We start from the raw sequence: 288,358 nt of genomic DNA on the forward strand, positions 1-288,358 counted from the left end.
CGAGTAGTTCACTTTAAAAAAAAAAATCATGTGCAATCAAGGGGCCAAGTAGGTAAACATCCCCTCATTCAAAAGCCTGGCCAAAAAACTACCATAGTTATGTAGCACCCTGCTAGAAGCAGAGTAGGCTGCTAGGTAAATTTAGTTGGCTTCACTGGAATGAGAGGAGCAGGGGTTGATTAATTAGGGCTGCTCAGTGTCTCACAGGCTGCTACTCTGTTATGTCACCCTATCTCCAAACTGCGGCTCATAGTCCTGATGTGGCCCTTTGCTTGCTTTTATCAGACCATTGGCGCACTATTCCTCCCACTGACACTATTGATGGGGCACTATTCCTCTCACTGACGCCATCAATGGGGCACTATTCCTCCATCTGACACCATCGATGGAGCAGCATGTACTAATCTTCAGGTCTCAGATATTGGAAATATGACTCTGGGGAAGATCCTCAGCTATTGATCTTTGTGTTTATCCACTTTGACTATTGTGGACAACCTAAATATAAGCAAAACCTTGTCTGTTAAAATGCATGATATAAATTAACAGGCGGTGTAATGTTTCCGTCATTTAAAGTGATACTCCCTAACCGTTGGTGACCTTATAATGGAAGAAGCCTAAAAATTGTTGGCACTGCAAGGGTACCCCAAATTATCACATACACAACTCTTTCTGCTGTGATATATCTGACCGCAGTGATTTACGGGTTGGGTTTCTGGCTCCGCTGTGCCTTGGTGATGCTTGGAGGACAGGATGCAGTAATGTTATTTTCTTTTAACTCTGGATATTCATCCAAGGTGTACTCATCTCTTTAAAGAAAGTAACTCCTTTTCCTAATGTCTATGCACCCCTGAAGAAGATGAAAAAGCAATTTTGAAAACGCGTTGGATGTTCACCATGTGAATCTCTTGTTTGGTGATTTCAAATGGAAAATTGAGTATACTGTATAAACTATTTTAACCCTTGTGTGTTGTGTTTTTTTGTACTTTATTTTACAGGTGAATGGGTAGGGGTACATTGTACCCCATACTCATTCACATAGGGTGGGGGGCCGGTATCTGGGGGCCCCCTTCCCGGATTCCGATAAGCCCCCCGCCCGCAGACCCCGACAACCAACGACCAGGGTTGTCGGGAAGAGGCCCTTGTCCTCATCAACATGGGGACAAGGTGCTTTGGGGTGGGGGGGGCGCGGCCCCTCCTTCCCCAAGGCACCCCCCATGTTGAGGGTACGCGGGCTGGTACGGCTCAGGAGGGGAGCGCTCGCTCGTCCCCCCCTTTCCTGGCCGGCCGGGTAGCGTGCTCGGACAAGGGTCTAATGTGGACCTGGGGGGACCCCCACGCTGATTTTTTCGGCGCTAGGGTTCCCCTTTAAGTCCATACCAGGTGACGGGGACAGCGGCGTCTCCTTCGCGGGCCCCGCCTACCTGGAGACGCGCTCAAAATGAGCGGTCTTTCCTCCGCGTGTGTGGGCGAGTCCGTTCATTTCAAAAGTAGGGCGGATAGTACGGCGGACTTAGTACGCCGTATTAGTCTGCTGAAAAAGTGCCGTGTGTGGGCAAGTAGCCCGTTCGGAAAGTCCGCCGGACAGTCCGGCGGGAAGTCCGCTGGACTAAGTCCGCCGGATAGTCGGCTACGTGTGTACGTGGCATTACTGACACCAGGATGGGGCACTATTTTTCCCATTGATATCAAGAATGGAGCATTGTTTACTCCCGCTTACACCAGGGTATTTTCTACTCCCACATGCCACAGTTCGGCGCCCCTAAAGGACATTAAACTGGCCCTATGTTTAGAAAGTTTGGAGTCCCCTGTTCTAGAGGATCCTAGAATCATACAGGGAGTGCAGCCTGCATATTTATGGGACTCCAGACAAACCCTGGGGAGGTGTGTTCACTTGGTGGTGAGAGAGTCCATAAATAATCTGAGGCCTGAGCAGCAGGGTGAAGAGTTCCTGGGTCCTGTCCGGATGAAGGAGACCCCTGTGCAGGGGCTCTTCCCATGGAGAAGGTTTCTAGAAAAAGCTGTTAAGAAGACACCTTGGTCTCAGCTAAGCTTAGCTGGGGGGCTATTGGCAACCTTGAGCTTAGGGATCAAGCTGGGTCTGGAGAAGCTCACTGGAGAGAGCCAGGAGGAATTTGGTGGGAAAGAGTCCAGCTGTCCTATGGTGGTGTGAGTCTACATCTCCCTCACTAGGAAGAGCCCGGTGGATATCAGCATGAGGCAACTGATGATCTTGTGGCTAAGAGATCCCAGTTCTGAAGAACAGTGACTGTACGTAGTTAGACTCTGGAAGGAGTATTAGTCACGATCAGCCTGGAGATCCTGTAGGACATATCCTTTTGTACTGTGCAGCCAGAAAGGCAAGGAGATCTTTTTTATCCAGTTCTACAGTTTATTGGGGTATTCCACGCTCCCTCTACCTATCCTAGTTCATTGCTACCAATAAAACCCAAAAAATAAACCCCTAGATTGCTCTTTTGAGCCAGTGGAAGAGTGAAAAACTGCTTTGTACCTGGCTGTATGTGCTCTAAGTGTGAAAACAGGACTTTATTCACTAGTGGCTCCTACATGGGTTGTTGCTATAATGCTCCAGCCATTGGGTGCTTGCACCCAGCATGACGGAAAAGGGGTTTTCTCCCTAGTTCAAAGCTTCATGCATAGGGTGCGCTTTCTCTCCACTTGCCACAACCCAGGGAGGAAAGTGAGCATTGCAGTGAAAGATACTTTTTTGATTTATATGTTGATGGGCAATGTTTTTTTTAATTTTTGAAAAGGTGAAGTTGGGCTTTAAAGCAGAACTAAACCCATTGATTAACTACTCGACCTCTGGAAGATTTACCTCCCTCCACGACTAGGCCTTTTTTGGCTTTTCAGCAATGTATTAATTTTACTGACAATTGCATGGTCATGCAATGCTGTACACAAATTACATTTATATAATTTTTTCCCCCACAAATAGAGTTTTTTTCTTTTGGTGGTATTTGATCACCACTGTGTTTTTTTTTTTGTTTTTTGTTTTTTTTGCGTTATAAATGAAAAAAAAATAAAAAATTTAGAAAAAAAAACAATATTTTTTACTTTCTGCTATAAAACATATCCAATAAAAAAATCGAATTTCATCATAAATTTAGGCCAGTATGTATTCTGCTAAATATTTTTGGTAAAAAAATACCAATATTAATTGGCTTGCGCAAAAGTTGTAGCATCTACAAACTATGGTACAGTATATATACTGGAATTTTTATCTTTTTATTTTTTTTATACTAGTAATGGTGGCGATCAGCAACTTATAGCAGGACTGTGACAAACTAACTGACACTTTTGACACTTTGTGGGAATCAGTGACACTAATACTGTGATCAGTGCTAAAAATATACACTGTCACTGTACTAATGACACTGGCTGGGAAGGGGTTAACATCTAGGGTGATCAGTGTGTTAAATGGCTGATGTTATAACTGATCACATGAGCAGCACCATGGGAACTGCAGATCAAACAGAGGCTAAAATGGCAGCTTCCTTGACTGCAAAGGATAGGGGGGTTTAGTTCTGCCTTAACACATTACACTTATCTCCCACCATTATTTCTGAAGTTCTTTTTTAATGTGGAACTAAATTTCTGCCGTCTCAAACAGCGAGCAGGCAGGCTCTTTATTGTAGAAGAGACATGCAATGTCTATTCTGCAATAAGATGCAACTACCTGCCTGCTCGCTGTCTTCTTCTGTATGTAAACTGAACTGCTCATGCACAGCTCAGCTTACACTGCAAGCCAGGACTATGTGCCATTATGACTGGCTCCTGTGCATGCGCAGGAGTGACGTCATCCCACGCTGGCCAATGTACATGTCCGAAAACCAGCACACAGCCGAATTTGCCAGCACTGGCAAGGGATGGCACCACTGAAGTGAAGGTAAGTTTAGTTCCACTTTAACTTGGCTCTAATGTAGTCCTAACTCTTAACCTAATTCCTAAAGTAAATCTTCAAGCCTAGTTTAATTTTTAGTTCAGAACTTGAACGTTGCGTCAAAAAAAAGGTGTGCATAATCCTACAGTTCGTTTTCTCTAGAAAGCATCCACAGCTAGGGTTCAAAAGCCTGTGCTCTGCCAGAATGCTGTAGGGAAGGACCATTGTTATATACAGTGGAAGCATCAGTTTCTTTACAGAGGTCCTCCACACACCTTGTTGAGTCAAAGGTAATGCTCCAAATCAGCCAGGACCATGAGCTTTGCTAACTGAAAATCTATAGGCAGTGGCATTGGGAGGGGGGGCTGAGGGGGGCTGGATCCCCGAGTGGGTATCCAAAAACCACCGGGTCTTGGGAATGCACAATTCTATTATTAGCCCCAAACCCGATCGGGGACGGTCTGACCCCAAGTGAGGCCGAGTGACATAGCAGGTCCAGCCTTCTGTAGCCTGTAGTGCCTTTGATGGACTTCCCAGTGGTCCAATGCCGGGATCGCGGGAAGTGTGACTTCCATCATAGGTGCTGCAGGCTCCAGAAGGTGGGAATTACAATGTGGCCGCCTCGCCACTGTGAGAAGATCCCCACTCGGCGCTCGGGCGGGTGGCTCTCCTCTCCTATCCTGTCCTGTCATGGCTCTGGCTCGGGCTCTGGTTCTGGCTGCCTGGAGTGCCTGCTGTCTACTCTACTGTGATGGGCGTGCCGCACACTATGGCTGAGCTGCAGGAGGAGGTCACGTCACCTGAAGTCTGGTCAGGTAGGTCAGTGTGTGTCAGTGTGGGTCAGTGTATGTCAGGTAGGTCAGTGTATGTCAGTGTGGGTCAGTGTATGTCAGGTAGGTCAGTGTATGCCAGGTAGATCGGTGCACATCAGGTAGGTCAGTGCGCATCAGGTAGGTCAGTGCGCGTCAGGTAGATCAATGCATGTCAGGTAGGTCAATGCATGTCAGGTAGGTCAGTGCATGTCAAGTAGGTAACATTTCCGCCCCTCCCCCCCCCCCCCCTGTTGGACTTCGGGCTTTTTTTTTCGCCACCTAGCAACACCCCTGGCTATAGTGTTAAAAAGGAAAACTGCACTATTACCTCAACGAAGAGTATTGTCTGTGGGAGGGATTTTGCGCTTTCCTGCCCCCTGTACTGTGTGTTACACAACTCTACCTCCTGCACTATTTTCATTTTGTACCCCCAACCCCTACTGTGTATTACATACCTCTGACCCTGCTCTCTGTTTGTTATGAATTCCTAAACCCAACACTGACTGCAGCACTCTGCATAATATGTACTCCTGGCCCTTGCACTTTGCGCACCCTGAACCCCTGCACTCTGTCTTACAGACTCCTGCAATATATACTCTATATCAGGGATATGCAATTAGCGGACCTCCAGCTGTTGCAAAACTACAAGTCCCATCATGTCTCTGCCTCTGGGTGTCATGCTTGTGGCTGCTAGAGTCTTGCTATGCCTCATGGGAATTGTAGTTCTGCAACAGCTGGAGGTCCGCTAATTGCATATCCCTGCTCTATATTGTAGATTACACACTTCTACACTATACACAATATGGTGTATATTCCATACTTTTCATTAAAGTGTTTGTTGTCTTAACAGTTGCTGGTTGCTAAGCAGTCTCTGAATGAAGTTCTTCTTTAACCACTTTAACCATTATGCAGCGGCAGGTTGGCTCTCTTGTGCAAATCGCCGTAGCTGCATGGCGTCTCACGCAGGTGCGTTAACATGCAGGTGCGTGCCTCTGGCGGTGTGCACTCGTGCCCGCTGCACGAGCATGCTGAAGAGTCAGGCAGACTTGAAGTCCACCGGTGACCCACGATCGAGGTATACAGAGGCAGATCCCCATTCTGACAGGAGGCATGACAGAGACCTATTCTATCCAGTGATCAGCAACAGTGATCTCTGTCATGTCCCTGCCAACCCATCTCCCCTACAGTTAGAACACGCTGAGGGAACACATTTAATCGCCCCTAGTTTTTTTGATCGCCCCTAGTGTTAACTCCTTCCCTGCCAGTGACATTTATACAGTAATCAGTGGATATTTATAGAACTGATCGCTGTATAAATGTCAGTGGTCCGAAAAAAGTGTCAAAAGTGTCCGATCTGTCCTCTGCAATGTTGCAGTCCTGCTAAAAAGTAATCAAAATAATAAAAATGGCATAAATCTATCCCCTATTTTGTAGATGCTATAACTCTTGCACAAAACCAATCAATATATGCCCATTGCAATTTTTTGTTTACCAAAAATATGTAGAAGAATATATATCGGCCTAAACTGATGAATACATTTTTTTTTGTTTTATTGTCGCTCTTTGTTCATAGCACAAAAAATAAAAACAGCAGGGGTGACCAAATAACACCAAAAGAAAACTCTATTTGTGTGAAAAAAGGGAAGTCAATTTTGTGTGGGTACAGCGTCGCATGACCACACAATTGTCAGTTAAAGTGACGTAGTGCCGTATCGCAAAAAATGGCCTGGTCATTAAGGGGGCAAATCCTTCCGGGGCTGAAGTAGTTAAGGTAGGCTCAGATGAAGTGTTAACTCGCCATTTGCAATAGAACAGTGGTTTTCAACCTCAGTCCTCAATTATCCCCAATGGGCCATATTTTGGGAGCTTCCCTTGAATAGCTCTTATCAATACAATGTCATTTATATTGATTTAAAGCAGCTGTGCAAAGTAAAGGAAAACCTGAAAACATGGCCCGTTGGGGGTACTTGAAGACTGAGGTTGAGAAACACTACAATAGAAGAGTCATTTTTTTACTGATTGTGCTGAGGTTTATATGTGTCTGTGAGACTTTTGCTTGTGACACAGCAGTCAAAGCATATTTTATAGGTACGAGGAATCCTGTGTTTTGTATAACCATGCAGTAAGAAAATAAAATGCTGCTCCAGATGGAACCAGGTAAGCTGGGGAATGGACTACTCCCAGGGGTGCTAACCTCGGCTCACCAGCCGTGCAGTTGGATAAAAAGGAATGGAAGGCTGCACACCGAGGTAGTGACAAATCTCTTAATTTGTAAAATCCATAACATGAATAACACCACAGGACAGAAAAACAGGTACAGGTAGACGCGTTTTTCACACAGCGACGCTGTGATTACCTAATGAATAAGCACAGCGTTGCTGTGTGAAACGTGTCTACCTGTACCTGTTTTCCTGTCCTGTGGTGTTATTCATGTTACGGATTTTACAAATCAAGAGATTCATCACTACCTTGGTGTGCAGCCATCCATTCCTTTTTATCCATTTGTATAACCATGGCTCATAAGCCCTTCCCACTATTAAGCCGGGCCATGCCCACAATTTTACCACGCTCTCTCTTTTCCATGACACGCTACGCACGTTCCAGGTCACTTAACCTAAAATGTCCCTCATTCTCAAGTTCTAAATTTGGTAGGTATGCTGTAGCCAGGGCCGTCTTTAATATTTATTGGACCCTGGGAAAAAATATTCTTGGGCACCCCCCCATGCAATTTCACTCTCCACCTGCTCTGAGACATACAATAAATAGCAACTAGACTTAAAATAAGTTTACTGTATCAGATCAGGCAGCAATTGTGATTGGATGCCAGTGGTTACAGCATATCATTACTGCTTACTGACTGGTTGCTAGAGGTTACAGCACACATTCTGGCTCACTGATTATTTGCTAGAGGTTACAGCAAATGATTTCTGCTTGTTAGTTGGTTTCTAGAGATTACTGTACAGTAATACTGCTCACTGATTGGTTGATAGAGGTTACATCAAATGATTTATGCTTGTTAATTGGTTGCTAGAGATTACTGTACAGTAATACTGCTCACTGGTTGCTAGAGGCTACAGTACATCATCTCCTCATTGCAGGGGAGCATGATATACATATGAATGCTGCCTTTATTTACATATCAATTCCGCAGATCGCAGCTATTTACTTAGTAATGCTGCCGCTATTTACATGTAAACACAGGATCGTTAGGTGAGTCACCTGTACACAACAATATCACAGAGCTGGACAGCATTAGTACCAGCACTTCACACGGAGATATGAGGACACAGCACAGGACTAAAACAAGGAAATTTAAACTGGGATAGTTGGCAAGTATGAAGCAGCTTTGGGCCCCACAACAATGACAGGGCCCAGGGCAGCTGCCCCTTTTGCCCTGCCTTAAAGACGGCCCTGGCTGTAGCGCATGCATGCTCTTTGCTATCCTGAACCTTTTTTGTATTCATAATTCTAGCTTTTCACCTGTTTAGTAAACTGCAAGCTACAAGATACTCACTGTCTGATCACTTGGCCAATTACTGATCCTGTGAAACCACAATAAATATGTAATAGGTCACTAATTCTTCACAGCTCTAACCAAAATGAATAAAAACATTGGCCTTTACAATACATACACCTATATATAGGAGTATGCAAGTAAGGGACCTCTTCTTCCTAGCAAAAAATACACCATATGATTGTCTTTTCTAAAAATGAAACAAGCCTTCTGATTAGTTGCTATGGACAACAGTATTTTTTTTCCTGTGACTATATTTTTTCGCACATAAACCTCTTTTTTTTCTCTTTTGGGTCTGCTTGGTCTTACAACATTTGCATAGAGAGGGTTGGTATCCAAAATCCCAAACTACTGTTGGCTAGAAGCTTTGAAAATCTGAAGTCTTATTGTGTATTCCTGCTCCTCCCATGTGATGCATGACAGTGTACTTTACCCTCGTCAAAGTACTACACTTTCAACACAGAGCAGATTACTCACTTGGGAGAGTGGAGGCGTCTGAAGCAACTAGACTTGTCAGAAGGGAATCTGTCATGGGATTATGTAGCAAGCAGACCCAGGCTGGGTGGATATACCCTACTACCCTCCTTTGCATCTATGGGTTTTTTACCTACATGAGACCCTCTGAACCTTTCCTGACACCATATCTCACAGGACCAGTACACAACCTGACAATTGAACAGGTAGGTGAAGTAAAATGCACAACACTTTGGGTTTATTGAACTTATATGGTATATGTTTAAATAATAATACCCCAAGTGTGCATCTTTTAAAGCTTATCCTAACAGGGTACAGCACTGTACACCATACTTTTACTGTATGCAAAAACAGGAAATCAGACCAGAGATACTGCACTAAATCTGTACACACTTAAAGTGGCGTAAAGGTTTCAGCTATGCAAAATACGTTTTGTTCTAAAAAAAAAAAAAAAGGCTATAAATGACATTTACAGATATATACGTAAAATGTATAGAAAGTTATCAGAAGTGAAAAGATATACAATAAAATGATCAGTACATTTGGAATTTCAGTGCCAGCTGTCTGGTATTGGTAGTTTTTGATGGAGAATAAATCCAAGTATCTAACCTATCTTAATACCTACTCTACCTGACATTTAACACTTGACCTAACTCCTAGGATTAAATCCTAACCTTGGAACTTATCCTAACATGAAGGCTGGGTTCATACTACAGTGTTATCAAAATGCTGAATTTCTTCTTCTCTAACAATTTTCTTTTATTGAGAATCCTAGGCAGGTTACAAATGTGTGTTATGCTGCATTGAAGGTACAGAAAACGAATGATATATTTTGCAAAGTCAACAAAATATTGCCAAAATTAAGAATGTTTAACATAAATATTACTGCACTCTATGGTGTTTTGCTGTGTTTTTGACATGCGGTGAACAACTAAATGCACAGATTCAACCCATATTACATATAGTTACATAGTAGGTGAGGTTGAAAAAACATACAAGTCCATCAAGTCCAACCTATGTGTGTGATTATATGTCAGTATTACATTGTATATCCCTGTATGTTGTGGTTGTTCGGGTGCTTATCTAATAGTTTTTTGAAACTATCGATGCTCCCCCCTGATACCACCACCTGTGGAAGGGAATTCCACATCCTTGCCTCTCTTACAGTAAAGAACCCTCTACATAATTTAATGTTAAACCTCTTTTCTTCTAATTTTAATGAATGGTCATGTGTCTTGTTAAACTCCCTTCCGCAAAAATGTTTTATCCCTATTGTGGGATCACCAAAATATGTGGGAGCTATTTTAAGTATATGTACATCCTAGGTGAGTGAGGACGTTTCCTGCACACAATAGACCCATTTCTCAGTATTCATAAGAAAATGTAATATCCCCTACCTAACCTCTGCGCAGTGTGAAATAGTCAATAGCATCAAAAAATAGCCTGCTCTCTTTTATGCTTCGTAAAGGTACAAAACATTTAACAAGGAATCTTTATGTATTTTACTAAAAGGGCCTAATTGTAACAAATATTGTATTTAGAAAATGGCTCATGTTTAATGCAAGTACTGCCAGTATTGAATGTGTTACATTGTTAGTTAGCCAAAACAAACTTGTATTCCCAAACAACTCCAAGGACAGACACCCTGTGGCAGTCATTATCTGTAAGTGTTACAATCATTTTTATACTAATTATCAAGCTGATTTGTAAGTATTCATTTTATGATCAAATGACAGTAGTTAGAGCAGCATCTCATACCCTTTTTAAGGGGGTGCTCAAACGTTATTTATCATTTCCATTTTTTGAAATTGTGTTTTCTTGTTTTTAGGCCCCATTCACACCTGAAGCTCCAAAATGCTAGAGGAGAAAAAATCTATTCTCTATAGAGATGGTTCACATCTCCACTCCATGTGCTGGTGCCTTATCTGAATTAAATTACCCTCAGAACCTGTGTAATTCATATGTGTTTGGCTTTAAAGGGATGAGGTGGCAACCCTAATTCTATGTCACCTGAAGCCAAACTATAAAAAGAGGTGTAGCTCAAAAAAAATAAATAAATGAAAAATTTGTCAAAAATGAAAGACGATCGAAACATAGTCATCTAATTGATAAATCTGGATAAGGACGCATAGGAAAGCCACCGCCAGCACCCAATACTACTGACTCTTACCATCAGTGTGGTAAGAGCGGTCTTCTTTCTCATATTTATGTAGATGCTGGAGTTTATTCATGGAATTCTTATCTATGGATGAGGTCTTGGAGGTCTTTTTGCTTTATTGAATGAGGTTTTGACTCTCTGTGGAGTGGATCGATTTGTGGAGGAGGATCGTTGGGATCATAACCTATACATTTAATGTGTGTACCCTACACACCGAGGGTGAGAGTCAGTAGTATTGGGTGCTGGTGGTGGCTTTCCTATGCATCCTTATCTGGATTTATCAATTAGAGGACTTTGTTTCAATTGTCTTCAACCAAATAATCTTTTTACATTATTTTATAAGCGCTACACCTTTTTTTATATTTTGTATCATTGCACCCAGCAATATAGTTTCAGACACTTTTTTGAGTGTATACTACTATTTTTTAAGCGCAACAGTTTTGTATTTTTATTGTCTGAAGCCAAATGCCGAAACTCAATAAAGTTCTGGAGCTTTTTTTTTGTAGCTCAATTTGGGCGGATTTGGGCGTTTTTCGGCTTTTTACATTGGTGACCCTTTTACCTATACAAAATTGCGGCAAAAATGTGGTAAAAGCATGCAACTTTCCACCTGAAAACGATATGCTCAGGAGTGAATGCATCATGTCTGTGGCCTTCTTCTCCTGATGAAGTGAATGAATATTCACAAAATGCATAGAGATATTGGATGCACTGTTCTTTATTAATCTGGCCACGTGAGGACATTTGAAATTACATATATATACACTAATATAATGTAGATTTTATACAGATATATGTTGGAATACAATAAATCAGCTTGCTTTTTGTACTAGTTTTCCAAGTACGTATTAAACTTTCCATGTATTGATTAAGAAACTGATATTTTATGTATAACTTCCAGTGATTTGTCTCAAATAAAGTCCCATGTACAAATGAATTGTTTTGTGTACTTCTTAAGTAGGAATGGAGGTGCAGCACTATACAGTGCATCTGGAAAGTATTCACAGCGCTTCACTTTTTCCACATTTTGTTATGTTACAGCTGTATTCCAAATGGATTACATTATTTATTTTTCTCAAAATTCTACAAACAATACCCCATAATGACAACGCAAAAGAGGTTTTTTTTAAATCATTGCTAATTTATTAAAACAAAAAAAAACAAAAAAAATGACATGCATATAAGTATTCACAGCCTTTTCCATGGCAGTCAAAATTGAGCTCAGGTGCATTCTGTTTCCACTGATCATCCTTGAGATGTTTCTATAACTTGATTGGAGCCCACCTGTGGTAAATTCAGTTGATTGGACATGATTTGGAAAGGCAAACACCAGTCTATATAAGGTCCCACAGTTAACAGTGCATGCCAGAGCACAAATTAAGCCATGAAGTCCATTGAATTGTCTGTAGACCACTGAGACAGGATTGTATCAAGGCACAGATCTGGGGAAGGGTACAGAAAAATATCTGCAGTATTGAAGGTCCCAATGAGCACAGTGGCCTCCATCAACCGTAAATGGAAGAAGTTTGGAACCACCAGTACTCTTCCTAGAGCGGGCCACCCGGCCAAACTGAGCGATCAGGGGAGAAAGAGCTTAGTCAGGGAGGTGACCGAGAACCCGAGAACCCACTCTAACAAAGCTCCAGCATTTCTTTGTGGAGAGAGGAGAACCTTTCAGAAGAACAACCGTCTCTGCAGCACTCCAACAATCAGGCCTGTATGGTAGAGTGGCCAGACGGAAGCCACTTCAGACACATGAAGGACTCTCAGACCATGAGAAACAAAATTCTCAAGTCCAATGAAACAAAAATTGAACTCTTTGGCCTTAATGGCAAGCGTCATGTCTGGAGAAAACCAGGCACCACTCATAACTGGCCAATACCATCCCTACAGTGAAGCATGTGCAGCATCATGCTGTGGGATGCCAAATGTGCTTCAACAACGTATTGAGCAAAGGCTTATGTACATGTGATTTTTTTTTGTTGTTTTTAAATTTTAATAAATTTGAAAAGATTTCAAACAGATTTCTTTCACATTGTCATTGTTGGGGTATTGTAGAATTGTGAGGAAAATAATCAATTTAATCCATTTTGGAATAAAGCTGGCCTTACACCTATAGATTATCTGCAGATTTTCTATGGTTAGATGAAAAAAGTGGAAGATTCCTCCATCCACACAGTTTAGTGAACATGGAGAAATCTGTTGCACTTTTTCCATCTAACCATAGAAAATCTGCAGATAATCTATAGGTGTATGGCCAGCTTAAGGCTGAAACATAAGAAAATGTGGAAAAAGTGAAGCGCTGTGAATACTTTCCAGATGCACTGTATGCACCATATCACAATTCAATTTGTTATAAATACACATTTGATCCAGAGAAAGGTAAAGAAGACCCATAAAGCATGGTTTGGTTTATTCCAACACTTCCTTATCTCCAATGGTAAATGCATACTCCCTGGAACAGCATTCTGCAACTTTTTCTTATAAATGTTAATAACCATTTATATTTTGTGCATTAAGAAACATATCCACATCTTTTTTGAAGCAATCTATTAAAGTGGATCTTCACTCTCAATCACATGTTGCCTCCCCTCCACTATACAAAATGGGCTCTCTTTTTTTATTTTTTTATTGGAGGGGGTGGTGCCCAAGGGCTCATCATCTGAGAACTGCCAGCTGAACCAGGAAGAAGGAACAGATTCCCGATGATGTCACTGAAGAAGATGGCAGCATCAGACCGAGCGGGGGGGGGGGGGGGGGTAGAGGAGAAGCAGATCTCAGCAGGACAATGCTGGACCCACTGGGTGGGTGAGTACTTTAAATATGCAACACCCACAGCCAGGTAAGGATTGGTTAAGACTGGTTGAGGCTGAAGATCTGCTTTAGGTTGGTTGTAACTGGTCCCTGTGGAAGACTAATTAACATTTTATACCGATTACTGCAAAGAATGTTTTTTTTTTTTTTGTTTTTTTTTTACCTAGCTTTGTGTGTATGTTTAACCACTTTTTCATCCAGACCAAGCTGTTCTGCAAAAGTCACAGATAAAAACATTTATTATATTGTATATTTTTCAAAACTCTGGTTATTGTCACTTTGGAGACTAGCTTGCTTTTTATGTAAATATGGAGAAAAATATGAATAAAGGCATATAAAATAAAAAAGGAATTCATATACTAAATACTACCATTATATATTTAATAACTGCATACAGCTACCAAGATACAATATTTTTTTTTTACTATAATGGTTTTGTGTCAACTTTATTTAGTTGTTTTTTTTTCTCCATTTATGGGTTTTAAATAGCTTTTTATTTACATATATATTTAATACAAAGCTTCTCAGAGCACTATGGAATAGAGAGAAAACAGCAGAGTTGCTTGTGATGAGGCACATTTTATCTGATGGAAATTTTATATTGATCTGCCCAACAAAGGATGAGTTGCTGCTCATGAGTCTTTCATCAAAGAAGCAAACTGAGAGCCTTTAAAATGAAAAAAAAGGAGCCTAAAGCTGCAGCAGCTGGCTCAAAAGTAGAAAGCAAACTATTATTATGGTGTTTTTCATATTTACCTGAAAAGGTTTTCATTTTAGTCTCAACTATAATCAATAAAGAAAATAAACAAAATCAATAAAACAACTTTTTTTTCAGATTGATCCCAAAAGTAAAAAATAGAACAATATACTCAGTAAGTATTTCTGCTTACCGATAATTGCAACAGGTTGGCTCGGGTAGGGTGAAGGAATGTCATCCTGTCCCACAGTACAGGTTTTGTACTTTATGTAATCATGCTTTGGGTAATTTAGTGACTAGACTGATAAGGACTTCTAATTCAATATATCAATGGCAGTTTATATCTTTTACCACTGGTGTGCTTTATGCTCTAGAAGAAATGGATAAGTAAGAATTGGCTTTTGAAGTTGTAACAAATGTTTTTGTGTGAAGCTGAGTCACTCAACATTCAAAGTATAGATTGTTTTCCCCAGTACATATTTATTTTAAATTTGACCTTGAAGGACCCCTATATGACTAAAATATATCTAAAGCAATATTTTTATTTTAGTGTTAAAGTGGTTGTAAACCCTTTACAACCACTTTAACCTACAGGTAAGCCTAGATTAAGGATTACCTGTAGGTGCTTGAAATATCTCTGCAAATCATTGCACGCCGATTTCTTCTGTGCATATGCTGGAGTTAAAGGGCACGCTGTGCCGTTTCTAGCTTGGGTCATGCCGTTAAAGGCGGCTCCCACGCGCATGCGCAGGAATGACGTCACGCGACGTAACGCCACTCCGGCCAGTCACAGAGCCGGAGTTCGTGGCCCCGGAAGGAAGATGGGTGAAGAATGGATGCTTACTACTAGTGAGGAAGATGGGGACATTGGGGGCTTCTCCTGCAGGTAAGTTTCACATAATGGGCTACTATGCGATGCATAGTAGCCCATTATGCTTTACCTTTGCAGGGAAACAAAGAGAAATTAACACCCACTAGGGTTTACTTCCTCTTTAAAGTGGCAAGGGGTTAGCACTCCTATCAAATTTTAATTTCTAGTTGTGTCCCCATTAGGGAGACACATTCTCTCTAGTTGACCTGGTGACCACTATTGCTGGAATGATAGTGAAGAAGAAACCAAAAAATGGAGTTGCCACCAGAAGAAAATTTGAAGGGAAATTTGCCAATGGGAACTTTTGTTTCGGTGACAACTGTCTAAGAGAGAATTTCCCTCACGTTGCAGATATTTCTTCTCACTTCCAAGGATGGAAAAATAATTAATGGTTTATGCCAGTCATTATTCAACCTGAGAGACAAAAAGTTTGGGCTTTAGTTATACTATAAGCTAAAATCATCTAACCCACCCCTTCTCCTCCTGAACTCATTTACACTAACACCTCCCACCCCAGGTCCTTACCATGTCTTGTGCAATGATGACTTTACTTAGCAGGAATCCTCTTTGGAGCTGACCAACCTGCACACTGAGCCCTCATAGACTTGTATATAGCCTCCGCAGGTAGCAGTTCCAGCTTGTGCAATGATGACTTTACTTAGCAGGAATCCTCTTTGGAGCTGACCAACCTGCACACTGAATAATAGACAGAGAATGTGGGATATCACAATTACTTCGAGGTAAAAGTGGATATCCCAAGTATAGTCACTAGGTGAAGAAGTGCCATCGCCCGCAATGGATGTATACAGAGAACGAGACTGGAGGGACTTATGGACTTTATTGGCACCAGTATAACACAAATATTTTTCATTAAATGATTTATTATTATTCCAAAAATATACAAAAGTGATTAAAAAACAGAAATAGATGGTACATTCAGTCGCCGAGACCTTAATCAGCAAACAATATCATACTACAACTCATGTAATTATTAAATATGGTAAGATAGCCAACAAAAATCCATTAAAGATTGGAGTGTAGATATATGTTCACAGTGATGATATGCTGATATAGGATCCCGTGCTTATGTCCGACATGTTTTGCGTCCCATCAACGCTTCTTCTGGGGCGCAGTAAGATTCTTAAAAGCAAAGAAGGAAACTACGTCAACAGATAAAATATATAATATAATGCATAGTACATCTATATTTAGTACATAATATCTAATAGATAGCAAGCAGCTAGCATACATCAAGGTGCCTGTCAAAAGACGATATGAGCGTGCAGCACATAGACAGTCATATTAGGACACTGCGGGGGCACACACAATATAATATTAAAGATAAATGAAGATGAGATTAGATTGATTAAAATAACCTGGCAGAATTACCCTATGAGACAAGGCGCTAGTGAACAGATAATGTGGTGTCTGGATCGCAAAGAAGTACACAGTTTGAGAATCGATGGCTAGAGATAAGATATGTAAAAGAAAAAAGTTTGTAAGAAGAGTTCTAGATACCAGTGTATTGCATAATATGTATATATGTCTATACTATATAATGGTATGATGATAGCATTAAAGAAAAGCTCACCGGCATCTAGTGATCCATTTAATAAATTTCAAGATGGTCCAATATAGATAATTATAAATAGAATATCATATCTCAAATCCAGAGCACAAGTATGAGAAGCCTGCCCGCAGGTGCATCCAGTAAAACGGACCAGGTAGGGCTGAGTGTCTAAAAAGTATAGATTATATAAAGGGTTAACAATGAAGATAAGGGAAGAGAGATTACCTATATTAGGGCCAGGTGCAGAGCGCGAATGTCAAACTAATATAGGTAATCTAACTCTGTAGATTATATACCTTGATCTTATTATATCTACCCACTACCAATCTCTCTTCCCTTATCTTCATTGTTAACCCTTTATATAATCTATACTTTTTAGACACTCAGCCCTACCTGGTCCATTTTACTGGATGCACCTGCGGGCAGGCTTCTCATACTTGTGCTCTGGATTTGAGATATGATATTCTATTTATATTTATCTATATTGGACCATCATGAAATTTATTAAATGGATCACTAGATGCCGGTGAGCTTTTCTTTAATGCTATCATCATACCATTATATAGTATAGACATATATACATATTATGCAATACACTGGTATCTAGAACTCTTCTTACAAACTTTTTTCTTTTACATATCTTATCTCTAACCATCGATCCTCAAACTGTGTACTTCTTTGCGATCCGTACGCCACATTATCTGTTCACTAGCGCCTTGTCTCAGAGGGTAATTCTGCCAGGTTATTTTAATCAATCTAATCTCATATTAATTTATCTTTAATACTATATTGTGTGTGCCCCCGCAGTGCCCTAATATGACTGTCTATGTGCTGCACGCTCATATTGTCTTTTGACAGGCACCTTGATGTATGCTAGCTGCTTGCTATCTATTAGATATTATGTACTAAATATAGATGTACTATGCATTATATTATATATTTTATCTGTTGACGTAGTTTCCTTCTTTGCTTTTAAGAATCTTACTGCGCCCCAGAAGAAGTGTCAATGGGACGCGAAACATGTCGGGCATAAGCACGGGACCCTATATCAGCATATCATCACTGTAAATATATATCTACACTCCAATCTTTAATGGTTTTTTGTTGGCTATCTTACCATATTTAATAATTACATGAGTTGTAGTATGATATTGTTTGCTGATTAAGGTCTCGGCGAATGAATGTACCATCTATTTCTGTTTTTTAATCGCTTTTGTATATTTTTGGAATAATAATAAATCATTTAATGAAAAGTATTTGTGTTATACTGGTGCCTATAAAGTCCATAAGTCCCTCCAGTTTCGTTCTCTGTATAAAACCTGCACACTGAGCCCTCATAGACTTGTATGTAGCCACCCCAGGTAGTGGTTCCAGCACTTGTCTTGTTCGCCCTTTCATTGGCTTCCAGAGATCCAGAGATAGCCATACGGTGCAGCCCTAGAGTGATCTACAGTTCACAGTTTGAGAAAGGCTGCCCTAGGCCATTAGCTCATATAGGCAAAGCCCTTTTTTTAGTGGGTTTATACATTTTACTGTCATTTTGTAAAGTACTACAGGAGACGGTGCTTTATAAATTGATAATAATAATAATGTGCTTCTCCCCTTCTCTGTAATTGTCCTTGCTATACTGCTTAGCAATCACAAATATGCAAATTCTTCCATGCCCTTAAAACTATCCTACAGATTTTGCCATGCAAAATAAAAGTAGTAGTCATAGTTCAAGGCATAATACCGATTTACCTGTTGCCTGTTAGCAATTATTGTGTATTACATATTATACAATAGCTTCCATTTTGTTATCCAGTGACATTTCCCAGCAACTTCCTTCATTGCATCACCTAAACTCATAGTAGCTGTTTTTTCTCTGGCAAACCTTAATCTAAAAATACAGGTCCATCTAGTTTCATAATCCATGCTTGGCATAATAGGAATGCATGATTAAATAGCACTTACCGTACCGTAAATAGAAAAGTGAATTTCATTAAATGTGGTTTAATCTACTCTTAAACATATATTCCTCAGCATTGTCCTTTGGTATTCATGTAGGATGAGTTGGAAGTTACTTATTAAAAGCTATAAAACTTACACAATATTGTGGTAGGGAATCCTTTGCTCAGCCATTTATCAGTGCAAAGTATATCATCATAGCTACTTTATAGATACAAATGTACATTAGCATAGTCAGGCGATATGTAATTAGTGAGTAGAATTGCTCCTCCACTATGCTGCTTTAATAGCATTATTTGTTTGCAGTACTATGGTGCTGGGTTGTTATTTTAAGTCCCCCAGATTCTATCTGCATTTTTACATAATCTAAAATTATGCTAGCTGGTTAATTCATTTTTACCTGGTTCCACCATGTGTGAATATGAATGCCTTTGGCAGCCCATAGATGAGCAAGCATTTTTCTATAAACCAGTGGGTTGAATGTAAAAAAAAATGGACCCTATTAGTCCATCCACACATTCAAGGTGGATGGGGGAATCCTCCCCAATGAGATATTCCCTGCCACTAGAATACACTAATTAGCATTGCAGGCTTTAGCCTGTGGTGCTGATCGAGTAGGGGAAATCCAATTGGGCAGGCCCTGCTGAACTGGCCAAATTTCGGCCCATGTATGGTCTGCTTTAGATTGCCTCCTGTACAACCCCAGTTGATCCATGTACTAAGTGCCTTCAGTGGTAAAGACTGATGTGAAATCTTCACATTTCTCAATGACGACCCAACACACCAGCCAGGACTGCTGCGGTGTGTTTAACATGAGGCACTTTGCATTAAGGCAACACGTTCATTTAGCCACAGCAAACCAAAAATTGGAAATATTGCATTTTGTTAGTGCGGCCTAGCACAACACACAATAACAGGCATTGAAATTCATCAACAAAATTAAAATTAATTATTGCGGTGCAATGGTCTAATTGGGCCCTAAAGCATTGGGAGATGTGCTTCTGCTATATTAAATGAGTAATATTGCCAACAACACGGAATTCTAGAGTTAATACAGTTAGATGATAAACAAACTTTCCAACCTTAAAATTATCCTTCTTTGCATTGCCTTCTACCTCACCCCTGAAGTATACATTCATATTTATACATTTCTCTATCTAGAACAAACCACATCCAGCTGTCTTCATACACAGCTGAAGTGGCTGCTGGTGCTGAAAATGTTTTCAGGGGCGCAAACAAACTGAAAAATTCTGAAAAAAAAACATCAATTGCAGCCTCACTGTACCTATCAATTGCAGCCACTGTGCCATCAAATGCAGCCACTGTGCCCATCAAATGCAGCCACTGTGCCATCAATTGCAGCCATTGTGCCCATCAAACACAGCCATTGTGCCATCAAATGCAGCCACTGTGCCATCAATTGCAGCCATTGTGCCCATCAAACTCAGCCACTATGCCATCAAACGCAGCCACTGTGCCATCAATTGCAGCCATTGTGCCCATCAAATGCCACCACTGTGCAAGCAAATGCCGCCACTGTGCAATCAAATTCCACCACTGTGCCATCTAATGCTGCCACTGTGCCCATCAAATGCTGTCTCTGGGCCATCAAATGCTGTCTTGATGCCATCAAATGCAGCCACTGCCCCATCAATTGCTGCCACTGTGCCCCATCAAATGCTGCCACTGCGCGCATCAAATGCTGCCACTGCGCCCCATCAAATGCTGCCACTGTTCTCCATCAAATGCTGCCACTGTGATGGCAAAGTGCAACAGTAGCTGCAATGCATGAATCTATCTATTTACATAGAGGGGGTGGCTAGAGAGAGGGAGCGGCGCCCGTGCGCCCCAACGGATGCACCACCACTGCCCAACTGTTAACTGCAAAACTTAAAGTGACACTAAACGCTGCTTTAAAAAATATATATTCAAGTTTGTATTTTTAACTCCAAAAAGTAGATTCTTTTGCTCTCAGCCTCCTCCAAATCTCCAATTTTTTTTTGCTGCTGTGATCTAACTTCATGATAGAGAGTCGCTACGTTTATTCTCCATGATCACACTGTATGTAAAAATGTTGCTCGCTCCTAAGATGGACTGTGTTCATAGAACAGTACATACTGTATGACTATTCGCTTGCCTAACACTGAACCGCCTCTCCTTCAATCAGGTGCTCGGGTCTGTTACCTGTCACCTGATTGACTGAAACAACAGGCGCCGATATTGGACACCTATCAGGAGGCAAGGACGGGAGATGAGGCAGGAGAGGAGTGCCCAGCCGAATGGGCGGGGAGCACAATGGCAGAATTTCATGGGCACACTATCAGCATTTGACGGGCACACTGGCAGCATATGATGGGCAGTTTGGCACACTGGCAGCATATGATGGGCGCACTGGCAGCATTTGATGGGCACAGTGGCAGCATTTGGCACAGTAGCTGTGTTTGATGGCACAGTGGTTGCATTTGATGGGCACCTTGGCAGCTTTTGGCACAGTAGCTGCCTTTGATGGCAGAGTGGCTGCATTTGATGGCACATTGGCAGCATTTGATGGCACAGTGGCTGTGTTTGATGGCACAGTGTCTGCGTTTTATGGGCACAGTGGTGGCGTTTGATGGGCACAGTGGCTGCGTTTGATGCGCACAGTGGCTGCGTTTGATGGCACAGTGGCTGCGTTTTATGGGCACAGTGGCAGCGTTTGGCACAGTATCTGCATTTGGCACCGTGGCTGCAATTGATGTTTATTTTTTTCACACGTTTTTCAGTTTATTTGCGCCCCTCCAAACATTTTGAGCACCAGCAACCACTGTCACAGAGGACTGTATAAGGAGGCAGAGGAACCAATAAGAAACAATTTCTTCAGCAATAGAATGCAGGGCCATTACATAGTGTGAATTGATTATTTATTAGAGAATAACAATACAGTCTAGTGTCACTTTAAACAATATAAAACTGGCTTTTCAGTTTCTGGTAGGCGCTAAAGATGGGCAGAAATACACACAATCCATCAACAGAAAAGAAAGCTGTGTAGGGTATCCAGTTTTTTAATATATTCAAAATGTTGCTTTTTGTATGTTGTACTTCTTTAAAGTGAAGCTGTAGCTTGATTGCAGATATTTAGATATTTACATATTCTTTGGAAGCAGCAAACAAGCTTTAAAACAATCTCCTATGGAGTGACCTGAGCTGATAAAATGAAAGTGAAAGTGTTTCTGCTGAAAACTTTAAGGATGAATTACTCCACAGTGACTACTTACTGTTTGGCACGAATAAGAATATGCCAGTTTTTTAATGTCCATAGTCTGGCCTCTGTTGTACCTTAAATGCCACCCTCTTTACGTTTTGGTAATTTTCTTATCTGTGTGCTTCTTCCACAGGTGACAAACTCTGTGTTCCCAGTATGGACGTACAGTTACTTGGTGATATTATTTCCAGTTTTTGTACTTACAGACTACGTAAGATACAAACCTGTGATAATCCTACAAGGCCTGAGTTACATAATCTCTTGGGTCTTGTTACTGTTTGCCCGTGGAGTGCCAGCGATGCAAGGCCTTGAGTTTTGCTATGGTGTCGTGACTGCCACAGAGGTGGCCTATTTTTCCTACATTTACAGTGTGGTGGACATAGAACATTACCAGAAGGTCACCAGTTACTGTCGGAGTATAACCCTCGTGGGTTTCACAGTTGCCTCTGTGTTGGGCCAACTTCTAGTCTCTTTGGCTGGAGTTTCCTATTTTTACCTTAATGTCATTAGCTTGGTGTCTGTGTCAGTTGCTTTTCTGTGCTCTTTGGCGCTTCCAATGCCAAAAAGAAGCATGTTTTTCCACCAGAAAGAAACAGGAGATGCAGCTGGGAAGAAATCTAAAGATTTAAAACCTGCCAGGGATAACATGGAAACACCACAATGTACAGAACTACAAGACAACAGAACTATGACAGAGCCAGACGCAGAAGATAAGAATATTGAAACAAACTTTTGCAAGGTGTTGTGGTTACTATGTAAAGACTTAAAAGATTGCTACTCTTCATCTCAGCTTATTTACTGGTCTTTGTGGTGGGCGCTTGCAACAGCTGGATACAACCAAGTAATAAACTATGTTCAGGTTTTGTGGGAACACGTAGAACCAGCTCAGAACTCCACCATATATAATGGAGGTGTAGAGGCCGTGTCTACCTTTCTGGGTGAGTGCCTTACATTTTTTCATTTATTGAAGTTCAAAACTTTGTTCTTATTTGACTGTAGTGTTTTGTAAGGTTAATGTTCCATAGGTATTAATTACCAGATGATTGTGAACACCCACTTAAATATTTGTGTATAGTTTATTGTAGAGTTTCTTTGCACTGTTTGTACTTCTAGTCCCTCCACTTTTTAAAGTTGAACTTTTTTAAATGTTGAGCTGCTATTGTTTTTCGGGCACCCATGCTGGAGAGCATAACCAGGTTAAGTGTGGTCACCAGCTTACCCCCAGACAGCTGATTGCAGCCAAGGAGAGGAAAGAAAAAAACCCTTGTTAAAACAGGAGCAGAAGCAGGGGTGACCCATCCATTGGGGGGGGGCCCAGGCACTGTCCTCTCTATCACGCATAGCATATAATGCATATCATGAATCTATCCATGGCCACCACTGCCACCCCGTATTCCGACATCTGGCCCCTTTTACAGTGGCGGCTTTTTTTAAGCACCTGATTAGAGCCATAGGCTTTACTAGGCTTCCAAATAGGGTGGACTCAGAGTGCAGAGCATTGCGCTCAGAGCCCATCCAGATGTGTTAGAAAAGCAAATGAATATTTGCTTTCTAACACCAAACCGTCTATCCATCAATCAGGAAGTATGGGTCTGATACTCAGCACCTGATTTGCTGAAAGGACAGGGGCTCCTATTGGACGTCCAGCAGGAGGAAAAGCATGGAGGAAGCATGGAGAACACAGGAGCCGCCGCCGCCTGACCCGCTGCCCATCCCACAGCGCGCCGCTGTTACCTGCTGCCTGACCCGCCATCAAGATGGAGTAAGTGCCGGCCAGACAGCGAGCAGGCGGGCAGGCGGGTGGTGCTGGGGTCACAGTGGCTGCATTTGATGGACACAGTGGTTGCATTTGACGGGCACAGTGGCTGCATTTGACGGGCACAGTGGCTGCATTTGACGGGCACAGTGGCTGCATGTGACGGGCACAGTGGCTGCATTTGATAGGCACAGTGTCTGCAATTGACGGGCACAGTGTCTGCAATTTACGGGCACAGTGGCTGCATGTGAAGGACACAGTGACTGCATTTGACAGGCACAGTGGCACGCAATTGATGGCACAGTGGCTGAATTTGATGGGCACCGTGGCTGCATTTGATGGCACAGTGAGGCTGCAATTGATGGGGTTTTTTCAGTATTTTTCAGTTTGTTTGCACCCCCCATAATTTTTTAGCACCAGCCACCACTGAGCAGAAGAAGGGAGGTAGAAGGGGCATTGAGCCTCTATAGCCCACATATGTATTACTAGTGTACACCCCAGAGTCTGTATAGAGCAGTGATGGCGAACCTTGACACCCCAGATAGTTTTGGAACTACATTTCCCATGATGCTCATGCACTCTGCAGTGTAGTTGAGGATCATGGGAAATGTAGTTCTAAAACATCTGGGGTGCCAAGGTTTGGGTGGGGGTGATTAGGGGAAGGGGGCCCCCCACCCAAAGCACCTTGTCCCCATGTTGATGAGGACAAGGGCCTCTTCCTGACAACCCTGGCTGTTGGTTGTCGGGGTCTGCGGGCGGGGGGCTTATCAGAATCCGGGAGCCCCCTTTAATAAGGGGGCCCCCAGATCCCGGCCCCCCACCCTATGTGAATGAGTATGTGGTACGATGAACCCCTACCAATTCACCTGGGGGAAAAAAGTGTAAATAAAAAACACACAACACAGGTTTTTAAAGTAGTTTATTAGACAGCTCCGGGGAGTCTTCTTCCGACTTTGGGGGTCTTCTCAACGGGCTCCTCCGCTATCTTCTGCTCTTTTGCCGCTCTTTTGCTAGCGGAGGAGCCCAGCTTTCTCCTTCGTCGTTGCCGCCGTCCGGGGGTCTTCTTCTGACTTTGGGGGTCTTGTCCCACTCTTCATTTCTTCTGGCAGGCCTCCGCTATCTTCTTCCAGCTCTTTTACTAGTGTTGGCTCGGTCTTCTTGTTCATCGCTGTCGCCGCCACCTCCTCCTCCTCCTCCTTATTCTTCTTTCCGATGTTGACACAACGCTCTCTCCGGCCGTAATGCCAGGGACGTGTTGAGCGGTGATTTATATAGGCATAAGGGGCGGGCTCACCGGGTGATGTCACCTGGTGACTCCGCCCTTATGATGTCACAGTCCCAGGGGACACAGTTTTTTTCAGCATTGGGGTTCCCCTTTAAATCCATACCAGGCGACCGGGCTCGCGAGGTGTCAATCTCGCTGATGGAGGCAGCAACATTGACTTCTTTCACTAGTCCTGTCTACCTGGAGTCACGTTCAAAATGAACGGACTTTATTCCGTGTGTGTGCAAGTCCGTTCATTTGAAAAGTACGGCACACTAGCACACAGACAGGCGGATAGTCCAGCAGACAATTTTGAGTCAAGACTTCTTTCTGAGTCCGCCGGACTTTTGGGAAGAAAAAGTCCAACGGAGCCCACACACGGGCGAATTGTCCGGCAGACTTTGGTCCGCCGGACTAAATCCTCCGGATAGTCCGATCGTATGTACACGGCATGAGTGGTTTGCGCCTCTGTTTCTAAGGCCGCGTACACACGGGCGGACTGTTTGCCCAACTTTGTCCGCTGAACAGTGTTTCAGCGGACAGTCCGCTCGTGTGTGGGCTTCAGCGGACAGTTTCAGCGGACAGTCTGACGAACAAAGTTTTTCGGAATTTCCATAAAACTGTCCGCTGAAACTTGGTTTGAGCGGACAGTCCGCTCGTGTGTAGGCTTGTTCGTCAAACTAAGTTCCGCGCATACTCAGAAAGGATTTACACGCCGAAGGTTGCATTGCAGTGTATAGGACGTCGTTTTCTAGTCCCGTCGTACGTGCCGTTCACGTCATCGCGCACGGTTTCAGCGGACTGTTCGTTCATCGTGTGTGGTCAAGTCCGTTCATGCTAATTTTGAGCGGACTGTTTGTCAAACTGTTTGACGAACAAGGTTGGGCGAACAGTCCGCGCGTGTGTACGCGGCCTAAGAATGGTGCCAATCTCTGTCAGCTGTAATTGATTGTAAAGTGTTTTTTTTTAATGGAAATAACAAACATGTCTGTCTCCGATAGCAAGCAATTGTACTGCGTGTTTAGAAATGACTTGCTAAGCTATTGCTAGACTTGCCAGGCTTTACAAGTTTGTTGCACAATTGCGGCAAATCCTCATTGCAGGACTCCAGATCAACTTTCTTTGCAAACTTTCGGCAAGTCTGCTGCAAATTCTGATTCAGTTATGTTGTGCAATAGTCATGCCACCACAGGGGGTCTCTGTGGCTGAATTTTCATGCTATAGACTTGCAGAGCTCTTGCTGTAGACTCACCACTGCAACTTTGCTCTTGCTAGGGGCTTGCCAAGCAAAATTACTACAAATTGGAAAAGTGTAAACTAGAACTTTTGCTTCAAGTGCTCTGCAAGTGTACAACTTGCCAAAGTTAACAGACTTACAATTCAACACTGTCACAAATTTGTGGCAAGTTATCCTTGCTATCTGGGGTGCCATGGTTTTGCACAGAGCAACCCCAATCCTCTTCTTTTCGGCTCTCCCGCCGACGAGCCGCTTGCTATGGGAGCATTTGTGAGTGCTCTCTCCCAAGCCCAAGCTCTGTGGGGATTATTTACTAAAGGAAACTCCACTTTGCACTGCAAGTGCACTTGTAAGTGCAGTCGCTGTAGATCTGAGAGGAAGCTCTGAAATGAAGGGAAGCTCTGTTGATTTTATCATCCAATCATGTGCAAGCAAAAATAATGTTTTTTTTTTTCCTTGCATGTCCCCCTCGGATCTACAGGGACTGCACTTGTACTTCAAAGTGGATTTGCCTTTTGTACATAACCCCGACTGTTTGGGGATAAACCTTATATATTGATAGCAATACTCAAAAGATAGTAAAAACTAGCAACTGTATGAGAAGAGCTGCAAACTATCTGTGTTAGCAGTACTTTGTGTGACATTTTTTTTATTTTATTATAGGGAGATTTTACTGATGGACTTGCTATGTCCCTGCAGTAAGAGGGTATTAGTGTTTAAAATCATGCATTTTTTTTCTTTGACCTTAGGATAATTTATCTAGGCACAGCCGAACAAAACGGAACATAAAAATCTTCACGTTGTCCAACATCCACAGAAAACTGGATATTGAAAATATCACATGGTGGTCTTGAGATCTAACAAAGTAACACTGCAGCCAAATGACACAAAGATTACATAGATGAACACGTTCTTTATCTGGATGTTGGGAAAGGGTGAGAGGGGGAGATACTGTACCACTGTAGTGTAAGAGCTGTGCTAACATCATGTGAAAATTCATTGACCCTGAAAAAAATAGTAAGGTTCAAATTCAATATTACCAAAAAGACCATTTATTTTTGACTCCTATTCTCCCAATTTCACGTTTTAAACAAATAAGCAGAGATAAAAGCTTACTAAGAAATGGTATTGGATTTGTGTGGGGGCAGTGTCCTGTATGACAAGGCACCATTCACATGTTTTTTTTAAATAGACTAGAAAACGATGAAAAAAACTTGTAGATGCCATAAAATGTATTAATAATTAGGTGCCATTCCAATCAATCCCATTTATTTTTGTTTCAATCGTTTTTATTGTTTATTTATTTTTTAACCCAGACAGGGGCTAAAACCTCCGAATGAGAATGAGTACAATTTTAAGGTGAAATGAACAAACATTTATAGCATTCAGTTTTTTGGTCCCATCGAAGCAGGGCTGCTGTTAAAAACCACGGGGCCCCATAAAAACAACCTGACATGGGGCCCCATACAGACAACCCGACATGGAGCCCCATGCAGACAACCCGACATGGGGCCCCATGCAGACAACCTGACTTGGGGCCCCATGCAGACAACCCGACATAGGGCCCCATACAGACAACCTGACATGGGGCCTGTGACAGACCTAGCCGGGACACAGGCTTTTTGAGAGAACTAAATGCGAGCCTCTTGCCGACTGATTATGGGCCCTGGATTTTAAGGGGCACAGGGTGAATCAGAACCCCACTATAATCTGTGCTAGTCAGATTCAATGCTGTATATATGTATATATAATGTGTGTTGCATCATGCTGTTGGGACACAAACTGTTAGATGCTAATGTCATCAACTCCAGCCACCTGTCTGTTGTGTAAATGAGTCTAGTCTGGCTTGTAGGAGTATTCACACATTGTTGTTTGTGCTAATTAACCCTGTGTTTATGTTTATGGTAATGTTTATTGAATTGTTAGTGAGCTGGGAGCCGAAAAGTCTTATCCCTCAGTCAATTAGTCTGAGTGTTGATTTAGATAAATAGCTCATGCTAATTAGGTTAGGTTTTAGTCTTCTACTGTATTATAAATACTTTTTTTAACATAAAATTTTATTAATTTATGGCAAACAGTACATACAATCCAAAAACAGTCAAAATAGACAGATGTTACAGACAATGATCACAGATCCGGAGACTTATCTAGAACATCTAAAAGCGAATGGTCATGTCCTCGGGTCCACAGCCCACCCACAAGATTATAAACACAGAGGTACTGCCAGGGTCCCGACCACTCCACCAGAGGGGGGGGAGGGGAAGGGGAGCCAGGCCCACTCCTCTTCACCCCAGGTTCCCAGCCACCCACCACCCCAGCCACTACATTACGTCAGTGTTAATACCAGACTTGGTCAATCTATATAGGAACATCTTACCCAATAGTCACTTGTTTTGCCTCTACCCAAGCAGCCCACACTCTATCAAACTTTCCAGGGCAATTCCTTCCCATATACGTTAATTTGTACAAGGGCAGCGCCCTATTGAGAAGCGTTAACCACAGCTGTCTGGTAGGAGGCTGAGCCTGGTTCCATTGAAGCATAATTGCCTTCCTGGCATACATAGCGGCATAAAACACAAACAATTTTTTCCGCTGGGGGGCTTCTACAGCAGACCAAATGCCCAGGAGGAGTGGAAGGGGGCTATTAGGGACATGTAGTTTACCAACAGAATTAATATCCTCCAGGACCTCCGACCAAAAATCCCTAATCAGCGAACAGGACCAGACTACATGGAAGAAGTCCGCCTCCCCCACACCGCACCTGGGGCACGCCGCTGGCCTATCCGGATACATCCTGGCCAGGCGCTTTGGGGAGAAATAGGCGCGGTGTATAAACTTCAGCTGAGCAAACTTGTCCCTGGAAGAAACAACCAGGGTCAGGTATTGCCGGATCCCCTCCTCCCAGTCCTCCTCCCCTAGATCTGGAATGTCCCTGCGCCAGGTCTCGTACAGCTGGGAAACTCTAGATGTGTCCAAAAGTGACAGTGCATTATAGATAATTGACATTGTTTTAGACCGCTCAGGAGATCTAAGCTCTTTTTCCAAATCCAACATCTGGAGAGTAATTAGTTCGGGAAATTGGGACCTATAAGCGTGTCGGATCTGGATATACCTGAAAAACATACGGTTTGATAGGCCCCTAAGACCCTTCAAATCATCAAACGTGCGAAGCCGTCCCTGGGACACTATATCCCCTAGCGTAGTGATCCCATATCTAGTCCAGACAACCGGGTCCGGGATGGAGTAGAAATGGGGAAGACGCGGGTTACCCCACAACGGCGCCTCGGGGGACCAGGTGTGCGGTTGTCCCAGCTTTTTGGACACCGTGTCCCAGACTTGAATTGTTGCCCTCATAGGCGTCGTCACTCCCGAGTTAGATCTGGGCCCTTTGTAGATGAGATCTCGCAAATCAGAATGGGTCCCCAACAGGGCCCCCTCCACCACCGCCGCCGGATTCGCCGGTTGCCTACCCAACCACCATTTAAGTGTCACGAGAACCGCCGCCCAGTAATATTTTAAAAAGCAAGGAAGGGCAAGGCCCCCCATTGCAACCGGGAGTTGTAGGGTAGATTTAGCTATCCTGGGGACCCTCCCATTCCAAACAAAGGTGACAACTATACTATCCAATTTCTTGAAGAATGAGGCGGGGATGGGGACGGGGGTCTGCCTAAAGAAATAGATACGTTTGGGTAGTATAGACATTTTAATTAAATTGACCCTACCTACCGGGGTTAGGGGAAAAGACCTCCATGCCACACATTTCTGCGTGATCTGGGTCACCACAGGGGCAAGATTAAGAGCAATGTATTGCCCAAGATCCTTACTGATCTCCACCCCCAGGTACCGAAATTGAGATACTCGTTGTATCTGCCCATCAGAGTCCATCGGGCCTGCCCCCGAATGGAGCGGAAATAGCACGGACTTACCTCAGTTTATCCGGACTCCCGAGTAATGCCCATACCGGTCTATAACCGCAAGTGCCCGCTGTAGGGAAGCGCCGTCGTCTCTAAGGTACAGCAACGTGTCGTCCGCATAGAGGGACACCTTTTCCGTCAGAGGGCCTATGTCTATGCCTTTTACCTGGGTCGTGGACCTAAGAAGGATTGCCATAGGCTCCACCGCCAAGGCAAAAAGCCCCGGCGATAGAGGGCAACCCTGTCTCGTCCCCCTTTGAAGGGGGAAAGGCGAGGAGAGGACAGCCCCTGTGCGCACCCTCGCGGTCGGAGATCTGTACACGGCCGCAACCCAGGAGACGAAGATGGGACCAAAACCGAACCTGCGGAGGACCTCCCATAGATAAGCCCACTCCACGGAATCGAAAGCTTTTTCCGCATCCAGGGAGGCCACAACCGCTTTGTCAACATCTCCGACCCCCGAGGACAAGACCGCATACAGTCTCCGAAGGTTAATATCTGTCCCTTTCCCGGGCATGAAGCCCGATTGGTCAGCATGCACCAGGGTGAGAATTACCTCATTGAGACGTCTAGCTAGAATTTTAGTCAAGACTTTGGCGTCAGCGTTGAGAAGGGAGATAGGTCTGTAAGAGGAGCAGAACCGGGGGTCCTTGCCAGGTTTGGGTAAATTGTCGGCTGCGTCACAGAGAGGGGCGTATCTTCTCACCGCTCTTTTGACTGATCAGACACAGCGCCTTCCAGTGGAATATCCGCAAACTACACCCCCAGCTTTTTTGGAGTTATAGATCCACCATTGAGCCTACAACCGCCTAGAGCTCCTCCACCAGCTCAACTGACTTCTCTCCTTACAGTCTTTGGTCCCAGAGTGTGACCCCAAGCCTTCTAGACTCATCCGTCATATGACTGTGTGAGTCCAACTGCTCCGGTAAGAAGTATTTATCCACTTTTCATTTTGATGCTTACAATCAAGTTTACCCGCATGAACACATTCGTCCAGTACACCATTGTCCTTCTATGTGACGGTTTGGTCACCCCTACGCCATCAACATAGTTGAATGAGTGCTTTATGTTGGACTTTTATTTCTAGGCATTTGGTTCTGTGCGATTTCTGTTTTGCTATTACTATTTTTATATAATTTGTGTTGATTACACTTATTATTGAAGCGCTACACTATTTTTATTATTTTAATACTACAATTATAGCTTGAGCCATCAAATGGGGAAGGGCGTCACCGGACAACGTCTTCGTAAACATATCATGCAGCCTGGGTACCAGTACGTCCGCATATTGTTTAAAAAATTCAGGGGGGGAGCCCATCCGTACTCGGGGTCTTTCCTGACTGGAGGGATCCCAGCGCAGCCCGCACCTCCTCCAACGTTATCGGGCTATCCAAGGCCTCCCTAGCTTCAGGGGACAGAGTCGGAAACTGCACGTCATCTAAAAATTTGTGTAACTGCTCCACGGAATAATCCATTTTAGAAGAATACAAATTAGCATAAAAGTCTTTAAAGCAAGCATTAACATCTGCCGGATCAGTGTGAATGGCCCCATCTGCAGATTGTATCCTAGCGATGGCGGCTATCGGGGACTGTTCCTTAGCTATCCAGGCCAGCATCCTCCCTGTCTTCTCCCCCTGTTCAAATATCCTCTGTGTCTGAACCAATTGCCTCTTGTGAACCTTAGCTACCCGCAGGAGCATCACCTCCCTGTACGCTACCTTCATGTCCTGTCCAGTAATTGGGTTAGCCGTACTGGCGAACCATGCCTCCAGGGCCTGGGCCCTAGCCTCAGCCTCCTCAAGGGCGATCTGATCATTCCTGCGTTCTCTAGCAATAGAGGAAAGATAGCATCCCCGCACATAAGCCTTAAAAGCATCCCATTCAATGCCTGGGGATGCGGACCCGGCGTTCAGCCTCCAGTATTGCTGTATCAGCCCCCCCACCTCAAACTCTATAGTGGGGTGACTAATCCAGAACCTGGAGAGGCGCCAAATTCTATCGGAAGGGGCAGTAGCCGTTTGCACACCACAAAGCAGAGGGGAATGGTCCGATATACCTCTAGGAAGAATACTGATATCTCTAAGTTTAGGAAGCAAGGCGGAACTCACATAAGCAAGGTCAATACGTGACAATGTATTATGGGGAAGAGAATGACAGGTGTAAGAGTGTACCCCGGGATTTTTCCACCGCCACGCATCCTTCAGACCAAATATTCCCGCCCATTTAGCCAGGCTAGACTCAGTGTGGGCACCAGAGGCCAATCTATCCAGGGATGGGTTCGGGGCAATATTAAAGTCGCACCATCAGAAGAATATTGTCCGTGGGATATTGTGCCAGTATGGGGACCATATTATATAACAAGGACATGTCAGCCGGGGGAGGCAGGTAAAGACCCACCACCACCAACTCCAGCCCGCTCACGCAAGCGTGTAAAATAACATAACGTCCCCCAGGATCCAGCTTGACATCCAGTAAGTCAAAGGTAAGGGATTTACGGACCAAAATGCTAACCCCCCCGAGAATACCCCGTGTGAGTAGCATGAAAATGCCTGCCAACCCATGGTCTTTTGAGGCTAAGAATTTTGCTGCCCACCAGGTGCGTTTCTTGTAGGATGCAGATGTGGGGGTCATATTTCTTGAGGAACTCAAAAACCAGTGAGCGTTTGATTTTATTATTAAGACCCCTAACATTCCACGAGAGAACCTTCAACTGGGCCATAACTCGGGTCGAGTTTGATAGCATACGGGGAACTGCAGACAAGCCGGACCCCGGGAGGACAACCCCACCCCCCACCAGTACCACATGTACACATGAAAATAGATCTGTCTATGAGAAAATGATGCCATTGCATCTTGGAATGTAAGAACAAAAAAGCAAAACTTAAACTGAAACTTCAACCCCCAACCCCCCCCCACCCCACACCCCGCCAACCGTAGCGTAAGGTGTCTGCATACCCAAACTAAACATACCAAACTGATATAGGAAGGTCTCCTATTGGGACAGCGTGGCACAGAAGCCCACCGTGGAGATCAAAGACAGATAAAATCACTAGAGAAAGAGAGAGCAAAAGTAGAGAGCAAGGAAGAAGAAGAGAGAAAAGAGAGGGGAAGGGAAGAAAAGGAGAGAGAGAGAGACTCCGGGAGCTCCACACCGCAACTCCATTCAGAAGCAGCATTTACCGTTATTAATGAACAGAACAGATTGCAAAAACCATCTCTTAGTATACACTAAGGGCACCAACTTATGTTCCCACCGCCCCCCTCAGTTCCAACCAGTCAATCCAGGCCCCACCAAACTCCGTAGAAACCCACGGGGGGTATCCCCACCCGCGGAGAGGCAACCCCAACACCAACAGTCCCCCCACCCACCCCACCCCTCGCCCACCAGGTTACTAGCCACGAACAAGTCCCGGGGGAACCAGTGGGGGGGTGAAAAAACGGGAAGGCGTCCAACCAACAGAAAAAAAGGGGGGGGATGGGGAAGCCCACCCACACTCCCCGCGGACCAGGACAGTAACATCTCACCAGTCCCCCACAAAAGTCAGGGGGGGGGCGAACAGGGGCAAGCGGGACTCTAAGGGGGCACTCACGGATGGTGAAGCCCAGCTAGACAGTACCCACAGCAGGATAGAGTCACGGGCGGTGGGAAGGATAGGCCACAGGCGCGGCAGGAGCGTCACCAACCTCCATAAAAAAGCAGCAGAGCTAACGGTCCCGAGGCAGCGATGCAATCCAGCGAGAAGCCTCATCCGGTGACCCAAAGAATCTAACCGATTCGCCATCGACCACCCGTAGTTTAGCAGGGAACATCATGTTGTACTTCAAGCCTCTGGCGCGGAGCTGTGCCTTGACCTGATCAAACGTGCGGCGGAGTCGCTGTGTTTCAGTCGAATAATCCGGGAAAATCATAATTCTGGCATTCTCATACCGCAACTCCCCCATCTTCCTCGCCTCCCTCAGCACAACATCCCGGTCACGAGAGTTCAGGAGCCGAAATATAAAGGTCCTCGGCGGCGTCCCCGGCGGACCCCTCACCGATGGCATCCGATGCGCTCGTTCTACCACAAATTGAGGGGAAAAGACAGCCTGGGGTAAAAGGGTGCGCAGCAGGTGTTCCGCAAAAGTCGCCGGTTCTCGGCCCTCCGATCCCTCCGGGAGGCCCACCAGGCGGAGGTTGTTCCTCCGATTTCTATTTTCCTGGTCTTCGGCACGAGACTCCAATACCTTCATTTTCACCTGCAGGGTCCGGAGAGCTTCACCATGCGAGTGGATCGTATCCTCCGTATCCCCCACTCTCCGCTCAGCTTCAATGAGCCGGTCCCTGTACTTGTCCATATCCCTCCAGATTAAACCCATCTCCATTTGCATCTGCTCTATTTTGGCCGTCAGCGTGGTCTGGCATCCCGAAATCGCCTGCATCAGAGCGGTAAATTGTTCGTTTCCCAGCGCTGCCGCCTCCGGGTTATCCGTCTGGGACGCCATGTTAAGGGAGAGCGCACGTGCGTCCCGGGGATCCGGCGAGGTTTTCTGGGCCTGCTGCCGCTTCTTCTGGGAGCCGGGGTGCCCTCTTCTCATGCCCAAAGACAAGTGGCACACTCACAGGGTTAGACAGGCTCGATAAGTCTTTTGCAGACGGATAAATAAGCAATGCAATGTGGAGCTCCCCTCACACACGTCCACTCAGGTCGCCATCTTGCCACGCCCCGTATTATAAATACTTGCCATTTTGGTTCTAATAAACGAGTCTATGTTGAGCAGCTAAGCGAGTGTCGTCTTGCTTTGTGCTTGTGAGCGGTTGGAATATCCGATCTCTATATTCAGACTTAGGAAGCGGTATACTGACTGAAGCACTCAATCGGAGTGTGGGATCGGTTCCGTCACAGGGCCCCATACAGCCAATGCTTCAGTTATGAATGAACACAGTGAGTGATCAGTAGCGATCATGCATTGTGTTCATTCAGGAAAAGAAGGGGATGGTAAATATGACATATTTACTGGACCCTTCCTCCACTCTAAATCTTGAAGGATCCTATTGCATGCTTGCAGCTTCCGGTAGGAAGGAGAGGAGGGAAGCCGGCAGCACTGCGGGAGTAGGGGGGTACACAGTGGGGCCTGGGCCACACCAATCACCCTTGCTGCCCATATCTGATTCACCCTGCTGCCTGGACCCCCTCTTGCCCCGGGCCCCATACAGGAGGACTGGTGGTACCCCCTTATCTATGGCCCTGCATGTAAGGATGTTATGTAAGACCCTTTATGAGCTTAGAATAGCAGGCAAGTGATCCATGCAGCTATATAGGTAGAGTGAATCTCATTTCAACTAAAGGTGCCTACATAAGCTAGATGACCACAAACCATGTATGTGCTAACTTGCAAATAGGAAGCTAGAGTGAGCACCAATGACAGCTTGTCTAGGGGAAAAACAATACCAATTGGCAAAAAAGATTAATACTGTATGAATGATTATTTTCTGAGCAGGTTGGCCAAATGTCATTAGAAAACTCTTGCATACATTGTAAACCAAATTTGTTCTAATGTCTGAGGGTGCAAGAGTTCATAATATTAACACACATGTACTAATCTTCCTTAATCTATTCTCGGTCCTTGTTTAAAGAGGAGCTGCACCTAAAAAAAAAATATTAAAAGCCAGCAGCTACTAATATTGCAGCTGCTGACTTTTAATAAAATCACATTTACCTGTCCCAGGGTTCAGCGATGTCGGCGGCAGGTGACGAGCGATCGCTTGTCTCGCTGCTGCCACCGCCGCAATCCTCTGTCAGAGAATCGGGAAGTGAAGCATGATGGCTTCACTGCCCGGTTCCCTACTGCGCATGCGCGAGTCGCGCTGCGCGTCTCTTATGGTCCCCCGCTGTGTCTCTGGGAACTGTGTGTTTCCCAGAACACAACGGGGGGCGGGGCGTCTGCGGCGGTCTGGCCGGAAGTGGGTGCAGTTACCTGGATTATCCAGGTAACTGCTCCCCCCTGAAAGGTGCCGATTGTGGCACCAGAGGGGGGGAGGGATCAGATTAGCGGAACTTCCCCTTTAGGGTGAAGAACCGCTTTAATCATACATAAAATAGCATTATCTTGAACACTTCTCCTGAATATTAGCCAGTGGCGGTTCGTCCATAAAGGGCGCAGGAGCGTCACCCCCCCCCCCCTCCTGTCACTCGCTCTCTGACATAGATAGATTCATGCATTGCATATAAATTACAGTGGCAGGGTTTCTTTGGAAGTGTTTGATTAGAGCCATAGGCTCTAATAGGCTTCCTGATTAGAGTCATGGGGTCTAATAGGCTTCCAAAAAGGTAAACAGCGGGCGTTCACTGATTACTCATTGGTGTGTTAGGGAACCGAATATATTGCTTCCCTAACACTGACCCTGCCTCTCAGACAATCAGGTTGTTCAGGTCTGGTTACCTCTCACCTGATTGGCTGAAACAACAGGCGTCGCTATTGGACGCCTGACGGGGAGAAGAAGTGCAGGAGATGCATGAAGGACCCCGCTCGTCGCCATTACCTGCTGCCCTACAAGACAGGGTAAGTGCCGGGCAGAAGGCGAGCGGGGGGCACACTGTCACACTGGCAGCATTTGGCACACTGGCAGCATTGGGCACACTGTCACACTGGCAGCATTGGGCACACTGGCAGCATTCACCGCACTGTGACACAGGCAGAATTTAGCACACTGGTAGCATTGGGCACACTTTCACACTGGGAGAATTTGGCACACTGGCAGCATTTGGCACAGTGGCAGTGTTTGATGGGCACAGTCGAGCATTTGATGGCACAGTGGCTGCGTTTAATCACACAGTGGCTGCGTTTGATGGCACAGTGGCACCATTTAATGACACAGTGGCTGCGTTTGATGACACAGTGGCTGCATTTGATGGAACAGTGGCTGAGTTTGATGGCACATTGGCTGCGTTTGATGGCAAAGTGGCTGTGTTTAATGTTTTTTTTTTTTGCAAAATGTTTTTCAGTTGGTTTGCGCCCCCTGATTTTTTAGTACCAGCCGCCACTGATATTAGCTACAACTGGTACAGAAAGAACTGAAATAATTGCCTTCCTCCAGGATAACGATTGCAATTCTTTAGCCCCCCAGTGCCAGTCCCTTGTGATTGATTACATGGACTTTGCTGAAGGAAGAACAGCATTCAGGCAGAACCATGGTTTGTCGAGCACTTACTGAATACCACCCTTTAGCGGAGTGAACATGTGGCCAAGGTTTTCCTTGAAATGCATACTTCCAAATGTCCAAATTTTAAGTGGATTGTTCCATCCCTAACAAAGTACTTTTAGTACACGAGTCCACATTTGTCAGTTTGGAGGTTTAATGAGTACTGTTTTTAATTTAGTTTAATTTCTTATCATTTATAGATGCTTTGCTCAAATATTAGCAGGTTTAAAGCATTAGATTACATCTATTTGTAAGACTTTGCTGATGTTTAAATTGGAGATCAATACAAATCGCATAAATACAGTGTTTTCCATTCTATACATTACATCTAAATTAAAATGATTGTAAAGGATTACATTTTATTTTTTTCAAAAATAACAAACATGTTATACTTAACAGCTCTGTGCAATGGTTTTGTACAGAGCAGCCCTGATCCTCCTTTTCTGAGGCCCCCCGCCTATGCTCCTGGCTCCTCCCCCATACCGAGTAGCCACTATAGCAAGCTGCTTGCTATAGGGGTATGCCTGCGGGCTCACTCCCAAGCTGACTATGTGTGTCCATAGACACACAGAGCGAGCATGGCTTGGCCCTGTCCCTGTGTCCTGCTCCTTCATCACTGGCTGTGATGGATTTCCCCTAGAGGAAAAGAGCCTCTGCTCTTCTGCACAGTGCTGGATCTAGATTGGATTCATGTAAATATAGGTGGGCTGGGGGGGAGAGCTGCACGCAGAAGCTATTTTACCTTAAAGGGGTTGTAAAGTAAAAATTTTTATTTTTTTAAAATAACAAACATGTCATACTTACCTCCACTGTGCAGCTCGTTTTGCACAGAGTGGCCCCGAACCTGCTCTTCTGGGGTCCCTCGGCGGCTGTCTCTGCTTCCTCCCGCAGGTGCTTCTCACGTTAATGCGAGCTCCCTCGCATTGGTGAGAAGCACTGCGGGCGCGCTCCCGTGATACAGCCGGCGGCTATAGCCGCTCGCTGTATCACAAGGCCCCGCCCCCCGGCGCGCTGCGTCATTGGATGTGATTGACAGCAGCGCGAGCCAATGGCTGCGCTGCTTTCAATCCATCCACTCCAGCCAATCAGCGGCCAGGCTGAGTGGCGAAGAGGACGGCGGGGGCGAGCGCGGGATTTTCGAGGGGTCAGGTAAGTAAAACGGGGGGACTGGGGGCGCGGGCAGTGTGAGATGTTTTTTCACCTTAATGCATAGAATGCATTAAGGTGAAAAAACATTTACCTTTACAACCCCTTTAAGGCATAGGCTTTACAACTTCTTTAAACTATTCCAATGATAAATGTTGTCTCAAAATGTAAAATGCGTAAACAAATGATCAAATGTTTTAGCCAATCATTATATAATATTTTATTTTTATTTATTTTTTAAGTTGGAAGTATGCAAATAAAATCCTGTCATAACTTTTGTGCAAAAAATACACATCAATATTAAGCATTACAAGCTGTAATAACAGTAAACTTTGATCTTACAACAGGTGCTTTTTCTTCGCTATCTGTGGGTTACGTGAAAGTGAATTGGGAATTGTCTGGAGAGCTAGCCCTGGCCATCTTCTCATCTGTCAATGCCGGAGCTCTTTTCCTTATGGATTATAGCACCAACATCTGGATGTGCTATGCTGGCTACCTGATATTCAAATCCTCCTACATGCTTCTAATCACTATTGCCACGTGCGTATCTTACTCAGGGGCGTCTTTAAGGCAGGGCAAAAGGGGCAGCTTCCCTGGGCCCTGTCATTGTTGTGGGGCCCAAAGCAGCTGCCTCATACTTGCCAACTATCCCAGTTTAAATTCCCTCATCCCTTGAAGTTTTAGTCCTGTGCTGTGTCCTGATATCTCAGTGTGAATTGCTGCTACTAATGCTGCCCAGCTCTGCCCTGTTGTTGTGTACAGATGACTCACCTGCAGACCCTGTGTTTACATGTAAATAATGGGAGAATTCATATGTAAATAGCTTCTGGAATTATATGTAAATAGCTGAGGCCGGCAGCATTCATATGCATATCATGCCCCTCTGCAGTGAAGAGATGATGTGCTGTAACCTCTAGCAACCAATCAGTGAGCAGTATTACTGTACAGTAATCTCTAGCAACCAATCAGTGAGCAGTATTACTGTACAGTAATCTCTAGCAACCAATCCACAACAAGAAATCATGTGATGTAACCTCTAGCCACTAATCAGTGAGCTGTAATGTGTGCTGTACGTAACTGTACGTACGTAACCTCTAGCAACCAGTCAGTAAGTGGTAATGATATGCTGTAACCTCTGGCAATCAATCGCAATCACTGCCTGATCTGATACAGAAAACTTATTTTAAGTCTAGCTGATATTTATTGTATGTCTCAGAGCAGGTGGGGAGCAAAATTGCATGGGGGGGGGCCAAGAAATTTTTTGCCCAGGGTCCAATGAACATTAAAGAAGGCCCTGATCTTACTGATGTACACACGTTTGCTTCAGAAATCATATATATTTACCCCTTTGTTTCCACAAGTTGTAAGGGTCCGTAGTTGTGCATTGTTTAAAAATTCTAATGTATTACTGCTTGCTTTCCAATACTTGAAACTGTATATAATGCATGAATTTTTGCCTGAAAATAACCCATACAGTATTTATCTTAGAGGTAGTCAAATCACTAAAGAACATTCATTAACTTAACATATTGTTTTGCTCCTTGGTATGGATTTTAAGGGGAATCCCATGCAAAAATCAAGAAAAAAAGTAAAAGCTCAAGGTCCCACCAAAAATGCATACCAGACCCTTATGCAAGCACATGCAGCCTGGCAGGCCAGGAAAGGAAGGGCTGACTAGCATGTACCCATTACCCCTCCTATACCAGGCCACATGCCCTCAGTAAGGTAGGGATCTTTCTGGCAAAGCACCTTTTCTGTTGATGAGGAGTAGGGCCTCTTCCCATTGATCCTGGCCCAGTGGTTGTGGGGGGTCGGCAAATGGGGGAATCTGGAAGCCTCCTTTAATAATAAGGGGGTCCTCAGATACTGCCCCCAATGTAAATGGGTAAGAGGCAGTAGGCAGCAAAAATACACACAAACTCAGTTTTTGATAAATCCTTTATTTAAAAAAAAAAAAGTTGTGCATGTAAATTCACTGTTAATCATGTTATTCAGCTATGTAGATCCTTGTCAATCATGGTTAAAGAAGCCCACTGATCCGCTGAAAGAAGAAAATCTGATGACCACTGACACGTCCGATCCCATCCCTTTCCCCATGCTGAATTCAATCTCTGGGTCCTTGCTGCTAGAGAAGAAAAGGGGAGCAATCTCCTGACTGAGTATGGTCATGTCCATACTTGGCCAGTGACATCACCTGGGAGAACCAACCCCTTTGTTTACTAAAGAACTTAAAGGGGTTGTAAACCCTTGTGTTTTTTCACCTTAATTTATCCTATGCATTAAGGTGAAAAAATACCTGCCAGTCACAGGGCCCCCAAGGCCCCCAGTTTTATTTATCTGAGCCCCTTCATCTCTTCGACGGGCACGCCATGTCTCTCTCTCTACAGGGTCCCGACTCTTGATTTCAATAGATTGATAGCAGTGCAGCCATTGGCTCTCAATCAAATCCAATTACGCGGGCGCTGGGCCAAGTCCGGCATTCGTGTCTGTGGACGCAAATGCTGAACTCAGGACGCGTGCGCAAAGTAACCCCCTCAGGAGAGCAATTTTCCTAGGGGGGTTATCTGATGCAGGAAGGAGCCACGGGAGCCACTGGGGGACCCCAGAAGAGGATGTTCAGGGCCACTCTGTGCAAAACGAGCTGCACAGTGGAGGTAAGCACAACATGATTGTTATTTAAAAAAAAAAAACGATCCTTTACAATCACTTTAAACAAAAACTGTGTTGCTCTACCCCTGCAGGAGCCTCTTGGTAATTTAGGTTCTCTGTTGTGCACCTTGACTCAGAACAACCTCAGCCCCTCTGACATATATGGTTGAATGAAAGTTACTGCAAGCTCTTAAAAGAGGACGAGTATAGATACCTTTAACTTGGCTGTGAATTAGTACCAGGAAATAGACAGAAGACCGTGTAGTGGTAAATTAAGTGTATTGGTATGGGTTAGAATGCATGATGGTTTGAACATAAATAAGATAGATTTAGACACAGTCTGCTATACAGCATAATCACTATGCCAGTGCATTTAAGCGGAAGTCCGCCCAAAAAAAAAAAAAAAAATTAAAAGCCAGCAGCTACACATACTGCAGCTGCTGGCTTTTAAAATAATAAGACACTTACCTGTCCAGGAGTCCAGCGATGTCGGCACTGCAGCTGTTTCCATCAGCTGTCGGGTGCTGCTGCCGTCATTGCAGATAAGGGAACTCGGCAGTGTAACCTTTACGACAGGAACCCTACTGCGCATGCGCAAAGCCCCGCTCCTACTGACCTGGCCACAGGGGGGGTGGGAGCCCCACAGTGATGTCATGGGCCGCGGCGTGGACTCCCGGAGGTGGGAACAGGATATTTGTCAAAGACAGGTATCCTCCCCCCCCCCCCCCCGAAAGGTGCCAATTGTGGTACCGGTGAATGAGAGGAGACAAATGAGCGGAAGTTCCACTTTTGGGTGGAACTCCGCTTTAACTGCAATGTGAATAATAATTTTATAACTAGTCTAGAGTGCACTGTCCCCTCAAAGGTTCCTCTTAGCATAAGCAATAGGTAAAGGTCTCTGTGTAGCAGCTGTTAAGGGACAGCCTTTAGTCCTAACTCTTCAACTGGCTAGTGTGGGGGCCCAGTTGTACCATTGGTGCATATGAGAAAAATTCCAGTCAAGCCTGTAGGCAGCAATAAGGCTATATAGTCAGTTCTTAAAGGCCTTAATCAATTTTGTTGGCAGCAATTAGTATAATACCACAGCTGTAGCTCACCATATGGTCACACACAGCAAATAGTCCACTCTTTACTCTGCACCCAGGTGACTCTGACTGTCTGCAAACCTGCAATCTGGATCCTGCTCAGGCCAATGTTATGCAGCAGTGGTGGTACACACTGGACAGCAATGTGCACTCTCCAGGCTCCCTCATGGTAAGAGGAAGTTGTCTATTGTACAGCCTAAGAAAATGCATGTCTTTCCCCTTGTCCTGGCAATCTACCTATGGGAAATGCAGTTGAAAAGCTCTTGATTACAGTAGAGTCTCTCGTCGCTGGACTACAGTTCCCACACTGAAAGTGCTGTCTGGCTCAGTATATTGAACTCCTCCTGCTCAGCACCTCCCTCCTCTTGCTGATATAGCCATTAAAGTGGTTATATATTTGGACAGTTTTTTTCTTCTTCCTGCAAGGTAAAGTCACAATGTGCTAGTACGCATCCCATACTAGCACATTATGTGAAGCTTATCTGAAAACTAAGCTGTTCTAGCGCCGTGATGTCAGCGCTATAGCCACTTCCATTTTCACCAGTCTTTCTTCCAGGTTCGCAGGCTCTGTGATTGGCCAGAGCTACAATGACTTCACTCCCGCAGCCGTTCCTTCAGAGCGCAAGTGCCAGTCATGTCACTGGCTGCATGTAATGTAAATATCTCCTAGATGGTGCAAGTTTAGGAGATATTTACACTACATATAGGTAAGCCTTATTATAAGCTTACCTATAGGTAAATGTTATCAAAGGAAGCTTACTTCCTCTTTAACCAGTTCAGCACCACAGGGCTGCAGCTATAGAGAGCAGCTGCAGCCAGTGTTTCACTCTCCATTTGTAGCCAAACACCTAGCTACATGTGTTTGCATGTTTATTCTTTTTACTGTGTACATTTTTTGGGGGGAATGAGTAGGTGCACTATGTACCTCTTACTTATTCACGTGGGGAGTGGCATCTGGGTGCCCCCTTATTGTTAAAGTGGGCTTCCAGATTCAGATAAACGCTCTGCCTGCAGACCCCAACAACCACTGGGCCAGGGTTGTGGAGAATAGGACTTTGTCAAAAACATAGGGACAATGTGCTTTGCAGGTATCCTCCACCATTTGTAGAGGTTTAGCAAGGGGGCTGCCTGCTCAGATAAGGGTCTGGTATTGACTAGACATGTGCATTCGTTTTCGTCCGAATGCATTTTCGTCCGAATTTCAGCTATTTTCGTTTTCGTTTTGACAAACGATAACGAAAGCACAAAATCCGAAAAACGAAAGATCCGACATAAATAAATGCTTTATTTTCGTTTTCGTTGTTACAACAGTTCGATATAGAATAGGAGATTCGACATGACTCTGACAACGTGTTTATAGAACCTATGGTCGAATGTGCCTAACCTTACCTCTATTAGTCCAAGATTATATAGAGAAAATATTCGACAGAGAAAAGATTTGACGGAGAGAAAAGATTCTGCAAGTTACTGTCCTAAAAAGTGTTTGGGGACCCGGGTCCTGCCCCAGGGGACATGTATCAATGCAAAAAAAAGTTTTAAAAACGGCCGTTTTTTCGGGAGCAGTGATTTTAATAATGATTAAAGTGAAACAATAAAAGTGTAATATTCCTTTAAATTTCGTAGGGGGGGGGTTGTCTATAGTATGCCTGTGAAGGGGCGCATGTTTCTGGGGCTTAGAACTGTCGCTGCACAAAGTGTCATTTATGCAGGAAAAAAAGTCCTTTAAAATCACTCGCAGCTATTATGAATTGTCGGCTCCCGTAATACAGAGAACACTCATTGAAAGTCATTGATAAAAAAATAAATAAATAAATAAATAAAAAAAAAAGCGTGCGGGTCCCCCAAATTGAATTACCAGGCCCTTCAGGTCTGGTATGGATATTAAGGGGAACCCTGCCTCAAATTTAAGAAAAAATTTGATGTGGGGTTCCCCCTAAATATCCATAACCAGACCCTTCAGGTCTGGTATGGATATTAAGGGGAACCCCGCGTCAAATTTAAAAAAAAATTGACGTGGGGTTCCCCCTAAAAATCCATACCAGACCCTTTATCCGAGCACGCAACCTGGCAGGCCGCAGGAAAAGAGGGGGGGACGAGAGAGCGGCCCCCCCTCCCTCCTGAACCGTACCAGGCCACATGCCCTCAACATTGGGAGGATGCTTTGGGGGTCCGTGACCCCTCAAAGCACCTTGTCCCCATGTTGATGAGGAGAAGGGCCTCATCTCCACAACCCTGGCCAGTGGTTGTGGAGGTCTGCGGGCGGGGGGCTTATCAGAATCTGGAAGCCCCCTTTAACAAGGGGACCCCCAGATCCCGGCCCCCCCCCTGTTTGAAATGGTAAGGGGGTACAAAAGTACCCCTACCATTTCACAAAGAAAGTGTAAAAAAATGGTTAAATAAAACAAAGACACTTTTGAAAAATTCCTTTATTAAAAATAAAAAAATAAAAAAAAAAGATTCCAGCGGCGGTAATCCACTCTTGCTATCCAGCGACGGACGATCATCTCTCCCGCGATGTCATGTCATCCAGCGCAGTGAATCCTTCGTTCTTCTGTCTCCGCAGAGGAGACAATGCAGGGATTCCGGCTGGTTGACGTTTCTTAAATACGGAGGGCGGGGCCACCCGTCACCTGACCCCGCCCCCCTCTGACGCAAGGGGAAACCCGGGGTTCCCCGTGACGTATGGGTGACCCCGCCCCCCTCTGATGTAACGGAAACCTGCCTGTGTTACATCAGAGGGGTGCGGGTCACCTATACGTCACAGGGAACCCCGGGTTTCCCCTTGCGTCAGAGGGGGGCGGGGTCAGGTGACGGGTGGCCCCGCCCTCCGTATTTAAGAAACGTCAGCCAGCCGGAATCCCTGCATTGTCTCCTCTGCGGAGACAGAAGAACGAAGGATTCGCTGCGCTGGATGACATGACATCGCGGGAGAGATGATCGTCCGTCGCTGGATAGCAAGAGTGGATTACCGCCGCTGGAATCTTTTTTTTTTATTTTTTTATTTTTAATAAAGGAATTTTTCAAAAGTGTCTTTGTTTTATTTAACCATTTTTTTACACTTTCTTTGTGAAATGGTAGGGGTACTTTTGTACCCCCTTACCATTTCAAACAGGGGGGGGGCCGGGATCTGGGGGTCCCCTTGTTAAAGGGGGCTTCCAGATTCTGATAAGCCCCCCGCCCGCAGACCTCCACAACCACCGGCCAGGGTTGTGGAGATGAGGCCCTTCTCCTCATCAACATGGGGACAAGGTGCTTTGAGGGGTCACGGACCCCCAAAGCATCCTCCCAATGTTGAGGGCATGTGGCCTGGTATGGTTCAGGAGGGAGGGGGGGCCGCTCTCTCGTCCCCCCCTCTTTTCCTGCGGCCTGCCAGGTTGCGTGCTCGGATAAAGGGTCTGGTATGGATTTTTAGGGGGAACCCCACGTCAATTTTTTTTTAAATTTGACGCGGGGTTCCCCTTAATATCCATACCAGACCTGAAGGGTCTGGTTATGGATATTTAGGGGGAACCCCACGTCAAATTTTTTCTTAAATTTGAGGCAGGGTTCCCCTTAATATCCATACCAGACCTGAAGGGCCTGGTAATTCAATTTGGGGGACCTGCACGCTTTTTTTTTTATTTATTTATTTATTTATTTTTTTATCAATGACTTTCAATGAGTGTTCTCTGTATTACGGGAGCCGACAATTCATAATAGCTGCGAGTGATTTTAAAGGACTTTTTTTCCTGCATAAATGACACTTTGTGCAGCGACAGTTCTAAGCCCCAGAAACATGCGCCCCTTCACAGGCATACTATAGACAACCCCCCCTACGAAATTTAAAGGAATATTACACTTTTATTGTTTCACTTTAATCATTATTAAAATCACTGCTCCCGAAAAAACGGCCGTTTTTAAAACTTTTTTTTGCATTGATACATGTCCCCTGGGGCAGGACCCGGGTCCCCAAACACTTTTTAGGACAGTAACTTGCAAATTAGCCTTTAAAATTAGCACTTTAGATTTTGAACGTTGGAGTCCCATAGACTTTAATAGGGTTCTAAAGTATGCTATATAGTTAGCTCCGTCGAATCTTCTTTATACATTCGACAGACACCATAAGCCTTCCAAGACAGATTCGACCGTAATTCATGTGGATTTTCGGACGAATGCAATTTTTGAACGAAAAACGAAATAAATAAAAACGAATTTCGGGAGTAACTAAATAAATTAAGCTTTCGGACGAAAACGAAATTCCGAAACGAAATATTTTACTCTGCACATGTCTAGTATTGACCTCCTGACTTTTGTGTGGAGTTCCCCCTTAAAATTCATACCAGACTTAAATGGCCTGGTATAAACTATTGGGGATCTTTCATTGTTTATTTTTATCCCTAGCCAACAGCTGAATGACCCAGGCAGATGAGTCAGGGCATGCGTCACTGGTTGTTAGGACGCTGGTGGATGCCGACTCCCTGACAACCACCAGCCTAGAGCTGGAGCTGTCACATTAAGCAGCGGTCATAATACTGCGGCTAAATGATTCAGTTTTCCAGAGATTCACACAGCCTGTAACACAAACAGGGGAATGATACCACTTTGTCACAATTAAAATGTACACTGATGACGCTACTCTGTAATTACAGAGTAAAGGAGCAGAAGAAAATTGATGAGGTCATCATTATATTCTATAGATTGAGAAGGAGGTTATCAATTGCAACATAGTAGGGTACTTCTTGCCTCAATACTTTTGAACCACTGATCTGGGACTAGAATGTAGACCAGAAAGTATAATAGGTGTCCAACATTGCCCTTCTAGGGTAACATTTTATTTAAATATATTTATTAAAGCGGGAGTCCGCCGGGACTCCGCGTTTTTTTTTTTTTTTTTAAAAGCCAGCAGCTACAAATACTGCAGCTGCTGACTTTTAAAATAGTGACACTTACCTGTCCAGCGCGCCCGCGATGTCGGCACCCGAAGCCGATCTCTAGATCGGTACTCGGGTGCTGCCGCCGCCATCTTGGGTATGGGAATCAGGAAATGGAGCCTTTCGGCTTCATTTCCCGGTTCCCTACTGCGCATGCGCGAGTCGCGCTGCGCAATAAGGACGGTCCCCGCTGCCTCTGGGATCTGTGTAATTCCCAGCAGGCAGCGGGGCACTTGCGGAAGGGGGCGGGCACTTGCGGAAAGGGGCGTAATCTACGCCCCTTTCCGCAGAGAGCTATCCCGGAAGTGGGTGCAGTTACCTGGATTATCCAGGTAACTGCACCCCCCTCCCTCTGAAAGGTGCCAATTGTGGCGCCGGAGGGGGGGAGGATTCCGATGAGCAGAAGGTCCATTTTAGGGTGGACCTCCGCTTTAAGATGATGAAAAAAAAAACAGTGTCTTCCCTCTAACAGCTGCAGACCTGGCACAGATAATATACAGACAGGTAATGTCATGGACAGAAGATTGTCTGCACTAGAAGTGCTTCAATAACAGCAGTGTATCATCCCAAGAACACTAGCTTATTCTAAAGGTGCATTGGGCTTACAACCGTTATAGAATCAAATAATACTGAGAATACAAAAAGATAATTGCAGCCTTACTACTCGTTTTACGGACTTTTATTTTATCATTTACCATTTATTGTATGGATCTGTTTTATGAGCCTATCCAGAATAATAACAACTTGTTTACATGCAGGTTCCAGATTGCGGTAAACCTGACCATGGAACGCTATGCACTCATGTTTGGCATGAATACTTTTGTTGCGCTGGCTCTCCAGACCATCTTGACCATCATTGTAGTAGACGCCAGAGGCCTTGGCCTAGACATTGTCACTCAGGTAATAGCACTAAATTCAGGAATAAACACTTATTACCAGTAAAAAGTAACAAAATATTACACTAAACAAAACAGCGAGTCTGTAGTATCGAATGTCTTATGCTGAAATGTAGATTCATATTTAAAGGCACTCATGTACCAAGTGTCTGGTTAGATTAACACCCTACAAGTGCTGGTTTTCTTTCACAAACAAAAATATACTGGTAGTTTACCTGGCGTTCATTGAAATTGGCCTTGGTGTATATGTATGACCATGGTTGGGATGTTGGCCTATAAGCACCATCAGTATCTGAATATGAAAAATCTCTTAATTTTACATTACAGGACTTCAGCATAAACCATGCATTATATGCAGCTACCTTTAGGTGATTGGAAACCTGCAAAAAAAAAAAAAAAAGAAAGCTGCAGGAACATCTCCTATATATGCCTGGGCACTCCCAGCACACCTGTTTGTTTGCCAGTGTCCTTAGATAACGGATGTCCTCCCTCTACTGAGTTTTTTTTTAGATTCTTCTCTCAAAAGTCCTAGCTGATCCAATGCCACTGCAGTTCTCCACCCGCAGCTTTCCAGATCAGTTCACTACTTGGCGGAGCCTTGAGGACCTTTTCCAGACCTCGCTTAGATGAAGATGCAGGTCTAGCCTGAAAATTTTATTTGGGTCCTGGATACTGCAAAGGCACGCACCTTGTGGTACATCACGTTGTTGTGTTTTGTTTGCCACAGGGTACTATACAAGTCCAGGACTTTGGTCTACTGGTGAAATGGCCCTGTCCCTGATGACCCCTTCAGGGGTATGCCCACCAGAAGGGCGAAGTCTATACAAAATTCCTGACTGGGGCTACAGTTTGAGGGTGACCTAGTTGGCCTGTAACCTTTGCTGATTTAGCTCACTTGCATACTGTTGTAGGTGAGTTGGTTAAAAAAGGCCTTTAACCCCTTCTCTTCTACTGTCAGTCTGTGAGTGGCTCACTTACTTACTGTTGTATATGGACAAATACAATGGATAAAAATTGGATACTTATAAAAGTGTAACTGGTAAAAAAAAAACACAAGATGCCATATAGTTAGTGTAAGATATGTATGCTCTAATTGTATCCCGCTGTATAGCCAAGTTAGTGCGTTTTGGGGGGCACCCCCTTTCTCAGAGCTCTATGGTCTATGTGTTTTCACCAGTTGCACTTTTGTAAGTATCCAATTTTTATCTATTTTACTTGCTCAGATAAAATTTTGGTAATGCACTAGGTGCTTGCGTCTTCCTGTCCCCTTGTTTTTGTAGTTCCACTCTGGATTCCCCCTATCCATGGAAGGTTGCATCCGCCTAGCATTTGAAATTGTTGCACATTCCTATTTAACAGTGGAGGACCTCTGAGCGCTGGAAGTGATTGTTTTGTACTTCACTTACAGTTGTAAAGCAGCCTACGGTGTCCTAGTTACAAACAGTCCTTAATCCTTTCTGCTTTGCAATCGATCTATGAGAAATTCTTGCTGGGACTGTATCGTGTTGCATGACAGTCTTCACTAATGGATGCCCATTAATCCCTCCTGCCCAGCTGATTCGTCAATAACCTTTATGGTGCTGACTCACTCTATGAGCATCCCTTTTGGTAATTTACTACTGGTTACTGTTGGCACAGCTACCTATTGTGACCTTGTCATGCGTACCAATTGATCTATACTGCTCAGCTCAGCAGTGAATCTGTGTGTGTGTACCTCTTAATGGTAATATCTCACTATATACTGCCTGTACTGCAGCTTGTAGAGACCTAGTCATGCACATTCATTAAACCCTATGGCCATGTTGTAGGTCTGTGCATAAACCTTATCAGTAATGTCTCACTTTGTACTGTTTGCATAGTGGCCTTAGATGACCCAGTCATGCCTTCATTCTGCTGCTTCTACAGTGGTGTGTGAGTATGCCTTGGTGGTCCCATCTCACCTGTTTACCATTTGTACAGTGGTAGATGGTGACTTAGTCACACATAACTGCTGTCAGTTTCTGCCAGAATCTCAGCTCACTTCTGCTGTGTGCAGGGGAGGGATAGAGGCTCTAGAGGTGACATCCATTGGGGGGTGGGGGGGAGGAGGTGATAAGAGAGGAATGTGGCACTGGCCATGACTGCACCCTAAGTGGCAGTGCCTAGTTGTAGCACCGACCCTGGATCATGTATATTGTTGGTAACATCTCACTCACACACTGTTGGATGTCTATGTTGACCTAGTCACAATGGCAATTGCACCTCCTGCTATGCAATGAGTACCTCTTGTGGGTACAGTTGCACTTACACTGTTTTGTATGACAGCCTAGGGTTTTCAGACACATTTGGCCCCTGTCCTGTTTTCCCTACTTACTGTTGTGTAGCAGCCAGAGGTGACATGGTCACAAATAGCCTTTTCCCCTCCTACTCCACAGGTAGTGCATCAGATAACCTTAATGGTAGTTTATAACTTGAAAACGATTACTGCCTACTATGATTTAATCCCTCTGCTCTGGTGTTGATTGGGACATGGGAACTCTGGTTTTCTGTCTGTTCCTTGGGACTACCCTTGAATTTTATCAGGGATTCTTCCCCAACTAGCCTTACTTGCCCCTATCACTTTTGTGAGATGATTTCCGAGTTGGAGGTTCTTACTGGTAAGGAACATTTTCTTGTTTCTTATGAAGGACAATGTTGTTTTGAGGTGTTCTAAAGGTGTTTCTCCTACCTTGCCCTTATTCAGGACATTGTTCTGCTCCTGTACCTGCTCTGAAAATATCTCCTGTGGATGTGGGATGCACTGTTCAAGTTTGTCTCAGCTGCTACTTTCTCTTATCAGTCTAAAACCGATTCAGATGGAAGTTTCACTCTGAGTATTTAATGCCCTTCTTGACCCAATCGTTTTGAGGTGTTGCCCACCCCTTTGCCGGACTGCTTCCCATGGTTCAGACTAAAGTCTTGGGTCCTGTATGATTCCCACCGACACCTACCCAGCCCTTTAAAAAGTTCTAAATGGCAGGAGGTGGAGGCAGGCATTTTGAATATGTGATTGCTGCCACGCAACCAGAAAGTTCCCAAACACAAGTAGGGAGCTTTCTAGTACCCACCAACAACTGTGCTGGGGGGCACCCAGAGTGCATGCTCTCAGCACAGAGATGTTTACATTTGGGATGCATACATCAGCCACTTTGCGTTAAAGCGGCCACCAGGAAGAGCTTATAAACAGGATTTTTACTTACCTGTAAAAATTCAATTCTTACAGAACAAGATATAGGTCCTTGCTCTCTGTTCTTTATTAACCCATTATTTGCTACAAAAGAGAGGCTTTCTGGGAGTGGTTATATAGGGGATATCCCTGCAGCTTTCTTGTTTTTTTTCCAATGTCCAGTCATCTGAAGGTAGCTAACAAGATTCCTGTATTGTACTCCCAAGAAAGAGACTTTTACAGGTAAGGATAAAATAACACAAATACATTTTTCAAAAGTAGCAGGTGTTTAAGATTAATCTGCTGTGTATGAGTACATTACTCTAGAATGCTGCTGTATGTAATGTGTTCTTTTCTCTCCCTAGTTTCTGGTTTATGGAAGTTACTTTGTGGTCATTGCAGGAGTATTTTTTGTGAGGAGCCTGTATATTATAGTAACGGTGCGGTGCAAGGGACCCAATAACAGCCAAGACACAAGAGCTAAAGAGGAGACCCAGCTGTAGTAGCCAAGTGACTATACTGAAAATCTTGTAAAGAATAACCTATGAAGAACTAACCCAGAGACAGGTGCATTACGACAGGAGTGTACATATCTTCAGTTGCTATAATCTCCTGGAAACTCTGATTGTGAAATTTGTCAAGATGCCATTTGTAATGAAACGTCCAACACTCCGGTTGAGTGCTTTCATCATATACCTCTTCCTCCCAGTCTGACTATAGAGATCAGATATTCCAAACCTCTCACAACAAAAACAATACTCATTTTGACGGTTTATTAAAAACACAGGTAATACTCTGGAGAATCCCTGCACCTTTGCATTCTGGGCAGGGTAGACTGTCCAATCAGCAGTGAGAGTTGTTGGAGGAATTCGCCCCCCACCAATCTCACAGCTAATCTACATACACATCCCATAATATGCAAGGCAGAGAGCCACACCCCAAATGGCAGAGACCATCATGGCCTCCTTAAAGCGGTTCTTCACCCTAAAGGGGAAGTTCCGCTAATCTGATCCCTCCCCCCCTCCGGTGACACAATCGGCACCTTTCAGGGGGTAGGGGGTGCAGTTACCTGGATAATCCAGGTAACTGCACCCACTTCCGGCCAGACCGCCGCAGCCCCCCGCTGTGTTCTGGGAAACACACAGTTCCCAGAGACACAGCGGGGGACCATGAGAGACGCGCATGCGCAGTAGGGAACCGGGCAGTGAAGCTTTAATGCTTCACTTCCCGATTCCCTGACAGAGGATGGCGGCGGGGGCAGCAGCGAGACGAGCGATCGCTCGTCATCTGCCGCCGACATCGCTGGACCCTGGGACAGGTAAGTGTGATTTTATTAAAAGTCAGCAGCTGCAATATTAGTAGCTGCTGGCTTTTAAAATTTTTATTTTAGGTGCAGAACCGCTTTAATAATGTCCTTTTGCAATACATAAAATAATATCTTCATAAATGCTTCCCTCAAATGCCGGGGCCCATAGTGGGTAGCAAGAGGCTAGCATTCAGTCCCCTCCAAAAGCCCCTGTCCCGGGTGAGTCTGTCACAACATTAAGATTGAGTCTCAGGCTCCTTCTTGGTGTTTTCATTTTATATAACACAGGGAATGCAACGAGAAGCGTAAGGCTTTCACATATAGCTGGTGTAGCAGGAAAGGCCAAATATTGCTGCAGTGGAGAGATTGCACTATTGGAATCCTTGATGTAAAAGGCCAGTAGGTGAATTAATCTTAGATTCCATCCATTATTCAAAGATGTGGTTTGTGTGGACTGACCCTTTAAGGTGTATGTAAAAACAAAGTCTAATTTGCTCCATTTTGGTCTGCTAACTATACCATTTAAGTGTTAAATTTGATTGGCAAATCCAAAATTACCTGCATATTCTTGCCAGGAACCCTTGTTGAGTTGTGCGCACAGCCAATGACGTTATCAAGGAGGGCTTCATGGAAAATGAGGATATGTCTCTGTTTACTGTAATCAAGGCAGGGCCAACACCATGTGCTTAGAAAGGCAGCACTGTGTTGTCATGATTGAAAGTATAGTAGAGTAGATTGTGACGCTAAACCCAGAGCCTTTATATTATGTATTTTATGTATTGTAAATATCCAATCCTCAATGAAGGAGTTATATACTAACTTATATAATATCCTATGTCTGGTACATGCTCATACTTACATGTATTAGTGAAAAAAAAATATATATATATAATGTATATAATGAATTATTAATTACAAACTAAATAATGATAATAATTCATATAATAAACATGTGCTAACACAAATGTGCTGACAGGTGTACCAACAAAATTAAATTAAAAGTGACCATCGAACGTTATAAAGTTCATTCAAAAAACATTGTACATGATGAAATACATTCAAAAAACATTGAGAAAATATGCCATGTAGTGGTGAAATAAAGTGACTAATGCAAAGGTGCTGGTGTCTTCAAAAAGGAGAAACAATCTTCCCTGGTGCGCCGCTCAGTGCTATAATAATGTGAATGCTCTCACCAGAACTCATACCCCAACTGGGGTAGAAGGGCTTTCACAGTATGAGCCACTGTGCTGCTATCTGGCATATGCTGATGATGCGCTGGGGGGATGCTCAATCTTCTGATCGAGTTTTCATTCCCTATATGCGAGTAGGTTTTTTGTTTCAAATAAAGTGGATTGTATATACATACTACACTACGGATATGTTTCTTCCTTTAATATATATACCAACGGAGGCTTAACACGAACGGAAGATTGAACATCACCCCAGCGCATCATCAGCATATGCCAGGTAGCAGCACAGTGGCTCATACTGTGAAAGCCCATCTACCCCAGTTGGGGTATGAGTTCTGGTGAGAGCATTCACATTATTATAGCACTGAGCGGCGCACCAGGGAAGATTGTTTCTCCTTTTTGAAGACACCAGCACCTTTGCACTAGTCACTTTATTTCACCGCTACATGGGATATTTTCTCAATGTTTTTTTAATGTGTTTTTGAATGAATTTCATCATGTACAATGTTTTTTGAATGAACTTTATAACGTTCGATGGTCACCTTTAATTTAATTTTGTCGGCACACCTGTCAGCACATGTTTATTATATGAATTATTATCATTATTTATTTAGTGTGTAATTAATAATTCATTATATATATATATTTTTTCACTAATACACCCAAGTATGAGCATGTACCAGACATAGGATATTATATAAGTTAGTATATAACTCCTTCATTGAGGATTGGGTATTTACAACACATAAAATACATAATATAAAGGCTCTGGGTTTAGCGCCACAATCTACTCTCCTATACTTTCAATCATAGTACCCTCTCCCCTTTTTTGGGGTGGAGGTTTCTAAGTAGAGGCAGCTCTAACCCATTTTCTTTGCAGTCCGTAGCGCAACTCTATTAATTTATTCATACTGTGTTGTCATGTCAGAGGATACTAGGAGCATACTAGAATTCTGGAACATCAACAGTTATATGTCTATGTACATGCATGTTTAAGGGGATTAAAACATGGGGAGAAAAAGTGCATGTATTCTAAAAATGTACTAAATAGTTTTCTTTATTTTGCCTTGATCTATATTTTAAGTAGATTGGACAACATAATGTAAAAGACTAACTTTATGCAAAGAAGAATTCTGGAAAATGCCTCTATCACATGGGCACCATCAGTTTAGCCACGTTAAAAAACTTATCAGTTCTTATCCATTGCTTCATCCGTCTTCTATTCCGTTAATATCCATTTTCATCCGTTACTGTACATGTTTACATCCGTTAATGTACCCATTTACAGCAGTTTCTGTGCCTTTAAGGAAATTACCCAGAAAGCATTGCTCCTCCCATACAGATAAACAAAAATAAATAATTTCTTTAAAACAGATCTTAACTGATCGGATGTCGATGGACATTGTCCGTTAACGTCAGTTAATATCAATTTTGACGGATCTGGATGTAGCCTTGTACATAAAAAAACAAAAAAAAACTGATAAAACCAGAAGCGGAGGTTAACGGATGGTCATCCGTTTGCCCATAGGAATGCATTGTCGTCCGTTGACAGATGGAAGAAAAACGTCCATGTGAAAGGGGTCTAACAGTGATGTCAAATGTACAACATATAGAACTTGCCAAAATGTGTTCTTGTTTTTTCAGTTTACAGGTGTATGCTACCTTATGTTGTAGATAGTGGCGGCTCATTGATTTTATACATGACTAAATGTTTGGTTTACTACAGTGATATACATAGAATGTCACAAAACCTTGATATACTGTATGTTTATATTCTTATTAAAGATTGTGCCTACCAAAAAAAAAATGATCTGTCTTTTGTACATTTATCAAGTACAATATAGGCTGAATGGTACCGTTCAAAACCTCTTATGCTGGCCATACACGGTTCGAATTTCGAAAGAATTTTCTTTCGAAAATCGTATCTAAGAATTTTCGTATGAATTTCGCACCATTAGTGGGCTGCAGCAACAGCCGATTTTCATGCGGAAATAAAATTTGAGGAATCGCACATGTTGGAAATTTTTAGAAAAACAAACGATTTTCTAATCAATGATGGGAGAATCGTGCGAGAAACATAATAAGAACAGAAAATGTACGGAGATAAAAGAAAATGTACAGAGAAAAGAAGATTCCCAGCCAAGAAAATTATTTTCTGTAGCAACATGAGGTGAAATTGAAGGCTTGGTCAGCCGAATTTCGAAAATCAATGGTGGCATCATCGGATCACAAAAAAAATGAATTTTCTGATTTTGAAAAGAAAATTCGTTCGAAATTCGACCGTGTATGGCCTGCATTATCCTTAGAGTGGACCTTCTTTAAGGCTGCATTCACACCTGAGCGTTTCAAAATCTCGCATTTTTACAGTGACTTTGCTGCATTTTTTTTACCATGATTTTGTTCAGGTCACCAATGTATAGAAGGCAGAAAAATGCCTTTAATCTGCCCCAAAGAAACGCATGTTCTTTTTTTGAGTTTAGGGCATTTTTCAGGCGTTTTGCTTCAGGTGACAAAACACTCAGATGTGAACAGGTGCCATTAAAATGAATAGGATTTTGTTTTATGAGCTGAAACCGCTCAGGTGTGAATGCAGCCTAAAGCTGAGCGCCCCTCATAAATATCTGTTCTCCATTAAAAGTGCATTTTCACTTTGTTTTCTCTTATTGCCTCAGGAACCTATTGCGCCTGGCAGTGAAGCCTATCTAATGCAGCTTCCTGTGGTGGTTTGGCAAAAATGCAACACTGCTCCCGAATTCAATGCAGAGTTGCTACTCTCATGTAGGCTGTACCTGCATGTACTACAGCAAGATGAAACGTTGCAGGGGGTGTGGCTATCAATATTGTCACTGCCAACTCACAAGCTTAACAATTAGCACCTCACCACATCTAGTCCTTGTCGCTGCTTTCTGTATTGACAGCATTGCCTCTGTGGCTGACCCCCTCCCACTGTGATCTGCAGTTTCTAATAGGGGGCTGTGAGAATAATGAAGGCGATTTGGGCTCAGATTGGCAAAGTAAAGGTGTTTTTTTTTTATATTTGTTTAGTTTATGAGGCTAGCATATCGTATAGCAACTGGATATGGGACTTTCGATTTTTCTGTAAGAGCCTGGAATGTTTCCCTTGTGAACACAAGCTTCTTCAGAGCTCCATGAGGCATTAGGAGCCTTCAGCATAGCTGGTGAGTGGCGAGATTGCACATGTAGCCGGCCTCCTAGTAAGATACTGCACATATATACTGCTCCTATCTGCACCTGTCACCCACTTACAGTCCAGCCTTGCGCAGCCAGATTAACTGTCTGGCTACCATTCTGTACATCGGTGTGCAGACTCCATTCAGCCTTCACCTGTACCTACGGCTGCACTATGGAAATGCACCACTGATTCTGTTTTAGCTGACTCAGCCATCCATTCCTCATATACTCCACATCATGTCTAGCCCTATACTACCATTGAAGTCATGACTGGCTAACTGTGGTTAAACCACATTATATTCTATCTGCAGTCTCTTGCGCTAGTGCCTCTGAGTGTGTGGTGGATGCCTGCAACTGCTTCTGGTCTGGTTTTGACAACATTGTCATTTTAACTTTTTGTTATGTCGGAGGCTTTTGCAATTTTTCATGTTCTATTTTTACTAAATATACTTTAATAAAGCTGTTTATAATTGACCGATTGATCCCCTTTGAAGATTTATTTTTGGACCTTTAGTCCTCCTTAAATATATGCTTATATACCAAGAGGATCACGCTACCATCCACTCCCTGTTATAATTGTATAGGAATGATCTGATTGTATGGGGCAAAGGCGCATGAGACAGAGTTTGAGGTACCCCATTCCTTACAGGATACTCTCCTCTATATCTCCAGCTGAGGTGATGACAGTGATTTTTAGATTTTTCTTCATGTAAGCCATCTTGGTTAAGGCAGGGGTTTACTTATTCATTTCACAGCCTTAAGTAGGGAGAGCACTGAGCAACAAACAGTACCAACATCACCATATGTCACTCTGGTGAGACTAGTAGTCAGAGGCACAGTGCCTTAGATCCCACACTGGAGACAAACAGCCATGCGGCTGTATGCACAGGGGAGCCTAGGCACACTCACATACCAAAAACACAATGCTATTTATCAGGAGCAATTCCACATCAAAAAGGTACATTTTACCAGGAACTGCTTAGAGCATTTCTAGATGTTCCTCTGTGAACTGTCCTCTGTGACCGATTAAAGCAAGAAGAGAAACACAACTACACTTTTTCTATTATTTTAATATTTTTCACCTGCAAACTGTAGCAAAACATTAGCTTTATTATGCAGACATGAGTCTTCAGTATGGAGAATTTAGGCGTATAGAAATGGGCAGCTTTGACTGGGCAAAATAAAAGTTTGTGGGTTTTTTTTTAGTTTTAAATGAATAAAATTTATAGTTTTTTTATTGAACATTTAATTTCACATCCCTTCAAGCCAAATTGCTAAAAAGAAGAAAGTTTTCTCATAAGTAACAAAGCGGATATTTAACACCGCTCGGTTTCTTCACTCCCACATAGCATAAAGTGTTATGAGTTAGAAATACTGATATGAACAATTATCTAGACCCTAAGAAAAAATATATGTACAGTACTGCAGCTTAATGAATATGGAATCTGCAATAACTTACCAAATTTAATATACATGATACGCCCTTCAGTTAACCCTTTGGTTGACCATTGAGCTGCTAACAGAGTGCTCTGCAATATTTTGCTAACAAACCCCTGGACAGCTAAAGGGCTGAACGAGAAAGAAAAGGCTTTCCAATTGCACATTTTACCTTGTTTTTCTTCCTTTTCTTGTTTAAATAGAAAAAAAATATATAATTGCAGGCTCTGAAAGAACTCCCTGTGTTTAAAGCTTACGCTGGTTAAACAAGACAAACAGTGCAAGAGGCAGTACATGTATGGTGATGCTTGGTAAGCTCCTGTGTTAGTCTAAGGCTATAAGAAAGGATTGGTTGATGAACTTCCTGCTGGAAACTGTCCCGTAGGTCCACCGGCCTGCAGACAGAATAGAAGAACTGTGAGTTATAACAATCATACCATGTACAGAATATCTGTGACAATGAACCGACATACAAGAAAGACAGTAATACTGTGTTTCTCCGAAAACAAGCCTGGGTCTTATATTAATTTTGTCAGTAAAAGACACAGTAGGGCTTATTTTCAGGGTAGGTCTTACCATGTAATATGCTGTCTTCTCTCCCCTCTCTCTCCCTGCCTGACCGGAATCTCCAGTGTGAACTGAGTTAAAATGCTCGTAAATGCCTATAATCCACTCTGTTACAGTAGTATATAATGTACAATGTGTGCGTTTCTGTAATATAATTGTGCCAAATACCTTCATTATAGCGCCACTCTGCACTTCTGTGACCCGCCAGAGCTCTCTTCTCCACAATTATATTACAGAAACACACACACTGTACATTATATTCTACTGTAATTGAGTGTATTATAGGATTTTACAAGTATTTTAAACTAGGGCGTATTTTCAGGGTGGGGCTTATATTCCAGCCCTGCTAGAAAATAATGCTAGGTCTTATTTTCGGGGAAACCCGGTAGCAAACAGAACTTTGCAATAAAGTGAAATTTTAGTCAGAAATCTAAGTCCTGCTAGATCACCTCAGGCTGGCCCCTTTTGCATGTATAGCTGTGTAAATCAAAAAAGAAATAAGTGCCTATACTGTTTAAAATTCAGCAGCACACTGTCTCACCATGCTCTGCACATGCTCAGTTGCTTTTCATTTTTAGACACTGCCGAGTTTGTAGTGGCTGATCTCCCGACAGCCTTAACCATTTCAGCCCAGGAAGGTTATACCCTCTTAATGACCAGGCCATTTTTTGCGATTACGGCACTGTGTTACTTTAATTGACAATTACGTGGTCGTGCGACACTGCACCCAAATAAAATGGATGTCTTTTTTTCCCCACAAATAGAGCTTTCTTTTGGTGGTATTTGATCACCCCTGCAGTTTTTTGTTTTTGCGCTACACACAAAAATAAAAAAATAAAATAAAATAAAAAGAGCGGCAATTAAGAATAAAAAAAAATTTTTTTTGTACTTTCTGCTATAAAACATCAAATAAAAAAAAAAAAAAAAAAGTAAAAAAAATCAAATTTCTTCATCAATTTAGGCCAATATGTATTCTGTTACATATTTTTGGTAAAAAAAAATCCCAGTAAGCGTATATCGATTGGTTTGCGCAAAAAAGTTATTGCGTCCACAAACTATGGGATATTTTTATGCCATTTTTATTTTTTACTAGTAATGGCGGCGATCAGCAATTTTTAGTGGGATCTTGACATTGCGGCAGATAAATCGGACACCTGACACTCTTCTGGGGACCAGTGCTAAAAATATGCACTGTTACTGTACTAATGACACTGGCAGGGAAGGGGTTAACATCAGGGATGATCAAAGGGTTAAATGTCTCCCTAGGGGCTGCTTGCCAACTGTGTGTGGGGGGGTTGCTCTGACTGGGGGAAGACAGAAATTTGTGTTCCTGCTTAGCAGGTACTCAAGATCACCATCTTCTGTCAGAACGGTGATCTACCTAACATAGGCAAACTGCCGATCTGTCGCTCATGGGAGTGATCGCGGGTGGCCGACTGACATAGGGTCCCCTGGATATGCTGATTGGCTTCCCCTCTGTGCAATCAGCCCACGATCGCATTTCCGGCGGCGGCGCATGTGCGCCCCCTAGTGGCTATTAGTCAAAATGACGTACAGGTACATGATGACACAATAGAGCTGGCCTGCTGCAGTACATTATACGTTAGGCAGTTGGCAAGTGGTTAAAGCAGACCTCCTTTAGAGCCAAGGAGCTCTGCATAGTAATTAATCAGCTTCTAAAATTCAACTTTGACAATAAAACCTGGAAGCGGACTGGTTACTATGCACAGCTGCACCAGATTCTGTGTGCTCCAGGTTCAGTAAATTACCCCCATTATTTTTATTAAGTTGTTATTGGTAAAGTTGCACTTTTAGTACACATGGTTCGCACTACAAGTAGGAAGCTTTCAGTTCTAAAAACCTCTTAAACTGTACATTAGTGACCGATTATTTATATTCATTGGTACTTAAAAGTAGTTTATGGTATGCTTGGAGTGGAGAGCAATGACAGTCACCACTCTCTGCAACCAACTAGTAAAAGGTAAAAACAAACAAAAAACAAAAAGTAGAGTTCCCTTCCATAAATGCATTTTTATTGACTTGAACTCAACTTGTTATATCGATTTCACTTAGCAAAGTTAGCAAAAGAAATATGCTTTTATAGATGGGCAACTCCTATCCTCATATTGATTAATGGTTCCAAATGAATAATTACTGCAGTAGGGAACAGACACAAAAGATACGCTCAGCATCTTTCCAAATAACTGTTCTCCTTGATTATGACGTATTTAATGGTTTTTATACACATGATTATGTAGGTATCACTCACATTAGTATTACAATGATACGTTTATGGTAACAAGGGGCGTTACATAGGCAGGCTAATTCTAATCAGAATGCAAAACATGTACTGAAAGCATTATTAGTGCCATGTGCACAGTGAGGGCATTGTGCAATACATATAAAATAGAATATAATTATATACAGAACTTACACATTTTCATTACACAGAAATCTCACTCTCTTAGCACAGCCTCCCTCCCTCCTTGGCCGTCATAGCCCTCTTGTCTTATGGGAGTGCCTAATTATTCTCTGTGCTGGGCAAAATTCTCTGCACCTCCCCCAAAGCTCTTTTGCACAAAACTTTCTTTTATATGGCAGCTATAAAAAAAAAAAAAAAAAAAAAAAAAAAAGAACGCACACAAAAGGACTAAAGGTGGCCAAACACTGTTCAAATCTCCCCTGGTTCAGCAGGGACTGGCAGAGATTTGAACCATTAATAGGCAGGCTGAATGTATGAAGTTTATCGATGGATCAACTTGGGTACAACCAGCCTGCTGGATTCTCTTACGATTGTCATTAGCGCCATCTATAGCCACTAGTGATAATCACTGTCTTCTAGCAGGGACGGCTTCCCCCGTGTCAGAAGCAGACAACTGCTAGCAAGAGGGATTCCCCCAGCACCGTCTGTGGAACCTACAGGAAAGAAATTTGCACCGTGTACGGCTGAGCGTAGTGATTTACTGGTGTTTTTGAGCATTTTTTTAAGGGTTTTCAGTGTATTACAAGCTTTTTACAGCTTCAGGTGTTTTTTGTTTGGCCAATAGAAAGCACTAGGGGGAGGAAATTAGTGGTGGAGAGCTGTTTGAGTAACAAAAAGCTCGTAAAACGCCCAAGTAATGCATTTTTAAGGTGATTCTATTGAAGTCTATGGGGCCAAAAACAGTTGTAATCTGCCAAAAAGAGGCTCATGTACTTTGAGCGCGACAGACATTCTTCAGGAAACAAAACAATAATATGTGAACAGTGTCCTTGAAATGAATGGGATTTAGCTAGTTGAGTGTTTTAGAGCTAAAAGCTTCAAGCAGAAAATTGCTCAGATGTGAACAGGGACTAAAAGAGAATACTATAGGGTGTCTCACTTGAGACAGTTGTTCTAAGTTTGCCATGCAAGAGCCCATCCAAGATGGTGGCACATGGAAGCAGTCTCATGGCTTTTGCATGTTTACATAAGAAAGGCTTTTAAAGGTAATGAACATGCATAAGAACCGTGAAATGCACATATACATCTCAAAAGGTATGACAACAGAGTCTCTTTCAATTTTTACACCCCAATAATAATATATAACTCACCATGAAAGGATTGCTAGAGACTGCAGGAGCTGCAACCTGCCCGAACGGAGTAACCACTGACTTTGCTGGAGCAAACACACCAAAACCAGCTCCTTCACAAAAGAAAAAAATGCTATCAGTAAAAAGTAGTGCCTGAGAATTTCCTGTATACCAACATAAATTATATCAAATATTTACAATTACATTGCACATGAATATAGCATAACTGAATGTGGAGGATCATTACCTTGTATATTACCATTGGGTTGCTGGGAGAAAGCAGTCTGTTGGGGAAAGGCTGTCTGGGCAGGGAATGCAGGCTGATGGAAAGAGCCACTGAAGCTGGTCGGAAGACTATAAGATGCTGATGTCCCGAAGCCCGCGGGCATGCTTAGAGAGGCTGTACCAAAAGAAGCTGTGCCAGGTGAGGCCCAAGAAGGAAGAGAAATGATAAGATATACAAAAGTACATACTGTTCCATCTCTATTACTCCTTATTTATACCTAAAACCTCCACAACAAACTTTAATAGTTCTCCAGTGAAAAGAAGTAATTCCAAGGAACAGAAATCCTCAATCAGCTTAAGGAGAAGCATAACTTGTCTTTTACAAAACTAAAAGTCAGCAGCAACAAATACTGTAGTTGCTAACATTTAAGAAATAAATACTTACCAGTCCAGTCGGTCCAGCGCTGTCTTTATTACTGCCCAGTCTTAATACTCTTTACGTTCCTGTGCTGCCATCTTTGATTTTAGAGTTGGCTGTCACTTCCTGATAGAGCTGCACAATTAATCGTTAAAAAATCGTGATCTTGATTCAAACCCTGACAATCTCTATAGCAGAGCTTGCCGATTCTTTCATATAACAACTCAGCTGTCAAAAGAAAACATTGGGCAGTCTGCCAAGCATTCAACATGAAACATTGTAACTAATGCTTCCTTCTTAGATCAAAAGGGATACACTTCTGTGTGTAAAGAAAAAAATCCAGTCTGACAAGTTTTTAACTTGTAAATGCAGGAAGTTTAACCACTTAAAAGGCTAAACCTTTTTCTGACACTTCTTTCTCAAGTTAAAATCAATATTTTTTGCTAGAAAATTACTTGGAACTCCCAAATATTTATATTTAGCAGAGACCCTAGGGAATAAAATGGCAATTGCTGCAATATTTTATGTAATACTGTACTTGCACAGCAGTCTTTCAAACGCAATTGTTGGGGAAAAATACACTTCAATGAATAAAGAAGAAAAAAAACGTAAAGTTAGCCCAATTTTTTTTTTTGCTTTAATGTGAAAGATAATGTTACGCCGTGAGAATCGTGATGTTCTACTTCCTGATGATTCACAGCCGACCACCACTGGGCATGTGTGTGACCAGCCAGCTGGGGTTGACTGGTCCTGCAGCATCCTGGAATGTGTGACATTATCCCAGAAACACCTGTCAGTTTTTATTGCTGTATGTGGCCATGTTAGAGAGATTCACCATCCCTCTCTTTGCCCCGTTTACTGCTATCATCAAAACAAACTAAAAGAAAAAAAAATACCAAATTTTGGGTTGTCCTCAGAGCAATAATAGAGGAGAAATCTTCCAATGGGAACACTAAGGCTGCATTCACACCTGAGCGTAGCGTTTTCAAGCGGTTTTTGCAGGGTTTTTTACCGCGATACGCTGCATTTTTTAACGCGTTTTTGCCGTGGTTTTGTGCAGGGCAAAAGGTCACCAATGTTAAAAGAAGAAAAAAGCCCAAATCTGCTCAATTCGAGCGACAAAAAAGGGTCCGGAACTTGTTTGAGCTTCAGGCGTTCGGCTTCAGGCGACATGGAGTGGAGATGTGAACCATCTCCATTGAGAATAATAGAATTTTTCCCCTCTAGCGTTTTGTAGCTTCAGGCTTCAAGCTATAAAACGCTCAGGTGTGAATGGGGTCTAACTTCTGAGGATTTCCGCTCACTTCCTGTTGTGCCAATGGGCAGGAAGTGAAACTTCCCCTATAAGAGACTGATGGCGCAAAAAACAAACAAAAAAAAACTGACAAAGGTTCTAACCCTTCCTTAATCTATCCAAAATGAAAAAAAAGCCTCGCCTTTCGAGCTACTTTAAGGAAAAAAAAAAAGTTTGTAAAGAAAATCGGGATTTTTGTATTTAAGGAAAATCTATTTCTTCGAGTTAATTGAGGGACACAAGAAATCAGAGACTTAAGTTTTTCTGCCTGCTGCAGAAGGCTCTGGAAGCTGTGAAGCAAAAAAAAAACTAAATAAAAAATAAAAAAACAACTTGTGACCAACCCAGTATAACCCTTCCTACTCCCAACATGCACCAATTTTGTGTAAAAGCAATACTGAGATGCATGGGATACATGTCCCTCAATGACCTCAAAGAAATAGATTTGTAAAATGCAAGATTGCCATTTTCTTTCGTTCACTGAGGGACACAGGAATTCAGAGACTGTTGGGATTTCCAAATGCAGTCCAACTAAGGTGGTAGACATCACCAGCAAAACACTAACAGGCCCACAAAAAACAGATATGGGGCTGCTTGCACCTAAAGGATACCTAAAGGACCTTAAACCCTGGTTCACACTGAGGGCGGGTTTCATATGAACTCACACAATTTCAAACCGCCATTTCAGTCCAACTTCGGTGGCGATTTGAGAGACATCTGAGTGTGTTCAGGGACGCGTTCACTGAAAGCGACCCCGAAAGTAGTGCAGGAACTACTTTTGGGAATCAATGTGGTGCCGCAAAGTCTGCATCGCACCATTTTGGATGGTGCTGTTGCAGGCAATAGGCTCCGATTTGGCATGCGATTTGACATGTCAAATTGGCCCGTTGTGAACAGGAGCTCAATCTTAAGACGACTGTAAATCTCAGACATGAAAAATTAAGAAATCATGTCCTTCTATAGTGTTTACATGCTTCCAGAGGACAGTGCGATTTCTGTCTGCTGTCTCCTTCCTCTGCTATCTGCACAAGTCACCGCTGACAGGTTTCCCTGCCTACAAGAGATAGGACCTCCCTTTCTTTCTTTATAGTGATTTGGAGTTTCCTCACTCAAGGAGAGCTGCATTGCTAAAAACATTATTACTTATCGGAGTGAGCGCTGAGGTTTTATTGCTTTTGGGTGACTCCTGGACTGAAGTGTCTGAGTCTGGGGGTGGGAAGCTACTCGAGGAAGAAAAACTCTTACTTGAGCTCTCTTGCTTAAGACCCAGATATTCCAAGAGAGTAGACTGTTTCATTGCTAACTTCTAAAAGGTGCAGTATCCAGGCAAACCTTTGCAGTGTCTGGACAGTTCTAGCTACATTGTTGGTCAGAACCTGAGCCAACTGCACCTTCCACAGGAGGTTATCAAGCTATACCACAATGGGGATGCCCTGGGAGCAAGCAGGGGTCAGGCCCTTGGTGAACACTAGAGGTTCAGAGAATAGTTTGAGATTGTTGAACTTGAATCGTTGGAGAAATGGGGGGTGGAAGTACATATACTTGATGTACACAGAGGCCAGAAAGTCTCCTTGATGGAGAGAGGCTATAATAGATCTAATGGATTCCATGTCAAAATTTTTGGGCTGAAATGAAGGCATTTATGGCCTTAAGATCCCAGATGGAGTGGATGCCCCTTTTTTGTTCAGGATAGGTAAATAGGTCAGAGTAAAACCTCTGGCACATCCTGCCACAGGTAACAGGACGACGATCCCATACTCTGGAAGACTTATGAGGGCTGCATGGAGATCTTCTGATCTTTGTGGTGACAATGAAAAGATGGAATTTATGAATAGTGGAGTACGAGAGTTGAACTTTAACTTGAAGTCCGTGTAAGCTATGTCTAGCATTCAGGCGCTAGTTGTCCGGGTGTCTGCATATGCTAATGAATGCCGTCCCACTTTGGAAAATGGGGACGCCCTCTGAGGTAACAAAAATAACTTTACCTGACCCTTAGGAGGAATGAACTTTTGTCAAATCCAACAGGTAGGGCCTCTTAAGCTATTATGAAGGGAATGCTAATCCACATAGCTGTGTGTAGAGATCACCTCAAGCAGCTTATACATGATTCTTGATTAAAGAAAAAGTCATCTTGATTGAAAAAAATTAATAAAAATATCTAGGTAAAAGGGTTAGAATTTTCTCAGCAGAACAGAGAAAGATCTTGCAAACAATTCTGCAATGTCAGACAGCGGTACAAAGGCACATTCTCTGAAATTCTGTGCTCCTCAATGAACAAACAAGAAAATAGCTTTACTTTCTTAAAGTGTCACTATACAAAACGAAAATTTATTAAGAATCACAAGAAAACGTGAAGGTCTAGAAATGATCACAGGAAGTTACTATAAGCGTATCTAAACTTGAAAACAAAAATGCTATATACTGTAGCTCATTGGTCGTTAGATGCTGTGGCTGCATTCGTTCTTTTTCAGGATTCCTTTTTTTTGTTTTTCGTGACAATGCTCACTGTATCTACAGAGACAGCTGTGATCGTCACAAGGCTTTGCTCTTGATTTTATTGACTACAAAACACTTCTCTAATTCTCATCGCAATTACACAGTTAAAGCGGAGCTCCACCCCTCAGCTGCCATATTAGGTACCTTTGGGATGGGGAGGGGGGAGCGGGTACCTGGTTTTGACAGGTACCTGCTCCCACTTCCAGCTGAGTTCTGCCCCCTCCTACGCAGTTGGCCTATTCAGAGAACGCAGCACGATTCACACATGCCCATTAGGAGGTTTCCCTTAGCCAAGATAACGGCGCCAGGATCAGAGAGCCGATTCAAGAATCGGCTCAGGTGAGAACGCGGCTGGATGCCAGGACAGGTAAGTGCCCTAATAGTAAAAGTCAGCAGCTACAGTATTTGTAGCTGGTGAGTTTCGATTCTTGAGGGGGAATTAAAAGTCTTTAAGCATTTGTATTTCACAGAAAGTAGCTGGGAAAGTAGCAGTGCACAAGGACATTGAAAATCTGGCAGGACATACCGTTTTTTGGTACTTGCAGAAATTGTTCACAAAAAAAAAAAAGAATGGAAAGCTAATATATGTTCATTTTTTGGGGGTTTTAGAGTTTAGACATCCTTTACAATAAAATTGTTGCTGTGAAAAAAGATTTCCAAACCTACATCTGCCTACTTGTCCTGTAATCTGATGGGTCATGGTCATTTTGCTACCTGACATGGGAGATACCTTCGCTGTCTACAAAATTACACACATTTACCTTTTCAAGATCTGAAATAATTTACAAGAGGGTTTTACTTGGAATGCACTAAGTCAGTGGACCAAAAATTCAATATGGGACCATTTCCATTTCTCATAATTGGATCTAAATTGGCTTACATGAACCAGAAATCGTGACAAAAAAATGTTTTCAATGCAAATGAAGACTCAGGTTTATACCTATTACATGATTGTATGCCATGTTGAGATTGTATAATTTCTCTGTAAATGTATTCCATTATGTTTGGAATTTCTGGGGGGGAGTTAACAGCTTTTTTTAAATGCGAGAACTGTTTAGACTGTTTTATTATTGCATTTTAAGGCTGCAGATATGGGTATTGTCACCTGGTTGGCTGTGAAGGTTAGGCAGGCCCATACATTACGCAATTTTCTTTCCTTCAACCATGGGCTGAAGGAAAGAAAATTGCTTGATTCCATCACACTCTATGTTGATGGGGGAATCCCTCCTGCTGCACTATAGCATTCTGACATAGAGAGGTATCCCAAATGTCCGAACACAATGATCACTGTTGGCAGCTAAAGTCAATTGTTAGATAGTTTTCAGTACAACCAGCCTGTCCATAGATGAATCAAAATTTGTCCGGTTCCTGAGTATAGCACTCTTTAAATAAAGTGATTTCACAAATAGTTTTTTTTTTTTGTTAGGGTTATAATGGTCCTTTAAACCTTTTATAGTGCATTCTAATAAGAGAATAATGGGCATGCCGACAGTCAGATAAGAAATGGTAGATCCACACGAAATGAGGACAAACCCGCAGCACTGAAATCTAAGTAAGCACATGCAACTATCACCTGAGTGTGGATTCTGGTTTGTGTAGGTAAACACTGGGAATGTCCTTGGAAAGAAAACTGAAACGGCATATGATGGTATTAATAACCTCCCCTATATACCAATACATGCACATTCTATTGGTTAATGAGGACCTGTCATTTATTTCATTTTCTGTACACAGTGATTTAAGGGTCTATTTATCAATGTTTTCAGCCCCAGATTAGCACATTTTCCATTTGAATCCTATATTGTATGAATCTTGGATAAAAACATTGCTAAACCCCATTAAGGCTTGGTTCACAATACTGCAATACAATTTTGACGCAATTTGCTTTGATGCAAGTTTGGTTGCGTTTTGGATGTTCTGTGGGTCCAAATCACACTGTAAATCCAACCAAAGTAGCATAGGACCCTTTTCCCAAATCTTATCACAGCTGTGCTGCATTGAGGTGAACAGGCACCATTGGAAGCAATGTTATTTCCGTTGTCATGCGATTTGGTGTGATCCAAGTCACATCTGAAATTGTGTCAGTGTGAACCAGGCCTAAGAGTTTAACATGAAGTTTTCCTTCAATAAATCCCTGTAAAGTGCAATGGGTTTTTGTGTTTCTGAAAACCACTGCGCTCAATTACCCAATCAAATGAACATTTGCAAACCAAGTTAAGAAACAGACTTAAGAAAATCAGACTGCAATACCAAAATGTAATTGGTAACAGTTACATTAAAGTGGATGTAAACCCCATTCATGAAATGAGCTGAGCATGTAACTGTAGTGTTTGCTTATCTCCCTCCAAAGTCCTAAGTCCTGTGTCTTTCCACTGCTCCATTCCTCTGTTGTCAGCATTATAACTTCTGACAAGTTCTCAGACACAGAAGATAAAAACAGCTGGAAATTTGTCTCAGGGAGGTAACTTAGAGATAGATTAGCAGAGAGCTTGTCTATTCACAGTACAAATGTGCAAGTTTCTTCATACCTCTGCCTATGTGGAGTGGGGGTGTGTGCCTTTCCCCCAATCAGCTCCAACACAGTGTATGCCCAGACTCCACACCCACTGCTGAATGAGGAAACAACCTCTAACACAATCTGCACTTTCCAAAGAGTGCAGAAAGGAAAGACAGCAGATATACACGCAAAACTTATGTAGGGAGATTTGTTTCATCTCTGTATCATTCTGAGGCTGTTCACTTCACTGGGTATAGTAGAGGGTTTACATGATTTATGAATGCTTAAAGACTTCGCAAATGGCTAATAAACAGATATCTTTAGTTATGGTCTAACTTGGTAAATGCGCATCTGTGAAACAAACTTCACGGTGGGTAAAACAGTCTTGCACCAGCTAAATGTTAGCAGTTACCTAAATACGTATACTTGCTAGCAGTGATAAAGGACAGGCGCATGTAACAGATTTGTTTCTTGCAATACGGAATGTTAAGCTGTTCTGAATGGTTAAATCTACTTCATCACCCTGCATTTATACTGTCTGAAAATGATGGGTGGTCTTTACTGGCCAGAGCTTTGTTGACATTCATGTTTAGACATATGGGCACACAGGAAGCCACTAAGTATATGCAGACACCTCTACAATTTTTTTTTTTTTTTTTTAAGTGACCATCACTTTAAAAATTGCAGTAACAAGTTTGTAGCTCTACTGTGGTACTGAAAAATCCTGCCCCATATTTATTTTTTTTTTTAACAGGAGTTCAATAGGCACATGACAAAATAGAGCTGTATACTACCATACTACTAAAGAAATTAAAATCTTTTTCCTACAAGTTTAGAAATTGTCCTAGTATTATGCAGAACTCACTTACATGCAAAGCTTTTAAAAAGATAACAAGCCAACAGAATGGTGGCATTTTGCTTTAGTGCACAGCCTTCCACACAGTAACCACAGAAAAGAAAGTGACAGGTCCTCTTTAATATTACATTAGTCATCGAAGACATGCTTCCCCTTGTTTGTTATGTTTTCTGAGCCCTGCACAGAAATGACTATGCTGCAAATTAATACATTTGGACTGATCTATAAAAACTGAAGGGCAGAAAACTGTCTGTGCTCATCGGATGGCAGAGCTAAGAACATAAATAATCTGATTTGGTTGCTATGAGTCATTTTCAACCCTTGTGATTTTATAGGTCTCCTATATGGGCACAGGTGAGAAAGAAGAGAGTACAGACTACTCACAGACATCCATCGCTGCGGCTGTTGGTAGTCTGGTCTGGTGGAATGGGTGAAATGGAGCGGCTGGAAACTCCATCTCTGTTGCGTGCCCATCACGGACTCCTGTTAAAAAAAAATTTCAGGGAAATTAGATGAACTAAATGCTTTAACAGGCTAATAATATTCTACTGAGTTGAAAACTAATACATTATTCCAACCTCACTTCATTTTTGTTTTTTATAAATTCAGTAAAAAGCCCATTAAGGCATGAATACAGATAATTGAAGCCACAATTATCAAGGCTATATAAATGATAGACCAAAGCTACCTAAAACAGGAGACTCTATCATCCGGAGCCCCTTTGCAACTATTGGGTTAAAAATAAAATGGTGCATTTCTGGAGAATAATTATTGCACTACTGGATACATTCATGAATCTAGGAATATGAACATTTTATGTCCAGGCAAACGAAGACAATCAATCAGTGCTTGAGCCTTAGGCTGGCCATACATTATAAAATTGTCTTATTCATTTTCCTTTCGATTTACCAAAATCATATGAGGTCAAACACTTTCAATTTGTATGCAAATCGGCAGGCGCTTGCACTACATAGTTGAAGGTAAATCTAAAGGAAACTGTATAACGAATGGCCAGGATTTTGTTCCTGTCAGAACTGGTTCTCCCCTATACAAGTCAAGCAAAATGTTTTTAGTTTTGGATAGCGTGGTAATGGATCAGAACCCCTGTCAGTTTTTATTATTATAGAAAGTGAATGTAAAAAACAAAATCCCACATTTTGGCTTGTCCCCAAGAAAAGAGGGGAAATCTTACAATGGGGACACTAGTTCTGATGGCCCCATTGTAAGGGTCCCCAAGGAATTCCCTTAATTTACAGCAGGGGTAGGCAACCTTAAAGTGGTTGTAAACCCTTCTAAAAATTTCCTAAAAAAAAAAAAAAAAAAAAAAAAAACACCTGCAAGACAAAGGAATAATGAGCTAGTATCCATAGCATACTAGCTCATTATGAATTACTTAGCTGAGATCGAAGCCCCTGCAGCAAGCCTTCACCATTCCGGCAGCCGACATATCTCTGGGGAGTTACTTTGGGTATGGCGGCTCCAGCCAATCACAGCGTGCGGGAGCCACCGGTAACGGCACAGTACAACTGAAGCAATGGCACATACGTGCCGTTGCTTCAGTTTGCTCGAGTGCCGATGACATCGGCACATGCAAATACAGGGGGTTATCTCCTAAACCGTGCAGGTTTAGGAGATATCCAGTGTAGCTAGAGGTAAGCCTAATTATAGGCTTGTCTGTAGTATAAAGTGGTTGTAATGGGTTTATAACCACTTTAAAGAGGTGGAGATCTACCTGAACAGCATGGGAGAAGTTAAAGATCACCAGGCACAAGGCTGCCTCCTAACACCTTATTTAAAACCTCAAATTACTGTACTACTGTGTCGCAAGCACATGGCAATCATGGGTTTAAATCAGCTTCATACTGATCTGAAGATCCCTTCTTTCCTTCTGCTCTGGATATTGCTAGCCGGGATAAGAGGAGGAGTGCAGTTGGTATCACTTCAGATGGGACAGGAGCCAGCACAACAGAGGAGGCATTGGCTAATGTGGCTCTTGCTCGCTACTACTGCTCCAACTTTACAAGTAGTTCCTCTGCATTGCACTCTGTTTGATGCTCTGGGATGGCAGGTCAGCAAGCCCAGACTTCAATCTACCAGTCACCTGGCCTCTCATGTCCTGTTTTAGCTATGGGACAGGAATTAAAAGGTACATCTGCCCAATGGGGCACATATGGCAAACAATAAACTGACAGGAGTTATCACCCTCCCTTACTGTATCCAATAGGAAAATAAAACGTTTTGCCTACAGTTCTACCTTAAGTGGTAGTGGAATACACCTGTAAGTAGGCTGCACATTGCCACTTCCATAGTCCCTGCCCCGAGCTGTGGATATAACCAAAAGAAGCCCAAACGAAGCAGGCTGTTTGTGACGAAAGAAAGCTAAACTTCGTTGTATGTTTGAGGGAGTTTGGTAGCAAGTAAAATTAGCTTCCAGGCCGTCCCTCCCTTTTTGCCTTCCCATTTCTTCTGGGGGTTTTTTTTCTGTGGGAGGCTTGGTATTGGCTGCAAGTGCCTGCTAAGCAATTTTTTCTCTCCTTTTCCCCCCCAAACATTTAATATGTTCTTCTTGGGGCACACCCCTTACCTGAGTGTTTGGCTGGCCGTACATTATACAATTTTCTTGTACAATTTTCCTTTAGATTTATCAAAACTATATGAGGTCAAACCTAAACACTTTAAATTTGTATACAGTCAGGCAGGCCCTCGCACTATATAGCTGAAGGTAAATCAAAGGAAATTGAATAAGAAAGTTGTATAATATATGGCCAGCCTTACTCTTTATTATGTTTCATTATATAAAGCCCTGGCTCAGTTGTGCTTTGCTTGCACTATGTCTGTTTATACAACTCTCTATTGATACAATTGCTTATGTGAAAATGCACCTACCTTTTTCCTGTAATTTTATGCTTGCCAAAATCAGTTTTGAAAATGTAAAACCACATCTCTCCAGGGCAAGCGGGGATGGTCTGGAGGTGGTAGCTTCCCTAGACTTCGAGAAGGCTTTTGACTTGGTTGAGTGGCACTACCTCTGGGCAGTCCTACATAAATTTGTGTTTGGCCCCCCGTTTTATCAGATGGGTTCAGATGTTATACCATAATCCCACAGCCCTGGTGGCCTGTCCCCGATGTTTTTTAAGGTCCGGCTCCTTCCACATGGTATGGTCCTGGCCCCACCTCGGGTACTATTGGTCAGGGATAACTGACACCCTTGACCAGATCACTGCTCTGGATCCAACCCTAAAACAATGTTGCTAAACGTTTTCAACCCTAGTATACGGGGGGAAAAAAAATACACCAAGTTGTTCCCAAGTTATTTAGTGAAACAGAATGGTGTTGCGCTCCACACGAAATTAATTAAGTCTAGTAACAATAAATAAATAATCGCATACAAAATCTAAAAGACGCACCTATGCGATTAAAATTTAAATTATATCTATGACCTATGTGCATAAAATCATTCAAAGTGATTAGTGGGGTATTCAGAATATACACATATTCCTAGTGTTATTCATACTACAATCAAATAAATATAAATAATCTATGCAATTGTAATAAAGTGCAAGTGAAGTAATAAAAGCAAAAACGCAGATCCTAATAGTATCAATCCAGAAAATTGTGAAATCAAAAAAATGTGTCTCAATCCATAAAAGTGCATCCAAGTGCCAACGTGTATATAAAAAATTGTGTAAGGGTAAAATCCAGCAAGTAAATAAACGAAGAGGTGTGTGTAAAAATATGATCAAAAATTATATAAATAAACCTAAATAAAAAAACAAACAGTCCAAGGAGTTTCTTAAAGTGTCTCTAATTGACGTAAAAAACTAGCAATCCATATCAGTTCATGCAAAATAAAGTGAATCCACACTGTGCTGTGTAAAGAGTTAATTCTGTGAATGAAGATGGGGTGGTTCCACCGGTGATCTTACAGTTCCTCAAAGTGGGTGCTCACACACTGAGTGCAGTGGGTACCTTACCTCACTGCTGTCAGTTAGACAGCAATATGCTCCAATATTTAAGGTGTATATCCTCAATTAGGGTGTATATCCTCAGTTGATATAGGTACAACAGTATACTCCAATGGTTCACGGTGTATATCCTCAGTTTGTACAGGCACCCCAGATAATTCCCTCCAGGTACTCCGCAATGGATCACAGATCAAACCTCCTCTACCATAAGTTCCAGCAATGTTTCCTCTCTAAACCTCCTGATTCAGGAGTATACTGTTGTACCTATATCAACTGAGGATATACACCCTAATTGAGGATATACACCTTAAATATTGGAGCATATTGCTGTCTAACTGACAGCAGTGAGGTAAGGTACCCACTGCACTCAGTGTGTGAGCACCCACTTTGAGGAACTGTAAGATCACCGGTGGAACCACCCCATGTTCATTCACAGAATTAACTCTTTACACAGCACAGTGTGGATTCACTTTATTTTGCATGAACTGATATGGATTGCTAGTTTTTTACGTCAATTAGAGACACTTTAAGAAACTCCTTGGACTGTTTGTTTTTTTATTTAGGTTTATTTATATAATTTTTGATCATATTTTTACACACACCTCTTCGTTTATTTACTTGCTGGATTTTACCCTTACACAATTTTTTATATACACGTTGGCACTTGGATGCACTTTTATGGATTGAGACACATTTTTTTGATTTCACAATTTTCTGGATTGATACTATTAGGATCTGCGTTTTTGCTTTTATTACTTCACTTGCACTTTATTACAATTGCATAGATTATTTATATTTATTTGATTGTAGTATGAATAACACTAGGAATATGTGTATATTCTGAATACCCCACTAATCACTTTGAATGATTTTATGCACATAGGTCATAGATACAATTTAAATTAATTTTAATCGCATAGGTGCGCCTTTTAGATTTTGTATGCGATTATTTATTTATTGTTACTAGACTTAATTAATTTCGTGTGGAGCGCAACACCATTCTGTTTCACTAAGTATCACCTGAGGGGAGGGTCTGCACCTCTGTCGGTGGTTTGCTGCAACCATACCAGCTCTCTTTGCTTTACCATTGTAGCGCGAGGATAACCAACTATTACCATGTTTCCAAGTTATGCTACATTTTATGCCCGTAGAGAGATATTCCTCCACTGGAAGGACGTTACACCTCCCAGGGTGTCTTCATGGTGCTTAGCATTGAACTCAGTGCTGCCACTGTACAAGCTCACCTATTGAAATTGCTTTAACAAATTTGACAAGATATTGTCGGAATGGATAGATACTTCTATTGCCCATTGATAGATACTTGAGGTACAGAGTTAGCAGACGACAATCAAGATATTGCTGATGTACCTGCTCCATGATAATGGACCACTGATATGATCTTCCGAATACCCATATACTGTTTATACTATGTAAATCCAGCTACGTAGATAAGGTCCCTCCTTCTCTCCCCCCCCCCCTTTAACTTATTCTGAACCCCCCCCAGGACCGCCTTAAGTACCTACAACATCCAAAGCAATATCTCATTGTAATGTTATATAGCAGCTTTAAATACATTTCTCCTGTTAACATGAACAAGCCAACTGTCTTGTGACAATCTATGCAATAATTTATCTGTGACTAAATGTGTATATGCATCACTTGTACTGTAAATGTAAAACAATTACCAAAACTTCATTGAACGTAAATTGGTTTCAGGTCCAACGGTAGTAGCAAAATAAACTATTCTCCTTATAATGGGATTACGCATCACTACATCGTACAAACTCATATGAATTACACGATCAGTACATGCAGAAAAACTCACAATGTATTTATAGCCAATTTTTTTATACCTGGTGCTGATCGCCCATTTGTCTGGAATGGATTAACAGTTGGTGCAACGGAAGCCGACACAAATGGGTTTGTGGAAGCAGATGCTGCAAAGGTGATGAAAAATACATTTTTATTTACATAATGTAATCACATAAAACACATTTAATATTTATGTGGTACAAACTACATAAAAGCTTAAATCATGCTTAGTAGAAGTGCCTACTCTGTAAATGGATGGGAAAGACAGCAAGGTGTTATGTGGACATCACCATTGTAATGTTTTCTAGAAATTGAACAGATCAGGTGACAGGTATAAGAGACATCGAGTCTGCTCAGTGTTAACCTCCTAATAAAATGCAGAAATACAACATGACAGATAAAGTGTATAAGAGCAATAGCACACTCCTTTACAAATATTCCAGAGGCTTCAATTGTTCCTATGTACATTTCAGACTGTCCACTCAGCTATGCCAATGGAGTAGGGCTCTAGAAGAGCGCAAATGTGTTACACAAGGTCTTTAAAGAAACCCATTTTAAGAAATCTATGGCTTGGAATAGACAGTGATGAGGATTCATTATGTCTCACCTCCAAAGTTTCCTGGGACCGGTGGTGTTGGGCGCGTGTGTGCTGCAGGGACTGTAGCATGTATTCCAAAAACACTACTGTAAAAGACAAGCAGATTTCCAGTTATGAATCATAATTACTCAAATCATAATAGCGTTATCTTTTACAGATGACGAGCAGTCCCTGTGTTTAGCTTGGCTGCCTATTAAATTTTGTAATGTTAAAATGAAAGCAAAATGCATTGTAAATAGCAGCAATACACAACAAGCATGTTAAAGACATGCACCAAAACAGTGTTTTAATAATGATATAGTGAGAATTAAGCCTACAGTTATTATATGTACAAGTCACTGCAATGTAGTGTTGAAGTACATTTAGATCACACAGTTGCATAAATGGAAAAAACATGTTATCCTTAAAGTAGTAAAAACTGTTTACAGTCCCTTAAAAGAGCATCATGTTACAAACAAAAACGTAAATGTATTCTATTAGGATTTTTAGCGATAGATCAACAAAGTGACACAATTGTGAAGTGGAAGGAAAATAATAAATGATTTTCCATTTTTTTTACAAATAAATATGTGACGAGTGTGGCGTGCATTTGTATTTAGTCCCCTTTACTCTGATATCCCCCAACTAAAATCTAGTGGAACAAATTTCAGAAGTCACCTAATTAGTAAATAAAGTCCACCTGTGTGTAAGCTAATCTCAGCACAAACACAGCTGTTCTGTGAAGCCCTCAGAGGTTTGCGAAAGAACCTTAGTGAACAAACAGCATCATGAAGGCCAAGGAACACATCCCAACATTATCCAAATGCACTGTTCAATCCATCATCTGAAAATGGAAAGAGTATGGCACAACTGCAAACCTACCAAGACATAGCCATCCACCTAAACTGACTGACAGGGCAAGGAGAGCAATAATCAGAGAAGCCAACTCTGGAGGAGCTTCAGAGATCCACAGCTCAGGTGGGAGAATCTGTCCACAGGACGATTAGTCGTGCACTCCACAAATCTGGCCTTTATGGAAGAGTGGCAAGAAGAAAGCCATTGTTGAAAGAAAGCCATAAGAAGTCCCATTTGCAGTTTGGGAGAAGCCATGCGGAGGACACAGCAAACATGTGGAAGAAGGTTGCTCTGGTCAGATAAGACCAAAATTTTAACTTTTTGCCCTAAACGCAAAATTCTGTGTGTGGAGGAAAACTAACACTGCGCATCACTCTGAACACATCATCCCCACCATGAAAAATGGTGGTGGATGCATCATGTTGTGGGGATGCTTTTCTTCAGCAGGGACAGGGAACCTGGTCAGAGTTGATGGGAAGATGGATGGAGCCAAATGCAGAGCAATCTTAGAAGAAAACCTGTTCAAGTCTGCAAAAGACTTGAGACTGGGGAGGAGGTTCACCTTCCAGGACAACCACCCTAAACATACAGCTAGAGCTACAATGGAATGGCTAAGATCAAAGCATATTCATGTGTTAGAATGGCTCAGTAAAAGTCCAGACCTAAATCCAATTGAGAATCTGTGACAGAACTTGAAAATTGTTGTTCACAGACACTCTACATCCAGTCTGACAGAGCTTGAGCTATTTTGCAAAGAAGAATGTCAATCTAGTTTACCCACGTTAGAGGTCCCTACGGCAGTTCTTATCAAGGTGCTGTGGTCATCATTTTCTACCTAGCCTTGGTATTTGTTTCCCCGCTACATGCTCTGAGCAGACGATCGATTTGTTTTTTTTTTTATCTTGCTTGCTTTCTAAAAAAACAAAAACTATTGAAACAGAAAAATGGTCAAAAATGTCATTCTCTAGATGTGTAAAGCTGGTAGACACATACCCAAAAAGACTTGTAGCTATAATTGCAGCAAAAGGTGGTTCTACAAAGTACTGGTTTTGGACAACAATTTATTAGGGCTGTGAAAGATTAATTCCTCAGGTTAATTAATTTTTTTGATTGATCAAAATTCTTTTGATCGCTACTCACCTCTCCGCCGGCTTCTGGGTCTTCAGGGAGTTATGTCTGAGGTCCGGTGATGTCACTGACAGACGTCACTGGACTCGTCCCCCCTTCCCCAAGTGCCTTTGTCTGCTAACGAAGGGAAGGGGGGAGGAGTCCGGTGATGTCAAAGTTCTGATTGAACGTAACGCGTACAGGGAGGAGCTACACATGACATCACCCGCTGCTGCCCTACGGAACTAACACAATTGTTGGCTTTACATGCTGTGTTTTTATCATCTTTATGTGAGTAGTTTGTGTTTGAACACAAAATTAAATCTTGTACTTAAGCGGTGAGCACTTAGATCTTTTCTTTCTACCCATGACCTGGCGTCCTTACTGAGACATGAGAGAAGTGTATGGTCCGTGTTAACCCTTTTGATACCCGCTTGCATGACCACCTGTTTGAACAGGGGTCCATGCCATAAGGCGAGAGTGATTAGTTAGACCAGAGGTGGAGGGATTGTCACGCTAAGGTGGAAAAAAAATTACTTACGTCAGCGCTACAGGTTGAATTTAAAATGTATTTGTGTGAACTGTGAAGTTAAGTCATGGATTATGGAAACTAACTAGTGTTGGGTGATTGTATATAGTGAATACCACATTTACCACTGACTAATGTAGAGTTGTAATGCAAGGAGATCAGCTAAAAGTAGTTGCATCTGTATGTGCATTATAATTAATCGATTAAAAAAAAGAATCGATTAATCGAACACGAAAATTTTAATCAGTAACAGCCCTACCATTTATCATTTTCCTTCCACTTCACAATTATGTGCCACTTTGTGTTGGTCTATCACATAAAATCCCAATAAAATACATTTACATTTTTAGTTTTAACATGACAAAATGTGGAAAGTTTCAAGGGGTATAAATACTTTTTCAAGGCATTGTATATTCTGGAGTTGGGTCTGCTTTAATAGGCCAGCACTGGGAAGGCCGGATAGGAAGGATAACGACAGCAAAAATGTACTGATCAATTCTTAAAATATAAAACAAAACAAAAAATGTACCATTTAGGTCCATTTTAAAGCACTACTACATATAAACTATGTTATATAAACCACAATGAAGCTCTCCTTACGCTACACTGAAATAGCTATGATGCAATCTGAGGAACTAGTCAATAGGTATAGCCAAAATTTGTATGGGTGACTAGTAGTATGAATCTAAAAAGCTCTTGTGCTGGTGTTTATGGATTATATGTGCACCACAGGTTGCAGGAAAGAAATTCACACGATTCCCTCATCAACATAGACAGTGCTGCCAGGAGAATCCCTCCTGCTGAGCAACTGCCTGATCCCAGTAGGGAGAGGGGTAAGCCAAGAAGACTGATTATCAACAGCCATAGCAGCTGCTAGCAATAATCGTAAGGGAATCCCACAGGCGGGTTGTACCAAAGTTGATCAATCAACTTGGTACATTCTGCCTGCTCATTAATGGCTTGAATCTTGACTGATTCCTGGTTAAAGAGGGAGTCCCACCATTTTTTTATTTATTTTTTAAGTCAGCAGCTACAAATACTGCAGCTGCTGACTTTTAAAATAAGGACACTTCCCTGCCCCAGGGTCCAGTGATGTCGGCACCTGAGGCTGAACTGTCCCTCGGATGCTGCCGTGGCCATCTTCGGTATGGGAATCAGAAAATGAAGCCTTGCGGCTTCACTTCCCGGTTCCCTACTGCGCATGTGTGAGTCACGCAGCGCAACCCGAATGGTCCCCGCTGTCTCTGGGACCCGTGTGTGTCCCAGCAGACAGTACGGTGGGACAGAAAGAGGCATTGACTCCCGTGGGAGGCTATGCCCGGAAGTGGGTGCAAATACCTGTCTTAGACAGGTATCTGCACCCCCCATGAAAGGTGCCAAATGTGACACCAGAGGGGGGAGGGTTACGAAAAGCGGAGGTTCAATTTTTGTGTGAACCTCCGCTTTAACCAGCCAAGATTCGAACCGTGTATGGTCGGTCCCAATCATACGTTAGGCAAAATGAGCAGGTAACCCATGCAGCAATTAACAGGGCCCACTGCAAGGGTAAATGCTTTTAGTCTCCGAGGTTCAATTAAGCAACAGAAGAGAAGGGTGGTAGGGCAACCTGTCTGAAGCAATGGATGAAGAGAAAAGGCACATACAGCACTTGAATAACAACTGCCCACACAATGATTTATTCTTGTACAGGATAGCCAGACAATGAATGCACACTATATATACCCCCCTCTAGCAGCTGCTTAACCTCTGATATCCCCACTGTAAAAACCTTAGGCTAGAAGCAGCTTCCTATCAGCAGTCATTCAGTCCCTTCTTCCCTATTTAGCATTGATCAGAGCACTTGGAATACAAATACGGTATATACATACAAGTTACAATACACACTTTTCTGTTGCAGATGAGGCCACTGGGCCAGATGTTGCAGAAACAGCTCCACTGCTATAGACGGCTTGACCGCTACCACCTGGAAAAAATTAACTTGGTAAATTGGCAATATTAGCACATATACCAAAAGACGTGACAAACATGGATCAAGAACAAAGCACTGAAAGCATCTCTTAAAGTGAATGTACTGGAACATTTTCAAGCATTTGTAAGAACTATATTTTATTAAACTGAACATTTGCGCTTTTTGTGACCCCCCCCCCCCCATGTCTGATATCTCTCCAAAACATTACAGAGTGGAGTGCGACTTTAGAGAGGAACTGCAGGCTGGTGTACCAAGAAAAGACAAAGACAAATCTACTAATCTACATAAAAAAGCCATTTAATGCTTTTTTGTTCAATAATATGAAAGCTCCTGTGGCCATGTGTGTTAACTCCTTTCTTTTAGGAATAGACTGTATATCATTGCAGAGACAAAATGGTCAGACTATCAGCGCTGCGTCATTACACTATCTGTTGCATGAATACTGTATTCTTTAGAGCTCACGTAGAGACGGGAGTTGTTTTCTGTGTCTGATGTATGTTTGAAATGTACAAACACAAGTCAGCAGACAATAAATGAGGCTGAGTTTGCCCTGCTTTATGTTTCTTTGGACACAGCATGTCCTATTGATATTTGTACTGCAGGCAAAAACAGGCCAAATGCAGCCTTTTGTGGCATTTCACATTAAAATGCATGTGTCTGAGCAGAACTGTGTTTAAAGCAATTGTAAAGGTTTACATTTCAATAATTAAAAAAATATATATTATTTGTTATACTTACCTGCTCTGTGCAACAGTTTTGCACAAAGCCCCAATCCTCCTTTTCTAGAGTCCCCCGCTGGCGCTCCTGACTGGTCCCCGCTGACTGCCACCATAGCAAGCTGCGTGTGATTGATAACAGCAGGAGCCAATGGCTGCTGTCTCTGAGCCAATGAGAAGGAAGAGAGCCTCTGTTCTCATGATGCACAGTGCTGGATCGAGATTGGGCTCAGATAATTATAAGAGGGGGGCTGGGGGGGGGGGGGGGGGTTGGAGTAGCACACAATAGGTTTTTTATAGGGATGCACCGAATGGGTTTTTTGGTGCCGAAACCGATACCGAAAATGAAAAATCCACTAGGCCGAAAACCGAAACCGATACCGAAACAGCACCGATACCGAAAATGACTGTTTTTAAAAAATATTTTTATACAGGAGGTGGTCAGAGACTGGGGACATGGTACAGGAGGTGGTCAGAGACTGGGGACATGGTACAGGAGATGGTCAGAGACTGGGGACATGGTACAGGAGATGGTCAGAGACTGGGGACATGGTACAGGAGATGGTCAGAGACTGGGGACATGGTACAGGAGATGGTCAGAGACTGGGGACACGGTACAGGAGATGGTCAGAGACTGGGGACACGGTACAGGAGATGGTCAGAGACTGGGGACACGGTACAGGAGATGGTCAGAGACTGGGGACACGGTACAGGAGATGGTCAGAGACTGGGGACACGGTACAGGAGATGGTCAGAGACTGGGGACACGGTACAGGAGATGGTCAGAGACTGGGGACACGGTACAGGAGATGGTCAGAGACTGGGGACACGGTACAGGAGATGGTCAGAGACTGGGGACACGGTACAGGAGATGGTCAGAGACTGGGGACACGGTACAGGAGATGGTCAGAGACTGGGGACACGGTACAGGAGATGGTCAGAGACTGGGGACGTGGTACAGGAGATGGTCAGACTGGGGACATGGTACAGGAGATGGTCAGAGACAGAGGACACGGTACAGGAGGCATCCCCCATTGCAGCCAGTGTGCCCCATTGCAGCCAGTGTGCCCCATTGCAGCCAGTGTGCCCCATTGCAGCCAGTGTGCCCAATTGCAGCCAGTGTGCCCAATTGCAGCCAGTGTGCCCAATTGCAGCCAATTGCAGCCAGTGTGCCCAATTGCAGCCAATTGCAGCCAGTGTGCCCAATTGCAGCCAATTGCAGCCAGTGTGCCCCATTGCAGCCAGTGTGCCCCATTGCAGCCAATTGCAGCCAGTGTGCCCCATTGCAGCCAATTGCAGCCAGTGTGCCCCATTGCAGCCAGTGTGCCCCATTGCAGCCAATTGCAGCCAGTGTGCCCCATTGCAGCCTGTGTGCCATTTTGCAGCCAGCCTGTGCACTGTGTGCAGGGAAGAGAGCCGCCTCCGCCGCCTGTTTGATAACAGCGCCGGGAACATCACAGCTTTCATTTCAATTGCTGTGTGTTCCCGGCCGTGCGCCGTCACACGCAGCCCCTCCCCCTTGTCCGGGCACTTTGATAGACAGATCATCCGTCCAATCCTGCGGATGATCTGTCTATCTAAGTGCCCGGACAAGGGGGAGGGGCTGCGTGTGACGGCGCACGGCCGGGAACACACAGCAATTGAAATGAAAGCTGTGATGTTCCCGGCGCTGTTATCAAAAAGGCGGCGGAGGTGGCTCTCCTGCGCTATGATGGGCGTCACCAGGGGCGGGGCCCCGCCCCCACCCAGGCCACGCCCCATTTTCGGCTCCATTATCGGCCGTTTTTCTCTTTCGGCAAATTGCCGAAAAGGGCATTTTCGGCCGATATGTTTCGGCGGCCGAAATTTCGGTGCATCACTCGTTTTTTACCTTAAAGCATAGAATGTATTAAAAGTAAAAAAACGTTTTGCCTTTAGAACCAAAGGCAGTGTTTGAAAAATGGATAAAACACCCGTTTACACAAGCCCTTACACTGCATTCACACCTGGGCATTTTAAATCATGGGCGGAATCGCCACGATTCAGCCCGTGATTCAAAATGCTCTGCTAAAATGACAAATTGCACAATGCGCATTTCAGATGTCATTCACTTTAACTGCACCTAAAAACACAGTGGAATTCTGCCACTAAAGATCGCACTGAAATCGCAGAAAACAGCATCTCACAAACCTTGTTGCTTGAAAGAAACTCTGGATTCCTTTTTTGGGAAACAGCAATGCGGCACGTTTTAGGCGCCATTAAAAAGAATGGCATTTGAAATGCGTATTGCGGTGCCTTGAAAAAGTATTCATACCCCTTGACATTTTCCACATTTTGTCATGTTACAACCAAAAATGTAAACGTATTTTATTGGCATTTTATACCAACACAATGTGGTACATAATTGTGAAGTGAAAGGAAAACGATAAATGGTTTTCAATTTTTTTTACAAGTATGGCGTGCATTTGAATTCAGCACCCTTTACTCTGATACCCCTAACTAAAATCTAGTGCAACCAATTGCATTCAGAAGTCACCTAATTGGTAAATAGAGTCCAACCGTTTATAATTTAATCTCTGTATAAATACAGCTGTTCTGAGAAGCCCTCAGAGGTTTGTTAGTGAACCTTAGTGAACAAACCGCATCATGAAGGCCAAGGAACACACCAGACAGGTCAGGGATAAAGTTGTGGAGAAGTTTAAAGGAGATTTAAACTTTAAAGGATAGGTTATAAAAAAAAAAAAAAAAAAATATCCCAAGCTTTGAACATCTCTTGGAGCCTGTTCAATCCATCATCTGAAAATGGAAAGAATATGGCACAACTGCAAACCCACCAAGACATGGCCGTCCGCCTAAACTGACAGTCTGGGCAAGGAGAGCATTAATCAGAGAAGCAGCCAAGAGGCCCATGGTAACTCTGGAGGAGCTTTAGAGATCCACAGTTTAGGTGGGAGAATCTGTCTACAGGACAACTATTAGTCGTGCACTCCACTAATCTGGCCTTTATGAAAGACTGTCAATAAGAAAGCCATTGTTGAAAGAGCCATAAGAAGTCCTGTTTGCAAGAAGCCGTGTGGAGGACACAGCAATCATGTTGAAGAACTTGCTCTGGTCAGATGAGACCAAAATCTAACTTTTTGGCCTAAAAGCAAAAACGCTATGTGTGGCGGTAAACTAAAACTGCACATTACCCTGAACACACCATCCCCACTGTGAACTACGGTGGTTGCAGCATCATGTTGTGCGGATGCTTTTCTACAGGGCAATCTTAGAAGAAAACCTTAGAGTCTGCAAAAGACTTGAGCAGATGTTCACCTTCCAGTAGGTCAATGACCCTAAACATACAGCCAGAGCCACAATGGAATGGTTTAGATCAAAAGCATATTCATATGTTAAAATGGCCCAAAGTTCAGACCTAAATCCACTTGAGAATTTGTGACAAGACTTGAAAAATTGCTGTTCACAGACGCTCTCCATCCAATCTGACAGAGCTTGAGCTCTTTTGCAAAGAATAATGGGTAAAAATGTCAATCTAAATGTGCAAAGCTGGTAGAAACATCCCAAAAAAGACTTGCAGCTGTAATTGCAGAAAAAGGTGGTTCTACAAAGTACTGACTTAAAGAGGAAGTAAACCCTGATGGATTGGTTTCCTTGTAAAGGTAAAGCATAATGGGCTACTATGCATCGATTGGCTGGAGCCGCGATGACGTCCCTCCCGCACGGGAGCCGCCACTAATGGCATGATCACGGTTGGAAACGGCGCGCTCAATGCGCCTGCGCAGGGGTGCCTGTCTTTTGCAAATATCTCCTAAACAGTGTAGCTTACCTGTAGGTAAAAGTGGTCTGTAAGGGTTTACAACAACTTCAATGGGGGTAAATACAAATGCACGCCACACTTTTCAGATATTTATTTGTAAAAAATGTTGAAAACCATTTATTATTTTCCTTCCACTTCTCAATTATCTGCCACTGTGTTGGTCTATCATAAAATCCCAATAACATACATTTACATTTTTGGTTGTAACAGAACGTGGAAAATTTCAAGGGGTATAAATACTATTTCAAGCCACTGTAGCAGAGCATTTTGAAAAGGCAGGCAGAAACACCCAGGTGTGAATGCAGTCTGCTGCGACATTAAAGCTGGCCATATCCTGGTAGATTTCAGAACGAACATTCATACAAAGTTTCTCAAATACATTCGATGACTTGACAAATGAAGTCCAAAAGTGGTTCAACATTTTGTTTGACTTTACATTCATTTCAAAACTGAATGGTAATTTCTCAAACTACCACCACATACGCGGTTAGAAATTCATTCAATTGACAAAAAGTTTTCATTCTCCTCCTCTGAGTTTTCTCATAATTATGGTCAGCAATGAATGTCAACTTGACTTCCTTAATGTTAAAGTTAGAAAGTCAAACTAATGTAAATAAAACAATAAAATGAAAATGGAATTTTGCTGGTGTATGGATAGATTAAAAGCACACAGAAAACCTGCTACAGGCATACACTTCTATATTGTACTTTAAATGTTTTGTGCTGTAAGGCTTACAACTAATCACCAATACACAGGAAACGTGCTACATTGGAATGTAATGTATATTACAGCACTTCTTTCACGCAAACCAGGAGTAAAAACTACCCGAATTAACAGATGTACAGGTAGCTGTAGGTGCAAGTTGATGTATTTTTACTTTAGGCTTACATTAAAATACTTCCCAAAGTGTAAATAAAAATTCATAATGTATATGTGAGACACATTCCAATGGCAAACTAATAACCAATATCCAAGTGTCAAACATAAAAACAAAAAATAAAAAATAAAAAAAATAACCAGGTGCCAAACAAAAAACCTTATGAAATTTCGACCTTAGTGTTGCCAAATTCTAGAATACCATATATATGGGCTCTTGTAATGGCATCAATATAAGTAAACAGCTATAGTAAGTCCTTGTGAATATGTTTAGAACTCTTCACATCCACTTCTTTAAGTGTTCACCACGTGAAAAATAGTGATAAATGTTGATTTGTTTCCCCTGTGCTCTTCCTAAATAATGTGCACCTCCACCTAAGGTAAGGGGGGCCCACTCACCAGATGATGTTGGGCACCAGGACCCTCACAGCTTTGAGGGATTTGGTTTCTGTACTGGGTATATCTTGGACATCCACTCACTGATCTGTATCCTTCAGTATATCCACCAGGAATATCTCAGAATAAAAAAAAACCGATAACCGATAATCGTGCAATACGTTTTAATAAAAATGGACTATTATAATAAAAATAGGGGTGCACTCACATTTAATTGGAGCGGCACCCACTATGCAGAACCTTGGATAATACAGATATCGCCGGCTTATAAGGCATACCTGTAGATAAAATGAATATCTCCTAAACTTGCACAGTTTAGGAGATATTCACCCCGGATACAGTCGCTGACATCAGCGGCTCATGCGCTCTGAAGGCCTGGCGGATCGTATCAGAACGGAGGACTCGCGCACACATGCAACCCATAAGAAACATCAAGGGAACATGTCAACCCCCTAACCGGTCGCGCTGTGGCAGCTTCGCTCTAAGGTAACTATTTCATAATGTGCTAGTATGCGCTCCATACTAACATTATGCTATTGTCTAGCGGGTTTCTTTTGTTTTTTTTACCCCAGCGGTTTACTAATGCTTTAACCATTGGAATGCATCTCGCATATACATTATACATTTTTATTTACACTTTGGAAAATATATTATCTAACTTGCTCCACAATATATGATGATCATGATTGGAATTTGGGAATAGCCTCAAAATTGAGCGGTTAATCGTTTCATAAATTTGCACATAGGTGGCGCCATTTTTCACAATGATTAAAATATTTCCCAAAAACCTGTAATGGAAATTTTATTTGAACTGACACAAAGAGAAAACAGCCACAGATGTTGCGGCTCCTGCCTTCCTGCTCCACAGTATGCCCTATGTTTATGGTTAATAGAAAAAAAATTAACCTGCTACACAACCAGCTGTGCAAAAAAGTAAAATATACACAGAGAAGTAGTTTAAAGATATACAAAAGAGAAGAGCGGGATCCCTTTATAATGGATGCAGCACATGAGCAGACCTGGGAATGCAACTGCAGAGATCTCACCAATGAAAACTCTGAGAGGCATAAGAAACTATTAGGCAATTTACCTGTTCAGCAACTCCTTTTTATGTAAACTAACGCTAACACGTTTCAAACTATGCATGATGTCAGTTGGTGTGGTTACCCGCAAAGCTGGTAAAGCACAGTTCACAGGGCCTCTGATCATGTCAGAAAATGCAACATTCATATACTAGTTGTGCTTAAAAAAAATTGGTTATAAATATGTTGACTTACATATGAAATACTTAAGACACTTGTTCACCTTTGCTTAGTCTGAGCCTAACTCGGGCTAAGAGGGCGAGACATCAGTAAAGTCTTGTTGCCTTGTCAACTGCCTGACCTCATTGCACAAATCAGAAGGACAACGGTATGCAAGACCAGGCAGGTGACAAGCAGCAATGATCAGACTTCGGATGATTTCCAAACCTCTGACTAAAGCTGAACAGCCAGACATACTCAAAGTAAAAGCCAACTAGTAGTAAATCTAAATACTTCATAAGTAAGCCAATAATAATTTAATCTTGAGATTCTTAAACAAGTCCAATAGTGGCTTGTTCTCTATACAATCTTTCATTAAATGTGTAGTGGAAACACATCCCTGCACATTATCCTCTCCCTTGCCTTACCTTGCTGGTTGCTGAAGATACTGTCTAGGTCAGCAAGAGCTGCGTATTTATCCGCTGAAGGCTGGCTAGGTTTACTGACTGCAGTAGTTTGGCTGGCTCCGGTGGAATTAAAGGCTCCAAAGTCAGCACTGGAGGATTTGGGAAAGTTATCAAACTGAGCAAAGTTTGCATTTGCATTGGTACCTACAAAAAAAATATCCAATTAAAAATGCAAAGAAATCAAATACACTGCCAGATGATTCCATTATGCTTTCAGTCACAAAAGGTGTATAGTAATAAATTCAGGCAGTCCTAAACATTATATGTTGCATCTTCAAATTTAAATGCTTACAAAAAAGGTAAGCATTTTAAGGTTTTAATCTAAGAGCAAGAAAAAGCAGGTGCTACTTGAGTAATCTTTACTGGCATCTGCTGAGAGCTCCCTGATTTTTGGGGTGAATGCATGTTGCTCTATCCACTGCTCTGCTCTGTCCACCCCAGTGCCCAGTAAACCTCTCTCTTTGCTGCAATATTTGGTACCCATTACATTCTCACTGAATTTCACTTATTCCCAAGCAGGAACCAACCCATACCAGAGGGCAGCCATCAAATAGAACAGCGGTGGGAGTCAAGTGATCCCTTTCTGGATTTCTGAATCCCAGTGTCTTTCTGAAAGTCTCCATAGTGACAGGTCCATAGATTATAAAGTGTGGGCATTCAGACTTGCGCATCAACCCTGAACCCTTCTGCAAAAAGAAATGTCCTAATAAGATGGGACTTCCTACAACAGGATGCAGACCTATCCCTAATGTGATGTCTAATAAGCGTTTGCCCCATTAAACATTTACTAGCTTGTGCACTATTTCCACAAGGTCCAAGCAAGGTTAATTTAGGCTAGCATCTTTGGCCACAGTAGACAGGCTGGGAGCCCAACATATCAGTTTTAAGCTGGCAAACACAGTCTAATTGTGATCAACTGAAAAGGCAATGTTGTTAAAAGGTGCTTTTAAATGGGGAAGACATCTCTCCACTGCTCATGGTGGAGCAACAAAGAGAAAATGTGCTACAATGCCTGTGTATACACTGCAACTTTTAGAAAAAATTAAAAAATGCTAAGGTCAGGAAACCAAACTTATGTGCAAGTAATTAGAGCAGGGGGCTCAAACTGGCAGCCCTCCAGCTGTTGAAAAACAAAGTCCCATCATGCCTCTGCCTGTGGGAGTCATGTTTGTAACTGTCAGCCTTGCAATGCCTCATGGGACTTGTAGTTTTTCAAAAGCTGAAGGACTGCCAGTTTGAGACCTTTGCATTGGAGGGTTAAAAAACACAAAGGTTTTGCTTTGTGCCCCTCTTCTGTGTAAAGACACTGGGCTATTAATTGTTAACCATTACCTGCATTGATTTTTCTTTTCCAACTGAAAATCAGTTAGATGCACCTAATGTTGCAAGTATAAAAGGGAAAAAAAAAAATCAGACTCGTTCTCTCAAATTGTGGAGCTTCTGTTTGCACCAGAAAACCTATAGTATATATGCTGAGGAAGACCTGTCATGGAAACCACAAACACGAGTAGTCTAATCTATACACTACAGGAATAAACTAGGCACAGCAAGAACCAAACCAAACACTGGTAGAGGTCCCGCATAGGGACAAGAAGACTTACGGTAAGCGGCCTGCAGAGAGAAAGCAGACGTAAAGTCGCCAATACTGCAGCTGGATGAAAGCGTTCTGAACGCTGATAGGCCATGAAAAAGGTGAGGGAGAAGGTAGAAAATAAAATAAAAATGAGTTGCAGAGAAAACAAAATTAAGTTGTCACGTTTGAAGAAATTAAAAGGCAAACAGACAAAACTGAAAACAAGACCATGCTGTGACAGGTGGAATGATGAACACCAACATGCTATGCGTCAGTGAGAAAGACAGTATGGAGTATGCTGTAGGATACCTGAGAACAACCGATGCTAAGCTTAAGCTGCCTAAATGTTCAGTTATGGTTAGATGTCAGTAATGGAAGCACCCCCCATCTCTTTATACATCTCAGGGGCTCAAATGCAGAAATCTGCACTTGAGTCACCAAGTCAGCCCATTTGCTGCTGTCAATATAAGGGGTCTCACACACACTCCTCTTGCACCTAAAGTTGATCTAGAGGTTTCAAGCTCATGAAGAAATATATAATGTTTTAAGTAAACTGACCCCTTAAAAGGGAGGACTACTCAAAAGATAAACTGAACCTGTTATTAGTTTTGCTGGTGTCAATAAGTACACCAATAAGTCTAACGTCTCATGAAAAAGTCTGGACGTGCAGTCTCTGAAGGCAAGACTGGCTAATCTCCCCTTTCAGCAGAGATCACATAACCTAATGCCCAAGATCATAATTCCATTACCGGCACATGAGGTAGCTTGAAGACGTGCTTTTTTTTCCTTGGGAAAGATAAGTATTTCAACCCTTTTATTGATTTTTATTAAACCACAGTAAAATAGCCAACATAGCTTTAGGTTAACAATTGAGTTCATGGCTGATTCAGATTTTTCCATTACAATATACAGATTTGCTTCAACTATATGCTTGCATAATAAATAACTGGAATAGCACCTGGTAAATACTGGATGGCCAGCCGTCACTGCAACACCAAAATGCATATCCAGAGACCTGCAGCATGTCGGTAGCACTCGGGCAAGCAAAACTTAACACATAATACAGCTAGAGCTGTACAGAGACTACATTAATAAAAAAAATACACAAGGATCCAAAACAGGGCTCATCCTTCCACAATAGGGTGCAGAGTTAAATTTATACTTAAATGCCCCAAAAATATGATTTTGATCTTAGTGTTAATACCTTTTCTTGGAGTACATTAAATTGATTGTAAAGGTAACATTTTTCTTCTTTTAAAATAACAAAGTCTATACTTACCTGCTCCGTGCAAAAGAATGGAACAGTGGAGGCAAACCTCCTCTTTTCAGGTCCTGGCTCCTCCCCTTTGTCCAGTGCTCCCACAGGAAACCACTTCCCATGGGGGCACTCGACCGTCTTCACATCTGAGCCTTGCTGCTGCGTACATTGACACTTGGCCCCACCTTCCTCTTCACTGGCTTTGAATGACAGCACTAGGAGCCAATGGCAACTGGTGCCCCAGCAAAGCCAACAAGGACGAGAGGGGAGAGAAGAGGTTCAGGTGAGGGCTCAGGTGTGCCTAAACATTATTTACCTTAAAAGTGAAAGTCCATCCAAAAACTAAAATCCATGCACCTATAGCCACCAACATTCTAACACTAAGCTCTCTAGCCCTGTAAAGATAAAATCAGTATACATACCTTTTCTGAAGCCGATCCGACCTCCAGTGGCAGAAGCTCTGCTGAATACACGTCCGACAAGAGCTGTGAAACGAATGGGAAGTGATGTCACCCACAGAGTTACTATGAGGCTTCTGTTGACAGACATCCTCTGCACCCACCTCCACAGCGAAGCCGTGGCTGACAGCTCAGCATGGGATAAGCGCTTCTGTCGCTGGAGATCAGGTCAGATTGCCTGTAGAAAAGGTATGTACACAGATTTTTTTTCTTTTCTTTTCAGGGCTAGAGAGGTTAATGTTCGAATGTTGGTGGCTACAGATGCAGGGATTTTAGTTTTTGCATGGACTTCCACTTTAATGCAAGGAATGCATTAAGGTAAAAAAGGGTTTAGGCTTTACAACCACTTTAAGGGACACAGGACAAAGTCAGGTAAAGTTGAGTTGTGCTGCTGCCTTCAGAGGATTAGACACTGGCAAATAAAGGCTGAAAGGACGGCCTAGTATAAACCTTTCCATTCCCAGCATTTGTAGAAAAATAATAGTAGTGGATCATGGAAACAGGCCCCCTAACGTAAAATAGATTTGACTATAAATCAAAAATTCTATATACCCAATTTTACATTAAGGGACACAGGGTAAATTAATTCAGGTAGATTAGGATGTCCACCAGTAATCCGACTTAAGAGTGGACAATAGCGAATGGCTAACAGGCCCTTAAAAACACGACAGATTAACAGGGAGGGGTCAACAGAGCCTACAGAGCTGCCTTAAGAACCTGAACACCGTAGCTGGCATCAGCTAGGGTCTGAGCTTCCACCTGGTAAATCTTAGGAATCAAAGACTAGGTGGCAGCCTTGAAAATCTAAAAAACCGATGCCTTCAGGATTGAAAGAGAAGTCAGACTGTCTAAAGGCAGCTGTAAATTATAGCATTGAACAGCGAGTATCACATCCAGAATTAAGGGAAATCTCCTTAGGATGATTTGGAGTAGAACATATGAATGGTAGAACAGCTGGGTTATGGCTAGTAAACAAAAAAAAATAAAAATAAAGCAGAAACTCCCTTGGGGAAAAAAATGCATTGGTCTTTAAAACAACATTGTTTTTGTGTAGCACAAGAAAAAGGTACAAACAGTTAAAGTGGTTGTAAACCCTTACAAACCACTTTGACCTACAGGTAAGCCTAGATTAAGGCTTACCTGTAGGTCCATGTAATATCTCCTAAACCTATATGGTTTAGGAGATATTTGCCCGAAAACAGGCACCGCTGTCTACGGCGCATGCGCCGTAGACAGCTGTGCGCAGGCACACTGAGCGCGGCATTCTCAGCGATGGAGCTGCCGCGCGTGTCGGCTCCCATGCGCATGCACGGGACTGACGCCATCGAGGCTTAACCGAATGACAGCGGCGGAGCTGCGAGACCCCACCAACAAGATGGATGCGGCGGACTACAGGGGACAGCGGCGACTTCGCTGGCTCCTGTGTCAGGTAAGTGACACATAATGGGCTACTATGCGATGCATAGTAGTCCATTATGCTTTGCAGGGAATGAAAGAGGAAGTAAACTCATCAGGGTTTACTTCCTCTTTAAAGTGAATGTAAATCCCCCCCCCCCCCTTATTTTGATAAACTTCATATTTACCTGCTATGTGCAAAGGTTCTACACAGAGCAGCACCAAACCACCTTTTCTGGGGACCCCTATCAGTGCTCCTTCTCTTTGGCGAGTGCCCCCACAGCAATTTCATATGGGGGCACTCAGGCGGGCATAATCCCGAGTTGCTCTGCCTGTGTCCAAAGACACAAACAGTGCAACTGAGCCCTGCCCTTCACTCCCTCGTCACAGGATTTGATGGACAGCCGCAGGAAGCAGCAGGAGCCACTTTAAGGTTACCAAGTTAGAAAGTTGGCTCGCCAAGTAGATGGCAAAAAAAAAGTTACAATAGTGTGGCGTGAAAAGTGGGCATATGGAGCAACTTTGAAAAAGGCCACCATTAAGCCCAGAACTGTCATGCAAATCAGGGGTTTGGTTGGCCTGGATGTAGAACAGTGTCTCTGGAGTTTTGGCCCCTGTAAAGAAAAAACGTGGATAGGTTTGTCTGCAGAATCAGGCCTAGTTACACCAAGTGATGAGATGGCACCAGAGCCCACTTCTGGAGAATCAGGATCGAAACAAACCTCTGTAGGGTGTGTACAGTCTGCTGGACATTGACTTCTGGAGCTTATGCCAACTGTTCTCGACAAGATATCAAAGTATGAGAACTCGCCATGGGTAACGTAGAGCAAGCAAAGGGGCTGGCACCTTGGTGTATATCAAGGTACAGTGGACAGTTCACAGGAAGGGCAATGAACAGGTAGTGTTGTGAGCTCACAGCCAAACGCAGGAAGCATAAACCCAACAGAAGACAGGGACATGTAGGTAGCCATCTCTTATATCCACAGAGGCCAGTAAGTCTCCCAGGAAGGAGGAAGGCAATGATTGACCTGGCAGATTCCATGAAAAATTGTTTGCACCCAAAGAAAGGGTAACACTGAAAAGAGGTTTGAGTAGAAACCGTGGAACCTTTATCTCATCTGGATAGCTATGACCCCTTGAGAGCTGCTGGTGAAAACAGAATTAAATCTAGCATCTTGTCCCAGGATACCACACTAATGAAGTGTCCAAAAAGCCTGTGAACCAAGTGGGTGCAAAGGCCAACAAATGACATAACATTGTGCTGCAGCCTCACAAGCGACATATTTTAAAAAGTGTCAGGGTGACCTACAGCATCTGCAAATGTATTACATCTCACAGCCGAATAGTAATACCAAACGGGATATTGGAAGACACATTATCGGTTCCATAGACCAGGACAAAGCTTCGGTACTTACCATAGTATAGACCACATTACAAGTCTTAAGCCTAGTACACACTATTAGTGTTTTTTTTTTTTTCCATTTAACCCAGCAGGCTGGGAAAAAAAAAAACTGAAGAGATCCTGTACTAACAATCCAATGCCCAACAATCCAGCTATTGTGTCTGTGCGCTTATCTTTTTTATTCATGTAAAGCTTTTACCCCAAAGGGAAACTGACGAAGCCACCACATCTACTGATTGGTAAGTAGCGTTATTTTACGTTTTTGGTTTTGGATTTAAAACCGCTTTAAGACTCAGCCTATCCAGAAATTAACCCCTTCTGGCTTTGCATCAACTAAAGAAACTTGCTAGAAGAAAAATATTCCTTTTATAAAAAGTAAGAAAACTTGTTGCTTCTCCCAGATATGAAAAACAGAAGCATGGCGTGGTAGGGTTTGATTACCAGTGCATCTCCTGATGGCAGCACACAACTCAATGCACCTGTATTACTTCATCCCTTAAAGGGCAAGTTCACCTTTACAGAAAAACCTGTAAGGTGAACTTACACAGGACCCCCTCCTCAACCCTCCACCCCCGTCCCACTGACCTGGAGCGCGGCGATCTCCCGTTCTGAGCCCTGGTATAGTCTCACTGGTCCGGGGCTTAGAAATCCCCTCGGCTTAATCTTCAAAACATACCCCGGGTTACATTTTGAACTAGTTGCTAATGCAAAGTGTTTCTAAACTAGGAGACATGCTAAAGTGTTATCCAAGAATCCATGCCCGTCTTTTCATTTTGTAATAAATTGTCCAACAATTCACTTCTAGCATTGCAACTGTGCTATCATTTGAATCCAATTATAATTTTTGGTAGTACTTTTGTGTTTATTATGATTACCACTATATAGAAGGCCCTGAAACCTTTTGTAATTATGCTGAATTATTTGTAAGAACATTCTGTTCAGTGTGATATTCCACATTACTCAGGAATGGAGAGCCCTCTGTTAGGATTTTTTCCCAGGTAGACATTCTTGCTATACTTAAAGTGTTACTAAACCCACAACAGTAAAAAAGTCTGTATTTGCAGTAATGCATACTTGCTTTACTCACTGTGGAACCTAAGGGGTTAATCCTTTGCATTGTCTAAAAAGACTGTTTGATCCTGTCTTCTCTGATCCTCCCCTTCTATAACTGTCCCCAAATCCATCTCCTGATAGGACAGAGCCTTGGAGGCACTCTACTCATGTTCAGCTTGGTGTGCATTGCTAGAGAGTTTTTTTTGGGGAGGGTGCATGTGATCAGCACAGGGCCATAAGCACTGTTCAGACAAGTCATGCAGTCTCATAGGACAGTCAGAAGAGATTGGAAACTCCTACAAGCTGGTAGACATATTGCCGCTAAAAATAGTGACGTTTTACAGCTTGCGTCCGCACCGCCCCAGTGTGAAATGGGCCTAAATGGGGTTTTTAAAAAAAAAAATCTTCAGTCATAGTGAAAAACCAGCAGCTATATGGCCTTTAATGCTTCAGTATAACTAAGGGCTTTATCCTTCACCCCAACTGCAAGATCTCTGAGCCAGTATTCCACACAAACATATGCCATGGACTTGCAATGGCATTTTACCCCCACAAAACTGTTGTTTACATTACTTTAAAGGTGAAAGCAGTAAATATGGGACTGTTCTTGCTAAAGCGCAAGTGAGAGTGTGATAAAGGTGGAGCACTGCCAAAATACCATGGCGTGGAGATTTTGTCGCTGGAAGTCCTGAGTAGCATAAAAAGCCAAAACATGATTCAGCCCACAAGTATCCATCCATAAAAGTATCGCTGTGTATGGATTCTATTTTTAAGCCCCCTTTGACACCGAGGTGCTCGAAAACTGCCCATAAAACGATTGGCGTTTTTGCGCCGTGCTATTTTTTTTTTAAGGTCACGTGTCTAAGAAAAAAAAAAAAAGAAAAAAAAAAAACATTTTGTGGCACTTTTGACGTGCTTCCCATTCATTTTAAAGGATAATTAAGTGCTTCAAACATGCTGCCTGCAGGATTTTTTTTTACTGCCCCCCCAGCGCATCATCCCAGTGTGAAAGCATCAATTGAAATGGACAGGAAGCAGTTTTCAGCAAAAGCGCCTCAGTGTGATAAGTGTCTAAGAGTAGATCTTGCTAAAAATGTCATAGTGTACACTGAAAGCCTGACATCAATGGGCTGAAGCAACACGGCCACTTTTCTCAATTCACATGTTATACCTGTAACCCAATAGCAAGATGAGCGCAAGTGAAAAAAAGCACATGAAGGGCTATGAGGCTATTTTTACAATGTGCAGTGGACAGTTTCTGTTGCAGATGAAACCGCACAGCTGTTTGTGCAAGATGGTTTGTTACAATACTAAATGAAACACAGATACAAAACACATTTACACCATAGTATAGCCAAAAGAAACAAAAACTTTAGCGTTAGTACTCCCCATGGCCCCCTCCATGCTGCCTGTGTAAACAAAGTGTTAAAGGTTTAGTTCACCTCAAGAGAAAAAACATAGAAATGAACATCGCACGCCCTTCCCCAACCCCACAGTGCCCGCTGTACCCCCCTCCAGAGATGCTAAACAGTCTGCACTCCCACAGCCGGTCCAGCAGTCACAGGGATAATACCGACAAAGCAGAATTGATCTGGTCCATGCCAGAAGCACTGACGAAGAAGACCTAGGATTTCAAATTCCCAGTCTGCTGGGCCAGCTGCGGCGGTAGGTACACAGGACCACGCGTGTGGTTGGGTTTGACTTGGGTGTCCTGTGTTAGTTCATTTCTTTTGTAAAGGTGAACTCTTTAAGACAGTGGTCTCCAAACTGCAACCCGAGGGCCGGACGTGGCCTTTTGCTTGCCTTTACCTGGCTCTTGGGGCACTATTCCACCAACTGATACCAATGATGGTGCACCATTCCCCCTACTGACACCAAAAATGAGGCACAAGTACTCTCATTGATATCAAAGGTACACTACTCCTCCCATTAAAACCAAAGATGGGGAACTGATGCCGGGGCATTTTCTACTCCCACTGGCCACTGTCCGGCCTCTCTACAGCCCAAAGGACTGAAAACTGGCCCTTTGCTTAAAATACTTGGAGACCCCTGCCTTCAGACTTTGTTTACACAGGCAGCCTGGAGGGGTAAAAACAGTTGGTCGAGCCATACTTTTTCCGTCACCCGACTGCCAAGCCAAATCCATATACAAACAGGTCTCGTTTCCCAGGCAGCAGCACCAAACACAGCTCAAGTCAATGTGGCCACGTTGCAACCATGAGCCAAATGCTTGGCTGTATTCCAATAAAAAGTCCCCCTTCGGGTGGAGGAAATGTTGTGGAAAATTTTAAGATGTATTTTAATGTATTGTCATAAGAGTCCCCCCAGTTTTCGTTCTCCCCCAGCCCTCTCTAAAGAGGGCAGACTGACGCTGGTTGAGACCTGTTAGGTAGTGGTAAACTTCCTGTTTAGAGAGGTGTTTGCGGAGTAAGGACATGTCCACCAGCGAAGGGCATTGCACAGACGATCGACTGAGGGGATGTGTTTGCTCTGCAAGGATCGGTTGTGGGCAGATGTACGCTCATTGTCTTTTCTGTCCTGATCAGCACATGTCGAGATTCACAGCGTGCACCTCCAGATAACCTTCCATCTACAAGGAAGGGTAGAATAATCCTGGTATGCATTGTTCTCTGGAACAATGTATAATAAAATTCCTATCAGCAGACATGTAGTCACCGTTCATTGGTTTTGTATGGTTGGCATCATTGAAAGCATTTAGTCTGTTTGCACATGTCGATTTGCTAGTCTATTTGAATGTATACATGTCTGTGATTGGTTCTTTTGAAGGAATACAAATGTCTGATTGGCTGTCTGTGAAGACACCACTTTTTTATGTTGTATTGCATGGGTTGTATTGTATTGCTTAACTAACCCTGTTGGAAGGGTTTCTGTATTATCACATCCTGTGTTGTCATGTCCTTATATGGTCATTCACATCCTATGGTGTTCATTTTCCTGTGAGGTCACAAACTGTGTATGCGGTGATTAGCTGTTGAAGACAAAACCCTCCAGGGTGTGGCTTCCTGTTTATATGTAAATAATAGAGCCAGGCTCACTACCCGCAGGGGAAGTGATGCTGATGGAGCCGAGAACGTAAGGATGGTCATGTCTGTTTATTTGGATGAGTGGGTTAATATATTGTATTATATCATTAAGACAAAATTTTATTATTTGAAAACAGATTTGACAGTGTGCTCTGCGTACAGCCAAATTTCGCTGACAGAAATAAAAAAAAAACACAGCCATTCAGAAGTGAGCAGTATTGCCTGCTGAATTACCTGGCAGCCACTGCTTTATCACCGTCTATAAAGGAATCCACTGCAGATTGCTTTTCAGAGCGCCAGTAGAGAGTGTGGCTCATGCAAACATAACCATTTGTATACTTTGTGAATATACTTTGTGAACATAACCATTCATGACCATTAAAGAATGATTAAAAAGTTCACTGTGGCGTTTGGCTCCTGGATGAAGTATTTGGAGACGTCAAATTCTGTCTGTAGCACAATCCCATAGCTGGGTATACAGCTCAATGGCAGCTTCAGAGGAGTAGCAGTTATGTATTATTAAAATGCTCAAGATTTCTTTTGCTTCTTGTTTTTCTTAGGGGGATTCACAGTTCTCTAGCAATCTTTAGCAGCTGTGAAAACCCACTACTGAGAAACAGATTAGTCAGCCAACAGAAAACTATTTCCAGCCAATAAGGAAAAGCAAAAATGAAGGATGTTAAAGTGAAAGTAAAGTGCATTTTTACACAGTTTTCACAGCTGCTATCTATGGTTTGCTATGTAGCTATCAAATAAGAGAGGGAGCTATAAAGATCATACAGCAGCTTCTATGCACAGATACTGGTATAGATTGGATAACAAGAGGTCTTGCATGAGGTACTTTAAATGAGAGATGAACATAGGGAACTTCTAACGGAGGAAAAAAAGATATATTATATTACACACATTGTTTATATACATACACTGATCAGCCATAACATTATGACCACTGACAGGTAAAGTGAACATTGATTATCTATTCAGTTCGATCCAATAGAAGAGCTCTACTAGCGCATATTGCTGAAACAGTTAACGCCGATTCCAGTAGAAAGGTGTCAGAAAAGACAGTGCATCGCAGCTTGTTGCACATGGGGCTGCCATGCTAATCCATGTCCACAGCCAAAAACACCTATAATAGTCATGTGAGCATCAGAACTTGACCATAGAGCAATGGACCAAGGGGGTCCAAGTCAGATGAATCACATTTTCTTATACATCATGTGGATAGTCGGGTGGGTGTGCTCTGCTTACCTGAGGAAGAGATGGCAACCAGGCTGTACCAAAAAGGCAAGCCAGCGGGGACTTAAAGGACCTGTTATTGATGGCTTGGTGCCAGATACCACAGCATACCTTCAGAGGTCTAGTGGAGTCCATGCTTTGATGAGTGAGGGCTGTTTTGACAGCAAACTTGGGGACCTACTCAATATTAGGTGGATGGTGAAAAGGTTAGGGCTGATCGGAGTGTGTATATATGTGTGTAGACACATACACACACACACACTTTTCTTAAGTGGGTAAGCAAACTACATGTCATTCCCTACTACCATTCATGTATAAGCTAAAGTACACTTTTCTGTAGATTGACACAGAAAAAGCCTGCAGTTCGGGTCCTTAATCACAAACCACTACAATTCATCCATTCAATACTGGATGTAACCAACTTTTGATAGATTTTATCAGTTCATGTCCCTCTGCTATTTTCATTGTACACATTGTACTGTATTTCTCTTGAAACGGAGAAAGACAGCAAATGTCACCTACTGATAGAGATGACCACTGAATGTTCAATACAATAAGACTCCAAGGGCAGGAATCACTTCTGGCTACCGGTATGGGGCACAAGGGTTTCCCATTTTTTTTTAGCCTTCTACTAAACAGCACAAACGTGGCATACATATTTATTAACACAACAAAATAAAGCAACAAACACAATAATAGACAACATACAAGATGCAGAAGCACAGAGTGTGATGGAGAGGACATCACCTTGCTTATTAGCTATATAGTGCAATGATTCTCCTATGCATACTGCAGTATAGAGGAAAGACTACCTGTACTTAAGGGCTGGGAGGGTGTCTGACTCGCTGGGGCAAACGCTCCAAAACTACTCGTGCCACTAGATTGTCCGAATGCATCAAAGTTTGCAAAGTCTGCATGGGCAGAATTGGGAGCTGCAAATTGTGGAGAACAGAAGGAAGAAAGCAAACAAAATGGTGTTAATGAAGATGAGCAAATATGGTTAAAAAATAAAAATATAAATGGTTAAAACAAAAAAAATAAAAAAAATACTCATCAGCTAAATACACACAGATAAAAATAAAAAGAATGATGTGACATGGCCCAACTTCTGTCCTGCAGAAAATGACTGGCAATTGTGGATTCTCACATAAGCTGGTTACACTCACCTTGCAAAGGACCCAGATGCCATCATCTGGACAAGATCATCATTTGCATGGTCCCCAATAGTGACAGGATCACATAGGCAAGCTTTACTGAGCAGCAGAATTTTTATTTCACACACAAAAATGTCCTTTATGCATACCAAATATCAGTTAATGAGTTTTATATAAGATTTGTATCGCCACTAGCAATAAGATCTCAGTGCAGTATAAGAAAATACAATTTAAGTGTAATTTCTGTGGGCAATAGTTTCTAATCCTACAACCAATCCTGTGGAAAAGAAAAACAAAAAACGCATGCAGTAGTCTTAGTGGTGAAAAAAAAAGCTTAAGTCTAATTATTCTTAAAGTGGAAGTAAAGTTCCATCTCTTGCTTTGACCTACAGGTAAGCCTATAATAAGGCTTATTTATAGGTAGTGTAAATATCTCCTAAACGTGTGCAGTTTAGGAGATATTTACTGTAGATGCAGCCAGTGACATCACTCTGGGACTGGCCGGGGCCGCAGTCCCAGAGACGGAGCCTGCAAACCCGGAAGCAAGACAGATGAAGATGAGAGCGCCTGCAATGCTGACATCTTGGCGCTGGAAGAGCTCAGCTTTAAGGCAAGTTTAACGTAATGTGCTGGTATGCGTTGCATACTGGCACATTATGACATTACCTTACAGGTGTGCAAACCTGGTGTACAACCGCTTTAAAAATGCTCCCTCCCTTCCCCATCTATACATCCTGCTTCACCTGGATAAAAAAAGATCTGTATACTTACCTATTTACAATCCGATTTGCTCTGGTCACAAAATCAAACAGCTCTGGCTAAACAGGATAGGTAGGAATAGGGGAATAAGGGGAGGGACATTTTTAAAGCAGAACTTTACTCATAACAACTTGATAAAAATTAACCACTTAAGGACCACCGCATGGTAATGTAAGTCGGCAGAATGGTACATGTACGTGCTTGCCTTCCAGCGGGTGGGGGGTCCGATGGGACCCCCTCCCGCTGGATGCGGCGGTCCGTTTCGCTTCTGGCCATCCCACCTTGATCGCTCCTGGCGAATGAGAAGCTTCCCCCTCCTGTGTAGTGTAAACATAGGCAGGGAGGAAGTGATGTCATTCTCCTCGGGGCAGTCTTTTTGACCAGACTGCGAGGAGAACAGAGAAAGTAAGTGCACCAAACACTACACTGACATGTAGGTACACATAGGCACACAAATCCGCCCCGATCAGCCCAGATACCTGCTAGCACCTGTGTTTTGCCCCTCCGCCCAGCCCACCCAAGTGCAGTATCGATCGATCACTGTCACTTACAAAACACTAAACACATAACTGCAGCGTTCGCAGAGTCAGGCCTGATCCCTGCAAACGCTAACAGTTTTTTTTGGTAGCGTTTTATATTTAAATCCTGAAGGCAGTGCTTGGTTTTCGGTTCCTGTACGTGGCTAGGCTCCCAAAAAGTCCCCCACGTGTGGTATCCCCGTACTCGGGAGAAGCAGCAGAATTTATTTTGGGGTGTAATTTCACTTATGCCCATAGCATGTGTGAGCAATATATCATTTAGTGACAACTTTGTGAAAAAAAAATAAAAAATAAAAAAATTGTAATATTCCTGCAATTTGTGGCAAAATATAAAATATTTCATGGACTCAACATGCCTCAGTAAATAGCTTGGGGTACCTACTTTCCAAAATGGGGTCATTTTGGGGGGTTTTGTGTTATTTTGGCATTTTATGGCCTTCGAAACTGTGATAGGTAGTGAGGAGGGAAATCAAAAATTTGCACCCTTAGAAATCCTGAAGGCAGTGATTGGTTTTCGGGGTGCCGTACGTGGCTAGACTCCTAAAAAGTCCCACATATGTGCATATGTGGTATCCCCGTACTCAGGAGAAGCAGCAGAATATATTTTGGGGTGCAATTCCACATATAACTATGGCATGTGTGAGCAATATATCATTTAGTGACAACTTTTTGTAAACTTTTTTTTTTTTGTGTCATTATTCAATCACTTGGGACAAAAAAATAAATATTGAATGGGCTCAACATGCCCCTCAGAAATTTCCTTGGGGTGTCTACTTTCCAAAATGGGGTCATTTGGGGGGGGGGGGGGGTTTGTACTGCCCTGCCATTTTAGCACCTCAAGAAATGAGATAGGCAGTCATAAATTAAAAGCTGTGCAAATTCCAGAAAATGTACTCTAGTTTGTAGATGCTATAACTTTTGCGCAAACCAATAAATATACGCTTATTGACATTTTTTTTTACTAAAGACATGTGGCTGAATACATTTTGGCCTAAATGTATGACTAACATTTAGTTCATTAGATTTTTCTTATAACAAAAAGTAGAAAATATCTTTTTTTTTTTTTTTTTTTAAATATTCAGTCTTTCCTTTTATATCGTAAAAAATAAAAATCGCAGAGGCAATCAAATACCATCAAAAGAAAGCTCTATTTGTGGGAAGAAAAGGACGCAAATTTTGTTTGGGTACAACATTGCATGACTGCGCAATTACCAGTTAAAGCAGTGCAGTGCGAAATTGTAAAAAGACCTCTGGTCCTTAGGCTGACAATTGGTCCGAGGCTGAAGTGGTTAATGTTCATTAGCAAGAAACACAAATTCCACATTAACCACTTCAGCCCTGAAAGGATTTGCCCCCTTAATGACTGGGCCATTTTTGCGATTCGGCAATGCGTCGCTTTGACAATTGCGTGGTCGTTGTACCCAAACAAAAATTGACGTACTTTTTTCCCACAAATCAAGCTCTTTTTTGTGGTATTCGGTCACCTCTGCGGTTTTTATTTTTTGTGCTATAAACAAGCAGAGAGTGACAATTTTAAAGAATTTTTTTTTTTTTTAACTTTTTTGCCATAATATATATCCAAAAAAATATATTAAAAAACTAATTTATTCATCAGTTCAGGCCAATATAGTTTGCGCAAAAGTTATCGCATCTACAAACTATGGGAAATTGCCTCCAGCTGGAGGCTGCCATTTTGCTGAAGCCCAGAACAGCAGTAAATCATAAAGTGGAACAAAAGCCATCGATTTAACGGTTTTAAAAAACGGTGGCATTTCTGGAATGTTTGGATTCCTGTCACATTCACTTGTGTCCTCAACCAAACCATCAAATGGATGAGATCATAACTGATCACATGTGCACCACCATAGCAGTTGCAGATCAAACAGAAGCAGCTTCCTTGGCTGTAAGGGATAGGAGGGGTTAATTCTGCTTTAAGGCCTTCAGCTGATCGCCCTCTACAAACTCGACAGTGCTTAAAAACATAGGGAAATTGAGCATCTGCAGAGCAAGGTGAGACAGTATTACTGGATTTTAACCACTTCAGCCCCGGAAGATTTGGCTGCTTAATGACCAGGCCTCTTTTTGCGATATGGCACTGTGTATCTTTGACAATTGCGCAGTCGTGCAACACTGTACCTAAACAAAATTTACATACTTTTTTTTCCCACAAATAGAGCTTTCTTTTGGTGGTATTTGATTATCTCAAAGGTTTTCATTTTTTGTGCTATAAAAAAAAAAAAAAAAAAAAAAAAAAAAAAGCGACAATTTTGAACAAAAACAAAACAAAACAATATTTTGTACTTTTTGTTATAACAAATAGCCCCAATTTTTTTTTTTTTTTTTTTTTAAAGCATTTTTTTTCCTCAGTTTCGGCGGATATGTATTCTTCTGCATATTTTAGGTTAAAAAATAAATAAATAAATTGCAATAAGGGTATATTGATTGGTTTGCGCAAAAGCTATAGCACCTACGAAATAGGGGAAAGATTTATGGCATTTTTATTATTTATTTATTTTTACTAGTAATGGTGGTGATCAGCAATTTTTATCGGGACATTATGGTGGACAGATTGGAAACTTGACAAATTTTTGGGACCATTGGCATTTATACAGGGATCAGCGCTAAAAAAAATGCACTAAATACTTTGTAAATGTCACTGGCAGGGAAGGGGTTAACACTAGGCGGCGTTCAAGGGGTTAACTATGTTCCCTAGGGAGTGATTCTAACTGGGGGGGGATTGGACTGCCTGGGTGAGGAGACTGATCAATATGAACAGCAGATTGCTCTCCTCACCTCTGACAGCATGAAGACCTGTCTGTTTACATTGACAGATCTCAATTCTGTCTGTGTGGAGCAATCGTGGGTGCCCGGTGGCCATCGCGACCGCTGAGCACGCGCATCGGCTCCTGCAGCACGCACTTGCCACCTAGTGGTCAAAAGGTGAACCGACGTAAAGCTAAATAAAATAATGTGGTTGCCTAACTGCTTCAGCCCCGGAAGATTTTACCTCCTTCCTGACCAGAGCACTTTTTGCGATTCGGCACTGCATAACTTTAACTGACAATTGCGCGGTCTTGTGACGTTGCACCCAAACAAAACTAATATCCTTTTTTCTCAAAAATAGAGCTTTCTTTTGGTAGTATTTGATCACCTCTGCGTTTTAAATTTTTTGCGCTATAAACAAAAAAAGAGCAACAATTTTGAGAAAAAAAAAAGCATTATTTTGAACTTTTTGCTATAATAAATATCCCCCAAAAATATATATAAAAAACTAATTTTTTCCTCAGTTTAGGCCGATATGTATTCTACATATTTTTAGTAAAAAAAAAAAATAGATATATATATATATATATATCTATCTATCTATCTCGCAATAAGCGTATATTGACTGGTTTGCGCAAAAGTTATAGCGTCTACAAAATAGGGGTTAGTTTTATGGCATTTTTATTATAATTTTTTTTTTTTTTTTTTTTTTTACTAGTAACGGTGGTGATCTGCGATTTTTATTGGGACTGCGAAATTATGGTGGACACATCGGATAATTTCACACATTTTTGGGACCATTGGCATTAATACAGCGATCAATGCTATAAAAATGCATTGATTACTCTAAAAATGCCACTAGCAGTTAACACTAGGGGGTGACGTGTTCCCTAATGTGTGTTCTGACTGAGGGGACTGTGTAGGGGAGATGAGAGATCGCTGTTCATACTCTGTATGAACAGACGATCTGTCCGTTCTCCCCTCAGAGAACCGGAAACTATGTGTTTACACAAACAGATCCAGGTTCTCCGTGTGTCAGAGGCGATCGTGACCTTACATAACGTTGTTTTCGCGATGTTACATAACGTTGTTTTGCCTCCTCCACCCAGCCGTGCGCCATTCTGCTGCAGTACAACTGCAGCGGCTGGTCGGCATGTAGTTAACTGGGATGTAGACGTGTTCAGAATTAAGCAATCACATTCAAACTCATGTTAAATAGGAGTCCGTACTCACCTGCCTCTGATTAACCCCAAATAAAGTTCAGCTGTTCTAGTAGGTCTTTCCTGACATTTTATTAGTCGCATCCTACAGCAAAAGACATGGTACGCAGAGAGCTTCCAAAGCATTAGAGGGATCTCATAGTTAAAAGGTATCAGTCAGGAGATGGGTACAAAAGAATTTCCAGGGCATTAGATATACCACGGAACACAGTCATCAAGTGGAGAAAATATGGACGTCCCTCAAAAATTGGTGAAAAGGCAAGAAGAAAACTGGTCAGGGAGGCTGCCAAGAGGCCTACAACAACATTAAAGGAGTTGCAGGAATATCTGGCAAGTACTGGCTGTGTAGTACATGTGTAACATTCTCCAGTATTTTTCATGTCTGGGCTATGGGGTAGAGTGGCAAGACGGAAGCCTTTTCTTATGAAGGAAAACAACCAAGCCCGGCTAAAATTTGCAAACACACATCTGAAGTCTCCCAAAAGCATGGCCAGATCAAGCTTGGGGTGCTTTGACAGCATGGACTCTCTGGACAGGTAAGTGTCCTTATTATGAAATGCAGCACCTACAGTATCTCTCTCCCTCCCCAAGGCTAGAACTCCTCTTTAATTCTCTGACTGAACTTCCAGTTTAAGAATTGTTACAGTTAGGCTTTTTTTCCCCCTACTTTAAATAACATCTAAACCCAGAGAATAGAAATGTAACATATTGCAGCTTACTAGTCTTTAGAAATGGTGGCTACTTTAATATTATATTTTTCACAAAATCAGCATATACTGAAAATACATGTTGAGCTTGTCAGAAATGCAGTGTCCTGGTCACATCCTCTAAACTGGAAGCACATTTTCTTCCTTTCAAGCTAAACCCCCCCCCCCCCCCACCGTCTCCAAGACTGAGAATTTGAGTAATCGCATAACCACTGATCATTCTCAGTCTTCCTGGAGAGAGCAGTGACTGTCAGTCACTGTTCTCTGCTCCTCCAACGCTCACTGGAGCATGGAGTTGAGTTGCATCTTGATATAGCGCGTCCCTTTACCCCGTAGGGTCCCGACACGCTTAGCTGGAAATGTGGCAGCCACAGCTGGTTTTACCAACTGTAAGTCAGGCAAGCTGGGTGGATCCTGGTCAGGATTCTTACAGAGCCCTGAGAGGCTCTTTGGCTTTTATCGGATTCTGGGTCACAGGAGAGTAAAAGTGCACTCCTGTGACCCAGATGAGAACTATGGCCACAATAGTAACTCCTTTTGTTGAGGGGGGACCTTCTGGTGATCCATGCACATTTCAGGAATTTTAACAAATTTTGTAGCATATTCCTACCATTTGTTGCTGTGAAGAAATGGCTAAATGATTCACCAGACTGATCGCATACACATTCTGAAAGGGAGAGTCTCATTCATTAGTCGGCTGACACAATGTGTTTTAATAAGAAAAGCTGCAGTGTTTGCATCCCTTTAGAAGGGATTAAACTATTGAGAGTATCTCACCAAAATCTACTTTTTTTTTTTTTTTTTTTTTTACAGGGGGTGACTACAATCTGACTTTAGTGCAGACTTCTGGGAAAATCAGTGAGTCAATCACACAAGCTGGAAATGACATTTTTGGATGTGTTCTATACACCAATTGTGTACAGAACACCTCCAGGTTGCATTGAATTTTACAGAAACTTACAGTGCTGGAGATAGAAAATGAAATGTATTTTTTAAAACCATTAAATTAGAAAACGTATAGGCTATAATTTTTATTTGCGAATTTTATTTTCTCCCGAAAGTGGAGTTGATCTTTAAGTCCTCTGTAAAAATCTCTCCAGCAGGGATGCATGCTCCCTCGCTGGTGTTTCTATCTTCACTCAGCCTCTTTCACCACCTTGCGCAGACCAATAATGACGCAACTCTTACGTCACTGCTGTGGCAACACTGCAGCAGTTAAATCATTCTGGTACCAAGGCATGCCAAGAATATACACCGAGCTGGGCCTGTGTGGCTCATTGTATATTTAAAAGAAACATTGCTGGCAGGCATTAGATAAACTTTCACTGAGTAAAGGGCATAGAGAGTCTCTTCTGCAATAAAGCCTTTCTTCCAGCAAGGATTCAATAATAGGCTATAGTTCTGTTTTATGCATACTATAGCCATCAGTACTCAGGGGCAGCCAGACACAGCATGGCTCAAAGGGACTACTAATTATATTAAATTAGGGAAGACAGAGACATCATACATATACAGATTGTCTGGTTTAGGCAACCAACTAATCTGTATATTAGCAGCCCTGGTAGTTTCAGAATCCATGATAAAGTTATTATACAGTATATTTAGAGAACTAAATAGACCTGAAAGAGAAAACTAAAATAAAAGATTTTAGGTAAACAGGAGTTTAACCACTTGAAGACCTTGGTCTACTATGTGGGCCCTGGAGGACAGAGAAGTCTCTACCTTGTCCACCTTTTTCCCTCAGATGAACCATTGAAATAACTTTTCGGTCTCAGTGAACATCTGCTAGATTAGTCCAATGAGGTTCATTAGGAAGACACCACTTACATTGGTGGTCAGTGGGAAGCATGCCTCCCTTACAGTGATGGTTGGAATGCCACACTTATGCTGGCCATACACTATACGAAAAATCGGGCAAAATTCAGTCATTAGACCAGGGATCCTCAAACTACGGCCCTCCAGCTGTTGTGAAACTACACATCCCATGAGGAATTATAAAACTCTGACATTCACAGACATGACTAGGCATGATGGGAATTGTAGTTCCTGAACAACTGGAGGGCAGTAGTTTGAAGACCCATGCATTAGACTGTTTGTTCGTTTTTTCAGCCAGTTAACGGGCACAAAATTGATAATTGTTAAGACGTTTTTGAGCAGGAAAAAAAAACAAAAATAAAGGACAAGTTTGGAAATGAAAAGGTTAATAGGTTTCCCATCCAACCAATCTGCACTAGGTATAAGTAAAAAAAGGAACATAAAATGTATTTATGTCCACTGAATGATTGGTCGTTACATGATGGCACCATAGTTTGCGCTCGCGGCCGAACGTTTGTTTTTCTAAATTGGGTTTTCCTGATTTTTTCGTATAGTGTATGGCCAGCATTATTAGTCTGCCTAAAAGATCATAGGAGTCATGCTACTAGTTCTGGCAAGGGGGGATGGACCTGAAAATACAAAGACACCATCAGATGGGAGATCAAACAGCCTTGGCACAAAGAACGCCATTGGAACATCTGGAGAAACCTTGGTTGACAATGGCTTCTCTGTGTTGTACAATAGACCCTTTCCTCTTTCTACCCTGAACACCAACAGTGTTTTACAGTGAAGCCTTGCGCTGGGTTGAACAAAAAAAAAAAAAACACACCCTGACAGCTCAGGTCAGAACCACTGTACTAACAAACCGATGTTGGGACAGAAATCTCCCCTGTTGTGCTATTGTGTTTTTGACAGGGGGACAGTCCATTGGCTGAAATTGCTGATCGGGAGCCAGTCGACAGACCCTTTATGGTTTTCCAAATGCTTTCCAATTTGTCAAATGATGGCAGGTTTCTATAGAACCGGCCAATTACCGCCTGACATTCGGCACTGCTTCAAACTGCTGTGACGACAAAGACTTAGCAATCAAGTCAGAAGGAAGTTGCAGTGCAATTTAGAAGCCTCTACAAGGGCTGAAATTGCACCCAAGTCGGACCAAAGTAGTGCAGGAACCTTTTCTAAAGTTGGAGCGACGTATGTGGCATCAGGTAAGACAGTTGTCATAGAGAAACATTGAATTTGACATGTCATGTAACTTGGGGTCGGATCCCACGTCGCAGCTGTCTGAACCAAGCCTCAATCACTGATAGCTGCAATATAACATTTTTTAAACTGTAGTCCTTTAAGACCACTAAGGGGCGCACGCTATGTCTGCCGGCCAACCAGCTATCGCAGAGACACAGAATGGGGATCTGTCAATGTAAACAGACAGATCCCCGTTCGGTCATGGGAGGATAGACAGATCTGCTGTTCCTAGTGATTTGGAACAGCGATCCGTCTCCTCCTCCAGTCACTATACTGCACCCACAGTTAGAAAAACCTCCTTAGGGAACAGTTAACATCTTGATCGCCCTCTAGTGTTAACCCCATTCCCTTACAATGACGTATACAGTAATTAGTGGCTATTTTTTAGCACTGATTGCAGTATAAAATGTCAATGGTCCCAAAAAAGTGTCCGATCTGTCTGTCGGAATGTCGCAGTCCTGCTGATCACCATTACTAGTAAAAAAATAAAAATGCAATAAATCTATTCCTTATTTTATAGACACCATAACTTTTGCGCAAACCAATCGATATAAACTTATTGCGATTTTTTTTACCAAAAATATGTAGAAGAATAAATATCGGCCTAAACTGGTGAATTTGTTTTTATTTTTTTGGGGCGATATAGCAAAAAGTAAAAAATGTTTCAATTTTCAAAATTTTCAGTCTTTTAGTTTGTAGTGCAAAAAAAAAAAAAAAACCCACAGAGGTAGTCAAATACCATTAAAAGAAAACTATTTGTGGAAAAAAGGATGTAAATTTTGTTTTGGTACAACATTGCACGACCATGCAATTGTCAGTTAAAGCGACGCAGGTCCCTAAGTGGTTGATGCTAAATCAGCAGAAACTTCCAAAAAGCGAAGGTTCCATTTTTGTGTGTGAACCCCTGCTTTAACATTCAAGAGGAAGTAAACTCTGATGAGTTTACTTCTTTTCTTTCCCTGCAAAGATAAAGCATAATGGACTACTATGCATCGCACAGTAGTCCATTATGTGTCACTTACCTGACACAGGAGCCAGCAATGTCACCGCTGTCCCCTGTAGTCCGGCGCAGCCATCTTCTCGGTGGGTCTCGCTGCTCCGCCGCTGTCATTCGGCCTTGCCTCGATGACGTCACTCCCGTGCATGCGCACGGGAGCAGTCATTTGCGGCATATCGCCGTTGACAGCGGCGCGCTCAGTGTGCCTGCGCGCCGAAGACATCGGTGCCTGTCTTTCGACAAATATCTCCTAAACCGTGTAGGTTTAGGAGATATTTCTTGGACCTACAGGTAAGCCTTAATCTAGGCTTACCTGTAGGTCAAAGTGGTCTGTAAGGGTTTACAACCACTTTTAACATACATTCAAGAAAACAGACTGAGAAATCACATGAAATAAAAAAAAAATAAAAAACACCAACTTCTTATTCTCGCTAGCAACTAGCCAACAACCAGACAAGGACCTGACACCGCTGCTTCAGATATCCTGAATTATGCAGCAATTCCTTACATTATTAAACCTTTTCTTTACCCAAATGAAAAACTAGACGTTATGCCTTAGAACTACAGCTAAATTACTTCGAAGTGGTGTGTGATTTACAGAGGTCAATAAATAGTGTTACAGTATTTTAGCATCGCTCCTGGTCTGAAAACAAAACCTGCCTATAAAATTGAACCTATAAATACAAAAATGAAAATATCCATTGATACCACAGCTAAAGAATAAACTACTCCTCACATTTCTGCTATTTCTTCTACCTTATTTATATATATTTGTGTATATAACTATATGACTTGAGTTTTGCTTAAAAAAAAATAAAGAGTACAAATTCAACCGAAATAAGGAATGCCACATTTATAAAAGGTCATCCAAACTGACAAATTGCCATAGATAAAATATCCAAAGAAATTCAATTACACTAAACCTCTAACTTTTTTGTAGCTTGAGCGATTTTCATTTTTTTGCCCACATGTGCACTTTTGGCCTTAAGAAACCTTAAAAATCTTAAACCATTTTTGACAAGCAGGAGGCCTGTAAAATTAACAGTTAATAGTTGCAAAATGTAGTAAGAAAATTGCACAACTGATTATCAAACCTATATTTTCAGGAAAAAAAATGCAATAAAATTCAATGTAATGCACACAAAGCAAAACCCCTTTTTTTGTTCAAAATATAAAAAAAAGGAGATTGTAAAAAAAAAAAAAAATCTAATCTAAAAACTGAAATGGTGACAAACTAGGATACCCTATACTGGCCATAGGCAATGCATTAAAAATATTTACAGCTCTTTGGTTTAGAGTTAAACTGTCACTAAAACCACATCATAAAAAACTAACAATAAATGGTGCATTACAAGCTGATCATACTCAGTCACTATGAGATTTGTTTTCTGTGTTCTGCAAAAAAAACCTGGTTAATCTTGCTGTTCTCCATCTCCCCCTTCTGTCCATGTCTCCAACTCAGCTAGGGATTTTGAAGCTGCAGTGGCAACCTCTGCACATGCGTGAGTTTCTACACCAAAAATTTCCTCCCCATCACATCGGAGCAGCCCATGTGACTATAGAGTCACATGTGGGTGACTACATAATCGTAAATGACAGCCCCCTTTCTCCCTTCCCTACTAACCAGGAAAACACAATGGGGGCGGCATATTACATGTAAATTAATGGAGGCTTCACCTCCCTCTTATTCTAAGACACAGGCTGGAGGGGCATGAAACAGCCTGTGACTGGCAGAAATCCACCCAACACCATGTTATTCCCACAAAATTTATATATATATAAATCTCAATTTAAGACAGTTTATTGATTTTTATTCTGTATTCCAAGGGCAGATTTTTTTTATTTTGAACGTGTGACCATTAGAAGAGGACTAGAAATTCCTCCTACTTATTTTTGCCTGCAGACAGGCTGGGAAAGAGCTGGGTCATGTGACAGCGGTATATTGATTAGGAAAAAGGTACTTAGATGATTTTTTTTCCTTTTATTAAAATAATTACAGTGCCATCATCAACATACAGAAATAGAAGGGAAAATAAACAGTATGTGTTTAGTATCATTAACCATAAAACAATGGTCCTAGAATTATTTCTCTCACTTCTACATACATGGTGATACCCAAGTATGTGTTATGTAACTTTTTATTTCTTTACTCAAGTGTAAGTAGGTGTGTATATTTTTTTACACATGTGCACTGGAGCTCTAACATTATTTCTTTTCTTACGGATTTTATTCAATTTTATTTTTGAACTTCACTTTTTGCTATAAGAGTATAATAATAATATTGTGCAGTAACATGTTCTCTGTATTAGAATTATGTATCTCATCTGCAATAATTCTGAGCTGACAGAGGACACAGAAAGTCTCTGATCAGCACCAATCACAGCAGCCGCTAGCTGTCATCTGACAGCTGTAAACCCAGAAATGCTCAGAGCAAAGGAGGCGAGATTAGGCACCGTGCCAACCGCCGGCCACCCGGAAACAGGTTTGGTGGTCCAAGGCTTCCAGGAGAAATGGGAGAATTTAGAGCACCCAGATCCCTTCCTTAATATAAAAGCTAATGCTAGTCTGTATCAAAGCCAGGAGTCCGCAAATACAATTAAAAAAAAACAAGTTCAGCAATGTAAGCCTGGTCAGACTTTGCTATAGGAATTTTAAAAAAAACAAGAATACAATATGACCATTTCCAGCTTCTTTAAAATTATGTTTTTTTGTAGAAATTTTAGTGCCAGTAATTTTGGTACATTTTTTGCAGTGCTCTTCTAGGAGTGATAACTATAATTCTTACTTAAAAAGGTAGCCTCTCAGACTCTTTACCTCTATTATTCTGACAAACCAAACACTAAACCTAACCCCGTAACACTAACCCTAAACCCATTGAGGTGATGTCAGACAAATAAAATCAGGGCAAAATACTCGGCATAAAAACTGTAGAAAATGTAATGTGATAAAAGCCTTAATTTAAAAAAGGGTCATATTACTGACAGATACTAAAAAACATGTGCCAAAATTAAATGGTCCAGATACTATAATAAATCAGTGCATAGTAAACATTCCTTGACCAATAGTAACATTGGTAATTCATATTCTCCAAAAAAGAATCAATTGTGCCACATACCTGTGTGACTGTTGAAGTTCGCAAAATTGGCAAAGTTTGCAGTGGAAACTGGCTGAGGTGGAAGCGTAGCGAAGATGTCTCCTCCAAGGTCACTCAGAAGGTCAAACTTCTTCTCTTGATGATGGTGATGATGAGGATGATGAGGATGAAGATGCTGCTGCTGTTGCTGGGGCACCTGATTACGAGCCACAACAGGAGACTGAAAACGAGACCTCTATTAGCGGAACAGAAATGCATTTAAACATTTAAGCCGTATTCTTACTGGAGACACATCAGAGGGAACTACAAAGCTCCACTGAAACTCTGACAGATAAGTAGTGCTTTAGCAAACTGCCTTAAAAGTGGATGTAAACCCGATTCATGAACTTTGAGTTGGGCACATACAGTATCTCACAAAAGCACGTTCCACCCCTCACATTTTTGTACATATTTTATTATACCTTTTCATGTGACAACACTGAAGAAATGACATTTTGCTACAATATAAAGTAGCGAGTGTACAGCTTGTATAACGCTGTCAATTTGCTGTCCCCTCAAAATAACTCAACAGCCATTAACCACTTACAGACCGAACCATTTTGCTGGTCAAAAACCAGACCACTTTTTGCGATTCGGCACTGCGTCGCTTTAACTAACAATTGCACGGTCGTGCGACGCGGCTCCCAAACAAAATTTATGTCCTTTTTTTCCCCACAAATAGAGCTTTCTTTTGGTGGTATTTGATCGCCCCCACGGTTTTTATTTTTTGCCCTATAAACAAAAATAGAGCAACAATTTTGAAATAATTTGAAATTTTGTTATAATAAATATCCCCCAAAAATATATATAAAAAAAAAAACTTTTTCCCTCAGTTTAGGCCGATACGTATTCTTCTACATATTTTTGGTAAAAAAAAAAAAAAAAAAAATATCAATAAAAAAAATCGCAATAAGCGATTATTGATTGGTTTGCGCAAAAGTTATAGCGTTTACAAAATAGGGATAGTTTTATGGCATTTTAATTAATAATTTTTTTTTTTTTTTTTTACTAGTAATGGCGGCGATCAGCGATTTTTATAGTGACTGCGACATTGCGGCGGACACATCGGACATTTTTGACACATTTTTGGGACCATTGTCATTCATACAGTAATCGCTGCTATATAAATGCAGTGATTCCTGTGTAAATTACACTGGCAGTGAAGGGGTTATCCAGTGGGTGGCAGTGTAGGGGTTAAGTGTTCCTAGGGGCGTGTTACTAACTGTGGGGAGTTGGGCCTTCATTTAGTGAACACTGATCTCTACTCCAATCACATGGAGCAGAGATCAGTGTTACTAGTTGCTAGGCAGAATGGGGAAATGCTGTTTATACAGCATTTCCTCCATTCAGCCGTCCCGTGAGATGATCACGGGTATGCCCGCGGCGATCGCCGTGGGACCCGCGAACGGACTCACGGGGGTCGCGACCGGCGCGCATTGAAGATTGGACGTACCTGTACGCCAATATGCCTGCCTGTGCCATTCTGCCGACGTACATCGGCGTGAGCTGGACGGGAACAGGTTAATGTCTAAACCGCTGGCAACAAGAGTGAGTACATCCCTAAAACCTCTTTCACACTGAGACAGTTTTCAGGCATTTTAGTGCTATAAATAGCACCTAAAAACGGCATCCCATGCCGCCGGAGTGTGAAAGCCTGAGTGCTTTCACACTTGGCCGAAGACCTTGCGGGACATTGGAAAAAAATCCTGCAAGCAGCATCTTTGAGGCAGGGAGCGCTGTATACAGCGCTCCCAAAACACCCCTGCCTATTGGAATGAAAGGATAGTACTTCCGAAGCGCCTGAAAAATGTTTCGGAAGTGGCGCAACACAGGTGTTTTTACCCTCCTCCTTTGGAGTTAATAGCGCCCCGCAATTGGCTAAAACAAGCGGGGCTTAACTGTAAACACGTGGACGGCCCCAGTGTGAAAGGGGTCCAAGTGAAAATATCCACGTTGTGCCCAAAGTGTAATATTTTATGTGGCCACCATTATTTTCTAGCACTGCCTTAACCCTCTTGGGTGTGGAGTTCACCAGAGCTTCACGTTTCCACCGGAGTTCTCTTCCACTCCTCCATGACGACATCACGGAGTTGGTGGATGTTAGAGACCTTGCGCTCTTCCACCTTCCGTTTGAGGATGCCCCACAGATGTTCAATGGAGTTTAGGTCTGGAGACATGCTTGGCCAGTCCATTACCTTTACCCTCAGCTTCTTTTGCAAGGCAGTGGTCATCTTGGAGGTGGCTGGGGTCGTTATGTTGGAATACTGCTCTGCAGCCCAGTCTTCGAAGGGAGAGGATCATGCTCTGCTTCAGTATGTCACAGCACATGTTGGCATTCATGGTTCCCTCAATCAACTGTAGCTCCATAGTGCCGGCAGCACTCATGCAGCCCCAGACCATGACACTCCCACCACCATGCTTGACTGTAGGCAAGACACACTTGTCTTTGTACTCCTCACCTGGTTGCTGCCACACACGCTTGACACCATCTGAACCAAATAAGTTTAGCTTGGTCTCATCAGATCACAGGACATTGGTTCCAGTAATCCATGTCCTTAGTCTGCTTGTCTTCAGCAAACTGTTTGCGGGCTTTCTTGTGCATCATCTTTAGAAGAGGCTTCCTTCTGAGGCGACAGCCATGCAGACCAATTTAATGCAGTGTGTGGCGTATGGTCTGAGCACTGACAGGCTGACCCCCACACCCCTTCAGCCTCTGCAGCAATGCTTGCAGCACTCGTACGTCTATTTCCCTAAGACAACCTCTGGATAGGACGCTGAGCACGTGCACTCAACTTTGGTCGACCATGGCGAGGCCTGTTTTGAATGGAACCGGTCCTGTTAAACTGCTGTATGGTCTTGGCCACCTTGCTGCAGCTCAGTTTCAGGGTCTTAGCAACCTTCTTATAGCTTAGGCCATCTTTATGTAGAACAATTATTTTTTTTTTTTCAGATCCTTGGAGTTTTTTGCCATGAGGTGCCATGTTGAACTTCCATTGACCAGTATGAGAGAGTGAGTGAAATTTAACACACCTTCTCCCCATTCACACCTGAAACCTTGTAACACTAACGAGCCACATGACACCGGTGAGGTAAAATGGCTAATTGGGCCCAATTTGGACATTTTTACTTAGGAGTGTACTCACTTTTGTTTCCAGCGGTTTAGACATTAATGGCTGTGTTTTGAGTTATTTTGAGGAAACAGCAAATTTAGGCTCGGTTCACACAAGGGCAACCCGACTTACAGCACAACTTTGCAAGACAACTTGCAGGCGACTTCAGCGCGGCTTTGCGCAACTTACAATGCGACTTAAAGTTGTCTCCAGGACAGGCGACTTTGGCTGTGGCCAATCACAGAATAATCAGCTTTGTGGGAGGGAGGGGGTTGCCTGGGTAAACGTGGGAAGTACCTGGGTAAATTATTTTCTTTTTCCTGTAAAGTCGCTTCAATATAGATGGAGATCCGACTCGGAGGCAACTTCCATTGAAATCTATGGGTACAAGTTGCCTAGAAGTCGCCTTGAACTAGTACAGGAACCTTTTCTGAAGTTGGAGCAACTCCAGTAGTGTACATTAAGACGGCTCTCATTCACTTCAATGGAATGTCTTATGTCCAGCGACTTGGGGCAACTTGAGGTCTGACAAGCCGGATCCCAAGTTGCTGTAGTGTGAACTGCCACTTACACTCTTATACAAGCTGTACACTTACTACATTGTAGCAAAGTGTCGTCTCAACTGAGATAAAAGCAGCCTGAGTTTTGTGTTGGAGAGGGTGCTATAAATACATTATCAGGGTGCTGAACTACTCAACGAACAGCTCTGAAAGTCTCTAACCATGTGGAAAGGGAGTGTGCGCCTTTCCTCCAACCAGCTGTCTTGGCCCATAGTCGCCCATGTAAGAGTTAAAGATGCAGAAAAGCCAATCTAGGGGCAGAAGATCTGTGAATGCAGTGGCAGGAGACACGGCCACTTCATGCATGAGTCTAATTGTTTAGGCGGTCAATAACAGGAGAGGGGTTATGGTGACACCTTTTTATGGGTGACGGATTTTTTCACTTTGGGAAACGGAGGAGTATTGCAGAAGTGTGCCTGCTCATTTCCCTGCCAGACAGGGGACAGAATAATTGTCGTGCTTTGCAGATTAAGGTAGTGTGTTCATTGTAGTTTAGAATTTTTGGGTTCACATCCACTTTAACACAGAAAACATTTAGTTGGAGATTTCACCCATAGAGAATCACCAGTGCCTTGCAGTAGTAGAGCTTTACATTCAATTCCAGTCAGGTGCACTACATACTTCAGATTGTTCTCCCTATGTTCTTTCATTTCCCTTAGATGCTCGGGACATACTGCTTTACAGAACTACCAACAATGGCACTACAATCTAAGAGTTCATATGAGCTCTTCAGGTACACTAGCTTGTAAAATCCACTGGAACAAAAACTAAAGTAAACTGATCCAAAGAACAACAGCCACACTAAGCTGGGAGCTCCACTAAACATTCTTCATAAAGTATGCTATTCCTGGTTTTCTACTACTCTGATTATTCCAAGGCAAACAGAGCCTCTAGTTTGGAACAATGTTTAATGTTTATGGAGATTGTTGCTTGATGTCCAGCCATGACATTCTTTGAATTATATTAACTCGGGTTAGAGGCAAGCTGGCACCTGAGTTGGGTTGAAAGGAGTACAGATGTACTTGGACCAGGGTCACTCCTGTCTATGGAATGAGATGGATTGCTGCATATGCTACAAGAGTGAGCCAGAACACACTGGTTCTAGAGATGCACTGATACCTTTATTTTTATCGTCAAGTACAAGTACCGATACTTTCGGTCAAGTACTCGCCAATACCGAGTACTGACACTTTGTGGAGCGATTTGCATCCATACAAAAGGAATTGGCGCAAATTGCACTGTAAAGAATCCTAAGCGATTTGAGCAAGAACGAATTGCGATTCCTGTCCGAATCATATGTGATTTCCCCCATCGCTCCAGTGTGTATAAACCCAGTAGAGAAAGTGAACTGCTGTGTAGTGCAGCAATAGGCAGTTTATTAAAATGTTATAAAAACTCACAAAGTAAATATCTAGTCAAATCCACATCTGCAGTGCCCCCGTCCAGCCGATGATGGCAAACCATAGCCGCTGGAGGTGCTCACAGGGCTGAAAAAGTTGAAAAAGAGTACAGGGTGGAAGTGATGTTAGCTTTGGGGCGGACCGTCGGACATGGTGGTTTACCATCATTGGCAGGACAGGGACACTGCAGATATGGATTTGACTAGATATTTACTTTGTGAGTGGTTATAACATTTTAGTAAACTGCCTATTGCTGCACTACATGGAGCTTCGCTTTCTTTACTGGGTTCACATACATCGGATCGGTGGGGGAAATTGCATATGATACGGACAATAATCGCACTGCATTCCTCTTCACATAGCATGCAATGCTTTGCAGTGTGATTTGCACACAGTTTGTATGAACACAACTCGCACTGCAAAGTATTGGTTTTAGTATTGGGAGCATTTTCACCAGTACTTGTGAAAATTTCAATATCGGTGCATCCCTAACTGGCTCTATATAAATCTCATTACAAATCCAGAGAGCCTCATCTAAGGGTTAGGATCTAAACTGTTGTGTCACATCTTCTGTAATTCACAAACAATTAGAAAGCAAAATACTAACTGAAATCTGGTGCTCCAGCAAAACACAGCACCTCTGGCACAACTAAATAAATAAAAGAGTAGTCTAATGACAGGCAGTGTATGCTGACACATAGGGGTTTATTTACAAAAAACAACAATAAAGTGTGACCTGGTGTATCGTGTAGTGCACCACCATCCCTATTGAACATACAAATACAGAAATGTTTGCCTTTGGGACTTTGAATGTGGTGTGATACTGATATTGATTAAATAAAGAAAAACTGATTTATTGGCTCACACAAGATCTACAGTAGCCACAAACTGATGTCAGGTATATGAACAGATTTGTAATGTTGTACACATAGAATGGCAGTAAAATACATATTTTCTATAACACAGGTCCAAAATAAGTATGAAAATGCATCCTAGAGACTGAAGCGTTTCGTGAACAAGTTCACTTCCTCCAAAACTGTGAAAGTAATAATGGAGAAGGTAAATGAATTGTAAAGGGTCAAAACATTAAGACCCCTTTCACACCAGGGCGTTTTGCAGGTGCTATAGCGTTAGAAATAGCGCCTGCAATCCGCCCTAAAGAAGCTGCACCATTGTGTGTAGTGTGAAAGCCCCGAGGGCTTTCACACTACAGCGGTGCGCTGGCAGGACGTCAGAAAAAAGTCCTGCCAGCAGCTTCTTTGGAGCGGTGAAGGAGCGGTGTGTTTACTGCTCCTCCACCGCTGCTCCCCATTGAAATCAATGGGGCAGCGCTGTATTGCCGGCGGTTTTAACCATTTCGCGGCCACTAGCGGGGGGTAAAAGCGCCCCGCTAGCGGCCGAAATGCGCCGCAAATCCGGCGGTAAAACGCAGCTAAAAATAGCGGCGTTTTACGGCCGACGCCATCAGCGGTGTGGTGTGAAAGGGGTCTAACAGGACCGCCATATTGTGCCAGTAAACTGTTAGAGGGAATACACATGCTCATATTCAGTGGACTAGTGCTGAAAATGTTTATCCCAGGAGCTGTGGGTGTATGGGACCCTTGCCACTCGTTCATTTTTCACTTTCTCCCTGGTTTCTGAGCATTTAACATATAATTCACCTTCAGTGATATCGACACACACTTGCACTTTTTGTTCAGCATTATATTCATTGCTTTCAGTCGGACACTAAAGTTATACGTTGTGGTAGTGAGGTTTATTTTCTGGTATGGCTTCTAGTCATCATCATGGAGTACATGTTGGTTTGGGCCCAAGTACTCCCCGTTTGGCCTACCAGGCCTTTTTGGATCTTACACCCACAGCTCCCAGGACAGATATTTTCAGTGCTAGTCCGCTGAATATGAGCGTGTGTATTCCCTCTAAGCCCCTGTACACATGGTCGGAGATTCTGCCAACCAAATCCGTCGGATTTTGTCCGTCAGATTTAGTCTGACGGATTGTGTCCGAAACGGTTGCATACACACGGTCGGACTAAATTGTCGAAAAATCCGATCTTTCAGAACGTGATGATGTAATTTCGTTACGATGGGACTAGATTCAGGCTAGTAGCCAATAGCTTTGATGTAGGAATTTGATCTGAGCATGCGTGGCACTTGGTCCGATCAAAATTCTCTACCCATGATCGGATTACGTCCGACCGGCCCAGTTGGTCGGGAAAAATTTCCAACATGTTGGAAAATTGGGTCCGACGGAGATTCGGACGGAATCAGTCCGATGCATACCACACACAGTCGGATTATCTGACGACACGGTCCGATAAGAAACATTCCGACAGATTCTCCGACCGTGTGTACGCGGCATAACAATTTTGTAAGTATGGGCACAGTATGGCTGTCCTTTAACATTTTGACCCAATACAATTAATTTACCTTCTCCTTTATACTTATACAGTTTTTGCCCTATAGATATCAAGTTTGCATCAACCCCTGAGGGTTGATGCAACGCATCGGTCACTAGGATGCATTCTTGTACTTATTTTGGACCTGTTATGGAAAATCGTATTTTACTGCAATACTTTGTGTACAACATTATGAATCTGTTCATATACCCGACATCTGTTTGTGGCTACTGTAGATGTTGTGTAAACCAATAAATCTGTTTTTTATTTAATCTATATCAGTGTGATACCTCATTCAAAGTCCCAAGGGCAAAAATGTCAGTATTTGTACATGTACTTAAAATGGAGAGAGCAATATCTGGCGCTGTTCTGCATGGAAAGCAATCAGCTTACTTTTTTTGTCAAAGCTTAATTGAACAAGCTAACATTAGAAGCTGATTGGCAACCATGCAGAGCTTCTCCAGATTCTGCACCCTCCAGTTATTGTAAATCTCCCCTATGTCATACCACATCAAGTCTTGATACAATGGATATAAAAAGTCTAAACACCACCGTTAAAATGTCAAGTTTCTGTAATGTAAAAAAAAAAAATAATAATAATAATAATTTCAGAACTTTTTCCACCTTTGTGACCTATAAACTGTACAACTCAGTTGAACAAACTGAAATCTTTTATGTGGAGGGAAGTAAAAAAAAAACGAAAATAATATGGTTGCATAAATGTGCACACCCTTAAAATACTTTGTTGAAGCACCTTTTGATTTTATTACAGCACTCAGACTCATACCCAAAAAGACTATCAGCATTGCACATCTTGACTTGGCAATATTTGCCACTCTTTGCAAACTCCAAATCTGGCAGACTGCGAGGGCATCTCCTGTGCACAGATTTTCAATTGGATTCGGGTCTGGGCTTTGGCTGCGCCTTTCTAAAACTTAAATCTTCTGGTGCAGCCATTCCTTTGTTGAATTGGATGTATGCTTTGGGTCGTTATTATACAGGATTTACAAAGCGCCGACAGTTTTAGCAGCTCTTTACAACATTAGGGCAGACAGCACAATTACAATGCAATACAATTCGATACAGGGGGGAAATCAGAGAGCCCTGCTTGTTAGAGCTTACAATCTAAGAGGGAGTAATGGCTGCGGGGGATGAGCTAATGAGGCCCAGGAGAAGTCCTGGAGGCGGATATGGGAGAAGGTGATGAGGGAGATAGAGAGCAGGAAGTCTTAGGAGGAACAAACAGGTCGATTAGGTTGGTATTTTGAGACTAGGCTAGTGATGTAGTTGGGGGCAGAGTTGTGGATGGCTTTGTAACTTGTTAGTATTTTGAATTAAATTTGTTGGGCAAGTGTCAGCCAATGGAGGGATTGGCAGAGAGAGGTAGCAGAGACTGTGCGGTTTGTAAGGTGGATGAGTCTGGCAGCATCATTCATGATGGACTGAAGGGGGGTAGTATATTTAAAGGTAAGCCAATGAGGAGGGAGTTGCAGTACTCAAGGCGAGAGATGACCAGGGAGTGAATCAGGAGCTTTGTGGTTTCATTGGTTAGAAACCGACGTAGTTTAGAGATGTAGTGGGGGTTGAGGTGGCAAGCTTTGGAAAGTGATTGGATGTGGGGCCGAAAGAAGAGTTCAGAGTCCAAGATAACACCTAGCATGCCGACATGTGGGGATGGGTGGATGGTTGTGCCGTTGCTCTTGACAGATAAGTCAGGGGAAGAGGCACGTGGGGAAGGAAATATTATAAGTCCAGTTTTGGACTAGTTGAGTTTGAGGAAGTGGTGTGACATTCATACAGAATTGTCTGTTAGTGATGCGTGAGGAAACTGATGGTTGTCATGCGGAAAGATGAAGTTCCTCTTCATGTTCAGCTTTCTAGAAGAAGCTTGAAGGTTTTGTGCCAATACTGACTGCTATTTGGAATGGTTCATAATTCCCTCTACCTTGACTAAAGCCTCTGTTCCAATTGAAGAAAAACAGCACCAAAGCTGCCACCACCATGCTTCACTATGGGTATGGTGTTCTTTTGGTGATGTGCAGTGTTTTTGCACCAAACAAGTTCAACCTTGGTTTCATCAGACCATAACACATTTTCCCACATGCTTTTAGAAGATTTCAGATGTGTTTTTGCAAAATTTAGCTGGGCTTAGATGTTTTTCTTGGTCTTGCCACTATCCCACAGCCCAGACATATGAAGAATACGAGAGATTCTTTTCCCAAGTACCACACAATTTGTACTTGCCAGATATTCCTGCAGCTCCTTTAATGTTTTCTGTAGGCCTATTGGCAGCCTACCTTACCAGTTTTCTTCTGGTCTTCATCAATTTGAGGGACGTCCGTTCTTGGTAATCTCACTGTTGTGCCATATTTTGTCCATTTGATGACGATCAACTGTGTTGAATTGTAATGCCTTGAAAATTCTTTTGTACCCTTCTCCTGACTGATACCTTTTAACAATGAGATCCCTCTGATGCTTTGGAAGCTCTCTGCGGACCATGGCTTTTGCTGTAGGATGCGACTAAGAAAATGTCAGGAAAGACCTACTAGAACAGCTGAACTTTAGTTGAGGTTAATCAGAGGCACTTTAAATGATGGCAGGTGTGTACTAATTCCTATTTAACATGAGTTTGAATGTAATTGCTTAATTCTGAAGACAGCTACATCCCCAGTTATAAAAGAGTGTGCACACTTATGCAACCACATTATTTTAGTTTTACTTCCCCACCCTAAAAGATTTCAGTTTGTTTTTCAATTGAGTTGTACAGTTTATAGGTCACATTAAGGTGGAAAAAGTTCTGAAATGATTTATCTTTGTCTCATTTTTTCACATCACAGAATCCTTACATTTTAACAGGGGTGTGTAGACTTTTCATATCCACTGTAGCTGCCCATCTCTAAGCTTACAAACAAATGCACACTCTCCAGCACTTGAGAGTTCCCACAGGCAATAAACTCTTCTATCTGTATTCGTATCCTGGTTTTCACGGACATGCCATGCTTTGCTGCCCTCTCAAGACTGGGGAAGTCTGGTCACACTGCAATCATAAAACAAGACAGAGGGTGCACCAGCTTAGTGCATTATTCTCAAAACATCTTTTATTTATAAAAAGTATTGATCGGAAATATACTCAAATACCAACAGATACATCAAAACTTGTCATAACAGATCAGCTTCAAAGTCGTGGGGCTCTGAGGAAGAGGGCAGAGCCATCAAAATTCAATAGCCTGTTGGACCCAGATTGTCCCTCAATGTGACATGTTGAGGACTTGAAGTTGATCTGTTATGACATGTTTCATGTATGTTTGTTTGGGAGTATATTTCTTGATACTTCTTATAAAAGATCTTTTGAGGATAATGAAGTAGGCTGGTGTGCCATGCTTGTTTTAAGATTGCAGCTGCCTAGCTCTCTCTGAATGAAAAGGGATACTGTGACTAATGGATTTTGAAAAAGGATTTATTTTGTGCACACATGGCAAAAAATGATGATGAGAACTATTTGATATGCACACAAAAACAAAAGCTGCTATAAACATTTCCAAGCCATTGTGCTCATAGGAGGATAAAGATATTTTCTTTTGTTTTGCATCATAAATTGCAGACACACCTTTACAGGAATGATCTAATAAATATAGCGTCACCCCCATGCAGGGCACACTGCCCAACTACATCTTTAATACACGTTAGACATTTTCTCTCCCTGAATACCTATAGCATATGTTAAAAATCATGTCAGTATAGGCTACGAACAAAATAAGTAACATGCGCACAAACATACATGATGGTACTCCGTTTACTTCATTACTGTATATCTTACAAGCAAGGTTTAAAGCTGAACTGAAGGATAAATAAATATCATCTAAACACAGGAGTCCTGTTTATTCTTCCTTGAATCTTGGTGTATCTTTGTGTATTTCTTCCAGATCTGTGCAGTAATACAGTGGGATTTCAAAACACAATGGCACCTATTCAGACAAAGCTTTTCATAACTGTACACGTGCTGCTCAATGTGTGGTCACTGTGCTGCAAATGCACTACCCCCAAAAAATCTTCTAATGTAGGAATCTCCTGGCTCTCTGTAGACCATAGAACAGCACAGTGTTTAAGTGGTTAGCATGTTTGCCTAGCAGCACTAGGGCTGATGGTTCAAATCCCAACAACAACACTACCTGACTATAGTTTGCATGTTTTCCCTGTGGTTGAGTGGGTTTCCTCCCACACTCCAAAGACATGAAGGTAGGTTTATCGCATTTTAATTGGCCCTAGTATGCGTATGTATGAATATGATTTAGGGACATAAGCTTCTTGAGGGCAGGGACTGATGTGAATGTACAATATATATATATGTAAAGCACTGCATAAATTGATGGCGCTGTTTAAGTGCCTGAAATACATTTTAAAAATAAATAGCATTTCATACAACTAGAGGACATAATGTCTCATGGAAGAGACACCGAAACAAAGAAGCACTACTTTATTGCCGGAGAATACTTGGGACTCTATAACTAATGATTCGTACAGGTGGAAATGTTCCTTTGTATCTCCCATATGTCACTGGTTTTAGATAATGATGCAGCTACATCTCACAGTATGAGATACTTCTTGCTGATTAACCAATTTACTATAAAGCATGAAGATATCTCTGTTTGGAATGACTTTGGGTGATACAAGCCCTACACTCTTACCAGGCCATGTAACATTTCTGGGAAGGATCAAGTCTTGAAGAAGTTTGTTCAAATATAAAATGCATATAGTACATCTAATATGGACAAGACTGAGTAAAATGACAGTTACAAGGTATAGTATGGGATGTGGGAGTTGAAATGTCACCATAATAGAGCCACTTTCTAAGCTCTAATCTGATGCCTGGAGGAGGTTCTGTGTGGAAACATCCTGTTCCCCTGTGTTATTGGACTACACGTCCAAGGATTCCTGACATCTGTTTTTGTGTATCGCACAAAGAGTCATGAACAGAGTGGCGTACTGCTTTGCTGTAGTTTCTAATGTGGCCACAGCAGCACATCAAAAGGCACAGAAGAAGCTCTAGTGACAAACAGGAAGTGGGGCAGGAGCAGAGCAGGTGGGGTAGATTGACATTTTAATATAGTCGCCACCTGTGTGTTTACATGGAGTTTCACACAGGGGCAGTGCAGGGACTGGTCCCAATGCAGTGAATGACTGCAAAAGTGTGAACTATCCCCGGAACAGGCTATGACACTAAGTGATGGGATAAATTTCACTTTGGGAGTGTTGTGTATATTAGAAACGTGCTTTAGTAAAAGGCACCAAACATAAGCATACAATATTGGCCATACAATATAAATGTTTTATTCCTGCCTGGCGTTGGCCTTTAAAGGCCTATGAAAAGCTTTGAAGCACCGTAAAGGTTGTCCTTCTGGAGTATGCTTATTAGTTTACTAAAAAGAACAGTTTTAAAATTTGGTATGAATGAGTCCAATATAAAATGTGTATTGACCAGTTACAGTATTCTATTTACTATAAAATGTGTAAAATATCATGTGTAACCACACTGCAGAGCCCCGAAGTATATGGGAACCTGCATATTTCCACTTAGTGGAAATGGATCAGATTTCTGTAACCTAAATATAAAACATCAATGAAATCTAGGAGAATTTAACTCACCTATGGAAACTACTAGCTGAAAGATTCTTATCCCTACATTTCAGGTTTATGGTTATGATGTGATGCAATCAGAATCCTAGCAATGTGAGGCTAAGCAGCATATATAATTCACGGCTGTGTATCTCTTCCCTTAGGGATCACACTTGTTTTCCAGCAGACCAGTGGAAAACAACAGTCATTATTTGTGAAGCTTGCTACAGCGGTACTTTAGGGAACACTTTATAGTGACGTTAGCTTTAGCAAAGAGTCATGTGAATAAGAAAACTATTACTATTAGAAGAACAAGCCATTTCCAGGAAAGTGTGGCCTCTAGGGAATTGTTAAGGGAGAGTATTTAAGAAAAGTCACTGCTAGAACAAGAGGTCATGCACTACAGAATGGAGTGAATAGCTGGCAGGAAAAACAAGGGGAAGTATTTATTCACCACTCCTTCCCCATTAAAAAATGTGCCTGAAGTGAAAAAGGGAATCTAAAAAAAGGTAGAAAAACAAAGAGGAGAAATGATTTAAAAAAATGACTAGCAGTTGGCCTAGGATTGGAGGAATTTTTATTTTTTAAACGGCAATTGAACTTTCAGTTTAAACGAGTCAGCTTTATGCATTGTGGGGGCATCAAAACAAAATCTTACAGGTTGCTTTCTATAAAAGAACAGCTACAACCTAAGTAGAAAAGCAGAAAAAGGGCAAAAGACAGCCCTAGGTCGGACTTTACAGGCACATTGGATGATAATGAACAACAATGACATTTTATTAATAGAAATTCATTGTGCAAACAGAGTCGAAGAATAAAGTGTTACAAACACGTGGTGCATATTGGACTTCTTAACCATGGCTGATCTGAGCGGCCATTGGACTTCTTGTATTCTCATTGATACCTGCTGATTGCAGGGCGGGCTGTCTCGTACTTCGTATAAGGATATCTGGCTAATATATATATATATATCACAGGCACTTTGGATTAAATGCAGTCTATGGTTGTGTCCATATCAACCCTCCCCCCAACCTTCTCTTACTTTCCCCTTTTTTCTTGCTCCCCCTATTATTTTTTAATACGATCATGGCAATATAAATGTTTGGAGTGACATTTTGTGTCATTTTCCATTAGTCCTACATATTGGAATACTATAATCCTTTATCTGTATGGTGACGTTTGATGTCCAGCGGGGAAATCATCCTTCTGCGATTTTTTGACAAGATAGTGAGACCCGTTTCCTCCACCAACCCCTGAATGTGTCCTGATGAAGCGAAACACGTTGACGCTCAGGGGCTCACTGTTACTCATACGTGCACACAGTATTTCTGCACCATGTATTCATGTTTTATGTGTGTTATTTGTTTTTAAATCTTTATTCTTCTGTCTGTTTGCACAATTATCAATAAAATATCATTTCTATTCATCACCGTCCAATGTTCCTCTAAAGTCCAACCTAGGGCTGTCTTTTGCCCTTTTTTCTGTTTCAAGCAAATGTAGCCACAGGAGTGCGTTCTTTCCTAAATCTAAGTAGAAAAGCCTGTCCTTTGCCAGCAGCTGCGCAGTGGAAATCATACTCTGTGGGGAGGCAGTTATCACTTTGAAGAGGTCTGACCAACCCCCTGAGTTAGAGCCAGAGATCTCCAATATGGGGGAACATGAGCTTTTCTGATTGCAGTGCTAAAGATTGGACTTGTCGTACCTCTGCAATAAGATCATTGCTTCCCCACAGACAGCAGGGTCATGGCTCTGCAGCTGCTGGCAGGAGATGAGAATTTTCCATTCAGGCTTCAAGAACAAAATGAACTGTAAACCACTGAACGCCTTTTACCTGATGCACCCGTAATGTATTAAAAAGACTTTATGTACAATTTGAGCTGCTAAAAAAACGTTCAATCATTTGGGTCGGTATAGATAAAATAATGCTGTTGCATTTGGCGCAAAACGTTTACCTTGAAAGGACAAGAGAGAAGGATGAAAGAATGAATAAATTCATTTTTAAATTGGACTTTTAAAAGAGGGCAGTGGGGTTTCTAGTAATGGCACAGTGGGCAGGCTGTGGTACAGTATATGTGCAGTATTGACTTTAGTAGGTGTATATGCATTAAGAAATCAAGTCATGGTCCGGCCAGTGGCTTTATAACAATGCATGGAAAGTATTGACTTCAGTATAGCCCAAAATGGGCCATAGCACTAGGTATGCAATAACATTGATACTACCACACATACACCTGCTATCACAGACATATTTACTACAAGACAGCAAGGCACTCCGTAATATGGCGCCAATAAACCTGCACTGGCGCAGGCGGTCACAGCTAAAAAAGAGTCAAAGTTGCTGGTCCAATGATACTGCATATGGGAAAACACAAAATGGTTCCGATAACCAAAGCTGCTACTGCGCATGTGTGTGATCGCAACACCATTTTTTCAGGTACAGCATTGCTTCTGTCATAAAGTAGTACTGTTCCTACTAACAAACTGGCCTAAATACTAAAGTAACAATTACTGAAAAACAGCTCTATAAAGCAGACCCCCTCCTTTGAGGGCTAATACTTACAGTATAAGTACACAGAGATGCAAATGAGAACTCAAGTAATTACTGCTCTTGGGCACAATGTTTATGTTATGCATCCACTGTGGGGGCAGCTGTTCTCTATGGTAGACATTGGTATCAGTCAGCTAAGCAATGGGTGTCAGGTGTCCATAAGTACCAACACTAAGTGTCCACAGAGAATACCTACCTTAAACACAGATGAGTTTCCACAAAGCACCAAAAACTTTTCTGATGTCTCAATGAGGTTTCCAGTAAGAGACCTGGCCATACTCCTAATTTAAAGCACACAAGCTAACTTTTTAGTAACCAGTGTGCAACAACACAGGAAAATCGAGGATGGTAATACATCTCACAATTTGCCTTTTCCTTCCAAATTATTGAAAAGATGGTGTGTGCGCAGACTAACACCAACGACAAAAAAAAAAAAAGCAAAGGTACTAAAGTTCTGCTGTTAAGTATTCATAAATACACACCTAAAAATTCCCATGTAGATAACCCATATCTAGATATATGAATATAATTTTCTCATAAACATCATAAACACCAGTACCACACACTCCCATAAGTCACCTGGCTAGGGGTGCCCTTGTTCAGTTGTAGAGCCGGTGCAGTCTCCCCCAAGAGAGTTTTCAATGGTTTGACTTCTGGCGTACTACTAGCACTACTCGCCGAGGACCCAGATATAGAGGCATGAACAGAAGCCACTACTCTCGCTTGTTCGGGCGGCACATACCTGGAAGAACAACACAGACAAAATTACTGCAGCCCAACCAAAAAACATGTAAGTACAGAATAAAAAACACACATTTTTATATATACACACACACATACATATATATACACATATATATATACACATATATATACACATATATACATACACACTACAGCATTTCTTAACACCTGCCTAGAGTTTTTTTGCAAATCAAGAATGCTTTCAAAAATATATATTTTAATTGTTTCTTTTGATTAGTTTACAAAATGCAAAGTGAGCAAACAGAAGAAAAATCTAAATCAATATTTGATGTGTATACCCTATGGCCTCAAACCAGCATCAGTTCTTACACCTGCACACTTAGTAAACTTGCACAGTCAGGGATTTTCTAGGATTAAGGTGTATATTTATTTTGTATGTAGGTTGAAATAGTCATTCATTGAAACAAACAGCTGTGTAGGACGCTTTAAACTGGGTAAGGAACAGCTAAACTCTGCTTCAGGGTGAGGTTGTGGAAGACCGTTTCATGTCATACGTCATGGCAAGTCTGAGCACAGGAAAAAGCCACAAGATAGTTTATATTGCAATCTGCAAGGTCTCTCCCAGTCAAAGATTTTAAAGCAGACTGGGGTTTCAAGATGTGCCGTTAAAGCTCTTTTGAAGAAGCACAAGGAAACGGGCAACACTGAGGACCGAAGACACAGCGGTCAGCCTAGAAAACGTAATGTTGCAGATGAAAGACACATCATTCTTTCTTCCATTCAACATCGAAAGATGTCCAGCAGTGCAATCAGCGCAGAACTGATGAAAACCAGTAGGACCCACCTACTGGCCAGAAGTGGTCTTCATAGAAGAATGGAGGCCAAAAAAGCTGCATCTCGGATGTGGAAACAAGGCTAAGCGATTCAAGTATGCACAAAAACAAAGGAACTAGGGTGCAAAAAAAAAAAAAAAACAGTAGGTGCTGTAGCAGGACAGAAAATGAACACCAAAGGACTGGAGAGCGGTACAATAATGAAAGTCTGCAGACAACATAAAAGCATGGTCGGGGCTCCCTGCAAGTTTGGGGCTATATTTCTGTAAATGGAGTTGGCGATTTGGTCAGGATCAATGGTGTCCTCAATGCTGAGAAATACAGGCAAATATTTATCCTTCATGCTATACCATCAGGGAGGCATGTGATTGGACCAAAATTTATTCTGCAGCAGGACAATGACCCCAAACATACAGCCAATGTCATTAGGAACTATCTTCATAAAGAACAACAAGGAGTCCTGAAAGAGATGGTTTGGGCCCCCACAGAGCCCTGATCTCCACATCATCGAGTTTGTCTGGGACTACATGAAGAGACAGCCTACATCACCAGAAGATCTGTGGTTAGAAGGGATGGGCTCTGGCTTATTCACACAGCCCACGTGCAGAGCCCGCCAGGAAGTCAGCACTGCGTTGCGCTAATCACAGGCAGTGAGACATTTCCCAATCTCTGCAGCCGCGCATCGGCACAATGTCTCACTGCCTGGGATTAGCGCAGCACCAACTTCCTGGCGGGCTCTGCACGTGGGCTGTGCAAACACGCCGGAGCCCATCCCTAGTAGTTAGTTCTCAAAGATGTTTGGAGCAACCTACCTGCAGAGTTCCCTCAAAATTGTGTGCAAGTGTACCTAGAATTGATGCGGTTTTGAAGCCACTAAATTGATTTGACCAGAATTTCTCTTCATTTACTTTCCATTTTATTAATTGATAAAAAAAATAAACTAGTAACACTTCTTTCTGAAAGCTTTCCTAACTTACAGTAGCATTCTTAATTTACAGCATTTTTCACACCTGCCTAAATTTTTTTTCAAAGAAATATATATATATATATATATATATATATATATATATATATACACACACACACACACACACACACACACACACACACTTAGGTCCATATATATTTGGATACAGGCACAATTTTCATACTTTTGGGTCTGTATGTCACCAGAAAAAAATGTAAACGAAATATCCCAAATGAATTTAAAGTGCAGACTTTCAGCTTTAAAGGGGTTGTAATGGTTCGCAGTTTTAAAAAAAATAAAAAACATGTCGTCATACTTACCTCCTCTGTGCAAGGGTTTTTCACAGAGTGGCCCCGATTCTTTCCACAACGAGTGCCCCCTTGGAGACCCGCTTTCCCGAGTCCTGCTGCTGCATCCACTGACACAGAGGACTCTGCCCCATGCCCCAAGTTCCGTGTCACTGGATTTGATTGACAGCAGAGGGAGCCAATGGCTGCTACAATCAATAAGCCAATGAGGACCCGAGACAGCTGCTGGGCTCGTTCTCATCGCTGCAAAGATCGGGTTCAGGTAAGTAAAAAGGGGGGGGGGGTCTGGGGGGCAGCAGCACTACAGAAGGTTTTTCACCTTAATGCACATTTCAACACATTTTAGGAACTACAACCATTTTTATACACGGTTTTCGGGGCCTTAAATGTAATTGGACAAATAAATATCATAAATAAAAATTTAATTTTTAATATTTTGTTGAGAATTCTTTACTGGTAATGACTGCCTGAAGTCTGTAACTCATGGACATTAACAAAGACTGCGTTTTGTTTGTGGGTCTTTCTGCCTTTAGTTTTGCCTTCAGCAAATTAAATGCATGTTCAATTTGGTTGAGATCAGGTGATTGACTCGGCCATTGCAGAATATTCCACTATTTTTCCCTCAAAAGCTCCTGGGTTGCTTTTGCGGTGTGTTGTGGATCGTTGTCCATCTGTACTGTGAAGCGTTGTCTAATCTACTTTGCTGCATTTGGCTGAATCTGGGCTGACAGTATCTCTCTAAACATTGCAGAATTCATCCGGCTGCTTCTGTCACATCATCAATAAACACTAATGACCCAGTGCCACTGGAAGTTATGCATGCCCATGCCATCACACTGCCTCCTACACCATGTATTACAGATGACGTTGTGTGCTTTGGATCATAAGCTGCTCCAAGCCTTCTCCACACTTTTTTCTTCCTGTCATTCTGGTACAGATTAACCACTTAAGGACTACCCAACAGACATATATACTGTGGCAGGACGAGCCTATAGCGCAAAATTATGTACATATACACAATTCTCATGATCGTTTCTCGCGCGCACGCCGGGCCCCCCACTCCAATTGTACACAGCAGAAGCCAATTCAAAATTCACATGGCTCCTTATAAGCAAACAGACTGGGTGTGGGAGTGCACCGCCTCTAACACTTTCAGCTGTGTATGTGTGTATGTTAGCAATTTGAACTTGAGCATGTATATTCACAGCACAGCCTATTTAAAGCATTTCTGTAAGGCCAGCCATCTCAGCTGGATCAGCAGGAATACACCAAGATTTCAAACCGTTAATGGGCAGGCTGAATGTACAAGTTGATCGATCCACTTGGGTACAACAAGCCTGCCGGATTCTCTTGCGATCATTGCTAGCAATAATCACTGTCTTCTCCCAATGGGGATGGCTTCCCCTGCCTACCCCCACTCCCATTTTTTAAAATGACAGTACCGTAAAATAATGTACTTTGTTCCACACAGGTAAACAATGTGATTGGGATCCTGTTTTGGAATAATTTGCTTGCACTGTTTCAAGGAAATAAAAAAAAAAAAAATGTTTACCTAAAGGTTAAGGTTAGACAGCGGGAATTGTCCAGTTACTATGTAATTGAGCTTGAGAGTATTATTATTCACAATTTATATAGCGCCAAACAGTTTACACAGCGCTTTACAATGTAGATGGGGGACAGCACAGAGTAGTAGTAGTAGTAGAGTAGTGATACTCTACACAGATGCGAATAATGGCCTGAGGAACAGTCCAGTGGGACAACTTGAAATGGTTGCTTTTGTGATGTTGTAACGATAGTGCAAAAAAAAAAAATGTTTAATGCTTCAACACGGTCCTTGGATAATTGCACACACATCTATACTTACATATACAACCACATGCACTTATAAGTGTACAGTTCAAACATGGATTAAAAAAAAAAAAAAAAAAAGTGTGACTAGTTCCAATGTAACACTGCTGGTCTAAACAGGGTCTTCTATATCTCCCTTGAATATAGGTCTGAATTATACTATACATACCAAACACTGTAAATTCACCAACAGTTAACATACAATCCCCAGCATTACTTTAAAATACTGATACTTGACTGATATATTACCATCTCTTTTTTTCATATTTTTCTTGAAGGAATTCTTTTACTTTCTGTGGATCTCTAAAATCTGGGATTGCAGAAGACCTATCATCAAATAATCCTAGCCAAATTTGTTTGCACACCTAGAAAGAAAAACAAAAACATGATGTAATTACATGCTGTGATGATCAAACTTTCTATTAATAAAACATCATATGCCTATGCAGCTTGAACAACCAAGGAAATTAAATCTGTTCGTATTCTGGCTGGAAGGTTCTATACACAATACTCATCTTTACTATTCACATAAGTCAATTAACCACAAAATAAATTTTAGTTAAAAATTTTAACTCTTAAGCCTAGTACATACTGCAAGTTTTTTTTTGTTTTTGTTTTTTTTTTCGTTCAGAGATGAACAAAAAAAACCTCAGCTCAGGTCGCACCCGCTGTCCTAACAATCCAATGTTCGTACAGCGATCTCCCCTGCTGTTCTATTGTGTTCTGACAGGGGGGTGGCCAAGAGAGCCGACTAGGAGCTGGTCAGCAGACCTTTTTCCGGTCATGACCCATCGACAGAAGCTGGCCGGTTTCTACTGAACCAGCCAATGTTGCCCGACATTAGGCCTGTGTAAAGACAGGGCTTTACTTATTGTGAATAAAAAAAATGCAGTTTCCCCATCTATTAAGCCTTGACAGCCTACATCCCATAGGGGGAAATTTACTAAAACTAGACCACATAGAATCTGGTGCAGCAACCAATCAGCTTCTAACTTCAGCTTGTTTAAAGAGGAAGTAAAACGTCCTCTGCAAACTTACCTATAGGTATTGAAAATATCTCCTAAATGTGTACAGTTTAGGAGATATTTCCAGTGCATGCAGCCAGGGACATCACTGGCGCATGCGCTCTGAAGGAACAGCCCGCGTATGCCGTTCCTTCCAAGCTCGTGCCGTCATCGCAGCCCCCCCCCCCCCCCCCCCCCAAGTCTCTAGCTACCAGTCATTAGAAACTAAAGAGTCGGCTGGGCTGTTTTTAATAAAAGTAGATTATGTCTGGTAAGGTCAAAAAGCCTGTGTATCTAATAAGTAAATATGGCTTCTTTCATGTAGGGATCAGCCGATATAATTTTTTCAGTGCTGATACGATACTGATAATTAAAGGCCTCCTCTCAGACCGAGAGCCTATAATTATGTGCCAATATTCTTTAAATTTATAATTAAAATTTTTACACTTTTTTTTTCTTTTTTTTATCATTGTTATGGATGTCACAAGGAATATAAACATCTCTTGTGACAGTTATGCCACGTACACACAATCAAACAATCGGGTGGAAAAACTCAAGTCCGCCGGACAATCCCCCCGTGTGTAGCCTCCGGCGGACTTTTTTGACCCGAAAGTACGGCGGACTTAGAAAGTAGTTTTGCACTCCAATCTTCCTGCCGGACTTGCATTTCGGCGGACAATCCGGCCGTGTGTATGCCAGTCCGCCGTACTTTTGAAATGAACGGACTTTTCCTGCCCGGAGAAAAGTCCGCTTATTTTGAGCACGTCTCCAGGTAGGTGGGGCCCACGAAAGAGGCGTCGCTGGCCCCCGCCACCTGGTATGGACGTAAAGGGGAACCCCAACGACGCAAAAAAAAAAAAAAAAAAAAAAATCAGCGTGGGGGTCCCCCCCAGGTCCACATCAGACCCTTGTCCGGGCACGCTACCCGGCCGGCCAGGAAAGGGGGTGGATGAACGAGCGCCCCCCTCCTGAGCCGTACCAGGCCGCGTGCCCTCAACATGGGGGGGTGCCTTGGGGGAGGGGGGGCCGCGCAGCCCACCCACCCCAAAGCACCTTGTCCCCATGTTGATGAGGACAAGGGCCCCTTCCCGACAACCCTGGCCGTTGGTTGTTGGGGTCTGCGGGCGGGGGGCTTATCGGAATCCGGGAGCCCCCTTTAATAAGGGGGCCCCTGGACACCGCCCCCCCCCACCCTATGTGAATGAGTATGGGGTACAATGTACCCCTACCCATTCACCTGTAAAAAAAAAAGTAAAAAAAACAACACACAAGGGTTAAAATAGTTTATTGCACAGCTCCGGGGGTCTTCCGTCTTCGGGGGTCTTCTCGCCGGACTCCTCCGCTATCTTCTGCTAGCTCTTCTACTAGCGAAGGAGCCCAGCTTTCTTCTTCGCCGCCGCCCTCTTCTTCCGACTTCGGGGGTCTTGTCCCCCTCTTCGGTTCTTCTTGCCGGGCCATCGCACCTTCTTCCAGCTCTTTTACAGGCGGTGGCCCGGTCTTCTGTCGCAGCCTTCTTTTCTTCTCTTCTGGCGATGTTGCCTCGTCGCATTCTCCGCTCACAATGGCACCGACGCGACGCACGGCGACTTATATAGGGACATCACCGGATGATGTCCCCACCCATTATGGTGTCACAGTCCCAGAGGATGTTGGGACTGTGACACCATAATAGGTGGGGACATCATCCGGTGATGTCCCTATATAAGTCGCCGCGCGTCGCGTCGGTGCCATTGTGAGCGGAGGATGCGACGAGGCAACATCGCCAGAAGAGAAGAAAAGAAGGCTGCGACAGAAGACCGGGCCACCGCCTGTAAAAGAGCCTGGAAGAAGGTGCGGTGGCCCGGCAAGAAGAAGCGAAGAGGGGGACAAGACCCCCGAAGTCCGCTGAAAAAGTGCCGTGTGTGGGCAAGTAGCCCGTTCGGAAAGTCCGGCGGAAGTCCGCCGGATAGTCGGCTACGTGTGTACGTAGCATAATAGGCAGTGACAGGTACTCTTTGTGGAGAAATTGGGGGTTTATAAGAACCCAAACCCCTCTCTGCACCTGAAAGTATTCAAGACATCAAGATCTGCATTTTTGAATACTTTATTTTTTAAACTGTCGCCTTTAAGATGGCAATAATCCGGGAAGTGATGTCATGACATTGCTTCCGGGTTTTCTAGATCGGAGACCCAAACGAAGCATCGGCTTTGCTCGGGTCTTTGGCAAGCCAGCATATGTGCCAGCTGGTTGCTGGGGCCTCCCGGGGGACAGGAGAACCCTGGCGAGCAGAAGGATGGATGTCCCCTCCCGCTGCTTGTAATGACAGCCAAGCGGCTATTCGGTTGTTATTACAATAAAGCCAACCGTCTGCTCTAAAGAACAGTACCGGGGTGATGCATGTAGGTGCATGCATCACCCCAGTAAAACCCCATGAAGTAATATCAATAATATCAGTCGAGTTTGCGATCGATATCGATTTTTTGGAAAATGCCGATATCAGCCTGCAATAATCAGCCTTACCGATAATCGGCGATCCCTACTTTCACGTACATACAAGCCACAGAATAAAAACAAGCATACAAATACATATCTCACTTCGTCTTGGCAAACGGTTGTTTGACGGTCTATCCAAAACAAAGAACAACGTTTCTAGAGTGTCAAACTTTAAAGTGGTTCTAAATGATTTATTTTTTGTACCTTCATGCATTCTATGCATAACGGTGATAGACTTTCTGCATGCAGCTCCCCCCTGCCCCCCAATACTTACACTAGCCCGATTGCGATCTAGTGACGTGCACAAGAGTGGCTGCTGTCCCTGGTCCCAGCCAGTAAGGGGAGCGGGGCAGAGCCCCGTTCTGTGCATCGTATGGACACACAGAAAGGAGCTCGAGAGCGATGCATGCACAAGTGTCGTTATAGCAAGCGACTTGCTATGGGGGCACTCTAATAACTGGAGGAGCCAGGAGCACCAGCAGAGGACCTGGGAAGAGGACTGGGGCTGCTCTGTGAAAAACCATTGGACAGAGAAGGCAAGACACGTTTTACCTTTAATATTACTTTAATTTGATTTAATCCATACCTGCATTTACTGGTATTTTTATATTTTTACTATCTGCCTGCTGTTCATGTCCAAAAAAAAAAAAAAAAAAAAAAAAAAAAAAAAAGGGGGGGGGGGTCTAGTTTCCCTTTTAGACAAGCCTCTTACCTGTGCCATCCAATTTCTATTTAAGGGCCGGTTTACACTGCTGCGAATTCTATTGCGATTTTGAGCCGTTGCGTCATTTTAATAACAGTTTTCCATGAGTGCCGTTCACATCTTGCGAATCTAAGCTGTGTAAAAAAAGGGTCCTGTCCGAGTTTGATCCGTGTGCGATGCAAATTCAAGTCCATTGACTGCAAAATTTGCAGTAGAAACGCAAGAACACAAAGAATTCACAATGCAAATTTGCAACGCAATTGGATCAAAATCGCTCTAAACTCGCACCGCAGCAGTGTAAAACGGCCCTTAATGTTTTCCCATAACAAACCGTCAAACTTTGTATAAAGTGCTCTTTATGTGTTCAAGGTTTCTGTAAGGTTCTAGTTGCAAAGTCATATAAAGAGAATACCTATTCAAACCCAGCCATGCAGATATTACCAGTATACTGTCTGCACAGATACAGACGGGTGGATTCATTTACACAGCGGTATTGTATTCCACATAACCCCCACCAAGCCAGGATTGCCTTGCCTGTTTAATTGATGAGTCTGCTACAGCATCTGGAATTGGCACTAATCATGTTAATTAGGAGAAATACTGTATAGCCGGAGTTGTCTTGTCTTTTGAGAACCGTCATATGGGGTTATGATGGTTTGCTGTCTCGATAAAAACATGTGAGTATTTGACCTTAGTTGCCTTGTCTCAGTCAGGCACTGGAGTTGCAAAGGCTTTTGTAGAACTATACAATATTGTATAATGTTATTCTGTGAGGATAGGTTCATTTTTTGTGCATTTGCTGTAATGCAGAAACACCCTACAATCCATTTTAATCCAGTCCAGTTTAGGGCTGAAACAACTAATCGATTATGAAATTAATCGATTACTATTTTCATAATCGATTAATCGGCCAGCAATATAATGGGGTAAAAAAAAAAAAAAAAAAAAAAAAAAAAAAAAAACACTAAACTGAGCCCTTTATAGTACAAAAGTATCATCACTACTGTAAATAGTACTTTCACTGTTCTACAGTAAAAAATTAACCCCTTCCAGTAATGATCATCAGCTTTTTTTTTGTACTATAAAGGGCTAATTTTAGTCTTTTTAACCCCATTATGTTACTAAACGTCTTAGGCCTGGTTCACATCTATATGTTTATTGGTCCTTTTTGCAGAAACGCACTACAGTTCATTTACATGGTTTCCTATGAGACACGTTCACATCTATGCTTTTTTTCAGCCGCTGCGTATTTGGAAAGGGTCAGGGGCTTTTAACGCAAAATGGTGCTTTTTGGTTCAATATACTTCAATGGAGAAGCTGCAGAAAAGAATGTAATGCATTTCTGCAGCAATTTGTGTTTTTTAATTTGGCCGAAAAAAATTAAAGAAACACAAATTGCAGTAAAATAACGTGCGCAAAAATCAAAACGTACAGCAAAAAGCAATGCAGAAACAGATCAAAAGCAAAAACTGCATAGGGGTGTACCGAGCCTTATGCTGGCCTCATGGATAAATTTTCAGGTGAGAATATTAACCACTTGCTTACTGGGCACTTAAACACCCTTCCTGCCCAGACCAATTTTCAGCTTTCGGTGCTCTCACACTTTGAATGACAATTACTCAGTCATGCAACACTGTACCCAAATGAATTTTGTGTCCTTTTCCCACAAATAGAGCTTTCTTTTGGTGGTATTTGATCACCTCTGGCGTTTTTATTTTTTGCGCTATAAAAGAAAAAATTTTGAAAAAAAAACGCATATTTCTTTGTTTCTGTGACAGAATTATGCAAATTATTAATTTTTCTTCATAAATTTTGGCCACAATTTATACTGCTACATATCTTTGGTAAAAATAACCCAAATTAGTGGATATTATTTGGTCTTTGTGAAAGTTAGAGAGTCTACAAGCTGTGGTGTGAATCGCACAAAATTGATCACATCTGATGTACTGGTGGCCTATCCCGCTTCTTGTGACCCGAACAAGCCAGGAAAGTACAAATACCCCACAAATGACCCCTTTTTGGAAAGACATTCCAAGGTATTTAGTAAGAGGCATGGTGAGCTTTTTGATGTTGTAATTTTTTTTCCCACAATTCTTTGCAAAATTAAGATTTTTCATTTTTTTTTCTCCACAAAATTGTCATTGTAATAGGTTATTTCTCTCACATGGCATGTGTATACCACAAATGACACCCCCCCAAAAAATTCTGCTACTGAGTATTACAATACCACATGTGTGGGACTTTTTCACAGCCTGGCCACATAGAGAGGCCCAACATGCAGGGAGCGCCATCATGTGTTCTAGGAACATAAATTACACATCTAACTTGTTGACTATTTATTACACTTTTGAAGCACCAGGACAATGACACATGACACTGATGACAGATGGCACTGATACGTGGCAATGATGACACTTATACGTGGCACTGATGACACGTGGCACCGATGACAGATGGCACCAATACGTGGCACCGATGACAGATGGCACCAATACGTGGCACCGATGACAGATGGCACTAATACGTGCCACCGATGACAGATGGCACTAATACGTGCCACCGATGACGCGTGACACTGACAACAGATGGCACGTGACACTGACAGGTGGCACTGATGACAAATGGCACTGATGACAGGTGGCACTGGGGGCGGATGGCACTAGGGGAGGCTGGCACTAGGGGAGGCTGGCACTGCTGGGGGAGGATGGCACTTTTTTTTTACTTTTTTTTTTAAATCAAATCAAAGCAGAACGGCTGCGCTGCAGCCGTTCATCTCTCCCCTCTCACACTCTGTCTGTGTGAGGAGGGAGAGCGGCGCTGAGAGATGATCTCATATCTTTACATATGAGATCATCTCCCATTGGACACGCCGATCGCGCTGTAAACGGCCGCTGTGATTGGCCGTTTACAGCGATCTGTGTTTGCCTGTCCCCGGGGGACACGGCGAACACAGAACTTCCGCGATGCGCGCCTGCGGCGGCGCGCATTGCGGAAGTAAACAATAATACGTCAAGGGACGGCCTCCCGGACGAAAGCGCCTGCTCTACGGCCGTCATTCGGCTAATGGGGGGGTGCGAGGTGGTTAAGATTAAAAATCTTTGTACATTCGCTGAATGAAAGAATTTTTGTTTGAAATTTTCACTTCATTTCTGAACATAAAACACATACACTGTCTGAAAATTCCTTTGACGAAGAAGTTTTCTATTTTCAAATTTTCCCGTCATGGTGGTTGAAAATGAACGTAAATTTGACCCACTTTTTTTTTAAGGTTATTAACCGATTAATCGAAACAATAATCGGCCAACTAATAGATTATGAAAATAATAGTTAGTTGCAGCCCTAGTCCGGTTCACACCTAAGTTTCCTGCATGGTGGTTTTTGTAAAGGCGCACAGACTTTTTTACATGCAGAACAGTGGCCTCATAGTGCTTCAAAAACACCTCAAAAGGCACATCAAATGCACACGCACAGACGTGGACCCAGCCAGAGGGCTCATTCACACCGCAGCATCTCCCAACACAGTCCCCAAGCAAGAACATAGGAACATGGTGCATTTTTGCACAGATTATATTGCACTGTAACACATTACAATGCACCGTGGTGCATAGAAATAGAGAATATAAAAAAGGGAGCTCAATGTGTTTTAACAATGCATTGCAGTAAAGTGAATGGCAGCACGGGTTCACACCGCACACAAGTTATGTGCACACTAAAACAGTGTTCTGAATGGGCCCTGAGGCATTGTTTCCCCTCACAGGTTATTGCCAAACGCTCTACACAGCTGATTTTGACACCAGTCAGGCAAAAGCCCCAAATTAATGCAAAGCTCCCCTGCCATCCTGATGTCCCCGGCAAGTTGGAGGAAATCTGGCATTCCTCTCTTCTAGAAAGGTAAAAAAAAAAGTGCGGATAATGGAGCTGAAAAAAGGGGCAGGGCCATACTGCCGGGTGCCACACATGTATCACCCTGGCGCATCTCTGTCAGAGTTCCCCCTCCCTCCTGCTCTTCTCACTCCTGTCATGAGATGCAGCCTTCCCAGTTTCACATCTCCTAGACCACCTCTTGAAATAGACGTCACACAGATCCAATGGCAGGAATCATTGTGCTGTGTGTCATAGGAGGCAGGACATCGTTGCTGTGGCTGCACAGCGATTCAGATTTGCATGAGATCGAGCTACCAGCCACTGGCAGGCTGTATCTCATGGGCACTGGTAATCTATACATGCTAGGCACTGGTAGGCTGTACATTAGAGCTGTGCGATTCTGGCCAAAATTAGAATCACGATTTTTTTTGCTTAGAATAAAAAGATCATGATTCTCTCGGCGTAAAATCGTTCACATTCTACATAAAAAAAAATTTTTTGGCTAACTTTACTGGTTAGATTTTTGTTTTTATTCATTAAAAAGTATAACTTTTTTCCCCCAAAAAATTGCATTTGAACAACTGCTGCACAAATACTGTAAAATATTGCAACAACCACCATTTTATTCTCGAGGGTCTCTACTAAATTATATATACATACACACATATATATATATATATATATACATATATATATATATATATATAAAACACACACATAATGTTTGGGGGTTCTAAGTCATTTTCTAGCAAAAAACAAACAAACATGATTTTAACTTGAAACCAACAAAATGTGAGAAAAAGGTTTAGTGTTTAAGTGGTTAAACTTCCCTCCTTTACACAGTGTATTCCTTTGATCTAACGGACAAATGGTTACAACGTTTATACTTAAGTTCCACTGCTAAAGAATGTTGCGATTCTTTTCTTGGTAGACTTTTTTTTTTTGCCTCTCTTTTGACGGCTGTCGGCTTTAGCATCGCAGAGAGAATTCTCTGTATAGAAAGAATCGGGAAATACTTGGTCAAGATCGCAACGGGAAAAAATTGCGATAATTCGATTAATCGTGCAGCTCTACTGTACATGACGGCCACAGGCAGGCTGCTGCACCCGATGGCCACAGGCACCGTGAAGCTGCATTGATCTCTCGACAGTCTCCTGTATCATGTCTGCTAGAGGTGCACCAAATGCAAATTTTGCTAATACTATTAGCAGTGTGTTTAAGTAAGATAGCAGACATGATACAAGAGACGGTCAGAGACTGGGGACATGATACAAGAGACGGTCAAAGACTGGGGACATGATACAAGAGACGGTGAGAGACTGGGGACATGATACAAGAGACGGTCAGAGACTGGGGACATGATTCAAGAGACGGTCAGAGACTGGGGACATGATACAAGAGACGGTCAGAGACTGGGGACATGATACAAGAGACGGTCAGAGACTGGGGACATGATACAAGAGATGGTTAGAGGCTGGGGGGGGCATGATACAAGAGATGGTCAGAGACTGCAGAATGTATTTTTCTTGACCTTTCTTGCACTAAAGATACCAATAATGGTCAACATTAAATATTCATTTAAATTTATGATATTCATTAAAAAGTTGTATAATACAATTGTATATAAAAATATAAAAAAAAAATTAAACTGTCATTTTTGGTATCCGTTTTCGGCCTAGTGCATCCTTCATTTTCGGTACCAAAATTTCCATTCGGTGCACCCCTAGTTTTCATAGTTGTACACTTCATCACAAAGGCACGCAGTTCATCATCTAGATATATTTTGTACTTATTACCTTGACACTAGGGGTGTTCAAAATAATTGTATAATCAATGTGTTGCAATTCAGCCTTAAGCGATTCTGCACCGATGCAAAGAGCGGCAGTGACCTGCGGAAGGTCATTTTGTAGGGCTCTGGCAGTGCTCATCCTGTTCCTCCTTGCACAAAGGAGCAGATACCGTCCTGCTGATGGGTTAAGGACCTTCTACGGCCATGTTCAGCTATCCTGGAATCTCCTCCATGCTTTCGAGACTGTGCTGGGAGACGCAGCAAATTTTCTGGCAATGGCACGTATTGATGTGCCATCCTGGAGGAGTTGGACTGCCTTGTGCAACCTCTATAGGGCCCAGGCATTGCTTCATGCTACCATGAAATGAATGGCTTGTTTTACAAAGTCAGGGTTCACATATATCAGTAAATACAGCGCTACATTCATTTTTGTCATATTTCAGTTTGAAGTTAGGCTTCAACGCTTAAAAAGTATATCTAAAGCCCAAACATTTTTCCAATTTTAAATACCTTCATTAAGACATGTCTAGGTCAGTTTCACTTTAACCACTTGCCGACCACCTTCCACATATATACTGTGGCAAGGTGGCTCAGCTGCGCAAACCGACGTACCTGTATGCCAGTCTGTGCATGTGGTATTGTTGGTGTGCGCCGTGGGAATGCTCCAGCGGTAAAGAGATGCAGAACGAGGACAACTCCGATCTGCTGTTCCTAGTAATCAGGAACAGTGATCTCTGCGTTATTTCAGTAAGTCCATCACCCACAGTTAGAACACACCCAAGGAAAACACAACTCCTTTACTGCCCCCTAAAGCTAACCCCTTCCCTGCCAGTGTCATTTATAAATTGATCAGTTCATCAGTTTTATTTTTTAGCACTGATCACTGTAATAATGTCACTGGTCGCCAAAAAGTGTCACTTGGGGTCAGATTTGTCCACCGCAATCCCGCTAAAAATCGCAAAATCTGCACTACAAAAAAAAAAAAAAAAATGTAAAAAGTCCCTAAATGAATCCCTTATTTTGTAGAAGCTATTACTTTTGCACAAACCAATAAATATATGCTTATTGCGATTTTTGTTACCAAAAATATGTAGCAGAATACATATTGGCCTAAACTGATGAATAAACTTTTTTCATATTTGTTTTCGGATATGTATTATAGCAGAAAGTAAAAAAAATTGCTTTTTTTTTCTTCAAAACTGTCACTCTATGTTTATAACGCAAAAAAATAAAAACTGCAGAGGTGATCAAATACCACCAAAAGAAGGCTCTATTTGTGTGGAAAAAAGGACATCAATTATGTTAGGTTACAAGGTCTTATGACAGCGCAATTGTCCGTCAAAGCAACGCAGTGTTATCACAAAAAATGACCCGATCATCAAGGAGGTAAATCCTTCTATGGCTGAAGCACCTGTAAACCCCATTCATGAAATCTGATCTGGGCACATCTGTAGTGTTTACTTATCTCTCGCCAAAGTTCCAAGTCCATTGTCTTTCTGCTGCTCTGTTCCAGTTATTAGCATTATAACTTCTGACAAGCTCACCGACAGACAGAATAAAAGCAGCTGGAAATTTGTGTCAGGGAGGACACTTAGAGATAGATAAGCAGAGAGCGTGTCTATTCACAGTACAGCTCTGCAAGTTTCTTTGTTCCTCTACCTATGTGGAGTGGGGGTGTGAGCCTTTTCTCCAATCAGCTCCCACACAAAATCCAGACTGCCCTCCCACTGCTGAAACAGGGAAAAAGATTTGTAACATGATGTGTACTTTCTAAAGAATATAGAAAGATGAATACAGCAGATATACATGTAAAACTTATGTAGGGAGACTTGTTTAATCTCTGTGTATCATCTGAGGCTATTCACTTCACTGGGTATAGGAGAGGGTTTACATCCACTTTAAGCTGAATTCCAGGCAGTGTTTACAGTAAACCCGCTTACAGGAGGTGAGAGCAAGGTCGTGATCTTATTACTGTCCGGTCGCAGGCTGGATTAAATTTGCTGACCAAGCTGTATTGTTAAAGGAGAAGTACAGCCAAAGCTTGTTTGGCTGTACTTCTCCAGTGGATCGAAGGGGTGCAATTTGTTCTGCACTCCTGTGACCCGGTTTTAGCAAACCGCAGGTTGAAGCGCGTTACGGGCAGACATCACACAGCTGGTACAGGCTCGGGCAAGATTGCGACTATGAAGTTGGGATCTGCCCACATGCCTGGACTAGCACCTGGCTCAGCCTCTCAATGAGCCAGCCACTCCCGTCCCCTCCACAGCCCCGCACTCCAAACCGAGTGATTGGCGGTGTTTGCTCGGTTCTCAAACTTTGAGTTGGCGGGGAACAGTAGCTGTCACAACATGATTATAAGGGAAAAAGAAAAAAGCTACAGGAAACATGGAGTGGCAACTGCAGATAACGGTTGTAACCTTGAATAAAAATTAAACCATGAATGAATGGATTTTTTGACACACCGAAAGCAGCTCTAACATGTACTTCCAGTTGCCTTTGCCAACCTTGACAAAATTGGCAAGCATAAAAAAATTTTAATATGGAAGCAATGCACAGTGTACCCGCAACACCTTACTAGGACTTTATTCAGCTTAACCACTTAAGGACAGAGCCTCTAAGATTTGTCGTTTACAAGTTAAAAACTGTCTTTTTTTTTCTAGAAAATTACTTGGAACCCCCAAACATTATACATTTTTTTTCTAACAACCTAGAGAATAAAATGGTGGTCGTTGCAATACTTTTTGTCACACAGTATTTGCGCAGTGGTCTATTAAATATATGTATTAAAAAAATAAGACAGCAGTAAAGTTAGCCCAATTTCTTTTTATATTGTGAAAGATAATGTTATGTCGAGTAAATTGATACTCAACATGTCATGCTTCAAAATTGCACCCGCTCGTGGAACGGTGACAAACATTTACCCTTAAAATTAAAAAAAAAAAATTCTACAGGTTGCAAGTTACAGAGGAGCTCTAGGGCTAGAATTATTGCTCTCGCTCTACTGATCACGGTGATACCTCACGTGTGTGGTTTGAACACCGTTTTCATATGCGGACGCTACTCACATATGCGTTCGCTTCTTCATGCGAGCTCGGTGGGACGGGGCGCCTTTAAATATATATTTTTTTCTTATTTATTTTACCTTTTTTTTTTTAAAGTGTAAAAATAAAAAAATGTGTCACTTTTATTCCCATTACAGGGAATGTAAGCATCCCTTTTAATAGAAAAAAAGCATGACAAGACCTCTTAAATATGAGATCTGGTGTCAAAAAGACCTCAGATGTGATACTTACACTTAATTGCAATATAAAAAATTATTTATCACCCCGCCGATAAAAGTGAATCCACCACAGAGACCACTATTATCTGAAACTGAACCGCCGCTCGGACAAGAGGATACTGGGGTTATGGCAGCTATCTGCTGCCATAACAACGATATCCCCCTTCAAAGTAAGGACATATATTGGCGTGCGGCGGTATGGAAGTGGTTAATCAGAGGATAAAGCACATAACAGTATTCTTGAGGACATCAGGCACATGCTGTATAGATAAACCTGTGCAAGATCGATTCAACATACAAAACCTAGAAAACAAAGCCCCAACAAGACAAAGGTAATCATATTGTGTGACTAAACAAATATGCATCTACTGAGTGCTTTTCTTGTTCCTACCAAGCGCTGACATATGGCAAAAATAGAAATGTGAAGGATAGCATTTATACATTCCTGTTTTGTGCTCAGCCCTTCCTGCTGAGAACTGCAGATCAGCAAACAAAGGCTGACAGCACCCAACATGTACTATAAAAGTGTTTATCCAATGCAGAACACTGAACTAAAACATGTACAAGAACATTTAGAAAGAGCGCATCAATCAAGAAGAGAGCAAACAATGACTGCTGTATCCATCCCATGCATTGGATTTGCATATTTGTTTGCTATGGTCAAGAGGAAATTAATGGGTTTAAGAGGGTCAGTTTATAACAATTTTGGCTAGAAATCGACTGGACTTTTTGATTCAAGATTGTCCTATGAAATGGGGAGTACACGCAGTTAAATTTTAAGTTGTGCCTAAAATGACACATTCTAAAACTAATCTAACCAGGTAAAGCAAAAATCACTATACATAGCTTTTCAGCAGCCGATCCAGTCCAATCCTACACTGAGCTGTCAGGGGCAGCTTCTCTGTGGTGACGTGCAGGAGAGGCAGCCGACAATGAAAGCCTCATAGTAACTCTATGGGTGACGTTACTTACCAGCCGTTGTCTGTCCTCTCCTGCACACAGCAGTCACTGCTGGAGACCGGACCATCTGTAGAAAAGGTATGAATAGCGATTTTGCTTTACAGGGCTAGATAGATTAGTCTTAGAATGTGGCTGCGACTAGATTTAGAGTTAGTTTTAGGCTGAAATTCTACACCTCTGATGGAGTTTCCATCCTCCTGAAATGGGTAAGGCTCCATTCGCTACTTAAAAATTGTGCAATTTCCATCGTGATAGTACCCCTACTCACTCGTTCAAAAAGTGTAAAAAGTAAATAAAAAAAAAAAAAAAGCACAACACAAGTTTGACAATTTTTTTATTTTTTTTTTAAATAAAGACGTCCCCCAGGGTAGAGCCTTTGTCCATAGAGACGTCTGTCTCCACCTTTGTGATGTCATCAACCAAGGACCTACTGGGTCAGTCACCGGGTGGCCCCCACCCCTTATTTATTTTAAGAGCTGTCAGACGGTGGGAGCCTTCATTGTGGCTGGAGGTTTTTATTTATTTTTTCTTTATTCGGGTCAGAGGTGGGCTATTGATCTACACCGGGGACATTTTTTAAAAAAATAAAGAAATTGTCAAACACTGTACTACTACTACTACTACTGTAATTTTTTTACATTATCCTTTTTTTTGCTGAATGGGGGGGGGGGCAGGATCAGGCCTTCAGTCCCCCACAACCACCGGCCAGGGTTGTGGGGAAAAGGCCCCTGTCCCCTCCTGCAGCTTCTGAAAGTGATCCAGTGGCTAATGAGCTGCTCAACCCACTTTCATGAGAAAGCCAGCCGCCGGCTGAAAAAAAATATCGGAGTTATGGCTGATTGATTCAGACATAACCCCGTTAAACCAATTGCAAACTGCAACGTATATATACACATTGTGGTCAGCAAGTGATTATAGCCACTTTTTCCTATTTTATTTCAGAGTATAAGGTAATACATCCCACTTCTAAATAATAACATTTAAAGCCGATCTTCTGGCTTCCTGTGACTTTAAAGCAGACCTGCAGTAATTTTTTTCAACTTTCCATCTAATAAATCTTCTGCCCTTGTTGTTTTAACTTTGGATAGTAAAACATTTTTTTCTGCCAGTAAATACCTTATACAGCCCACTTCCTGTTTGTCTGGTCATCAGCCTAGGCTTATGACATCATGCACAGCTCTCGGTCACTCATGAGAGTTTGTCAGGAAGGGAGAGGGGGTGAGTCATGAGAGCGGCAAGGCTGCAGGGCTGGAGGTGTGCGTCTGTGTAAATCCAGGAAGTGAACAGGCAGCAGCTTCAGCTGCCCACAGTTAAAATGGATGCAGCCAGATATGAAGGGAGAGTTCTGCAGTATATTTGACAATAACAGTATATATAAAATATTAAGCAAAGAGGTTGGAGGGAAGCTTCAGAACAGCAACAATGTTTTTATTACAAATTATGTGGGCAGACTGTAGTTCCTCTTTAAATAGTTCAGCTACATACAGTACACAGTGCTGGGTTCCAGATGTGAGGCAGATTCTTGCAGATAATGGAAATTGATCTATTTAAAGTGTACTAATGTTTTAAACATGCTTTTATTTAGGGCTTCTGAAAAAAGCGTCCATATGCATGACAATGCGAGTGCTGGTGGCATGTTTCTGTATTGCATCACACTGGGCAAAATGACGCTGCACCACAATAAGGAGCGTACTTAGTACAGCCATACATGGACACGTACATGGGGGCATTTAATTTGCTCAATGCATAACCATACTTAGCTTTTCAACGACTATGATCTCACTAATAAGATGATGCACCCAGTAGCCAGAGACCATGTCTTCTTTACCTAGGTGTTGAACAAGGTCAAGGAAGCATATTTTATTTGCTCAAAAACACACACAATGCTATTTGGTATTACGCATTTGTGGCCTATTGATTCAAGCAAGGTGTGATTTTTAAAGGCAAAAAAAAAAAAAAGAAGTGTAGCAAGGTCTCAGGCCTCCTTTGATCTAATGAGAACCTCCAAGGCCAGGGATAGTGGACATCCTTCTGTATGTAGTGGGTCGTGAGGCATGGTGGGCGTATAGTAGTTATTGGGCGCTGTGCAGTGCCGACTTCCTGGATGGCTCTGCACGTGCCATTTGCAAACACGCCTGAGCTCATCCTTAATCATCAGCATTCAGACTTTATAAAAGGATGCAACAAGAAATGTAAGGCCTCATGCACACGAGACGCAGTTAAACGCGCGTTCAGATGCAGTTGGACAGTTTTTTCAACTGCCCCTGAACTCATTCAATGTTATCCTATGTGTCCATGCACACAGTCTCGTTTTTTTCCGTTTTTATGCAGTTGCGTTTAGTCTCGTTTTTCCAGAAGCAAAAAAATGCGTTCAGAAGCAAAAATTTCCACGTTTCAGACGCAAAACGCGGTAAAACGCGGCAAAACGCCGCTACCGCGTTTAGCTGCGTTTGTGTTTATATGCGTTTTTAAAGGTGACCTTTTTTTTACATAAAAAATCTCAAAAATGATTGCAAATGATGAAAAACCATTATAAAAATATTTTAAACAATTGCAATTGCAAGTGGACAATCCACAACTTGTGGCAAGTGACGTGGCAGGTGGCAAGTGATGTGGCAAGTGGACAATCCACAACTTGTGGCAAGTGACGTGGCAGGTGAAGTGGCAAGTGACGTGGAAAGTGGACAATCCACAACTTGTGGCAGGTGACGTGGCAAGTGACCTGGCAGGTGACGCGGCAAGTGACCTGGCAGGTGACGCGGCAAGTGACCTGGCAGGTGACGTGGCAAGTGGAAAATCAACAACTTGTGTCAGGTGACTGGCATGTGACGTGGCAAGTGGACAATCCATAACTTGTGGCAGGTGACGTGGCAAGTGGACAATCCACTTGTGGCAGGGGACGTGGCAAGTGACGTGGCAAGTGGACAATCCACTTGTGGCAGGGGATGTGACAAGTGACGTGGCGAGTGGACAATCCACAACTTGTGTCAGGTGACGTGGCAAGTGGACAATCCACAACTTGTGGCAGGTGATGTGGCAAGTGGACAATCCACTTGTGGCAGGTGACGTGGCAGGGGACGTGGCAAGGGACGTGGCAAGTGGACAATCCACAACTTGTGGCAGGTGACGTGGCAGGTGACGTGGAAAGTGATGTGGCAAGTGGACAATCCACAACTTGTGGCAGGTGATGTGGCTGGTGACGTGGCAAGTGGACAATCCACATCTTGTGGCAGGTGACGTGGCAGGTGACGTGGAAAGTGGTGTGGCAAGTGGACAATCCACAACTTGTGGCTGGTGACGTGGCAAGTGGACAATCCACAACTTGTGGCAGGTGGCATGGCAGGTGACGTGGAAAGTGGACAATCCACATCTTGTGGCAAGTGACGTGGCAGGTGATGTGGCAAGTGACGTGGCAAGTGGACAATCCACAACTTATGGCAGGTGATGTGGCAGGTGATGTGGCAAGTGATGTGGCAAGTGATGTGGCAGGTGATGTGACAAGTGGACAATCCAAAACTTGTGGCAAGTGACGTGGCAGGTGACGTGGCAGGTGACGTGGCAAGTGACGTGGCAGGTGACGTGGCAGGTGACGTGGCAGGTGACGTGGCAAGTGACGTGGCAAGTGACGTGGCAAGTGACGTGGCAAGTGACGTGGCAAGTGACGTGGCAAGTGACGTGGCAAGTGACGTGGCAGGTGAAGTGGCAAGTGACGTGGAAAGTGGACAATCCACAACTTGTGGCAGGTGACGTGGCAAGTGACCTGGCAGGTGACGCGGCAAGTGACCTGGCAGGTGACGCGGCAAGTGACCTGGCAGGTGACGTGGCAAGTGGAAAATCAACAACTTGTGTCAGGTGACTGGCATGTGACGTGGCAAGTGGACAATCCATAACTTGTGGCAGGTGACGTGGCAAGTGGACAATCCACTTGTGGCAGGGGACGTGGCAAGTGACGTGGCAAGTGGACAATCCACTTGTGGCAGGGGATGTGACAAGTGACGTGGCGAGTGGACAATCCACAACTTGTGTCAGGTGACGTGGCAAGTGGACAATCCACAACTTGTGGCAGGTGATGTGGCAAGTGGACAATCCACAACTTGTGGCAGGTGACGTGGCAGGGGACGTGGCAAGGGACGTGGCAAGTGGACAATCCACAACTTGTGGCAGGTGACGTGGCAGGTGACGTGGAAAGTGATGTGGCAAGTGGACAATCCACAACTTGTGGCAGGTGATGTGGCTGGTGACGTGGCAAGTGGACAATCCACATCTTGTGGCAGGTGACGTGGAAAGTGGTGTGGCAAGTGGACAATCCACAACTTGTGGCTGGTGACGTGGCAAGTGGACAATCCACAACTTGTGGCAGGTGGCATGGCAGGTGACGTGGAAAGTGGACAATCCACATCTTGTGGCAAGTGACGTGGCAGGTGATGTGGCAAGTGACGTGGCAAGTGGACAATCCACAACTTGTGGCAGGTGATGTGGCAGGTGATGTGGCAAGTGATGTGGCAAGTGATGTGGCAGGTGATGTGACAAGTGGACAATCCAAAACTTGTGGCAAGTGACGTGGCAAGTGACGTGGCAAGTGACGTGGCAAGTGACGTGGCAAGTGACGTGGCAAGTGACGTGGCAAGTGGACAATCCACATCTCGTGGCAAGTGAAGTGGCAGGTGACGTGGCAAGTGACGTGGCAAGTGACGTGGCAAGTGACGTGGCAAGTGACGTGGCAAGTGACGTGGCAAGTGACGTGGCAAGTGACGTGGCAAGTGACGTGGCAAGTGACGTGGCAAGTGGACAATCCAAAACTTGTGGCAGGTGACGTGGCAAGTGACGTGGCAAGTGACGTGGCAAGTGACGTGGCAAGTGACGTGGCAAGTGACGTGGCAAGTGACGTGGCAAGTGACGTGGCAAGTGACGTGGCAAGTGGACAATCCACATCTCGTGGCAAGTGAAGTGGCAGGTGATGTGGCAAGTGACGTGGCAAGTGACGTGGCAAGTGGACAATCCACAACTTGTGGCAGGTGACGTGGCAGGTGATGTGGCAAGTGATGTGGCAGGTGATGTGACAAGTGGACAATCCACATCTTGTGGCAAGTGACGTGGCAGCTGACGTGGCAAGTGACGTGGCAAGTGGACAATCCAAAACTTGTGGCAGGTGACGTGGCAAGTGACGTGGCAAGTGACGTGGCAAGTGACGTGGCAAGTGGACAACCAACTTCTCGTGGCAAGTGACGTGGCAGGTGATGTGGCAAGTGACGTGGCAAGTGGACAATCCACAACTTGTGGCAGGTGATGTGGCAAGTGATGTGGCAGGTGATGTGACAAGATGACAATCCACATCTTGTGGCAAGTGACGTGGCAGCTGACGTGGCAGCTGACGTGGCAAGTGACGTGGCAAGTGACGTGGCAAGTGACGTGGCAAGTGACGTGGCAAGTGACGTGGCAAGTGACGTGGCAAGTGACGTGGCAAGTGACGTGGCAAGTGGACAATCCAAAACTTGTGGCAGGTGACGTGGCAAGTGACGTGGCAAGTGACGTGGCAAGTGACGTGGCAAGTGACGTGGCAAGTGACGTGGCAAGTGGACAATCCACATCTCGTGGCAAGTGACGTTGCAGGTGATGTGGCAAGTGACGTGGCAAGTGGACAATCCACAACTTGTGGCAGGTGACGTGGCAGGTGATGTGGCAAGTGGACAATCCACATCTTGTGGCAAGTGACGTGGCAGGTGATGTGGCAAGTGACGTGGCAAGTGACGTGGCAAGTGGACAATCCACAACTTGTGGCAGGTGACGTGGCAGGTGATGTGGCAAGTGATGTGGCAGGTGATGTGACAAGTGGACAATCCACATCTTGTGGCAAGTGACGTGGCAGCTGACGTGGCAAGTGACGTGGCAAGTGGACAATCCAAAACTTGTGGCAGGTGACGTGGCAAGTGACGTGGCAAGTGACGTGGCAAGTGACGTGGCAAGTGGACAATCCACATCTCGTGGCAAGTGACGTGGCAGGTGATGTGGCAAGTGACGTGGCAAGTGACGTGGCAAGTGGACAATCCACAACTTGTGGCAGGTGACGTGGCAGGTGATGTGGCAAGTGATGTGGCAGGTGATGTGACAAGATGACAATCCACATCTTGTGGCAAGTGACGTGGCAGCTGACGTGGCAGCTGACGTGGCAGCTAACGTGGCAAGTGACGTGGCAAGTGACGTGGCAAGTGACGTGGCAAGTGACGTGGCAAGTGACGTGGCAAGTGACGTGGCAAGTGGACAATCCAAAACTTGTGGCAGGTGATGTGGCTGGTGACGTGGCAAGTGGACAATCCACATCTTGTGGCAGGTGACGTGGCAGGTGACGTGGAAAGTGGTGTGGCAAGTGGACAATCCACAACTTGTGGCTGGTGACGTGGCAAGTGGACAATCCACAACTTGTGGCAGGTGGCATGGCAGGTGACGTGGAAAGTGGACAATCCACATCTTGTGGCAAGTGACGTGGCAGGTGATGTGGCAAGTGACGTGGCAAGTGGACAATCCACAACTTGTGGCAGGTGATGTGGCAGGTGATGTGGCAAGTGATGTGGCAAGTGACGTGGCAAGTGGACAATCCACAACTTGTGGCAGGTGATGTGGCAGGTGATGTGGCAAGTGATGTGGCAAGTGATGTGGCAAGTGATGTGGCAAGTGATGTGGCAGGTGATGTGACAAGTGGACAATCCAAAACTTGTGGCAAGTGACGTGGCAGGTGACGTGGCAGGTGACGTGGCAGGTGACGTGGCAAGTGACGTGGCAAGTGACGTGGCAAGTGACGTGGCAAGTGACGTGGCAAGTGACGTGGCAAGTGACGTGGCAAGTGACGTGGCAAGTGACGTGGCAAGTGACGTGGCAAGTGACGTGGCAAGTGGACAATCCACATCTCGTGGCAAGTGACGTGGCAAGTGACGTGGCAAGTGACGTGGCAAGTGACGTGGCAAGTGACGTGGCAAGTGACGTGGCAAGTGACGTGGCAAGTGACGTGGCAAGTGACGTGGCAAGTGGACAATCCAAAACTTGTGGCAGGTGATGTGGCTGGTGACGTGGCAAGTGGACAATCCAAAACTTGTGGCAGGTGATGTGGCTGGTGACGTGGCAAGTGGACAATCCACATCTTGTGGCAGGTGACGTGGCAGGTGACGTGGAAAGTGGTGTGGCAAGTGGACAATCCACAACTTGTGGCTGGTGACGTGGCAAGTGGACAATCCACAACTTGTGGCAGGTGGCATGGCAGGTGACGTGGAAAGTGGACAATCCACATCTTGTGGCAAGTGACGTGGCAGGTGATGTGGCAAGTGACGTGGCAAGTGGACAATCCACAACTTGTGGCAGGTGATGTGGCAGGTGATGTGGCAAGTGATGTGGCAAGTGATGTGGCAAGTGATGTGGCAGGTGATGTGGCAGGTGATGTGACAAGTGGACAATCCAAAACTTGTGGCAAGTGACGTGGCAGGTGACGTGGCAGGTGACGTGGCAGGTGACGTGGCAAGTGACGTGGCAAGTGACGTGGCAAGTGACGTGGCAAGTGACGTGGCAAGTGACGTGGCAAGTGACGTGGCAAGTGACGTGGCAAGTGACGTGGCAAGTGACGTGGCAAGTGACGTGGCAAGTGGACAATCCACATCTCGTGGCAAGTGAAGTGGCAGGTGACGTGGCAAGTGACGTGGCAAGTGACGTGGCAAGTGACGTGGCAAGTGACGTGGCAAGTGACGTGGCAAGTGACGTGGCAAGTGACGTGGCAAGTGACGTGGCAAGTGACGTGGCAAGTGACGTGGCAAGTGGACAATCCAAAACTTGTGGCAGGTGACGTGGCAAGTGACGTGGCAAGTGACGTGGCAAGTGACGTGGCAAGTGACGTGGCAAGTGACGTGGCAAGTGACGTGGCAAGTGGACAATCCACATCTCGTGGCAAGTGAAGTGGCAGGTGATGTGGCAAGTGACGTGGCAAGTGACGTGGCAAGTGGACAATCCACAACTTGTGGCAGGTGACGTGGCAGGTGATGTGGCAAGTGGACAATCCACAACTTATGGCAGGTGACGTGGCAGGTGATGTGGCAAGTGATGTGGCAGGTGATGTGACAAGTGGACAATCCACATCTTGTGGCAAGTGACGTGGCAGCTGACGTGGCAAGTGACGTGGCAAGTGGACAATCCAAAACTTGTGGCAGGTGACGTGGCAAGTGACGTGGCAAGTGACGTGGCAAGTGGACAACCAACTTCTCGTGGCAAGTGACGTGGCAGGTGATGTGGCAAGTGACGTGGCAAGTGGACAATCCACAACTTGTGGCAGGTGATGTGGCAAGTGATGTGGCAGGTGATGTGACAAGATGACAATCCACATCTTGTGGCAAGTGACGTGGCAGCTGACGTGGCAGCTGACGTGGCAGCTGACGTGGCAGCTGACGTGGCAGCTGACGTGGCAGCTGACGTGGCAGCTGACGTGGCAGCTGACGTGGCAAGTGACGTGGCAAGTGACGTGGCAAGTGACGTGGCAAGTGACGTGGCAAGTGACGTGGCAAGTGGACAATCCAAAACTTGTGGCAGGTGACGTGGCAAGTGACGTGGCAAGTGACGTGGCAAGTGACGTGGCAAGTGACGTGGCAAGTGACGTGGCAAGTGACGTGGCAAGTGGACAATCCACATCTCGTGGCAAGTGACGTTGCAGGTGATGTGGCAAGTGACGTGGCAAGTGGACAATCCACAACTTGTGGCAGGTGACGTGGCAGGTGATGTGGCAAGTGGACAATCCACATCTTGTGGCAAGTGACGTGGCAGGTGATGTGGCAAGTGACGTGGCAAGTGGACAATCCACAACTTGTGGCAGGTGACGTGGCAGGTGATGTGGCAAGTGATGTGGCAGGTGATGTGACAAGTGGACAATCCACATCTTGTGGCAAGTGACGTGGCAGCTGACATGGCAAGTGACGTGGCAAGTGGACAATCCAAAACTTGTGGCAGGTGACGTGGCAAGTGACGTGGCAAGTGACGTGGCAAGTGGACAATCCACATCTCGTGGCAAGTGACGTGGCAGGTGATGTGGCAAGTGACGTGGCAAGTGGACAATCCACAACTTGTGGCAGGTGACGTGGCAGGTGATGTGGCAAGTGATGTGGCAGGTGATGTGACAAGATGACAATCCACATCTTGTGGCAAGTGACGTGGCAGCTGACGTGGCAGCTGACGTGGCAAGTGACGTGGCAAGTGACGTGGCAAGTGACGTGGCAAGTGACGTGGCAAGTGACGTGGCAAGTGACGTGGCAAGTGACGTGGCAAGTGACGTGGCAAGTGACGTGGCAAGTGACGTGGCAAGTGACGTGGCAAGTGACGTGGCAAGTGACGTGGCAAGTGGACAATCCAAAACTTGTGGCAGGTGACGTGGCAAGTGACGTGGCAAGTGACGTGGCAAGTGACGTGGCAAGTGGACAATCCACATCTCGTGGCAAGTGACGTTGCAGGTGATGTGGCAAGTGACGTGGCAAGTGGACAATCCACAACTTGTGGCAGGTGACGTGGCAGGTGATGTGGCAAGTGGACAATCCACATCTTGTGGCAAGTGACGTGGCAGCTGACGTGGCAAGTGGACAATCCAAAACTTGTGGCAGGTGACGTGGCAAGTGACGTGGCAGGTGACGTGGCAGGTGACGTGGCAAGTGGACAATCCACATCTCGTCGCAAGTGACATGGCAGGTGATGTGGCAAGTGGACAATCCGCAACTTGTGGCAGGTGACGTGGCAGGTGATGTGGCAAGTGATGTGGCAGGTGATGTGACAAGTGGACAATCCACATCTTGTGGCAAGTGACGTGGCAGCTGACGTGGCAAGTGATGTGGCAAGTGGACAATCCAAAACTTGTGGCAGGTGACGTGGCAAGTGACGTGGCAGGTGACGTGGCAGGTGACGTGGAAAGTGGACAATCCACAGCTTGTGGCAAGTGACATGGCAGGTGGCAAGTGGACAATCCACAACTTGTGACAGGCGACGTGGCAGGTGATGTGGCAAATGGACAATCCCCAACTTGTGGCAAGTGACGTGGCAGGTGATGTGGCAAATGGACAATCCCCAACTTGTGGCAAGTGACGTGGCAAGTGACGTGGCAAGTGGACAATCCAAAACTTGTGGCAGGTGACGTGGCAAGTGACGTGGCAGGTGATGTGGCAAGTCACGTGGCAAGTGGACAATCCACAACTTGTGGCAGGTGACGTGGCAGTTGGACAATCCACAACTTGTGGCAGATGACATGGCAAGTGACGTGGCAGGTGATGTGGCAAGTGACGTGGCAAGTGGACAATCCACAACTTGTGGCAGGTGACGTGGCAGGTGATGTGGCAAGTGATGTGGCAGGTGATGTGACAAGTGGACAATCCACATCTTGTGGCAAGTGACGTGGCAGCTGACGTGGCAAGTGGCGTGGCAAGTGGACAATCCAAAACTTGTGGCAGGTGACGTGGCAAGTGACGTGGCAGGTGACGTGGCAAATGACGTGGCAAGTGGACAATCCACAGCTTGTGGCAAGTGACATGGCAGGTGGCAAGTGGACAATCCACAACTTGTGACAGGTGACGTGGCAGGTGATGTGGCAAGTGGACAATCCCCAACTTGTGGCAAGTGACGTGGCAAGTGACGTGGCAAGTGGACAATCCAAAACTTGTGGCAGGTGATGTGGCAAGTGACGTGGCAGGTGACGTGGCAAGTGACGTGGCAAGTGGACAATCCACATCTCGTGGCAAGTGACGTGGCAGGTGATGTGGCAAGTGACGTGGCAAGTGGACAATCCACAACTTGTGGCAGGTGACGTGGCAGGTGATGTGGCAAGTGATGTGGCAGGTGATGTGGCAGGTGATGTGGCAGGTGATGTGACAAGTGGACAATCCACATCTTGTGGCAAGTGACGTGGCAGCTGACGTGGCAAGTGATGTGGCAAGTGGACAATCCAAAACTTGTGGCAGGTGACGTGGCAAGTGACGTGGCAAGTGGACAATCCACAGCTTGTGGCAAGTGACATGGCAGGTGGCAAGTGGACGTGGCAAGGGACGTGGCAAGTGGACAATCCACAACTTGTGGCAGGTGACGTGGCAGGTGACGTGGCAGGTGACGTGGAAAGTGACGTGGCAAGTGGACAATCCAAAACTTGTGGCAGGTGACGTGGCAAGTGACGTGGCAGGTGACGTGGCAAGTGACGTGGCAAGTGGACAATCCACATCTCGTGGCAAGTGACGTGGCAGGTGATGTGGCAAGTGACGTGGCAAGTGGACAATCCACAACTTGTGGCAGGTGACGTGGCAGGTGATGTGGCAAGTGATGTGGCAGGTGATGTGACAAGTGGACAATCCACATCTTGTGGCAAGTGACGTGGCAGCTGACGTGGCAAGTGATGTGGCAAGTGGACAATCCAAAACTTGTGGCAGGTGACGTGGCAAGTGACGTGGCAGGTGGCGTGGCAAGTGACGTGGCAAGTGGACAATCCACAGCTTGTGGCAAGTGACATGGCAGGTGGCAAGTGGACAATCCACAACTTGTGACAGGTGACGTGGCAGGTGATGTGGCAAGTGGACAATCCCCAACTTGTGGCAAGTGACGTGGCAAGTGACGTGGCAAGTGGACAATCCAAAAATTGTGGCAGGTGACGTGGCAAGTGACGTGGCAGGTGATGTGGCAAGTCACGTGGCAAGTGGACAATCCACAACTTGTGGCAGGTGACGTGGCAGTTGGACAATCCACAACTTGTGGCAGATGACATGGCAAGTGACGTGGCAGGTGATGTGGCAAGTCACGTGGCAAGTGGACAATCCACAACTTGTGGCAGGTGCCGTGGCAAGTGACACGCTAAATACAAGTACACTGCAGCTCTCACAGCTGCTGCTTCTCACTCTGGTCTCACAAAATTGCTGAAATAGTTAATTTTTGAGCTGGGGAGGGTCTATGATGTTAGCTTAACTAAACGCTTCTAGATGCAAACGCGGTAAAACGCCGCTAAATCGCGTTTCTAAACGCCGGTTTCAACATGTGTCCAGCAGCGTTTGCATCTGCGTCTCGTGTGCATGAAGCCTAAGGGTGCAATTAGGGCACCTAAGATAGAACACAAAAGACACATAGCGGAGGAGAGCAAAAAAAAATCCCAAGAAATTCTTTAAGTGTGTAAACAGTAAAGAAGGGAGGACAGACCATATTGGCCCCATAAAGAACGAGGAAGGACATCTGGTTACAAAGGGTGGGGCAATGGCGAAGGTATTGAATGTATTCTTCTCTTCGGTCTTCACAAGGGAATCGGGGGGCTTTGATAACCAAAACTGCAGTGCTTAGCCTCATGATGCGTCACAGGAAGCACCCTCATGGCTAACAGAGGACAGAATTAGACTTGGGAAACTTAACAATAACAACTTAAGGACCTTTATGAGAGTTGTTTATAAGTTAAAAAATAAATAAAAATTTTGCTAGAAAAATTACTTTAGAACCCCCAAACATTATACATTTTTTTTCTAACACACTAGAGAATAAAATGGCGGTCATTGCAATACTTTGTCACACAGTATTTGCGCAGCGATCTAACAAGCGCACTTTTTTTTTGGAAAAAATACACTTGAATTAAAAAATAAAACAGTAAAGTTAGCTCAATTTTTATAACGTGAAAGATAATGTTACGTTGAGTAAACTGATACTTAATATGTCACGCTGAAGAGGATAACAGGGTTATGGCAGCTATCGGCTGCCATAACAATGATATTCCTCTTCAAAGTACTGACATATAACGACGGTGGGTGGACGGTGGATCCGGAAGTGGTTAATAAATCACTGGGACCGGAGGGCACTTAAGGAACTTAGACAAGTAATTGCCAGACCATTGTTCCTAATTTTTTACTGACATTCTACTGACTGGAATGGTACCAGCGGATTGGAGAAAAGCCAATGTAGCACCAATATTTAAAAAGAGACTAAAATACATCCCTGGGAATTACAGACCAGTTAGCCTAACATCAATAGTATGCAAGTTCTTGGAGGGGGTGATAAGAGACAATATACAAGATTTTAGTAATGAAAACTGTATCATTAGCAGTAATCAGCATGGATTCATGAATTGTTCTTGTCAAACCAATCAGTTCGCTTTCTATGAGGAGGTGAGTTGCCATCTAGATAAAGGAAGGGACGTAAACGTGGTGTATCTGGATTTTGCAAAAGCATTTGACACAGTTCCCCATAAACGTTTACTGTACAAAATAAGGTCCGTTGGTATGGATCATAGGGTGAGTACATGTATTGAAACCTGGCTACAAGGGCGAGTTCAGAGGGTGGTGATCAATGGGGAATACTTGGAATGGTCAGGGGTGGGTAGTGGGGTCCCACAGGATTCTGTGCTGGGACCAATCCTATTTAATTTGTTCATAAACAACCTGACAACCTGGTGGATGGGGTAAACAATTCTCTGTATTTGCGGACGATACCAAGCTAAGCAGGGCAATAACGTCTCCTCAGGATGTGGAAACCTTGCAAGAAGATCTGAACAAAATTAATGGGGTGGGCACCTACATGGCAACGGAGGTTTAATGTAGAAAAACTTAAAATAATGCATTTGGGTGGCAAAAAATAAATAAAAAATACAATCTATACACTAGGGGGAGAACCTCTGGGGCAATCTAAGATGGAAAAGGACCTGGGGGTCCTAGTAGATGATAGGCTCAGCAATGGCATGTAATCAATGACAAGCTGCTGCTAAAAAAGCAAACAGAATATTGGCATGCATTAAAAAAAGGATTAACTCCAGTGATATCAATAGTTTAAAAAAAAAAACTATTAGATAAGCACCTGAACGACCAAAACATACAGGGATATACAATTACAAGGTAATACTGACTTACAATCACACTCATAGGTTGAACTTGTGTCTTTTTTAAACCTCATCTACTGTGCAACAGGCCTCGCCATAGGCGACCAAAGAAGTTGAGTGCACATGCTCAGCATCATATCCAGAGGTTGTCTTTGGGAAATAGACGTACGAGTGTTGCCAACATTGCTGCAGAGGTTGAAGGGGTGGGGGGGTCAGCCTGTCAGTGCTCAGACCATACGCCGCACACTGCATCAAATTAGTCTGCCTGGCTGTCACTCCAGAAGGAAGCCTCTTCTACAGAGGATGCCCAAGAAGGCCCACGGCTTGCTGAAGATAAGCATGGATTACCGGGAACCATCTCCTGTGGTCCAATGAGACCAAGATCAATTTATTTGGTTCAGATGGTGTCAAGCGTTTGGCAACCAGGTGAACAGTACAAAGACAAGTGTGTCTACAGTCAAGCATGGTGGTGGAGTGTCATGATCTGGGGCTGCATAAGTGCTGCCGGCGCTGGAGAGCTACAGTTCATTTTCGCTATAAACAAAAAAAAGGCCGACAATTTTGAATAAAAAGCTATATTTTTTACTTTCTGCTGTAAAACATTTCCAGAAAAAAAATTTAAATCTAATTTCTTTATCAGTTTAGGCCAATATGTATTCTGCTACATATTTTTGGTAAAAAAAAAAAAAAAAAAGAAAAAAAATCTCAATAATCGTATATTGATTGGTTTGGGCAAAAAAGTTATAGCGTCTACAAAACTATGGGATATTTTTAGGGACTTTTTCATTTTTTTCACTAGTAATGGTGGCAAACAGCGATTTTTAGCATTGAAGCAGACAAGTCTGACCCTAAGTAACTCTTTGGGGAACAGTGACACCAATACAATGATCAGTGCTTAAAAAAATGCACTGTCACAGTAGGACACTGGCAGGGAAGGGGTTAACACAAGGGGCAATCAAAGGGTTAAGTGTGTGCCTGGAAGGTGCTTTCTAAGTGTGGGGGGAGTGGATACACTGGTGGAAAAGAGAGATTGTGTTTCAGCTTAGATGAAACACAAGATCTCTCTTTTGCTCCATAACAGATCAGCTGTTTGCCTTGACACACTGCTGCTCCGTGTCTCCACAGAATGATCAGCGGATCACGGTGGCCATGGCAGCTGCTGGACCCACTGATTGGCTCCCATATCGTCCAATCACAGTGGGAGCGGCACGCGCACACACCCCCCCCCCACACTGCGTGCACAAAATCCCGTACAGGTACACAATTTTGCGCAGCTGGGCCGCCCTGCCGCAGTATATATGCAGTGTGCAGTCCAGAAGTGTTTAAACATAGGGGTTGATTTACTAAGACTGGAGTGTGCAAAATCTGGTGCAGCTCTGCATGATAGCCAATCAGCTTCTAACTTCAGCTTTTTCAAGTAAGCTTTGACAATAAAATCTGGAAGCTGATTGGTTTCTATGCAGTGCTGCACGACATTTTGTACACTCCAGTTTTTATAAATCTCCCCCTATATGGTTAAACACTTCTACCGACTCAGAGTGTCCCTTAATCACCTCCGCGCCAACTCTAGCGTCTCAGTGCTACCAAACCAGTGCAACACAGCAAAAGCGCAACTTCAAAAAACTCACCAAGTCTCTTACTAAATAACTGACTGTCTACTTTCTAAAAAAGGGTTCAGTACTGATCAATTTTCAAGTACTGCCAACTACTCCCACACCCACCTAACGACTGTCCCCAAGTCACCCCCAACAAATCATTCTCTACAGCTATTACCTTTTGTACCACCACCCCTTCCCTTTAGAATGTAAGCTCTACGAGCAGGGCCCTCCTGTACTTTTTGTATTGTACTGTAGCGTAATTGTGTTGTCCCCTCTATACATTGTAAAGTGCTGCGTAAACTGTTGGCGCTATATAAATCGTGTATAATAATAAGAAGAAGAAGAAGAGGAGGAAGAACTGTACATCGCGGCCATAGTTTGTAGACCAACTTTCACACAGACACAATAACATACACTAATTTGTGTTATTACCACAGAAATTTAACAGAATACATTTAGGCCTAAACTTATGAAGAGAAATTTGCTAAATTTTATGAAAAACTAAGGAGATTTTCAAAATGGTTGGTATTTTTTTCATTTATATAGCAAAAAATAAAAAAATCCAGCGGTGATTAAATACCACCAAAAGAAAGCTCCATTTGTGTGAAAAAAGGACAAAAATCTCACCTGGGTACAGTGCTGCATGACTGAGTAACTGTCATTAAGTGTGACAGCACTGAAAACTTAATGGCCTGGGGATGAAAGTGTCCTGTATTGAGGTGGTTAAAATCCCATATAAAAATACAGATACTGAGAAACAGTCTGCGGCAACCTCCTACCTCCCATTACAATGCGCTGGAAGAAATCAATTTGTGTAGTATAGGGTGACATTGCTGAAACTACTTCCTGGGAAAACAAATCCAGCAAGCATGCACCCCTGCAGTGTGCCAGGACCATGTTGTGACCGTCAGAGAAACAGCGAAAGGAGGCAGCCGGGGACCCGGGGAACAAGGTGAACATTTTTATTTCCTCCAGCATTTTATGATTGGAGGGTGGGGGCTGAAAACAGTCTTCCATAAAACTCTGCATCTCCGACTCCATGCGTTCCCTGTTGAAAAGCATGGGTAATCCTGCATCATGAGTAAGAAGCAGGATTTTAACAATCACTGTATTATAATCGAGCATCTTGCAGTGTTGCCTTTTCTGGGCTCAGTACTCAAAATGATGCACAAAGTATTTGTTCACCATCTTTACATTTATAGTATTTGTTATATAGGCAACCTGAAAAGGTAACCTTACTCACTAGCATCAGACCACAGCGCAACTTATACAGAGATAGTGCTTTGAAAAAGTATTCATACCCCCTTGACATTTTGTCATGTTAGAGCCAAAAACGTAAATGTATTTAATTGGGATTTTATGTGATAGAGTGACATTTTTTGCCCATTCTTCTTTGCAAAATAGCTCAAGCTCTGCCAGATTGGATGAAGAGCGTTTTTGAACAGTCTTGCCTCAGATTCTCATATGGACTTTTACTGGGCCATTCGAACACATGAATAAGCTTTGATCTAAACCATTCCATTGTAGCTCTTGCTGTATGTTTAGGGTCGTTGTCCTGCTTGAGGTTGAACCTCTACCCCAGTCTCTAAGATTTCCCTGCATTTGGCTCCATCCATCTTCCCATCAGCTTCCCTGTCCGTGCTGAAGAAAAGCATTGCCGCAACATAATGCTGCCCCCACCGTTTACAGTGAGGATGGTGTGTTGAGGGTGATGTGCAGTGTTAGTTTTCCACCACACATAGTGTTTTGCTTTTAGGCCAAAAAGTAAAATTTTGGTCTCATCTGACCAGAGCACCTTCTTCCACGTTTGTGGTTTCCCCCACATGGCTTCTCGCAAACTGCAAACAGGACTTCTTATGACTCTCTTTCAACAATGGCTTTCTTCTTGCCACTCTTCCATAAAGGCCAGATTAGTGGAGTGCACGACTAATAGTTGTCCTGTGGACAGATTCTCCCACCTGAACTGTGGATCTCTGCAGCTCCTCCAGAGTGACCATGTTGGCTGTCCAATCCATCCAATTAATGCTCTCCTTGCCCAGGCTGTCAGTTTAAGTGAACGACCATGTCTTTGTAGGTTTGCACTTGGGATATTTTTTATAACCTAACCCTGCTTTAAACTTCTCCACAGCTTTATCCCTGACCTGTCTGGTGTGTTCCTTGGCCTTTATGATGTGGTTTGTTCACTAAGGTCCTCTAACAAACCTCTGAGGACCTTCACAATTATGTGCCACTTTGTCTTGGTCTATCATATAAATTCCCAATAAAATACATTTACATTTTGGCTGCAACATTTGAAGGGGTATTAATACTTTTTCAAGGCACTGTATGTGATTATAACAAAATAATGGTCTACTTTATAAAGTTAACCAGGAGGAAGACTAATGCAGGTACCACTTTCACATTATTCCTGCTATTAGGACATGAAACATAGGGGTAGGTTTCTGAGAAGTAAGCTAGGGGTACAGAACAACTTTGTAATGTTTTTTTTCTAATGTCTTCTCTATAGCACTTTGTGTGTTTTTTTATTAATGTTATTTCAATACATAAAAGTAAAATTAAATAAGCCACGTGCTTTGAAAATAAATATCCTGTGTAATCTACGGGGTGACACAAATGAAAGGCTAAATACAGGGGTAACTGCATCAGTTATTAAACACTCACAGTTTGCTGTTAATAGAAGTGATCCAGGTAATACTTACTTCATTTCCATGTTTCTGAAGGAATTCTATTTCTTGTTGTGTAAATGTGGTCATAGAAATTGACTTCACTCTGTGGGGTGGATTCAAACCTCGTCTAAAGTGATAAAAATAAAGAGCTGTTAAAATAGCTAAACATAGCAAATGAGTACATACAGTAATTAGCATATTCACAGCAACATACCTTCATTTTTATTTGCTACAAACATCCCAACTCTGATTTTACCATTTAAGGTAAAGTTCACCTTTAGATCATCACACTCGGATTTAGCGTGCAAAATTCTAGCATTCCCCCCCCAACATATACAATTTTAAGATTTCTAAGTGCAAAGCAGCAGCTTTTAGGGCCTGTTCACATCGGTGAGCCAAGCTTACAGTGGAACGTCACTCTCTCAATTACCATCGACTGTTTTTAATCCTCATGCTGCTAGCATTAGTAATTAGATAGGAACATACTGTATATCTTATTTACTGGTTTTAATTTTATTTATTTTTTTACGTTTCTTCAGTTACTTCCCGATTTCTTGCCTAGGTAAATTATGCCATACATTCCAGGAGTTTCCTGGAGAGGAGGAGGGGTAAGTACACCATCCTGTTTGTATGCCTGTGCTAAAGGCAGACTGATTCCAGGTATTGCTACATGACTCATTTGTCCTTACTCAAGATGACTACAGCCAGGTATTATTAAAAGTGATTTCTCAGCAAACTAAAGCATGTACACATGGATGGATGGATTGATGGATGAGGGGGATTGCTTTGAATACTAAAAATGACTTAAAATCGCAGTTTTGCTTTGTGGTTCTCAGATGCAGTGTAAATCTGCTTTAAGCTGCAGCCAGCTGCACTGGGAAATAGAAGTGCACAGCAACACTAAGGCTAGGTTCACACTACTGCGATGTCCGAGATCAGGTGTGATTCGCAAGGCACTGCAGTGCAAATCACATGTGATCTCTGTGCGATGCGATTTCAGCCAGATAATATGGCTGAATTTGCATCGCATTCGGACCAAACTCGTACAGGACCCTTTTTTTGGTCCGCAGAAGAATCGGATCGCATGGGTGTTCACACCATGTGATCCAATTCCTGTACGAGTTTGCAGATTGTACTGTGATATGCAAACTGATTTGGGGGTGTCATTATCTTTTAACTGACACTCCCAGCAGTTCTCATAGGGCAGTGTGAACTGCCACCGGTAGACATGCGATGCGGGAACGCTGCAAATCTACTGCGGGTATCGCAGCAGTGTGAACCCAGCCTTAGGTGGTAACATTATTAGAAACAAGGCATTTTGCCTTGTCTGTGCATTGTGGATGAGCTGGAAATAGCTGCTGCCAAAGCCACGCCACTTCTTGTGTGAATAGGCCCCTCAATGTGACACTGGCACCGTCTCTACTGCACGCTTTCTTCCATATTGACTGGACCTCAAGCTAAATCACTCATTTGGCGAGATCATACGTAAATACAGTATGCCAACAGAATCTCCTTCAATCACTGAATAGGTTTAAAACAAATCTGCAACAACTCAGTGTTGAAGTATTAGTATTATAGAAATTATTTCCATTGCATACTCTGTCAGTACAAATTCCACCAGCTTTTCTTCCCATTCTATTCATGCCATCTTACTTAAAGGGTAACTCCACTTTCATGAGGGGGAAAAAATAGCACATAAAAAAAACAGTTGCGACAAGTCATATTGTAATTGATTATTATAAAAAGGACCTTTCCTTTCCAATTGGCAGCTTGGTCATTTTTTGTAAAATGCAATATGATATCTGGAGGTGTTCTGTACACTGGTGTACATGACTCCACTAGAAATGTAATTTCCTGCTTGTGTGATTGGCTCACTGATTTTCCCAGAAGACTGCACTAAGATACAAGTCAGATTTTGGGCATCCCTTGCATCAAAAATGTCATTTTTGAGAGAGATACTCTCCAAGGGAAATCACATCTAAAAAGGTATGCAGAACCTGACACACTCCCCATTAGAGCCCTGCATGTGCAGCAGCCAATTGATAATTATAAAATCACTCCCATTCACATTCACTGTGCACATGGACACAAACTAATTTCTTCAGAATTAGAAAAGGAATCTGCAACAAAGATTGTTAAAATCCCTGAAATGTACATTGATTACCCAGAGGGGAATGTTTTTTGTTTTAACAAAAGTGGAGTTACTCTTTAAAACAGAACTAAAGTCGCGCTATTAAAAAAACTGCGAGCAGGCGGGCTTTTATTGCAGAAAAGATATGCATTGTTTCATCTACAAAAAAAAAAAAAAAAAAAAAAAAAAAAACCCCTTCCTGCCTGCTCGAGGTCTCCTTTGGCACTGTAAATTGAACTGCGCTTGCATGGCTCAGCTTACAGTGCTGAGATGGTGGCATCCCCCGCCAGCCAATGAAGAGGCCCGAAGACCAGCACAGGTGAGTGTATGGAGACTTTAGTACCGCTTTAAAGCGGAGGTCCACCCTAAAGTGGACCTTCCGCTCATCTGAACCCTCCCCCCCTCCGGTGCCACAATCGGCACCTTTCAGGGGGGAGGGGGTGCAGTTACCTGGATAATCCAGGTAACTGCACCCACTTCCGGGCCAGCTCTCTGCGGAAAGGGGTGTAACTTACGCCCCTTTCCGCAAGTGCCCGCCCCTTCCCGCAAGTGCCCCGATGCCTGCTGGGAAACACACAGCTCCCAGAGGCAGCGGGGAGCGTCCTTATTGCGCAGCGCAATTCGCGCATGCGCAGTAGGGAACCGGGAAATGAAGCCGAAAGGCTCCATTTCCTGATTCCCATACCCAAGATGGCGGCGGCAGGACCCGACAGACGACCTAGCGATCGGCTTCGGGTGCCGACATCGCGGGCGCGCTGGACAGGTAAGTGTCACTATTTTAAAAGTCAGCAGCTGCAGTATTTGTAGCTGCTGGCTTTTAAAAAATAAAAAAAAACGCGGAGTCCCGGCGGACTCCCGCTTTGCCAACTCTACCTTTAGCAACCCGTATTAAGAGTGTAACATGTATCATCCTGCTTAACAATCCTCCGACCCCCAAAGCACCCCCTGTGAGTTAGATCACCATTTCACAAACAGACCACTGGTCTTTCTTTGACCATGGAATATGCCGAGACCTGTCTGGAATCCGAAGAACCAAATTTATCCCCATCCCCTCATCTATTTTCCTCTACTCCTTTCCCTTCTCTTATCTCCCCTTTTCTTTTTAACAAATTCCTGCTTAGAACCAACCTCCCCACCCTTGGCCATTCCATTACTTCACAAATATATTACAATCTCTACACCTCCATATCCTACCTCCTCCTCCTCCTCCCATGGAACACAAAAGAATTCACAAGAACTGTTATCACTGCCATTTCTGTTGAAGAGTCAATGCTAGAGTTTTAGTATTACAATGCTACTTTACTGCAAATAACCGCTTTTAACCAAATATTGTACTCCATTGACACTGCACTATTTCAATGTTACAGAAGGTCAAGACTCGGTTATCACATTATATATTCATTTTGCCTTTTGGCTCAATGTAGAGCCTTTGTATTCAGTCAATGACTTGCATTGTTTATTGTATGTTCTCTTTAGCTTTCTGCAACACAAAAATAAAGAATACATTGGAAAAAAATGACATTACAAGGGTGAAAACTGAAATGCCACTTCCATTTTACACACGTGTGAGTGTGTGGCATCTAACCACTAACATGGCTCCCTTATCACAACAAGCAGTGTGTATTTAACAAGTACTATTCCACCCAAAAAAAAAATATTAAAAGCCAGCAGCTATAAATACTACAGCTGCTGACTTTTAATAAACGGACACTCACCTGTCCCGGGTTCCAGCGATGCCGGCAGCCGAGGCCGATCGATCGCTCGGCTCTCGGCTGCTGCCGCCACCATTCTAGGTGAGGGAATCAGGAAGTGAAGCGAATCGGCTTCACTTCCCGGTTCCCTACTGCGCATGCGCGAGCCGCGCAATAGGAAATCTCCGCGCTGTCACTGGGACCCGTGTGTGTCCCAGCAGACAGTGCGGCAGGGCAGGAAATGGCATAGACTCCCACGGGAGTCTATGCCCGGAAGTGGGTGAAAATACCTGTCTTTGACAGGTATCTCCACCCCCCTCCCCCCTGAAAGGTGTCAATTGTGACACCGGAGGGGGTGAGGGATCCCATCAGCGGAGGTTCCACTTTAGGGTGGAATCCCGCTTTAAGTTTTCTGTTTAAGTATCCTGCTCCGAAAAGCTGTATTATAGAGTAAATGACCCTTGTAAATGCCTTGAGGACATGTATAATCCTAAAGAGCTTTATTTTTACCCATGTAAAAGGTGAAGTATAGGAGAGAGAATTTCTTAACTTTCTTCCTGACAAATCAGCAGATTCATCCAAACACATTCCGTGAAATGAGGAGGCAGATCTCGTTCCTGCTGAGAAGCATCCTGTTCACAATGTTCCCCAAGTCTGAACTTTTTGTTAATTTGAGCAGAAGGTCTTTTCTTAGCCAGGTAGAGAGGTTATAAAAAGCTTGATCCTAGTGCTGTAAAAATATTTCAAATTCACACAAAAAAAGTACCTAATATTTCAATTTCAACACCTTCCTTCCTTCAAGAGATAACCAATTTTTTGCACAAGTTAAAACCTGCATTTATTTTTGTGCTAGAAATTACTTTAAACTCCTGAAAAGTATATATTTTCAGAAAGCAGAGACCCCGAAGAATAAAATGGTGGCAGATGCAATCTTTATGTTCCACAAATATTTTAACAGCTATTTAACAAACGCATATTTTCAGACAAAAAATGCAGATTATATCCAATTTTTGGTAAAATATAAAAGATTGGGTTGTGCTAACAGATAGCGAACATGTCAAGTCTCAAAATGATGCACACCCGTGGAATCGCAAAGAACTATGGAACCTAAAATTCTTTATTGGGGACACTTTAAAGGCCTTTGCATATCAGTTTACAGTGAACTGTGAACTATGGTCCTAGAATTTATCCTCTTGCCCCGATGTCTGCAACCATACTTCACATGTTTGTATGCACGTGCTCGCCCTATGCTGCGGTTTTTATATGTGGTGTGTGCAGGGGCGACGGGGGTTCTTTAATAAAAAAAAATATTTTTATTTTATATAAAACATTTTTTCACTTCATTTTTTATTTTTTTTATTTTCATTGCCATCACAAACCTATGTATGATAGAATACATTTACAGGTACATTTTATGGAGACAATAGGGGTATATTAGACCTCAATATCTCCCCTGATCTCCAATGCAGCTATTCAAACACAGATCATGCTTGAATAGCTGCATTCTCAGCTACACTAGCCAAGGAATGACAGCTGTAAGCCCAGAACTAATTCAATGTGTGTTGATTTTGAGGTTAATTCAAACCTCCTTTGCGTTGCACACTGTGTTGCCACGTACTCATGGCAGGTAAAGGGCACTTAAGTTATTCCCATGCAGTCTATGTTGTTAACTTGTATACTACAAGATACAATCACAGAAGCCCTAGAGGCCAATTCCTTAATTTCAATTCCCAAATCCCCATTCATGTCTAAATTGTGGACAACAGTATGCCCCTTACTGAAATAGGATTGTTTTAGGACTTTCACTCAATTTGTTACTATAACTTCCTGGAACTACAAAGATTAGAACCTTTAAACGATCTGGAAAGGGGGATGCAGACTAGACAGTTATATGGTCTACCATGAGAACATTTCAAGATTTTAGAGCTCTCCCGCTCCATCAAGCATTCTTTCAATACCTCCAGCTGAGACATGCTCAGCCGAGTAGAATTCTAGGATTCTCAAAATTGTTGCAACTCCCCTGTTGAATTTGGTGGTCCAGGCCACATTTACAGCACAAATGGTCACATTTACCTGTGTCTATACATTTCTCCTCCTAGCAGTTCTCAATCCTAACAAAGATCTTCCATGAAAATCTGATTGGTACAGCAAGGAAGCTCTGTTCTGGCAGGAGAGCATTGGGATGTCTTCTAGGTGAGTGCATTGCATAGGTCAGTGATGGCGAACCTTGGCACCCCAGATGTTTTGGAACTACATTTCCCATGATTCCCAACTTCTCTGCAGAGTGCATGAACATGATGGGAAATGTAGTTCCAAAACATCTGGGGTGCCACAGTTTGCCATCACTGCCCTAGGAGGTGACCCAATACACCCCCCCCCCCCCATTTCATGCTGTTATTGCCAGAATTGAGCCTACGTGGTGCAAATCCCAGGAGCTGTGCACATGTTCTTCACTCAAGGCCCTGCAGAAGCCCTCACTGTACCAAGCTCAGGCTCTTTCCTTCCAGTGCTTGCTGTTCTAGCACTTATCTCCCCAAGCCTGTCAGTCACACATCGGCACTCAGAATGGCAGATCAGTTATTTAACTCCTGTGGCTGCCCTACAACAATGGCAGATAAGCAGAGGACATTTCTTCACTACATCTTCTAACAATCATGAATGTGCACACTTTCATGAGATGTACTTATTGTTCCTAGTGCCAGGTGTTTGTTTCTATATGCTTACACATTTACGGACCTTCCTAGGTCCAAACTTAAATTCAGCCTATTGGTTCGGTCCTCCACAACAGCCCTAGTTTCTCATGTGGCCCTTAGGGAAAATTTATTGCCCAACCCTGATGTAGGGCATGAATTGTGCATAACACCAATAGATTATTTCCCATCAAAAAGCTTTGGAAGTTCACACAGCCAATTCTCCACTTTGCCTGCATAAATTCTAGTAAAAAAAAAAAACGTGCAAAATAAACCTGAATTAAAATGCCAGTCAAATACAGAACTACATGCGTGTTTGCAACAAAGCCCAAATGTAAAGAAAACAGGTTTGCAAATATTGAACAGATAAACTTCTGGTCAAAGCTTTAGACAAAAAGGAAGGAAGAGTGCAGAGCCTATCGGGAAGCACCAGACCATGTTAGGTACAGATACATCTGCTATTTACAGTAAAACATAAAAGCTACGTGGTTTGTAAAATGTGGTTCATAGTAAAAGGGAAAACTGTACCGCTCTATCAGAACTTCATGAGAACTTCTAAAATAACTTTTTGATAGACATGTTTACCTGACTGCAAAAAGTAAAATTTGGTTATGACCAATAAAGCATATTCAAATTACTAATGTTACATACAGTATATGCTAGATACCTAAATAGCACTAAAACGGAACAAAATTATTTGATTCAACCTTTTACTGTAAGCCCCAGGGTCACACTATAGCGATCTCAGACATCGCATGTGATCGGCACACGCACTACAGGTGCCGATCACATGCAATGTCTGTGTGAGCCTAGGTTCACACTGTAGAGATGCAGGAACCAGCCTGATTCCAGCGCCAGTTCCCGCATCACCTCTCTCCCTCAGGCAGTTCACACTGCCCTCTGCGAACCACTGCAGGTATCAATACAATGTTAATGACACCTCCAGACCAGTTCACAGATCGCAGTGCGAACTGTGGATATGGACAGGAATCGGATTGCATGAGTGAGAACACCTATGCGATAAGAATCCAGGGCGAGGGGAGAAAAAAAAAAAAAAAAAGTCCTGTACCCTTTATTCTGCGAATCCAATGCGAGTTCAGTTATACAACTGTATAGCTGAACTTGCATTGTAAAAGTCAGCATAGATGAGTGTTCCTCAACCACCACGCCATGGCCCAGGCCACAGTCTTCCTTCTGTTGGGCTGCTGGCTTCTTTTTCTGTGCTCTGCACTGAACGCTTTCCTATGCTGAGCCGCAGTTTTCTTATATTGTTTGTTGTAATGGGTTCAAAGGTCCCCACTGTATGTGGGATATCGGTGCATGATATCACTTTTTTTAAATTAAAGTTTATTTTCTGAATGCCACACTTTCATTTTCTCTTTGTTCCCTCTCTCTTCATTCAGGGTGTATTAGCTCTTTAATGTAAATTTTACCTTTTCTATCACTTAGTTAATAAAAAAAAAAATACCTGATTGATCTTGCCAGTTCCCCTTCTTCCTTGCTGTAAATGGACCATGCAAAGCAGATCTGTGCTTGCACGGTCAGTTTGCATCCCTGGGTTTGCTGCTGGGAGTGCCAGCCTTGATAACTATAAGGCCCTATTCACACACGAGTATAGCATTTTCAGGTAGAAAATCGTGCGTTTTTACCACAATTTTTTGGCGGTTTTACCGCAATTTTGCGGCGTTTATCACGTTTTGCCGCGATTTTTGCAGGCCAAAAGGTCACCAATGTAAAAAGCAGAGAAACACCCAATTCTGCTCAATTTGAGCAACAAAAAAGGGTCCAGAACTTGTTTGAGCTTCAGGCGTTCGGCTTCAGGTGACTTAGATTGGAGATGTGACCCATCTGAGATGCCATCTCCATTGAGGTTTTTTCCCCCTCCAGCATTTTGTACCTTCAGGCTTCAAGCTACAAAACGCTCAGGTGTGAATGGGGCCTTAAAGATATGCTGCTAGAAGGCCCACAGACATGATTCCTAACTAGTCTATTGCTTGTTTTTGGGCACAGCTTTCAGGTCCTCTCTATCCTGTTTGTGGTTGACTGCTGCTAATCACTGCACTTAGCATACTGCGTTACTAAGGCTGCCAGCGCAACGATTTGTTTGAATTTGTTTTGCAACAAAACTGAGTTCTCACTTTCAACACAGAAAAAATAATACACATCAATAAATGTTATAAAAGGTCTTTGAATCCTAAGCCATTAGGAATTTTGGCATCATAACTATCCTGGAGTTTCCTGAGGTAAGCATGCTTGTGTTCTAAAGAGGAATAATCACTGTATACAAACTTATCCTGAAATTCAAAAATAGTGTTTATTTGTAGGCAGTTACGCTGTTTTTAAAATACTGAACAGTTTAACTGTAGACAGTGTGTTTTAGGTGAAATCACGCTTCTCCGTACTCTGCATACAGTCAATATGTCTTCTGCCAGAACAAGAACATACCTGGATTTTACAGCAGGTTGAAACCAAATTAAAAGTAGAACAGTGATGCCAGACTCTTCTGGAGAGGGGTAGGGAAATGATTAAAAACACTAATTTTAATATATATATATATATATATATATATATATATATATATATAGATATATATATATATATATAGAGAGAGAGAGAGAGAGAGAGAGAGAGAGAGAGAGAGAGAGAGAGAGAGAGAGAGAGAGAGAGAGAGAGAGAGAGAGAGAGAGAGAGAGAGAGAGAGAGAGAGAGAGAGAGAGAGAGAGAGAGAGAGAGAGAGGAGAGAGAGAGAGAGAGAGAGAGAGAGAGAGAGAGACTCGATTCTGTGAGATTCTGTATTTCTCTTAGCCAGTAGGTGGGGCTGTTGGTGACTTTTGACATATGTACGCTATTTAGCCTGTTTAAAAAAGCAAGTTTACAGGATTAACTGATGCACTTTACATAAACAAATGAAAGTGGATAATTCACCCCAGTTATTTCTTATTAGAATGTACACTCTGAGGCTGCATTGCACTAAAGCAGGGGTCTCAAACTGGCGGCCCTCCAGCTGTTGCAAAACTACAAGTCCCATCATGCCTCTGCCTGTAGGAGTCATGCTTGTAACTGTCAGCCTTGCAATGCCTCATGGGACTTGTAGTTTTGCAACAGCTGGAGGGCCACCAATTTGAGACTCCTGCACTAAAGAGTTTTAAAGCAAGCAGCATCTTCTTTTGTATTGCTTTCATTAAAGTATGAACGAAAGGCAGCATTTTATTTTTTCCTTTTGGTGTGCGAAAGGATTGGAACACCTGCAAGGTTTTCATCTACTTGATGTGTTTAGTTAAAGAATTTCACAAATTTTGGGTTGCCCCAAACACAGGAGGAGGGGAAATCTTCCAATGTGGACATGGAAGATTCTGGTAATCCTGGGAGTCGCACATTTTGCAGTAAATTGGCCCTTTGTTCATAAAGTTTAGAGACCCCCCACTATAAAACATGAAAAAGTTTTTTCTTTGTTTCTCTGTCTTCTTCCATCTATGGCCAGTCTTATTTTTTATTATTATTATTATTATTAGCTAAAACGTCTCCCTCCCCCTGTATAGTCAGACCTTTATTTGGCTATTTTCTTTACAAGACTGCTTTCACACTGGGGCAGGCAGGCATTTATGGTAAAACGCTGCTAGTTTAAGCTGCACTTTACCGTCATTTTAGGGGCGCAATTGGGCCGCTAGCAGGGTGCTTTAACCCTCTGCTAGTGGCCGAATAAAGGGTTAAATGCACCCGTGTAGCTCCACTGCCAAAGCACTACGCTGGCACTTTGGCAGCAGTGCCCACTCATTTCAATGGGCAGGATCTGTGAAGGAGCAGTGCATACACCGCACCTCCACTGCCCCAAAGATGTTGCTTGCAGGGCTTTTTTTTTTTTAACGTCCTGCCAGCGCATCGCCTCAGTGTGAAAGCACTAATGCTTTCACACTGGGACTGCAGGGGAGGTGTTTTTCAGGCGATTTACACACGCTATTTTTAGCCCAAAAGCACCTGAAAAATGCCCCAGTGTGAAAGGGGTCTTATGTGGTACCTGGGGAACTGTAATCCCAATGTTTGCCCCTCATGGGCTGCAGAAATGTTACATAGTAGGTGAGGTTGAAAAGAGACCATCAAGCCTGACCTGTGTGTGTGATTTTATGTCAGTATTACATTGTATATCCCTGTATGTTGTAGTCATTCAGGTGCTTTTCAGGTGCTTATCTAATAGTTTTTTTTAAATGATCTAAGCTCCCTGCTGAGACCACCGCCTGTAGAAGAGAATTACACATCCTTACCGCTCTTACAGTAAAGAGCCCTCTAGACAGTTTAAGGTTTAAACTAGGGCTGAAACGATTAATCGATATTATCGATAATAATCGATAATGAAAATCGTTGTCAACGATTTTCATTATCGATTAGTTGGTCCGCACCATGCGATCCGTGGAGCGGGCCGCGGCCTTAGAAAAGGCTGCGGCTTCGGCCTAGCTCGGGAGCTGGTGGCCATCTTGGTACACCCGACGGCGGCGTTGTTCAGCCTGTGTCAGCCCAAGTGAAGGAATTCTGGAGGAGTCACGCTGGATGCCTTGCCTGCCCTCATTCAAAACGTATTTTATGCAGGTACCACTACATTTATTGCCTAATCTAACATAATAACTACTATCTATTAGATAGTAGTTAGTTATTATCTAATCCTATCTATGTCTTTCCACTTGCTCGGCACATCCACATTGTTGATTTAAACAAAAAGGTACAACACTATCTCTCCCGCCCCCCCCCCCCCCAATAAAATGCAGCTTATGACAAGCATAAAAACATAGCAGATCACTGACGATTTGCGCCAATAGGCATCCCGGGACTCATCACGGCGGTCTGTTTGGAGGAACTTTGATCGGTGGTGAGCTTGGCGCAAATCATCAGTGATATGCTGACTATGTTTTTATGCTTGTAATAAGCTGCATTTTATTGGGGGGGGAGATAGTGTTAAACCTTTTATTTAAACAATGTGGCTGTGGGGGGCGGGGATAGTGTTATTTTTTTGCTGATCCGAAAATTGATCCGTGACTCTGATGCGAGGAACGATCCGATCCGTGAGTTTTTTGATCCGTTGCACCCCTAGTTTGCACCTTCCCCCCTGCCGGTCCGTTAGAATCCTGTGTATCCTCCCGTGTCCTATGCATGCACCACGTCCATGACCACGCAGCTACACCTACTTGCATTCTCCACCCAGCTGACGTCCCGCCAGCAACGCGCTGCTTTCGGCTCCTCCTCCCCCCTCTACCCAGCAGCCTTCCGATAGACCCGACGCAGAGCGCAGGCGTGGCAAGCCCTCGCCGGGCCGCTTTCCAGCGCTGCCGTGATTGGAGGTTGGGCTCCGCACATGCGTGCATCCGTCTCCCGGCTTCGGGGTGCCCTTGCTCCATTTGGAGGAGTCGGCCGAGTCACGTGTGGCGGGTCCGGACTGAGACTCCGCCCCACACCACCCTGGCACACCGAGGAGGAGCCGCTGTCACCATGAAGGGGTGAGAAAACCCGAGACACCGGGGGGCGGGGGGGGGGGGGGGGGTTTGGGAGAAGCACTGAGAGGAGGTGGGGCAGTGACACCATGTGAGAGGGGAGGAGTGTGTCATCTATACTGGGGGGGGACGTGTGTCATCTATACTGGGGGGGGACGTGTGTCATCTATACTGGGGGGGGACGTGTGTCATCTATACTGGGGGGGGACGTGTGTCATCTATACTGGGGGGGGGACGTGTGTCATCTATACTGGGGGGGGGACGTGTGTCATCTATACTGGGGGGGGGACGTGTGTCATCTATACTGGGGGGGGACGTGTGTCATCTATACTGGGGGGGGACGTGTGTCATCTATACTGGGGGGGGACGTGTGTCATCTATACTGGGGGGGGACGTGTGTCATCTATACTGGGGGGGGACGTGTGTCATCTATACTGGGGGGGGACGTGTGTCATCTATACTGGGGGGGGACGTGTGTCATCTATACTGGGGGGGGACGTGTGTCATCTATACTGGGGGGGGACGTGTGTCATCTATACTGGGGGGGGACGTGTGTCATCTATACTGGGGGGGGACGTGTGTCATCTATACTGGGGGGGGACGTGTGTCATCTATACTGGGGGGGGACGTGTGTCATCTATACTGGGGGGGACGTGTGTCATCTATACTGGGGGGGGACGTGTGTCATCTATACTGGGGGGGGACGTGTGTCATCTATACTGGGGGGGGACGTGTGTCATCTATACTGGGGGGGGACGTGTGTCATCTATACTGGGGGGGGACGTGTGTCATCTATACTGGGGGGGGACGTGTGTCATCTATACTGGGGGGGGACGTGTGTCATCTATACTGGGGGGGGACGTGTGTCATCTATACTGGGGGGGGACGTGTGTCATCTATACTGGGGGGGGACGTGTGTCATCTATACTGGGGGGGGACGTGTGTCATCTATACTGGGGGGGGACGTGTGTCATCTATACTGGGGGGGACGTGTGTCATCTATACTGGGGGGGGGACGTGTGTCATCTATACTGGGGGGGGGACGTGTGTCATCTATACTGGGGGGGGACGTGTGTCATCTATACTGGGGGGGGGACGTGTGTCATCTATACTGGGGGGACGTGTGTCATCTCTCTCTCTCTCTCTGTGTATAGAGAGAGAGAGATATATATATATATAATTTTTTTTTTCCCCTTTTTCATTTTTCTTTATCCGATTAATCGAAAAAATAATCGGCCGATTAATCGATTATGAAAATAATCGTTAGTTGCAGCCCTAGTTTAAACAGCTTCTCTTCTAATTTTAGCGAATGGCCTTGTGTCTTTTTAAATTCCTTTTCGCGGAAAAGTTTTATCCATATTGTGGGGTTACCAGTACGGTATTTGTACATTGAAATCATATCCCCTCTCAAGCGTCTTCTCCAGAGAGAATAAGTTCAGTGCTCGTAATCTTTCCTTATAACGAATATCATCCAGTCCCTTTATTAATTTTGTTGTCCTTCTCTGGACTCACCAGTTCCAGCACATCCTTCCTGAGGACCGGTGCCCAGAACTGGACAGCATACTCCAGGTGAGGTCGGACCAGAGTCTTGTAGAGGGGGAGAATTATCGTTTTATCTCTGGAGTTAAAGCGGAGGTCCACCCTAAAGTGGACCTTCCGCTCATTGGAATCCCCCCCCCTCCGGCGCCACAATTGGCACCTTTCAGGGGGGAGGGGGGGTGCAGGTACCTGTACAGTACAGGTATCTGCACCCACTTCCGGGATAGCTCTCTGCGGAAAGGGGCGTAGATCTACGCCCCTTTCAGAAAGTCCCCCGCTGCCTGCTGGGAAACACACAGATCCCAGAGGCAGCGGGTCCATCCTTATTGCGCAGCGCGACTCGCGCATGCGCAGTAGGGAACCGGGAAATGAAGCCGAAAGGCTCCACTTCCTGATTCCCATACCCAAGATGGTGGCGGCAGCACCCGAGAGACGATCGAGAGATCGGCTTTGGGTGCCGACATCGCGGGCGCGCTGGGCGGGTAAGTGTCCTTATTTTAAAAGTCTGCAGCTGCTGTATTTGTAGCTGCTGGCTTTTAAAAAAAAAAAAAATAAAAAAAAAAACAGCGGAACTCCCGGCGGACTCCCGCTTTAATATCCTTTTTAATGCATGCCAATATTCTGTTTGCTTTGCTTGCAGCATCTACTAGGATGCCCAGGTCCTTCTCATTCCTAGATTCCCCCGGAGGTTCTCCCCCAGTGAGTAGGTTGCATTCATATTTTTGCCACCCGAATGCATTATTTTAAAATTTTCTACATTAAACCTCACTTGCCATGTAGTTGCCTACCACTTTCATTTATTCAGATGTTCCTGAAAGGTTTCCACATCCTGCGGAGAAATTATTGCAGAGATTGAGCCGCTTATCCCATCCTCCAGGTCGTTTATGAATTCAATAGGATTGGTCCCAGGACAGAAACCTGGGGGAACCCATTTCCACACTAGACCATTCCCAGTGCTCCCCATTTATCACCACCCTCTGAAATCACCCCTGTAGCCAGTTTTAAATCCATGTCCATATGGTCCATGCCGACAGACCTTAGATTGTACAGTAAGCATTTATGGGGAACTGTATCAAATGTCTTTGCAAAATCCACATACACCACGTCCACCTGCCTTCCTTTATCTAGATGGCAGCTCACCTCATAGAAGGCAAGAACAATTCTTCATGAATCCATGCCAATTACTGCTAATGAAACCGTTTTCACTACTAAAATCTTGTATATAGTCCCTTATCCCCTCCAAGAGCTTGCCTACTATTGATGTTAGGCTAACTGGTCTGTAATTCCCAGGGATGCATCTTGGCCCTTTTTTAAATATTTGTGCTACTTTGGCTTTTCTCCAATCAGCTGATACCATTCCCATCTGTAGACTGTTCGTAAAAATTAGGAACAATGGTCTGGCAATTACTTTACTGAGTTGCTTAACCATTTCCGAACCGCTGCATGCCGATATACGTCCTCTTTTTGAAGAGGGAACTCCTTGTTATGGCAGCAGCTAGCTGCCATAACCCCACAGTATCCTCCTCTTCAGCGAGCAGTCCGGTTTCCGATAATGTGGTCACTGAGGCAGATTTGCTGCGAGGTCACTTTTATCAGCGGTAGGAGAGGGGTCCCCCCCCCCCCCTCCCACAGCTCTCTGGTGCCCTCCGCCGCTTACCAGAGCCGTCGGCAGCGGCGATCGGTCCTTTTCTGTGTTAGGTATGGAGACAAGTGAGCAGAAGATGGCTCCCACCCATCTCCATACCATTGCACCACTTCCGCCCATAGCTCTTAAAGGGCATTTTTTTATAAAATTTTTTTTCCAAATTAAATTTTAGTGTAAATATGCGATCTGAGGTCTTTTCGACCCTAGATCTCATTTAAGAGGTCATGTCATGCTTTTCTTCCATTACAAGGGATGTTTACATTCCTGAACCATACAAGGCCGTGTGCCCTCAACATTGGGGGGGGGGGGGCAAAGCATCTTGCCCCCATGTTGAGGGCATGGCCGGTGGTTGTCGTGTGTGTGGGCGGGAAGCTTACCGGAATCTAAAAGCCCCCCTTTAAGAAGGGGGCCCCCAGATCTCTCCTCCCCCATGTGAATGGGGATTGGGTACATCATACCATTACCAATTCATCTCAAAAAGCAGTGAATTGTTTATTAATAAAATAGCTTTGAGCTTTCTATTCCCGCTGCCGTCTTCTGCCAAGTGGTCTTCTTCCTCTTCCTAGCCACAGAAGAGCGGCTTTTTTCCTGCGGGGAGAAGGCGGCTCAGAGCTACTTTATTAATAAAAGAACTTGTTAAAAAAAATTTTTTTTTTTTTTACATTTCACTGCTTTTTGAGGTGTACCCTATACCCATTCACATAGTGGAGGGGGCAGGATCTGGAGGCCCCCTTCTAAAAAGGGGGCTTCCAGATTCCGATAAGCCCCCCACCCACAGACCCCGACAACCACCGGGCCAGGGTTGTCAGTAAAAAGCCCTTGTCCCCATCAACAAGCACCCTTCCCCCCATGTTGAGGGGGACAAAGGCTTCTCCCTGACAACCTCAGGTGGAGGGCATGCGGGCTGGTATGGTTCAGGAAGAGGGGCGCTCGTTCCACCTCCTTCCTTTCTTGACCTGGCTGGGATGCCCGGTTAAGGGTCTAGTATGGATTTTGGGGGGGTAAACACTGCATTTAAAAAAAAAAAAAAAAAATCCCAATTTTTTTTTTACATTCAACTGATGACTTATCAGTTGTTAAGGACACAGTGGCCGGCTTCCCAGCCCCCTCCTTAGCAACCAGCTATATACAGTGCATTTACAGTGTGTTTAAAGAGGGGGGAAAAATGTTAACACAAAATGGATGAAAACTGCATGCAAAAACGTAAAAAAAAAAAAAACGCAAAATGCACTGCAAAATGTGCCTGAAGAAACGGATCAAGCGCAGCCGCATAGATGAACCTAGACTTAGGACTATATAAGTAACAATTAACTTTTACAAAGTATATTTTAGTGTGTGCTTTATGTCTACAATTTACAGGGAGGAGGTCACCTGTAGCATTTTATAAATAGCTGCATGTATTACAACACATTAAAAATGCATTTTACATGCAGTGTCATAAAATACAATGGAGTCTGTACTGAACATAGTTGTTCCAAACAATGTATCAAAATACAAACCTACACCAGGGGTAGGCAACCCCCGGTACTGTTGACGCAAACAGCACTCAAAGCCTCTTTTAGTAGAAAAGATGTAGCTGGATAGCCGCACTCCGAATTATTCAACTTTATTTAAAAAATGTAATTAAAATCATAGCATCTAGGCTGGTAAACAGACTAACTGCACAGCCGCTGACATGTTTCACACCAAACACGGTGCTTAGTCATAGCTAATGAGCAGAATATACATACAGAGCTATATACACATACACACAAGCAATTAGACAAATGAACAAAATACGTTTATGACAAGATAGCAATTAAGGAAACACCTGTGAACATCCAATGTCTGAAGATTAATATTTAAATGGATGAAAGGAAAAAGCCTTTTTCCCCTAAAACACCATAATCAAGCTGACACGTTGAAAGCATACATAATGGTAATAAATGAATGACATGATAAATCTTATCCTTAGGTGAAGAGGTATAGGTGTAACCTAAAGAAATAAAAAATTACATAAAGTAAAAACATTTTTCATTTTGTATGTAAAAAAAAAAATTATGTTTTTTCACACGCATTGGCAGACACAAAAAAAGGAGAGAAAGAAAGAAACAAACTCTCAATGTGTGTGCATGCGGATACATGGGGCTCATTGAATGTCAAACCCACCAGAGAAAAACACACAAAAAATATTCCCTAATAATATTCCCTAAAAAATGACACATCCCAAAAAAGGTTTCATAATAGAAAGATTGCAAATATCCCATTATTGGATGTCTACTTAGGTCTTCTCCTATGATACAATTCATAGATATCAAAAATAAAAGTAAATATAGGAATAGACCAAATGAACGATTGATATCGAATGTTCTAAAACCAAGGGCAGGTTCAATGCGAATATCATTATACCGACAGGTATAAGAAGCGGATACAAAAACCCTGTTGATTGATCACACACCCAACATAATATATCAGCTGTGTGATTATCAAACAAATGACAAACATGTCTAATAGGATATTAACATAAAAAAATACTGATATTCATAATCACTGCAGAGAAAAATGCTGCAATATATGCATACAGCCCTATTCAAAAAACAGTCTCAATCGAATAATTGGCCTGTCCTCAATGTAAAGCAAATATAATAAATGGAAAATGGTGAATAAACTCTGGCAGAAACATAATAAAATGAGCCCAACAGAACCAGATGAAAAAACCTGTCAGCACCAGACCGACAACCAGTGAAATGGGAGCCATACATATTAGCTTAGTAAATACTGGGCAATCAATATGTGGAAAATTCACTCAAAGAATGAAATGTCCCACTCAAAGTTAAGGCCCATGGGCTGCCTCGTATGGAGATGGAATATCCAATAAACCTCCCTATTGCATAACAGACTAAACCTATCACCCCCTCTTTTAGATAAAGTGACTTTTTCCACCCCCTGAATGCGTAAGCCACTGACATCCTTATCATGGCAAAGATTCCAATGCTTCGCCACATTAGTCGGGTGGTTTTTGGAAATGTCATAGAGGTGGTCATATAATCTGTCTCTCAGTCTTCGTGTTGTGCGTCCAACATACTGTATGCGACATTGTTCACACGTAATCACGTAAATAACAAATTTAGTGTTACAGTTAATGAAGGCCATGGCTTTAAAATCCTTATTAAGGGGCAAGGACATGGACCTTTTTCAAAAGTTAGTGGAGAAGGACCCGACTCATCTGGCTTGCGGTCGCAGAAGTCGCTCCAGACCCAATAATTTATCTAGTGTTGAAAAAGAGGCTCTTACCCATCTGAGTGCCAACAAATGTATTGTGATAAAAAATGCCGATAAGGGGGGCTCTGTTGTAGTGCTAGATTCATGTACGTATAGGGATGAAGCAATCCGCCAATTGTCGGATGACAAAACTTATTTGAAGTTAAAGGGGGATCCTACGTCCCCCTTTAGGAAGGATCTTAATGCACTTTTAGATAGAGCAGTCACAGCAGGCATTTTCACTCAAGTTGAGAGAGATATGTTTATCCCTGATGCCCCGATTATGCCCATTTTTCATCATTTACCCAAGCTGCACAAGGGATGTCAACCCTTGTTAGGTAGACCTATAGTGGCAGGCACTGGGTCACTGAATGAGCGCTTGGGGGAGTGGGTTGATTACCAGTTACAGCCACTGGTTTCTGATTTACCTGTTTTTTTTCGAGAGATACTAAGCAGCTTTTGTCTGATATTCAACCTATTAAATGGGTTTCGGATTTTGTGTGGATTACTTGTGATGTGGCTAGCCTTTATTCATCTATCCCCCACTCTCTAGGGATTCAGGCCGTAGCCTTTTTTCTTAGACATCATAGCCAACACTCCTTGGTGCACCAAGAGTTTGTTTTATGTTGTTTAGAGTATTTATTAACTCACAATTTTTTTATGTTCGATGGGGACTACTTTCTCCAGAAGTGCGGGGCCTCGATGGGCGCTAAATTCTCCCCCTCCCTCGCTAATTTGTACATGGGTTGGTGGGAGAGGTCCCGCATTTTTGACGCTGGTTGTCCCCATCGCTCTGAGATTAAGTTTTTCCGTTGCTATATAGATGACTTGATCTTTGTGTGCACCAGGAGTGTTGGTGAATTAGATGAATGGCTTCTGTATCTTAATGACAACACCCTCAATCTTAAATTTACAGGTGTTATGGACCCTAAACAAATTGAATTTCTAGATGTTGTTCTGATGGGTGAGGGGGAATCTATTCCCTCCAAACTTTTCAGGAAGCCTTCTGCTGGTAATTCCTTGTTAAGGGCTGATTCAGGCCATCCAAGGCATACCATTAAGGGCATGCCAGTGGGACAGTTTTTGAGGTTAAAACGTGTATGTAGTGATGAATCATCTTTTTTGAAAGAAGCCTCTGCTATGAAAAAGTGTTTCATAGAAAGAGGTTATTCAGCCCCTGTACTTGATAGGGCGTTCAATATAGCCCTTAATACGGATAGAGGTCATCTCCTTCGTGATAAGGTCAAGAATGGAGATGGGAGAAGGCGGGTGTCTGACAAATCCTTAAAAATTCCGGTGTTTTCCACGCCTTATAGTTTAGAGTTTAGTAAAATTAAAGGGATCGTGGAGAAATACTTACCTATTCTCTACAACGATCCTGTCTATGCTCAAATTCTATCTAGCGGTATTAGATCAGTCTCCCGCAGGGCCCCAACTATTGGTGGCATGTTTTCCCCCAGCCTCTATTCGAGCAGCATTCAACGCCCTAAAGGATCGTTTCGATGTGGGGGCAATAATTGTCCATGTTGCCCCCACATTTTACGAGGCGATACCATCCTTTCTAGGTCTCTAAATAAGGATTTTAAAGCCATGGTCTTCATTAACTGTAACACTAAATTTGTTATTTACGTGATTACGTGTGAACAATGTCGCATACAGTATGTTGGACGCACAACACGAAGACTGAGACACAGATTATATGACCACCTCTATGACATTTCCAAAAACCACCCCACTAATGTGGCGAAGCATTGGAATCTTTGCCATAAGGATGTCAGTGGCTTACGCATTCAGGGGGTGGAAAAAGTCACTTTAAACGAGGGGGTGATAGGTTTAGTCTGTTATGCAATAGGGAGGTTTATTGGATATTCCATCTCCATACGAGGCAGCCTATGGGCCTTAACTTTGAGTGGGACATTTCATTCTTTTATGAGTGAATTTTCCACATATTGATTGCCCAGTATTTACTAAGCTAATATGTATGGCTCCCATTTCACTGGTTGTCGGTCTGGTGCTGACAGGTTTTTTCATCTGGTTCTGCTGGGCTCATTTTATTATGTTTCTGCCAGAGTTTATTCACCATTTTCCATTTATTATAATTGCTTTACATTGAGGACAGGCCAATTATTCGATTGAGACTGTTTTTTGAATAGGGCTGTATGCATATATTGCAGCATTTTTCTCTGCAGTGATTATGAATATCAGTATTTTTTACGTTAATATCCTATTAGACATGTTTGTCATTCGTTTGATAATCACACAGCTGATATATTATGTTGGGTGTGTGATCAATCAACAGGGTTTTTGTATCCGCTTCTTATACCCGTCGGTATAATGATATTCGCATTGAACCTGCGCTTGGTTTTAGAACATTTGATATCGATCGTTCAATTGGTCTATTCCTATATTTACTTTTATTTTTGATATCTATGCATTGTATCATAGGAGAAGACCTAAGTAGACACATCCAATATTTGTAATCTTTCTATTATGAAACCTTTTTTGGGATGTCATTTTTTTAGGGAATATTTTTTGTGTGTTTTTCTCTGGTGGGTTTGACATTCAATGAGCCCCATGTATCGGCATGCACACACATTGAGAGTTTGTTTCTTTCTTTCTCTCCTTTTTTTTTGTGTCTGCCAATGCGTGTGAAAAAACATATAATTTTTTTTTTACATACAAAATGAAAAAATGTTTTTACTTATGTCATTTTTTATTTCTTTAGGTTACACCTATACCTCTTCACCTAAGGATAAGATTTATCATGTCTTTCATTTATTACCATTATGTATGCTTTCAACGTGTCAGCTTGATTATGGTGTTTTAGGGGAAAAAGGCTTTTTCCTTTCATCCATTTAAATATTAATCTTCAGACATTGGATGTTCACAGGTGTTTCCTTAATTGCTATCTTGTCATAAACGTATTTTGTTCATTTGTCTAATTGCTTGTGTGTGTGTGTGTATATAGCTCTGTATGTATATTCTGCTCATTAGCTATGACTAAGCACCGTGTTCGGTGTGAAACATGTCAGCGGCTGTGCAGTTAGTCTGTTTACCAGCCTAGATGCTATGATTTTAATTACATTTTTGAAATAAAGTTGAACAATTCGGAGTGCGGCTATCCAGCTACATCTTTTCTACTTCAGTTCCTGTTGCACACAGAGCCAGCACCCTGTGGGATTGTGGAGACAGCTGTTTTGGGAGAAGTCATTACCTTAGAGCGGTAATTCTTTGTATCAAAGCCTCTTTTGCCGGCACTCGACTCCCTCCACATCAGCAGAGCAGGGCAGGGAAGTGTCAGTGAGACAATAATGCATTCCAATCACAGAAGTTCCCAGACCACACCTGCACTTGGGGGGGGGGGGCACTTCGCCCCCACACACTGTAAAAGATGGGAAACATTGTTTGGTTCTCCAACTCTGCTGTAGCTGCGATCATCAGCTTTTGTGATGGGGAAGAGATTGGGTGCAGTTCTGCTGGGGGGGGGGGGGCGTTTCTATTTCCAGGAGGAGGATTGTCATTGGCCACTGCTAAATCCAATCACAGTCCTGCTAGCCCCACCCACCATCTGGAGGAAGATGATTCATTTGGTTGCCACTACCAATCCCAGAAAGAATGGATTTCACGGTGATTGAGAAAACCACAATCAGGTGTAGAGGTCTACCGATATATCGGCCGATATTTGGCGTATTTTAATTAATCGGCATCCGCACAATATTCAGCGCGACTTGCAAATTACTTCAGTAATAGAAGTCAATGCAAGTTGCCTGAAGACAGCAGTGAAGCAACTTGTCTCCTCTCTGGGCAGTCTGCCAAGAAAAGATCAAAGAGATACAATGTTTACACTTCTGAATGAATTTAACTCAGTGTTTAGAAGTTCTCAGTTTAACCATTTAAAGACCAAATCTTGACACTTGATGCTTACAAATAAAATCCTGTATTTTCTGCTAGAAATTCACTTCCAACCCCCAAAACTTATATATATATATATATATATATATATATATATATATATTAGCAGAGATCTTAGGGAATAAAATAGTGGTTGTTGCAATATTTTATGTCACACGGTATTTGCGCAGCGGTCTTTCAAACGCAATTTTTTTGGGAAAAAATACACCGATTAAAAAAAAATAAAACAGTAAAGTTAGCCGATTTTTTTTTATCCAAAAATTTTGATTACCTGTTTTTGTGTATTTAACATAAAAATGTATATATATATATATACATATACACACACACTACAACATTTCTTAACACCTGCCTAGAGTTTTTTTGCAAATCAAGAATGCTTTCAAAAATATATATTTTAATTGTTTCTTTTGATTAGTTTACAAAATGCAAAGTGAGCAAACAGAAGAAAAATCTATAAATATATATATATATATATATCTATATATATATATATATATATCTATATATATATATATATATATCTATATATATATATATATATATCTATATATATATATATCTATATATATATATATATATATCTATATATATATATATATATATCTATATATATATATCTATATATATATCTATATATCTATATATATCTATATCTATATATATCTATATATATCTATATATATATATATATATATATATATATATATATATATATATATATATATATATATATATTTTATTTTTATTTTTTTAATCTAAATTATACATACAAGTGAACTGATTGGATGTTTGTTTTAATAAATGTTTAAATGTAAGAAATTTTCTGTATCACGTTGATGGTAAAATGCTGCCAGTTTTAGTGGTGCTTTACCATCATTTTAGCGCCGCTATTTGGCTGCTAGCGGGGCACTTATAATCCAGCTAGCGGCCGAGGAAGGGGTTAAATGTGCCCGTGAAGGGCCGCTGCCAAATCGCATTGCAGGTGCTTCGGCAGTGGTGCCCATTCATTTCAATGGGCAGGAGTGGTGGGGGAGGGGTATACGCCACTCCAAAGATGCTGCTTGCAGGACTTTTTTTTTTTTTAACGTCCTGCCAGCGCATCGCCTAAGTGTGTCAGCACTTGGGGCTTCCACACAGACTGCAGGGGAGCCATTTTGCAGGCACTTTACAGGTGCTATTTTTAGCCCAAAAGCACCTGAAAAACGCCCCAGTGTGAAAGGTGTCTGTTAGATTTTATGAGATTAGGGGGAAAAAAAAAAATCAAAAAATAATCGGCCTAACATATCGGCCCAAAAAAAAAATAAAAAAAAAAAAAAAAATCATATATCGCCCATCGGCCGTGGCCATTTCTAAATATCGGTATCGGCCAGAGAAAAACCCATATCGATCGACCTCTAATCAGGTGATAGTTTGTGGAATTACTGGGAACTTTGTTGAAATTATTCTTTAATCTTTGCGTCACTTACTACTGAACCCCGGCACTCTGTGTCCCTTTAAACCACAGCCAGTATTCAGCGCAATGAAAAACACACCCAACTTTTGCTGTGGTGCTTAGTGGCACACTTTTCCTTAGCTGCAGGGGCCCAACTTATGATCCTGCACACAGGCTCACTGCTTTCAGAAAATACCCCTGACCTGAGCTCATCATTGTGCATCCAATTTCATATGCTTGTATGTGACATCACATACATTACATACAAGCACATAGGCTGGGTGCGAGAGATGGATCAGCAGGATGAGTGTGCAGGACAGGGAGATGTGTTTCATCTCTGCTTCCTTTCACCACTCTGCATGTCACGCATATCATAGATAAGAGGGTACAGTGGTGGACGAGATGAGAAGGGGGTTGAGCAGTGAGACAGAAGAGCAGGAAGGTGCGGCGGTGGGGCCGGATGAGCAGGAAGGTGCGGCGGTGGGGCCGGATGAGCAGGAAGGTGCGGCGGTGGGGCCGGATGAGCAGGAAGGTGCGGCGGTGGGGCCGGATGAGCAGGAAGGTGCGGCGGTGGGGCCGGATGAGCAGGAAGGTGCGGCGGTGGGGCCGGATGAGCAGGAAGGTGCGGCGGTGGGGCCGGATGAGCAGGAAGGTGCGGCGGTGGGGCCGGATGAGCAGGAAGGTGCGGCGGTGGGGCCGGATGAGCAGGAAGGTGCGGCGGTGGGGCCGGATGAGCAGGAAGGTGCGGCGGTGGGGCCGGATGAGCAGGAAGGTGCGGCGGTGGGGCCGGATGAGCAGGAAGGTGCGGCGGTGGGGCCGGATGAGCAGGAAGGTGCGGCGGTGGGGCCGGATGAGCAGGAAGGTGCGGCGGTGGGGCCGGATGAGCAGGAAGGTGCGGCGGTGGGGCCGGATGAGCAGGAAGGTGCGGCGGTGGGGCCGGATGAGCAGGAAGGTGCGGCGGTGGGGCCGGATGAGCAGGAAGGTGCGGCGGTGGGGCCGGATGAGCAGGAAGATACGGCGGTGGGGCGGATGAGCAGGTTACATAGTAGGGGGGGTTGAAAAAAAAAGACACGAGTCCAACCTATGTGTGTGATTATATGTCAGTATTACATTGTATATTCCTGTATGTTGCGGTCGTTCAGGTGCTTATCTAATAGTTTCTTGAAACTATCAATGCCCCCCGCTGAGACCACCACCTGTGGAAGAGAATTCCACATCCTTGCCACTCTTACAAGAACCCTCTACGTAGTTTAAGGTTATACTTATTTTCTTCTAATTTTAATGAGTGGCAACGAATTTTGTTTAACTCCCTTTTGAAAAAGTTCTCCCTATTGTGGGGTCACCAGTATGGTATTTGTATATCGAAATCATATCCCCTCTCAAGCGTCACTTCTGCAGAGAGAAGTTCAGTGCTCACAACCTTTCCTTATAACCAATATCCTCCAGACCATTTATTAGCTTTGTTGTCCTTCTTTGTGCTCGCTCCATCATCCTTCCTGAGGACTGGTGCCCAGAACTGGAGAGCATACTCTAGGTGAGGCCGGACCAGAGTATTGTAGAGCCGGAGAATTATCGTTTTATCTCTGGCGTTGATCCCCTTTTTAATGCATGCCAATATTCTGTTTACTTTGTTAGCAGTAGCTTACAGCGGTGGGGCCGGCGCGCAGCGTAGTACCGCGGTGGGGCAGATGTGCAGGTGAATTGGAGATGATCTGAGGTGTGAGAGTGCAGGTTAATTCCTTACTACTAAAGTACAGCATTTACTTTATAAAAAATCCTTTTTGTGATTGAGTGTGTGAAGTTGACTTTTTTGTTATAAAATCGGCACGCTCAATTTCTTTTAGGTTTTCCTGCCCCTGATATACACAGTATAATGGAAAATACAAGTACTGTTTTGAGGCACATTATAACGGAAACAAAAGCCTACATACTTTTTGGTGCCTCAGGCTCGGTTCACACTGATGCGGTACGAATTGATGCAATTTCACAGTGTCATTTATGTTTTGACAGGTGCGAATTTAATGTGACTTCAGAGAGGACTGGGCATAGCTGGAGATTAACCACTTTAGCCTTGGAAGGTTTCACCCTTCATGACGAGGGCCATTTTTTGCAATACGGCACTGCGTTGCTTTAACGTACAATAGTGTGCTCATGCAACGCTGCAACCAAACAATATTGATGTCCTTTTTTGCCACAATTAAAGCTTTCTTTTGGTGGTATTTGATCACTGCTGCGTTTTGTTTTTTGCGCTATAAAACAAAAAAAGACCAACAATTTTGAAAAAAACAACTTCATCAATTTAGGAACATATGTATTCTGTTACATATTTCTGGTAAAAAATCCCAATAAGCGTATAGAGATTGTAGACGCAATAACTTTTGCCCAAACCAAACGTATACTTTTATGGCATACGACGGCCTCCCAGAACAACCACTCTTGCACGCCCTTGGGGGCATGCATCATGCCAATTGGTGGTGCGTTGTGTCAATCTGACACACCGATCTCGGTAAAGAGACTCTGATTTATCAGCGCAGCCCCCGCCTCGGATACCCACGCAGCACCACTAGGATGCCGCCAGGACTACCAGATATGCCACCCTAGACCACCAGGGAAATGACAATCAGTGCACATCCCCAGTGGCCAGTATCAGTGCCCTCCATCAGCACCCAGTGCAGCCTTTCAGTGTCCAGTGCCGCCTATCAGTGCCCATCAGTGCTGCCTACCAGTACCAACTCGTCAGTGCCCATCAATGAAGAGGGAAACTTATTTACAAAATTTTATAACAAAGAAAAACTTTTTTTCTTCTTCAAAATTTTAGGTTTTTTAATTGTTTAGCAAAAAATTTAAAATGCGCAGGTGATCAAATACCACCAAAAGAAAGCTCTATTTGTTGGAACAAACTTATGAAAACTCTGTTTGGGTACAGTGTAGCATGACCGCACAATTGTCATTTAAACAGCAACAGTGCTGAAAGCAGAAAATTGGCTTGGGCAGGAAGGGGGTATAAGTGCCCTGTATTGAGGTGGTTAATCTGAACAGAATTTCAAAAATAGCTTTCAATATATTATATTTTGAAGTTTTCATTTAAAATAACTGGTGATCCTAACTATTTTAAACCAATTGTTCAACTTCAAGTATAAAAAAAAAAAAAAAAAAAATGACCTTTCCATAAAGGGAGGGGGGGGGGGGGTGGTAGAGGAATAGAGGAATGTAGTGCTAGCATTGCATACTATGAAAGACCTTGGAACAAAGCCCTCCAGTACTGTCACCAATGACATGTTCCCCCAGTCTTTCTTCGCGGTTCGTGCTCCGGCTATGTGATTGGCTGGAGCTGCAATTACATCACTCCCACGCATAAGCGCAGGAGCCCTCGGTTCTGGTGCGGTATGCCGGACATTCACAGCGCATGGTCCAGTGACATCACTGACTACATGCAGGGTGAGCATCTCCTAAACAGTGTACGTTTAGGGAATATTCATTTTACCTACAGGTAAGTCCAATTATAGGCTTACCTGTAAGTAAAAATGACCAAGCAGGGTTTACGAACGCTTTAACTCAAAGAGTACCATAATCACTTTCTAATACGAGGTGACAAGGCTCTAATTCCATCTTCCAACAGTGCCCTTGCACTGCCCCTGTCACACAGGCTTCCAGAGGTTTCCACCCTCCGTTCTTAAGTATTTCCAACAAGCCATGTTCTGGGAATTTCCATTAGATAAAATACCCGGGCACGGGCATTAATTTATTATTATTATTATTAATTTAATTTTAAGCAGTGGACTCCAAACCGCACCCCCTTGGGGTACTATTCTTCCTACTAACATCAACAATGAGGCACCATTGCTTCCAGGGACACCAAGAATAGGGCAGAATTCCTCCCACTGACAACCAATGATGGAACATTATTCTTCTCATTGATCTAAATGATGGAACACTGTTCCTCCCACTAATACCAACAATAAGGCATGATTCTTTCCACTGACACCAACAGGGAACTATTCCTTCCTTCACTAATGATGGGGCACAATTCATTTTTTTATTCACTGACCACCAAGCCAGCGGTATAGCTTACTCCCAGACACTGTTGCATTTTCTAGTCCCATCAGTTATTTAGTCTGGCCCACCTATAGTCTGAAGGACAGTAAACTGGCCCTTCATTTAGGAAGTTAAGGCTTCGTTCTCACTAGTGCAACCCCAGTGCGACTTTGATGCAACTTTACACTCTCTGGCACTCAGTTTGCATCAAAGTAGCGTATAAACCTTTTTAAAGTCGCTGCAACTTTAAGTTGTATTGATCGGAACAGTTGCCATTGAAATCAATGGGTTGCCACCTGTCATGCAACTTTAAGGCTCTCTTCACACTACTGCGACACACAGAGAGCCGTAATTGAAAACACTTGCGCAAGATGAAGGAAATGATGAACATTAACTTGTTAGGGATGTATAGTATTAGGGAAGTATGAGGGTTAGGAATCACTGGGATAGACTACAAGCGGCCACTTCGATGCACATTTCATAGATATGGTCCACTTTTAATTGCCATATGGAAGCCCTCCCGGAGATCTGGCATGCAGCCAGATTGTATACATTTACACAGAAAGTGGCTACAGATCAGTAGTACCAGAGATTCAACACTGGCTGAAAATCCAAAATAGCAATGGTTTTTCATGGAAATTGGTTTATGATATACAGTGATTTGTCAACCATAATGGCATTTTGAGTTGATCTCTAATTTCTAAATTTAGTTCTCTCAATCCATTGGACTCCATCTAGGACCAGAAATATCAGTAAGACTAGCCCTTTTAACCAGGCATGCAGCGTGAATTCTGCACACCTATATATTTGTATTTGACTCTCCTGAAATAGGTTACCTATACTTGTGACAGTCAAGATGGAGGATACATCACAGCTCCAAAAATAAAATAAGATCCCTTGTCATTTATAAAGAGCTAGTCATTTTCAAGACATTATGATCTTCTGTCAGAAGCAGGTAGGTGAGCTCCCAGGTGAATTACCTGCTAGCTCAATGTAGAAGTATTCCCCTTGGCTTTACCAGGAATGAGTGTAAGCCGGAGAGAAGTGGCAGCAGCAACACACATAAATCTGCCTTGCTCCAGGTGAATCAAGCACCAGCCGGGACACAGAGAGGAGAAATCAAAGACAAACCAAAGGCACGCTTCTAAAGAATATAATGCAGGCGGGAGAGCAACAACGAACAAGAGACAACCATTAAAATGATTTAATAAGAGTGCTTTGCAATGAACAACCGATAACGACAGTATACTCAAGCCGTCATTTTATGTATGTGCCTTACAGGTACTTCTATAGGGCCATCAAATTTTATGTAGCGCATTACATATACAGTATCTCACAAAAGTGAGTACACCTCTCTCATTTTTGTAAATGTTTTATTATCTTTTCATGTGATAACCCTGAAGAAATGACACTTTGCTACAATGTAAAGTAGTGAGTGTACAGCTTGTATAACAGTGTCAATTTGCTGTCCCCTCAAAATAACACACAGCCAATAATGTCTAAACTGCTGGCAACAAAAGTGAGTACACCCCTAAGTGAAAATGTCCAAATTGAGCCCAAATAGCCATTTTCCCTCCCCAGTGTCATGTGACTCTTTAAGTGGAAGTAAACTCCCCTATCATTTTCAGCCAAGGAAGCTGCCATCTTTGCCTCTGTTTAATCTTCAACTGCTATGGTGCTGCACATGTGATTCGTTATGACACCAGCCATTGGATGGTTTGATAGTTTGGCTGAGAGCACAACCAATGTGCAGTTAGCATTGCCGGCATGCCTTTTTTGTTTAACTGTTTAAATCCATGGGTTTACTTCCACTTTTAGTGTTACAAGGTCTCAGGTGTGAATGGGGAGCAGGTGTGTTCAAGCTCTCACTCTCTCATGCTGGTCACTGGAAGTTCAACATGGCACCTCATGGCAAAGAACTCTGAGGATCTGAAAAAAAAAAAGAATCATAGCTCTACATAAAGATGGCCTAAGCTACAAGAAGATTGCCAAGACCCTGAAACTGAGCTGCAGAACGGTGGCCAAGACCATACAGCGGTTTAACAGGACAAGTTCCACTCGGAACACGCCTCGCCATGGTCGACCAAAGGAGTTAAGTGCACATGCTCAGCGTCATATCCAAAGGTTGTCTTTGGGAAATAGACGTATGAGTGCTGCCAGCATTGCTGCAGAGGTTGAAGTGGTGGAGGGGGTCCAGCCTGTCAGTGCTCAGACCACACGCCGCACACTGCATCAAATTGGTCTGCATGGTTGTTGTCCCAGAAGGAAGCCTCTTCTAAAGATGTTACACAAGAAAGCCTGCAAACAGTTTTCTGAAGACAAGCAGACTAAGGACATGGATTACAGGAACCCTGTCCTGTGGTCTGATAAGACTGAGGTAAACATATTTGGTTCAGACAGTGTCAAGCGTGTGTGGTGGCAACCAGGTGAGGAGTACAAAGACAAGTGTGTCTTCCCTACAGTCAAGCATGGTGGAGGGAGTGTCATGGTCTGGGGCTGCATGAGTGCTGCTGGCACTGGGGAGCTACAGTTCATTGAGGGAACCATGAATGCCAGTATGTACTGTGACATACTGAAGCAGAGCATGATCCCCTTCGTGGACTGGGCCCCAGGACAGTATTCCAACATGATGATGACCCCAAACACACCTCCAAGACAATCACTACCTTGCTAAAGAAGCTGAGGGTAAAGGTGATGGACTGGCCAAGGATGTCTCCAGATCTAACCCTATTGAACATCTGTGGGGCATCTTCAAACAGAAGGTGGAAGAGTGCAAGGTCTCTAACATCATGAAGGAGTGGAAGAGGACTCCAGTGGCAACCTGTGAAACTCTGATTAACTCCATTGCCAAGAGGGATAAGGCAGTGCTGCAAAATAATGGTAGCCACACAAAATATTGACACTTTGGGCCCAATTTGGACATTTTCACTTAGGGGTGTACTCATTCTTGTTGCCAGCGGTTTAGACATTAATGACTGTGTGTTGAGTTATTTTGAGGGGGCAGCAAATTTACACCGTTATACAAGCTGTACACTCACGACTTTACATTGTAGCAAAGTGTCATTTCTTCAGGGTTATCACATGAAAAGGTATAATAAAATATTTATAAAAATGTGTGGGGGTGTACTGACTTTTGTGAGATACTGTATATTAAAGCATTCACATCAGTCTCTGCTCTCTAGGAGAAAACAATCCAAGGCCCCTAACTCACATTCATACATATTGTATACCAGGGCTAATTTAGGAGCCAAAGAACCTACCAGGATGTCTTTGGAGTGTGGAAGGAAACCAGAATACCCGCACTACTAAAAACACTCATTAAAGTGGGCCTAGCATCAGATAGATCAATGTTGGGACTGACTTGTGTGTGTCCCAGTTGCCAGGGGGTACCTGGCTTTGACAGGACCTGTGTGTGTCCCAGTTGCCTTCTGGGACACACATAGGTCCCAGAAAACGATGGGACCTTTCAGAGAGAGCAGCGCAACTTTTGCATGAGCTGTAGGAATCCAACTGTGAAGCATGAAGGCTTCCCTGTTGGTTTCCCTTACTTACAATGGCGGGGCCTGCTATGTGATTTCTTTTTTACTGCCTTGCAAAGCAAGCCAGCTTGTCCTCAAGAAGTGGAGAGGAAAAAAAAAAAAGGAACTGAGCAAGATGTTTCTGGGTGTAGCCCACCTTCAGCACTATGTCATGCCTGTGGATTTTAAAGCAAACATTTCTAGAGGACATTCCATAAATGACTGCCAATGAACAAAACACAACGATCTATAGGGATGCCAGGCTAAAAACAGCCAATAGAAGGTAGAGCTTATTTTTTCATATAAGTAGAGGTGAAAGATACATTCTGTCCAGCTGCTTTTTCTTATCCCCCAGGAATATACTGAGCACACAAATGTTAAAAAAAAATACTTTTAATGCAGGAAACCACTTGAATTGCTGGAATTCCTGACAGCCTCACAGCACTGGGTGGGAAGGACATACAAAAAGAAGTGTCAGGATTTCAATGTATACTATAGGTGCCTGCAGAGAACATTTTGCTGATGAAGCTGCTTACTGGAGACATTGAGGTCTAAGGCCCTGCTCACAGCTAATCACAATCATTTCCTAACCAAGAGATAGAATGCATGTTTTTTTTTTTTTTAACCTTTAGATAGACAAATCATTCAGAAGCTAGGTCCTGCATGATTCTATAGCTTACCAGTTGATGTCTGTAAGTAACCAGAGAAAATACTTTGTTCAGTACAAGTATTAAACATTCACAAACAAAAACAATGTAAAAATAAATAAATAATCCTTGTATAAAGTCAGTTCAATTTTGCTGATCTGCTTTCCATTTGAAAAGCTGCAGCCAACTTACTGACGCAACTGAAAAACAACACCGTTGCTGGCACTGAATCTTCAAACGATTGCCAATCTGCCAAAATCTTTGTGGCGTTTTAGCTTTTCCACTTGTGAGGATATTTGGCATTGGAATCCCTGAGACATAAGAAGCTAGTATGAGACTGCACTTTCCATTACAACGTGAAGCTGTCCTTCAAGGAAGAGCTGATAGCCTGCATTTTAGACTATGAGCTCATTCACACTGGTGTAGAGGCCATACACTGACCAGAATTTTAATCTATTTTATGTGCGGGAGTCACAAGAGTTTGTGTACAGCTGCAGTAGGCAAATAAAAGGCAAACAGATGTCACGGCTGTACATACATCTGAGCAGTCCCATGCTTATGGGGACAGAGGACAGCCCTGGACATTTAGCAGAACAGCTTGGATGTGCATACAACTGTATTGTCTATCAACCTGTCACTGATTTCTACAGGCTACTGGCTGCACAAGTACATAAAAACACATGTGACTCCTGGGAGCAGAAGTACTCTGAAATCTGTCAGTGTATGGCCCTCTGCACCAATATCAATGTGCTCTTCTCTGAAAATACATTGGAGCGTGCCAAAGGCAGGTGCCACATTGTGTACCCCATGGTCAAATGTTCAGATATCATTTAGGTGGGGTGACAATAAAATGTGTTACTGTCAAATGATCACTACTATAATCTTCAGCACTATTCTGGCAGCTGGGACTTGCCTGGACTGTCTGTGCCATTTGTCAGATTTGGCCAATACCGTGGGAGGAAAAATTAGTTGCAGATTAGATCTTTTACAGGAAAAGAGAAGTATTGGGCCTCCTTTCAAATGGTATTATCCATGTACGGACTCCGCTTTGGCTCAGCAAGGATCAATCCACCGATCGCCACTGAGCAGGCGGATGACAGGTTTGTCTTCGCTCACTGTGCTGAGATGGACCTGTTGAAACCCCGCTGTCCTCTATGGAGATCGGATGTCAGACCGCCTGTTAGTTTTCATCCGATCCTATCCAATTCTCCAGACAGATGGAAAATAGGGTTTCCATTCGTCTGGATTTCATTGACAGGATTGGATCTGATATTGGCGGATGTCAGCAGACATGTCACCGCTGACATCCGCCGCTCCATAGGAGAGCATGGTGCGTCCGATCAGGTACACCCAAAAAACTGACCTGATCAGAAAGCCTTTGTGAAAGGGGCCTTGGGCTGCTCAAGCAAATGTAGGTAGGTATTAAAGTTAACATGGTTGTAAACCCTCACATATACCCAGTGAAGTGAACAGTGTGAGGTAATACACAGAGATTAAACAAATCCTCGCACGTTTTCAAACCGGCATGTCAGTCCAACTTCGGGGGCAATTCGAGAGATATCTGTGCGGGTTCATGTACACATGTCTATTGAAATTGCCCCCAAAGTCACCAAAAGTAGTGCAGGCACTACTATTGGGAAATGGTGCAGGGCCGCAAAGTCGGCGTCGTACCGATTTGGATGGTGCCGTTGCTGCCAATAGGCTCCAATTTGGAATGCGATTTGAGATGTCAAATCGGCCCAGTGTGAACGAGGGCTAAAGGACATGATTGATCAATTGTCTTGAGATTATCGCTAGCATCTGCTATAGCCACTAGCGATAATCACTGTCTTCTCCCAGCAAGGACGGGTTCCCCTGTCCACCATGCCCAATCCGCTGGGAGAAGACAATTGCTCGGCAGGAGGGATTCCTCTGCCAGCACTGCCTGTGTTGATGATGGAATCGTGCAAATTTCTTACCTGCATGGAAAGAAATGTGCACAATCTATGGCCTGCCTAAGTAACACTTCCAAATTCTTATTATATCTCACAGAGATCACAGTACTCCCCCTGACAATGCCTTCATACGATTTTCTCGCCAGGAGAATGTTGCCATCTTTGTTCAGGCATCATTTTGGATCAGCATCAGCTTCCTGAACTGAGCTTGGATTCACACGTGTGTTGCAGTATCACATGCGAGTCACACAGGAATCTCACCACATGCCTTGTGCACATCACATGTGATGTCTGTTCTGTGCGATTTGAGCCATACATTTTGTATGCAACAAATCAAATCAGCACTAAAATGGTGCAAGAGCCTTATATTTTCCGCACCTAAATCGCAACGCATGGATGTCCACATACCTATGTGATGCAATTCTGGCAATCGCACTGCGTTTTGTTTCGTGGTGTCGTTAATCTAACATTGACACTCGCAGCTGACTGCATGGATGCAACTGCAATGCAGTGCAAGAAACGCACAGGATTTGCTGCGTTTTCTGCATCAAATCAGTGAGAACCAGGGCTGAGATGCAGGATCAGAAATTACACAGCCATATCAATCCTGGAGTTCTTGACTATCTTCACAAATATGATATACAATATTGCAGTCTGATCACAGGGGGAGAGAAACCTAGGGAAATTACTTCTCCTGCTTGCTTGTGATAAGTCAGGAAAGCATTCATGTAGACTTGTCAAATACTGACAGGTTCACTTTAAACAGTCTTACTATAGCTGAAAATTAAAGGGGTGTTCCGGACGTTTTTTTTTTTTAAAATAAAGGACACTTACCTATCCAGCGAGCACGTAATGTTGGCCGCCCCGAGGCCGATCTGTCCATTGGATTGGCTGCCAGTGCCACCATCCTAACTAAGGGAAACCGGCAGTGGAGCCTTGCGGCTTCAAGAAACAGGGGTTTCTGGTGAGTAAAAAAAAAATTTTTTTTTTTCACATTTTTTCATATTTTTTTAAGAATGTTAATGTACTTTTTTTTGTTAGGGTGGCCCTCCACTTTAACCTGGCTGCTACTGGATAAAAAGACGGAGCAGACAAACCAAACTGGTAAACAAACCCAAAACGGGTTACAAGTTCCACCAAAGTTTGGCAGTGTGACTTTGAAAGAGGTAAACATTAACAGGTTATTTAAATACACAAGAAACGTGTTGACATTTTCATGAAAATAAGGCCGACCACAACCTGTTCGCCGAGAAACCAAAGAACTGGATAATCCAGAGAGGGAACTATGGCTCTGCTGAACAGAACAATCTAGTATTTTCTAAAGGTCACCTGTTCTTTTGATGCATTTTAAAGCTCATAAAGTCCAATATGGAAACTGACTGATTGTGATAACAAATACAATTCGGCCTGGGTCATTGTGCAGAACAGCAACCTTGGACAAATGAGAAGCTGATGTGTATGTAACTACAGAGGAGAAGTATCGTTTTTAGAGCTAGTCTGTTGGAAATACTCAATTTAGGCGCCACATCTCTTATTGCAAAAATAACATAGGAGAGAAATTGGGACTTTTAAAGAGCACACATATACAAAATTTAGAAAAATAGAAAATATTTATTGAATTAAAAATACATATGTGAAAAAAGGATAAAACCACAGTACACCAGTAACAAATATCAACAGAAGTAAATTGTCTCTCTACATGTTTCACCGTTCACAGCTTCTTCAGGAGATTCTGTTACAATAAACTCTGTGTATAGACTGATCACTATATTAGATAATTCAATAAATATTTTCTATTTTTCTAAATTTTGTATATGTGTGCACTTTAAAAGTCCCAATTTCTCTCCTCCTAGGTTATGTATGTAACTACAGATTGTACAGAAGAAAACGCATGGAATCAGATGCTCTTCTGGGATCAGGTCTCCTCAGGTATGATGAGCTGAGAATGCCAACTTCATAGTTCTCTAAATCCTTTCACCTGTGCCCCAGTCTAGGAAATCAGGAGATCCCTATGAAAAGAAGCCACTTCCTTTTCCATGGAAGTGCAGTCACAACAAAATAAGGGAGAACAATGGGAGCTGCCATTGTTGAGCTGATTTTGAAGGTATGGGCTGTCATTCTTTACATTGCATCACTACTTAAGACCCGTGCATATGGGCCAAAATGTAGGGAGATATCAGGCAGTTGAAAAAACAAAACCGACTGACATTCAGCCCATGTGTACGTCAGCCGGTCCCAGCTGGCTTCTGACAGTCGAGCATGCTGGAAAACCAGTGGCCGGCTGGCTCCAGATCAGCACTCTCAGCCAATGCCAGAGAGCGCTGAATAGTGTTCTGGCATGGGGGTGCCATTCCTCTGTCAAAACACAACCGCTCTGTGGGGGAGATTGCTGTGATAATTTCCGATCGTTAGTACAGCAGCTCCGACCGAAGCTAACAGTTTTTTCGTTCAATTTGCTGGGCTGAACAAAAAAAAATAAAACTATTAGTGTGTACCAGGCTTAAGTGCCCCACTGACCTGGAGGAAGCATGCAACCTTGTTTGCACATACTTATTCAGTCACTCAGCAAGTAGTGGTAGAAGGATCCAGAGCATCCCAAAGGCCCTGGAGCAGTGATGGCAAACCTTGGCAACCCAGTTTATGAACTACATTTCCCATGATGCCCACCTATACTGCAGAGTGCATGGACATCATGGAACATGTAGTCCCAAAACATCTGGGGTGCCAAGGTTTGCCATCACTGCCCTAGAGTATGCACCTTCAAAAACAATTTAGTAAAGACAATATCCATATCTCTATCCTGACTGAAATATATGGTATATGAAGGGGGAAAACAGCCAATTTCTGTGGCAATCCGACCAAAAATGGGAGAGAGTACCCCCCTCCCCAAATAAGGGCCAAAATTAGAAGCGGAATGAGGAGATAAAGCAGGACTTCCCTTTTAAAGGTAAAGTTCCAATGTAAGCAGGATAAGCAAATACATAGGGGGACATTCTGGTGTTGCTCATAGTAAAATGTGGCATTTTTAACCATAGAGCAAGTGTAAAGCACAGAGCACTATTTACATTTATTTTCCTTCATTTCTATGCACCATAGCTCAGCAGCAGTGCAAACAGAAATGCAGCTGCGCATTAAATGTGGTGCGTTACTGAAAAATGCATATTTCTGCAGATTTCAAGTGTGAACACGGCACAAAGAAGACAATTGTTTTCAGTCAGCCCTTGCAGAGGCCTGCAGTCTTCTAGTGCAGAAAACTGAAGGTCTCCACACAAACGCCTTATATTGTTTTCAGATTAATTTATTTAAAATTTAAGTTAAGGACAGATTTGTTTTCTGAATGCAATTTGTGTAATAATTTGCCGCCAGGGAAAGTTACATTTCTGCAGGTGTTTAAAAAAGCGTTCCTTTGCAAGCTCAGCAACATTTTTGAAGTTAGGGCCGGGTTCACATTGGTACGACAAGAGCTCAGACATTGGGACCCGCCCCATGCCAATATAAGTAGTGGCACACCGTGCACCCAGCATTAGAGCGGGAGAGAACGTCAAGTCAACATTGGAAGAAGAACAGGAGGCAGAAGACAACAGAGAAGACCCAGCAAAAGAGCGAGAAGGCCCAGGAAACAGTTTGTCAGGAAGAGATCCTTGTCCCCATCAACATGGGGCAAGGTGCTTTGGGGTGGCGGGGGGCACAGGACTCCCCCTGCACCAAAGCACCCCCCCCCCCATGGGCCCTTTTCCTGACCTGCCAGGCTGTGTGCTCAGATAAGGGTTTGGAATGGATTTTGGGGGGAACCGCATGCCGTTTTCTTCGGCGTGGGGGTTCCCCTTAAAATCTGTACCAGACTGAAGGGCCTGGTATGCCCTTGGAGAGGGAACCTATGCCATTTTTTTTTTTTATTTGGCTGGAACTCCCCTAAGATTCATACCAGACACAGTGCCCGGTATTGTCTGGGGTCAAAGTAGGATCCCTGTTCATTGAAGTCGGACCTATATCAGACTTCAAGTCTCAGGCAAAGTCGGATCCAAAGTGGTACGACTGTCGCCTTAGGCCGTGTTCACACTGGTACGACAAACACTACGACATTGGAGGCACATGTTGCATGACATGTGTAAATCAATGATTCCCTATAGGAGCAGTCATAATTGGTCTGACAAGTCAGTCTGACTTTGAATAAGGTTCCTGCACGACTTGTAACATCCGACATGGTGATTACAGCAGCAGTAAAAGGAAATTATCTCCCACTGGGATTGTTTTGATTGGTCAAAGTTGGAGCAAAATCTTATTTTGTTTATTCAAGTTGGATGGAAGTAGGACCCATGTCACAGGGCAAAGCAGGATGACAGTCGAACAACAGTTGTGTAGTACCAGTGTGAACCCAGCCATATATTTCATTCCTAAGGCCTGGCTCACATTAGCGTGATCAGTTTTGAAAGTGATTGCAGGTGCTATACAATTTTTGTGCAAGGGCTTTGCAATTGTAATTCGATTTTAGTGGTGTGCGTTTTTGGCTGCGATTTTATGGCTTGGGTACTACTGCTGCTCCTGCTACTACAACTTCTTCTACAACCACTATTGCCAACTACCAGAAATTATGACAATTGGGGGAAAAACACAACAAAACTGAATCAAAAAACACATGTACATTTCTGGTGCATTTCTATTGTCTATGGACCACAAAAAGAACTGCATTGCACCAAAGTAGCACAGGACCCTTCCCTCAAAGCTGCATTGCAGTTACACTGCATTGATGTGAGCAGCCACCATTGAAACCAGTGTAATTACCATTTAGTGTGAACCAGGCCTAAATAAGTCAATTGCAGAGCGAAGAAAAGAAGCTGACACCTACTTAGATGCACTCTCACAGAAATAAATCTGTTACTTTTAGTAGCAAAACGGGACCAAAGATTTATGCCAATATTTCTGCACGCAAATTGCACATGCATTTATAAAGATTCCCTAATAGAATTCTACTGGGTGCATCTATTCTAAGTCTCTATCAACTAGGGTTCCTAGGGGTTCCTCGAACAGAGTGACCAATGGTGTATATCAATATTCAACTTACACTGATCATCAATGCAGGGATCAAATTGTAATGTACATCAATTCTTTAGGGTAGATTTAGATGTGCATCTAAATCTCCCTTTCCTCTGAAGCATGATCCGATGCCTCCTCAATGCCTGTTATAAGCTCATTTATGCAAAACAACGTGCCACAACTAGGTGCGTGGCAAGCGTTTGCAGCACTTCTCCATTTCCTTGACTGTGTTGTGTTTGGTGGGTTAGCTGGCCATTGATCGTTACACTTCAGGTAAACTTTGCCTCTGGGGCACACTTTAAGACAGCATGTAAACATCCACTGCCTATTGGAGCTTAACCACTTCCTGCCCGTGCTATAGCCAAAAGACGGCTACAGCACGGGCTTACCTTGTTGGGAGGGCATACATGAACATTCTCCCATTCTGCCTGTGCAGCCCTCTTCGGACTCAGTTGATCCCAGATCGGGATTAAGGGCCAAATGTTCAGTCTTTTTTTCATTTGTTTATCAAAAAATAAAAATCCCAGTGATGATTAAATGCCACCAATAGAAATTTAATATGGGTACAGTGTTGCATGACCGTGCAATTGTCATTTAAAGTGCCAAGTTGAACATTTGCCTGGGCAGGAAGGGGTAAAAGTGCCCAGTAGGCAAGTGGTAAAGTGGTGGGGGAGGGGCGGTTGGCGGGCATATGTCTAAATGTTTTTCAGGTCACAAAGCTAAAAAGAATATTTTCTGTAACAGTTTTGTCAGCAACGACAACCAAAGAAAGCTGAAAAAATTGACATGGCTTAAAATAATCATTATGGCACATGCTTTATCACCCAACACTGTGTTGTTCAGTTTGAATTTCACGATGACAGTGCCATTAGTCAGCAAAAAGGGAAGATGAATGGGAAGATATGCTTCCAGTAGTTGAAACAAACCACTAAAGTCAAACAAAGGCCATCAGGGTCTGTCCTGATAAGTACAGTTTCATCAATGAATTACTTTATTCTGTGCTTTAAATGAAACCCTAAGGCTACATGTACACTAGCCTACCGACCCCGGCTGCGGGAAAATGCAAAACACATGGGTCAAAACTTTCCTATTCCGAATGTGATTCTTCCACATTCTAGAGAGGGATGTTTAAACCTCACCTAAACGCAGAAGCTCCTAAATGCCTATGTGTACATTGACACAGGTTTGTATGGAGTTGAGTTTAGGATCTTTGGCAAAAAAAAAAACACTGAAATCTCCTAAACGCAAGTTTAGGAGCTGTCAGTGTACATGAAGATCAACAATGAAAAAAGACCCATGAATCCTGTCAGAAATCCAGTGAGCTCCTAACTCCCTGTAGTGATACCCTGAAATAACAAACATTGTTATCAGCACTGCTCGAATTCTCTCTATGAACTACAGAACACCACCTCTGTACGGATGGTCTCTGTGGCCCTAACGCAATTTTTGTCCCTTTTTTGTGACTACACTGTCTTTGCACAGGTAACGTACACTGAATGGTGTCACCCGAGGAGAGGACGCGTGTTACTGGCAGGATCAGCTAATGAAAATAAAATAGCAAAACTAACTGGTAGACTGATGTATATTTAATTTTTATTTTTTTTTCCAGGGTTTAGATACACTTTAGGTATTAGAAAATAATCAGATCTTTACTACATGAAACATGCAATTTCACTTGAACAGCAGAGAAAAATATATTACCAAAAACATCCAATATTCTGCGTGCCAGGAACAACTTGTCCATCAGTATTTCTAATTATCCGCTTGAAGATGTTATCTGTGCCATTTACATTGCTTTCCCCAGAAAGCTGGCTCATGCAGACAAACACATTTGACAAAACCAAGCTCTGAATTTCACTAAAACACCAATTCAGAGTGACAGTGCATTGTGAAGAAACATTGGGCACAGAACATAAATGTGCACTATGGCTGCCAAACCATCACACATCACATGTTGTGAAGGAAAACCAGGATTAAAGCCACTTCAATAGCTAATTAGCACTTGGGCTTCTCCTTCCGAATAGTATGATGTGGATTGGGAGAGTGACCAGTTCATGGGAACAGAGGCACAAAGACGCAATGCCAAAGTCAGTGTATTGTGGGGCAGGATGGTAATGAGCTTCTCCATTCAGGAGCCAACAGACTGCAGTCTGTATTGTGGAAACATTATTGTGAAAACATTCAGTGTGAAGTGAATGGTCCCTAGCATACACAAACGTGTGTTGTGAAATGTTTCACCTTGCCCTCAGGACATGGTACAGCCACGTTTTACAAGGAAAGCAAATGCCTGAACTACAAACATGCAAAAATCTGAATGACATACTCTTCAACTAGGAATATTAGCAATGTCGTAAGGGCACAACGTTTACAGTTAAAGTGGAAGAAATCCCCAATTAGAGCTATTTTTAAAAGTGTTCCCTCCCTCCTCCGACCCATCCTGCCTCACTTGTATAAAAAATAAAAAGATCTGTGTACTTACCCATTTTCAATCTTCTCAAATCCAGTCACATGATCACTGCCCTGTGTAGGAAAGCGCTCGATAGCTGTAATTCTAAGGACCGTTACACCACCCATAGGACCAGATGTTGTCTGTGCTCCCTCCTCTCCCCTGCAGCTGCCAAAAACTGACTCAGAGTCCCTGGAGCTGCAGGATCATGTGACTGGAGTGGATTAAAACCAGTAAGGATAGATATATATATATATATATATATATATATATACACATACACACACACACACACATATACACACACACACACACATTCATAGACATATTAGACAGGATTTTTAATCATGTTAATATTTAATAATATTAAGAATTGCCACATTTAGGCTTTTCTTTCACTCTAGGATCCAATCACACTATATGCAGTTTCCTGTGTATTGTCTCATGGAGACATGCAGGTAACTGCAATGACATACAGGAAACAAACAGTATAGAGCAGAACACGGTGTTAACCTGCATTCCAAAGCTGTATGATATTATGCAGCAGATTTCATAATATTGCACTGCTCTGCATGTCACTGTACAGTAGGCGCAGAGCACTTCACTGCCATGAAGGGCCATTAAAGAGGAAGTAAACCCTGATGAGTTTACTTCCTCTTTTTTTCCCTGCAAAGGCAAAGCATAATGGACTACTATGCATCGCATAGTAGCCCATTATGTGTCACTTACCTGACACAGGAGCCAGCGAAGTCGCGCTGTCCCCTGTAGTCCGCCGTATCCATCTTGCTTGTGGCGTCTCGCAGCTCCGCCGCTGTCATTCGGCGAAGCTGCGATGACGTCACTCTCGCGCACGGGAATCGACAAATGCGGCAGCTCCATTTTTGGAACTGCTGCGTTCAGTGCGCCTGCGCGCCGCTGTCTACGGCGCATGCGCCATAGACAGCGGTGCCCGTTTTCGGGCAAATATCTCCTAAACCATATAGGTTTAGGAGATATTGCTTGGACCTACAGGTAAGCCTTAATCTAGGCTTACCTGTAGGTCAAAGTGGTTTGTAAGGGTTTACAACCACTTTAAGTGTCCCTTTTTTTTACACTTCATAGGCTGAATGCTGTACTGAGTGGTGCTCATATTTCTAGCTTCTTTGCATTCAGGGACAAGCAGCTTAAACGCAGGTCTTCTGCATTCAGGTGCAAGGAGCTTTAGACTTTTCATCAAAAAGCGCTATAAAAGTTAATGTTACTTGCTTGCATTTTCATTAACTACTTGAGTAGCAGTCTGGAAAACTCTCCAGTGCAGTGATAGTTTGACAATTACTCATCCAACAATGTGCCCAAATGAATATTATATCATTTTTTGAGACAGGTAGTCTATGTCCATGCACACATATGTGTTTAGCGGGAGAGAAAAAAAAAAATGCCAAATGCACATAAACACACAAACTCTAGACAGGTTTAGGCGCGTTTGCATGGTAATGCATTATAATGACCAGACTAAATTAATAATCAAGCCAACAAAATGCCTTAATGCCAAACACAAAAAAAATGTGACTTTAGGAGTCATTTTACACCCATATTTAGGATGTGACATGTTACAATTGCACTGGCCCCTGCACCCCCTGAATCCCTCATTTTGACAGTGAGTGGGGGATCTTCTCCCCCTGCTTACTGTTACAATCTAAGAAAAACATAGCCGAGCGGGGCTCAGCTCACCCAACCGCATCAATTATTCAGTGTTCTGTGAATGGGAAAACTACAAGTCCCGACAGCCTTTGCAGCTGTCAGTTTTTAAACTACCATGGGTGCTGTTGATCTTTCTTGGTAACTTCCAGTCAGTGTGTAACTGCCTGCCCATATTGGAGGGAAGACAGACATTCTGCAGGCCTGTGAGTGAAATGCTTTAGGAGGTCCCCGAACAAAACAAAAAAAATAAAAAATCTGCTATTATCTGCAAAAAAAATGTGCATTTTTTTTGTAAAACTGAACTTAATTTTCTCATCTGGAGCAAAGGCATCCTGTGTGCGTGAGGCCTTAGTTTCGATAGACACTTCAGCCACAGAGGACTCTGAATCAGAACATGGTTTGGCATTGCAGGAAGCAGAAGAGTGATGCTGGGTTCACACTGAGGAACGGAGCAGCTCACCACAGGGGGACCATTCACCAGTTCAGGTACGATTTCAGCCCAAATTCTTGGCTGAATTTGGACCTGAAATGGACCAAAAAACACACAAAACTCCTGAGCAATTCACACCGGAGTCGCTCCAGAGATGTGTGAACCGGCTCCATAGAGACACCGTCACAATCTCCTGCTATGCGAATTTGGGGGGAAATCCGCATCCAATTCGCAATAGTGTGAACCCGGCCTAAGAGTCCTTATCCTGGTACCTTGATAGAGACATATACATAATTTTCTTGAAATAGTTACTACTTTCTTGTTTTCCCCTATTTAAATACTAAACTCTACACACAATGAAGCAATCAATAAATCATGTGACCAGTAAGGATATTATTACATTCTATAATCATACAGGTTATGAAAGCTGCCAATCAGCTCAGCTAGAGAAGCTAACCTCTGTGCTGTGTAATCTTAATAAGTACTGCCATAAATGGGAACATACAGCTGTAAAATAATAAATACAGGCTTTTAGATTAGGACCTGAGGATTAGTGACTCTGCAAAGACTAAATGCCCAACATACAACATGGATTCACATTAGCACACTAATGACGGCAAATCACCAAGCTATGAATTAATTGATACAAGTTCTCTTCTCTTAACAGAAACGATTGAATAAAAGCACTGTGTTTAATATCACTGCAACCAGCCACCATTCAAAGATGTCAGCTAAACAAAATCCAGCAAAGAAAAATACAAGCATAATACATACTTCAGTGCTTGCCCATACCACATAGCAACTAACAAGGACTTTCATGACTGCTATTCACTTTAATAACACATCACTTTATGTTTGGCTACAAAGCAGCCATGTTCACCTTTCAGCCATTAATCATATACTATATATAAGGGAGGTGTTTGTTTACAGTTTTACAGTTTCACTGGAGGAAAATATGTAAATTATGGATTATACTGCAATTAATCACGTTTTATTTTTCTCCTTTCCGGGAGCTGCGATGTATAAATGGGGGTCTCCTCCCACCTGCTATCCCCCCCCCCTTCACTTCTGAATTGGAGGGGCCACCTTTGCATTGGCGCCATGCTTCTGCACCGATCATGGGACTTCCACATTGTGGTGGCTCCACGGTTGGTGTGCTGTGCACCATCTCGTTGGCTGGAGGCCAACTGTACTATAGCCACGTTGAGTATGGCGTTAGGGGCGTAGCCCGTCGCTTCTGCTTGGGGATACAAGTTGGGGGCTCTGACATAGCGAACGCTTTTTCTTTTCTCACCTGGATCGTCCTCTCACTTGCTAGAGGTCCTACACATAGGTAAGCACAATGCAGATACTTATCACTTCACTTTATTCTACTTCACTGCACTTGCACATTCAATTTGCGATCAGTCATATCTGTATTTCACCATACCTTTACCAACCAGCAGGACTTCTTTTGCTCACATATCTTACTTCCTTGTTTCCTTTCTCTATCTTGGTCTCTCTCACGTTTATGTTTTCCCATGCTTACCCTTGTCTGTGCTCTCGTTTTCATTTCAGTTTACAACATAGATACTATGAAGACATTTACACTTTATCATTCTATACTACCATTATACCTATATACATTTCATTTCTAGTGCGGTTGCTACGCTGTACATGGTCAATGAGGCACACCGAGGGACACATTCTTTTTTTTCTTTCCCTTTTTCTTCCTCTTTCCCCCTTTTCACTTTCTTTTCCCGTTTTCATCTCCCTCTTCACCTTCCCGCACTCTTTACATTTCTCTTTCATTCTGTCTCTGTCCTGTTGGCATCCATGTCCACGATGTCATGGACTTCACTATAATAGTGATACTACATCATTTATACTCTCAGGTCATTATCAAGTTCGTCGTTAATTCAGATATATACAGTGCCTTGCGAGAGTATTCGGACCCCTTGAACTTTTCAACCTTTTGCCACATTTCAGGTTTCAAACAAAGATATACAATTTTTATTTTTTGTGAAGAATCACCAACAAGTGGGACACAATTGTGAAGTGGAACGAAATCTATTGGATTTTTGAAACTTTTTTAACTAATAAAAAAAATGAAAAGTGGGGCGTGCAAAATTATTCGGCCCCCTTGCGTTAATACTTTGTAGAGCCACCTTTTGCTGCGATTACAGCTGCAAGTGGCTTGGGGTATTTCTCTATCAGTTTTGCACATCGAGAGACTGAAATTCTTGCCCATTCTTCCTTCCAAAACAGCTGGAGCTCAGTGAGGTTGGATGGAGAGCGTTTGTGAACAGCAGTTTTCAGCTCTTTCCACAGATTCTCGATTGGATTCAGGTCTGGACTTTGACTTGGCCATTCTAACACCTGGATACGTTTATTTGTGAACCATTCCTTTGTAGATTTTGCTGTATGTTTGGAATCATTGTCTTGTTGGAAGATAAATCTCCATCCCAGTTTCAGGTCTTTTGCAGACTCCAACAGGTTTTCATCCAGAATGGTCCTGTATTTGGCTGCATCCATCTTCCCCTCAATTTTAACCATCTTCCCTGTCCCTGCTGAAGAAAAGCAGGCCCAAACCATGGTGCTGCCACCACCATGTTTGACAGTGGGGATGGTGTGTTGAGGGTGATGAGCTGTGTTGCTTTTACGCCAAACATATCGTTTTGCATTGTGGGCAAAAAGTTTGATTTTTGGTTTCATCTGACCAGAGCACCTTCTTCCACATGTTTGGTGTGTCTCCCAGGTGGTTTGTGGCAAACTTTAGATGAGACTTTTTATGGATATCTTTGAGAAATGGCTTTCTTCTTGCCACTCTTCCATAAAGGCCAGATTTGTGCAGTGTACGACTGATTGTTGTCCTATGGACAGACTCTCCCACCTCAGCTGTAGTTCTCTGCAGCTCATCCAGAGTGATCATGGGCCTCTTGGCTGCATCTCTGATCAGTCTTCTCCTTGTCTGAGCTGAAAGTTTAGAGGGACGGCCAGGTCTTGGTAGATTTGCAGTGGTCTGATACTCCTTCCATTTCAAAATGATCGCTTGCACAGTGCTCCTTGGGATGTCTAAAGCTTGGGAAATCTTTTTGTATCCAAATCTGGCTTTAAACTTCTCCACAACAGTATTACGGACCTGCCTGGTGTGTTCCTTGGTCTTCATGATGCTCTCTGCGCTTTCAACAGAACCCTGAGACTATCACAGAGCAGGTGCATTTATACAGAGACTTGATTACACACAGGTGGATTCTATTTATCACCATCAGTCATTTAGGACAACATTGGATAATTCAGAGATCCTCGCTGACCTTCTGGAGTGAGTTTGCTGCACTGAAAGTAAAGGGGCCGAATAATTTTGCACGCACCACTTTTCAGTTTTTTATTTGCTAAAAAAGTTTAAAATATCCAATAGATTTCGTTCCACTTCACAATTGTGTCCCACTTGTTGGTGATTCTTCACAAAAAATTTAAATTTTATATCTTTATGTTTGAAGCCTGAAAAGTGGCAAAAGTTTGAAAAGTTCAAGGGGGCCGAATACTTTCGCAAAGCACTGTATACATTTTTATTACAGTGGTCACGACATATGTGGCCAATGGAGCGTTACAGGACACACATTTTCATCTCTTCAAGAAAGAGAAAAACCGAGTAGTCTGCTAAGAATCACAACATTCTTTAGTAGTGGAACTAAGTATAAATATTGTAATAATTTGTCAATGGAATAGACTTTGCCTGTAAATGAAGAAAGTTTAACCACTAAGGCTGGGTTCACACTGCTGCGGGGGGAGATCCGGATGTGATTCGCACCGCAAATCACATCCGATCTCCGTAGCGATGCGAGTTCAGCCATACAGATAGTATGGCTGAATTCGCATCGCTCCCACAGCAAACTCGCACGGGACCCTTTTTTTGGTCCGCAACAGAATCGGATCGCATGGGGGTTCACACCATGCGATCCGATTCCTGTGCGAGTCGGCAGATTGCACTGCGATATGCGATCGGATCTGGGGGTGTCATTAACATATCATTGACACTCCCAGCCGTCCGCATAGGGCAGTGTGAACTGCCGGCGGGAGTAATGCGATGCGGGAAAACGCCGCGGATTCGCGGCGTTCTCGCATCGCAGCGGTGTGAACCCGGCCTAAAACTTTCTGACTTTTGTTGGTTTAAAATCTTTTTTTTTTCTAGAAAATTAACTTAGAACCCCCAAACACACCACACACACACACACTAATATATATATATATATATATATTTTTTTTTTTTTTTTTTTTTTTTTTTTTTTTTTTTTTTTTTTTTTTTTTTAGTAGAGACCATACAGAATAAAATGGTGGCTGTTGCAATATTTTATATTGCACTGTATTTGCGCAGTTGTCTTTCAAATGCAATTTTTTTGGAAAAAAATTACTATAATGAATTAAAAAATAAAGAGAATCGTGATCTTTTTATTCTAAGCAAGAAAATAGTGATTCTCATTTTGGCCAGAATCATGCGGTGCATAGTAGTCCATTATGCTTTACCTTTGCAGGGAAATAAAGAGGAAGTAAAACCCACCAGGGTTTACTTCCTCTTTAATGCAGGGTTCTCTAAATGAATTGGTGGATGGCACCCCCTGCAATCATAAGAAATGTTGGATCTTTACCAGCACGCCTAACCACAAATTCAATGTTCTTCTGGTTTGAATTCACTAGCCTGTGGTTTCTTCTCCCTCTTCTGCTTTTCCAGTTTTGCAGAGGTATAGAAAAACCAAACCGAGGACCCCAGTGTGGCAAAGCATATGGCTAACCACTAAGCCATTGTGCCACCCTTTATAGAATTAAAGAGCAATTACTCAAATGAAGCTTCATTACACAAAGCACAGCATAATTCAATGGTCAAAAACCATGACCAAATCAATATTCAAAAACACACCAAAGCTATTATCTGTGGCATGTCCAATACTAAATTACAATCCAATAATTAGGTGACTAAGTGACAAGATAACCAGCATGTGTAATGTCAATGTAATAACCTGACACACCTCAAACAATATGCAGCCCCTTAAAAATATATTTGTTACCTCTAATAAAAGGGTAAAAATCCCAATTAAAAAAACATGAATACAGAATACCCCAAACCCCTAATAAGCAGTGTGTGGACAGCTGACATTCTCTGTCAGTAATACAATAAGGATCGGTTCACACCAATGCGTGCTTTTTTTGCAGAAACAAACTACAGTTAATTAAACATGGTTTCCTATGGGCACACGTTCACATCTATGCTTTTTTTCAGCCGCTGCCTTTCTGAAAAGGGTCAGGGACTCGTTTAAGCAAAACTGTGCATTCTTGGTTCAATAGACTTCAATGGAAAAGCTGCAGCAAAGCATGTAGTGGGTTTTTACTATGAGTTTCATTTTTTTAAATGCACTGCAAAAAGCACTGCACAAAAGCAAACTGCATAGGTGTGAACCAAGCCCTATACAAACCTTTACCACAATAATAGATGTCCCAGTACAACATCTTGACAAACAAATGAAGAATACCCATACACACCCCCAGTAATAGGGATGATCCCCAGGAAAACCCTACAATGGATAGAATGCTCCACTGAGCGTGCAGAAATACCATTGTCCATACAATCATTATAAGGGTAAAACCACAGACAGACAGGAAAATAAAATGCCATTCCTCCGCCATCTGTTACTTGTTGCCTTTTGTGGAATCCCCAAGTATATGACATGTGGCCCTGTATTCATCCTGGGGTTCATCTCTACCCAGGGGGTACCTGCACTGACAAACAAGACACCAGGCAAATAATGTGAATGGAAGAGCAAGACGTCTCCAGCACTCCCAAAGATGTGTTTCCACAATTTACTGTACAAGTATGAAAATCGTGTCATGTAGGTGACACTGCCATACCAATATTTTGATGCCTCACAAGACTCAGGAAGAAGAACCCAAAATATTGGCATGGCAGTGACACCCGTGTGACATGAATATGATACTTCAACAAAAAACTGTGGACACATCTTCAGGCGTGCTGGAGACTTCTTATTCTTCCATTCTGGTTATACATGGCACCATCGCTTGTGGTCACTACAGGCACCCCCAGAACTTAAAGTAGACCTTCACCCATTAAACGGCTTCTCTGTTTCCTTCCTCATTACACAATTAAAGAACATTTCCTCATTTTTGGAAACATTTCATACTTTTTTTTTCCTGCAGCCTGACACTTCCTCACCTAGGTAAGAATGACATAGGACCCCCACTGCCTCCATTACACACTGCAGGAGGTGGAGTTTTACAGAGGGCCGCATGTGTGTCATACACGCGCAGACAAGACGTTGTCTTTGTTGGATAATAGGAAATTGGCAGACACCCGCAGTTTATATAGGAAATCGAATCTTCTGAGACCTGTCACATGTCCCAGAAGATTTCCAGGAGGGGTCACCTAGGGGAGAGGAGGAGGAAGACGGAAGGAGGATGTGTGACATGAAGTCCCACTCCAAACCAGGTAACCCAGCCCCCAATTGTGGCATGTCAGGGGACAAGTAGTACTTAAAGTGGAAATTACACTTTTGGTTGGAACTCCGCTTCAAGGGGAAAAAAAAACAACCATATGCCTTTACAACCACTTAATTTGTTAGTGTATTTACATCTGCTAGTACATCTAACGCTACCCTCCCCCTAGACCAGAGGTCTCAAACTGGCGGCCCTCCAGCTGTTGCGAAACTACAAGTCCCATGAGGCATTGCAAGGCTGACAGTTACAAGCATGACTCCCACAGGCAGAGGCATGATGGGACTTGTAGTTTCACAACAGCTGGAGGGCCGTCAGTTTGAGACCCCTGCCCTAGACTGACAATGGTGCTGTCTGCTGTGGCTCCTGTTCTCTTTCATCCAGAGTTGCATCCCACTAATACAGGTGGTGCGTTATTGGCCAGATCACCAGGTGAAAACAGAGGATAAAAATAATGCTGTCATCACATCTAATGATTGCCAAGCTGCAATGAATTACATTACCACCGGCAGCTCGCTCCCGCTGTGTTTACATACAGTGGGAGGCAATCAGTGGGTACCGCAGACTTGATGCTTGCCAACACCCGCTGATCAGACAGAGACGGACCAGCAATCTCCCTATGGAAACAAGGCAGATCGCCATTCTCTCAAGGTGGTAGGGATGGAATATGCATCCCTGCAAAGCAAAGAATAAATCCCCTCTTTTCCCCTAGTAAAAGCAGCACATACAGTACATAAACACTGCCCGGGCACACAGTTAACCCTTTTATCACCCGTTTAACCCCTTCCTAGCCAGTGTCATTAGTAGCACTGATCACTGTATTAGTGTCACTGGCTCCCACAAAGTGTCAGGTGTCCAATTTGTCAGCCGCAATGTCACAGTCCTGCTATAAGTTGCTGCTCGCCATTACTAGTAATAAAAAATATACCATAGTTTTCAGATGCTATAACTTTTGCGTAAAAATCAATATAAGCTAATAGGGATTTTTTTACCAGAAATATGTAGCAGAATACAAATTGGTCTAAATATTTTTTTTTCAATTTATTTTGGATATTTCAAAAAAAATTTTTTTTTTTGGTTTGTTTTTGTTTATAGCGCAAAAAAAAAAAAAAAAAAGGCAGAGGTGCTCAAATTCCATGAAAAGAAAGCTATGGGGGAGGATGAAACATTTTATTTGGGTACAGCGTTACTTTAACTAACAATTGCGCGGTTATGCAACGCAGTGCCATATTGCAAAAAAATGGCCTGGTCGTGGGAGGGGGTAAATCTTCAAGAGGTCAAGCGGTTAATGCAGTACTAGTATAGACAATGATACGCCAGCATAAGGAGGGGGCCCCATTATGGATGGAGGACACCCCTTTGCTCAGCTGAAAGTGAATCAGAAGTAACATGACACCCCTCAGTCCTGTGCCCCCCATTGATTACTATGGCGTTGTAGGGAGGGGACCCCGGTATGAATAGGGGTACATGTAATGATGAAGTTATTTGCCCCCATTGATTCCTATGGCGGTGTAGGGAGGGGACCCCGGTATGAATAGGGGGTACCTGTACTGACAGAAGTAACATGACACCCCTCAGTCCTGTGCCCCCCATTGATTCCTATGGCAGTATGAGGGGACCCCGGTATGAATAGGGGTACATGTGATGATGAAGTCCTGTGCCCCCCATTGATGACTATGGCAGTATAGGGAGGAGACTCCGCTGTGAATAGGGGTACATGTGATGAAGAAGTCCTGTGCCCCCCATTGATCCCTATGGCAGTATAAGGAGGGGACCCCGGTATGAATAGGGGTACATGTGATGAAGAAGTCCTGTGCCCCCCATTGATCCCTATGGCAGTATAAGGAGGGGACCCCGGTATGAATAGGGGTACATGTGATGAAGAAGTCCTGTGCCTCCCCCATTGATTACTATGGCAGTATAAGGAGGGGACACCGGTATGAATAGGGGTACATGTGATGAAGAAGTCCTGTGCCTCCCCCATTGATTACTATGGCAGTATAAGGAGGGGACCCCGGTATGAATAGGGGTACATGTGATGATGAAGTCCTGTTCTACCCCCCATTGATTACTATGGCAGTATAAGGAGGGGACACCGGTATGAATAGGGGTACATGTGATGATGAAGTCCTGTGCTCCCCATTGATTCTTATGGCAGTATAAGGAGGGGACCCCGGTATGAATAGGGGTACATGTGATGATGAAGTCATGTGCCCCCCATTGATTCCTATGGCGGTGTAGGGAGGGGACCCCGGTATGAATAGGGGTACATGTGATGATGAATGGAGGGCCCACATAACCTGTAGCTGTACAGCTGTATGATGACAGTGTGTCAGGCCTGGGTCGGGCCTGTCAGTGAGGGGCACACATACACGGTACACACATACTCACAGGATGCCGGAGCAGGACGTACACACGAACGAGCCCGTCGTCATATTGGCGTAGGTCGGGCCGCGCTGGTCGCAGTCGAAGCACTTGCGGTTGTGAGGGAGGCTGGTCATCTCCCGCAGCAGCTTCAGGTGTTTCTCCTCCTGCTTCCGTTTGGCGCTGGCCGCCATGGTGCAGCACCGGGCGGAGGCTTCACACCGGGAGACACCGGGCGGCACCTAGCAGGCACAGTCAAGGGCCAGTGACGTGTGCGGGGGGGCGGGGTGTAGGGGGTGACGTTGCGCTGGGCGGGGCGTGGTGACGTGAGGGGCGAGTTCGGGAGAAAAGGAGAACCACACGGAGGGACGCGGAGCGGGAGGAGAACGATGGGGCGGGTGTGGCTGAACTTTCCTGAGCATTCACAATGGAAAGGGAAGGCGGACACAAAGTGCAACCGTCCAACGTCACCGGGGAGGGAGCCGGAAGTTGCACTCAATACTTCCGGATTCCTTTACTGGTTGCCTAGCAACCATATGGGAAGCGAGTCGCGCTTGTCTAGTTCTGGAAATGTCAGCCTCTCCCCACTCCGTCTGGAGACTGACAATGCAATGGACGGGAATTGTCATAAGCCTGTAACCACTACACCAGCTGTTTTAATAAAATGTCTATTTTAGACCTGAAGATTAGTCAAACCCCCAAACAGTGACTATTGTCTGATTGCACAGACCCTGGAGAATAAAGTGGTGGTAGTTGCAATTTTTTACGTCACACAATATTAGAGCAGTGATTTATAAACCCATATTTTTAGTATTGTGCACACAGATACAATAGAACACCAATTTGTTTTACTAAACATAACTTGGAGCCAGGTGGAGTTGTATGTTGCCCCAGGCAGTGGTGGCTGGTGAAGTTTTAGAATGGGGGGCGCCAGACCCTGCCCTTCCTTTTTGACCCCTCCCACTTAGTGAGAATGGGCGTGACTTCAGTAAAATCGCTGGCGTGGATCTAAAGTGGTGGGTTTAGTGTCTGAGATGAAGGAGGGAGAGAGAGAAGGGACAGCAGGCCCAGATCCTACACAACAATAGAAATATGTGTATTCTAGAAAGTTTAACAATCAGCAGATAAAGATACTCCAAACACCTGGTGTTAGCACTTCAATCATCCCGAAACCATGGTTGTTATGGTGTCAGGATGATTGAAGCACATTATTTATATTATAACATTGTAATATCAAATTAAATCGTTCAACTCACTATAATGCAGAATCAGTGGGAGCCCTGAGCATGTCACTAGCCACATTGCCTGCCACCAGATGCCATCAGGTGTCCCCAGCGGAGTCCGTCCTTACATCAGGTGCCCCCAGCAGAGTCCATCCTTACATGCAGCCTGTGTAACACCAAATGCAGCATGTGTCCCACCAAATTGCAGCAGCATGTGTCACCATCAAATTGCAGCAGCATGTGTCACCATCAATTGCAGCAGCAGGTGTCACCACCAAATTTCATCAGCATGCGTCCCACAAAATTGCAGCAGCATGCGTCACCACCAAATTGCAACAGCATGTGTCACCACCAAATTGCAGCAGCATGTGTCACCTTCAAATTGCAGCAACATGTATCACCTTCAAATTGCAGCAGCATGTGTCACCATCAAATAGCAGCAGCATGTGTCACCATCAATTGCAGCAGCATGTGTCACCACCAATTGCAGCAGCATCTGTCCCACCAAGTTGCAGCAGCATGTGCCACCACCAATTGCAGCAGCATGCGTCCCACCTAATTGCAGCAGCATGTGTCCCACCAAGTTGCAGCATCATGTGTCACCCCAAGTTGCAGCAGCATGTGTCCCACCAAGTTGCAGCAGAATGTGTCACCAAGTTGCAGCAGCATGTGTCACCAAGTTGCAGCAGAATGTGTCACCAAGTTGCAGCAGCATGTGTCACCAAGTTGCAGCAGAATGTGTCACCAAGTTAGAGCAGCATGTGTCACCAAGTTGCAGCAGAATATCACCAAGTTGCAGCAGAATGTGTCACCAAGTTAGAGCAGCATGTGTCACCAAGTTGTAGCAGAATGTCACCAAGTTAGAGCAGCATGTCTCACCAAGTTAGAGCAGAATGTGTCACCAAGTTGCAGCAGCCTCACATCAAACCCCCCTTACTTACCTTGCAGTGTGTTGTCCTCTCCAGCGATGTCTCCTCATACTTCCTGGTTCCTCTCTCCTGGGCGCAATTGGAGAGAGAAAACAGGAAGTGACATCATCTCAGATGTCAATCAAACCGCCATAGTAATATATACTAGGAACGGGTGGAAGCTACTCGGCGCTTCAAAAAGCGCAGCAAGGTGGGCTAAAGGCCTGCAAATGAAGAGCCACATCTGCAATCTCGTGATTGCATAAACGTGGCTCTTTCCATAGGTGCGATGTGTCCGGTGTCCCAACACAGTGCACTTAAGGACTTTTTTATTTATTTTTAAAAAAATGTAAAGGGCCAGCTTTAAAAAAAGAATTATTATTTTTTGACCGCCTGGAGGGGGGGGGATGGGTTTCGGCGCCCAGGCGCCTCCTATGGACGGGGCTCCCCTGGTGAGAGGGATAGTGTTAGAAAGGAAAGCTGCAATTTTATTAATTTCACTCTTCACCCAATGCAAAAAAAAAGGGTTTTACTTTAGATATACTTTAACCACTTAACGACCGAGCCTCTTTCTGACATGTGTTATTTACAAGTTAAAAACTTTTTTTGCTAGAAAATTAATTAGAACCCCCAAACATTATACTTTCTACACCCTAGAGAATAAAATTGCGGTCATTGCAATACTTTCTGTCACACCATATTTGCACTGCGGTCTTACAAGCGCACTATTTTTGGAAAAAAATACACTTTTTTGGATTAAAAAATAAGACAACAGTGAAGTTAGCCCAATTTTTTTTATATTGTGAAAGATAAGGTTACCCCGAGTAAATTGATACCCAACATGTCACGCTTCAAAATTGCGCCCGCTCGTGGAATGGCGACAATCTTTTATCCTTAAAAATCTCCATAGGCGATGTTTAAAAAATTCGACAGGTTGCATATTTTGAGTTACAGAGGAGGTCTAGGGCCAGAATTATTGCACTCGCTCTACCGAGCGAAACCTCACTGTGGTTGGAATTTCATATGTGGGCGCTACTCATGTATACGTTCGCTTCTACACACTAGCTCGGCGGGATGGGGCGCGTTTAAAAAGATTTATTTTTTTCTTATTTATTTTACCTTTTATTTTTTATTTTTACACTATTCTTTTAACAAAAAAAAAATATGTCACTTTTATTCCTATTACAAGAAATGTAAACATCCCTTGTAATAGAAAAAAAGCATGACCGGACCTCTTAAATATGAGATCTGGGGTCAAAAAGATCTCAGATCTCAAATTTACACTAAAATGCAATAAGAGCTATGGGCGGAAGGGACGTTTTGACGTTGCTTCCGCCCTGCAATGATATAGAGAAGGGTGGGGGCCATCTTCAACTCACTCGTCTCCATACCAAGTCAGGAGAAGGATCCGATTGCTTCCGCCGCTACCAATGGCTCTGGTAAGCGGCAGAGGGCAACAGAGCGCGGCGGGAGGAGAGGGTCCCCTCTCCCACCGCCGATAAAAATGATCTTGTGGTGAATCTGCCGCAGAGACCACTTTTATCTGAAAGCAGACCGCCCGCTGAAGAAGAGGATACTGGGGTTATGGCAGCTAGCTACCGACTTAAACCTGCGGCGGGCGCTCCATAAGTGGTTAATTATGTTTCCTAGTTCTTTCTTGACGGGCTTTCTTGGGTCCGACCCACTGGTTTTGTGCTGTATAAAATGGGACAAGGGTCTGATTCAAAAAGCGCAAGTGAGGGACCACGAACATGCAAGAAGGTTGCTGAAAGTCTGCGGCTGCTGCGGTTACCGCTGTCGGACTCTGTCCTGTTGGATATGCTTAGTCCAGAGTGACAATTAATGCACAAATGCCCTCAGGGTCTTACTACAGCCTGAAGGAACGCCTGGGACTTGCTCTAGGCATGTGCAAAACAGAAACATTTGTTTAGTTTTGGATAGATTCGTTATGCTACTAATTTTGTTTCGGAATTTGTCTTGTTAAATTTTGTTTCATTTATTAGTTTTCAAAGGAATTACAAATTTTCTTAACCATTCAAATTCGGATCGGTCGAAAAATGATCGACCAGTTCAAATTCTCTGTGAAGAATGGCTGGTTGTTAAGGAGTGGGCCAGGAAGCCTGCCACGTCCTTAACAGCCGATGGTTTCCCCACTGAGAGCTGAAATGTAAACAAAAGAATGCTGGCAATAGAAAATTTTGAAAAAAAAATCTATTTTTTACTTTTTGCTATAATAAATATCCCCCAAAAATATATAAGAATAAATTATTTTCCCTCAGATTAGGCCGATACATATTCTTGTACATATTTTTGGTAAAAAAATCACAATAAGCGATTATTGATTGGTTTACGCAAAAGTTATAGTGTTTACAAAATAGGGGATAGTTTTATGTCATTTTTATTAAATAGCAGAGACCAGTGTCACTTGTTGCTAGGCAGAACGGGGAGATGCTGTTTACATCGGCATCTCCCCGTTCTTCCTCCCCGTGAGACGATCGCGGGTATCCCCGTGGCGATCGAGTCCACGGGACCCGTGATCGCACTCACGGAGGCTCCGACCGGCGGCGGCACGCACAAAATTGGCACAGCGGCAAATTAAAAGGGATGTACTTGTACGCCCATTTGCCTGCCCATGCCATTCTTCCGACGTACATTGTCGTGCGCCGGTCGGGAATCAGTTAAGGGGTACCGCACAACAAAATGTAAGAAAAAAAAACGCCATGGGCCCCCCCCCAATCCACACCGGACCCTTATGCGAGCATGCAGCCCGGAAAGTCAGGAAAGGGAGGGGATGAGCGAGCGCCCCCCCCCCCCCCCAACTATACCAGGCCATGTGCCCTCAAAGCACCTTGTACCATGTTTAAGGGGACAAGGGTCTCTTCCTTACAACCCTGGGTTGTGGGAGTCTGTGAGCAGGAGACCCCCCATATCCTGCCCTCCCCACGTGAATGTGTCACCAGGTGGCCCCGTATTCTTGTGACATCATCAACCAAAGCATGCTGGTTTGTTAACGTCACAAGGTGGAAATGTCAGACGGAGGAGCAGGCAAATGGCAGGAGCCTTCGACGAGACCAGAGGGGGTTTTCTTTTTTTCGGGTCAGGCGGTGTGACGGCATCGTGATTGACAATGAATCTACACCTGGGGACATTGTTATATATTTTTCTAATAAAGTAATTGTCAAAAACTCATGTAATGTCTTCATTTTTTAGACTTTTTTGGTGAATGGATAGGGGTACACTACCCCATACTGATTTACATGAGGGAGTGGGATCTGGGGGCCCCCTTGTTAAACATTCCCCCACAACCACTGAACAGGGTTGTTGGGAAGAGGCCTTTGTCCCCATCAACATAGGGACAAGATGCCTTTGAATAGGGGGGCAGGGGGGCTTCGTTGAGGGCATGTGGCCTGGTATGGTTCAGGAGAGGAGGGCTGCTGACTCATCCCCTCCTTTTCCTGACCTGCCAGGCTGCATGCTGGGATAAAGGTCTAGGATGGATTTAGGGAGGGACCCCACTGTTTTTTTCAGAATTTTCTATTGCCAGCATTCTTCTTTTTACAGTTCAGCCCATAAAACGTTGGTAATTTTTTCTGCGCTTTTCAGGTGCTTTTACATCCTTAGCGGAGTGCTTTTTTAAGGTCACATGACTCAAAAGAGCCATTTTGTGGCGCTTTTTAAGTGCTTTTCATGCGATTTTGAAGCTCTTCCCATTAATTTCAATGGACAGGACGTTTTTGAGGCGCTTTTTTAAGAGCTCCAAACATGCTCCAGAGAAGACTTTTTCACCGCCCCGCCAGCGCACCACCTTAGTGTGAAAGGATTCATTGATATTAATGGGAAGCAGTTTTCAGGAGCTTTTAAGACAGTGAAATCGCCCAAAATGCACCTCAGTGTGAAAGGGGTCTAAAGCTTTTGAAACTTTGTCTGGTCTGAAGTTATTAACCACTTCAATACTGACAACTTTCACCCCCTTCCTGCCCAGGCCAATTTTCAGCTTTCAGTGCTGTCGCATTTTCATGAGAATTGCACAGTCATGCAACGCTGTACTCATATTACATTTTTATCATTTTTTTTCACACAAATAGAGCTTTCTCTTGGTGGTATTTAATCACCACCATTTTTTGCTATACAAAGATAAAAAACCCTGAAAATGTTGAAAAAAATAAACGTTTTTCTTAGTTTCTTTTATAACATTTTGCAAATTAGTCATTTATCTTTTTCACTAATGTGCACTGATGGGACAACACTGATGGGCACTGATAGGCTGCACTGATAAGCGGCACCGATGGCCACTGATAGGCTACACTGATGGGGCTGCACTAATGATCAGTGTGAACAATGTGCTGACAGGCTTGCCAGTTAACGGCTTTCCTTTCCTCCCACAGACACAGCATGGGAGGAAAGGACTGCCGAAAACCGGAAAGTCTGTGTACATGTGATTGGCCCTTTACAACGATTTGTGATCAGGACACAGTGTTCACAGAGCGATCCAATGTGTGCCATAGGTGGTGGAGTTCTGGAAGGACGTCTATGGACAGCTGCCCAGAACTGGACGACCGGGCTGTAGCCATCTTTTGGCTATTGTGCAGTTGGAAAGCGCTTAAAGGGATGTAATGCAAGAAACCAGCACATATAGTCAGCATGAGTCAGTTAAACACATTAGGGTATGAAGATAATGGTAAATGAGTTGATACAGTGTGAAGACACAAGTGGATACCAAGTGTAACTGAGGTTTCTCTAGCAGTCTTTCATAAGCGTGTACATGGGACAGGTGGGACAACTCTCAGGAGGAGATGTTGTCGGCACTCTCTCCATGAGCTGGTCCATCTCCCCTAGCAGATCAGCACCAAACAGGTTTCCAGTCTCTATGCAAGTAAGGAAGAGGAAGAGTTAAGTGAAGTTCACACATAGAGTCAGCAATAGGTGCACGTTGGGGCTCCATACCATTACTGGGAGTAAGGCAGTGAGTATACCCTGGACAGGTGGAGAGGTCATTGGCTGTATGTGTCCCTCCTAAATGCATCAGTGACTGTGGCAGTGTATCATTACATTGAGAGAGTTTACTAAAGTTCAGTCATCTGTTTAAGTAAAGGTACCCCATGTGTAAGGCAGTGACCTTAACCAAAGTACCTAGCATAGCCCAGAAGAACCCACCCCTGGGTAGGCCTCTCATGTGACCGGGGCCGGACTGGGAATGAAAACCAGCCCTGGAAATAATTTCATACCAGCCCCATAGCATTTTTATGCCAGCCCAGCAGCATAACGTCATTATTTTCTTGTTCATAAAAGAGAAAACCAAACATTTTAAAGCATATTTGAAAAGTGCATTATATATACATAGGACACCGTGGCTGCATTTGAGGGCACAGTGGCTGCGTATGACGGGCACAGTGGCTGCGTTTTGATGGGCACAGTGGCTGCGTTTGACGGGCACAGTGGCTGCATTTGACGGGCACAGTGGCTGCAGGGCCGTCTTTAATATTGATTGGACCCTGGGCAAAATTGTTCAGGGGGGCCCCCCCCCATGCAATTTCCCTCTCCACCTGCTCGGAGACATACAATAAATAGCAGCTAGACTTAAAATCAGTTTACTGTATTGGATCAGGCAGTGATTCCGATTGGTTGCCAGCAGTTACAGCATTTCATTACTGCATACTGACTGGTTGCTAGGAGTTACAGCACACATTACGGCTCACTGATTAGTTGCAAAAGGTTACATTACATCATCTCCTCGCAGCAGGGGAGCATGATATACATATGAATGCCACCTTTATTTACATATCATTGCCGCTGGCAGAAGCTATTTACTTAGTATTGTCATTGCTATTTACATATAAATGCTGGTTATTTACATGTAAACACAGGGTCTGCAGGGGAGTCACCTGCACACAACAATAGGGCAAGAGCTGGGCAGCATTAGTACCAGCACAAGACTAAAACTTCAAGGGACAAGGGAATTTAAACCTGGATAGTTGGCAAGTATGAGGCAGCTGTTATGGGCCCCACAAAAATGCCAGGGCCCAGGGCAGCTGCCCCTTTTGCCCTGCTTTAAAGACGGCCCTGAGTGGCTGCGTTTGACGGGCACAGTGGCTGCATTTGATGGCGCAAGGGCTGCGTTTGGAACAGTGGCTGCATTTGAGGACACAGTGGCTGCGTTTGATGGACAAGGGCTGCATTTGGCACAGTGGCTGCGTTTGACGGGCACAGTGGCTGCATTTGATGGCGCAAAGGCTGCATTTGATGGGCAAGGGCTGCGTTTGGCACAGTGGCTGCGTTTGACGGGCACAGTGGCTGCGTTTGACGGGGGCAAGAGCTGCGTTTGACGGGGCAAGGGCTGCATTTGACGGGGGCAAGGGCTGCGTTTGATGGGCAAGGGCTGCGTTTGGCACAAGGGCTGCGTTTGGCACAGTGGCTGCATTTGAGGGCACAGTGGCTGCGTTTGACGGGCACAGTGGCTGCGTTTGATGGGCAAGGGCTGCGTTTGGCACAGTGGCTGCATTTGAGGGCACAGTGGCTGCGTTTGACGGGCACAGTGGCTGCGTTTGACGGGCACAGTGGCTGCGTTTGATGGGCAAGGGCTGCGTTTGGCACAGTGGCTGCATTTGAGGGTACAGTGGCTGCGTTTGATGGGCAAGGGCTGCGTTTGGCACAGTGTCTGCATTTGACGGGCACAGTAGCTGCATTTGATGGGCAAGGGCTGCGTTTGGCACAGTGGCTGCGTTTGACGGGCACAGTGGCTGCGTTTGGAGGGCATAGTGGCTGCGTTTGGAGGGCACAGTGGCTGCGTTTGACGGACACAGTGGCTGCGTTTGACGGGCACAGTGGTTACGTTTGAGGGCACTGTGGCTGCATTTGAGGGCACTGTGGCTGCGTTTGAGGGCACTGTGGCTGCGTTTGACGGGCATAGTTGCTGCGTTTGATGGGCATAGTGGCTGCGTTTGAGGGCACAGTGGCTGCGTGTGATGGGCAAGGGCTGCGTTTGGCACAGTGTCTGCGTTTGACGGGCACAGTGGCTGCGTTTGACGGGGGCAAGGGCTGCGTTTGACAGGGCAAGGGCTGCGTTTGACGGGGCAAGGGCTGCGTTTGACGGGGGCAAGGGCTGCGTTTGATGGGCAAGGGCTGCGTTTGGCACAAGGGCTGCGTTTGGCACAGTGGCTGCATTTGAGGGCACAGTGGCTGCGTTTGACGGGCACAGTGGCTGCGCTTGATGGGCAAGGGCTGCGTTTGGCACAGTGGCTGCATTTGAGGGTACAGTGGCTGCGTTTGATGGGCAAGGGCTGCGTTTGGCACAGTGGCTGCATTTGACGGGCACAGTGGCTGCATTTGATGGGCAAGGGCTGCGTTTGGCACAGTGGCTGCGTTTGACGGGCACAGTGGCTGCATTTGGAGGGCACAGTGGCTGCGTTTGGAGGGCACAGTGGCTGCGTTTGACGGGCACAGTGGCTGCTTTTGACGGGCACAGTGGCTGCATTTGACGGGCACAGTGGTTACGTTTGACAGGCACAGTGGTTACGTTTGAGGGCACTGTGTCTGCATTTGAGGGCACTGTGGCTGTGTTTGAGGGCACTGTGGCTGCGTTTGATGGCATAGTGGCTGCGTTTGATGGGCATAGTGGCTGCGTTTGAGGGCACAGTGGCTGCGTGTGATGGGCAAGGGCTGCGTTTGGCACAGTGTCTGCGTTTGACGGGCACAGTGGCTGCGTTTGATGGCACAAGGGCTGCGTTTGATGGGCAAGGGCTGCGTTTGATGGGCAAGGGCTGCGTTTGACACAGTGGCTGCATTTAACGGGCACAGTGGCTGCGTTTGATGGTGCAAGGGCTGCGTTTGATGGGCAAGGGCTGCGTTTGATGGGCAAGGGCTGCGTTTGACACAGTGGCTGCATTTGACGGGCACAGTGGCTTTGTTTGATGGTGCAAGGGCTGCTTTTGATGGGCAAGGGCTGCGTTTGGCACAGTGGCTGCGTTTGAGGGCACAGTGGCTGCGTTTGAGGGCACGGTGGCTGCATTTGACAGGCACGGTGGCTGCGTTTGACGGGCATGGTGGCTGCATTTGACGGGCAGGGTGGCTGCGTTTGACGGGCACTGTGGCTGCGTTTGAGGGCACGGTGGCTGCGTTTGACGAGCACGGTGGCTGCGTTTGACGGGCAGGGTGGCTGCGTTTGACGGGCACAGTGCCTGCGTTTGACGGGCACGGTGCCTGCGTTTGACGGGCACGATGGCTGCGTTTGGAGGGCACGGTGGCTACGTTTGACGGGCATGGTGGCTGCGTTTGACGGGCACGGTGGCTGCTTTTGATGGGCACAGTGGCTGCGTTTGACGGGCACAGTGGCTGCGTTTGGCACAGTGTCTGCGTTTGATGGGTGCAGTGGTGGCAATTGATATTTGTTTGTTTTTTCAGTATTTTGCACCCCCCCAAAAAAAAAAAAACTGCAAAAACAAATTAAAAAAATGCACTCTTTTTTTACTTGCAAAAAATGAGAGAAAGAAGAGAGACGGGGAGAGAGAGAGAGAGAGAGACAGGGAGAAGGAGAGAGAGAGAGACAGGGAGAGAGATAGATAGAAAGAGAGTGACAGAGAGAAAGAGAGAGAGTCAGAGAGACAGACAGAGACAGAGTGAGAGCTCAGGGCAGGGGTACCTTCTTCTGTTCTGATCCAGGGGCGGCCGTCCTCCTATTCTCCTCGTGCAGATGGTGCAGTCTAGTGGGCGGCCGAGTCAAAGTAGAAGAAATCGCTGCACGGGCTGAAATTCAATTAGAAGTCAGCGTCCTCATGCTCCTCCCCTCACTCTCAGGCATATCAATGGGCGGAGGTGGAGCCAGATCAGAAGAGGCGGCACAGGCACACACAGGCAGTGCCAGTGCATTGCAAAGTGCTGCGGCCGTCGCTGCAGTTTATTGGGCTGACGCCAGCCAGCACAGTGACAAAAGCGGCCCCAGGGCACTGAGTGCAGACGGCCTGCCGGGAAATTTCCCGGTATCCCGGTAGGCCAGTCCGGCCCTGCATGTGACCCTTGCTTGGCACCCAACAAGTAGTGTTTAGTTCTGTTTTAACCATGAATGATGGCTCTAGAACCCTGGTGCTCAACCTTCCACCGTTTGGTATATGATGTGCGGCCCTTGGACCTCATCAATCTATAGTATGTACATTGATTGGGGTAATATTAATCTTCACTGTTCACAGTTTCATATTGTCTTCTGCCACATACCCCAGCCAGAAATGTAGCGTGTTCACACTCTCTGAGCCTAATTTCCTCTATTAGGTCTGCAGTTCTGAAAGATCTCTCATACATTACATATATTGAACCTTATGTGCGACTGTTTGGTGATGTCAGGGGCTGCATTTGATGCCCCCCTTTGCTTATAAGTTGACACCAACTTCTTTAGAATTATTGCCCTCACTCTGGCATGCACAGTGATATGTAACATTTAGTGCCATTGCCGTCTTCATAGTTAAGCACACCCACTGAATGCGTTTACATTCAGAAGGTTTTCTTTTTTTTTTGCAAATTGATCTGGTGTACATTTAATTTTTTAAGCTTTTTTTCGATTAAAGTGGTATTAACATCCAAAGCAAGCATTTATTATATTACAGCTTACCGATTCTTAGATGTGATTGCTGCATTTGTTTTGTTTCATTTTTTTAAGCTTTTTTCTATGGGTGAGACAAACCATTTACAGCTGACAGAGTGCTTACAATGAGAAGCTTTTATTTATTTATGTAAAACTTTTATCCCAAAAGAGAGAAAAAAAGTTTTTGCTGTAACTGATTATAAAATGTTAGCTGGAGTTTGGACTCAATTTGTTATTTTATTGAAATCTGCTATTACATCTAACACTCTCCTCTCCCCAGGCTGGCAATGCTGCTGTGTCCCCTGTGCTCCTTCATCCAGAGTTCATTCATATTAGCTGAGTATTAAAATCATTATGCTCTGGAAGCTTGTTGTATGCAGCAGAACATCTTTACTTTCATGGAGAAATACATTACATGTCTTTTATCGTAGAACAGGAAGAGAACACAAACAAGTGCATATAACACAATAAGGATGGTATGTTGGTACGTCCTCTGTTTACCTTACCATAGATAACACACTATAATACTGCAGCGCCACCTGCTGAATGGATAGGCATAATGCATATACACAGTCACGGTATGTAAGTAGATTTCTGTTGTTCTTCCAGCAATTTATACAGGAGGTGTGTTACTGGTCAGATCATCAGGTGAAAACAGAGGGAAAAAAAGTCTAAAAAAGAAAACTGATGCAGCCACCACACCTAATGATTGCTAAACTGTATTATATACATTTTTGCTTTTGGGTTTAATACAGCTTTAATTTCTTTTAAATAGGGGCATATAGCCCCCTATGTGATAGCACAGTAGAAACAACAGGGGACATCAGGAGTTATCAGACTTGTAATGTGACCCATGGACCCCATTGAAACGGATCACAGCTGCTAGGAAATAACAGTTGTGAACCCAGAAGTGATGTGAAGCGTGTTGCTTTTGACTTCACTCAGTGCAGAGATAATCAGTGAACGCATGTTTGATAAATGTCCCCCACTCTCCCCACCGATATATACCATGGCTTCCTGGGCCTGCAGGGGGCAGCAGAGCCCAGAGGAGTTGGGGGACTATTAATTTAGAATCCTGTCTATACATTCTATACGCAGGCAACATTTTCTACTAAATCTTATAGGTCTATATTTCTCTGTGGTATGTCCTTTACAATAATAAAAGTAATACAGAAATAATAGACACTTCAAGGGGTTATACTGATCAGCCCGCTCTCCCTTCAAATTTTCACAGCTGCTTGATTTTTATTTTATTTTTTCTGATAAAAACACTCCAGTGTGTTCTTAAGACACAAGTGGGGTCAAAACTGCAAGCCAGAATTGCTGGTATGCTAAACATCTTCAATTTATTAATAAATCAGCAGGAACACAGTCTTCAACATGTTTCACATGGAATTCGGCATTTTTTCAAAGAACCAGTTATGTTACCTCTTAAAGCACCAAAACAGCTGATCAGTCATACAGGCTCTTTCCTTCTGGTTCAAGTTGTCCTATTATGGGTTTCCTGATTAAAGTGCAAGTCTTTCTTTTCTTTTCTTTTCTTTCTCCCATTCCCAACAGCTAATCCAGGCTATATATGGGTTACATTTTGAAAAATTTTCTTTTTAAAATCTGACATTTGGTGCATTTAGTGATGTGATGATGCCACCATTAATTTTTCTAAATCCGACCAACCAAGCTTTTAATTTCACCTTATGTTGCTACAGGAAAGAATTTCTGTGACCGGGAATCTTCTTTTCTTTCTAGGTCACAGCTCATGCACATTTCTTTTTCGATTATATTTCTCGCACGATTCTCCTATCATCATTTACAGATTTGTTAACGTTTCAAAAAAATTCCAACATGCTCGATCACTCAAATTCGATGGCCGTACGAAAAGTGATCATTGCTGCAGCCCACTAATGGTGCGAAATTCAAAAGAAAAAACCTAATTATGATTTTCGATTGAAAATTCTTTTGGAATTCGACCCATGTATGCTGGCTTTAGTCCAGAGTTTCAATTAGACAAAACAGGCAGCATCTGCTGGGCTAGCCCATTGTGCTCTGGCAATCCTTTGTCGTGTTATAAATGGTTATCTGTCATACTAAAATTGCATATGGATAGTAAAAACAGTTAAACATTGTATTTACTAAAAAAAAACAACTACAATAAAACTGATTTTAAATCATTATAACTTTTTTATTTCAGTTAATATTTTATCAGAATTAGGTTAATATGGTAACCTTTTCAGGTCCTGGTGCATGTTTTTGTTTTATACTATAAAATATTCTGTGTATTCTGTCAAACTCTCAATACACCTTTTTCCCTGTAGAGGAGCAGAACCAATCTCTGGAACAAGAATACAAGTCTCATACCTCGATTGGAGACGTAGGGTTGGAGAATTAAAAATAGGGAACAAATTGGTGATAATTAAAAGGGAACTATCAGTGTAAGCTCAGGTTTACCTCCAGCAGGGAATGGTTTGATGCACATTTCAGTGCATCATACTGCATACTTTCTTTTTTTTTTTAAACTTAATATGAGTTTTGGGCCCGCATGCATGTACACTCTGGATGTGTGAGAGATCTGGGCCAGTCCATGCAGCCAGCAGTCTGTAACTGATTTCCACATGCTATATGTATGTGGCTACACAGAATACCTGCGCATCCCGTGCAGATGAAGACCCACTTAGCATGAGTTTACAGATTGGTATGTGCGTGTGAATGACGACTAAGGCCCCTTCCACACAGGCTTTCCGAGCAGGTCCACCTGTCAGTTTTTCAGGTGGACCTGATCGGAGCCCTCATTCACTCCTATGGGGCCGCAGATGTCAGCGGTGACATGTCCGCTGACATCCGCCACTATCTAATCCGATCCTGTTCGTGAAATCCAGACGGTTGGTGACCCTATTTTCCATCCATCTGGCAGAACAGATCGGATAAAAATGGACAAGTGATTTCCCCATAAAGGAGGCTCTGACAGGTCCACCTCAGCACAGTGGGCAGACACCGTCCTGTCATCCGCCTGTTCATCCGCGGAGCGATCCCTCGCTGAGCAAAGCAGAGTCTACCGTGCAGATCGCCCGTCTGAAAGGACCCTAAGAAGGCTATTTCTGGACAACCTGACCCCTTTTCAAGGATTTGTCTCATCAGGACATTATTGATGCAGTTGCCAGCTGGCTTTAATTGTGATGATTATAATTAGTTTTTTGGATTTGTGTCTGGAAATGTTTGTCTGTTAAATTAAAAAAAAAATTCTAACTGTGTATAATATGAGCCTTAGTCCTAAAAATGATATGGCATTATAATGCCATTTTACGCTGAAAGGTTCCATAGCCTACTGAAAATTTCAGGCACAGTGCATGCCAGTGTGTTTCAAGAATGTACAATAAAGAAAATGATAAGAGGTAGAATTTATTCTTTCTTCCGCTTTCTCTGTACTCAAGGGCCTATTTATAAAAAAAATGACCTTATGGCAGCTATAGAGCTAATGGCACATTTATACAGCAAAGTGCTAAACTTTGCAAATGCAAATAGAGCTTGTTTAGAATTGTTGCAATCTGAAGAGCATTGGATTACTCTTCAGAGGGCATTTGACAGGTGGTGAGGAGGGGTTATGTTACTGCCTCACAGGCTATTTTAACCCCTTAAACCCATCGCACTCACTTGCAGGGTGCCCCATTCAGTTGAATGTGTCATGTTCGGTGGGCAGTACTGCCTGCTAAATACGACAGCAGGGATAATGTTTGCCGCGCCAGATCACAAAGTATCATGGCCATGGCATATGTACTCCCCTCTCTGCTGCCTTTGCAACTTAGGGGGTAGTAGTAAAAATGTAAGTGTAATCTAGGCCTTAGCCTTTTGATGAGTTTTGGACCCAGAAGCTCTAGGGAACAAAAGTTCAGAGGGAAGGAGAGCCAAATCACATAATCTGTTAAATATCTCTTATCTTCCTGGCTTTTTGCAGCATCTTGCAGAGAACACTCCATAGCATAAAGCAGGCTCCACACCAAAGCCTTATTTTTATACAGTATGTTACTCATAAAATGCAGTGTGGAATAAACACATCAGAGAGCGCATACAGTGGGAAAAATAATTATTTGATACCCTGCAGATTTTGTAAGTTTGCCCACTTCCAAAGAAATTAAGGGTCTATAATTGTTATCATAGGTGTATTGTAAGTGATTGAGACAGAATATCAACCAAAATCCAGAAAAAACTCATGATACAAATGTTATAAATGGAGTTTCAGTCCAGTGAGTAAAATAGGTATTTGATCCCCTAAAAATCAACAATAATTCTGGCTCTCACAGAATGGCTACAGTAGGTGCTCATGTGATACACAGATTAGTCTTGTCAATTTAAGAAGGTGCCCCTAATGACAACTAGTTATGTGTATAAAAAACACCTGTCCACGGAATCTCTTTCTTCCATTCACACTTCACGCTACACCCTACAATGGGACCCACATTACAGATATGCTACCATCTCTTAACTAAGAATAAGATATCGACACAGAACTCCCCTCTAGTCCCTATATTGGGCAACCCCCGATTTATACCAGGCATACAGAAAGGACCTTTTGATAAGTTGATTAAAAAGGGAATATACCAAGCCTCGCATTTCGTGAAAAAAGGTAAATGGCCAAAAATGCAGGAGATGATAGATAGAAAAGGCCCCTTTCAATTAGATTTCTGGCAGGCGGCACAATTAGGACATTTTCTAAGAACAGAGATAGAGCCAGAGTTATTAGATCGAGACTATATGCCATTTGAGAAACTCTGTACGGAAAAGGAACCAATTACGCATGTAATCTCGAAAATGTATGTGTTACTGATTAAACCCGTAGAAAATTTTCAGTTACCCTTCTTTCGGAAGTGGGAAATAGACTTAGGAAGGATTTACTCTGCAAATTATTGCACAGTGGTACAGAACACCAGAAAAACTTCAAAAATATTTCCCTTATATATCAAATAAGTGTTGGAGGTGCCAGAAAGAAGTGGGAAATTTTTTACATATATTTTGGTCATGTCCAAAAATTAGGAAATACTGGAAAGATGTATGAGAGATCGTTCAAAAATTTAGCGAAGTAGAAATACGGGAGGACCCAGCAGTATTCCTCCTAAACTTGTCAGAGACCTCAGGAAATATAGGTGGGAATTCCATCCTGTGTCACTTGGTAAATACAGCCAAGTCATGTATAACACTTAGGTGGAAACAAATACAACCCCCCAGTGTGAGCATGTGGTTGAAGAAAGTTGAGGAGGTGAACAGGATGGAAGACCTAATATGGACAGCTAGGAAAAGAAGGGAAACTTACTTGGAAATATGGACACCATGGAACCTCTATATCTCCTCGGGGGAGGGAAGGAGACGGATCGATGCGATTTAGGGGGGTGGGGGGGAGATATTGGGGAAGGAGATGGGAACCCCCTCTCTCTCCCCCCCCTCCCCCTCTCTGTGGCTTGGTTCCCCCCTTTTTTTTCTCTCTCTCTTTTTTTTTTTTTTTTTTCGGGGGGGGGGGGGGGAGAGGAATAGGGGGGAAAATATCAGGGGGGGATAACAATACAACTCTGATCTGATTGGGAACAGTACCAACCTAGGATCAGACATGGGGTATGTGGGACTGAGAAAGAAGTTTCTATGATACTGTCCCGATATATTATATATATTACCACTAACCTTGCCTGATCTCTCGGTGGATTTATACATTACACTATAAGGGGAGTAAGAAGCGAAGGGAATAGAATGAATTGTTATGCTATTTTTGTTTATTATGTATGAATATGGAAACTTGATGTATGACTCTTAGATTGTTTATGTAAAATTCTATTCTTGTTTACTTGAGAAAAAAAATGGAAAGGGAAAAAATAAATAAATAAAGAAATTGAAAAAAAAAAATGACAACTAGTTATGTGTATAAAAAACACCTGTCCACGGAATCTCTTTCTTCCATTCACACTTCACCATCATGGACAGGACCAAAGAGCTGTCAAAGGATGCCCGGGACAAGGATTGTAGACCTGCACAAGGATGGAATGGGCTACAAGACCATCAGCAAGAAGCTTGGGGAGAAGGTGACAACTGTTGGAGCAAATGAAAGAAATATAAAATAATCATCAATTTCTCTCAGTCTGGAGCTCCATGCAAGATTTTGCCTCATGGGGTAAGGATGATCATGAGAAAAGTGAGGGATCAGCACAGAACTACACAGGAGCGAATGATCTCAAGGCAGTTGGTACCAGTCAGCAAGCAAACCATTGGTAACACAATAGGCCGCCATAGATTGAAATCCTGCAGCGCCTGCAAGGTTCCCCTCCTCAAGAAGGCACATGTACAGGCCCATCTGAAGTTTGGTTATAATCATCTAAATGATTCAAAGGATTGGGAGAAAGTGCTGTGGTCAGATGAGACCAAAATTGAGCTCTTTGGCATTAACTTGATTCAACATTTTTGGAGGAAGAAAAATGCTGACTATGGCCCTAAGAACACCATCCTTACAGTCAAGTATGGATGTGGAAACATTATGCTTTGGGGCTGTTTCTCTGCTAAAGCTACAGGCCAACTTTGCCGCATTGAGAGGTCAGTGGATGGGGCCATGTATTGTAAGATCTTGGATGAGAACCTTTTTCCCTCTGAACACTGAAGATGGATAGTGGATGGGTCTTCCAGTATGACAAAACATACTACCAAGGCAACAAAAAACTTGCTCAAAAAGAAGCACATTAAGGTCATGGAGTGGCCTAGCCAGTCTTCAGACCTTAATTCTGTAGAAATTTTATGGAGGGAGCTTAAACTTCGAGTTATTCGAGGATTTCTCCACCAAGTACTAAGTAAGGATGAGCTCAGGCGTGTTCGCACAGCCCACGTGCAGAGCCCACCAGGAAGTCGGCACTGCGCTGCGCAAATCACAAGCAGAGAGACATTTCCAGAACTCTGCATAGGGACAATCTCTCACTGCCTGTGATTAGCGCAGCGCAATGCCGACTTCCTGGCGGGCTCTGCACGCGGGGCTGTGCGAACATGCTGGAGATCATCCTTAGTACTAAGTCATGTTTTGCTTGGGGATCAAATACTTATTTTACTCACTGAACTGCACCTCAATTTATAACATTTGTATCAAGTGTTTTTTCTGCATTTTAGGTTGATATTTTGTCTCTATCATTTAAAATACAGCTATGATAAATACTACAGACCCTTAGTTTCTTTGTAAGTGGGAAAACTTACAAAATCTGCAGGGAATGAAATAATTATTTTCCCCACGGTATTGGTATCCAGTCTTTAATTTAATCAGATCCTTTAGAGTATTTTAATGCAAAAAGGCAACTCTGAAAGTCCAGCCATATAAAGAAACCGAAGACTAAAGTTCTAAAGTTAATTAGCACAATCAGCTTTTTTTTTTTTTTTTGATATTTGCAGTACAATTTTTACTTTACAAGGTGCTCCGATAACAGTTTCAGTCTCTAATTATGCATTTGCAAGCAGAATTGTAGCCTTCCTGGAAGATAACAGAATTACTGGCACATGTTATTCCAGCTAAAGAATACAGACGGATGTAGCAGACAGAGCACAATAACACATCCTCTGTGTCCTAACACATACTTCCTCTAGGACATCTCAATACATTACTGATAACTCATTTCTGAAGAACTTAAAAAACACATTACAAATATTATAGGAAAGACCTACTGAAAAATTTGCATCCATGGAAAAAAAAATACTAAAAGTTACTCGCAACTTCTACAGAAAGCGGTATTTTGGAGATGTGCGTGGTAACTTTTTTTGCAGACCAAGCAACAAAATCATGATTAGCTTTCCTAAGCGTACTACATAGGATGTCCACTGTATATTGAAAATCTGTGCAATCTTTGTTATATGTATCCTGCTCCTAAATCCTCCTCAATCTTTTACATATTTGCCTATGAAAATGATTATGACCTCTTTTATGAAAATTCTGTATTTTGTGTAGATCTGATGTTTAGTCAGAAATGGCAAGCCAACAATATTTACATGAAGCATAGGATAGGATATGTAAGGATCTACAAAAGTCCCTTAATTTAAAGACCATATTTTGATTGCGAAAACAACAGATTAATGTTCTAGTTATCTATAGCTGTTAAAATGTTTCTTATTTGAAAATAGCAATGTCTTTAAGGCAGTGTTTCTCAACCTTTTTTTCCATCAAGGCATGCTAAAATTCTGCCCACCATTCTAAAATGTAAAAAAACGAAACTAATGCCGCGTACACACAACCAGACTTTTTCGATGGACTAGGTCTGATGGTCTTCCAGACGGACTTTCGGCGGAGGTCCGATGGACTTTCTGAACGAATGGACTTTGCCACACACGACCGGACTAAGTCCGTTCGAAAGTACGTTTGTTTTGAACGTGATGCCGTAAACGGGACAAAACAAGGAAGTTCAATAGCCAGTAGCCAATAGTTGCCCTTGCATCGTATTTGGTCCGTCGGACTAGCACACAGACGAATGGTTTTTGTGATTTTTAGTCCATTGGACTTGAGTCTGTCGGATAGATCTGAAACATGTTTTATTTCTAGGTCCGTCGGACTTTTGGGAAAAAAAAGGCCGCTGGAGCCCACACACGATCGAATTGTCGGACGTATTCAGGTCCGCCAGACCAAGTCTGCCGGAAAGTCCGGTCGTGTGTACATGGCATAATAGTTTTACACAATGTAGCAACATCTGCAGACATAGGACGCCCAACATTAGAGGTGATTTATTGTTCCAAAGCGAATACACCCTTGGTACTGACTAATATTGCAATGTTTCAGATCTCCTTACATATTTCTCCAGTGGCGGTCCGTCCATTAGGGGCGCAGGGGCGCTGCCCACTTAATCCATATATCCGGCCCCCATGATCTACATTCAGGGTGCCGTACGCATAGATTTCAATGGGTTTTTTTTTAAGCACTTGATTAGAGCCGGAGGCTCCAATTGGCTTAAAAAAAAGAATGTCTCTGCGCCACGAGCCCATCCACTTGTGTGACAATAGCGAATTAATATTTGCTAATGTCTTCCTGCTTCTCCTCCTGGCCAATCAGGACACAGACGATTGGTCGGGAGTCTTAGGATGGGTGTCAGGACCACCTCCTGTTCGGCTGGGAGGAGAAGCATCGGCCCCGGCAGCCAGCAGTAGTCTCTCCTAGAGCCCTACCCTGGATTGACTCAGCAGTGCACCGCCACCTCGTCCTCCTCCCCGCACCTCTCACTGCATAAGGTATGGAAGCGATGATTCAAGTAAGGGGGGGAGTGGTGTGTAGTGCAAGTGGATCATTGGATCCTCACTGTGATCAATCTCTCCCTCAAGCAGCTAAAGTGGCCTCAATAAGGAGAGGGGCAGAGGAGGGGCAAACAAGGCATGTTCCCTTAAGAAGACCAACTTAACCACCTAGCTCCCCATCCTCACTTTATGCCAAATGCAGTAAGAGTTTGTTTATTTTTTAAATACTAGAATCCTTTTCTATCCTGGGTGGGGAAATCGAAAAAGCAGACACTTCCTAGATTCTCAACTATATTTTACCATCTCCCCATTATTTTTGAATTGTTCTTCTTCCCACCCAATTTTACCAGGTTTATAATATTCTGCCTTTAACACAAACCTTCCTCCAGCCCAATAATAATGAGAAGAAAACGATGATGACAGTGGAAGAAACACATTTGTTATTGCTATTGTGGATCAGAAACCTCAGATTCAATAAGACCAGAAATGAGATAACTAACCACACTGACAGTACACATCTACCTATCTTGCATCTGGAAACTGATTAATTTGTCTCAAAGTTTTCCAAAATAAAATTTATTTCTGTTTAAAGCGGTTGTATAGTCTTAATTTGAACTTTTACCTACAGGTAAGCCTATAATAAGGCTTACCTGTAGGTAAAAAAATATATCTCCTAAACCTGTAAGGATTAGGAGATATTCCCCTCGCAATGAGCCACTGACTGCAGCAGCGCATGCGCACAGGGGATTCTTGGCTGGAAGCCTGGCAGACGCCAGACCCTGCCGGAAAGAAATCTTCCGCGTGCATGCGTGGGAGTGACAATATCGCTGCTCCGGCCACTCAGAGCGCCGGAGCTGTGATATCCGGAAGACACGCCGAGGGAACATGTCAGCTCCCTCGGTGTGTATCGGGTGAGATTTTGGGGGCTCGTTCTAAAGTAAGTATTTCATAATGAGCTAGTATGCGGTGCATACTAGCTCATTATGCCTTTTGCCTTGCAGGTGTGAAAAAAACAAAACATGTCAGTTTACTAGCGCTTTAACAAAGCTGTATTAGCTCAACGTGTACTTGTTATCCTATTGATGTTCTTCCTAAATAAAGAATATTTTAAAAAAAAAATAGCATTAACTGTTCTCTATGCTGAGTAATGCTGAGGTCGTGAGTAAAAGGATTTCATCATAATCATTTATTCCCTAGTGCTGAGCAGAAAAATCCAAAGTCAGCACAGTGCGATTTTCAACACAACACACTTCCTTTTGTCACACGAAATTGGAGGAAATCAATCCACTCCAGAAAATGCAGCTGGTAACAATTTCTGGATTTCTCCCACCCACACTTGTGGGACAGGGAATGGTGCAGAATCTGAAACTTATTCCAACTTATTTCAGCTTAGTATGGGTAATGAGCACATTTATTCACATACATCGGATCCTGTCTAAATTGGCCCTAGCATGTGTATGAATGTGTGTTAGGGACCTTAGGTTGTAAGCTCCTTGAGAGTAGGGACTGATGTGAATGAACAATGTATATGTAAAGTGCTGAGTAAGGATGAGCCGAACACCCCCCTGTTCAGTTTGCACCAGAACCTGTGAACAGACCTAAACTTCGTGTGAACTTTAGAACCCTATTAAAGTCTATGGGACTCGAACGTTTACAATCTAAAGTGCTAATTTTAAAGGCTAATATGCAAGTTACTGTCCTAAAAAGTGTTTGGGGACCTGGGTCTGGCCCCAGGGGACATGGATCAATGCAAAAAAAGTTTTAAAAACGTCAGTTTTTTCAGGAGCAGTGATTTTAATAATGATTAAAGTGAAACAATAAAGTGTAATATTCCTTTAAATTTCTTACCTGGGGGGTGTCTATAGTATGCCTGTGAGGGGGCGCATGTTTCCCATGCTTAGAACTGTCCCTGCACAAAGTGTCATTTCGCAAGGAAAAAAAGTCTTTTAAAATCACTTTCCATTGTCGGCTCCGGTAATACAGAGAACACTCAATGAGTGTTCTCTGTATTAGCCGACAATTCATTCATTGATAAAAAAAAAAAGAGCATGGAGGTTCCCCTAAATTCAATTACCAGGCACTTCAGGTCTGGTATGGATATTAAGGGGAACCCCGTATCAAATTTAAAAAAAATTGACGTGGGGTCCCCCTAAATATCCATACCAGACCCTTTATCCGAGCACGCAACCTGGCAGGCCACAGGAAAAGAGGGGGGACAAGAGAGCGCCCCCCTCCTGAACCGTACCAGGCCACATGCCCTCAACATTGGGAGGATGCTTTGGGGGCCTGCGTTACATCAGAGGGGGGCGAGGTCACCCATACGTCACTGGGGAACCCCATAGCTTCCCTCACCCGCCCTCCTAAGATAAGAAACGTCAGCGCTGGGATCCCCGCAGTGTCTCCGCAGTGGAGACAGAAGACGGATGCATGTATGGACAGCGCTGGACTGAGAGGTCCCCCATCGCTGGATCAGATCAGCCATCGCTGGACCCCGGAGAGAAGATCATCCATTGCTGGATAGGAAGAGTGTATTAGCAACGCTGGAATCTTTTTTTTTTTTTTTTTTAATAAAGGAATTTTTCAAAAGTGTGTTTGTCTTATTTAACCATTTTTACACTTTCTTTGTGAAATGGTAGGGGTAGTACCCCCTTACCATTTCAAACAGGGGGGGCTGGGATCTGGGGGTCCCCTTGTTAAAGGTGGCTTCCAGATTCTGATAAGCCCCCCGCCTGCAGACCCCCACAACCACCGGGCCAGGGTTGTGGGGATGAGGCCCTTGTCCCCATCAACATGGGGACATGGTGCTTTGAGGGGTCACAGACCCCTAAAGCATCCTCCCAATGTTGAGGGCATGTGGCCTGGTACGGTTCAGGAGGGGGGGGGCGCTCTCTCGTCCCCCCTCTTTTCCTGCGGCCTGCCAGATTGCGTGCTCGGATAAAGGGTCTGGTATGGATTTTTAGGGGGACCCCACGTCAATTTTTTTTTAATTTGATGCGGGGTTCCCCTTAATATCCATACCAGACCTGAAGGGCCTGGTAATTGAATTGAGGGGAACCCCCACGCTTTTTATTTTTAATTTTTTATCAATGAATGAATTGTCGGCTAATACAGAGAACACTCATTGAGTGTTCTCTGTATTACGGGAGCCGACAATGGAAAGTGATTTTAAAAGCCTTTTTTTCCTTGCAAAATTACACTTTGTGCAGGGACAGTTCTAAGCACGGGAAACATGCGCCCCTTCACAGGCATACTATAGACACCCCCAGGTACGAATTTTAAAGGAATATTACACTTTCACTGTTTCATTTTAATCATTATTAAAATCACTGCTCCTGAAAAAACGTCAGTTTTTAAAACTTTTTTTTTGCATTGATCCATGTCCCCTGGGGCAGGACCCGGGTCCCCAAACACTTTTTAGGACAGTAACTTGCATATTAGCCTTTAAAATTAGCACTTTAGATTTTTCCCATAGACTTGTACAGGGTGTTTCGGATTTTCGAATTTACCGCGAACAGCCCAAATTGTTCACTGTTCGCTGAACAGGTGAACAGGCAATGTTCGAGTCGAACATGAGTTTGACTCAAACTCGAAGCTCATCCCTAGTGCTGAGTAAATTGATGGCACTATATAAGTATCTGAAATAAATTAATAAATATGTCAGAATTAATGCAAATCCACTGGTTTGTTTTGTAGCAAGATTCCCAGAGAAAGATTGATCAAGAACACACAGTGCAACAATTGATGCCATCTTGGAACAACATGTGCACTTGTTGTGAGGCTGGAGAGCCCTCCTCTAACCCAAGATAGAGCTTGATTGCCACTTGTAACAGCCAGTCAGGGCGAAGTGCGTTTTTACTGTACATTTCCCATATAAAAACCTGTGGTCATATGAATGTGTTGGTAGAGAGGTGGGAGAAGTTGTGTTGGTGGAGAGGTGGGAGAAGTTGTGTTGGTGGAGAGGTGGGAGAAATTGTGTTGGTGGAGAGGTGGGAGAGGTTGTGTTGGTGGAGAGGTGGGAGAAGTTGTGTTGGTGGAGAGGTGGGAGAAGTTGTGTTGGTGGAGAGGTGGGAGAGGTTGTGTTGGTGGAGAGGTGGGAGAGGTTGTGTTGGTGGAGAGGTGGGAGAAATTGTGTTGGTGGAGAGGTGGGAGAGGTTGTGTTGGTGGAGAGGTGGGAGAAGTTGTGTTGGTGGAGAGGTGGGAGAAGTTGTGTTGGTGGAGAGGTGGGAGAGGTTGTGTTGGTGGAGAGGTGGGAGAGGTTGTGTTGGTGGAGAGGTGGGAGAAGTTGTGTTGGTGGAGAGGTGGGAGAAGTTGTGTTGGTGGAGAGGTGGGAGAAGTTGTGTTGGTGGAGAGGTGGGAGAGGTTGTGTTGGTAGAGAGGTGGGAGAGGTTGTGTTGGTGGAGAGGTGGGAGAAGTTGTGTTGGTGGAGAGGTGGGAGAAGTTGTGTTGGTGGAGAGGTGGGAGAAGTTGTGTTGGTGGAGAGGTGGGAGAAGTGAGTTTGTATTATGAAGAAAGGTAGAAACCTTGACCTACTTTGAAGTAGTAAACCCTAACGTTAAAATATTATAAATGCTTTAACATATTAAATTCAGTTTTACATTTTTTATTTTCAATATTTTTAAAATGTCAGCTTTCATTAAAGTTTAACTACAGGATCAACCCTTTTTTCTAGGGACGCAGCGATACCATTTGTTTTTACAGTACTCGCCGATACCAAATACTAATACCTACTGAAACTGATTTGTTTACACTCAGCTGTCAACAAAGGTACAAAGCATTAAAAAGTTATTTACAAATGAAATACATTTTTTTTTTTGTTCATTTTGCGCTTTTTTTCAATGTGAAACGTGTAAATATAAGGTGTAAAAAATAAGGAACAAAGCAAAAAAAGGTTTAATTATTAATAGTTTTATAAAATAGAAGTGAACAATTAGGAGTTAAATAGATTTATAAAAACAAAAAATATATATATATATTTTTTACTTGACAGGTTGCTTTAAACTGACTTCATCTGCAGATTGAAGTTCATCCCTTTGATTTGTAGCTGAATAAACAGAAAGATACAAAAATAAACAATGTTTCTTTTTATCTTTCTGTTTCAGTGGCTGAGCAATGTTGTTAATAAACATTGCCTGGCTGAGAATTATACTTCAACTGCCAATGGGGAACCCGACTGACGACTAAATAAATCATCGGTTGTTCAGGATGCAGCAGCCCCGCTCCTTAACAGCCAATAATCGGCAGCTTTTTTTTTTACATCTCAGCTGACAGTGGAGGAATTCTGCTGATAGCTGAAAGAACTAAGCCAAAAGTATCGGTTTGCATGCTGGTATTGGTGCAACCCTACTTTTTTTCCCATTTTCAGCAACAACGGCAAAACAATTATAAGACTGTACCTTTCTCCTTTAACAAAAAAATAGATTTTTCATTCCCTGTGTAATCATCAGATTCCATCATTAGATCTCTGACTGGCAATGGGGAGTTCCACTCCATGCAGTTCTGATATAACAGGCATGTCCAAAGTCCGGCCCGCAGGCCAATCGCGGCCCGCGGTCCAGTTTTAAATGGCGTGCTGCGGGATCAGGGCTGTCAGATGAGCCTGATCCCCAGCACTGTGAGAAGCTTGTCAGCTTCAAAAGTGAAAGTAAAATGCAGGGAAGGGTGCTGTGCTCTCTGCTTCCCCCTACAGTGCAGTACCCAGCTGAATGAGGAAGCAGGAAAGGTAGAGTACTGTGCTAGAAGCTACATTCATTTTAAAAAGGCTTTATTTATGTGTTTGTATGTGTGTGTGTGCATGTGTGTCTGTATGTATGTATGTGTGTGCATGTGTGTCTGTATGTGTGTGTGTGTATGTGTGTCTGTAAGTGTGTGTGTGCATGTGTGTCTGTATGTATGTGTGTGCATGTCTATATGTATGTATGTATGTGTGTGTGTGTGTGTGTGTGTGTGTGCATGTGTGTCTGTATGTGTGTGTGTGTGTGCATGTGTGTCTGTATGTATGTATGTGTGTGCATGTTTGTATGTATGTGTGTGCATGTATGTCTGTGGCTTTATCAACTCAAAATGCAGTGTTCAATTTTTTAGCAGCTGTGACACAAAGTGTGGCAGTCATAGCATGTGAACAGCACTCCTCCACCTAACGTCTAAAATACAGCTGGGTGGCCAGGGAGTAGTATAACTGGGGCTCACGCACTTGTTTTTACTGCCCTACAACAGCCCACACATGCTGTTAACACAATTTTGCCTCACCCATGTAATGCCTCATACGTCTCTGGGTGCCCAAGAGGGGTCCCTGCCAGGTAGTCTGTGCAGGGCCTCGTAATTTCTAATGACATGCCTGTTGATAGGACACTTCAGGGGGAGAGAAGAACTATAATTCACTGCATTGGCAGTCTGATTTTGCCTCGTCCACTGGCAAAAAATAAAAGTCTGGGGGGGAAGTGTGAGAAAGATGAGGTCATAAATGGGGCCCACAGGAGAGAGGCAATGCCAGCAGAGACTGGTTAGCAGGTCACCTGCAGTACAGGAGAAGTTGGATATAGATAGAGGACTGCAGTAGAGTACTGTGTACAAAACCAGGTGAGGCATGAGCAGTGTGAGCCAGAGGAGAGAGCAGTTGTACCAGGAAAACACAGACCACTTGGAAGCAGCAGCAGACTCTGGGGACACACAAAGGCAAAGCAGCCTTGTCTGTAAACAGATTGGAAACCCCAATTAGTCAGCAGCCTTCAGCTCAGCCTAAAGTGTAAAACAAAAGCCCCCCTGTAAAGATCCTGGCAGACTTTGGAGGCTTACTCCATGTTTACTATTTGTTTCACTAACAGATGTGCCTGCTGGGGGTGCTGTATAAACTGTAGGTAGCATCAGTTACCTACAATAGACAGCGCTATGTTCTGTCAAAAGGATGGAGATTTCCTGTCCCACTCATGAAACAAAATCATGACGGGAAGAATGCTGCTGATCCATTCACAGGAAGCCTTGTATTTTATCTACAAATATAAAGCTTCCTCTGATGGACTGAGGCAGGGGGATAACATTATGAACTTCCTCTAAGTCAATCAGAGAAAGCCTTATATTCATTGATAAAATACAAGGCTTCCTGTGAATGGCTGAGCAGTGATCGGCCTGACTTGATTTTGTTCCTGCAGCAGATGGGAAGTCCCTGTCCCACTGCCAGAACACAGCTCTGTACACTATACAATGTAGTTTATGCTACACACAGTTGGTACAGCACTGAAAGCGAGTGTATCTGTTCATAAAGGAAATTGGACCAGCTTGGGTCGAATGGACTATTTAAAGTCACTGTAAACATGAAGTTAGGTTTTAACCCCTCCACTGTGCTATAGGGATAGCCACCTGGATTCCACCTCCATCCAGAATACAGGATTGGCCATCAGGGGGTGGACTGCAGAGCCCAGGGACTATGTGGACACCAGGTACAAGAGGGGGGGGGGGGCCCAGAGCATTGCTGACTTATTAGTAAGTTAGCATTGCTAATTACTTCTGGCTTGGTTAGGACACAGTTGGGATTGATCACCATCAGGAAGTCATCTTTAGCATCAGTGTGTTGAGAGGCCTTTGTGACGGAATGGGGTTTATATGGTCACATAAAAGACAAAACAGACCCCAAAGTACATATTGATTTTTTTTTATTTATAAGCAAAGAAATACCATCCTGCTATTTTATCAACAACCAGTAGATGGCAGAGAAGGTACACGAGCAGAGCCTATATAGACCACACACCATGTGACTGAAGTGAAACTACTTCAAGCCATAAAGATGAGTGGTCATATCTGATACTGTTTGTGTAATTCTTTGCAGGTATGTACTTTAAATTATTTCTAATCCATGCTAAACTGTGATAGAAAGATTCCTAAACATCTTGAGGAGATGCAGGAAAAATTTCAGCAGATTTTATGAAATTGTTTTGCTGTAATTAGAAGTTCAGAACAGCATGTGTGAGGAACAGTGAAAAGGGCACAAAAGCATAAAAATACTGTATTAGTCAGAACAAATGTTTATTGTAAGCACTAAACTGTTATACATAGGTGTATTTTATCCCAAACAATGAAAAAGCAGTGGTAGTTGGAACAATCATTAATTCAAGACTGGACTACGCAAACTCGCTTTACATAGGATTACCACAATATCAACTTGCGCGATTACAACTGATCCAAAACACGGCGGCAAGGCTGATAACAGGAAAAAAACCCTGGGAATCCATCTCTCCTTCGCTGAGGAGCTTACATTGGCTAACCGTAAAAAATCGGATCACGTTCAAGACCCTTTGCCTCACCCACAAATGCGTTGGTAGAGAAGCTCCGCAATACCTAATGGAGAAATTAAGTCATTACACACCAAACTGCAGTCTTAGATCAGCCAACAAAAACCTCCTCCTCGTGCCCAAAGCCCAGTATAAATCCAAGGGGGATCGGAGATTCGCTGTCCAAGGGCCTCGGCTATGGAATGCTCTACCAATCAACATCCGCCTGGAAGAAAATCACCTGGCTTGTAGGAAAAAACTCAGGACCTTCCTCTTTTAGCAGATGATCAAAACTCGCCACAGCGCCTAGAGGCGATTCAGTTCGCATTGTGTGCTATACAAATATTTCATTCATTCATATTTAAACCTGGTTTATGCAAAGTTACATAAAATTAGAAAGCACATGTTGAAAAACTATATTAAATGGGTAAACAAACTATTGTACTGGAAAGCTTATGCATTGCTTCATACAGACACGCAATGTGCACCATCTAGTGGTCAAAAAAGAGAACTACTGAAAGTAATACAATGCAAGTATTATTATTGCACAGCTAAAGTGTACCAGAGAGATAAAGATAATTATCTATAATACTGAATAAAAGGAAAATATATGTTTATAAAAAAAGTATTTCAGTCATAATCTGTACGATATATTGTTAACAGTTATGAACATGTGACTATACAAATGTAATATATGTATTATTATGTAAAAGTGAAACTACTTCAAGCCATAAAGATGAGTGGTCATATCTGATACTGTTTGTGTAATTCTTTGCAGTCCCTGTCATCAGCTTTCTTAATTTATATTTTGAGACCGGTAACACATTCGCTCACCCTTTTTTGTTTCATACAATTTTTGCTGTTACAGGGATTTGCTACCACCAGTAGAGTTTTGCCTAAAAGGGATTGCATACGCTAGGCTTTATATGACATATTTGTGACCCCTGTAATTTTTATGCTATAATGTACAGGTTGCTCAGTAGTCACTGTTAATGAAGTTCTTCTTCAAGGTAGGCTGTGTGTAGGAAAGCATATGCAATGGGAACATTTTACAAACCAATATGCTGAATTCTGTAATGCCATGTACACACAACACAAGTGGAATTTCCGACAGAAAAAGTCCGAAGGGAGCTTTTCATCGTATATATTCCGATCGTGTGTATGCCTCATCTGACTTTTTATGTTGAAAATTCTGATGGACCTAGAAAGAGAACATGTTCTAAATTTTTCCGACTGAACCAATTCCTATTGGGAAAACCGCGCGTCTGTATGCTGTTCCGACATACCAAAAACGATGCATGCTCTGAAGCAAGTACGAGACGGAAGCTATTGGCTACTGGCTATTGAACTTCCTTTTTCTAGTCTCAGCGTTTGTGTTGTACGCCAACACGTTCTTGATGGTTGGACTTTGGTGTGACCGTGTGTATGCAAGAGAGCTTGAGCGGAATTCCGTCGGAGAAACCTTCAGAGTTTATTCCGATGGAAAAACTGTTCGTGTGTACAGGGCATTAGACTCCTGGTTGTAGTACAGTAGTTAAAGCATATTTTTGGGGTACAAGGGCTGTGATATATGCTATTGTATACACAGTGAGTAAGGTTTTAAGCCCCTCCCACTGTTAGCACAATTTTTCACACACCCACAATTTCTTACTGAGTACCCAAGGCTGAACCCCCCCCCCCAGGAAAAAAAAAATATCTACGGCCCTGATCAGTATGTATTGGTTATAACTGACTAATTTACTAACCTATTCATAAGGACAAGGTTTTAATTTGCTTCATTTTTATAGGCTTTTAATCACTTTACGTGCTTTGTGTCCCTGTTTTCTTTATTTTAGCACTACTACTGGATACTAGGTATTGCTTTGAGTGATTTCCTGTGATATTGTATCACAACCTGGTGTGTCAGAGGGGCTGAGGTTCTTGAGAAGGTTGAGGCAAAGAACAGAGGATGCATCCTAATCATCGGCCTCCTACAGGGGTATCGCTACATAAATATGGGTGGTTGGGGGAGGGGGGGTGCTACAGGGATCCATATCTTGTGGGTCATTTGGCTTAATACTATGGTTTCATACTATGGTGAAAATACACGAATGCCACGTATACACGACCGGACTTTTCGACAGCAACGGTCCGACGGAACAAATCCATCGGACAATTCGATCATGTGTGGGCTCCATCAGACCTTTGCTGTCCAAAAATCTGATGGACTTTAGAAATAGAATATGTTTCAAATCTTTCTGCTGGAACTCCACCAGACCCAGTTCCTATCGAGAAATCCGTTCGTGTGTATGCAAGTCCGACGGACAAAAAAAAATGCTAGGGCAGCTATTGGCTACTGGCTATGAACTTCCTTATTCTAGTCCGGTCGTACGTCATCACGGTCAAATCCATCAGACTTTGGTGTGACTGTGTGTAGCCAAGTCCATTCATTCGGAAAGTCTGTAGGAACTCCGCCGTAAGTCCATCGGGAAGACCGTTGGACCTAGTCCATCAACAAGTCCAATCGTGTGTACACGGCATTAGGGGCACAGGTGTATACTCTTTCCTAGTGATGTTTCAACTTTCAAGGATGGCATCCTATCCGCAATGAAAAACAAATATCTCACATTAACCACTTCACCCCCGGAAGATTTTACCCCCTTCCTGACCAGAGCACTTTTTGCGATTCGGCACTGCACCACTTTAACTGACAATTGCACGGTCGTGCGACGTTGTACCCAAACAAAATTGACGTCCTTTTTTTCCCACAAATAGAGATTTCTTTTGGTGGTATTTGATCACCTCTGTGTTTATAATTTTTTGCACTATAAATAAAAATAGAGCGACAATTTTAAAAAAATGCAATATTTTTTATTTTTTGCTATAATAAATATCCCCCAAAAATATATAACAAAAACAATTTTTTTCCTCAGTTTAGGGTAATATGTATTCTTCTACATTTAAAAAAAAATAAAATAAAATCACATTAAACGTGTATTGATTGGTTTGCGCAAAAGTTATAGCGTCTACAAAATAGGGGATAGTTTTATGGCATTTGCTGCTTCAGCAACAGTGACCATTCATTTCAATGGGCAGGTAGCATTGAAGGAGAGGTGTATACACCCCTCCTCCACCGCCCCAAAGACTCTGCTTTCAAGACTTTTTCTAACGTCCTGCAAGGGCACCATCCCAGTGTAAACGCACCCGGACTCTCGCACTGGGGCTGCAGGGGAGGTGTTTTTCAGGCGTTTTTCAGGTGCTATTTTTAGCTCAAAAGTGCCTGATAAACGCCCGAGTGTGAAAGGGGTCTTATCTTTGTGTCTTTAAAATTAATTTGTTCTTACTAGTCTCCATGTTTTCCTTTAACACTCAGATATACCATGTGATTGCAGTGGTCATCAATTCCACTAGAGGGAGTGGTACACAAAGGTATGATTATTTCATGCCAGAGCTTTAATCCCATTTTAGCTGGCAAGCATAGAATGACATTTTTCTTACGTAGTTACATAGTTGGTAAGGTTGAATAAAGACAACAGTCCATCCAGTTCTGAAGACCAACCATATTACTATTTTTAAGCAACCATGTCTCCCTGCTACATACGATAAACGTAAGCATTTCTATAAAAATATATATATATATTTAGACGGGGTCAGGCGCCACTGATAATTGGCTAAAATGGAGTATGTACAAAAAGGTGAGTACACATGCAGCACTAGTCACCAAGAGAACACAGTGGTTACAAGAGTAGAGAGCAGCACTATCCAAAGGTAAGGTACAGGGGAGATAAAAAAGAGTAAGCAGAACTCAAACCATATGATAACCCCCACTAGTATATAATACTACTAAGGTACTGGTAATGATGCACGCCAATGTCTATAGTGTGCTAGGGGGTAACACAAATTATATAAATGACTCACCGAAATACTCACCGATTTACTTACTTTTTATTATATATTTTTTGACTACCCCCTTTTTTATATATATTTTTTATTTAAGTACCCATTTTTTTGATATATTTTTTGATATATTTTCTTGTATTCTCTGGAATATACTGTGTGTATTTATTCTAAGTCATTTTGGGATTGCATAAATATATATATATTTTTTTATGTACTATATCCCCCAAGGGTTTTTTGTTACTTGTTTTTTGAAAAAACACATCTCTTTTATTGGTGTGTCAATAAAGTTTATGGTTTTATAAAACTAACCTTTTGAGACCTGGAATTACTGCACTATGGAGCCCTCCCCCCTTTTTTCTCCCTGAGGAAACCTTGATTCATCAGCACCAGTTTTTCTTATACATCAAGAAGAGAGTGGAACACTGCCTCCTCCAAACCTTTCTTCTGTGCATCGATCCTTGCTGTGTGAAATCTACAGGCCTGATTGCCCTTCGTGGGCTTATAGTTCCGGTGAGTGGGGAGCTGAGGGGGTGAGCACGGAAGTCACCTGAATTTCATGTATTTGAGCACCAGTCACGTTCATCCTGCACCTATCTGAAGATTTTGTGGACACTTATTTTCTTTTTCTTTTTGTTTTTGTACTGCACTTCTTAGGAGTTTGCTGTTTGGGCTACATATGAGATTTCTGCCTGGGCTGTATATGAACTTTTTTGGGGCCTTTATGAATTCCTTGCTGAATTTTTTGTCGTAATTAAAAAAAAAAAAAATTTCTGAGGGTTATATGAATTTTCTGCTTTTCTATTGTCATTTTTATTTTTAATTAATTATAGTGTGATCACTCTATGTTTGCACTAAGCACCTTATGTGTTCAATGATTATATTTGTATATTACATTTGCACTTTGCGTACATTGTTGTACCTATATGCACTTTATTAGCACTTTTAGAGGTCTTTTTGGGTTAGTGTATATACATGTGTACAGACGCATGGACACACATTTATCATTAATCTGTCAGGTTTACATCTATATAACATAATACCCCTTGGTGTTGTTTTTTATATATATTTTTTATGCATATGTGTTTTTGCTGTGTTTAACCTGTTTATCTGGTATATGGCTACATAAGTGCTAACGAGTTGTCCATGTATACACCTTTCGGTGAGTCATTTATATAATTTGTGTTACCCCCTAGCACACTATAGACATTGGTGTGCATCATTTACCAGTACCTTAGTAGTATTATATACTAGTGGGGGTTATCATATGGTTTGAGTTCTGCTTACTCTTTTTTATCTCCCCTGTACCTTACCTTTGGATAGTGCTGCTCTCTACTCTTGTAACCACTGTGTTCTCTTGGTGGCTAGTGCTGCATGTGTACTCACCTTTTTGTACATACTCCATTTTAGCCAATTATCAGTGGCGCCTGACCCCGTCTAAATATATATATTTTTGTTACTGCTTGCATTTCCTTTTGGGATTGCGAGGTCTAGGGGTGGCGATACCATTTGTGTGTCCTTTCGGTTTACGCCTTTGTCTTGTTGAAGCCCCCGTGGCGCGGTCTGGGGTCTGTGTGACCTGTGTGCTCTTTACTGTAAGCATTTCTATGACAGAGAGCGCTGACCGGAGTGTTCTGGCGGGGGGTCGTCCTCCTGTCAGAACACAACAGCTCACTGGGTTTTTTTTTCCGATTTTCGAACAGTGGCTCCGACCAGAGATGTCAGTTTTTTGTTTTTTGTTCAACCCATTTTGTTGAATAAAAAAAAAAAAAGAAATGAATGGTGTTTACTAGGCTTAATCCCAGACTTATTTTCCTCAAAAAGAACAATCAATACGGTACCTTTTGTAATGAGACCAGCAAAATACAGATGAGAGCTTTTGGTCGGAAAATGCGATCATGTGTATGGTTCATCGGACGTTTGCTGGCTGAATTCCAGCCAAAAGATTGAGAGCAGGTTCTCAATTTTTCGGTTGTAAAAAGTTCCGATCAGAAATTCTGATCGTCTGTACCAATTCCGATGAGCAAAATTCTTATGCTTGCTCAGAAAAAATTTAACGCATGCACGATAGCATTGAACTTAATTTTCTCGGCTCATCATAATGTTGTACGTCACTGCATTCTTGACAGTCGAAAGTTCAGCAAACTTTTGTGTGACCGTGTGTATGCAAGTCAAGCTTGAGCGGAATCCCGTAGGAAAAACCATCCAAGTTTTTTCTGACAGAAAATCAGCTTGTGTGGATCTAAGTCCTTGAGGGTGTTTTTTGAGGTATGAAGGGTCTGATCTCCAGATTTTTCACCCCAGCTTTGGACAAGTTTGGACTGCCTGCTGGTGCCCCAGGGAATCCTTCAGTGGGCCCCCCAAGCAGGCCCGGACTGGGACAACAAATAGGCCCGGGCATTTTGGATTGAGCAGCCCATGACATGTTCCCTACTTTCCACCCTGACAGATCCCCTGAGAGAGGGGAGGGGGGAACCCAGCAGACGTGGGGGGAGGCGAGGTGGGACCAGGAAAGAGCATGGGGGGATGGAGAGCACAGGGAAGAACCTTGAGAACATGGGGTGGGGCGAGAGCACAGGGAGGAAGAAAAGAGCAGCAGAGAGCATGGGGGGAGGTGGAGAGCATAAGGAGAGTGGTGGAGAGCACAGGGAGGGTGGCGGAGAGCACTGGGGAGGTGGAGAGCACAGGGAGGGTGGCAGAGAGCATGGGGGGAGATGGAGAGCACAGGGAGGGCAGCAGAGAGCATGGGGGGAGATGGAGAGCACAGAGAGGGCGGTGGAGAGCACAGGGGGGAGATGGGGAGCACAGGGAGGGCGGCGGAGAACACAGGGGGGGTGGTGGAGAGCATGGGGGGAGGTGGAGAGCACAGGGAGGGTGGTGGAGAGCACAGGGAGGCAGAGGAGAACACAGGGGCTGGTGTAGAGCATGGGGGGAGGTGGATAGCACAGAGGGGGTGGTGGAGAGCACAGAGGGGGTGGTGGAGAGCATGGGGGGTGGTGGAGAGCATGGGGGGTGGTGGAGAGCATGGGGTGAGGTGGAGAGCACAGGGGTCTGGTGGAGAGCATGGGGGGAGGTGAAGAGCACAGGGAGGGCGGCGGAGAGCACAGGGGGGCTGGTGGAGAGCATGGGGGGAGGTAGGGAGGGCGGTGGAGAGAAAAGGGAGGGCGGTGGAGAGCATGGGGGGTGGTGGAGAGCAAAGGAAGGGCGGTCGAGAGCAAAGCGAGGGTGGTGGAGAGCATAGGGGGAGGTGGAGGACACAGGGGGGCTGGTGGAGAGCATGGGGGGAGGTGGAGAGCACAGGGGGGCTGGTGGAGAGCATGGGGGGAGGTGGAGAGCACAGGGGGGCTGTTAGAGAGCATGGGGGGAGGTGAAGAGCACAGGGAGGGCGGTGGAGAGCTTGGGGGCTGGTGGAGAGCATGGTGGTGGTGTAGAACACAGGGGGGCTTTTGGAGAGCATGGGGGGTGGTGGAGGACACAGGGGGCTGGTGGAGAACATGGGGGAGGTGGAGGACACAGGGGGGCTGGTGGAGAGCACAGGGGGATGTGGAGAGCGTGGGGGGATATGAACAGCACAGGGGGATGAGCGCAGAGCATGAGGGCTGGCAGAGAGCAGGGGGATGGCAGAGAACATGGGGGAGATAGAGCGCACTGGGTGGGATGTCAGAGAGCATGGGGAGGTAAAGTGCACCGGGGGGGTGGCAGAGAGCAGGGGGTGGGAGAGAGCATGGGGGGTGGCAGAGAGCATATGGGAGGTGGAGTGCACTGGGGGGGTGGCAGAGAGCATGGGGGAGATGGGGTGCACGGGGGTGGCAGAGATCATGCGCAGGCATAGAGTATGGGTGGTGTGGAGAGCCCAAGGGGCGGCAGAAATAAGCAGGATAGGAGGAGGGGTGGGGGCGGCTGCATATAGAATAATCATTCTCTCCATCTTCCTCCTGCTTTTCCTCTACATCTCACAGGCATTCCGATACTGCAGGAGGAAGATGGAGAGAATGATTGTTCTATATGCAGCCGCCCCCACCCCTCCTCCTATCCAGGTTACAGGGGGGTGAGCGCAGAGCACGGGGCTGCACTCACGTTTTCTGTTATCCGGCTTCAAGTTGTCAGGACTCAGCAGCAGGAGTCTGCTCTGGCTCCTCCCCGTTCGCAGTCACACCCCCTGGTACCGATGGCTGACCTATACGGGCAACCGCGGAGAGGCCAAAGGCTTCTCATCTAGCTCCACCCCCTCTATGTTTACGTGCCCCCGGGGCCAGTGGGCTGAGTTTAACTGGCAGCCGGGCGGCCGCAGAGAGGCTGTATGAGCATCGCGGGCTCAAAGAGCCTTGTGCCCTGCATAGACTTGCAGCCCTGGCCCACCGGCAATTGCCCGGTTTGCCCTATGGCCAATCCGGGCCTGCCCCCGAGTATGTGGGGCAAAAATACTGTATGCTAAATATATATGCTGTGAGTCAGTATTACCCACCAAAGTTGGGAGTGATTTATGGCTGAATGCCATGCGAGTCATGTGACCCACACCCACATGCCCTCTTGCTTATCCACCACGCTTGTGCCTTACATAGCTGCACAGCAACAAGGACCAACTCTATAACATCATCACACTACCATCTCCTCATAGAAGCATGGCTGTCCACTCTACAGGTCTTACACTTTAGTCAGCCTTGGACTGTCTGCCGATGCACCAGGGGATCCACCGGTGGACCATGAGTATGTGGGGCAAAAACATGCTAAACAATGCTAGCTGTCATTGTCAACATGTAAATTTGCTGACCTTCAGCTGCCCTCTTTGCATCCAAGCATCCAGAATCCAAATTCCACCCCACATGACATCAGTCAGTGTTACCTCTCAGGACCATTGGGATGGGAGTAAATGATGATTGAATGCAATGCGAGTCATGCGTCCCACAACCACCCACCCTCATCCACCGTATGGTTTGACCGACTGGTCAAATTAGCTAAGAGCTAAGAGCTCCATCTGCTGGCTGCATTTGTAATTCATAATATGCACCATTGCAGCTTACCAGTTCTTAGATGTGATGGCTGCATTCATTTTTTTAGGCTTTCCTTCCTTTAGTTTTACCTGGTGATCTACCCAGTAAACTAAGAGCTCCATCTGCTGGCTGCATTTGTAATTCATAATATGCATCATTGCAGCTCACCAATTCTTAAGTCCCATACACACGATCAGAAATCCTGCCAGCAAAAGTCGGATGTGAGCTTTTTGTCAGAAATTCCAACCATGTGCATGCTCCATTGGACTTTTGCTGGCAGAATTCCAGCCAGCAAAAGATTGAGAGCAGGTTCTCTATTTTTCGGTTGGAAAAAATTCCTACGCATGCTCGGAAACAATTCGACGCATACTCGGAAGCATTAAACTTCATTTTCTCGGCTCGTCGTAGTGTTGTACGTCAATGCGTTCTTGAAGGTCGAAAGTTCTGAGAACTTTTATTTGACCGTGTGTATGCAAGCCAAGCTTGAGCCAAATTCCGTCGGAAAAACCATCCAAGTTTTTTCTTCCGGAAAATCCGCTCGTGTGTACGGGGCATTAGATGTGATGGCTGCATTCATTTATTTAGGCTTTCCTTCCTTTTAGTTTTACCTGGTCATCCACCCAGTAAGTCTGTTTTTTTTTTCAAAAGAGCACGCTCTCTTGCAGATTGTATCAGTTACAGGGATGAGACAAACCATTTAAGGCTGACAGGGGTGCTTGCAATGATCAGTTTTTGTTTATTTATGTAAAACCTTTATCCCCCAAAAAAAAAAATAACTGTTTTCTTTTACTGCTTATAAAGCATTAACTAGAGCAGTGTTTCTCAACCTTTTTCAGTCAAGGCACCCTTTTAAAATGATGTAAAAACTATTCTAATAGTGTTACATAATTCAGCAACATCCACAAGTCCAGGTAGGACACCCAACATTATAGGTGATTTATTATTCCAAAGCAAATACAATTTTGCAAACTGGTACTGACTAGTATTCCAATGTTCACTCAGCTAATGTTACCCCAACGCTGATGCAGACGAACAGGGGAGGGTCAAACAAGGACGCTATGCAGGCAATTGACATCCTTCTTATCAACTGATGATGCCATTGGTCGTTAGAACGCCGGTAGCTAGAAGGTTGTAATGGTGCACCCAAACCGTCCTCTCCGCTCCTCTCAAGACCTCCTACTTTCAAGCCCCCTTGTCTGCTCCTCCCATTCTTGTCTCCAGGACTTCTCTAGAGCCTCGCCCATCCTCTGGGACTCTCTACCTCAATCTGTCCGGCTATCGCCTACTCTGGCTGCCTCCAGGCAATCCCTGAAAAAATATCTTCAGGGAAGTCTATCATGCCTCCAACTAATCTTTTAACTTTAAGGCCGCGTACACACGCGGGGACTGTTCGCTCAACTTTGTCCGTCAAACAGTTTCAGCGAACAGTCCGCTCAAAATTAGCATGGACGGACTTGCCCACACACGACGAACGAACAGTTTGCTGAAACCGTGCGCGATGACGTGAACGGCACGTACGACGGGACGGAAAATATGACGTCCTATACACTGCATTACAACTTTCGGCGTGTAAATCCTTTCTGAGCATGCGCGGAACTTAGTTTGACGAACAAGCCTACACACGAGGGGACTGTTCGCTGAAACAAAGTTTCAGCGGACAGTTTTTTGGAATTTCCGAAAAACTTTGTTCAGCAGACTGTTCGCTGAAACTGTCCGCTGAAAGCCCACACACGGGCGGACTGTCCGCCGAAACACTGTTCAGCGGACAAAGTTGGGCGAACAGTCCCCGCGTGTGTACGCAGCCTTACTAATCTTTTTAACTAATCTTTTAATACTTCTATCAGCTCATTTCCCACAGTAACAACTTTTTGTACCACTTTCCCCACCCTATTAGATTGTAAGCTTTTCTGAGCAGGGCCCTCTTAATCTTCTTGTATTTTATTGTATTGTAACTGTATTGTCTCCCTTTTATATTGTAAAGCTCTGCGGAAACTGTTGGCGCTATATAAATCCTGTATAATATTAATAGTGTAACTAAAAGTCAGCCTTCATCCACATGCCGGCTTGTATAGATTTTTTGGAAATTTTTTAGGCATTTTTGCCTGAGCACCCTGGATGAAAAAGACTGAGCTAGAGTTTGGCATGCAATGTGTTATTGTATTTAATTGTACCAATACATCTAATGCCGCGTACACACGATCAAACAATCGGGTGGAAAAGTCCGGCAAACTCAAGTCCGTCGGACAATCCCCCCGTGTGTAGCCTCTGGCGGACTTTTTTTACCCGAAAGTACGGCGGACTTAGAAAGTAGTTTTGCACTCCAATCTTCCCGCCGAACTTGCATTTCGGCGGACAATCCGGCCGTGCGTATGCCAGTCCGCCGTACTTTTGAAATGAAATGACTTTTCCCGCCCGGAGAAAAGTCCGCTCATTTTGAGCACGTCTCCAGGTAGGTGGGGCCCGCGAAGGATGCGTCGCTGGCCCCGCCACCTGGTATGGACTTAAAGGGGAACCCCAACGCTTAAAAAATCGGTTTGGGGGTCCCCCCAGGTCCACATCAGACCCTTGTTTGAGCAAGCTACCCGGTGGCCAGGAAAGGGGGGGGGGTGAGCGAGTGCCCCCCCCCTCCTGAGCCGTACCAGGCCGCGTGCCCTCAACATAGGGGGGTGCCCATGTTGATGAGGACAAGGGCCTCTTCCCGACAACCCTGGCCGTTGGTTGTCGGGGTCTGCGGGCGGGGGTCTTATCGGAATCCAGGAGCCCCCTTTAATAAGGGGGCTCCCGGATACCGGCCCCCCACCCTATGTGAATGAGTATGGGGTACAATGTACCCCTACCCATTCACCTGTAAAATAAAGTAAAAAAATACACAACACACAAGGGTTAAAATAGTTTATTGCACAGCTCCAGGGGTCTTCTGTCTTCGGGGGTCTTCTCGCCGGACTCCTCCGCTATCTTCTGCTAGCTCTTTTACTAGCGGAGGAGCCCGGCATTCTTCTTCACCGCCACCCTCTTCTTCCGACTTCGGGGGTCTTGTCCCCCTCTTCAGTTCTTCTTGCCGGGCCACCGCGCCTTCTTCTAGCTCTTTTACAGGCGGTGGCCCGGTCTTCTATCGCCGCCGTCGTCGCCGTCTTCTGTTCTTAATCTGAAGAGAAGAAGAGAAGAACAGAAGAAGGCGACGACGACGGCGGTGACAGAAGACCGGGCCACCGCCTGTAAAAGAGCTAGAAGAAGGCGCGGTGGCCCGGCAAGAAGAACCGAAGAGGGGGACAAGACCACCAAAGTCAGAAGAAGGGGGCGGCGGAATAAGAAGAATGCCGGACTCCCCCGCTAGTAAAAGAGCTAGCAGAAGATAGCGGAGGAGTCCAGCGAGAAGACCCCCAAAGACGGAAGACCCCCGGAGCTGTGCAATAAACTTTTTTAACCCTTGTGTGTTGTGTTTTTTTTTAACTTTATTTTACAGGTGAATGGGTAGGGGTACATTGTACCCCATACTCATTCATATAGGGTGGGGGGCCGGTATCCGGGGGCAACTTATTAAAGAGGGCTCCTGGATTCCGATAAGCCCCCCGCCCGCAGACCCCGTCAACCAACGGCCAGGGTTGTCAGGAAGAGGCCCTTGTCCTCATCAACATGGGGACAAGGTGCTTTGGGGTGGGGGGCCACGCAGCCCCCCCTTTCCCAAGGCACCCCCCCATGTTGAGGGCACGTGGCCTGGTACGGCTCAGGAGGGGGGCCGCTCGCTCGTCCCCCCCTTTCCTGGCCGGCCGGGTAGCGTGTTCTCGGACAAGGGTCCGATTTTTTTCGGCGTTGGGGTTCCCCTTTAAGTCCATACCAGGTGGCGGGGCCAGCGACGCATCCTTCGCGGGCCCCGCCTACCTGGAGACGTGCTCAAAATGAGCGGACTTTCCTCCGCGTGTGTGGGCGAGTCCGTTCATTTCAAAAGTATGGCAGATAGTCCGGCGGACTTAGTACGCCGTGATAGTCCGCTGAAAAAGTGCCGTGTGTGGGCAAGTAGCCCGTTCGGAAAGTCCGCTACGTGTGTACGCGGCATAACACTCCCCTCCCCCTTGACTGAATATGCTGCTGTCTAAAGGTTCCCTCGTGCTTCTTCATCCTGAGTGGGGGCAGTCTAATGCAGGAGGTGTGTTACTGACCAGATCACCAGGTGAAAACAGATGAAAAAAGGCCTAAAAAAACAAAACAAATGCAGCCACCACATCTAATAATTGGTAGGCAATATGTTAATTTTTGGGTTTAATACTGCTTTAAGACAATATGTAAACAATATGTATGTAATGAGGGGGTCTGCTTCTTCTATTTGTTTCCACTTGATTCCACTTGCCTAATGACTAAAATTAAAGAGGAAGTAAACCCTGATGAGTTTACTTCCTCTTTCATTACCTGCAAAGGTAAAGCATAATGGACTACTATGCATCACATAGTAGCCCATTATGTGTCACTTACCTGACACAGGAGCCAGCGAAGTCACCGCTGTCCCCTGTAGTCCGCCGCATCCATCTTCTCGGTGGGTCTTGCTGCTCCGCCGCTGTCATTCGATGAAGCCGCGATGACGTCACTCCCGCGCATGCGCACGGGAGCCGCCACTCGCAGCACATCGCCGTTGACCACGGCGTGCTTAGTGCGCCTGCGCGCCGCTGTCTATGGAGCATGCGCCGTAGACAGCGGTGCCTATCTTTCGGCAAATATCTCCTAAACCGTGTAGGTTTAGGAGATATTTCTTGGACCTACAGGTAAGCCTTAATCTAGGCTTACCTGTAGGTCAAAGTGTGTTGTAAGGGTTTACAACCACTTTAAATATACTAACAAAAACATACATAGACATCCACAACTGTGCCCAGAGCTACATCACCAACCTCATGCCAAAATATCACTCCAACCATCCTCTCCGTTCCTCCCAAGACCTCCTGCTCCGCGGCACCTTGATTGCCCCCTCCCTTGCCCATGTCCAGAACTTCCCAATCTGTCTGGTTTTGGGCTACTCTGTCAGCCTTTAGGCAATCTATGACAATGCATGTCTTTGGAAAAGTCTATCCTACCTCTACCTAACAACCAAACTTGAATTTTCTCCATCAGTTCATCCCCACACAGTTATTTCCTTTTTGTACCACTTGCCCTACCCTCTTCGATTACAATCTCTCACAAACAGGGCCCTTATATACCTCTTGTTTTGTTTTGTGTAACGCCTTGGAGTTTAGGCAGGGTTGCTCCTCACAAATTTACTTGCCAATAACAGTTATCCTAGTTGATTGTTAGATTGTTGATTTCTCCCTAAGTTTGGCCTTGTTGCACTTTTCTCTTCTACTACTAGGTGGCCGAGTACTTGGTGGCGCTAGATACAAGAAGGGCAATGCAAGGTCAAGTTATGAATATATGGGGTATCTCAGCCAATGGGCAGGGGTTTTCTTGAATCCCACGGCCTGGAGAATAATTGTTTGAGGATGTATCCCCAACTCAACCTCCGCAGATCCTACAAGTGGATTGGGACAGGAACCTCGCTATCCCGGCTGGGAGTGATATCCAGAGCCCACCGGCCATCAACAGAGTCATGCAGGAAGCTGCTTCCCCTGCCTCATTGACTACCCCAGAACTTGGCACACTGATTGCTCCTCGAGGCCGCGATCGGGCCCAACTGCTCGCCCTGATGTAAGAGCCACCCAAGAGGACTGTACCAGAGCCAAGTAAGCCAGCGAGAAGTGAGATTGGTGTGCCTGTGGGGTAGGTAATGCCTGTGGCCATCCAGGGCGCGTGCCAAGCGCAAGTGCCTCCTGGCCAAAGAGTGCTCTACCATTTCCGATTCAGACATTCCATCTGACAGTCTATTGGAACTCTTTTCTAGCATGTTGTCTTACACTGGAAAATGGGGTGAGAGTGATGAAGAGCAAATAAGAGATATGCAGGAGGAAGTAACACCTGCTTGTACTACTGCTAGTGTGCACATTACACTGTCAGCCAGTGCAGCTGTGCTGGTCAGCATCGCCAGGTCCATTGAGGACGACCATGGGTTCAATGGGTCCCCAAAGTCTGCCCTAGCATGCCCATGCTCAACGCTAAACCAGAACATAAGTCTGATGTGGTCACTGGGTACTCGGTTCAGCATGCTTCAGATGCCTGGGTTCTACCTGGATATGGAGATCCCATGACCCTGCCTCTGCTGTCCAAGATACAGAGGATAATAATCAAGAAAGTGGCAGAAGCCTATGGGTACTTATACCCCTATATAGTTGGCAACATAAAAAAAATTTATAGGGACACTTTTTGGCTGTGGGTGGAGTCTTATTATAATTAGGGGCGGGGCATTTGTTTGTAGGCGTGGCATATTGGAAAAAGAAACTGCACAGGAAAAATGGGTGTGGTTTCAGCGGAATATTGGGCATGGCTTAAGGGGGAGTGGCTCAAAGGGGGTGTGGTTCGAGTCTGAGATGAAGGAGGGATGGAGGGAGAGGGAGAGAGATGGAGGGACAGCAGGCCCAGATCCTACACAGCAATATAAATATGTGTATTCCAGAAAGTTTAACAATCAGCAGATAAAGATACTCCAAACACCTTGTGTTAACGCTTCAATCATCCCGGCACCATGGTTGTTATGGTGTCAGGATGATTGAAGTAGGTTATTTCTATTATTACATTGTAATATAAAATTAAATCATTCAACTCACCCCCAGCAGAGTCCCTCCTTACATTAGGTGCCCCCAGCGGAGTCCCTCCTTACATCAGGTGCCCCCCAGTGGAATACCTCCTTACATCAAGTGCCCCCCAGTGGAATCTCTCCTTACATCAGGTGCCCCCCCAGCGGAATCCCTCCTTACATCAGGTGCCCCAGCGGAGTCCCTCCTTACATTAGGTGCCCCCAGCAGCAGAGACCCTTCTTACATCAGTGTCCCCAGCAGCAGAGCCCCTCCTTACATCAGTGGAGCCCTCTTTACATCTGTGTCCCCATCAGTGGAGCCCTCCTTATATCTGTGTCCCCATCAGTGGCGTCCCTCCTTACATATGCGTCCACATCAGCGGAGCCCTCCTTACATCAGTGTCCCCATCAGCGGAGTCCCTGCTTACATCTGTGTCCCCATCAGCTGAGCCCTCCTTACACCTGTGTACCCATCAGCAGAGCCCCTCCTTACATCAGTGTCCTCAACAGGGGAGCCCTCCTTACATCTTTGTCCCCAGCAGCGGAGCCCTCCTTACATCAGTGTCCCCATCAGCGGAGTCCCTCCTTACATCTTTGTCCCCATGAGCGGAGTCCTCCTTACATCTGTGTACCCATCAGCAGAGCCCTCCTTACATCAGTGTCCTCATCAGGGGAGCCCTCCTTACATCTGTGTCCTCATCAGCGGAGCCCTCCTTAGATCTGTGTCCCCATCAGTGGAGCCCCTCCTTATATCAGTGTCCCCATGAGCGGAGCCCTCCTTACATCTGTGTCCCCAGCAGTGGAGCCGGCCTCCTTACATCTGTGTCCCTGGCAGCAGAGCCCTCCTTCATGTGTCTGTCCCCATCAGCGGCAGCTACATAGTTCCCAGCTTTCTCATGTGTTCAGTCAAGAGGCGAGGGGCCTCAGGGCCATGCAACCAATTGGCTTCAGTGTACAAGAAAATTGTACTTGTACACTAAAGAGGGAAGCCAATTGGCTGCCCCTCCCCTCTCCACTGAACACACAGGAATTAGTCCTCGCGACGGCCATCTTTTTGTATCCCCCGGGTCGTTTTTGCCTAAAAAATCCCTGATTTTCCCGGGACAAAGGCAAAATCCCAGGAATTTAATTGGGACGACCTCCGATCGGAAAGGGTCCCAAAATCGGGATTGTCCTGGCAAAATCTGGACTGTTGGCAAGTATGCTTTATCCCCCCTCATCTGGAAGAGGAAATCCTGGAAAAGGAAATCCAATGGGTGGATGAAGCCATGTGCGGTTTCCTTCAGATCCCTCTCAAGACAGATTTTCTGAAGCTGTCACCTAGGATGTCACATGGACAGGCTGAAGATGTCTTTGCAAAGACACCTAGGTCCTGAAGTGCGGTCCCTTGTACTAAGAAACACAGAACATCTGGAGCACTGCGAGTCTAGGGGCCAAGTAACGTGCTCTGATGAGGAGTAATCAGTTAACTGGATCAGACCCAGTGCAGCCAGCGCAGCATGGAAAGAGATGTTCCCAAAGAAAAGAAAAAACACACAAAATGCAGCGCTCTGAAAGAATGATTAAATAAATTCCAACGTAGTACTGAATGGATAAACAATGCTATTTATTCCATAAAGTTAAAAAATGGTTGAACAGTCAAAGTTTAAAATAAATGGTTGTGAAGGTTACCAGTGACCTCAGAGTGGATAAGGGGGAAACAATCATCTGGGAGGCATGCCTGGATATGGTTTGAACATCAACCACCATCCAAGAAGTTCTCAGAGGGGGAAGCGTACTAGCTGCTGGCAAAGCCTGCCAGCTCCAGATGGATGCCGCGGCTGGATGGTGGTGAGTAGAATAGATAGAAAGGCTGCCTGTGTGATGTAAATGGCCCCAGAGGGAACAACCAAGCTGAACAGGGTCGATATTCTCAGCATCCTGTGACGTCACTGCTGTGCCGGAGATGAAGGGAAAAAAAACAAAAAAAGAAAGGGATACTTAGTAAGTATCCCTAGGTCTGACTTTAAAGGCATATGAAACAAATAGCAAAGTATAGATAAGTATCAATGTTTATTATGAAAATACAATACATGAATAGAGCATTCAAAGGTTAAAAATCATGTATAATGATACAGAGTAGGGATGAGCCGAACACCCCCCGGTTCGGTTCGCACCAGAACTTGCGAACGACCCCCGCGTTCGAAACAAACGTTAGAACCCCATTGAAGTCTATGGGACTCGAACGTTCGAAATGGAAAGTGCTAATTTTAACGGCTAATATGCAAGATAGTGTCCTAAAAAGGGTTTGGGGACCTGCCTCCTGCCTCAGGGGACATGGGTCACTGCAAAAAAAAGTTTTAAAAACTGCCGTTTTGGCGGGAGCACTGATTTTAATGACGATTAAAGTGGAAAAAAAAGGTGAAATATTCCTTTAAATATCGTGCCTGGGGGTGTCTGTAGTATGCCTGTGAAGTGCCACGTGTTTCCCGTGTTTGGAACAGTCCCTGCACAAAATGACATTAAACGGAAATAACACCATTTAAAACTGCTTGCGGTTTTAATGTTATATCTGGTTCCTGCAATATGGTTGAAAATCATTCAGAAAAATGGCATGGGTAGCCCTCCCTGCCCATTACCAGCCTATTTGGGTCTTGTACGCATATTAAGGGGAACCCCGTACCCATATTAAAAAAAGGAAATGCGTGTGGCCCCCAGGCCCTATATACTCAGAACAGCAGTATACAGGCGGTGCAAACAAGACAGGGACTGTGTAGGTTTGTTGTGTTAAGTTGAATCTGTTTGTAATTTTCAACCGGTACATTTTTAAAGTGTAGCTCCAGTCAAACAAACTATTTTTAAGCTTTTTGGAAAACATAGGGAAGGGTTATCACCCCTGTATAATTTGTTTTGTCGTCCATCTTTTTTCATCTCACTTGCTGCTGTCTCCTTGCGTTTGCAAGTAGGAGATGTTTGTAAGTTGGATGTTTGAAAGTAGGGGCCTGCCCTATATTATAGAGGTATGTACTGGGTACAGAGCACGCAGACAGCACGCACTATCTCCTAACACTACTGACTGCAAGCTCTATTATTAACCACTTGACCACTGGGCACTTAAACACCCTTAATAACCAGACCAATTTTCAGCTTTCGGTGCCCTCACAATTTGAATGACAATTACTCAGTCATGCAACACTGGACCTATAGGAAATGTTTGTCCTTTTTTTCACACAAATAGAGCTTTCTTTTGGTGGTATTTAATCACCTCTCAGTTTTTTATTTTTTGTGCTATAAAAGAAAAAAGACCGAAAATCCTGCGAAAAAATGAATTTTTCTTCGTTTCTGTTATAAAATTTAGCAGATTAGTAATTTTTTCTTCATAAATTTTGGCCAAAATTCATACTACTACATATCTTTGGTAAAAATAAGTACAAATTGGTGGATATTATTTGGTCTTTGTGAAAGTTATAGAGTCCACAAGCTATGGTGCCAATATCTGAAAATTGATCACACCTGAAGTACTGACGGCCTATTTCCTTTTTTTTTTTTTTTTCACAAAATTGTCATATTATCAGGTTATTTCACACACACAGCATATACATACCAAAAGACCCTGGAGAATACAATGGTGGTCGTTGCAAATTTTTATCTCACACGGTATTTGCACAGCAATTTTTCAAACGCGTTTTTTGGGGGGAAAAACAGTTTTGTGCTTAAAAAACAAACAAAAAAAACAGTAAAGTTAGCCCAATGTTTGCATAAAGTGAAAGATGAAGTTATGCTGAGTAAATAGATATCAAACATGTCACTCTTCAAAATTGCACATGCCCGTGGAATGGCGCCAAACGTCGCTACTTAAAAAATCCCCATAGGCGACACTTAAATTTTTTTTTACTGGTTACATGTTTTGAGTTGCAGAGGAGGTCTAGGACTAGAATTATTGCTCTCGCTCTAACGTTCTCGGCGATACCTCACATGTGTGGTTTGAACACCGTTTTCATATGTGGGCGGGGCTTACGCATGCGTTCGCTTCTGCATGCGAGCACATGGGGACATGGGCGCTTTAAAAAAATTTTTTTTTTTTTTATTGTTCATTTTACTTTATTTATTTTAGTTTGACATTTTTTTCCCCAAAAATATATTTTTGATCACTTTTATTCCTATTACAAGGAATGTAAACATCCCTTGTAATAGGTATATGGGGTGACAGGTCCTCTTTACAGTGAAATCTGGGGGTCAATATGACCCCACATCTCACCTCTAGGCTGGGAAGCCTGAAATAAAAAAAAAAAAAAGATTCTGGCTTTGATCGTACTGGCGAGTTGGTAGAAGCACCGGAGGGCGGTGAGGGGTGGGGGGCGTCTATGGCTGGGTATTTCAGGGTATCACCGAGTATGGCTGGGTATCTCCGAGTATGGCTGGGTATGGCAATTTATGGCAGGGTATTGCAGAGTATTGGCGGGGTATTGGCGGGGTACTACAGAGTAATAGCAGGGTACTGTAGAGTATTGGGGGGTACTCCAGAGTAATGGTAGGGTACTGCAGAGTAATGGGGGTTACTGCAGAGTAATGGGGGGTACTGCAGAGTAATGGCAGGGTACTCCAGAGTAATGGCAGGGTACTGCACTGCAGAGTAATGGCGGGGTACTGCAGAGTAATGGCGGGTACTGCAGAGTATTGGGGGGTACTGCAGAGTATTGGGGGGTACTGCAGAGTAATGGCAGGGTACTGCAGAGTAATGGCAGGGTACTGCACTGCAGAGTAATGGTGGGGTACTGCAGAGTAATGGCGGGGTATTGCAGAGTAATGGCAGGGTACTGCAGAGTATGCACTGGTATTGCAGAGTATTGGCAGGGAATTGAGGGGTTAAATTCGGTGAGCAGCAATGTGGGCACTGCAGATGCAGCCCACATCGCTGCTGACACCGATCTCTTTCCCCTCCGCTGTACCGATCGGTACAGAGAGGGGAGGGAGGAACCGGCGTCATAACATGACGCCGGTTTGTTTACAAGTGATCACTCCGTCATTTGACGGAGCGATCACGTGGTAAACGGCCGCGACGAGCGGCCGTTTACCGTGATCCGTGATGCGCCGGGTCCTGTGGACCCGGCGGTCACGGATGCTCTCGAGTGCGTGCCCCAGGGGGCGTGCGAGAGCAGAATTCTGGGAGGCCGTTAATTAAACAACCGCCCTGAAGCCGTTAATCGGCAATGGGCAGTTGTAAAGTGGTTAAAGCTAGATCACTAGCTATATAGGTGAGGTGAATATAGTGGTGTATACTGCGGTCAGGGCACAGACAACAACCACTACACAGCAGCAAGATAGGAAATCAGCCAAAAACGATTGGTGTGTACTGTGTTGAAGGTACACAGAACACCCTCTGCTTCAGATGCTAACACACTACACGAGGCCGCCTCAAAGGCGGCCTTATATAGTGTGGGGCGTGCACTACACAGCCTGAGCTATGATTGGCCACAGGCAGGATGCCTGTGGCCAATCATGGCTCTCCTCGCTGCTGGCGCTACGATTGGCCAAGCATGCGGGGTCACAGTGCATGCTTGGCCAATCATGAGCCAGCAATGCACTGCGCCACCGCAGTGCATTGTGGTCCGCGCGCGCCACTCGAATTTTGACGCGAACGGCCCAAACGTTCGGAATTCGCGGAACGGCCGAACAGCCAATGTTCAAGTCGAACGTACGTTCGATTCGAACACGAAGCTCATCCCTAATACAGAGTATACAGTGAGCCCTTGTGTAACGACGCAATTCACCGTTAGGCTTCTTCAGGACACAATCAAGGTATTCAAAGATAGCAGAGAAGAGAACGAATCTCACTGTCTAGAATAGAGCATACTCATTTTAAAAAGAAATTCTGGTGACTGTGACTGCTCACTGTATACTCTTTATAATTACACATGATTTTTTTTTTTTCATTTAAAAAGGTTTTTATTGGACAAAGCAATCGGAACATAAAGAAACAATAATAAATCATATACAGCTTTAAAAATTATTGAAACAAAAAGGTACCACGGCCTTTTTATCTACGCCACAGTTTATTTAAAAACCTTGGTACATACGCTACTGGCGTCTCAATTGACGCCCCACGAAGGGAATCGACAGCGCCCTTCTATAACCCCGAACATACAAGCTGTCACAGACTTCCGCGGTCCAATTCAATTTTTATAAGTTTCATGAAGGTAGGAAAAAAAGCAAGCAGACTAGAAAACAAGCTAAGAAATGCAGAACAGAAAAGCAGAGAGAGTTTGGACCGACTCCGGTCCTGATTAGGCGACAACAGAGTAGAAGAAAAGAACAAGAGAAGAGGGGGAGGGTGGGGGGGGGGGAAAGGGGGGGTGACAGTTCACCCCCCTCGCTAACCCGCACAAAATCCTTCCAGTAGACACTCTAACACACCTGGTCCATCCCAGGGGTCACCAGGTCCCTGTAGTCTTGGGAGAACGTGAATTGGTACCAGTAAAACCACGTTTTATTATGTTTCTCCTCCTTCCGGTGGATCGCCGCAGTCAGTTGTTCCATCAGGCCTATTTCGCTCACCACAGCCAACCACTGCCCCATAGAAGGAGGGTCTTCCTTTTTCCAATTTTGAGGTACACAGATTCTGGCCGCATTCAGCAGGTGGATCAGGAAAGAATTCTTATAACGCCTTCTCAGCATAGGGGTAAGGTGGAGGAGGCACTGGGCTGGATCATCCGCCAATGCAACATCCGTTAATTTCCGGATCACCCGACGCACCTTGTCCCAAAAAGGTCAGATGCATGGGCAGGACCAGAATATTTGTAAAAGGGAACCCTCCTCCTGATGGCACCTCCAGCAAACAGCGGGCACCGATGGGTATATCTTGTGTAAGAGCGTGGGTACCCTATACCACCTAGCCAACAACTTATACCCTGCCTCCTGGAATCTCGTGGCGATCGAAGAATGCTGGGCGAAAAACAAGTCCTTCTCTCTCTGACCCTTCGTGAAGGTCCGACCCAAGTCTCTTTCCCACCTCCCCACAAACAGAGGGAGTGCACCATTCAGGGGGACTACCACCCACTTGTACATTACCGATAACAGATGGCGGGTCGGGTCACGGCAAAGCTCCTCAAAAACAGAGAGAGAATGAGCACGACCCGGTTGGAAATGCGAGGCGGTCAGAAAGTGCCTGATCTGAATGGCTCTCCATCTGTCTAGGGAAGGGTCTAGCATCGACTGAATTTCTATAACCGAGAGCCAACGTCCCCCTCGACAGAAGTCTTGCAGCCTGATTACACATGATTTTTAACCTTTGAATGCTCTATTCATGTATTGTATTTTCATAATAAACATGGTTACTTTTCTATACTTTGCTATTTGTTTCGAATGCCTTTAAAGTCCATCCTAGGGATACTTAATAAGTATCCCTTTCTTTTTTGGTCCCCTTAACCTATGGATGTGGCAATGTAAGGTGTCCTGAAGTCAGTTGTGTAAGCGTCCACTGTTTTGTGCTCATCCCTCTCAAGACAGATTTTCTGAAGCTGTCACCTAAGATGTCTGGGAAGTATCTGTCAGTGTTGAATACCTGGGGTTATGGCAGGTATATCAACCTAGATGGTGTAGTCATCTGCCAAACAGACAAAAGGGATCTTAAGCGATTTGTCACCACAGTGAATAAGAAGGGAAGGTCTGTAATTTTATCCAACCCCAGGACTACTGGTAAAATGTCAGTCGAAATGGTATTACTACCACCTTGTATTACAAATATGTGTTGTGTGATGTCACAGACGCTATGCTGACAGCCACTTCACACACACATTTAAATTGTTGTCAGTGGAGAACATTCCAGAGAGTGGTATTGCCCAGAATATGCTGGACTCAATGCTGCCAGCAAATACATTGAGTGCCCACCGGAGCCATGTTGGCTAAAAAAGTTGTTGGGGTGATTCATCCTGATGGGCGATCTGTGATCTTCAGCAGGTTGTTGCTTCCCAAGTGAAAAAAATATATATCTTTTATGTCCCCGGCTGTCTCATGGATAGGCTGGGATGTCTTTGCAAGGAGACCTGAAGTGTGGTCACTTGTACTAAGGCTTGGCTGCTTGTTGCCTCAAATGCAGCTGTGCCTTTTTGTCCCCAGAGTTGTCCCTGGAGAAGAAGGGAAACTGCTGGGAAATAAAGTCCACCCAGAGGGAAATCGATGGAATGTAACATCCCTTGGATTCTAAGTGTTAGTCAGTTAGATTAGGCTGTAATAGAGGGGTAAATTCCCACTGTGCATGTGGTTAATGGACTAACCCATCCGTATAAACTGTTTCTAGTATGGTCACCAGGTGGCGTGAACAGTGCTGACCTAAGTAAAACTTTATTCACATTATGTGCCAAGTGTAAGTTTGTTGATCAATGAGAAGGAGGTGGCATTCTCTGTCGAGGATGGGGCCTGTGTCCAAAAATTTTAATAATTCACTATTTCATAGGGTGTATTTACACTGCTATGCTGTCTTTGACTGAGGACAATGGAAACCTGTTTAATCTTGTATGTATATATACTGCACCTTGTTACACTAGGATAGGATGGATTTGCATTGCTGTTGGTTCTCTCTTTCAGGTGTTGCTGTGTCGGTCTGTCTTCCTTGACTATGGAGAGACAGGGATCTAACCTGCCGTCAACACTAACCCATTTCTATATTATCACTGTATATATTTTAGACAGATAATGAGGAATTAAGGTTTTTGACTAGGCCTGCCTTTAAAATTGTACGTAGATATTTTTGATACTTTATTGTCTTATATGACCTATCATAACTTATTTTATGTCTATTTTGATACCTGTGTTTATTGTGTGTGGCATATATATATCTGTATTTATACTCTGATATTGTTAACCCTTTCCTGTTTCCCTACCCATCTGTTTTTTTTCCATGACCCTCTCCTTCAGGCTTGAGAGCTTAAAAAGAAATAATTTTTCTGAAAACTCTGATACATAGTTTTGTGGGCAGGGGGAGGAAGTAACACCCTGGAGATTAGGCAGGGTTGCTCCTCACAAATTTACTTGCCAGGAATAGTTATCCTGGTTGATTGTTAGAGATCTATTGATTTCTGCCTGTTTGGCCTTGTTGCACTTTTCTCTTCTACCACTAGGTGGTCAGGTACTTGGTGGTACTAGATATGAGAAGGGCAATGCAAGATCAGTTTATGGGTATATGGAGTATCTCAGCCAATGGGCAGGGGTTTTCTTTGATCCCTTGGCCTGCTGGGAGAGCCTATATATTCGGGTGGAGTCAGGTAATCTATGTTCTGTGCCACCTGGAAAGTTGTCTGGGTGGATGAGTGTTGTATTGTCTGGGCTACTAGGCTGGAGATTTGGCCTAATCAGGGGACATCTGGCTGCTAGGCTGTCTAAAGGCCTATCCAGAAGCAAGAGAGCAGTGCAGGGTTGGGATTTGTTAGCAGGGACCACATTAAGTAACTGAAGCAAGTACTGGAGCAGTATTCTCACCAACCGGGGACGATGAAGAATCAAGAAACTTCAGTGGGTATCAAGCCAGCGGAGGTGACGCTTGCAGAGCAGTCTTGTGTGTCAAGCCAGGGACCGAGTAGGCCAGTGGGGTGAAGCTTGAACAGTATCTTGAGTGTGAAGCTAGGGACTCAGCAGAGAAGCGGGAGTGATGCTTGAGGAAGATATTACCGTGAAGATTGGAGGAGCTCAAGGGATTCAGTGACAGTGAATCAGTGGGTCTAGTGAGAGACCGGGAGCTCATTGGGCTGAAGAACTACAAGGCGTGATTGTAGTGGAATAGAAAGGAACTGTTATGCCATGTACACATGACCAGACTTTTCTACCATCTAGGTCAGATGGACTTCCCGACGGACTTTCAGTGGAGTTCCGACTGACTTTCCGAATGAACGGACTTGGCCACACACGAGCACACCAAAGTCCGACGGATTAAAACGTGATGACGTACGCCCAGACTAGATTAAGGCAGTTCATATCCAGTAGCCAATAGCTGCCCTCTTCTTCGTCCGTCCAACTAACACACAAACTGATTTTTCGACCGGACTCGAGTCCGCCTGAAAGATTTGAAACATGTTTTATTTCTAGGTCCGTCGGACTTTTGGGAAAAAAAGTCCGCTGAAGCCCATCATAATATCCAACAGATTCATTCCATTGGACCTAGTCCGTTGAAAAGTCCGGTTGTATGCGGCATCAAGCTTTGTGTTAGGAACTGTCCGGTTGTACGCGGCATCAAGCTTTGTGTTAGGAACTGTTAAAGACTGTTGCCATAGGAGACAGCATTCCTGCACAGGCAGATATGGCGTCTTACTGGATGCCTTTCCCTACACGGCTGTCCTCCTATTGAAGTCTGAGTCTGCCAATTAAACTTGCAACTACCTAAGGTTGTCCTGGCCCTAACCCTCTTTCCCCCAAAAGTTTGTTAAGAGAAATAAACTCTTTTGCATTCAAAAAGTGTCTGGCACCCAATGACTTTAGTCATCTTGCACCCACCATGCCTTACAACCCACTATACACAGAAGGATGTCAGCTATCTCTGGCTCTGAAGGTGCTCAGGAGGTCTGGGACCTTTCTACTGTACATATTGTCTAGTAACTCTGTCTCCCTTTATGTTGTAAAGCGCTGTGCAAAACTGTTGAAAATATATAAATGCTTTATAAGAATAATAATAATGTAATAAATAGCCTAGAGAGGCCAGCACTGTGTAACAGTCGAGATAGAATACAGAGTGCTGCAATCAAAACTATGTAATAAACAACATAGCATTTAATTTTTAAAGAGGAACTCCACTTTCGTGGGAAAATATAGCAAATATAAATAAAAAAAATATAATCTAGTGTATACAATTGCTACACAAATCTTATTGTAATTGAATATTATTAAAAATGACTTTTCCTTTTCAATCTGCAGCTCTGTTATTTTCTGTAAAATTCAATGCAATATGGCTACCTGGATGTGTTCTGTACACAGAATGTGTACAGAAAGCCCCCCAGAAACATAATTTCCTGCATGTGTAATTGGCTCACTGATTTTCCCAGAAGTCACCCTCTGCAGCAAAAATGTCATTTTTGATGAGATACTCCCAATAGTAAATCATGTCCAAAGGGATGCCAACCCTGCAATTTTCCTCACCGGAGCCCTGCAGATGCAGAAGCTGATTTAAAATTATGAAGCCACTCCCATTAGATTCACTTTACACATGGGCACAGACAAACACAGGGATTTCTTCAGGATAGCAAAGGTAGGAATCTGCAGCAAAGTTTGTTAAAACCCTTGCAATCTACATAGACTACCAGGGGGGAATGTTTTTTTCTAGACAAAAGTGGAGTTACTCTTTAAGCAGTTACAGCAACAGTTTTTGTTCTTTTGGAATAAAGTTTTTACATAAATAAAAGATGATCATTGTAAGCACCCCTGTCAGTGTTAAATGGTTTGTCTCAGCCTTCTAACTGCTGCATCTGCATTAAAAGCATTGTCTTTTCAAAAACAACAGACTTACTGGCAGGATCAAGCTAAGGGGAAAGCTAAGTTCAGAGGGTGGTGATAAATGAGGAGTACTCGGAATGGTCACGGGTGGGTAGTGGGATCCCCCAGGGTTCTGTGCTGGGACCAATCCTATTTAATTTGTTCATAAATGACCTGGAGGATGGGGTAAACAATTCAATCTCTGTTTTTGCGGACGATACTAAACTAAGCAGGGCAATAACTGCTCCGCAGGATGTGGAAACCTTGAAAAAAGATCTTAACAAATGAATGGGGTGCGCAACTGCCTGGCAAATGAGGTTTAATGTAGAAAATTTTAAAGTAATGTATTTGGGTGGCAAAAATATGCAAACAACTTGAGACGGACAATAGATTCAATTGAATGGATTTTCTTTGCAAACTTCAACCATTGAACAGTCTTTCAACTTGGGATCAGAGGGTTGGGAAGGAAAGTTCAGGTACTCTCAATGCCAAAGTCTATAAACGTTAAGGAACTTGCTTACTTTGACTGCATCCAGAGAATAGCCATTCGCAGCTGGATGAAAACTCAGGTTGGACAGTCCCTCTCTCACAAGGCCTAGAAGCCAACAAGGTGCTTACTCAGGAACAAAGTCTTTGTCACCGACGTTGTTGCAGAACACATAGGAAACTAAGCTGTAGAACACTTGTAGGATATCTGGATCTTTGAGCCCACTTGGCGATATCCACAAGACCGGATTCTCTCGGTTAAGTTCAGCCCTTCCAGGCTCTTGTTAAGAAAACCAAACTCACACGTGGTGTTCTTCTAAAGAGTCCTCCGCTGGAATGCTCAAAGTTCAATGGGTCTCTCCCGGACCGGAGACGGCACCCATCCACCTCAGAATCCTCCTCTTGTTTCCATGCCTTGGGCTAGCCAGCCCCGAGGCATCAAAGTCGGGTGGAACCGCAACCCAGGCCATAGCCTTCCTGGGGGCTGGTCAGGAGGACCAGGACCAAGTAATCAGCACATCATGCTGGACCGGAACCCCGAACCACGTGACATCCGTATCTTAAATACCCTCTCCTAGAGGGCACAGCGAGAGGGCCACTCCCACTGACCTGACTCCGAGAGAGAGTAACTTAAGCGCCTTACCAGACCATAGTTCCACGCCCGCCACCAGAGACAGTGCCCCCTGCGGCCAGGCTGAACATCTCACAGTCCAGTCATACTGACACAGAAGTCAAATTTAGACAAGTAGACCCAAACCAAACTGTAGTTTGGGTAAAGTTTTAAATTTGAAAAACTCTTCAGGAGCCCGGCACTACATGAGTTTAACAAGACTCATGGCCACTCAAAATTAGAAGAAAGGCGGTTTAACCTTAAACTACGTAGAGGGTTCTTTACTGTAAGAGCAGCAAGGATGTGGAATACCCTTCCACAGGCGGTGGTCTCAGCGGGTGGCATTGATAGTTTCAAGAAACTATTAGATAAGCACCTGAACAACCACAACATACAGGGTTATAGAATGTAATACTGACATATAATCACACACATAGGTTGGACTTGATGGACTTGTGTCTTTTTTCAACCTCACCAACTATGGTACTACAGTATATGATCACAAGGTGAAAAGAAAGAAAGAAAAAAGTATAAAAAAGGAAACAAATACTACTTACTCAATTTAACGCGATTTCATACTATAAAATTAACTCTTCGAAATCAAGTATTATGGGATTGGCACTGCCGTTGGACATGGAGAAATCTTTAAAGGACACACTGCCATTTACGTGGGCTGACAAATCCCTTCACTACCTAGGCATCTCACTTACAAATCAATTTTCACACCTATACCAAGCTAACTTTGAACCGCTAATTGCTGAATTTACTCAAGAAATGCTCAAACTGAAACGTTATTATCTATCTTGGTCAGGTAGACTGGCTGCTTATAAAATGATCCTGCTTCCCAAGCTATTATATTACTTCAGAGCAATCCCTATCCATTTACCGGCCTCCTTTTACTCTAAAATGCAGAACGCTTTATCCAAATTTTTATGGGAAGGGAAGAGAGCTAGGTGTCATCATACTATCCTTACTAAACACAGAGGAGCGGGAGGCATGGGGGTCCCCCTTATAAAAGATTATCATATGGCAGCTAAATTAGCGCAAGTAGCGGCATGGTATGACACAACTCACCCAATACATTGGTGTAAAGCAGAACAAGCTTACCGTATATACTCGAGTATAGGCCGACCCGAATATAAGCCGAGGCCCCCAATTTACCCCCAAAAAAACTGGCAAACTTATTGACTCGTGTATAAGCCGAGGGTGAGACATGCCTGTCCATCCCTGTGTGTGTGTCCGTCCATCCCTGTGTGTCCGTCCATCCCTGTGTGTCCGTCCATCCATCCCTGTGTGTGTGTGTGTCCATCCATCCATCCATCCCTGTGTGTGTGTGTCTCCATCCATCCATCCATCCATCCCTGTGTGTGTGTGTCTCCATCCATCCATCCCTGTGTGTGTGTGTCTCCATCCATCCATCCATCCCTGTGTGTGTGTGTATCCATCCATCCCTGTGTGTGTGTGTGTCTCCATCCATCCGTGTGTGTGTGTGTGTGTGTGTGTGTGTGTGTGTGTGTGTGTGTGTGTGTGTGTGTCCAGCCTACCTGTGTCCCGAGCCTTTGTCCCGAGCCTCCGTCCCGTGCCTTGCCTCCGTCCCGTGCCGTGCCTTGCCTCCGTCCCGTGTCGTGCCTTGCCTTGCCTCCGTCCCGTCCCGTCCCGTGCCGTGCCTTGCCTTGCCTTGCCTCCGTCCCGTGCCCTCTTCGTCGGCGCCTCGGCGGCCATTGTAAAATTCAAAAGCCGCGCCTCCGCCTTCGCCTGTGATAGGCGGAACACTGAATTTCCCAGCAGCCTGTGTTCCGCCTATCACGGACATCGTATCATCCTCATCCGTAGTACGAGGATGATACGATGTCCGTGATAGGCGGAACACAGGCTGCTGGGAAATTCAGTGTTCCGCCTATCACAGGCGAAGGCGGAGCCGGAGGCGCGGCTTTTGAATTATAGAATGGCCGCTGTCTGTCTGCTCGACACGCTGATCGAGCGGGCAGACAGCGATGACTCGAGTATAAGCCGAGGGGGGCACTTTCAGCCTCAAAAAAGAGGCTGAAAATCTCGGCTTATACTCGAGTATATACGGTATGTACAAAAGGGAGAAGTATTAAATTTACTATTGTCTACGGCACTTTTTAATTCGAAATTTTGTGAAAACCACTCCATGATCCATGCAACACTTAGGGCCTGGGAATACTTTTTGCAAGTCAAAAACCCTCACGTTAAACACGTATCAATACCCATTCCTCTCAAAACTCTTCACTTACTGGTGCCAGACTTGCAGATTCAAACTTGGGAGAGAGCAGGCATTCAATTCATAGCAGATCTGTATGAGTCACGGAAACTGAGATCATTTGACAATCTGCAATCTAAATACTCACTACCACACACGGAATTTTTAACATTTGCTAGCATTTCACACATTTTGAAGGGTTCACCTACTCCTGTATTAGATATTCCAGAAGAAATTCACAAACTGTGGAAGGTTGGCTCTGCTGGGAAAAAAGGCATTTCTTGCTTTTATAACCTACTGAATAGCAAGAGATATCTAGATATTCCTAAACAATTCCACAAATGGGAATCAGAGTTGAAGGTTAATATATCACGGGAGCAGTGGCGCTTGTGCAATTAAAAACAATAATACCCACACTAAATGTTCCAATTACAAAGAAACGACACAAAAATTACTTCTTAGGTGGTACAAAACGCCTTACATCTTAGCAAAATATGACAAAACATTAAATAACCTATGTTGGAGAGGATGCGGCCAGGTAGGCACCTTGGTGCATATGGTATGGGCTTGCATATCTCTAAGAAGCTTCTGGACAGTAATCTCGAACCTAATAGCCAGAGTGACAGGCATACTAAACAAACTATCAGCTGAACGAGCGATCCTGAGTATTGACTTAGATATTTATCCCAGCACCTGCCGCACCTTGGTGCTACATATTCTTCAAGCTGCCCGCCTGGTCATAGCTCGTCACTGGAAGTCAACTTCTCCCCCCCTGATCAGGGAAGTTTTGCAATTGGTAAATGACTCATACGCATACGAAAAAACAATAGCATGGAAGGAGGGAAACCAAAAAAAAGTAATAGCCCAGTGGTCCTTATGGGACAAATTTAATAAGACTAATTAATTTGGTCACCCGCAAACTGGACATATTGCCTTACTATACTTGTTACATCTTTTTGTACTTGTTTATATACGTTATATATGCTACTATAGAAATGTCGCAACACAACATACAGGGATTTGCTAAATTTTTCTTCTTTCCCATCGGTCTTAGTGTAAAACAACACAGTGTATATGACGGTAATTTAATATATACTGTTTCAATTTTACGATGCAAATCGATTCTTGTATGGTTCATGCATATGTTGAATATGATAACTATGGATATCAAGCTTTTTACTACTTTTATTATAAATGTATCTGTAAACCTTATTTGTACTTATATTTGAAAATCCAATAAAAAATAATTAAAAAGGAAACAAATACAGCCATCATACCCCTTGCATAGCTATTGATATCCAGTGCAATTTCAGCAACACTGTACAGTACAGGAGGGCCTTCTTCCCTAAGCTCTCAGTCTAGGACATAGCTTAGGATGGGGGAATGACCAGTATCTGAGATCCTATGAGAGCAGTCTCAGTCCAAGAAACCTCTTGAACCTATATCCCAAAAGCACACATGGTCACCAGGAATCAGTTCAGGGTCATTACTCACAAGTGCCCAGCACCAAAGTCAAAGTCTGGCAGTCAGTTCCACAACACTTCCAGGTCCCAGCTCTGTCACTGCTGAGACCTCACAGAACAGCAATCCAGTCCACATGCTGCTTCAGGGGTGATAGCCACCTGATGCTTGGAATTCTGCTTGCTGATGAAAGACCCACCTCTCCAGGGCTCCTGACTATTTATCAACTTCCCATCCACCATTTGGACACACCTCCCCAGGGATTGGCTAGGCCCTGACCAATATTCAGGCTATATAGTTATTTGAATTCTCACTCCCTAAGCTCCAGTAACTTCTTCTAGAGGCAGGGGCAAGCAACCAATCAATCAATCTCCTAGTCCGTACCAGCCTGTGAAACCCTAAACAGACCAAACCAAACAATCACTGCTCACTTGGTTGCAGAAGGAGCCACAAACTAAATTTACCTATCACCCTGCACTAGGAGGGTGCTACATAGGAATCATTAAATATAATGCTTCCAGAAGGAAGCTGTGCAGAGAAAATGATCATTTACTAAAAGCAGTAAAAGGCTTTCACAACAGTATTATACAGGTAAAGCTTGGGAAAATCTGACAGTACAAACTTTCACAACTACTGTGTTTGTTGACCTGGGGGAAATTCCAAAGTATTTATGACCTTCATTTGCATGTTTTTTTTTTGTCAAAATGCTGTTTTCATTTATATTAAAGTACAAAGCTAAAAATTAAATATACATCCTTATGACAAGTAAAGTTGACCAGAAAAAAAATGAGCAGATTGCTTCCCGCTGTGTCTATGTATTTTGACAGTGGGGAGCATTCCCCCACTGTACTGATCCTGCTCCCTCAATTTGAGGTCTGACCATCGTTTCCTCAGTTGATCCTTGGATCACCGTACCCCAAAATTCTTCAGCAGACTTTTCACAAATTTAGTAATGATCTTGGCCTTTCTCACATTTGGGTTTGGGTACAGTCAATGCTTCCCATTATAGTCGGTCCTCTTGAAGATGTCCACCATCTCTATAAAGGCCATATTAGAGGTCGTAAAACTCCTCCGGGATCGGGACGTTTGTGGCTCTGACCTTTTGTCGTTGCTTCTCTCTGCTGCATGCACCTGTTGTCTCTCTGCCATGTGCTCTCCCGCTGCAAAGAAAGATAAGGGGCAGGGAATATACTAGAAAGAATATCAGGGGCGGGCAGAGTTTCAGGCATGCGCAGTGTATATAAAGCGTAACACGTGTGTGTCGTACATACAGTACGATCTGTAAGCGGAGGAAGGAGTATCGGAAACGCTGATTATAAGGTAATGAGGGAACCATCTTGTTAAGAGACATCCATTTTGGGTATTGGAAAATTACTGTTAGCATGACATAGAAACCTATTGCTTAAGGTCATATGTGTTTTTTGCTTGTACAAGGTATTTTATCACAAGGTTAGTTATCTGTTCAGAACAGTTGGATGTGGTTAAGCTACTTCCTTTTAAGAGCAGAAGTAACTTCATGGCGTTAGACCACAGGCCTATCTTGGATTACATCTAAGAAACATTCTAAACTGTGAATATATATATTTAGCTTTTTGTTTCTAGGCAGAAATTGCTTGTACAAAAAACCATGATGACGTAGTAAAATATACTATCTTGCATATTTTATGTGGCAGTCCCTGATTGGCTAAACCACAGGGCTGTGCTTTAGCTCAAACTAAATAAAACTGCTGTGTGTGCTCCAATATGCACATTCATTATTCACGTACAATCGTGTGTATGTGTGATGTTTGTCCACCGGTGATCAGGGACCTCCGCTCCTCCATCCTAGCCTAGGCTACCAGGGGTTACTTACAGAAGACGAGCAACCTAACAGTTTTGGTACCAGAAAAGTGGGGTTCGTTTCGTCTTGCGACAGGTAAGTCACTTTACTCTTTTTACCTGATTGGTGAATGGTGTAAACACTTACTCTGTCCGGGCGGCCGCTACGAACTTAGTTTAAAATTAAAAGAAGTAACTGTGCCTTCGCGGCGGACTAGGCTGGTCCCTCGGAAGGTTAAAAGGGCTCGCAAGGAATTTATAGGTTTAGGGGAGTCCGACTAGGTTGGTCTGACTTAAAACTATTGGTGATAGTATTTTTTAACACGGGAAGTAGTAGATTACGCCCGTGACAAAGGGATTGGTGGAGTGGACGCCCATTTGAAAAAAAAATTTTTTTTTTTTAAAAAGTGCACTATAAATTGATAAATGTATTGCAATACGGTTATTTCATGTCTTAAAGTATATTAAGAATATGTCTGTTTCTCTCTAGGTACGTGTGTAAGTATATAGAGTATAAGTTTTAATATAGAGTATAAGGAAAATAATTGTTGTTGTTTAAATAAGTGCAGAGTATGAGGAGCCCTCTTGTAGTGACATAGCATCCGCCTGCCCCCATTGCACGTTAGGTCTACTCTTCCTAAGAATAGATGACAAGTGGATTTTACTGACCACCAGACCAGGGGGGTTCTCTTGCAGACTTGGTGTAAGAGGGGTATATCCCGCCACCAGGAAAGATTTACCCTTCATCGTATATTAAGGGTAAATCTTCATAGTTTTATATAAGTCCATCTGCCCCAAAAAAGATCAGGGATCCTACTCCCAGACCAGAGACCGGATTGTTGGACAAACCAGGTGTTATCACCTGTGTCCTGCCACTAGACACACACTGCCCAGACTACTAGATGGGGAATTCTGCAGCAACCCAAGCCATGGCCACCCCATCACCCTATGAATTTGTCAGTAATATGATCCCTGGCCCCCAGGTAGAACCATTTTGGACACAAGTCCGGGAAAGGTGTCACCAATTGGGAATCCATGACCCAGGACCCCAAGGTCCTTGTTCAGAGGAAGACTGGCAAGAAGTCAGTAAAATTTGTCAGGTACATAAGCATTCTTATCCTCCCTGCAAAGGGACTGACCCACAATACATGAAGGATTGTTTCTGTGCATGGAACAAATGCCTTGGAAAATATAGGCAATTGTGGACAGCAAGGACATTGGAAATCCCAGTGCCCTTATAGGACTGGACAGATTAGAGCAAGAGGCAGAGGCAGGGGATTTAACCCCCAGACCCGCCCACAGTATCCCCGTTATCCGCCATACCAGAACCCTCGTCAACCACTACCCCAATATCCTACACAGCCACAAATAATGCACCGAGGGAAACTCTGTTGGTATTAATGGGACACCTGTCACCCATCCCATCACTCCACCACTGACTGTAGCCACTCCAGAAGGACAGAAATTATGTACCCAAACTTTTGCCGTCTTGTCCTCATGCCCTGTGCCCCTTATGGGACGGGACCTCTTGGCACAACTGTGTATTACCATTAAGTTTAATAGAGAAGGTTCCCTTACCGCTAGTTCACCATTATGTGACTTACATGGCCCTAAGCGACATGCACACAGAGGCTTCTTTATGCTACTCCCCGCCTCTCTCGAAACACATGCTATCTGGGCGGAAAACAAAGGTAGCGTAGGTTTCATTAACTGTACGCCTTACTCGCCTCAGATGCGCCCTGACGCAGAAGCACAATATCACAAACAATACCCCCTGCCCCCCGAAAAGACCCAAGGCATTGCCCCCCAGATCGATGACTACATATCTAAAGGCATCCTAAAACCAATCATTAGCCCCTGGAACACACCCATTTACCCTGTAAAGAAGGCCAGTGGGGAGTGGAGACTTGTACAAGACCTCAGAGCAGTAAACAAACAAGTGATTCCCCTCCCACCCCTAGTCTCAGACATCACTTTTATTTTTTCATGCATACCGGCAGACTCTCTATGCTACACAGTAATTGATTTAGCGAATGCTTTCTTTAGCATTCCCATTGCAGAGGAAGCCCAACCTATGTTTGCTTTCTCCTGGGCCGGGGGCCAACTAACCTGGCAAGGGTATGTAGACAGTCCAGCCGCCTTCTCTATGGTACTCAACGAGACTGTCAAGTCTTGGACTTCTGAGCGTGGGTCGGTACTAATACAGTATGTGGACGACCTGCTCCTGTGCAGTCGAACTGCTGAAGATTGTGCGGTCGATTCAACATCACTGTTACAACACCTAGCTCACGCCGGGCATCTAGCCTCAAGGAAGAAAATACAATGGTGCCAGCCACAGGTAGAATACCTAGGGTGCATTCTAAAGGAAGGGACAAGGCTAGTGTCCCCCAAACGTGCCGCAGCCCTTCGAGCTCTCAGTCCCCCAAAAGACAAAGCCGCCCTACTCTCGTTCTTGGGTGCAATGGTATATTGCCGCCAATGGATTCCTGACTGTTCTCATTATGATAGTATCCTAAGAGAGGCTACTGGCTCGACAGCCCCTAAATTAATAGATTGGACTGAAGACAGACTACAAGCTTTTCAAGCTCTATTAAACAGTCTGTCAAATGCTCCCGCCCTAGGGTTGGTAGACTATGGTAAAGCTTTTCAACTATACTGTGTAGTCTCGGGGACCTCTTTTGCCGCGGTTTTGACACAACAGCATGGAACAGGCTACCGCCCTGTCTCCTACCTATCTAAAAAAAAAAACTCCCCCTTCAGGTTCAAGGCATGCCATCATGCCTTCAGAATTTAGCCGCCTGTGCTATGGCCGTACCAGATGCCAACAAGATGGTCTTGGGACACCCGATGACGCTTTACACCACACATTCTGTCACCCACCTCATACAGAACATGAACACCCAACACATGACCTCACAAAGACTCAGTGGATATGAGATTTCCCTCATGAACACAGACAATCTGTCTCTCAAATATGTTCCCGCTAGCAACCCTGCTGTCCGCCTCCTGCACTCCATGCTGCGTCTACCACAAGACCCAGACCAGCTTCATGACTGTGTGGAAAAAGTGGAATCCATCACATCCCCTAGACTTGATCTCACGGATACACCTATTATAGATGCGGAAGATGTTTTCGTTGACGGTAGTTGCTCCCGCCCCTCTGATTCCACTTTCCTAACAGGTTATGCGATAGTCCAATTACCAGACAAGGTGCTAGAAGCCAAGCCGCTACCTCCCTCTTCGGCCCAAGTAGCAGAATTAGAAGCTCTCACTAGAGCCTGCATTCTATTCACTGATAAAAAGGTGAACATTTACACCGACAGTAGATATGCTTTCGGAGTGGTGCATGACTTTGGTGTGATATGGGCTAATAGAGGTTTCAAAACCGCAGACAATAGACTAATTGCCAATTCCACACATATTATGGCTCTTCTCCAGGCCATCCTTCTCCCAAAGGAAGTGGCTATTATCAAGGTAAAAGCCCATTCCTCGGATAACAGTAAAATATCCAAGGGTAACGCCCTAGCCGATAGGACTGCAAAGCAGGCTGCCGCCTCCTCCCCTAACCCCCCTGCCCCCACAACAGTTTTCTTTAAAGAGCATTTCACTTCATCTAACTTCAAAACAATTGTAGCACAAATACAAACAATGGCCACAGACCAGGACGTTCGTTTCTGGGTCGCTGCAGGATTGACCAAAGACCCCGAGGGTCTTTGGACAAAAGAGGGGAAGGTACTGGGAATACCTGAAGCAAGTTGCATTCTCATACTCTCATACCTCCATGGCCCAGGACACATAGGAGCTGCCCCTTTAACCAACCTGTATAATAAATCTTTTTGTACAAATAATTTGAATAAACAAATCCAACTCCTGACTATTACCCTCATTAGACCCTAACTCTGACATTAACACTTATTCCCAACAGGAAGTGTACGTGAAAAATCTGGTAAGTATGCTCCACGAAATAAACGAACAAGTTTCTGTCACCTTTTTTCCCTCTTCCCACAGAACCAACGCATCCCTTCATCCCTGGGGATAAAGTGCTGATCAAACAATTAGCACAAAGAAAGAGTATCGGACCGGCTTTCTCAGGACCATGGAAGGTGGAAAAGGTATCCAGGACCGCAGTGTTAACAGACCTAGGAAACACCTGGATCCACGCCAGCCGTCTTAAAAAGTGTCCCCAGCTTCCCTCGACTCCAGAGCCCCTGGCAGTGACAGAGAGCAGCAACTCCCAAGAACAAGATCTACAAGAAGTTCAGAGAGGCATAGAACAAATTTCCCTGGAAGATCCCACACCCCCTCAAAAGGACAAAACAGAGCCAACAACTGCCGGGATGAGAAACGAAGAAGAAGAACAGAACTCTTAGATAACAAATAATCAGAACTTTAAAAAACAAAGATGCTTTCTCCATCAGTGTCAGGGAAGGCCTTGTGCCTCTTATGCTGTATTACCCTAGTAGTGTTCCTACCAACCTGGTTGATAGCTAACTGTATATACCACCCTGAAGATTTGGGACCCCTTTTCCAGCCTAAGCTTTGGCCAGGGAATACTTGCATGGTTAAAAAACACCGCCATGACTATAATAATGATATTTTTTTTTATTTTGTTCCTATATGTCTGTTATAGGTTTATAATGTGTATAATTGTTAAAGCATCACATACCAGAAATGAAACTATTAAATTAGACGCATTTTCCCATGATCCTAAGGTATGGTATAAAAACCAAGAGCACAAGGGTTCGGAGTATGAAGCCTGTGCTATTAAATTAGAAAAGGAATGATCATTATGTAAATCACAGAATGATCAAAGGGAGGATTATAAGGTAATGAGGGAACCATCTTGTTAAGAGACATCCATTTTGGGTATTGGAAAATTACTGTTAGCATGACATAGAAACCTATTGCTTAAGGTCATATGTGTTTTTTGCTTGTACAAGGTATTTTATCACAAGGTTAGTTATCTGTTCAGAACAGTTGGATGTGGTTAAGCTACTTCCTTTTAAGAGCAGAAGTAACTTCATGGCGTTAGACCACAGGCCTATCTTGGATTACATCTAAGAAACATTCTAAACTGTGAATATATATATTTAGCTTTTTGTTTCTAGGCAGAAATTGCTTGTACAAAAAACCATGATGACGTAGTAAAATATACTATCTTGCATATTTTATGTGGCAGTCCCTGATTGGCTAAACCACAGGGCTGTGCTTTAGCTCAAACTAAATAAAACTGCTGTGTGTGCTCCAATATGCACATTCATTATTCACGTACAATCGTGTGTATGTGTGATGTTTGTCCACCGGTGATCAGGGACCTCCGCTCCTCCATCCTAGCCTAGGCTACCAGGGGTTACTTACAGAAGACGAGCAACCTAACACTGATCATTACAACAAAGGCACAATTTTAACTGGATGCATCAGTGACCTAAACTGCTTCTAGATTGAGGCCTATATTGGGACAAGATTAGGAGAGTTTAGTCTGATATTAGGGTTTGTCTTGTGTTGTGTCTTGCAGAGAAAATGGAGCTATTCAATGATGGGGACTTTATCCCCATATTTATTGCTATGTACAGGGAGCTGCCCTGTCTGTGGCAGGTAAACCACCCCTTTTACTGTGTATGTATATGTATATATATATATATATATATATATATATACATACATACATACATACACACACACATACCTATACATATACATGATTCTGTGCAGCCAGCCCACAATGTAGCAATAACACTACAGTATACGGTCAGCAAGTGGTTAAGGAATAATGACACTCAAAAGCGCGTTGCACATTTTGCTACGTGTTGAGATTAAGGCAGAATCATAGCGATTCTGCCTGTGATTCCAAATCGCAAGATTTGAACGGGGCCTCAAAGCTTTTTCAGATTGGGAGAAGAAATAACTGTGTTTTGAAATGCAGAGGGTATAGTTTTGTGCACATCTAAACACAGCACTATTGCAATGAGCCTGAATACACAAATATGCAAATGTGCATCGCATTCAGGCTGGGTTCACGTTGGTGCGATGCTGGAAACCCTGCGATTCCTATGTGGGTTCCTGCATCTCTCCCGATTTACAGGTGGTTCACACTGACCATCTGCAATCCACTGCGGGTGTCAAAGTTAATGACCCTCCCCACAAATCGATTCGCAGATCAGAGTGCGAACTGTGAAATGGTACAGGAATCGGATCTCATGGGTGTCACACCCACGAGATCCAAATCCAGTGCGGACCAAAAAAAGGCTCCTTTACCATTTTGGTGCAAATGCAATGCGATTTTAGCCAAACAGTTTGCATGGTTGAATGCACAGTGATGTAAACAGCAATGTGGTGTGAACCCAGCCTCAGTCACACACAAAAATAAAAAGTAGGACATAGCTGGGTTCAGGGTCGCACAAATCTGCAGATTTGAAGCATGTACGTGCATAAATGCATGTAAGTGCACACATACATGCATAAGCAATTAGAAGAAAGGTACACGCCTAAACCCTGTTACGCATCTAAACACAAATACTTTAGGTGCAT

At 43.6% G+C, this 288,358-nt stretch overlaps 2 protein-coding genes across 9 annotated transcripts; one reads left to right on the top strand and one right to left on the bottom strand.

The window, feature by feature from the left end:
- Positions 1–8,691: 8,691 nt before the first annotated feature.
- SLC19A3 (solute carrier family 19 member 3) lies at positions 8,692–53,300 on the top strand. Its single transcript, XM_077488509.1, has 5 exons — positions 8,692–8,907; positions 22,133–22,937; positions 38,844–39,036; positions 47,899–48,040; positions 51,586–53,300. Exons 1-5 carry the CDS (start codon positions 8,758–8,760, stop codon positions 51,721–51,723), a joined length of 1,428 nt encoding a protein of 475 aa, XP_077344635.1. The 5' UTR covers positions 8,692–8,757; the 3' UTR covers positions 51,724–53,300.
- A 4,658-nt stretch (positions 53,301–57,958) lies between these two features.
- AGFG1 (ArfGAP with FG repeats 1) lies at positions 57,959–219,409 on the bottom strand. Of its 8 annotated transcripts, none has more exons than XM_077488512.1 (15): positions 219,131–219,408; positions 166,809–166,902; positions 134,851–134,966; positions 130,520–130,682; positions 114,294–114,468; positions 100,792–100,911; positions 90,159–90,230; positions 88,519–88,701; positions 80,980–81,058; positions 76,635–76,711; positions 76,069–76,152; positions 70,635–70,733; positions 62,712–62,879; positions 62,486–62,577; positions 57,959–58,740 (listed from the first exon to the last, which is right to left on the bottom strand). In XM_077488512.1, the coding sequence occupies exons 1-15, from the start codon at positions 219,295–219,297 to the stop codon at positions 58,681–58,683; spliced, it is 1,749 nt and encodes a 582-aa protein (XP_077344638.1). In that variant the 5' UTR covers positions 219,298–219,408; the 3' UTR covers positions 57,959–58,680. The 8 variants fall into 8 exon arrangements, with proteins under 8 accessions (XP_077344638.1, XP_077344636.1, XP_077344637.1 ...); XM_077488510.1 differs by having other exon boundaries at positions 114,294–114,507; XM_077488511.1 differs by having other exon boundaries at positions 114,294–114,492; positions 219,131–219,406.
- Positions 219,410–288,358: the final 68,949 nt, after the last annotated feature.

Source organism: Lithobates pipiens, unplaced genomic scaffold, assembly GCF_037356315.1.
Source record: "Lithobates pipiens isolate NorthernLeopardFrog02 unplaced genomic scaffold, aLitPip1_a1.2 Scaffold_18, whole genome shotgun sequence".
In the NCBI taxonomy this organism is placed as follows: Eukaryota; Metazoa; Chordata; class Amphibia; order Anura; family Ranidae; genus Lithobates; species Lithobates pipiens.

Coding starts and splice junctions, on each gene's coding strand:
- SLC19A3 (XM_077488509.1), top strand. CDS start 8,758: ATGGGATTATGTAGCAAGCAGACCCAGGCTGGGTGGATATACCCTACT. Junction 8,908..22,132: donor ACAACCTGACAATTGAACAG/GTAGGTGAAGTA, acceptor CTTCTTCCACAG/GTGACAAACTCTGTGTTCCC. Junction 48,041..51,585: donor GCCTAGACATTGTCACTCAG/GTAATAGCACTA, acceptor TTCTCTCCCTAG/TTTCTGGTTTATGGAAGTTA.
- AGFG1 (XM_077488510.1), bottom strand. CDS start 219,297: ATGGCGGCCAGCGCCAAACGGAAGCAGGAGGAGAAACACCTGAAGCTG. Junction 90,231..100,791: donor CTCCCAGCCCTTAAGTACAG/GTAGTCTTTCCT, acceptor ATGGCCTATCAG/CGTTCAGAACGCTTTCATCC. Junction 58,741..62,485: donor TCTCTAGCAATCCTTTCATG/GTGAGTTATATA, acceptor TTCTGTCTGCAG/GCCGGTGGACCTACGGGACA.